The sequence below is a fragment of the Mirounga leonina genome, unplaced genomic scaffold, assembly GCF_011800145.1.
Source record: "Mirounga leonina isolate KUSES-001 unplaced genomic scaffold, KU_Mleo_1.0 Mir_125, whole genome shotgun sequence".
In the NCBI taxonomy this organism is placed as follows: domain Eukaryota; kingdom Metazoa; phylum Chordata; class Mammalia; order Carnivora; family Phocidae; genus Mirounga; species Mirounga leonina.
Genome location: NW_023270305.1, coordinates 40423591 through 40711948, shown reverse-complemented (window position 1 = coordinate 40711948; position 288358 = coordinate 40423591). Strand labels below are relative to the sequence as shown.

General features: G+C 42.8%; 2 protein-coding genes across 3 annotated transcripts; one reads left to right on the top strand and one right to left on the bottom strand.

Moving 5' to 3' along the window:
* The first annotated feature begins 27668 nt into the window (after window positions 1-27668).
* Window positions 27669-39467, top strand: POLE4 (DNA polymerase epsilon 4, accessory subunit). 2 transcript variants are annotated; one of them, XM_035001209.1, is made up of 5 exons: window positions 27669-27950; window positions 28508-28592; window positions 29264-29305; window positions 31100-31140; window positions 39145-39467. In XM_035001209.1, exons 1-4 carry the CDS (start codon window positions 27735-27737, stop codon window positions 31123-31125), a joined length of 369 nt encoding a protein of 122 aa, XP_034857100.1. In that variant the 5' UTR covers window positions 27669-27734; the 3' UTR covers window positions 31126-31140; window positions 39145-39467. The 2 variants fall into 2 exon arrangements, with proteins under 2 accessions (XP_034857100.1, XP_034857101.1); XM_035001210.1 differs by lacking the exon at window positions 31100-31140.
* Window positions 39468-100071: 60604 nt separating this feature from the next.
* Window positions 100072-253687, bottom strand: TACR1 (tachykinin receptor 1). Its single transcript, XM_035001208.1, has 5 exons — window positions 251834-253687; window positions 181521-181715; window positions 104567-104717; window positions 102633-102829; window positions 100072-101169 (listed from the first exon to the last, which is right to left on the bottom strand). The coding sequence occupies exons 1-5, from the start codon at window positions 252220-252222 to the stop codon at window positions 100878-100880; spliced, it is 1224 nt and encodes a 407-aa protein (XP_034857099.1). The 5' UTR covers window positions 252223-253687; the 3' UTR covers window positions 100072-100877.
* Window positions 253688-288358: the final 34671 nt, after the last annotated feature.

Here is a 288358-nt window from a genome sequence, read left to right as displayed (position 1 = left end):
GGTAAGTCCCACACATTTTGATACACTGCATTGGAATTCTAAGTAATTAGTAATTTGGCAAAAGTTTTCTTTTATTCCCTTTTCAAAAATTAAATATTCTCTTAGTTCCCAGTAATATGTTTTTGGCTCTATCACTCTGTTATTCGTTTCTGATTTTTTGGCATGATGGTCTGAAAATATGGTCTGTTTGATACTGAATCTTGAGAATTATTAACTCATCCTTTGTGGCATACGACACGGGCAACGCTGTAACCCTCCTAGATGTGTCTGAAAAGTGTCTTCTCTGGCGTTGGACACAGAATTAGACAGCGAGAAAGGGAAAGGCAAACACAGAGGCAGAGTGACTGGACATATTCTACAGCCTTTCGGAGCTTCCTGACAGGGGAAGCCCAGGTGACCTCTATTTTCTTCTTCTTGGACAACAGTTGTTTTTGTTTGTGTTTCCAGATGTTCTTGAAATTGGCCAAGGTTTCACATGCGCCCCTCTCTTCCCCGGCGGGTAAGGGCACTGGTCTGGACAGAGGGTGACATTTGTCACCGCAGGTCCTGTGGGTAACTCACTCCTCCTTCCTGGCCCACCATCTTGCTCTGTAAAACGAGGGGATTTAAGCTCCCACCCCGCTTGAATGTTTATGTGCTGTTCTTTGTAAGCTCCATCTGCTGCTGGCGTGGTTACCTGACCAGCCTGGCACCGCGGTCCAGGCTCGGATGCCAGCCTGGCTGGAAGCCTCAGAAACCCGGCCCTCGAGGGAGCGCATGCTCCCAACCATGTGCGGGGGATGAGGCCTTCCTTACTGCAATATCAGCAGATGATGTGGCCTTTTCCCTTCTTTCACTTAGCGATAAACGTATTTCTTTCTGCATCATGTTCACCGTTTTCCAGGCTGCAAGCCCATTTCCAGGGAAAGCAGACATGAAGGGCGCCGCTCGGGACGCTGAAATAAACAGGTATCTGTACCTTGGCAGGCCCAGGGCTTCAGGCCTGCTGAGGGACAAACGTGTGCTCTCTGTTTTATTAAATGTTTTCCTTCTGAATAAGCAGTGGGAGATGCCAGAACGGTCCGCAGCCGTCTGCTGATGCTGGGGACTGGGGAGGGCGTACCAGCAGGCCTCTGAGCTTCTATTTTTCTGTTTTACTCAGTCATGCCAGGAATGTCCTCACCTTGGGATTCCAGAATCGCCCCACGGGACCAGCGCGTTCTTTTGGCAAAGCCAAGTGACCCTTTCCTGGGCAAATTTCTGCACATCTCCAAGCCCCAGGTGCTGCCCCAAGGCCATTTCCCCATGCTCCAGAGACTGAACGTGCCGGGGAGAAGCGCGTGTGTATTATTCAGTTTACATACATTATACATGAAGCGAGTTATGAATTTGCTTCACGACGCTTGGATGCAAGAAATGTCACAGCGCAGAAATGAGCTCTGAGCCCTCCCTCACCAAGAGGGTGATATGGCCAATATCGGGTATTATTGGGGTGCCCTTCCCCTCCCCAGTCCCTGGGGAGAACACAGTCCCAGAAGCACCTGAGAAAGGGCCTTCAGTTTGGAGCACATGGGGGACCCCCGCTTTCCGAGCCCGGGTGACCTGGCAGCCTGCCGGGGCCCCTGAGCAAGTAGCCACCTCACTTGGCCCCGGACGCTGGCCCAGACCCTGCCGAGGAGATGGCGCCTCTGGAGGCGGCCGCCATCCCGTTTGGCAAATGCCCGTCCCTGCGCTGTCAGCAGCTCCGCCTCCGAGGCGCCCTCGTGTGGTCACGCGTGGGAACGACGCCAGCCTTCTCCCCAGCAGGGCCCGCCCCAGCGTCGGCGTCCTGCTTCTCCTGGTCCCCAAACTCCTCTTTGGGTCTGCGATTCCCCTTAAAGACTGGAGGCTGCTCCAGCCTCAGACACTGGATGGGTTTTTTTCATTTATATTCCCCCCAAACAAGCAGATTATTTTAAAATAGTGCGTGTTCCTTTGTTTCCTTATTGACAATATTTCAAAGGAGGAGGGGAAGGAAAAGGAAAGAGGAGGGAGAAATTGCTAAGACGGCTTGAACACTCCAGAGGATGCTCGGGGAGGCAGGGGTGAGGGTGGTGAGGTGTAGGTAGAACTGTCTGGTTTTGTCTGGTGTGTGCATTCAGGGCACTGTCCATCCCCACTTTGCTCCACCATTACCCCAGTCCCCCTGGGTCCCCATCTTGCAGGTCCTCACCCTGCAGAGGTGGCCTCAGAAGCACGAGGCTGTGACTAGAGAGAGTTGGTTGTCTTAAAGAGACAGACTTCCCAAGGCAAGTGGTCAACCCTGGACAGCCTAAAAGAAAAGTCAGTTCTTTACTGTAAATCAACAATGTAATAAATCAAAAGTCAGTTAGGTTTCTTGTAAATCAGTACTTTAAATTTCCCACCTGAAAGCTGTGGTGGGAGCAGAGAGCAAGCTGGCTGTGGAGAAATGCACTCTGAGAAATTCGCATCCACGTGGCCCTGGGCCTCTCGCTGGGTTGCTTCCCAGGGCTTAGCCAGCTTCGTTTGACATGTCGCCAACACAGAGACTTCTGGGTTCTCTTGCTCTCTTGTGTTTATGGAAACGCAGGAGTGCTTATTTTTCTCTGGCTTACACTGTTTCTTTTGTCTTTCTACCACTGTTTCTTCCAGTTCCCTGGAATAAATTTTCTTGCTTACGGCTCAAGGCTGAATCCTGACTTGTCTAGAGGTTGAATGAGGGATACTTTTGTGGAAGACCATGAAGGGACGTTTCAGAGAGTCTGGGACAGTTGAGAGCTGTGTGTTTTTTCTCACTGGCAACACCTCACCAGGTAGAGTGAGATCAGGATGACACCACCACCACCAAAGCCTAAAGGAGAGGTCCCCAGGCCCCTCCCTGCACAAGCTCACTGTCGCTGGGCAGAGACCCCCCAAACAGGCCAAATTTTCCCTCCATTAGCTCCAGCATCTTCTCTGCTTAGGGTCAGTGGGAAAGTGCCCCTCACGTGACATCCCAGATTTCATCGGTCGCTGGTGCTGCTAGTGTTCCCTCCTTGGAGGCCTTCCCTCGCCTGTAGCTCCAGCAGGTTTGCGGTTTCTTTCTCTGGTCTAATTCTTCGTTCATTCCAGCTTTCAACCCTTCTCCTAGGCCCCTGGAACTCCATAACCAGCAAATTACCCCAGAGGCCCAACCTCACCCCTAGATGTTCCCTCCTCTCTCTTGCCTTAATTCACTCATTCAACAAATACTGGTTGAACAATGTTTAGGACCACTGTTTTGATGCTGAGGATACAGCAGTGGACAAAATAAATCAACTCCTACCTTACATCCTTATAGCGCGAGAGTGAGTACCTAACATCCATGATGTCCCACGCGGTTAGTGCTATGAAGAAAAATACAGCAGGGTTAGGGGATAGAGATTGATGGTGTGGGGGCAGTGTGGCTATTTTCTACAGAGGAAAGAAGAAGGCGTTTCCAATAGAGGGGGAGCCACAAGCCTCTATGGGGGAAGGGCTGCCCACACTGAGGCAAAGGCAAGGGCTGCTGAGGAGCCACAGAGGGGCCGGTGTGACTGGGCGAGTGGGGGGGATGAGCTAGGAAGGCAGTTGGAAGCCAGATCCTGTGAGGCCTTGCACACCATTGTAAGCCTGTTGGAATTTGCTCCAAGTGAAATGAGAAGTCACTGGAAATGGTTTTGAGCAAAGGGATGCCAAGACCTGAGTTACGTTTTCAGAAAGAGCACATTAACCGCCCTGCAGAGAGTAGGCAGACACGGAAAAGCCAGTTAGGAGTCGATTGCTGTAAAACCAGGTGAGAGATGACAGACCAGGCAGGTAGCAGTGCTGGTGGCGAGAGCTCTCACACTGGGTATGTTTCGAAGATAAAGTCAATAGACTTGTTAACAGAATGGTTAGGGGTGTGTAGGCAAGAGAAGATCCAAGGTTTGTGGCTTGAGTAACTCAGAGAATGGAGTTGTCCTCCAGTGACGTGGGTGAGAACTGGGACGGGGCAGGTTTGGAGGAGCAAAATCAAGAGATCTATTCTGAACCACCTCAGGAACAACAATCACCCCAGCACCCAGACTGTGGTCTTGAAATACCATTTCCCAGGTTTGCTGGTCGTAGGTCCGGGGCAGGAAATGCACCACGTGATCCTCGAGCACCTTAAAATACCAGATAGAAAGGCCCATCGAAGACAGTTGGGGCCCTGTCCCTGTCAGAAGGACGAAGCCCCATGCTAAAGATGGGATAATGTGAGCACCAAGAGAGATAAGACTGTGATGGATTGAAACATTCTCAAAGATGTTCGAATCCATGAGTTTATGGTGATAGTAAATTTGGTCACTTAATTGGTCTCTGTTGGAGAATGGTAAGGAACCAACTCAGTATTTTGAAAACTGGTTAATATAGGAAAAAAAGTCAAGCATTTATACTGTCTTTCCTATGCAAACTATACCTCGGGGTAACCAAATAGTAGATGAGGGGACATTTGTCTTTACAGAAGTATTTCAGCTAAGGAATAAAGAAGAATTACAGAATTTAAAAGTCACCATTTGACAACGCTAATGATGTAATGGACCCAGTCAGTGAGCATAAACTGCTTTGAGTATGATTAAAAGAGAGAGAAACAGACATTAGCTGCCTCCTGATGGAAGGCCACGCTAACACCCCTAGAATCTAAATACTGATTTGTAGGTAATACACAGGTGGGACATTCAGCAAAATCCCAAATTAAGGAAACTCTGTAGGACAAATGGTCTTGTTTCAACAAATACATTGAAAAGGAAAAAGAGAGGGAGGAAAGAACCTAGGGATTAAAAGAGACTTTAAAGGTGTATCAAACAATCACACTGTGTCCATCTCTTCTGGATCCTGATTCAAACAAACAAGCTTACCAAAACTTAATGAGACCATTGGAAATTGGAACACTAGGTATGAGGTCATATGAAGGAACTGTTATTTTCTGTGAGTGCAATAATGGTATGATGATCATGCTTAAATGTGACGTCTTTTTTTAAAATTTATTTGAGAGAGAGAGAGAGAGTGAGATAGAGCATGAGAGTGGGGTGAAGGGCAGAGGGAGAAGCAGACTCTCCGCTGAGCAGGGAGCCGGATGTGGGACTGGATACCGGGACTCTGGGATCACAACCTGAGCTGAAGGCAGACGCTTAACCGATTGAGCCACCCAGGTGCCATAAACATGAGGCCTATCTTTGAGAGACACACACTGAAATACACACAGATGAAGTGACACAGTGTGTATCTCTGGGACTAGCTTCAAAATGATACAGGCTTCAGGGGGAAGAGAAGAAAGATTGGCCATGAGTTGAATCTGTGTGATGGGTACATGGGCATTCATTAGACCAGTCTGTCTATTTTGTAGATGTTTGAAATTCCCCATTACAAGTAAAAGAGCAAGAGAGGGAGAGGGAGAAAAGATTTAAGAAGAAAGAAAGGAATAGAGGAAGGAAGGGGTGAAGGGAAGGAGGGAGGGAGAAAGGAGAGGAAGGAGACAGTTTGGTTTAGGGCATGTGAAGTTGGTGCTGCTAACTGGATGTCCTGACAGAGACGCTGAGTCGGTAGTTGGGTATGGGGGCCTGAAGTTCGGCAGAATGTTAAGGTTGGAGACAAAAATCGAGGAGTCCTAAATTTATATATGTATTAAAATCATGGAACTGGATGAGATCACCTTAAAAGTGAATATAAATAAGGGAAAAGAGATGTTACAGACTAAATCTTGAGGCTTTCTAAAATTGAGAGGTCTGGAAGATGAGGCAGAAAAGCAGGTGCGCCACTGATCATGGCATTTGGCATAGGGAGGCAATCCCTGACCTGGACCAGAGCAGCTGGGGGGAGGGTGGGGTGGATTCCAGAAGGCAAAGGACACCAGAGGCAGTGAGCATGGTTGAATCTTTAGAAGATTAGAGAGACAGAATCAGTAATGATGGGGGGAGAGCGGCGATTACCAGCAGGATGTTCTGGATCACCCCTGGGGGCCCAGAACAGGTTCATGAGCAGGTTAACTACGGTGCATTTGGTGTTACGACACACACATTCCACTGTCTGAAGCCTGAATGTCACCCATGGCCTTCCCAGGGGCTCCGTGAAAGTGCTGATGTAGCTTTGATGCTCCTCTGGCCGTTCCGTTGCTGAGTCCACGGTGAGGGCATGAGGATGGGCCCGCCCCCCACCCCGAGCGCAGGGCTCACGGATCAGCGCAGAGTGCCTTGTGAGGTGCTGCATCAGCCCAGGGTGGGCACATCTGGGATACATTCTTGGGCAACGTGTACGCATCCTTAGCCGAGTCCTCTCCTCCCACAAGCTGGGCGGCGCTGCGAAGCACTTGCCGACTTCCAAGTCCGACACGAGCGTGTGTGCACGGTCCCCAGCAGCGGTCGGACCACTCAGGCTGGGCGCTTGCCCTGGGGCTCCCTGTCGCTGTCCGTGACGGAGGACGCCGTGACGAGACCTGGCCAGACCCCATGCCGGGAGAGCCTGCTGGTCAGCACCAGGGCCCACGCTGAGGCCAGGCCGTGGTGGGGCAGGAAGTCTACATGCTGCTTCTGGGGCTGAGGAGGCCAGAGGGAAGGCTGGGTTTGGGACTGGGACCAGAGCAGGTGCTGGGGATGAAGGCGCTGGAGCAGCTCTGGCCCTGATGGGTTTTTTTGGTCAACACACCTTTCCCCCCATAAGCACTTCTTGTATTAAGTCTCCGTTTATTTCCATTACATGAATAATAATAGGTCTGGTAGACCCTTAGGTGCCAATCATGAACGTTCCATCACCGCTGATGGAGTCTGCATGTGGCTCCCTACACAAAGGCCTCACCACCCGTGGTGGAGTGCAGAGTGGCTTCCCCCGTCCCCTGCACACACGCACTTCCCACAGGGACGCACAGGGAGATTTCGCATATGCCCTGGTCTGAGTTCTGACTCGGGTAAATGAGCAGCTCTTCATTCCCCAGGGCAATCTGGGCCTGCATATGGCTTTTCAAGATGCTTCATGGTATATTGGGAAGAGCTGTGGATAGAAGGTCTGGAGAGTGACAGTTTATTTCAAGCTCTGCATTGACAAGCTTTGGGCCTCACCTCCTCAAGTTCAACTTGTTTTATGTTGCAGGCCCTGGAGAGGCAGCGGTGATAAAACAAAATTCTTGCTTGCATAAAACATATATTCTAGTTGCGGAGGCAGATGTTAAGCAGATTAAACCAAATATATAATATGCCAGGCAGTGACAAGTTCTCTGAAGAGAAATAAAGCAGTGTTGGGGGTGGGGCATGGGGAGTGCTGCTGGTGTGTGTGTGTGATTGTGATTTTAAAGGTGATCAGGGAAGGCCTCTATGAATAGGAGACATTTGAGCGGAGATCTGAAGGAGAAAGACACATGGTTACCTGGTGAGAGCATTTTAGGTGCAAGGAGCAAGCACGTGTGAAGGTGTTGAGGCTGAACATGCTCCATATCCCAGAACCCCCCGGGCCCAACAGGGCTGAACAGGAGGGATCAAAAGAGGCGGTTGTAGGAGATTAGGTTTGAGAAGTGGGAACAGGGTGGGCAGCTTACATAGCCGTATGAGTCACTGTAAGGACTCTATTACCCTCCTTCAGATGGGAAACATCGGAAAGGTCTGAGAAGAGGGGTGACACATTTAAAAGAATCACTAGGGTGCTGTGTGGAGAATCGGCCGAGGGGGCCAAGGGCAGAAGCAGAAAGTCCAGTAAAGAAGCTATTGCAATGACCCAAGTGAAAGATGTTGGTGCGGGGAGAGAGAGGGGTTGAGGATGGTGAGGGCTGTGCACGCTATTTCAGTTGTTTTCTGCTTTTGGCACATAGGCTCGCATTTTCCACCCTCCTTTAAGTTAGGTGTGGCCATACTTGCTTTGGATAACAGAATACGAGCAGAAGAAATGGGCGTGGCATTTAAGCGTGAGAGCAAGACCTTGTAACATGCCTTCTCCTGCCTCAAAGCACGTGGAAATATTTGGTCAGGTCCCTAAGTGAACACGATGCATAGAGCTCCTACCAGCTCAGGCTGGACACGAACAACAAAATAAACATTTGTGTGTGATGCCTCTGAGATTTGGGGGGTTCTGTGTCACTGCAGCATAACCCAATTTATCCTGACAAATTCAGATCTCAGGATGAAAGGGTTGGTTCTGAGCAACTGGAATATTGGGCTTTTCATTGCTTGAGATGGGAAGGGGTGTGGGAGGAGTGGGGCTTGAGGGGAGGATTCAGAGCTTGTTTTTGGACACACTAAGTTTGAGATTCATATCAGGCATCAGGGTCCAAGTGCAGATGTTAAGTCAGCAGCTGGATATACGGGTCTGATTTCCCGGGAGAAGTCAGGCTGGAAATACACACTTGGGAGTTGTAAGTGGGAGGCCAAGTTAGATCTTTAGGAAGTGGATGCAGGTAGAGAAAAGCGTAGAGAGCTTTCAGGCACCGAGTGAAGACACACAACAGTGTTGAATGCTGCTGACAGGTCACCAAGATGAGAACTCTCAACTGACTCGAGACTGTGCTGTGGAGTGATTAGTGACCTCCACGAGAGCAATTTGGGTGGCGTTACAGGAATGAAACTGATTGAAGTGGGTTCAAGAAAGGCTAAGAGGAGAGAAAGTGCAGTCTGAGTATAATTAACTCTTTTGAAGAGGATTGATGTAATAGAATGGTGGCAGTGGGAGAGATCTGGGATCAATGGGATTTTCTAAATTAAAAAAAAATTTTAGATGGAATAAATTATAGTACATCTGCATGTTTTGGGAACATGTCCATGTTTCCTTCAGTAGAAAGAAAGATAAAACCATTGTTTGGGGCAACTGGGTGGCTCCGTCAGTTAAGCGACCAACTCTTGATTTCGGCTCAGGTCATGATCTCAGGGTGGTGGGACTGAGCCCCCCTCACGTGCATGCACTCTCTTTCTTTCTCTCTCTCTCTCTCTCTCAAAAAAAAAAATGTTCAGGTCGTGTGAGAGGGGCCGATGGATGAAGTGGTGTCCGTGAGTAGGCACAAGGCTGAGATCCAGCGGAGGCCTGCACTTAGGAACATGCTGGGCTCATGCTTTCCGGGGGCTGGGGCGGGAGACAGAGATACGGTGCAGACTCATGTGGCTTGAATCAGTGCCCAAATTGACGGCAGAATGGGGTTGTTCTGGATGAGCCGTAAGGTTTTTTTCCAGGTCTAACAATTGATTATCTCAAAAGTGAATTTTTCCTAATAATCTGGTTGTCAGCTCTTTCCTATTCTTCATCTTGCAGATCATTTCATACTGCTGATGGCCCCCACGAAGTGGGTCTTGGCTCTAGCCCCTGCTCCCCCCAACCCGCACAGCTGGCTCTGCTGTCCGCAGAATTGCGCAGGCCTGCAGCTGGCCCACGAGTTTGAACCTAACTTCAGTGTAGCCGGCACTTGATGGCTGCCTGTTTTTTCCATTGGTTAAATTGGAATGATAATAGTAGCCCATAGGCTCATGTAGAGGGTGCCAAGTGCTCAGCTTGTCTCTGGCACCTAAGAGTTTGAGCTGCTAATATTCTCACCTGTCCTCATTTCTGCATCTCAGGGCAAACGCAGGTCTCTGCTGAGGATGCTGGGATGCTCCCTGCTGTCCTCCAGATCCGGTCCAGACTTCTTCACTCATCAAATGGAGCCCTTCACGATCTGGCTCCAAACTCCTTTTTCAGCCCGGTGTCCCAGCCCCTCATTTCCATGTTCCTTGTATTTCAGACACAGAACTTGCCACTCTCCAACCCATATCTTTTTTTTTCCTTCCACAATTTCACAAAAGAAACCCCGCCCCCACCTCCCAACCTGCCCATTCTTTAAAATTGAACTCAAGGAATACATTTTCCTGGAGGATGTCCCTGACCTCCCTCCCGACACCTCTGATCCCAGGCTGGCTCATTCTTAACTCTGTCCCTTACCTCTAAGTTTGCCTGTCTGTCCTACCCATGATGAGCTCCTCAGGGGCAGGAGCTTGTTTTGTTCCTTTCTTTATTTCTAGTGCTTTTAATGGCACCTGGCACCAATAAATGTCTTGGGTGGTTGGTTAACTCCCTCCTTTTTTTTTTTAAAGAGTGACAGCGAGCGACCATGAGCAGGGGAAGGGGGAGAGAGAGAATCTTAAGCAGGCTCCACCCCCAATGTGGAGCCCTACGTGGGGCTTGATCCCAGAATCCTGAGATCATGACCTGAGCAGAGATCAAGTGTCCCGCTTCACTGACTGAGCCACCCAGGCGCTCTGGTTATTCCCTCCTTTGTATCCATCTCTTTCCCAGCCCTAGCGTTACACATTGAATTATTTGTCAAGGGTCTATCTTCTCCATCAAGCCATAGATGTCATGGGAGACCGGACGTTAGCTTTATTTCCACCCCTGTCACCAGAGCCTAAGACACAGCAGTGGCTTAATAAAGGATAAAAGAGAATGAAAGGATTCTGCCACCTGCCCAAGGGCCTGCGGCATCCCCGCAGATCTTGAGGTGGCCTCCAGGTGGCGCCTGCCGCCCAGAGGTGTTGGCGCTTGGTGGGGGTGGGGGTGGGGGTGGGGTAGTCGCGGCCGCTCCAGGCCAGGTGCCTGTCGCGGGGTGGACCACCGCCTCTTCTTCTGAGTCAGGGGGGCGTTGGCTCCCTGAGCGGTTGGACCTCACAGATACTTTAGAAATGTTAACCAGGGAGGGAGGAGGGGGCTGCCGCCTTCCGGTGCCTCTTGCGTGATGTTTAAGCCTCCGGCGCCAGCAGGTGAAGGAGTCACGTCTCCGCTAGCGGCTGACGGGACGGCTGCAACGTGCACACACACACGGTGTTATTTACCGGTCATAATAATGATAAAAGCAAGTGCATGACTTGTCCAGCACCCTTACTAGGTGTCAAGCACTGTTCTAAGTGCTTTACATATATTAATTCAAAAGGCACATTGTAAGATAAAAAAAATTCAAACTGACGTTTCATAGCGAGGAAACTCAGGTGCAGAGGTTAAATAACTGGGCCAAGATGGCTCATTTAACAAGTAGCAGAGGTAGGGTTAGAACCCAGGCCATCTGGTGCCAGAATCCGCAGGCTTTCCACTCTGCAACCCAGCTTCCCTCTGATTGCTGAGCTGCGTGGCCATCTACCTGTCCAACGAGCTAGTGCCCAGACTACATTTAGTCAGCCTTTTCACTGTCTTCCCAGGCAGCCCACCTGGCTTTTTTCTGGTGTCCCATTCCTGTTATTTGTCTTCCTCTTTTTTTTTTTTGTCCATCAATCTTGGTGCTGGAAACCTGTTGGGGCTCAAGCGTCCCCCTCTCCAGGCTCGTCCTGCAACCCTTGCAGAGGGCTGGGACCTCCACTGCCCCCATTCTCCCCACATTTTCCCATCGCCATCCTGACCCCATCACCTACAGCTGCAGCTTGCCCGATCCTCCACTAAGCTCTGCTTTCCAAGGCCCCGGCCCGGCCACACCATGTGCTCTACCTGTGAAATCTTCAAGCCCCAGCTTGAGGGCTGGGTAGTTTTTATTATCAGTAAATAATAAAATCATTGTTGTGTCTCAATCACACTTCTATTTCCACCCAAACTAGTGGTGCCTGTAAGACCTCCAGACTTTAGACTCTTTCCTTTTCTTCGAATGCATCAGTCCCCTGGCCGCCCGTCCTAGACACCATGGGTGGTCCCTGGAGCCATGTGATGGTCCCTCACCTTTTCTGTCTCCACGTAAACACCTGCTCTTGAAGCCCAACAGGCTGCATCAGCTGTGATCTGCTTTCTCCACTTCACTGGGGATGCTGCAGGAATCCACACAGTTGGCAGGTTGGTGCCAGGTAGGGCTGGCCGCATGATTTGTGGGACCCACTGCAAAATGAACATGTGGGGTCCTTGTTAAAAATTTTAACAAGGTCAAGATGGTGACAGCAAGGCATTTAAATGAAGTGCAAGCCCTTCCGAGCACGGGACTCTGTGATACTGCACGGGTCACACGCCCTTGGAGCCCTGGTGCTAGGTCATAAACATGGCTCCTCCTTCACAGAGCTTCCAGGGCTGTCTGATTCCCCGCCCCGCAACCCTGGTGTCTCAGAGCGCTGTCTCTCCTGCCCTCTCCGTTGGCTGGTCACTGCTGCTGTCCTCAGCTATCCTATAATGTCCCAGTCCCAGACAACCTCTCTCCCGCCCCACCTGCATTCTGGAAGGCTTTCTTGAGTGGAGGAGAAAGGCTGGAGTTCCCACCAGTGTGATAGCCACCTGGGGACCACATGGCATGGGAGATGAAGACTGAGAATCTCTGTCACAGTGAGCCCTCTCAGAGCTCGGTCTCCTCGGCTACCTGTGTGACTGAATCTAGATGTCAAGGGAAAAAGATAGAGGCTGGGAAAGAACCAGCAAGCAGCTGGGCTCTCTCTGGCTAAGTGCTGATGAGACATTTCACATGTGTTCCTGGATCTATCCCTTTAGGGGCCTTTTAAGTTTCCCATTTTATCACTTTAGAGGCAAGGGAACAGACTCAGAAAGGTTAAGAGCTTGCTCCAGGTTACATAGCTAGTAACTGGCAGCAGCAGGCGGTAAGCCTAGGTTGGTATGAGGACAAAGTCTACATGCTTTTCCCTTTCCATCGCCCTCTCCAAAGGGGTAGCGTTAGGTCTGACACTCACCAAATCCAAGACCTCTTCCTGCCCCCTCCCTCCAGCCCAGCACACTGATTACCTCCTGAGGAAATTCACTCTTGTCCCTGGAGCCTGCCGAGGTGACAGGTGTACACTTCTATTTACTGATAATGAATACTCCCCAGCATTTAGGAAAAATTCACTTCTCTCACAGGGGGTTCTTGCACAGCCCCTATTCCTCCAGCCTCTCTTTTCCTTCGGGCTGGGAAGGAATGGGGGAGGACTCTGTCCCCCTCTGCTCAGCCCTGGCCTGCAGTCCCCATGTTCCCTGGACATCTCCCACCATCTCCTCCCCCACTCGAACCTTTGGCACCCGCCTGGTCCGGGCCACAGCCAGGCCCGCTGTTATCCTGTTGCGGATTGTCCTCTGCCAGTGCCCTTCCCACAATACCACGGGTGGTATTTAGGAGACACGGAAATGAGACCACTGAGTGCATAGTGCAAGATGTTAAGGTGTTTTTTTTTTTAGTCTAGGTGTGCTAAAGGCCTTGAGGTTATATTTTTTAGAAAGAATCATTTTTAGGAGACATATACTGAAGCCTTAATCGATGAAATCAAGGATACTTGGGCTTGCCTCAAAATAATACAGGGAGGGGAGACATAGGCGGCAGTTCGGACAGAACAAGATTGACTCCGAGCTGATGGTGCTGAGCCTTGATGAAGGGCACATGGGGGTTTGCTGTACTCTTCCATCTGATTTTGCCTTTGAATTTCTCCACGGGAAAAGGTTTAAAGAAATGTATTAGGTATTAAAATAGAAGGCAGTAAACTCAAGATCTCTGAGTGTAGGAGAGTGGGGATTTGGGGCAGAGTGGGGAAGATGCCTAAAACTGGCGAGTGCACCAAGGTGAAGAAATGTCATATTTGGGCTTTTTAGAATATGCAACCGGGTGTCTCTTTCCCTTCCTCTCTGCCACCCCCCAGCCCCCCACCGCCCCATCATCAGCCAAGACAGGGAAGGGCCCAGTGTTCAGCCCTGGAAGCGCGCCTTCTTCACTGTGTTGCTGGGATGCTGGTGGCCTGTGCAGCCTTCCGTCTAAGCAGATGGCGCCCTGGCCGGCCTGCACGGCTCTTGCCCCCTCTGCCGTGCAGTGCTGCTACCGAGCGCTGGCCCACACCTTGATGTTGCTTCTCCCGCTGGCTCAGGAGTGCTTGCTTGGGTGGGGGCTTCGGAAGGAGGCTGGCTGCAGGGCAACCCCTCCCCTGCGCTCCGTTGTGCCCAGGCAGGCCTCTTTTGTCCTCTCAGGCTGCAGTCCTGGACCATTGTTTCAGGAGCCCTGTTTTGGCTCTGGTGGGGGCCAATCCCGCCCCACAGGACAAGTCCAAGGGCCAAGTCTGTGCCAACCAGGGTCAGTCCTTTCTCGCTGTCCTATGCCTTGGGTACCTGGGATCCAATTTCTCTGCGCAAATGCCCCAGCCTCTTCCCCATTGGTCCTGTGGTGAGCTCACCTAGGCCTCAGGGACAACCAAGGGCAGCTGTCTTTAGCAAGGCTTTGGATAGAATTTAGACATGCGGGTGGAGGTGTTTGTTCGCTGCCTGCTGGGGGGAGTTGGGGGTGCGAGGAAAAGGCGGGAACGCAGGCAAACTGGCTCTGGTTATACTTCTGCGCATGTTAGGGGCAGCTGTGGGGCTGGGGTCCGTCTGGGAAAGGAAAAATCCTACTCCTCCCTCCTTACTGAGTCACTCCCTTCCCCACCCTTTCCTTCCTCTAGGGTGGATTAAAAGGCTTCTTGAGGAAAAACACACCAATTAACAAATGAGCAAAAAATAGTACTTCAAACTCCACTGCGTACAAACAGGTACAACCCATGTGCCCAGAGAGAGAGCACCCAGCAGACCACCCACCATCATGCCTTTGAAAGAATACTCTTAAGGGATTTGGGAGACGGTTGGCTTCTGTAGGGGACAAGCAGGGACTGACATCTGCCTGAGGCTGGTAGGGACAGAGGACATCTCAGAAGAGGAGACTATGGGAAGCGAGCCTTGCTGGCTCAATGGCAGCCAGCGGGTTGAAGGATTCCTCTCTAGGGTAAGGGTTTCCAAGCTGTTGTTTCCTGCAGAACCTCCTCTTCAAATGTCAGCTGGCTTAGAAACCCAATGTGAGGAGCAAATGCTGTGGAGCTATACCAGCTGAAACAGGGCTGGGGAAGGTGACGGTCCTGCTTGGGGACCTGTCCACCTGCTCTAGAGGAACAAGGTGGAAACTTCCAGATCTGGGGAGTCCACTAGATGAGGGGGCCACAGGTCAGGGCGCACCAGGCTGTTCCAGGCCCTGGGAGCTAGAGCTCAGGGTCAAGGCTGAGGCGAAAGGGACCAATGCTGAGGTGAAAGGGACCAATGCTGGACACTGGGGACAGTCTCCACTCTCCTCAGTGTCAGAACACACTGGCAGGTACCATTATCTGCCTTTAAATAAGATAATGTAAAAAGATGCCTGTACTGTGCAAGGAACTAAGGAAACATTAGATGATTTCCACAGTGAAAGGGTGGGTGTGGATGTTCCTGGCCAGGTATTCCATCTGGTCCCCCACCATGACTGTTTTCTTCAGCTTCCCAGTGCTGGTGACGAAACCGATGTCAGTCAGCTCAGACCCACCCTTCCATCCTCTACTCTGTGACTCTGGGGCCAGGACTCTGCACGCCAGTTCTCTGTGGCCAACTGGCTCCAGCTCAGGCTCTGTCCATAAGGGGCTGGGAGTGGGCCTGCTCCTTCCCCGCTGCTTCCTGTTCCTGCGAGCATCACTCCAGCAATGACTCTCCACCTTGCTGTGACAGTTCCTTCCCATGGCAATGTGTCCCAATTTCCAGTTGTTTCCACACATCCAGCACCAGTCTCAGAGATACCAGGCAGTCACCCCTCATTGGGGATCTGGGCCTCAGCTCTGCAGGTCCCTGTTTCAAGCCTCTGACCAGAACCCCCATCTCTCCCCTTTGCTCTCCAGCCACAGAAGTGGAGCTGCTTCCTGCCCTTCTTTACCTTGATACGCTCTTTTTGCCTTTTCAGCCTCCAATACCTGCCTCACCTATTGCCTAGATTAAATTACCTCTGTTAAAATAACTGGAGTGGTTCCTGTGTTCCTATTGATACTGCTCAGTACACACCCTCAGAGGTGTTGCTTGGGACGCCGACCAGGGTGTATCCTTGCCTGGCTGGGCTGCTGTGAGGAGCCTGATCTCGGAAACTCTGCGAGCAGCCCCAACAAGTCAACCTCTATGGTAAAGGGACTCTGTGCTCACAGGAAAATTCTCCTAATCTAACGCAACGTTTATAAAAAAACTCACTCCAGGAGGGAGGGTTTAATTTAAGAAAGCCAGTAGGGACCCTAAATCTTTTCATCCCAATGAAAGCTGTCAGAGCCCATTAGCATCCGAGCTAGTCAGGCGGCCCCAAAGCTGCTGTCCGCCCAGCAGCCGTCCTGTCGCCAAGGAGACCACACGTCAGAGCAGAAAGCGATGACTAGGGCCCCCAGGAACCAGCCCGAAACTCAATCGTCTGACATGTTGTCATTATCAGCTCTGCTGAAGTGCAGCATCTCCAGCAAGAATGATTCTCTGAAACTTCTCTGCCTCCATCCCCTGGTCTTCTGTCTCCCATATTGCGAATATGCCCACTTCTGAGAAAGACACGTGAGGCAGGCATGACAGACAACAAAAACAGCCCCTTGCTTCCTCAACAAAGATAAGGCATACTGTCTGCTGCATTGACACCAAGCCTAGTATTGTTAGGACACCCCCATGTACCTCTGCAGACCCAAATGACTCCTGGCCACCTAAGGCCCCTGGGCGGTGGTCATGAAGTCTGCCCCCAATCCTGCACAGCAGTACGGGACAGCACATTCCATAATGATCCTTTCCTCTCTTGGAATTGAGGTTTGTTGTCACCACCCTGAGAATGATTAAACAAACCTCTCTCTTATCAATGGCTGATAACTTCAAATGTGACAAGAGGATTTACTCACTCATCCAATCATGCCATAAATATTTACTGAGCTCCTCCTGTGTGCCTGGCCCCAGGCTAGGCATTGAGGTCAATAATCACTTTTTAGTCATGGATGGAGCCAAAGGACACTTAGGATGGTCAGAGCGGGCAGTTTTGAGAAGGGGACATTATCAGCTGTGTTCCAGGTATCCACTGCTATGTAACAGACCACCACAAAACTTACTGGCTCAAACAATGACAGCAATTATTTTCTCATGAACCTACAATTTAGGCAGGGCTTGGTGGGGGCAGTGTGTCTCTGCTCTACCCAGCATCATCTGGGGCAGCTTGGAAGCTAGGGACTGGACTCATCTGAAGGTGTCCCCATTTACATGTCTAGTGGTTGCTGCTGGCTGTTGTCAGGGATCTCAGCTGGGGCTGTCAACTGAGACACCTGCATGTGACCTCTCCGTGTGGCTGCTTGTCTTTTTCACAGTATGGTGGCCAGGTTCCAAGAGTGAGCCTCCCAAGGGAGAACTAGGTTGGAAGCTGTATCACCTTTTTTGACCTAGTGCTAGCACTTACACAGAGTCAATTCTACAGCATTTTATTCATGAGAAGCAAGTTGCTAAGGCCAGTCCATGTTCAAGGGGAGGGGAATTAGATTCTACCTTTTGATAGGTTAAAGTCTAAGAATTTGTAGATGTGTTTAACACCATGACAAGCTATGACTAAAAGAAAAAAATTAGTGGAAGAGCATTCCAGGAGGTCCTAGTGTATAAAGGCCCCAAGGGTAGAAAAGCTAGCGCAGTTCAAGGCAATGAAAGGCCAGCAAGGCTGGAGCACAGTGAGCAAGGGGGGATGTATGGGATGAGGTTAGAGGGACAGAACCATATTAAGCAATTGTAGGAGTTTGGATTTTATTCTAGGTGCAGGGGGAGCCATTGAAAGATTTAATATTTAAATTCACATCTTGAAAGGAAGGATTCTGCAGTTGCTACATGGAGAATGGATTGAAATGATAGAGGAACAGGGAAAACCTGTTAGGACATTACTGGAGAGGTCTGGAGGAGGGATGATCATGGCTTGGACTAAGAATGTTGGCACTGGAGATGAAGATAAGTAGATGCACTTGAGAAAAGGTGGGAAAATGGAATTTTTTAATAGACTGGATGTGAGAGTGAGGGAAAGGAAAGTAGGTAAGAAGGACTCTCAGGTTTCAGGTTCGGGCATCTGGGTATATAGTGGAGCCATTTCCTTTGATTGGAAGACTAGGGGAGGAACTTGTTGATATGGGTGATAAAATTTTGAGTCTATTTTTAAGCACTTAAAGTTTGAGATGTTTGTGAGATATACCAGTGACAATGAACATATAACTGGATATATGAGCTTAAAACTCAGTGCAGAGTATGGGGCTAGAAACATAAATTTGGGAATCATCAGCATATAGATGATATTTAAAGCCATGGGTCTGGATGAGATCACCTGGGGATTCTAGAGTGAGCAAGGGTATGAAGATTTAGCCCTAGAAAGAGTAGCCTGCAAAAGAGACTGAAGAGTGGCCAAAAAGATAAGAGGGAAATCAGGGCATCGGATGTTACAGAAACAATGAGAGGAGGCTTGGAAAGAGTGAATTCAGAAAGAAAGAATTGGTCTAAAGCTTCTCCAGGCCTGGATGTCTATGATTTTATGAATGTCTCAAATCCCCTCAAGCTGGGAAATTCTGTGACTCTATTGCATCTTTGAAAAAACAAACTTCCTGATGAATTTTTGAGACCATAAAAAAATAATTCTTGACAATGAGGAATTTTGTACCCGGGCCTTAAAGTAATCATGAGTGAGGTCAAACCCAGAACAAAAGTGAGGATCCCTGCAGGGAAGCTAGGGCATAAATGGCAGTGGCAAAATATGTGAGGTTTTCTGATTTCTGATTCCAGTAGAGCTGGTTTAGTCATGGCAGACCCCCCAGGTGACTAGGGATAAATGGCAGCTCCTGTCTTCAGATAGGGATCTGTGTGGACCCCAATCTTTGTTTTCTCCCCTTTCGAACACTGTCTGAATCTGCGTTCTATGTGCAGGGTTGACTTGTTAGGTCAAGGCATTCCAAATTTGTGTCAGTGGAATCATCTGAGGGTTCTTGGCTGGACCCTGGTCTGGGAGGGCAGTCTGGCAATTGGATTGTTTCTGCTGGCTGGTGTGGGATTGTGTGAGATCGGGTCACCAGAATGGCACTGACACACTGATTTAGAGTGACTCTCACATCAGACACAGTGCGAGTGCACTGCACTGGGCTGCTGCTGATCCACTGCCAACAGGCAGCCTTGAGCTGTATGTGTGGGCCCCTGCCGCAGCTTTCACCTATGTTCCAGCATAGTGCCATCTCTGACTTTTAGCACTCAAAGGTGTGGGATAGTGGCAGGCATCCTTTACCCTGTATACTCCCTTGCCTCTTGGGGTCGTCACCCTGTCCTCCACAGGCTTCATACCACCTATCAGGAAGGCCTTCAGGCATGCCTATGCATAGCTCCTTTGAGAGCTTTTAAGACTGTTGCTTTGCCACGCATGCCAACAGGTTCTTCAAACCCACGTCCTCTCTTGCCTCCACATGATATGGTCATGCTGTGCTTTCCCAAGTCTGTCTTGAAGCTCTGCCCAACAAGGAATGGACATGCCTTACGTGAATGAGACTGTTTTTCTCGCTCTTTCCATGTCTTCTTGCCTTTCCTCCCTGTCGGTAGTGGTGTGTGGACGCAGGCGTACAGGCAATAACTGGAAGTGATCATATTCTAAAAATGTAGTGTGATTACGGCCTAAAGAATTAAAGAGAATACATGGTTCGAAGACATGTTGTTCTATTCTAACACTGTAACATTCCAATCAGAAAATTTAACATAATCAGAAAATGGATTATCATTCATATTTTTCTGCTTATTTTGGGTAAAGCTTACATTCTTGGTCATCATCAATGAAGCACAGAGACAACCTTTGATAGTGATTGAAAGCCAGCATGCACAGCTGCTGTGATGGATGATGCAATGTCGTAAGTAATGATGCAATCAGCATCAAATAAATGGTATTAAGAGAACGACAGAGGCACAAAGAAAACCCCAAACAAACAAAAAACACAACCCTAAAACAGTCTTGTTTCAACACAAACAGGTTTCAAAGCATGACATTGTGAGCAGTAACAGTGCTCCTGCCTTTTTCTTGCTGCGAGCTGCGAGAGATAGAACATTAGCCAAAAGAGCAAGAAGAGATATTTCTTGCATCTGAACAGAAGTACTTGGTGCCTGGACTCTATAAAGAATCTTCGTGTGCAGTGATAGAACAGAACAGTAAACAATATGTAAGTCCCTCTAAGCTCCTGATGATTCTAAATCTTCATTGATAAATGTCAGCATCTCACATGGGCCCACAAATTTTAAAATACATTTTTTTTGAAGTGCATTTTAAAATCAAATTGTTTAAATAGACAAGGACCCTGAAAAAATACCTTTCCAGGGTTCTGCCAACCAGCGGTGCCCCGGGTCATTGGTGATTTTGATAATGGTCTCGGTGGACTGGCGGTGATAAATACCTCATTGGAGTAAGTGCAAGAGGGACTGAGAAGAGAAAAATTGGAGACAATGAATATAGACTAAGTTTTAAAAAGACTTTTGCTATAAATAAGAGGCAAAGAAATGAGGCAGAAGTTAGAGGGGTGTGTGGGGTGAAGAGTCTGCTTTTTTTTTTTAGGTGTATGCTGATGGGCATGGTTCAGCAGAGGGAGGACAAGTCGATGCTGTAGGAGCGAGAGCAGTTTCCTTGAGTAGGCAAGAAGGGATGGGCGTCTAATGGAGAGAGGCTGTGGGGCTGGCTGTGGAGAGGACCCAGGCATCTCAGCCTAGTAGCAGGTAGGAAGGCAGGGCATGTGGGTGTAGGTGCTGCCAGGTGTGTAGGTGTGGTGGTGAGTGGGCAGAAGCTCTTTTCTCAGTGCTTCTATTTTCTCCATGAAATAGGAAGTGAGATCATCATCAGAGAGAGCGTGTGGATGGTGAGAAGGTGGTACGTGTTTGAGGAAGCACCACCTGGGTGAGCAGGCCAGGGAAATGCGGCAGGACTGCTGGCTGCCCTGGTACCCACTTGAGACTGACAAGACTAGTGAGACCAGTCAGTCTGGTTTGTGTTACTGGTGCTGTTTTCTCTTTTCACACACAGCTGCATGGGTGGGAGTCAGTGTCCAACAGACATAGGATTCGATTTAACCGGGGTTAACGTGCTGTTATCAGTCCACTGCCTCTCAGCTCCAACTCCCAACTTCGTTGCTTGTTGGTGCTGTTGGAACGTCTCTCCTCGGCCAGGTGATACGATGTTAGGCTTCATGGGTAGAGGGCGCTGGAGGAAAAAGGGGGCATTTCCTGGTTCCACTGTGTTTTCTCCGGAGCAGGCGTTTGTAATGCGTAGTGGCTGGCAGTGTGCAACACCTCTTCAAAGCAATTCGCAAAGCACCCAGAAGGTGACTTGCCAGCAAGTCTTGCCAGCAGACAGCTCACAAGGACTTCACTGCTCAGTGAGTCATGGCCGTACCCTCTCCAACAAGGTTTTGATTTCAGCTCTGTGCTAAGGCTCCTCTCCCATGTTCATTCCATCCTTGGGTTTTCTGCCCCAACCCTGGGGGGTGGTGGCTGCTCCCTATCCTTGCGAGTCCTCTCTTCTTTAGAGTTCTCTTTACTCCTTAATAGTCGATGCAGGTTATAGTTAGTAATTTCTTATATTAAGCTTTCATTTCTACTCTTTTCCTTGGTACCATCTTAGCTTCAGAAATAAAGAAGAGCAATAAAAATACTCCAAGACTTCATCACATTTTCAAAACTTTGAGTCTTACTCATTTAATCCCTAGTTCCCAAGGAGATGATTGTCATATAGACATGAAGGGGGGGTGCATTAACAATGAAGTAACAGCCATGGTGGAGAGAAAGGCTGATCCACATGAGGACTTCAAGAGTGCTGGTATATCAGCAGGCCTTTAGGAGTTCTGTTTACTTGAGTAAAATTGGTAGAGAGGATACTGATACTGAGGGTGGACCCTAGAACATTAGGGTATTAGTTTTCTGCCATAACAAAGTACCATAAACTGGGTCTGAAGGCTAGACATCTGAAATCAAGGTGTTGGCATGGTTGATTCAGTTGCCATTAATGATGTGTGTCTTCCTCAAATTTATATGCTGAACCCCTAAACCCTAGTACCTCAAAATGTGACCTTCTCTGGAAATACAATCTTTAGAGAGGTGACTGTTTTTGGAGACAGGGTCTTTAAGGGAAATAAGTAAGGACAGATGAAGTCATAAGGGTGGGGCCCTGATCTGATGAATTAGTGTCCTTATAAGACAAAATACCAAAGAGCTCTCCCTCTCTGTGCATGCACAAAGAAGAGGTCACACACAGTGAAAAGGTAGCTGTCTACAAGCCAGGAAGAGAGTTCTCACTAGGAACCAAATCAACTGACACCTTGATTTTGGATTTCTCAGCCTCCAGAACCATAAGTAAATTTCTGTTGTTTAAGCCACCCAATCTACAATATTTAGTTATAGCAGCCCAAGCAGACTAACACAATTGATTTAAATTATGTCTTCCCCATTAGAAATCGATTTCCCCAATATCATCTCTATTTCCCCAATATCACCAGTGCCTGGCATGGTGCCTCTCACATGGCGGGCACTCAATAAATATTTGTTGGGGTGCCTGGGTGGCTCAGTTGGTTAAGCGACTGCCTTCGGCTCAGGTCATGATCCTGGAGTCCCTGGATCGAGTCCCGCATCGGGCTCCCTGCTCAGCAGGGAGTCTGCTTCTCTCTCCGAACCTCCCTCCTCTCATGCTCTCTATCTCATTCTCTCTCTCAAATAAATAAATAAATAAATAAATAAATAAATAAATAAATAAATATTTGTTGAATGAATGATTAGTAAATCAATGAGATGAGGTGTTAGTCTCCTCATTTTATAGTGGAGAAAATTGACAGATATGAAAAGATACTTAATAATCACAACCCAGAGACACAAATGGCATTTTATTAACTGAAATTAACTAAAAGCGGGCCAAGATCAAAGAACATCTTCAGGCGCCAATTACATTAGGAGTTGGTGTAGCTGGTTAGTGAAAAGGGTCATGTATGCTCTGAATTCACTCTAGTATCCTTTCTCTAATCTGGATCAGAGATTTGCCAACCCACATCTGGTTCTTTCCCTATACATCAATGCTCTCAGAGTCAGCAGACAGATGCAAAGCTTAGAGGAATTTCATTGCAAAGACAGTGTAGGGATATCAGAGGATGAGGATTTGGTCGTCTCCCAATACCTCATACGGTAGCATTCCCTCTGCCAAGGGTCTGGTCCCCACCCTGTATGTTTAAAAACTGGATCTGTCAGCATACTAAATGTGGATCCATCTCATTGCTCTCTTATTAATTAAGCTCAGAGAGCAGATGCATGAAACCAGAATGTCTACTTATCAATTCACAAGAGGATTAGAACCACTTCTGTGTCTGGATTACTTGTCTCCACATGGCTGGCACATTCTTTCACTGAAGACAGACCTCTGAGGAAGGCAAATTGTTAGAAGGTTGCTTAGTGAGTGAGCATGGAATCCAAATAAGGGGAGCAAGTTAGATGATTCAAATTTATAATGGCATTAAGCTGGGAAAGCCTGACACTGCCATTTTTTACTATAAGAATGGCCATACCAATGGTACCAGAATATTCACAGCTGTCAGCTGAGGGGCCATCCTCTAGTGGGCATTTCTTAAAAGGGCTCTGCTGAGATTCACCATTCATGATGCTCCTTTTTCTATGCTTTCATGGCCAACCAGCCTTGCTTTGATGGCCCTTTTATTTATTTTTTAAAGATTTTATTTATTTATTTGACAGAGACATAGCAAGAGCAGGAACACAAGCGGGGTGGGGGGAGGGGAATCAGGCTTCCCGCCAAGCAGGGAGCCCGACTTGGGACTCGATCCCAGGACGCTGGGATCATGACCTGAGCCAAAGGCAGACGCTTAACAACTGAGCAGACGCTTAACAACTGAGCCACCCAGGTGCCCTTGATGGCCCTTTTAATCTTTCTCTTTGCTTACACTTTCAGACTTATTCTGTCTCCTTAAGATGACTTTGTACCTGTTCTGATCTGTTTCATGTAGTTGTAGAGCTTATTTCTCAGAGCATAACTTTATTTCCTTAATTTACACATACTTGAGGGAGGCCTCACCAAGTTCCTCAATAGCCACACAGGTATCTTCTATTCTTGTAATTTTACCTTACTTCATTCAAAATATATATTTGAGGGCACTTATCAGAGACCCTTTACCCCATCTTTGAACTATGCTAAATTACTTTCTCCATTTATAATTTTCATCTTAATTACCACTTATTATTAATTGGCTCATTGATTAATTCTTCTTGGGCACAAGATTACATAAGAACTGTGTAAATGGCAGGGCGACTGGGTGGCTCAGTCAGTTAAGCGGCTGCCTTTGGCTCAGGTCATGATCCCAGGGTCCGGGGATCGAGTCCCGCATCGGGCTCCCCGCTTGGCGGGGAGCCTGCTTCTCCCTCTCCCTCTGCCTACTTGTGCTCTCTATCTCTCTGTCAAATAAATAAATAAAAAATCTTAAAAAAGAAAAAAAGAATTGTGTAAATGGCAGTAAGGGCAATCCTGAGACAGAGTGCTTTTCTTTCCATAATGGTAAATCCCTGCTACAGTCACCTTTAGGTTATATAGAAAATACATAAACACATGGTTATGGTCTATTTCCAAACAGCTTTATTTACTTAAAAAAAAAAAAAAAGTGGCAGGCTGGACATGGACCCCAGTCTATAGCTTGCTGTGCTCTGATTTGTATTATCAGTTTGGCCCAGGAAGGCACATGGGTTCACAATCTCTAGTCTAGTGGAGGCAACCCTTATAGATGTAGGTGGCAAGTTTAGTATAGTTGTGTACAAGTGCCGTTTGTGTCGATTTTCAACTGGGCAGGGGTGCTGGTGCCTCTAACCCCCACATTGTTCAAGGTCAACTGTACTAGACACCCTTGGTAGGTAGTTTCAAATAACAATTCTCTCTCCAGGTTCTGACATGCTTCCTTAGGGGATAGCAATTCTAGATGACCAACAGCTAATGATTCATTCATTCACAAATGTACATTTGTTAAAGCAACCACATTAGGCCCAAGATGGAGTTGCTCATGATAAGCCCCATGTCAGCAAATCAAAACTTAACTAGTTTCTACGCTTGGTTCTTCTAGAAAAGGAGGACCTAGGTCAACCAATCAAGGCTTGCCTGATCACCATAGGTTATCTAACCAGGCTCTAAGACTTCCCTTTGCTCCATACAGGGAAACTAACCCTGCTTTAGGCAATCAGCAAATGTCCTGTAAAACTTCCTTATTCCTGCTCACTTTGGTCTATAAAAATCTCTTTGACTTATACAGCTCTTTAGAGTGGCTTTCTATCTATCTGCTGGGTTGGATGCTACCCAATTCATGAATTGTTGAATAAAGCCAGTAAGATCTTGAATATTTACTCAGGTGAATCTTGCTCTTTAATACAGTGTTACAAACAAGACAACAGGCCCAAAATGGAGTACTAATGCTAAGCCCTACATCATCAGACCAAGACACTTTTGGCTCTTCCAGAAATGGAATCTTAGTCAATCAGGAATTGTCTGATCAACACTAGTTAAGTAATATGCCTGATAGATCCCTGCCATATCCTAAAGGGAAGTGATCCCGGGATCACGACCTGAGCCGAAGGCAGGCGCTTAACTGACTGGGCCACCCAGGCACCCTGTGATTCCCCCTTTTAACACGACTTTGTGCCTTTCACGGCTCATATCAAGAACTCCCGTGTGGTCTAAATAAACCTCTTCCTATTAGTCATAGTAAAACCAGGGAAAGGAGGATGGAGCTGGGCCAAGTGGTAAAATACACAACTAATGAGGAAAAAAAAAATAGGAACTGGGGGGAGAAAAGAGAGGGGAAGAGGAGCAAGTGGAAGAAAAGTAGGGAAAATATGGATAACAGAGAAAACTGGGAAGAGAGAAGGGTTAAAGAGAATCCTTCTGGAAAGCCAATTTGACTGGACCCTTCAGGAAGTCTAAAGGGATTCCTGTCCCCACAGTGTTCATTTATTGTGTTAATTCAAAATTCAGGCAGCCATTAGTACTTAACTGCTTTGACATTGTTAGGATATTGCTCCATGAAGTGTTCCACTGCAAGGGGACACAAGAATCTGGCCGTGCTTTTATGAATTTTGTGTGGAACTTTCCCTGTGCAGGAGTGTCCACAAATGTAATCTGAAGGGGGACTCAGGACTGAGGTCCCAAAAGAGGGTGTAGTGAAATTTTCAGTGACACAACCCCATTTCTGAAGGTTTTATTTTTATTTTTAAAATATTTTATTTATTTATTTGACAGAGAGAGACACAGCGAGAGAGGGAACACAAGCAGGGGGAGTGGGAGAGGGAGAAGCAGGCTTCCTGCCTAGCAGGGAGCCCGACGCGGGGTTCGATCCCAGGACCCTAGGATCATGACCTGAGCCAAAGGCAGACACTTAATGACTGAGCCACCCAGGCGCCCTTCTGAAGGTTTTAATCTCGGTCAGGCCTTTTGTTCTGTTCTAGGGGAGCCTCTGCTAATCCAGTCACGTAGAGTTTACTACATCATTGATGAATGCAGATAGATACTATCTAATTTAACCTCATTTTGGCTTGACTGCATTCTGATGTGGGTAAATTAACCACCTCGTGTCTTCCTCAACTGTAAAAGTTAAAATATTAACTACTCCAGAAAGGGTATTATGAGAATTGTTACTCAGTACATAAATACATAAATGTAAAAGCACATATAAAAGCATGAACCATGCACATAGGAAATGCTAAAAAATGTGAGCTATTAGAACTGACTTAGATTAAAACTGTTACTGCAGGGCGCCTGAGTGGCTCAATTGGTTAAGCGACTGCCTTTGGCTCAGGTCATGATCCCAGAGTCCCAGGATCCAGTCCCACATCGGGCTCCCTGCTGAGCGGGGAGTCTGCTTCTCCCTCTGACCCTCTCCCATCTCATGCGCTCTCTCTAATAAATAAATAAAATCTTAAAAAAAAAACCACACAAAACCTGTTACTGCAAATATAAACTGTTTCTCTGTGCCAAGTTCAAACTTTGGTGTGGGGACTAATCAGGGGTGGTGTGTATTCTGAGATACCCTTTCCGGGTGTCTGTGAAGTCAAAACTATTTTCTTAACAATACTAAGAGGTTATTTGCCTTTTTCATTCTCATTTCTCAAGAAGATGCAGAGGAATTTCCAGATCTGTGCGAGAAGTGGTAACGTTAACATACAGAAGCAGCTAGAGAATCCAATGGTCTTCTATTAAAGCCATACCTTAAAGAGAATTTTCTCATTAGACTTTTTTTTTGGGGAAACTTGTTATAAAAATGTTATTTATGTTAACGTGCATTACTTATCTTAAACAAAATTCTGAAACTCTTAATTTCGAACACAATAAATATAAACTAGAGAAACAAAAGTTCTTTGGGGTCCTCAGTAATTTCTAAGAGCGTGAAGGGAGCCTGCGAACAAAAAGTTTGAGAGCCAGTGCTCTGGTGCAACTCACGACTGAACAAGCGGGGACGGCTTGTCATCGACACAACTTCACACTTCACAGCCTCTATGCTTTTTATTTGTGGTTTCCTGTCAGGACTGAAATTCTTCGATTTCTGCCTGCCAAGGTCCTACCTCCTTCTAGGGCATCTTGTTCACCTTGACACCGGTCCAGATTTCGCGCCCCTCTCGGCACCCTCTTTCCCGCACGCTGATCTCCCCCGGGCCTCGCACGGGCACCTGCCCTTCTCAGTCTTGCCTATCACTCGCTTATCGCTTGACTGAGGCTCTTGCAGGCTTGGTCTGGGTTTCTCCAGACCACGGAGCTCCTCCCGGCACCGGCCCGGCTCAACCACATTCAGGCACTGAACGACGGTGCTTGGGGTCAACCAGGCCGGACAGCGCTCACCAGGACCAGAGCCGCCACGCCCAGCGCCGGTCCCCGCCCGCCCGGAGTCCTGGGAGCGTCCAGCCGCGTAAAGGGCGGAGCCACGCGCCCACAGGGGGCGTGGCCCGCAGCGCGCGCGGGAAAGGGGCCGGCGCCGCATGCGCGCGCACAGTCAGCGGTCGCGCGCAGCACGCTCGGGGCCCGGATGGCGGCGGCGGCGGCGGCGGCTGGAAGCGGGACGCCCCGGGAGGAGGAGGGGCCCAGTGGGGAGACGGCTGCTCCGCAGCCCCAAGCCCCGACGAGTGCGCCCGGGGCTCGTCTCTCGAGGCTGCCTTTAGCGCGAGTGAAGGCTTTGGTGAAGGCGGACCCCGACGTGACCCTCGCGGGACAGGAAGCCATCTTCATTCTGGCACGAGCCGCGGTGCGGCGGGAGCGTCAGGGCCACACGGGGGTGCGGGGCGGTGAGGTGGCGAGGGGCGGGGCTTCAGGAACCTTCCGGGGGGCGGGGCGTAGCGGCGACTGGGGCGGCTTGGAGAGGGGGCAAGCGAGGGAGGAGGAGGGTCTGGACTGTGTGTGCGTAGCGTAAGGGGGTGAGTGAGGGGCCGGGACCGGATTCTGAGGCGTAACTGGGGGAGGGAAGACTGGGAGAAAGAGTCACATACCTGCAGTAGTTTTATTGGTTTGTTAACACACCTGCCTCGTCATAAGGGCTTTGGACAACAACTTTAAGTGGTATTTCGAGTGTCTAACATAACTTGTAGGAGTGTCAAGCGAATGAGTGGGGTGGATTTACAAGTGAGGGATGAGGGACGTGTCATGGGCTACCGGGGTAGGGGGAAAGGGAATAATAGGCCCTCATGAAGTCCAGGACTGAGCAGCTCTCCAGAGCACCCCTTACTCCCCTCCCATCACTCAAATAGAAGCGCTCACAAGAAGCGCTAGAACCTATTGATTCAGTTCTCCTTGTTCGCCGCACAGGAACTGTTTGTGGAGACCATTGCAAAAGATGCCTACTGCTGTGCTCAACAAGGAAAGAGGAAAACCCTCCAGAGGAGAGATTTGGGTAGAATGTCACTGTGGTATTCGGTACCTGGGGGCAAAGAAGGGAGGGCTGGGGGAGGCTTCCCTCTCACTGGGGGAGAAGCCACCACTGTAAGGTGAGAGGTGCTACAGGGTCTCTCCCTATGATGTTTTCTGTTGGACGGCCACAGTGATAGAAGATCCTAACCTTTAGAGTCCCTATGCTTTGGGTGGCTGGAGAGGTGGTGGGGTAGGTAATGAAAGGAGTCTTAAGTGTTGCCAAAGCTGACTAGACCCCTTTATGCCTTTTGCCATGTTGTACCAGTCTTGACACTTCTTTTTCACCCAGAAACTGGGGGTTTAATTTCTGCCTCTTTAGTTGGTAACCCTTGTGCATGTGTAAGCTTTTGTATACCTTAATCCCACTTTCCCTTCTATTTTGCTACACTCTCCTTTGATGACTTTCAGAGCAAAAAGGTTCTTGCTACTGAACAGGGTTTACCTAGAGTTTTCCTACTTTTGTAGAGAGACAGCTGATATGTAAGATTTGGTGGTGGAGTAGAAACGGATCTCATGACAGCAGGGGACAAAGTTTATAAATGCCCTTATTTGCATAAAATGTCATGCCCTTTATTATGTGAGTTGTGGTTTTTTCAAGGGGTTGATGTCCAAATGACCAGACTTAGTCAGGTGTCCTTTTACTTTGTGTTTCAGATAATGCAATAGAAGCTGTGGATGAATTTGCTTTTCTGGAAGGTGAGTTCTCTGTCAATGGGTAATCATTTCCACTTGTCTATCCCATGCTAATGATACGAGTTCAGAACCTTATAAAACTGCTACTTGGTTCTTCTTAGGGATAATTCTTTCTCCCTACTTCCTATTAAGTTGGGAAAAACTAATATGTTAAATCTAGTGAGATTCAGCAATTCGAATTCTCTTGGGTAACTAGAACTTTTTCTTGAAAATTGCTAATTATAAAAAAATGAGAGGGAATATATAAAGATCCTAGTGGGGTTAGGTGGATTGAGAAGTTCGTTTCCTACTTTGATCTCCATTCCCCTCATATAATGCTATATAATCTTCCCCTCATCATAATGCTAGAGATCAGAAACAATTGCCAGCATTTAAAGGGTTGCTTCTTGTTCTTTTTTCTTCTTCAACAATCTGTATAAAGTGATTATTTTGCCACTGGGAGATTGTGTACTTGCCTGTGTCTGTTTGTTCTTAAGAATTTTGCATTAACTCGTGTACTAAGTCTGTCATTGAAGTAGAAAATACTTGAGATACCTTATTTTAGCTATCTTCTCTTGGATGGATATCTGTTTCTCCAATAATTCCTAAATCTGGTCAGCTTATTTTTCCCTGCACATATTCTGATTGAATATGAGAGAGCCATGCACTTTCCGTTCATTCTCACCTTTACAATACCAGAGTGTTCTCATTATCTCTTTCAAGCATCATTACCTTCAGAAATCCTTTCTGGGGGCGCCTGGGTGGCTCAGTCGTTGGGCATCTGCCTTCGGCTCGTGTCATGATCCCAGGGTCCTGGGATCGAGCCCCGCATCAGGCTCCCTGCTCGACGGGAAGCCTGCTTCTCCCTCTTCCACTCCCCCTGCTTGTGTTCCTGCTCTCGCTGTCTCTCTCTCTGTTAAATAAATAAATTAAAAAAAAAAAAATCAGTTGAGATATTCTTTTAAAAAAAAAGAAAGCCTTTCTGGATGTATTTATTTCACTATTTTTCTCTTTTGTTCTGTATATCAGCCTAGGCCTCTCACCCTTTTGATACTTTTTTTTTTTTAATGTGTTTTAAGATACTTTCCCATGGCTAGCTTCAAGTCTAGATTATTGAGTATTCTTTCAATTTGTAGAACTTTCTTAACCCTTTTTTTCTATTTACTCATTTTTCTTAAAAATAACTTGTTAATTGCCTACCTGAGGAAGGCAACTTCTTGTGACTGACTTCCCCATCAGTTCTCCAAATATGTTCGGAGCCTACTTTACCTGCTTATCTTTAATTACCAACTTTTCAAAGAGTATTTAATCAGATTTGTATTTTAAAGACTTAACACTACAGACCTGTGGATAATGAATTGGAAGGTGCCAGGAAAAGAAGTGGAGAGATCTTATGTAGTTTTCTGCTCTGGTCTCCACCATGGCATAGTACTTAGCTTGGATTTTTGATAAAGGGTCACTAAGTGGTGGCCGTATTCATTTTCATCTTTTGATCCAATAATCTCAGTAATTGCATTCCTCTGCTCTGCCTACATTAGTAGACCTGAATTTTGGCCCTTTTAGCAACTGTGGATTCAGTCAGTATTATATTTTGTACCTGGTCAAATAAATGTTCTCATGTCCTTAGATATATATGCTCTAAGTAGAAAATTATTTTTTCTTTTTTAATCAAGGCAGTATCTATCCATGCTTGAAAATCAGTTCTCTAATGGCTTACAGTGAAATGCAGCTGCCGCTCCACACTCCTGTTGTTTGTGTTTAGCTTTTCAGGTGGTTACTTACATTTCTAAATAATATGCTTCATCCTTGATTTTTCAGCTGCAGATGTTAACTTCCTGCTGTGATAAATGAAGATTTAGGTAACTTATACTGCTCCATAAATCCCTCCATTCTGATTTTTGGAAGTTATATCATTATTTTTAGTTCCATTGTTACCTTTACAGTTTACATAACATACTAAAATATCTATTTTTTTTTGGTTAACTCCCCACTCTGGCAGGTATGACTATTAGTGGACCCATCCTTTCCCATTTTTTTTTTTTTTAAAGATTTTATTTATTTATTCATGAGAGACAGAGAGAGAGAGAGAGAGAGAAGCAGGCAGAGGCAGAGGGAGAAGCAGGCTTCCCGCAGAGCAGATCCTGATGTGGAGCTCGATCCCAGGACTCCGGGATCATGACCTGAGCTGAAGACAGATGCTTAACCCGACTGAGCCACCAGGCTCCTCTCCTTTCCCATTTTTTAACCCACTTCTAGCTTTTTTTTTTAAAAAGATTTTATTTATTTATTCATAAGAGACAGAGAGGCAGAGGGAGAAGCAGGCTCCCCGCTAAGCGGGGAGCCCGATGCGGGACTCAATCCCAGGACTCTGGGATCATGACCTGAGCCGAAGGCAGACGCTTAACCATCTGAGCCACCCAGGCGCCCAACCCACTTCTAGCTTTTACTTGGTGTCATCTATACTTGTACTTTGACGTTGTGAAGACTGGTAACATATCTTGTTATCCTAGTTAAAATCTCCCATGCTTTACATATTGGTTGAGTGTAGTAGTTGAAAAACAGTACTGTGAACAATTCTCCAAACATGAAGAACTTCCTCTACCTCTTCTGTCCTTTAATCTCTCATAGAGGTGCCTTCCCTGCAGGCAACTGTTAGTAGTCTCATGTGTAATTTTCTGGGTATTTTATGCAGATGAGTTTATGTGTATTCTTTTCTAAGCCTTTCCTTAGGAACACAGATAACAAATATAAAGTCAATAAATAATAAAATGAACACCATTGCAACCACCAGCTAGGTCAAGAGATATAGTAGTGTCAGCCCCCAGAAACTCCATATATATTCCTTCTTCGTGGTAGATCTTTCCATCCCCTTTCCTGACATAACAGTATCTTGACTTTTTGGTAATTACTTGATTTTCTTTATAGTTTTACCACATAGGCATGCATCCTTAAACAGGTTTTATATTTTTTTGAATTTTCTAAAAATGTAACCAGATTGTATGGATTCATTGGTCATCTTCTGTCCTGGGGCTGTTTTCTTTAGGTTAACACATTTATGAAATCCACTTGTGTGGTTGCTCATCTCTCTTGTTTTCTGTGCTGTATGGCATACCATTGTGTGACAGTATTACAACTGGACCATTTTAATGTGGATATTTGGATAACTTTTTTTTCTGTTATAAGCAATGCGCTATTGATGCTTTGTCTTCAGCTTGCCTTCTGCTCCCTCGTCACATTCTTACACATATTGCTCTAGGCGTGTGTGTGTATGTGTGTGGATAAAATTACTGGGACATAGGATATGTATATCTCCCTCTTTTGCAGATATTGCTGAACTTCCTACATACCTGATTCACATTTCTACCTAGAGTGTATGATAATTCGCATTGCTCCTCATTTTCACCAACACTTGGTATTTGATTTTTGCCAATCTGGTAGGGATGTTAATGATAATTGCCTAGTACTTTTATTTTGCATTGCCCTGATTACTGGTGATACCTTTCCCATGCATGTCCATTTTCTGAGGTGGGGTGGTGTCTTATTTTTGTCCTGGTTATTTTGTCTTTTTCCTTACTGATTTATAACTGTATCTGTGATTATATATATGTGTGTGTGTGTGTGCTTTTTATTTTTTATTTTTTCTGAATGTGAATCTTTTTCATCATATGGGAAGCAGATATCTTTTCCTGGTTTATGACTTGTCTTTTCACCCTTTAGGGTATCTTTTGATAAACCAGTTCTCAATTAAAGGTAGTCAAATGTGTTAATTTTTTTTTTATAGGTAATGCTATTTGTTTCCTGTTTAAGACTTTTTTCCCTATCCCAAGGTCATGAAGTCATTCTCCTATATGCTAAAATTTTTATAGTTTTCTTATCTTTCATAAAACTACAGTTGACTTTTTTGTGTATCAGACTGAGGTAAGGGTCTAATTTTTTTCTTATTATTTAGATAGCCACTTTTCCATATAATTTTCTCTGCCATGCTACTTTTGTGATAGATCAAGGCTGTTCCTCGATTTTCTGTTCACCTGTTGATCCGTTGTGTCTATTACCATGTCCGTACCACACTGTATCAATTATGGTAGCTTTATCTGAAAGAACAGATCTTCCTACCTTGTTCTTTAAGTGTCTTGGCTATTTTTGATTCTTTGCATTTTCATGTATATTTTAGAATATGCTTGCCAAATTCCACAGAAAAAGGGTATTGATTGGATTGCACTGAATCTATAGATTACTTAGGGGGAGAAAGAATATATTTATAATAGTCTTTCAGTACATGAACATAGTATATTTCTCCATTTATTTAGATCTTTAATGTTTTTTTAAATAAAGTTTTTTTATTTTATAGGAAGAAATCTTGACATATTTTGTTAGATGCTTTCCTCTAAGTACTTAATTTTGATGCTCTTGTTATTGGCATCTTTCTAAGAAAAAATTAATTTTCATATGTTGCTAGTATATAGAAATATAACTGGTTTTATGTCTTAATTTTGTACCTAGCATCTTGCTCAATGCTAATTCTAATGATTTGTGTTGATTCTTTTGGATTTCCGTAGTTACATAGTAATACCCACTAGTAGTGGCAATTTTGTGAAGTTTTCCCAATCCTTATCTTTTTCTTTTTTCTTTCCTTTTTTCTTGGCTAGATTCTCCAGTGTAGTGTTGAATAGGTGTGCTGGTAGCAGTCATCTTGATTTCAAAGGGAAAGCTTTCAGTGTGTCCCCATTAATTAAACTTAACTCTGTGTTTTTTGTAGATTAATTTTAACAGATTGCAAATGCTGTATCGCTATTTTTAAATTTTATTTATTTATGAAGATTTTATTTCAGAGTGAGAAAGTGTGCGCATGTGTGTGCGTGCATGAGCGTGGGGGAGGGGCAGATGGAGAGGGAGAGGCAGACTCCCTACTGAGCAGGGAGCCTGATGCGGGCTGGATCCTAGGACCCTGAAATCATGATCTGAGCCTAAGGCAGACACTTAACTGACTGAGCCATCCATGTGCCCCTGTATCACTGTTTTTAAAGAGAGATTGGCATTTTTTTCCCTATTGAATGTGAACCTCATACAAATTAGTTGGAGAGTGTGTGTACCCTTTTTATGTGTTCTCTAGAAAACTTTGTAAGATTGGAAATATTTCTTATTTGTTTTTTTTTTAGTTTAAATTTATTTTATTTTTTTTTAAAGATTTATTTATTTATTTGAGAGAGCGAGAATGAGAGAGAGTACATGAGAGGGGGGAGGGTCAGAGGGAGAAGCAGGCTCCTCGCTGAGCAGGGAGCCCGATGCGGGATTTGATCCCGGGACTCCAGGATCATGACCTGAGCCAGAGGCAGTTGCTTAACCAACTGAGCCACCCAGGCGCCCTAGTTTAAATTTTTTTTAAAGATTTTATTATTTGAGAGAGCACGCGTGCGAGAGTGAGTGAGTGGGGTGAGGGGCAGAGGGAGAAGCAGACTCCTGCTGAGCAGGGAGTCCTATGCGGACTCGCTCCCAGGACTTCTGGGGTCAGGACCTGACCTGAAGGCAGACGCTTAACCCACTGAGCCACCCAGGCACCCCATTATTTATTTGAATGGTAGAATTCACCAATGAAGTCATCTTGGCTAGAATTTTCCTTATGGGAAGATTTCTGATTAAATTTTTTTGGATGATGTTGGAATCATTTTGGGTTTATTTTATTTTTTGAGGCAGTCCTGTCCTGCTTCCCCCTCTAATTATAGTTTTTCTAGGAATTTTACATTTATCTAAATTTTCAGATTTGTTGGCATGAAGTTCTTCATAGTATAGCTGACCCTTGAACAGCACAGGTTTTTTGTTTGTTTTTTAAAGTTTATTATTATTTTTTTAGTAATCTCTACACCCACTATAGGACTCAAAATCATGAGCCCAAGATCAGGAGTGCATGCTCTTCTGACTGAACCAGCCAGGCGCCCCAAGGGGGCATTTTTTTTTTTTTAAGTAGTCTCCATGCCCAATGTGGGGCTGAGTTGCATGCCTGGGGAGCCTGGGTGGCTTAGTCTGTTATGTGTCGGGACTCTTGATTTCAACTCAGGTCATGATCTCAGGGTTTTAAGATCTGAGCTCTGCATGGGGCTCTCTTCTCAGCAGGTATTCTGCTTGAGATTCCTCCCTCTCCCACTCACATGCACGCTCTTTCTCTTTCTAAATAAATAAAATCCTAAAAAAAAAAAAAGAAAAGAAAGAAAAAAGAGTTGCATACCCTACTGACTAAACCAGCCAGGTGCCCCAAACTGCACAGGTTTGAACTCTGTGGGTATGTGGGGATTTTTTACAGTATAGCACTGTAAATGTATTTTTTTCCCTTATTTTCTTAATAACATTTTCTTTTTTCTAGGTTACTTTATTGTAATAATACAGTATATAATACACATAACATACAAAATATGTGCTAATCAGCTATGTTATTGGCAAGACTTCTGGTCAGCAGTAGGCTACTAGTAGTTAAGTGTTTGAGACTTTTTATAAGTTAACTATTGTTACTTCTGGTAGTGCTTTTTGCCTTAAAGACTATTTTGTCTAACACTTCTAAAATTTTCCAGTTTTCTTTGTTAGTATTTGCATGGTATGTATTTTTTTTTTTATCTTTTTATCTTTACCTTTCCATATCTGTAAACAGAATATAACTGGGTTATTTTTTAAAATTTAGGCTGACAGTCTTTTTCTTTAACTGGAGCACTTAGTTCATTTATGTTTAATGTAATTAGTGGTATATATGGGTTTAAATCTGCCATCTTATTTTGTGCTTCCTATTTGTCCTATTTTATGTTTTTTTCTTTTCAATTTTTTGCCCTTTTTAAGTCAATTTATTATTTCATTTTTTACCTCTCTCAAGAACTTATATACTTTATTCTTTTGTTACTGTACCAGTTACTGTATGCATCCTTATTTTATCAGAGCCTAAAGATAGTACCTTTATCTTGTCCTCAAGAAAATAAGATCTTAGAACTACTAACTCCCTATACAAGGCCCTCTTCCCCATACATGCTATTATTGTCATGCATTGTTTTGTTTTTGTCAATCCACATAAGGCACTGTTACTGCTGTATTATACAGGCAAAGATATATGAATTTATCCACATATTTATATCTTTGCCCCTCTTATATTTCTGCTTCTCCATTTGTGATCATTTTCTTTCTTTCTGAAGTAAATCCTTTAGAACTCCTTTAGTATGGGTCTTCTTTAGTATGGGTTTTTTGGAGGGTGGTGGTGGTGAAAAAGCCTTTATTTTCATTGTTAAGGGTATCTTGCTGAATATAGAATTTTAGGTGGAAAGTTATTTATCATGTTGAAGCTGTCATTCTACTGTTTTTTGGCTTCCATTTTTTTTTTTTTAAAGATTTTTAAAATTTATTTATTTGACAGAGAGAGAGATAGCGAGAGAGGGAACACAAGCCGGGGGAGTGGGAGAGGGAGAAGCAGGCTTCCCGTGGAGCAGGGAACCCGATACGGGCCTCAATCCCAGGACCCCGGGATCATGACCTGAGCCCAAGGCAGACGCTTAACGACTGAGCCACCCAGGTGCCCGGCTTCCATTGTTTCTGATGAGAAATTACTGTTAATCTGTTAATCTTTTGAAGCTAATTTGTCCTCTTTTGGTTACTTTGAAGATTTTATATTTGTCTTTGATTTTTCTTTAGATTCAGTTGGATGTATCTACGTGCAGATTTCCCTCTCTGGTCTGCTTAGGCTTCTTAAATCTAAGGATTGATGTCTTTTATCTGTTCTGGAGAAGTCTCAGCTAGTATCTTTTCAGATAATGGCTCTGCTTTGTTCTTTCTCTCTTCTTTCTCATTCGGATTCCCATTAAATGTATATTAAACCTCAATCATTATTTTGCCTCTCTATGCTTCTGTGTAGTTTTTTCTGATCTCCCAGCTTACTGATTCTTTCTCTGGTGGTCTTGTATCCTTTAAACTTTTCTATTGATTTTTTAGTTTGTTTTGTTTCTGTATCTTCAGTTCTGTGAATTCCATTTGCTTATTTTTCAAATCTACTTTGTCACTTGTTATTGTATTTGCTCCAGATGTTTTGAAGCTTGTCTTTTATTTCTTTAAACAAAGTAAGTGCAGTTGTTTTATAGTCTCTGTCCAGTCTAATATCCACAGCCTTTTGAGGCTGACTTGTTTTTTTTTTTTCCTGACTTGTTCTGTTGATAGTGTTTCATGGTCTTTTTTCTTCTTTATGCCTAGTTATCTTGGTGTATTGGTCATTGTACTTGAAAAAATTATTTGTTGGATAGTTAGAGGCCTGTGTGATGAAACGTTTCTCCAAAGATTTTCATTTGCTGCTGCAAGGTACCTAGGGGAATGTGTAAATTCAGGATCTCCTTAATCCTAATCCAAGACTTGAGGATTCTTGGCTCACTGTGGTAATTAATATATGTGAACCCTGCCTGCAGGTCTGTGAGGGGGCTGATTTAATTCTAGTTTAGCTTTACTCTGCGGGTATAGCCTTTTGGGATTACAGCTTTTTAAAAAATTCAACCTTTCCACTTGGGCAGAGTCTTAGATTTGACTCAGCCAGAATTTCTCAGCTCTGTCTTTTGGACTGGCAAATGACCTCAGGGCAAAAGCAGATTTGGAGGCTGGGTTACATTGTGTTCTTGCTTTCTCTAGATCTTGGATTTCACTGTTATTGATGCCTCTTCAGTGCTTGAAGGCTTTTCTTTTTAAAAATATTTCAGTCAGCTTTATCATTTGATCTCAGCTGGAATTTGCCTTTATCAAAAGAAGAGGCTGTTTCCTTTTTTTTAAACTTAGAGTTATTTTTGCTTTGTTTTCTTATATGTTCTTTTCTCTGAATTATCTGTTTTCTAGGGTTTTTTTAAAAATAAATTTTAGTTTTTCCTTTCATTTTGCAGTTTTTCATTCTGTTTAGAAATGAGGGAGTACGAAGGCTGTTTGGAAGCTGTGTATACATGGGAAGGTGGTTTTTGCTTGGCACTTTTACTTTAGGGTGGTTGTTATGTTATACTGGGGCCCTGAAAGCCTTATTGTGGGGAGCTGGCATTTTCAGAGGCTTCTCTAGTTCTTCAGATAATTTATTTAGTTTATTGGAAGAGAGCCCTCTGATTTTTTTCCATTTAGCTTTAAGTGTTTTGTCTTCTGGTAATGCTACATGCTGGAAGGTTGTAGGGAGGTGGGGCCAACTGTTTCTCACGTAGACCCTCAAGTCATTAACCCTTTCTAGCCTATGCTTCTTTCTGTTTTTCCTGGTGTCTGTGTCCGTGTGGAGACTGTCCAAGAGTCTCTTGGGCAGATGGGCTCCCACCTCTGCTGCTCCTTCTAGTCATTCTAGCTTATGTTTTTTCTTGCTCTTTTATAAACATACTTCAATCAGATTTCTATTACTCAGCTTTTTGTTGAAATCTCTTAACTGCTGATGGGCCCCATTCTTTGTTTAAAACCTTATTTCCTTTTGAATGGAATCTTGGATGGGAGGACATACAAACTTGTGGGCTCAGTCCCCCATCTTGAACTGGAAATTTATCAAAAGATTATAAATTTTTGCTTAGAAAATTTATTTATTTTGTATCATGCTTTGTCTGGAATCTCCAAATGCTCATTAACTAACACGGCAACCTCTTTGCCCTTTCCCTACTTCTAATTCTAACTCTCTGGACCAGTATGCTTAATTCCCAGCTGCCCAATTTCTGTAGTGACATGTTTATCCTCTGAGATCTTTTGGATGGATATGCCTCAAAATGAGTATTTCGGTCTTAGAGACCTGCCAGTATCAGTGCAGCTTCCACTTGAACTTTGCCCAGTCTGTCACACTCATCCAGTTCTTGAGGCACCTTGCTTTACATATTGCTCTTTGTTTTTGTTTTTTTTTTTTTTAGGAACATTGGATTGATGGCTGAGCTCGGCAGTTTTGTGAGCTTTCACCTGCATCCTTTGGCCAGCCCCTCTCCTGCAGGCCTCAGCTTTGAAGAACAGACTGTTTGGAATATTGTACTCACATGCTTTTCCTGTTCCCCCTTCACCTAAGCCGGGATAAGCAGAGATCTCACCTATTAGCTTTTCTCTACAAGGTCTTCCACTACTGTGTCTTCCATTTCAGGCTTGGAGACAGCCTCTATTGAGGCAGAGGAAAAGAAAATGATTTGTGTAGGTTGCTTAATGAATGATGAGGACTATAATAAAGGTCTCTGATCAATTTCAACCTAGTGTGTTTTATAATCTTGCCTTTGTCCTTGCCATGATGACTGGAGAGCCACCATGCCCAGCCACAGACCTTCTGATCTTTCTTGCCATCTGTTCTAAGCCTCAGTCCTTTGATTTATTTGCTTTCATTTGCTTTTTTCCAATATGTCACCAGAATGTGATTTCAGAATTTATGGGATGTCACTTAAGGTCTTCAGAAGTTTAAATAAATGTGATCCTAGATTTAAAACCAGTTAAATTTTAATAGCTTTACAGAGATATAATGCACATAGTATACGATTCACCCGTTTAAAGTGTGCATTTCAGTAGTTTTTAGTATATTCACAGATATGTGCAGCTATCACCACAGTCAATTTTAAAATATCTCCATATTAGTGGAATCATAAGATAAGTGGTATTTTGTATCTGGTGTCTTTCACTTAGGTAATGTTTTCAAGGTTTGTTTATGTTAGAGCGTGTAGCAATATCCATTCCTTTATTTTTTAAATTGTGGCAAAATATATATAACCTAACATTTCCTGTTTTAATTATTTTTAAGTGTATAGTTCTGTGGCATTAAGTACATTCGCATTATTGTGCAACCATCACCATCGTCCATCTCCGGAACATTTTTTTTTTTTTTAAAGGTTTTATTTATTTATTTGACAGAGAGAGACACAGCGAGAGAGGGAATACAAGCAGGGGGACTGGGAGAAGGAGAAGCAGGCTTCTCGCGGAGCAGGGAGCCCGATGTGGGGCTCGATCCCAGGACCCTGGGATCATGACCTGAGCCAAAAGCAGACGCTTAATGACTGAGCCACCCAGGCGCCCCATCTCCGGAACATTTTTCATCTTCTCAAACTGCAACTATAGCCATTAACAGTAACTCCCCATTCTACCCTCCCTTAGGTCCTGGCTAAATTTTGGTTTTTAAGGGAAGGTTTGGGTGATCTATCAGGAGGAAGGCAAAGTACTTGGAAAGTAGTAGTTAAGGAGAGCAGCAGGAAACTGACTGAAACACTTGACCATATTTCAGATTCATCTGTGGCATTTGTTTGAAATGCCCATTTCTGCACCTTAATACCCCAGGCCTAATAAATTAGAATCTCAGGGGGTGGAGTTCCAAGAATCTCTATTATAGTTTTTTCAAATAAATTCCCAAGTCATTTCCTTCCCACCAGTGGTCCACAGACTACTGATCTACAGGAAAATATAAATCTCCCTTCTAAGGGCAGGGGGTGGTAGAGTATGAATGTAGAATGTCTGGAATAGAGAGGAATTAAAGGAAAACAACCACAACCACTCTTTAAGAAGTAAGAGGGGAGTAACCAGATTTTGTAGGTCATCTGGTAAAGGTCCCACATCAAGGAAAGGACTGGGCACAGAACAGTGTGGAGAAAGATTCAAACCAAAGGAGGGCCTCAGTGAGACTATCTGCAAAGCTGTTTGTTGAATCTACTCAATGTGATCTCTAGTGTATCAACACTCCTTGTCTGTACAGTCCTCACGATGCAGAGTGCCTGGCTCATGGGTCCTTCATGCGTGTCTGTTGAACTGGTTCATCATTTATAAAGTAACCATGTCATGGTGAGAAGTGGTATTGGAATGCTGGCATAAAGCTTTCAGGTGGCCCAGGAGTCCAGAGGCTCCCGCATTCCTGGGCCATAACCAGCAGGGGGAGGCTGACTTCCTGAGCCCTTGGTGAAGATAGCCACCCTTAGACCACCACTTACTGGATGTGTTCTGTTCTGCCAGATCAGGTTAAGGCTGTGACAACCTTAGGGATGAACTCTGAGTTTCCTGAGAAATGACAATTACACTTTTCCTGTGGATTGTGGCCCAGAAGCCTCCCAGATTCTAAGCAGTGTATCCATCACAAAACAGAATTCTCACTGCTCTTTCACTGCAGGTTACCTGAACCTCAGAAACGTGTTGTCCCTGTTTGCAAGATCTGGTGAAATGTAAAGGAAAACAAGTGTGAGGCTTTGCTCAGAAGCACAAGATCAGAGCCCTTTGCTCATAATGATATGCTCCAGTAGGTGAGCGATGGTAGACCTCCCCAGGAATTTGGAAATAAGCTAGGAAGATTGCCCTCTGAAAGTGGAACCTCTAAGTCACACATTTCAGAGGCTGAATTGCTCCCAGACTCAACTAGACCTGATCAAATATATGAAGAAGAATGTGCCCGTCAGTAGAGGGCACTGATTAGTCGTGAAAGAAGGAGGAGTTCCAGAGACAAGTTGTTAGGTAGGGTAGCTTGAACCTTAGCCAGTGCTCGGAGTCCAGTGGTCCCATTGACCAGCTGTGTTAGCCTGTTCCATTCAGGTGCCTTCAAACACTGCAGTCCTATCCAACTCCCACTGTCCATGGGGTCACTGTGGGATCTGGGCTCCTTCCCTCTTACTGCTTTGTCATTCCCTTCTATATTGTACTGTCCAAGAGAACTTCCTACGATGATGGTAAAGTTCTATATTCACGCTATAGCCACACGTGGCTGTAATGTGGTAGCTACCTGCAACATGTGGCTACTGAGCAGTTGAAATGTGGAACTAAATTTTTAATTTTACTTTAAAAATTTATTTTGTTTCAAGTTTTTGTTCAAATTATAATTAGTTAACACATAGTGTAATATTGGCTTCAGAAGTATACATTTTTAGTTTTACTTCATGTAAATGTAAATAGCCAGAAGTTTCAGCCACAGCATTTTCTCTCTGGAACTCTTGACTGTAGAACTGTGGGCACAATAACATTTCTAAGTCTTGGTGACAATAACGGTCACTACTCCATAAGGAGGGTCACAGAATAGTGCCAGTAAAGCCCTCAGCACTGTGTGGGGCACAAAGTACTGAGTCAACACTAGGCATTGTTACTACAGCTTTTGCCAACCCCAGCCTCCATCTCCAGCAATGCTACTGAGCAGTGAAGCCCCTTCTATTCGGAACATCGCTCGCCTATTGTAACAAAAGCTCTAAATAAGAAATGCGGGCTCCTCCAAGCACACGTGAGGGAAATGCCATAAATGCCATATTTATTTAAATTCTGTCAATCGTCTCAATAATGTCCTGAGAAAAAGGTTCATTTTGACGTGCTGTCTCAGGTTTCTTAGCCTGAGACATCCTCACTGAGCTTATTAATGTCAATGTGAAGGACCTCTTTGGAGATGCCAGGGAGCTTTTACTCAAGACAGACAACAAGCCCCTTTTGCTTTCCACTCCCTAATTGAGTCTAGTACAGTGAGTGGAGAAAGACATGCTTTTAAAAAGGTGTCTGTGCCCATCACTTCATGGTGTTTTCTTGAGGCGCTGCTCATTAGCACATCTCTACTGTATTAGAGATGATAAATAGAGCCCGACCTGGCCTCCTGTGGGCAGGGATAGTTGTAGAAATCATCTATCCTCCTCTCAGGGATAGCACACCAGAGTGGCACAAAGCAGAGATCAACATTTGGCTTTTTAAATTACACTGAAGATAATGAACTTACTAAAGACTCTCAGTGCATTTTAAAGAAATGCATCATTTCAGAGCAAGTAACCAAGAAACTGTATTTCAAAACAGCGGGTAACTGTATTGCTTATTTGCTTACCTGCAAAAAGAAACTTCGTGCTTTTGGTGTTTTGAGGTAGTAAAATACTCACCAGGTGAATGCGGGCTGAAAATCTTAGGGATAATTTCAGCGTTCCTCCTTGTGCCACTGTTGCTATATGGTGCAGCTGAAAGCAAGAAGCCAAGTTGTTTTTTCTCCTAATGGTCATTCTTAATTGTGAGTGACATGAATCCCAGTGATTTCATGAAGCACTTTGTAGAAGTGAAAAGATCTGTAAGTCAGAATGTGTGTCCTTATAGAGAAAAATGTCAGACATAACTGAATTGGGGAGAGAAAATTCCCAAGAGCTCATTGTCATGGGAAATCCTCAAGCTCAGAGCATGAGCCATAGACTGTGGCCTAATAGCAGACACTTGGACACAGGACAAGAGGAAACCCTAAGCTGGGGTGGCACTGGGAGACAGGAGAGGAGAGCGAATATACCAGCAGGTGCCAGCAGATCGGTATTTGTGCTAATAAAGATGAGTGAGGGGCGTCTGGGTGGCTCAGTCGTTAAGTGTCTGCCTTCGGCTCAGGTCATGATCCCAGGGTCCTGGGACTGAGGCCCACATCGGGCTCCCTGCTCAGCGGGGAGACTGCTTCTCCCTCTACCCCTCCCCTCTGCTCGTGATCTCTCTCTCTCTCTCAGATAAATAAATAAAATCTTAAAAAAAAAAAAAAAGGATGAGTGAGGTATTGATGGTGGTGTGCCCTAAGGTTCATGAATGTAGCCTACAGGGCCCTGAGTGGCTGAACAGGCCTGCCCTCAGAGAATTTCACAAGGGGCTTCCTCTGCATTAAGCTTCTGGAAAGGGCTGAGATTTATCTGAGGTTTGATTTCATCGGTTTATATAATAGCTAGTGGTTTAGGAATGACGGTATAATCAGCCCTAAGGCAAGTGCCTACTAAGGCTGGCAGGGGGAGCCAGGAGTCACAAGCTGGGATAGATGGATGGATGGTCCTCCTCCAGGGGACACTAGGAAAACCCTGCCCAGTGTTCTGGAAGGTAAGAGGAGACTTTGCAGGAGTCCTCCGCTGACAGTAATAATTGTCACGGCTGATGTAAACTGGAGGGAAAATCCTAGCACTGATATGCCAAAGGCCAGGTCTGACCAGCTCTCCTGCTTGGAAGCCTCAGTGACTATTGGCTCTCAGGGTAAGGTCCGAGCTGCTGAAGCAGACTTTACAAGACCTTCATGAGGTCTTTGTGATCCACCTTGCCTGTCCCTCTGTGCTCATTTCTCCTCCCTGCCCTCCTTGTGCTCCAGCCACCACATTTCCTGAGGGAGCCGTGGTTTCTGTGGCCCGGTGGGTGCTGTTCCCTCGGCCTGCTGTACATTTCTGCGCATCCTCTTCTCTCTCGTTTGCTGGTCCGACGTGTAATGGCTGGGAAACTTTTCCTGGCCTCCCTCTAGGTGACGTGGGCGCCCTTCTTCTACGGCCCCCACGGGGCCCATCTCTCCCCATCTTAAGGCTCATGACACTGTGGAATCAGTGCTTGGTGCCCTGTCTGTGTCCCCATTAGACGGCCTGCTCCGTGAGGGGGGACGGGTCTGCCTGCTGCTTTGTTCTGGCCTCGGCGCCCCCACTCCAGCTCTGGTGTGAGACAGGTAAAAGATTTGTTTGAAAAAAATTATGTTAAAATATTTATAGTTTAAAAAAGCAGTATGTAAATCTATGATTGCTGTAAAAAAAAAAAAAGACCCTTAACAACACAGACGATTGGCATTCCCTTTAGTCTAGCTCCACCATTAAGCTCCCAGCCCCGTAGGTATCCACTGTGGCCCGTTTGCTGTGCTCCACAGCCTGCCAATTTTGTATGCATGCTCATGTTCATGCATATGTAATCTTAAGGCAAAAAAAGGAAAAAAACAAACCATACGATTTAGTATATATGTGACATATAGAATATATATATGGACACACACACCATTTATGTATGTGTGTGCGTGTGTGTGCAGTTAACATTCTAAGTTGTAAGCAACAGAAATAAACCTGGGTGATTTTATTCTATTTTTTTTTTTAAAGATTTTCTTTATTTATTTGGCAGAGAGAGACACAGCGAGAGAGGGAACACAAGCAGGGGGAGTGGGAGAGGGAAAAGCAGGCTCCCCGCTGAGCAGGGAGCCTGATGCGGGGCTCGATCCCAGGACCCTGGGATCATGACCTGAGCTGAAGGCAAATGCTTAACGACTGAGCCACCCAGGCGCCCAAACCTGGGTGATTTTAAACAGAAAAGGGATTTAACATCGAGTAGCTCACAGAATCGGCAGTAGGCCGAAGAAGCAGGCTTGGAAAATGGGAAGAATGGGAAGCTGGATGACTAGCATCACAGCCGGAGACCCCCGCAGGGCAGATCTACTGGGGACACCGGGGCCGTCCCCTGAGCTGGGACTCCTCAGCTGGGCCCCACTGCCTCTGTTAGCCCTGCTGGAGCCGCCCCTGACCAACAAGAGCCGCCCCTCTCTGCTCTCTCATTCCTTCATTCTCTGTGCAGAGGCCCTGGCCCAGCGCTGGCCAGGGGCTTGTTGGGAGCCGGCCGCCGGCTGCAAAGGCACTGAGCCTGCGGTGTCTGCACACTGACTCCTAGGGAGGTGGTCTCTGCCTCCCGCTAAGTCTGCTCCTCTCATGGTTTTTCTTTTAGTAGCTTTTGTTTTCTTTTTCGGCTTAAGTTTTTGATCCATCTGGCAATTGGCCCATCGAGTGAAATGGGGAGCCATCATTACTTCTTTTTCAGATGGCTACTCCGTTTAACAGATGCCATATAAAAAATAATCCATCCCTATCCCTCCCTCAGCACACGGTATTTTGAAATGCTACCCTTTAAATGTGTTAAATCTCATATGTGTTTGGATTGGTGTATTTACAGATTCTCTGTTCTGTTCCACTGACCTATCTATTCGTGTACTGGTATCAAATTGTGTATTTAGAGCTTTTGTCAAAAGAACCCATCTATGTTTTTGGAAACTTTACATTTTGAAATAACTTCAGACTTGAGTTGCAAGATTAGTACAAAGAACTATATTCCCTTCACCTGGATGCACATTTGCTTGCACTCTCTTTATTACATATGTTAGTATTGTATAATTTTTACTGGGAGCCATTCAAGAGTAGATTGCAGACATGATACCTCCCGTGAGACAGTGACAAACATCAGGAAATTGAACATTGCTGCAATGCTGCTCTCTGATCTATGAATTTATTTAAATTCTGTCAATCGTCTCAGTAATGTCCTTTAATTTTCATAGTCATTTTTTTCTTAGCCAGATGCAATACAGGATCATTCCTTTTATCTAGTTTTCATGTCTTTTTTGTCTTCTTTGATCCGTATCAGATCTTCAGATTTGTTATTCACGACTTTGGCATTTTTAAGAAAACGGCCCATTAATTTTTTTTAAGAATGTTATTTGGTCATGTACAAAATTTTAAAAAGTCACAACATTCATATCAGTCAAGGTCCTGGCAGAAAACAAAGGCACTCAGGAAGTTCAAGAGACTTTAGTAAAGGGACACCCTTTTTATCTGAGTTCAAGCAGAACCAAGGGCAAGAAACAGCAAGGCCAGCCTCCTGGGGCTCAGAGTAGGGCAGAGAAGGGTGAAGAGTGGACAGGTAGGGATGGGCTTCTAATGAGAAACAGCCTTGCCCGTCCCCACCCTTCCAGCCCTGTTTCTCAGACACAGCCACCCAGCCATGCACAGCGATTCTAGTTTCTCTCCTTAGTATTTATTTCTGTATTTCTAAACAGTTTTGAAAAATTTATCAGTTGATGTCCTTTCTACCTTTCCCCCTTCTTTCTCTCCCATCATAGTTTTATATTTTTGTTGTTGTTAAGTCAATAGTGCTTATATTATTATGAGTGTTCAAAAATTGTTCACTGCCATGCCAAGAGGTGTGTGATGCTTAGACCTCTTTTTTTTTTTTTTTTAATTATATTGTTCTAGTTGAAGCATATGAAGAAAATCTGGTCTCAACACAGATGTAGTTGGAAAAGTAAAGACCTCAGTGATTCCTAAAAGGCTGTGAGGGGCCCCTGAAGTCTGTTGGCCACACTTTGAAAACTGCTACTGTGGTATCTTGTTAAAGTATGGTCCAGGGGCACCTGGGTGGCTCAGTTGGTTAAGCGACTGCCTTCGGCTCAGGTCATGATCTCAGGGTCCTGGGATCAAGCCCCGTATAGGGCTCCCTGCTCAGCGGGAAGCCTGCTTCTCCCTTTCCCACTTCCCCTGCTTGTGTTCCCTCTCTCGCTGTCTCTCTCTCTGTCAAATAAATAAATGAAATCTTAAAAAAAAAAAAAAAAGTATGGTCCAGGGACCATCAGCACCAATATCATCAGGATCTGTTAGGAATGTGGACTCTCGGGCCATCTGAATCAGAATGTATGGTTTAATAAGATCCTCAGGTGGTTCCTATGCTCAGGAAAGTTTGAGAGGCCTTATTTGAGGAAAATCCTTAGTCCTTCCTCCCATGTGTCCTCTTCCCTCTCACACACTAGCACACTTACAGCCCTTCTCACGTCCCACATGGGGAGGGTTCTTCCCACCACTCCAAGCAATTCTCCAACACCAGCTGGGCGTCCTACAATTCTGACACTATCTACCAGGAAATAGCGTCCAATCCCATGGGTTGGGGGCTCAGTCCCATGAGACTGCCTCCCACTTCAGATGCCAGTTGCAAGCCCAGGTCATCATTTGTGCTTCTGACCAATGATCAGCTATAAATCTGAGGCTCCCATGACCCCTCCTGAGGTCTAAGTTGCTAGAGTGGCTCACAGAACTCAGGAAAACACTTATGTTTTGCCAGTTTATTAAAGGATATGATAAAGTATACAGATAAATGGCTAGATGAAGAGATGCATAGGACACGGTCTGGGAGGGTCCTGAGCTCTGTCCTCCTGGAGTTGGGGTGTGTCACCCTCCTGTATGTCGATATGTTTACCTGCCTGGAAGCTCTCGGAAACCCTACTACTGAGATTTTATGCAGGATTCTCATATAGGCCTGATCAATTATTAACTCTATTCCCAGGCACCCTCCCCCTGCCCCCCCATCTCCTCTCTGGAGGATGGGGGTTGGGCTGAAAATTCCAAGCTTCTAATCATAGCTTGGTCTTTCTGGTGACCAGCCCCCATCCAGGAGCCCACCAAGAGTCACCTTATTAGAACTAAAGATCTTGCTATCATTCAGGAAATTCTAAGGGATTTAGGAACTCTGTGCCAGGAACAGAGATGAAAACCAAATACACATTTTCTTATTATAAATCACAATATCACAGGCACTTACTTTTGTTTATTTATTTATTTATTTAAATTTTTTTTTTTAAGATTTTATTCATTTATTTCAGAGAGAGAGAATGAGAGAGAGCACATGAGAGGGGGGAGGGGCAGTGGGAGAAGCAGACTCTCTGCCGAGCAGGGAGCCTGATGCGGGACTCGATCCTGGGACTCCAGGATCATGACCTGAGCCGAAGGCAGTCGCTTAACCAACTGAGCCACCCAGGCGCCCACAGGCACTTACTTTTGAAGGACAGTATGTTCCTTGAGTCCTTGCATGTCTCAAAATATCTTTATTCTAGCCTCTTGTTGACTTGATAGTTTCGCTGGGTATAGGGTATATGCTAGGTTAGATGAAAATCATTTTCATTTTCAACTTCTGTTTTCCCAGAGAATAAATGAGTGGCATCTGGTGGGAGAGTAAGGGACATTCTTTATCTTGGCAGGCTTGGGGAAGGGACCCAGGGGATGCTAACCTTCCTGTAAATAGACTTTTAACCAAGCTGCATGTTTTCAACCCCTTGCCTGATTTCTGCCTTCCTCAGGAATTGTTCTTCTGTGTCTTGAGGCTTTACCAGGGTCTGTAGGGGGCAAACCCTTCTCATTTTTAACTCCCTCTACTCCATAAAGGCCCACCCAGTTTATAGTTTCCCTTGTTCCTACCATTCTTTTTGGATTTTCAGTTTACACATTTGTTTATTATTTCACTGTCCTTTGGTGGTGTTCCAATGGCTGTATTTGCTCAGGAGTCTCCCAAATGATTTAATTATCAGAACACTACAAAATGTTCTGCTATCTGATGGGTCTAAAAGAGTTTTCCTGGTCCATCTTTCATTGTTATTTATTTGTTTATTTTTTAAAAGATTTTATTTATTCATAAGAGACAGAGAGAGAGAGAGGCAGAGGGAGAAGCAGGCCCCCGCTGAGCAGGGAGCCCGATGCGGGACTCGATCCCAGGACCCTGGGATCATGACCTGAGCCGAAGGCAGACGCTTAACCATCTGAGCTACCCAGGCGCCCTCATTGTTATTTTTTATATGAATTTTATAATCAGCTTGCCGAGGCCCAAAAACCATTAGCATTTTTACTGAGATCATATAAATTTATAGTCTAATTTAGGAAGAAATGACATCTTTAAATTATTGAGTCTTTTGAGAACAGAATACATTTTTCCATTTATTCAATTATTCTTTTATATCCCTCAGTAGAATTTGAAAGTTTACTTCTTGCAGATTTTGCTCCTTACATTTTCTTTCTTTGGTTGCTATTATAAATGAGATCATTTCTTCTATATACTTCGTAACTGTTTGGTGTTTCACTTACCATTGTATCAAATGAGGTCTTTTTGATCTCGATGTGTACAATCTCCTTCATATTTTAAAATGTATCACTAGATTTTTGTTTAGTTTTAAAAGTAATGTATAACAACATAAAAATGATTAAAAATATAAAAGCGTATATAATGAAAAGTAAATTTCCCTCTCATCCGGGTCCCCCAGTTCACCCCAGTTGATTACTATGGATTATTCATTGTATAATCCTTCCAGAACCTTTCTTTTATATATATATGGGTATATGCATATGCAAAAAGATCTTGAAACGGTACTCTTTCTCCCTTTTGAGTGAGGCCCAAAAGCCTGCAACAACATTGTAGATGCCTTATGTTTGCACCGGTTGAACTGCCTTTGTAGGTTGTACTAAGAGATTGTAAGAGAACATTGGCTGCATTAGCAACTCTCCCTCTGGACAGTAAGAGTAGAGGGTGTGGAGGCTGAGAGATTTCTGTGGGGAGTGTTGTCAGTGTGCTTGGTCAAGTGAGCAGGGCTTCAGGGCCATCTCCCAGAGAGCCCGACCCCATTTCCTGGCATTTGTTAGAAATAAAGATAGTAACTATTTCTACCTGGAGATGGTGAAAAGGCTACTTTGAAACTGTCTATCCGGGGTTGAGTGAAGAGGGGTAGCTACCCTCCAGTTGAGATGCATTTTCAGTAGCTGTGGGGCAAAGGTGTATGTTTTGGGGGTACAGGTGGCTTTGGGAAGCAGCCCAGGGGTGTCTTGGGTCCCACCCAAGAGGATTTTCTTTTTTTTTTTAATTATGTTATGTTAATCACCATACATTACATCATTAGTTTTTGATGTAGTGTTCCATGATTCATTGTTTGCGTATAATACCCAGTGCTCCATGCAATACGTGCCCTCTTTAATACCCATCACCAGGCTAACCCATCCCCCTACTCCCCTCCCTTCTAGAACCCTCAGTTTGTTTCTCAGAGTCCATAGTCTCTCATGGTTCATCTCCCCCTCCGATTCCCCCCCTTCATTTTTCCCTTCCTACTATCTTTTTTTTTTTAAACATATAATGTATTATTTGTTTCAGAGGTACAGATCTGTGATTCAACAGTCTTACACAATTCACAGCACTCACCATAGCACATACGCTCCCCAATGTCTATCACCCAGCCACCCCATCCCTCCCACCCCCCACCACTCCAGCAACCCTCAGTTTGTTTCCTGAGATTAAGAGTTCTTCATATCAGTGAGATCATATGATACATGTCTTTCTCTGATTGACTTATTTTACTTAACATAATACCCTCTAGTTCCATCCATGTCATTGCAAATGGCAAGATTTCGGTTTTTTGTTTTTGTTTTTTTGTTTTTTTTGATGGCTGCATAATATTCCATTGTATATATATACCACATCTTCTTTATCCATTCATCTGTTGATGGACATCTTGGCTCTTTCCACAGTTTGGCTATTGTGGACATTGCTGCTATAAACATTGGGGTGCACGTACCCCTTCGGATCACTACATTTGTATCTTTGGGGTAAATACCCAGTAGTGCAATTGCTGGGTCGTATGGTAGCTCTATTTTCAACTTTTTGAGGAACCTCCATACTGTTTTCCAGAGTGGCTGCACCAGCTTGCATTCCCACCAACAGTGTAGGAGGGTTCCCCTTTCCCAGCATCCCCGCCAACATCTGTTGTTTCCTGACTTGTTAATTTTAGCCATTCTGACTGGTGTGAGGTGATATCTCATTGAGGTTTTGATTTGGATTTCCCTGATACCGAGCGATGTTGAGCACTTTTTCATGTGTCTGTTGGCCATTTGGATGTCTTCTTTGGAAAAATGTCTCTTCATGTCTTCTGCCCATTTCTTGATTGGATCATTTGTTCTTTGGGTGTTGAGTTTGATAAGTACTTTATAGATTTTGGATACTAGCCCTTTATCTGATATGCCATTTGCAAATATCTTCTCCCATCCAAGAGGATTTTCTGGTGGGACCATGTGATCCCAACAGAATGAGTCTGTGGGCCTGAGGGAAGGGTTGTCCAGAGCCAGACAAGAGGCAGCTCCTGTTGAAGGGCTCCATACCCATGGGTCCCCAGTGAGAGAAGCTCCAAAAAGGAGGGGAGAAAAAGAAAAATCAAAACCCATAACAGCTTTCTGTAAAACCAGCATCTGGAAGCTCTGTATCTGTCACACTCAGAGAAACCGGCTCCATAGCCTCTGCACCAGCCACGGAAACCACCCTCTCTCTCTAGGCCCTCTTCCCCTGCATCCCAGGCTGGGCTGGGGACAGGGTCAGTAGCTATAGCCAGCAGGTGGTTTGGAGACCTGAGGTGAGGGGGGAGGGAAACAATCAAATTCGCCCCCACACATGCCCCTGCCCCCACCCCCACCCCCAACAGCACCCACCTGCAGACAACCGGTCCAGCCTGACAGGGAAGGAGGTTCTACACTGGACAAGACTGGAGTTTTAGTTGTTACGCTAAGTGGAGTGTTAAATTACTAAAATGAGGTTTTCCTTATTAGTGAATGTGACTCGGGGCTTTCCGATGATCTAGCAGTGGCTCAAGAACTGTGGGACCTGCAAGCAATGTCCTCCTAGAGCAGAGTAAGAACACATCCACGGTGTGAGTTTAAGCAGAAATGGTGGGAAAGAATGAACTTACTCTCTTCCTGCACCCTATTCCAACTGATTCCGGCTCCATCCAAAAAACAACCCCCTCCCCCCAAGTCCCAAAAGCCTCCACAGATAGGGCCATATCATACCCACACTCGTGTCCCTTGCTTTTTACCTAGTAATCTATCTTAGAGGTGTTCCTTCCCCTCCCAGCACACACATGCACCTAATTTTGTCTTTTATGTGGTATTCCACTGTACGTACAAATGGTATTTATTTAGCCATTCCTCTATTGGTAAACAGGATTTTTCCAATCCTTGCTTTTCGTACAATGTTGCAGTGAATATCTTTGTTCAGTTTTTTGTTTGCATGTGGGAGGGTATCTATTGAATACATTTCTGGAAGTAAGATTACTAAGTTAACCAGTATGTAAATCTTAAATTTATGATCCTCCAAAGAAATTGCACCAATTTGTATTGCTTCCAATGGTTTCCTCATAACTATGCAGATATTGTGTGTCATCAAATGTTTTAATCTTTGCCAGTGTGAGAGGTTAAAAAAATAGTACCTTGTCAATTCATAAATAATAAATGAGATTGAGCATCTTTTCATAGTTTGTAAGTCATTTGTATTTCTTTTTCTAGAAACTGCATCTATATGTCTTTATAGATTAATTTGTAAAAAATGTGTTGCTAGCTATGTTTTTGAGTCAACCAGTGAGTGAGTGAGCGGGTAAGGAATGAGAGTGAGCTGAACCCCATGTGGGGACATTAGAAGGTGGCCAAGATCTTTAATCTGCTTTCTTTCCTTCCCTCTGTCCTTTGGGTTTGTATCTAGACATCTGGGTTTGAAATTCTGCAGAGCATAGATTCCACTAGTCTTGTCTCCCCCTCCTACCCTGGCACCAAGCCCTCTGGGTATGTATGAGCCAGAACCATGCAGGTACCAATGGAGGGGCACTGTGCAGGACTCTTCCCTCCACTCCCTTGTGCCCTGGGAAGTCAGCCTGCATGCCCTACCTCACTGGGTTGCTTGCCCTCCAGCTGCTGATTGGGTTAAGTCAGTGAGGAGCCCCGCAGGAGATTGGAAGGAGAGGGAAGCCAGTGTACTTTTCTTCTCTCCCTATGAGGTTGCCACAGGCTGCCAGAGGTCTCAGCTCTTGGCAGTCCACTTTGCAACTCAGCCACCCCATCTTTGGGTTCCTTTAACCACATCCTCCCTCAGCTCTCCAGGCCTAGGGGTGAGATGGAGGCTGTTGGTGACTTCGGGACACTGCGCTGTTCCTTGTGAGTTGCCTACTCCTCGCCTACACCTTTGTAAATAGTCCTAACAAACTGCTCACAGTGTTCAACATTGCAAATGTCATCTCAGTTTAGGGACTCCGACTGACACAGGCACCTTGTCTGGTGCATCCACTGGGTCCTAAATCAGAAGAAAAGTGATGGAGCAGCACCCACAGCTGGTGTTAGAGCCTCCAGTCACACTCAGAGGGGTCACAGAGAGTAGTACCAGGGGCCAGTCAGCTTCATGCTGTCCCATAGAGCTCCCAGGACCAATGGAGAAGGGCTATGAGGCCTTTGTGGTTCTATTTTCTCAGACTTGACTTTCAGCTATATTCCAAGTAGATGAGGTAGCCATATAATCTAGTGCTAGGCTGGGAGTTTGGGCTGTGTACTCTTAAAGGAACATGGCTGTGGTGGAATGGGGGGAGGAGATGGGGAGAGCAAAGAGAAGCCCCTGATGTAGCTTCTGGCTTCACTGACTGTGTATATTGGGCCCAGGATGTGATCAATTGTTATGGCCATAGGGCAGTGTGGCCCCCAAACGTAGAAGAGGCCCTGTGGGCAGATGACAACCCTGACAGACCGGACCCCAAGCACAGTTCTGTAGGGGTCCCTGGCTCTTTGTTTGGCTGCCCTTCTTGGCACCCGGACTGTCCATCTCTGTTTTTTCCCATGCCTCATGCTTTGTTCTGGACCCTGATTTCTTACCCGAATTTTCTATTTCTGAATCATTCACATCTGAATAGCTGTGTATTTTTATTTAGTTCTTTATTTCAATACCATCCTGCTTCATTCTGACTCCAGCCTTCCTAGTAATGTCACAAACCATCACTACTTTTGGCTCTAGTGTCTTGGTACTTGCTTGGATCTGGTAGGCCCAAGAGTTTCCTGAGCTGGGATAAAATCACATGGGACAGCCAACTGGGTTATAAGGAGAGGTGTATGTTCCATGGATGGTTGGATTGTGAAGATCTAGACAGAAGATTCTAAGAAATGTAGGGTTTAATGAAAAAAATGGCTGGTGTTATGCCAGCAAGCACCCATTTGTGGTCTCCAACCCAGATTCTCAGTAAGTGGGTAATGGAGCTTTGATACCATCCTTCCTCATTCTGAGGGAAGAAAACAAGCCTCTGGGAGGACAGGTTCACATCCTGAGGCAGGTGCAAGAGCAGAGTCTTCCTTGAGGAGCTCCGTATCTCTTCTCTCTCCCTATCAGTATGGCCAATTGACCTTCTAAGACCTATAAAGAATGGGTGAAGTTGGATGGGGGGCAGCAATGCAGAGATTCTAAGAGAACCTTTGACTTAGAATTGCAATGTCTGCAAAAGGTAAAGATGTCCCTCTGTTCACTAGGTATGTTCCTTTTTAGCTACTTACTCTCCTATGAGCAAGTGCTGTCCTTGTGGGCCAGTTCAAGGTCTTCTTGGGGAGTCCTGCAAGCAGATCTGTTACCCCACCAGGTGAGGACTTAGCTCAGAGTCACACCACTGCCTTCAAGGCCCTGTTATCATCTACTGCCTAGATAATTTCAAACATGGTCTAGACCAGCACTGTCCAGAATTTTCTACAATAATGAAGAATTTCTGTCTGCCACCAAAAGAGTTTTCCCTAATATATCCTAGCCTGGGTTAGGGACCCCAGATGGGTACTTAGTGGTATAGCATCACCCATTTCCCAGTAAACCCCATGTTTCTTAGAATCTCCTGGTTAGATCTAGACAACCTGACCATCCCTTGTCCAGTTGGCTGTGAGGTCCGTGGGCTGATGTGGCTCCATGTGATGGCCTCCAGCATGCTTGGGTCACCTCTGTTCATAGCCCACATGCTGAACCATTTGCTCTGCCCTCCTTACACCCCATTTCTTGCTCAGTCACTTATGTTCCTCACTTTCCAACCATGTTCTATCTTTAGTTGAGCTCACTAAGAGGGACCTTGGGAAAATCATATTTCTAATGTGTAAAACAGAAGCATCAAACAGAAGAGTCATTAAGGATGAAGCCACTTGCTCCGAGGTGCACTAGGTGATTTACCAGATTCTTCTGGCCCTGACCTTGGTCTCTGTTAAGCAGAAATAACAATTAAGACAACAACAATAACAATCATTCTTGCTAGAAAAATACAAAGAAATAAAACATGTAAAATAACTTCGAAAAGTTAGAAATGCTCTAACAGTTAAAGTATCAAAGAGCTATCAAATCCTTGCTTTCCTCTCAGGCAGACTGCCAGAAAATGCTGCTCATTTTATCTATCCCTTACGCTTTTTATTTCTCTTCCTTATTTCTTCTGGGCCAACTACGGTGTAGCTGATCAAAAAGTGCCTTGGACTGGAAGAGCTTCCTTCTCATGGTCACCATCAAAGTGCTCTCTTGTCGTCTTCTTTCATCTGGGTCACATTCAGAAATAGCTTTCTAGCTGGTCTGAAGAAACAACTTTCAAATTACTTCATAGAATAAAAAAATCAAGACTCTGACAACCCACAAGGCTTGGTGCATCCAGCTGGCCATTTCCATAAATGCCATAGATGGCAGGCAAAGCTGCAGTGAATGCATCCACCAAAGTTTGACAAGTGTCAGAGGACCCAGGACACTGAGGATGATTTAAAAAATCACTCAGGGCTCCAGTCAACACATTTTTGGGAGAGAATCTTATAGAGATTTTTATACTAAATATCACCAGAAATGCACTTAAAAAATAACCAGAACATACTCTATGGTAACTAACAAAATTTAAATAAAAAAATAATCAGAACATTTTCTTTCTTCATATTTTACAGCACAGAGCAAGAATTATTTTAGGCAAGTAGAAACTGAATGTACAGAACATAAAGAAAATTCTCCATAACTCATTTATCTTGCTGGATTTAGAAGGGTCGAGTGACAGTTACAAATGACAACCCTCCTAGGTATTCAATTTTCTGAGGTCTTTTAAATGAGGAAATGTATTTCTGGGAATGTTTATACAACAGTAACAAAGCAGTGCTCAAGTTTAGGTGATAAAAAATGGGGTTAATTAAAATACTTAAAAAATGTATATCAGATTTGAAAGTTTTGTTTAAATATTTTGTGTTCATTGTTGGCATTAAAGAGGATGGCAGTGGGGGTGAGAGGGAGGAAGGCCATCTAGGTGCTCAGGTCAGGGCCCCAGGGGTTTCGGGCCATCCTGTCCATGGCTAGGTCTTTGCGTGCTGAAAATTCAGAGACGGTCTCATAAAAACCAAATCTACAGAAGACTTATGAATATGGATACTCCATACCCTTGCAGGAGGGAGGATCTTGGAGGTCACCCCTGCATAAGGCTGTGGGCAAAAATCAGAAGCAGATGCTTCTGTTGCCCACTGTTATGGCCCTTGGTCTACCCCGCCTTGGTCCACCCATGGCTTCCTTTAGCTGAGGTCCCTGACTGGGCCATTTGAAGGACCTATCTCTTCTACTTCTTAAACTTCTGTAGCCAGCATTGCCTCGGTTTTTATCAGACTCTAACCCCAGGCCAAACATTTCAGATAAACATGCTGCCTAGGGGAAGATGTTTCCAGGAATGGGAGAGAAAGAAGCAACACCTGTTATGTTCAGGACTGTGTAATTGATCTGGTGCTCCCTACTGAGCTTGAGGCCAAGGTTATTGGCAAGTCATCTACACTTGCTCATGGGAGAGCCTCATTAGGCTTTCCTCCTCTATCAGCCAAAATGCTGACAAGGTGTGGGAGCTTCCTAGTTAGTCAAAGGCATCTGGTAACTCCTGGATGGGTTTCTTGTTAGTTACAGTGTTTTGTTCTTCACTTTCCACTCAGTCTTCTCTTATAACCAAGATCCTCAAGAAAAGGGTGGGGTGGGGTTCTGCATTTGCAGAATTCTGTGGCTAAGACAGCTGAAAACTATAGTCCTCACTTATTCTAGTTTCTCTGACCCCACTTAGGCTTGTATGGTCAAGGCCAATGCCCACAGCATAACATTGAGATCTCAAGGGAGATCTCAGGTCTGACAGTCTCCATCCTGTTGCTTCTTCTCTTGGGAGCTGGTCCTGGTAGAGGTCAACCATCTGGTTTGGGGTAGAGGTCAGCCATCTGGTTTGGGGATGGGAGTTGCTCACTATCAAGCTTGCTTCCATTTTCCAAAGAGTCTACCTTGAGGGTGCCTGAACCATGGCAACTTGGGAGAGCCATGCTGGATCTGGAAGCCCAGGTCAGGCCAGCCATGGTGGCCACAATCTTTCATTTCTTGAGCTCACTCTATTATTTGTGTATATGTGTATATATACACACACACATATATAATATTATATATAGCACATATATTTTATATATATATTTGGATGGTGAGTTCGTGTGGGTGAATGCAGGTAGACACTGTATATGTTACAATCTCATCTGAAATCAGGGATATGTAATCGTAAGCTTTTCATTCATTTATTTATTAGTTCAAACAAGTATTTATTAAATGCTTAAAAGTGCACAACACTGTACTAAGAAGGAAGTTGGGGTGCAGGGCACAGAAAAGTAAAAAAGACCAAGTGCCCTATCTTCAGGGAGCTTGGAATTTATGGGAGAGGCAGGTATGTAACATCATATTTTACACCTGGCAAACATTGTCAAAAAAGAAGTATAAATCATGTAACATGAGCATTTTGGTGAGGAAAGGATCCGTTCTCTCCATGGGGATTAGGGACCATGCCCCTGAGGAGATAACCTTTGAGGTAGCCTTGAAGGGTGAACAGAATTTCACTTTAACAGTTATAAAAATTATTAGTCTTGGCAGCAAAGTTCTTAACAATTTGTATTTGTATGACAGTTCCCACTGACTGAGCAGCCTCACGCACTTTATTTTACTTAATTGGAACAATAACTTTGCCAAGGTTAAGTAAGGGGATATTACTAGTATTTTTTTAAGGTCAAATGGAGGCTTAGAGAACTTTTATGACTTGCCTCAGGTGACCTATTATTTAGTCAGGGGAGGAGGAAGTGCAGCAAGTGTCTTCTTTTTTTTTTTTTTTTTTTTAAAGATTTTATTTATTTATTCATGAGAGACACAGAGAGAGAGGCAGAGGGAGAAGCAGGCTCCCAAGGAGCAGAGAGCCCGATGCGGGGCTCGATCCCAGGATCCTGGGATCATGACCTGAGCCAAAGGCAGATGCTTAACCATCTGAGCCACCCAGGCACCCAGCAAGTGTCTTCTGAGGCCTTTTCCCTGCCCGTCCGTGCTTTTCCAGAGGCGCCTTCCAGAAATTTGCCCATCGTTGGTCACTCACAGCCTTCCTAACTAGCCTCAGCGACCATCGATGGTTCTCAAAGTGTGGTCCCCACCCCAGCAGTATCCACGTCACCTAGAAACCTGTTAGAAATCTAAATTCTCCCTAGCAATCCCGGCAGTCGGTGTTTTAACCAGCTTTCCAAGTGATTCTGCTGCAGGTTCTAACATGAGAGCCACCGGCAGAGGGGATCTAAATAACACAACTTTTGAGGATTCTCTTAAAATAGAATGAAAGATGAGGACTGCTTCTTTAAAAAAAACCCACTTAATCCTTACAGTGTCAGAAATTAAGACAAATTGTGTTTTCCTTTTTGTTGTTTGGGGATTTTTATTGAGCAGGGTGATATGGCATAGGGCTAGAATAAATTTGGTAGTAAACTGCATGCACTTCTTTCTCATTGAGAAAACCGAGATACATTCAAAGCCACAGGGAACATGGGACTCAGTCCGCAAAATCAAGGCCTCCCAGAGCTGAAATACAAGGTCATACATTACTTCGGAACACAATGGGATGGGTTTCTGATAAGAGTTACCTGCAAAAGGGGGCCCAACCCCCCATAACTTGTGAATCTGCTCTTGAGAACATGCAGGCTCTAAAGAAACTCAGCTGAGAAATGGGAGAAATCCTGGTGTCATGGCATTTCATTCTTTTGAATACTCTGTGAGAAAAAAACAGAGGGATGAGGGTATTCTGTTACCCTGGCAACCTGGAGAGGCCCAGGCTGGCGGATGATACCGAGGAGCTGACAAAGCTTGGCATCCTGATTCTAGATGAGAAAAATGGGGCTGTGGAGGCCTGGAGATTGGGTCAGAATGAGTATTCTTTTATTCCTGCATAGTTCTGCCACACTGCCTGATTTTAAAAAATAATCCATTAAATTAAACAGCTTGCACACTGACTGTGATTGATGAACACCTAATCGTGTGTTCCCTTTACTTAGAAGGCCCTCCACTTTATTTGGTTTCTACCCACCTTCATTACAGAGCTCCCAGCCTGCTTTCTGAGGGCGGCCTTTCTCATGGACTGGCCCCTAACCCCAGCTCTGCAAGGCGCACCCCCATGACTTTTACTTCCCAGTGTTTGTTTATAACACAGAAACTATCCCTTTCAGCGGGGAGAAAGTGCCTTCAGGGTCTAAATAGCAAAGCTGTCTCTAATTTCTTTCCCCCCTCTTTCTTTTAAAATAAAAATAGCTAACAGTTACTTGAGTGCTTATTGTATACACCCCGGTGCTATTTAATGTGTGGCTGACCATCAGCAGCATCATCATCACCTGAAAATTTGGTAAAAATGCAAATTCGAGGGCCCTACTCCAGACCTGCTCAATCAGAAATTCTAGAACATGGCGTCCAGGAATCTCTTTTTAATAAGCACCCCCTCCCCACCTCAGTGATTCTTGTACACACCAAGTTTTGAGAGTCACTGTACTAGACACATCTAAGTGCTTTGTATTTTTTCTCACTTAACTTTTGTAACAACCCTTAAACTAGCAACTAGTGTTATCTCCTCATACAGATGGAGAATGGAGGCACAGAAAGTATGAGTAAATTGCTCAAGGTCCCTGGGGTGTATTATTTTCAAAGATGTTGACCACAGTCCCTCCTACTTTTCGGATAGGACTTTGTCACTTCTAGCAAGAAGTGGAGTCTATTTCCCTTCTTGAATTGAACTGGTCCGTGACTTGCCTTGACCAATAGAATGCAATGAAAGCATATGGTGCACCTTCTGATGGAGGTCTTAGGATGCCTTGCAGTGTCTGTTTTCATTCTCCTAGTACCCTGACTCCCGTGTCAAGAAGTCCAGGCCCTCCTGCTGGAGAGAGAGGCCATACAGTAACAGGGACCATGTGGAGAGAGAGGCCATGAGGAGGAGAACCACAGTGTGTCATCCAACAGCCCTACCTAAGCCAGGTCCTGTGGGGAAGGCCATCTTGTGGGAGCCGTGGTAACACCACATGGAGCAGAGCCTTGCTTGTGGACCGCTGCTTGAATGCCCAGCCTGCAAAATGTGAGCAAAGAAAATGGTGTTTTAAGCCGCTGAGTGTTGGGATGGTTGGTTATGCAGTGATAGATAATTGAAATGGTCATGTAATTTGTCAACCATAGATCCTGGAGTCCAACCCAGGCAGTTTAGCTTTGTTGTACATCTTAAACTGTGCTCCTTGCTTCACTGAATTAAAAAAAAAAAAATACACTTGCTATTTTATTGCTCTATAGGCTTTGAACCCAAATTCCAATGCAGAGAATCTGGTAAGTTTTGGTAAACCATGTATCATATGTTGCACCCATTTTTTCCTCCTAAGCTAGATAATAATAACAGCTAGCACATGTATAGTACTTACTATGTACCAGGCAAATCCTGCTTTGAATATGTTTTAATTTGCTAATTTTTTTTAACTTTTGAAATATATACTTAGTTAATTGGCTTTCAGCCTTTTAAAAATGCAAGTATTTAAAGGTGTTTTCTTTTAAATACTATTTTAGATACATCCTAAAAATTTTGACATGTTATATTGTAATTATCATTTCATTCAGAATAATTTCTAATTTCCACTGTGATTTCTGTTTTGACCTAGTGTTTTTGTCTTTTTAGAAATACATTGCTTAATATGTGTTTTTTTTCTCATTACCTTTTTGTTAATTCTTTTATTTTTATTTTATCTTCCTGTGGCTAGAGGATATATTCTGTATGATTCAAACATTTGAAATTGATTGGGACTAATTTTATGGCCTAGTATATTTTCAATTTTGGCAAATGTTCCATGTGTACTGAATAAAAATGTTCATGCTACAGTTGGTGGCTGACTTCCATAGAACTTTTGATGTTGTTGTTGTAGATGTTGTAGATTCCCTTAAGGAAGTTTTCCTTTATAAACCCCTTCAAACAAAGAAGGATTATGTTGCCTCGCAAGGGTCTGGAGGCCCAAGTTTTGGGAAGGGGAATATAACCATTTTTGAAGGCTTCTGTTTTATCTTAGAAGTTTTTTGACTTGTGCTATTGACTCAGTAATATATCTGGGTTTATTCTGAGATGGAATTATTTTCCTAACACATGCATCAGAAAAACACCACCTCCTCCAACAGTGTCTGACACATAGGAGGCCCACAGTAGGTATTTGTTGAATGACTGATGGAAGGTTGGTTGACCCTGTCTGCGATCTCAGCCACAGAAGCCTGTTCAAGGCTGCCATAGGCCTCACTGGTCAGATGAGATCCTTCTCTGCCATCTGCTGGGAAACCATTGTAGAGAAGATGCAAATTATAATATCTCTAAGGCACGTGGGGCCCCCTAGAGTTGTACAATATCCAGTGTGCTCAGCTGCACCCGTGGCTCTAGGCGGGGCCCAAATGGACCTACTTTCAGCCTCCTGGTTCATCTTTTCCCCATATGAGCCACACGGGTAGGAAAGCTGCACTCAAGCCCGTACCTGACTGGGGTTTCTCCTCATCTGGACTCTAAGCAGAGGACCCGGATTCCAGTGAGCAGTGGTGGCAGCAGGCAGTGTGTTTCCATGGAGCAAGCCTTAGTCAAGTGGTTCCAGTAACTGTGAGTGTCCCCGACAAGGAGAGTCAAGGTAGGACTGTGGTGTATCTTCACAGATGCTGAGATTTTTATTTCTCTTATTTTTAAGGTTTTATTTATTTACTTGAGAGAGAGTATGAATGGGGGGGAGGAGCAGAGAAGAGGGACAAGCAGACTCCCTGCTGAGTGTGGAGCCTGATGTGGGGCTCCATCCATCTCACGACCCCAAGATCATGCCCTGAAATCAAGAGTCCAATGCCTAACTGGCCAAGCCACCCAGGCGCCCCAAAGATTTTTATTTCTAATGGAAGAAAATCACTAGTCCTGTATGTCTCAAGAAATTGAATATATAATTACAAATATTTCTACAAAGAAAACTCCATGCCCAAATGGTGATTTTTAGCAAATATTTAAGGAAGAAATAATATCAATTGTGTGTCTCTCTCAGAATTTGGGAGAGAATATTTTCCAACCCATTTTATGAGGCCAGCATTACTCCGATACCCAAACCAGACAGACAGACATTACAAGAAAAAAACCGCAGTCAATAAGCCTCTGAATGTGGCCACAAAAATTCTTGACCATTAGCAAATCAAATCCAACAACATAAAAAAGGATAAAATATCATGACCAAATAGGGTTTAATTCTGAGAATGCAAGTTTGATTTAAGGTTCAAAAAAAGTCAATGCGATAATCATGTTAACAGAATAAAAGAGAAACATCAGACGACCAGTTCAGTAGATGAAGAAAAGCATTCGACAAAATTCAACATTCATTCGTGGTTAAAAACTCTCAGTTTTCAATGCAAGGGAAATACAAGGGAACTTCTTTAACCTGATAAAAGATATCTTAAGAAAAAACAATTGAATGAAAGTTCTTCACTCTTTGCTTACAGATCTAGGGTGATAATATCAGTACCTAACATCTATTGAATACTTACTATGTGTCAGCCCTCAATCCAAGTTCTATATAGATGTCATCTTATTTGATCCTCTGAATAACCCTATGCTGGTTGTACTGCCATTATCCCATTTTGAGGATGAGAAACTCCCAGAGGCATTAACTACTTTACTTAAGATTGCTCAGCTGGTACAGGGAGGAGCTAGGACAGACTGGCTTCAGAGCCCATGCACTTAACTATTGCCTTGTACTCTCATCTTCTCATATGAGGTTTGACTTTGTGGCTTAAACCAAAGGGCAAGAGTGTAAGGCAGAGGTTGAACACTGGCCATGTAGTGGAAATGCTTGTCGAGTTTTCAAAAGCCACACGTGTCTTCAGGGCTGTGCCATATGGTTGCATCAGCAGCACACAACTGTACGTGCTGGACCGACAACTTAGATTCCCAACCTCTGAGATTCTGATTCTGTGGCACAGGGATTCAGCATGGGCATCTGCATTTTAAAAAGTTCTGCATCTGTGGGGAACAGTTGGAGGAAGTGTTTTCTGTGCTTGATTCCTGGCTTGGGCACCATGACCTTCAGAATCTTTGAGTGTACCTTTTGCAAAGGAATTACTTTCTCAAGTGCCTTGTTCAGATACAATTTCTCATGCATGCTCTCATGCATGCTTTCTGTGCTTATTGTGTACCCAATAGTCATTCACTATTTCTTTCAAAGAAAAGACAGATTTTGTTTGAAGTGGCAATGTGCCTAGTGAACAAACATTTCCCAGTTGTCCTTGCAGCTAATGGCGGCCACATGACATGGTTCTGGCCAATGAGATATAAGTCTGCTGGGGATTTATTTGGGAAGTTTTACTCTCATGGCTGATGCTCCAACCTCCAGACTTCTGAAGTATGTGAGAAAAAAATAATTCCCACAAATACTTGTGTATGTCTCTGTTATGTGTGGCCAAACCACTTTTCACTAATTTCCTTTCAGTAAACATTTACTGAGTACCTGACTCTGTGTTGGCTGTCATGGACAAAACAGTGAATAAGCTAGAGTCTTTTCTTCAGGAAGCTCATGATCAGGTTCAGAAGAAAGATATATGAAAAACAACAATAGTACACCCTGATAATAGCTACCATAGAGGTAAGCATCAGCGGTCAGGATAATCAAGTCTGAATGAGCCAAGAAGGCCACTGAGAGACGTTTGTGTTTGTTCTGAAAGCATGAACTGGAATTTGCTAGGTAGATTTAGGGTGGGGTGGGAGAAAGGGCATTCCAGATAGGTGGGAGAGCATGTGTGAATGTATGAAGTTTTGGAACAATACGGCAGCATGCTCAGACAGCTCAATATGGTTCGCCTGTGGGCTGAAGGTAATGAACAGTGTGAATGAGAGCTGGGCCAGCTCAGACAGGGAGGTATGTGCCATTTCCTACTGGGTGTGCTTGGTGTTGGGAGCCAGCAAATTGTTTTTAGTGATTTAGGGAAGTGATTTGATAAGATCTATGTCTTAAAATCCAAACTGGCAGCAGTGTGGGAAGTGGACTGGAAAATAGTGAGACAGAAAGATGAGTTATAAAGCTATTTCATCGTTAAGGCAAGACATGTCAAGAGCCCATGCCAAGGCAGTGGCACAGGGCTGGGCAGGCAGGGATGGAGAGGAGATAAAGGTTTTTGCTTTCTATTTAAATTCCATAAAATGACATTTTGGGTCCTCAATAGGGGTGTTTGCTCATTGGGACTTTGTACTTCTTATTAGCAGTTTTAAAATTTTTATTTAAATGTTCCATTTCCACTTATTTTATTGCCTTTTAGAGTTGTGTTGTTTTTTAAATACATTTTAAAAATTTATTCATTAGACAGAGAGCGAGAGAGCGGGAGAGCATGATCAGTGGGGAGGGTCAGAAGGAGAGGGAGAAGCAGACTTCCCACCGAGCAGGGAGCCCAATGTGGGGCTCAATCCTGGGACCCTGGGATCATCACCTGAGCCGAAGGCATATGCTTAACGTCTGAGCCACCCAGGTGCCCCTAGGCTTGTGTTCTGATAATAGTTTCTGTCCCCAAGTGATGGTTGGTTGCCTTTTTTTCACTGGATTTTTTCCCTGAGTTCTACAAGGACCTTCTGAGCCTCCATCTCTTGATCTTCATTCAGTTCGCAAGGGAAAGCTCAAGATTAACTCGCAGAAGAGCTGTAGGTCAGAGTCTTCCTCTGGAGATGGATTATGTCCAGCACAGGCATCCATTCTGGAGAATTGCTAGAAAAACACCGTTGTTATGTTTCTCTGAGAGGAAAATTATGACCTTAACTCATGTTCTCTATTATGTATACTGGAGGATGAGCACTTGGGAAGTTCAGCTCAGATGGAAAAATAAAATTGTCTCTTCAGATTGTATTTCAGAGAATACTTGTAAAGTACCAAGCTTCTCTTTACATCTCTTTAGACGGAGGAAGAGGAAGGATTCATGCAAATATTTCTTTCTTTTTACGTCACCTACCCTTAGATTAAAGCTGTTCAAAATGATTGACATGAACCCTTGCGTCCAAGTTCCCGGGTGATATGCTTTCTCTGGCTTTCGTCTGCAGCTAATTAGAGGTGGACATATATGTGAAGAGTTTGAATTGGGACTGACTAGATGTGTTAGTTTCCCACTGCTGCTGTAACAGTAACCACAGAGTTAGTGGCTTAAAGCAACACTGCTTCTCCTCTTACAGTTCTGGAGGTCAGAAGTCTGAAATGGGGTCTTATGGGGTTAAATCAAGGTGTCAGCAGAACTGCATTCTTCCTGGAGGCACTCAGGGAGAGTCTGCTCCTGGCCCTTTCCAGCTTCTAGAGGTTGCCCACATTCCTTGGCTTGTAGCCACATCACTCTGCTTCTGTCATCACGTCTCTTTCTCTGCCTTCCTCTTATAAGAACTTTTGTAATTACCTTGGGCCTGTGCGGGTAATCCAGGATAATCTTTCCATTCCAAGATCTCTAACCTCATCACATCTGTGAAGTCCCTTCTGTAAAGTAAGATAGCATTTCACAGGTTCTAGGGATTCTTGTGGGGTGTTATTCTGCCTACCACATTGGACTCAATCCAGGGGACATTGTCTGAAACAGGTGGCTTGGGAAACCACCCTGCCGCCATGAAGTGAAAGATGGAAGTAATGAATGGTGGAGGTTATCTTACCTTCTAATCTTAATGAGTTAGATTAAGATCTAATCTTAATCTAAAACCCAACTTTCTATTTATAACAATTAGTGCAATGTGAGATAATACATTTAAGGGCTGTTTCCTGCCTGTTGCCATCATTAAGAGGGCAGAGACTATGTCGTTGTGTTCATCACCAGTGTGTGTAATCCCCCACTGGCTGCCCTACTTCTTCCTTAGTGATTGAATTTCAATTTTATTCTCAGGGTACTGTACACATCCCTAAGGAGCAAATGACTGTCTAAACCAGTGAGGTAATGCTATGCTCCTTTGCCTGTGATTAGTCTATAGGTGGCCATGTGACCTAGTTCTGGAAAGATTCCACATTTCTAGTCCTCAATCTTTAGCCCCTGGTTTCTCCATCTTAGCAAGTTACCAAATGGGTAACTCCTACGTCCTCTCTATCCCTTCAGACTGAATGACCCAGTTATTTCCCCTTCTCAGATACTTTTAGGAGCACAACCTCTCAAATTTGTACATTATTTGCATGCTCTAATCATTAACAAAAGTCACCACTTGTTGGATTTGGTTTAAGTGAATCCATTTTTTTCTGGCTTTCCCCTAAGGCAGGAGATCAGGCAAAATTGAGTTTTCAGTCTTGCAGAGTTAAAGACTTGTTCCTGGATTCTGGGGACACCACAAAATTGTCATTGGGTGGGAAGGCCTTGTCCATTTGCCCACTCTGATAGCTCTCTCCCTCTGGACTTTAGCCCAGCAAAACTGAACCTTTTTAATGAGTAACCAGAACAGCCATAAAATTGAATGTTCAAAGCTGTTCTGTTTACATGATCAACAAGAGAGCCCGTGTCTGGAGATAAGGATTGAGGGTTGGTGCAGAAAAGGTGACTCTAGTAATAGAAAGAAGCAAGAAGATGGGTTATCTCTGGAGAGTAGGGATTTTAGAGAAAATCCTAAATGATAATGAAGCTTCTCTTTCAGGTCAAGTAGCCTGAGGGATTTGGCCATTCCTGGTCTAAATTCTTAAGATAACTAAGCACTTAAAGCCAGAGAGTAAGAAGTGTCTCCACTCCTACTTAGGGCCGTAGAGGCTGCAGAAATGCCTTGGGAGGCAACTTCGCAAAATGCATCAGGAGCTCTAAAAATATTTACGTTGTTTGACATAGAAATTCCACTTCCAGAAATAAGTCAGAAGGAAATAATCTCAAATAAGGAAAAGAATTAATAGGCACAGAAGGGTTATTGCACTTCCTTATTATAATAAGGAAACATTGGAGCCAACTTAACTCTTCAATGATAGGAGGATGGTTAATTAAATCATACTATATTCCCTTAATGAAATATTATGCAGTCATGAAAATTTTAATTGTGGAGACAATAAACATAAAAACATAACGATGTGAAATTTTATGCATACTCTTGATTGCAGTGCCCTGAAAATACACGATCATGTAATCAAAGAGTGGAAGGGAAGACATAAAATGGGACATAGCTGTGTTAAGGTGGTGGAATTATTAGTGATTTTTTTTCCTTTTATATTCCTATACAATGTAATGTTCCTGTATGTTCTTTATAAATATAAAATAAATAAATAAAATGCAAATGATCTAAGAATGGTTAAGAAATGGGGCAAGAACTAGCATTCATTGAGGGGCTATCATATTTCAGCTACTGGGCTAATATTATCTTACATATATTATCTGATACTACTTTCTTTTGTCTCCTAAGAGTTATCTGTCGTTACATTTTTACGTAAGAGGAAACTGAAGCTGACAGAAGCTGACTGAGGATGAATAGAAGGGGGGAGGAGGGCAGATAAACAGTCAGCGTGATTGTAATTTTCCCAGCAGCAGGACAATTAAGGGGCATCAGGAATCAGTCCATTCTATTCACTGGCTACGTGGGATGATGAGGGCTAAATCTCTCCTTGGCTTATTTGCTTGTGCTGCTGTCCTGGTAGACAACTGAGGGATGAACTGTTGGCCGTACCCAAATGGACTTGTGGATTGCTGCACCTCTCTGAGTGCGCTAGAGGACCTCCTTCCAGAATGGGTGACATCTCATTGGGCATTACTTCAGCACTTGGAGAGAAAGGATGTGGCTCTGACGTACACCTGTGAATTCTCAAACACACATTTCTTGGAGAGCGCTTAGAAATGGTGATGCAATAAATATCTTGAAATGCCTGGGCCAGAGACTTATGGGGCATCAGTTATGGGGTCCAAGAGAAGAGGGAAAAAGAAGCACATGAGTAGGGAGCTGAGAAGGTAATGATAGAGAGGAATGGAGGACTCTGGGGGGGGAAGTCAGAGAGCGGATGTGGTAAGAGTGAGGACATCGAAGAGCTTGCAGGACAGGAAATTATGGCTGGTATTAACGTTTCTAGATGATGACATTTTCAGGTTGTGATGCTGGAAATGTGTGCATGTTAGGGACTGAATTGTGTTCCCCCAAATTCATATATTCGAGCTCTAGCCGCCTATTTGGGAATAGTGACTTTAGAGAGGTAATTAAGTTTAAATGAGGTCATAAGGGTGGGGTCCTAATCTAATAGGATTGGAGTCCTTATAAGAAGAGGAAGAGATGCCAAAGAGCTCTCTCTCCCTCCACGGGCACACAGAAGAAAAGCCACGTGAGGACACAGCGAGAAGGTGACTGTCCAGGAATGGAGCTCTCACTAGAAACTGAATTTGCTGGCACCTTGATCATGGACTTCTGGCCTCCAGATCTGGGAGAAAATAAGTACCTATTGTTTAAGCCACCCAGTCTGTGCTATTTTGTAATGGCAGCCTGAACAGACCCATCAGTACCTAAATCAGAGTGGGTGGGAGATCTATGTAGCTAAGATGGTCAAACTCTAAGACTAATGTGTAGGATTCATCTAAATGGATGAAAAATATTCCCATAAAGAAGATTATAAAAATGAATCATAATGTTAGCTAAACTTACTAGGCATTTATGGACCAAGAAATCTTTTAAGCACATCTGGGCAATAACTCATTTAATCCTCTTACCAGTCCCATGACATAGATACTACTATTTCATCCCCATCATATGTGAAAAGGCACTGAGGCCCAGAGAGGTGAAGGAGCATATCTAGCATCACCAAGATAGACAGAGGTGGTGCCTGACCCACACGCTTGGGCTGAAGAGCTCATGCCCTTAACCACTGGTCTGTATTAGGGTATAGGGTATGTTATGAGACAGGAGCCAAAGAAGAGATGTGCGCAGAGAAGTGAAGGAAGACAGATTCCCCAGAGTCATCAGCCAGAGCAGCTGGGCAAATCTGGGTGACCAGTGATGACAGATGTAAGAGAATGGCCTCATTGCCTCTCTTCCAGAGGGGGATAAAAACCTATGGTGCGAGCTTCAAGGAATGCAGGATTTTTGTATGAGGATAGAAGAGAAATGACATGGAATCAGTGGGGCACTGGGTTAATATTCACACCACCTTGCAATTGTGCCCCTCTGAGAGGGTTGTAATGTGGCAGAAGCTTCATGTCAACAGTAGGTGCGGGCTGGAAAGGGTGCCTTGAAGACCCTGCCCACCCCACCCCCCGAATTGAAAACACCAGCTCAAAGGAATATTTGCACACCCATGTTCACTGCAGCATGATTCACGATATCCAAGAAGTGGAAACAACTTAATGCCCATCCATATATGAACAAATATAGGAGCTGTGATATATACACACACTGCAATATTATTCAGACTTAAAAAAGAAGGAAATCCTGTCTCATGCTAAAAACATGGATGAACCTTGAGGACATTATTCTAGGTGAAATAAGCCTGCCGCAAAAAGACAAACACTTCATGATTCCACTTAGATGAGGGATTGAAAGTAGTCGTTCTGGGAAACGGAACTAGAAAGGTAGTGGCCAGGGGCTGGGGAGGAGGGAAAAGGGGGGTTGTTCAAGGGGTAGAGAGGTTCAGTTTTGCAAATGAAAAAATTCTAGCGTTTTGTTGCACAACAATGTGTATATAGTTAATATTACCATACTATACACTTTAAAATCAGCTAAAATGGTAAATTTTATGTTATGTGCTTTTAAAAAAATGCAATTTGAAAGAGAGAGAAAAAAAATACAAGGAGGCATGTTACTTGGCTGATCACAGAGTCCTAACAAGCACAGCTAATTGCTTGGTTTCATAGGACATTTTCAGAGTCTGCAAATAGTCCATCCGGGGGTAAAAGGGAAAAGAAATGACCTCTCAGATCCACCTCCCACTCTGTTTCCCACACCCCTGAGGTGTCACTCCACCATACTTCTAGCTTGTGTCACTGGCCTCTCCAACCAGTTGGCCGGTTCGCAGGGGACGCCGTGTGCATAGGGCTTCCCGACCTGCGGCAGTGACCTGGCTCCACAGTCACGAGCTGTTGCTCAGGCGGGAACAAGGCTCGTGGGCAGACCTGAGTGGTGCAGAAACCGAGGCTGGTACAATGTTCCTATGGCCTCTTAATTAAAGCTGAAGTCAGGAAAGGAGTTCCTATGAGAACATCTTTGTTTGTTGTCAGGAATGTGGAGGAAAACATAGAATTGCAAATTGGTGTGTGAGGGCATTCATTGAGGAAGCCATTATTCAAAAAAGCAGTCAGGTGCTGATGGCCTGGGTAAAATACTTTATGCAAAGGAAAAGCATTTTGATGGTATCTATTCAGAGTTCTGTGCGGCAAAATAAAGACCAGGGCTATTGGTGACGATTCTACTGTGGCTGTAGTATGTAGTTTGTAAAACTCAACTAACAACGGAAGAGAACCCTATTTACTACAAGGGCATGATGATGGGGACACATTTTTAATGTTCAAAATACCACTTTGGAGGGTAAATTCATCAGTGTCACAGAGCTGGCTGGAACCTAGATTTTATTCTTCTCCGAATCGGCAATGGAAAGTAGGGTGAAGTCCGTTTTATTTGTATCGCTTTTGCATTGTGCTTTGGAGACTAGAGTGCCACACTAATTAAGCTGAACAAAGTCTTGCGAGAACTACTTGTTTTTATTAGCAAGCATTTATTAACCAAAAGGCTTTCCCTGCATTTAATCCGTTGTTACAACTAATCCCTGGGTGTAGCAGGTTTTATTTCCACCCCTATTGAGAAGTGCAGAAATTGCCTGAAGGGCATCTGAATTGATCTAGCAATAGGAGAGATGATGGTTTCCCTTAGCTATGGTTTAGGATCTTTCGAGACGAGCAGTCCCGGGAAGAGTGAAGCAGTTATTAAGACTTGTCACGAATGTGCACTTGGTCTCCTCTGCCTTTTATGCTTCCCTGTCCCTCCACCCCCGGAAGCGGGCATCCCTTTAGCAACAACTCCAGAGATCTCCGATGTCTCCTAACTTGGAAGAGGGACTTTCTTCATCCCCAGTGCCCATGAAGCTTTGCCACTCCTGGACAGCATCCATTGCCTCAATTTACTCCTTCTCAGTTGCATTTCAGAGGATGCGTCTCTGCTGATGAGCCGATAGCAGGTCGTGCTCTCATCTGGACTAGGAACAAATCCTTTTTAAAGTTTTATGTCTCCCGGAAAGCAAATTAGCCCATCAGTGACTGCGGCACTGTTATCAAGCCTGGTGAGACATGTATTGCAGGCTGAGGGGAAGGAAATCCAATGCGCCTATGGTAGCTGTCAGGACACTCCTGTCCCCTCTGCGCCCCCCATCTCCCATCACCTTATCACTTAACCCCCACCATCTGACTTCTGATTGCCAGCATGGGTATTTCCTTACCTGTGGGCTTTCCTGTGCAAGCTGCAAGTGGCCCTACTCTCAGCAGCCCTTGGCCAACGGATGGGGGTTGATGTATATATAAATACCCCGGCTCCCTCACCCCGGGCTGGGACAACTCTGAGGCACGTGTGTACACCGACCCCCAGAGTTCCACAGCAGAATCCAGCTCCATGGTCCATGGGTGGAACTTGCTTGATAATGCTCCTCATATTGGCTTCCTTCTTTCCTTGGCTCACTTGCCCACTCCTCTCCAGCAGTGTTCCCTGGCATTACTTCACAAATAAACCACCTGGAACCCAAATGAGGAACCAGCAGCCTTTAAAATCATAAGACCAATCTGAGCTGAATAAAAGGCTGAACTTTATTTCCGAAAGAGCCCTCGCTGTTGCATATTCACGTCAGCTGAGCGCTTCTCTGTCACATGACTTCAATTTGCCCAGAGCTGAAGGGAATGGAGGCGTTTGGGTTCGCCAGACCTCATGACTTTTTAAAGTTGTTTCCCAAAGCCAGTTTTTCTCTATTCTTATCTATATTAGCTTTTTCTTTTTTTGATGTTAAGTTTAATGCATTGCGTTCTATGAGAGAAGCAATGAGCCTGAAATTTAATGAGTTAATCCTCCCCCCACCTTCCTTTTCTCTAGCAATGGAAGCATTTTGGCATTTAGCTAAATCCCATACACTTTGATATATAGTTGAAAACATGGAAACAGATGAACTAAGGACCTAACTCCCCAAATTAGAAAAAATGATGGCAAAGTACATTCACGGAAAGCAGGAGGAAAACACAGTAAAGATAAAAGCAGAAATTAATAAATTAAAAGCCACAAAAATCATAGAATTGATAAATCAAAGAGCAGACTCTTTGAAAAGAACAATCAATTACATAAACCTCTGGCAAGTCTATTCAAGAAAAAAAGAAAACATAAACCAACAGTTAACTATTACAATACATCACATTAATAGAGTAAAAGATGCCTTTTTTATCACAGCCATTTTTCAACGTTGTTTGGAAGTTGTTATCCAGAATTACTCTGAATTCAATCCATGAACACAGGTTTTACGAGCAGAGGTGACTGTAGAATTTCTAGGTAGGAAAAGCTAAGAGGACATATGTTTGCAGGATGGGGATATTTGAGACTTTGATTGCCATTGTCCTGGGGTAGATTAATGGACATTTTCTGGGGTATTAGGTATGCTAGTTATGCAGAGTTAAATAAGTTTAACTAGGTTTATCTACCATATGACTCAAGTGTAAGTCATGAACCTATGAGAGGAAGATAAAGTACCAGCATTTTCCAAATTCCTGGGACGCTAGGGTTCCAGGGGCCCTAGTCCTAGGGATGCAGTGAGGCAAGAACCGAAAAGGAAGATAGAAAAAGAAGAAAGAGCTGTAAGTTTATTTACAAAAATAAAATCATTATTTTTAGCTAATGTGATTGTTTCTCTATAAAATTTAAGAAAATCAATTGAAAAACTATATGACCAGTTACAACATTAATAGTTTTACAATATAGCAGCAAAACCAGTTAAAAATAAAATGGGAAAAATATCATATTTAAATACTATTAAACATTTAAAATACCTAGGACTGACATTAATAAGAAATGTACTAGATCAATATGAATAAAATTAAAAAGTATTCCTAAAAAACAGAAAAGAACAAATGAGGAGCGTTTTCAAGGTTTTGAAGATGTTAAGTTTTCAAATTAAACTATGGGTATAATATAAATAGAATATTTACAGGGATTTATAAGGAATTTAACACAATAATTATAAAAGTTACCTAAAGATTTTCTATTTTCACATAAATCCATATTTATTATTTTTATAAAGAGAAAAAATACAGGTATAAAAAATAAGTGAGTAAATACAGCTAAGAAGTGCTTGGAAAAGAAGTTATATGGGAAGTACTGACCTTACTAGATATGAATGTAATATACAAAAAGACTATAAAAATAAAACAATTAAAATGTTATGGTACTGATTCAAGACATGAATAGACATAGAATATGGATGTCTGTATATTCATGTCTTGAATCAGTAGCTTAAAATGCAGTAAATAGAGCATCATAATAAGAAATAGATGAATTATTTAATAACTGTTGAGAAAATTGGTTATTTTCAAAAGTAATAAACGTAGAACCTGACTTAAAATTATATGTATATACCTTAAACTTATACAGTGCTGTATGTCAATCATATCTCAAAAAAATTTGAAAGAAAAATACATATAAAGCCTTAGGAAACTAAGAAAATAGGTGAATGTGGATTTAATCTCTGGGTAGAGAAGAGCTTTCCAAGTAGAAAACAATAGAATGAATAACAAAGGGAAAACAGATTTGCTTACATAAAATTTAAAAATCTTCTACTTTTCAAAACCTATGTAAAAATGAAAAGAAAAGCAACAAATGGGGATTATGATTTTTTAATCATTTAAGTCCTCATAAAAATGTTTTAAAAATTCCAAGACCTCGGGGTGCCTGGGTGGCTCAGATGGTTAAGCATCTGCCTTTGGCTCAGATCATGATCCCGGAGTCCTGAGATCGAGTCCCGCATCGGGCTCCCCGCTCTGCGGGAAGTCTGCTTCTCCCTCTGCCTCTCTCTCTCTCTCGTGAATAAGTAAATAAAATCTTTAAAAAAAAAAAAATTCCAAGACCTCAATTGAACAATGAACAAAGGACATGAAGATATGAAATTCAGAGAGGAGAAATTATAAATGGCTAAGAAACATATAAAAAATACATATCAACTTCAGTGTTAAATAAATGCACAATAAAACAATAAAGAATTGCTAACTCCTGCTGGAAATTGGAAATTGTATCCTGTCTGAGGCAGAGATAGCCTGCTGTCACCTCCGTCATTCCAAATCTGTGCCCTTCCTCCAAATAGTGCAGAACGGACGGGGACTACATATCCCAGTAACCCATGCAGTTGAGTGTGGCCATATGGCTGGGTTCTAGCCAATGGAGTGTTAGTGGAAGTGATATAAGCCTTTTCTGGGCCTGGCCCATAAAAACCTCCCATGAAGAAATACACCATGTGTTTCGATCCTCCTGGCTGGCTGGATTGGAGACAATCCCCAGAGTGATCTTGGAAGCCAAATGTTGAAGAAAGCAAACCCTTATCAATTCTGGGTCCCTGAAAGACTAGGCAATCTATTCACATGTCCACTACTATTATGTGATCAAGAAATAAATTTATATCATGTCTGAGCTGCCATACCTTTTGGGGTTAACTTGTTACAGGAGTTAGCCTATAGTAATCAATCCAGCACCCCCAGGAGACTTTGGACTTTCCCTGCCCTAAAAGACTGTGCTGCCAACACATGGGGCTTTGTGGGACGCATCTTGCCTGTTGCAGCTATTCAGCTCTGTCACTGTAGTGGGAAAGCAGTCATAGACAATAGGAAATAAATGGCCATGGCTGTGTGCCAATAAAACTTTATTTGCAAAAATAGGTGGCTGGCAAGATTTAGCCTTAGGGGCTACCAGAGCCCAGCTCTACGCCTTTGGCCTAACTTACTTTCCTTCACAGCACTTACCCCATGATATATATCACAGACGGAAGCTTCCCAAGAAGAGAAATGTTTTCTGTCTTGTTCACTAATGTATTTCCAGCATACAGAGTAATGACTAGCTCATAATAGACCCTTGATAAGTATTTGCTGAATAATGATGATAGGTTTTAGTGAAATTGGTCCATTCATCTGCTGCTCCTGTGATTGTTAATTTTAGTATCATATTTCGGCAAAATATTATGGCAGAATGGTTGACTCTCTTTTTACCCGCCGTGTCTCTTCATCTTCCCATATTGAGGCATCACGTTTTACACTTGCAGCTACATAATAGCCACACTTCTCCCTCAGTGTGCCGTCTGTGAAAAAATCCATTCATCAAAATTACAAACACTTGGGGCATTTTCACAGAAATGAACACCTCTCTTTGTAGTAATTTGGCCCTAGATGGTGATGTTGATATTTATTCTGTAGAACTTTAGTATCAGGGTAAACAGTCTCGGGCAACAATGACAAAATGACACCATTTGAAAAAAGAAAAGAAAATAGTTTTTTGGAGGGTGACCATTTGATCGTCTGTTCCCGGGCAGACTGCCCCCGAGGCATCAACAGTGCACTCATGTGGTATGTGTTCATCATGGGGACAGTGGCAGTCACTCCCCTAGTTCTCCTTACATTGTACAGAGGCATCTTTCTTCCTCTCAAATGTTTGACATTTTGGGCTCCTGAAGACCAGAGACTCTGCAGTTATGGATTCCAGTATTTTTTAGGTGTGCATCTTACCTAAGGAAAAAAAGCACCCCTGACATCTGGAAACTGGCCTGCCCCAATTAGCCTTGGTGTTGCTGGGAGGTGACCAGGCACCCAGGGCTGGGGCACGTTTGTCTATCGGACATAAACACTGACATCACACAGGGCCTCTCTGTGAACGGGATGACATGAAACACACCAAAGCCACTTCATAATTTTATGTGAGCTTAGACAAAAAGAAGGCCACTGGGCCACCTAAATAATACCGAACACCGCCTTATCCTGGCTAATGAACGTCGGCTCCTTCCTCTGCAACGAGAGCTTTGTCCCTGCTCTCGCCTGTGCTCCCTGTTGAGGAGATATATTGAGATACCCGGTCACAAAATTGCCTACACTTTCTGGCAGTTTTCTGACATTGAGCGAATCTCTGCTTCTTTAAACCCTCTCCCAAATCACCAAACCCAAACTCCCCAAGTCTATAATGTTATTTCTAACACCCTCTTACTGAGACACCCCATGGTCGTCTGCAGCATGTATTCTCCCTTTTGCTGCAATGTGATAAAACCCAACATGTTTAGCCATGAGTGTGTTCCTGGTGGCCTTTGGCTGGAGGGTCACCCGTGGGAAATGCAATGTCTTCCTGGGAGGAAATGGCTAAGCATTAGGCTCTGTGATCTTCTAGAAAATTCCTAAAGTACATCTTGAACCTAATCTACCAATTTCAATGCTTGGAATTCTAATAGCAAGCTACACAATAGCGTGGAGATAGAGCCCCAGGACATGTAATAGGAAATGAGGATAGTTTTCCTCCTTAAATCATTTGGAACCTTAAAATTAGGCCAACCATGTTGGGCTGTCTCCAGCCTGTCCTTGGGGATCACTAAGACCTCATTGTGAAAGGATTTCAAGCAGTTGGAGGAGAAACTTCACAGGCAATGATGATGTAGTTGCACCTAGCCCAGCATCTCTGCATCCAGCCACCCCATTACCGAAGCCTCTGTCTGCTAACGGGTGGTACTTGAAATCACTAGTCCAGCAGCTGGAGTTCCTGTGCCTGCTCACCCTGGGGACAGGTATGGAGCTCAGGCGAATTCTTCTCAACAAACTCAGGAGCTAGCTCAGTCAGGGTTCTCCAGGGAACCAGAGCCACTAGCGGGTGAGTGTGTATGCATATATAAAGAGATGTATTTCAAGGAATTGGCTTATGTTGTTGTGGGGGCTGGCAAGTCTGAACTGGGGGGCTGGCCAGCAGGCTGGAAACTCTGGGCAGAAATTGATGCTTCTGTCTTCAGGCAGAAGACTGTTCTTCAGGGAAACCCCAGTTTTGCTCCTACGGCCTTTCAACTGATTGAATGAGGCCCACCCACATAATCAAGAATAATCTCCGTAAGTCAACTGATTACAGATTTAGCCACAACTTCAAAATACCTTCATAGCGACACCGGGCAGCGTGTAGTGTCTGATTGAATAACTGGGTACCATGGCCTTGTCAAGTTGACATACACAACTGTCCATGATGGTACAGCTCTTCTCCTGGGTAGTCAAGTGCCTTCCCAAGCAGGTAAGGAGGGGTGGGGCAAGGGTGTGAGGGGACAAGGACTCGGCTTACTCAAAACATGGGATGGTAGCTTCTAGTCAAGAGTGGAGGGATAGACAGGAAGAAGGGTCTGCTCATTTTCCTTCAGACATACATAAGGTAGCCAGAGCTCCTTGGTTTCCTCTAGTAGGACGACCTGGGCCAACTCTGCTGCCAAGTTATGCAGGAGACTTGGGACATTAGTGGTCAAAGTTCATAGGTACGTTGTGGACACGACAGTGAAATAATCTATGTAAAGCACTTAGTTTTAAAACATTGGCTACTTGAGTATTAATATTTAATATCTCTTTTCTTTCTTTTCTGCTTATGAGATCACACTCATCCTTTGGACTCAGCTCAAAACCAGCCTCACCTCACTTCCCTAGTGATGGCAGAGTGTCCTGTGGCTTTAAACACCATCGACAACGCTGATGATTTTCAAGCTGGTAACTTCGCTCTGACTTCTCTCTTGAACCCCGTATTCATATAACTAACTGCCTGTGTGATGTTTCCACTTGGATGACTATTAGGCATCTCAAATTTGACATGCCTCAAACAGAACTTTTGATTCTCTGCCCCGAATATGCCCTTTGGCAGCCTTCCCCATCTCAGAGGACTCAGCTCTACTCTCCAGTAACTCAGGGCAAGAAGTTTGCAGTTATTATTACTGTCTCCTCTCCCTCTCACGCTGACCTCCAGTTCACCAGCAAACTGACTTGGCTCTACCTTCCAAAGAGAACTAGAAGCAGATCACTTCTTTCCCCCACAACCACTCCCACCCCGCTCCGAGCCCCCTTCACTCTCCAGGTTATTGCGGAAACCTCCCCACTGGTCTCCTTGCGTTCACCATTGCGTGCCTACTGGCTGTTCTTAACACAGCAGCCAGAATGATCGTTTGGAAACTTAAGTCCCTGTGTCCCATCTCTGCTCCAAACAGACATCCTGGCTTTCCATCGTGCTTGGAATGAAAGCTCAAGTTCTTAGCATGGCCTCTAGGGCCCCACGTGTTCTAGCACTACTACCTCCCGCCCTGCCAAAGTCACATTGATGAATTTCACAACGTAATGGCCGAGAGAAGCCAAACACAAGAGCATACATACTATATGTTTTTATTTATATAAAGTTGGAAACAGGCAGGACTTACCTGTGGGGCCCAAATTTAGGATGGTCCCTTAGAGAGGGGATGGTGAAGTGATTGAGCTGTAGGGGAGCTCTTAGGTGCTGGCAATGCTCTATTTCTTGACCTGTGTAGTTGTTGCATGCGTGTGTTCACTTAAGGACAAATCATCTAGCTGTAACCTGACAATCTGGGCAACTCGTCTTTACGTTTGTTATACCTCAAGAAAGAAGTTTAAAATCATCCATCAGGGGGCACCTGGGTGGCTCCGTCGGTTAAGCGTCTGCCTTCGGCTCAGGTCATGATCTCAGGGTCCTGGGATCGAGCCCCGCTTCGGGCTCTCTGCTCGGCGGGGAGTCTGCTTTTCCCTCTCCCTCTGCCTGCCGCTCGCCCTGCTTGTGCTCTCTCTCTCTCCCTGTGTCAGATAAATAAATAAAATCTTAAAAAAAAATCATCCATCAGCTTTCAGATCTATAGGTGGAAAGACTCCACTTTTTTCTTTTTAAAAGATTTTATTTTTAAGTAATCTCTACACCCAGTGTAGGGGTGGAACTCACAACCTGGAGATCAAGAGTCGCATGCTGTACCGACTGAGCCAACCAGGTGCCCCAAAAGACTCCACTTTTCAAAATTACTGCCCAGGGATTTAAAACCATGTCTTGGTGACTTGTGGGCATCCGGCTGCAGGTCAGGGTCGGCAAAGCCACGTCACATGCCGACTCCATTCAGTTAGTGGTGGCTGCCTGGGGCAATGCTTCAAGAGGGGTTCGAGGTCACTTCCTGGGTTTAGCAGCAGTGGAATGCTATGGCCAAGAAGAGACTTACATCACGACTGAGGGACAGAGAATTGGCTGCACGTGCGCCTAGTACTAACCAGTCCCACGACGGCACAGTCAGGCACTAGCCAATCTCTGTCTCACAAAGCAGACCCTGGCTTGGGCCAACACAGAACTGATTTGAGATTGCAGAGGCTCCATCGGGAACCACAGACATTCCGTTGATCTCTGTGTCTCTGATCTCTTTGATGATCTATCACTTTCTAAACCCCACCCCACCCCGCCCTGCCCCCCTCAAACAGCATCCTCTAGACTTGAAGTGCTGGCAGGTTCTGTCCGCAACCCCTTACTAAGCAGGGGCTTGTTATTTCATCCTCCTTGCATCCGGCCAACCTCCAGCTGCCAGACTGGTAGCCCCCAGCCGGTTGCCGTCTCAGCCTGGGCAGTGGGAGGCCCTGAAAAAGCCATGGGAGAGTGGTGGGTGGCCTCCCCCTGCCCGGGGAACCCAGAGGACGACAGGGGCATCGCTTCTGGTAGTCAAAGCCCAGATGGTCTGGTCTGCCGTAGTAATCCTTCAGCCTCTTTTCACCTCAGCTTGGGGAGAGATGAGTGCCAAGATGCTTTTCTTTCTGTTCTTTAAACACAAGAAGCTGGTTTGCATTTCAGCATTTTACACTTGCTGCTACCTTTGTTTGGAACATTCTACACATAGCTGTCTCCTTCTCCTCATTTAGGTTTCAGCCTTAAAGTTGCTTCCTCGGAGAGGCCTTCTCTCACCGCTCTGAGTCATTCATTCTCTCACTCATTCATCCAACAATTATTATTGAGACCCACTCATTGCCAGATGCTGTTCTCTGTGCGGTGATACAGCAATGAACAAACGGATGGAACCCCTAGTCTCCAGGGAGCATCGGTCTAGCAGGGGAGAGTAGAATCCTTAGTAAGTAAGCATGTACCTGTATCATGTAGCAGGTGCTGACAAATACTGGGAAGAGAATTAAAACAGGGCAAGGAGAGAGAAAATGAGGACAGGGAGAGGAGGGAGTACCATCTTGGGTTGGGTAAGCAGGGGAGGCCTCCTTAAGAAGGTGACCCTTGAAGCTGGACAAAGTGAGACAAAAGCACAGGGAATGTCTGGGAACCAGCATTGCAGGCAGATGGACCAGTGAGTGGGAAGCCCTGAGCAGGAGCGCTGCCTCCCCTCTAACGTGCCCTCTATCCGCTGGTCCCAGTTATTTTCTCCATAGCACTTGCTACCCTTTGAAATTATTTATTTATTTATTGTTTACGTTATGGTAAGGAGGCTCTGTGAGAGCAGGAATCTTACTGATTGTTCACTGCTTTATTTCCTGTGCTTAGAGTTGAGTCTTGTAAAAAAACAAAACAAAACATGGGCATGACTTGTTAACTTCCTGGTCAATTAGGCTCTCTTAATGCAAGCCACAGAAACTTACAAGGAAAGAGAAAGCAGAACAAAAGCCAAAGGGAATTTATTGGAAGGAAGTGGGAGTTTACAGAATTATCGGCAAAGCTGGAGAATAGGACAACAAAGCCTTGGAAAGTGAAGGGCAGAAACCAGGGCAGTCCCTGTAGTCTGCTTGCAGGAATGAATGGGCGTCCCCATGGAGGTCTGCCGCGGATGTGACTCAGCTTCCTAGTTTCTCTCCCTGTGACTCTCCTCCCAGGAATCCAGTGGGACAAAGAGGCTGGCTTCATGGGCATGCAACCATGCTTTGAAAGAGCCCTTGCTTGACTTAATGCCCTGCTCTTGCCATCTTGAAATTCTTAATAATCGTTGAATAAGGATCCCTGCATTTTCATTTCAGTAAGACTTTAATTTGTTTAGAGCAGTTTTATGTTCACAGCAAAATTGAAAAGAAGGTACAGAGGTTTCTCACAGACCCGCTGACCCCACACATGCATAGCTGCCCCCATTATCAGCATCCCCCACCAGAGTGGTACTACACCGACACATTATAATCACCCCCACTCCACTGGGTACATTAGGGTTCACTCTTGGTGTTGTACATTCTGTATAACTGTATAAATGTATATATAACAACAGGTATCCATCATTACATACTGTTGTATGGAGGATTTTCACTGCCCTAAAAATCCTCTGTGCTCCACCTATTCATCCCTCCCCACATCCCCCCATCTAACCCCTGGCAACCACTGATCACTTACTGTCTCCATAGTTTTGCCTTTTCTAGAATGTCATATAGTGAAATCATGCAGTATGTAGTCTTTTCTGATTGGCTTCTTTTCACCATATTATAATATACATTTTAGCTTCTTCCCTATCTTTTGATGGCTTGATAGCCCATTTCTTTTTAGTGCTGAACAGTATTTCATTGTCTGGATATACTACAGTTTATTTTTCTATTCATCCACTGAAGGATATCCTGGTTGCTTCCAAGTTTGGGCAATTATGAATAAAGTTGCTCTAAACATCCATGTGCAGGTTTTTGTGTGGACATAGTTTACAGTTCCTTTTGGTAAGTACCAAATGATACAGTAAGATTGTGTTTAATTTTGTAAAAATAACTGCCAAAACGTCTTCTAAAATGGGTTTGCCATTTTGCATTCCCACCAGCAATGCATGAGAGTTCCTGTTGCTCCCCATCCTCTTCAGCATTTCGTGCTGTCAGTGTCTGCATATTGGCTGTTCTGTAGGTGTATACTGGTATTCCACTTGTTTCAATTTGCATTTCCCTGCTGACGTAGGATGTGGAGTATTATTTCATTTGCCTATTTGCCATCCATATATCTTCTTTGGTAGAGTCTCTGTCTGCTCAGGCCTTTGGCTCATTTTAAAGTAGGGTTTTTTGTTTTCTTGTTGTTGAGTTTTAATCATCTATTTTGGATAACAGTCCTTCATCAGATGTGTCTTTTGCAAATATTTTCACCCAGTCTGTGGCTTGTCTTCTCATGCTTTTGACATTGTCTTTTGCAGAGCAGACATACTTAGTTTTAATGAAGTCCAGCTTATCAATTATTTCTTTCATGGATGATGCCTTTGGTGTTGCATCTAAAAAGTCATTGCCCTACCCAGGGTCATCTATGTTTTTTCCTGTTTTTCTTCTAGGAGTTTTATGGTTTTGTGGTTTATATTTGAAATAGTTAGAAAAGGAGCCCTTCTTTTTGTAGGGATGGTAGTGATTCTTTTTGCCTTTCGTTTTCATTAGTGTATATGTGTAACAAGGAAGTGGCCTGTAGATAAACATTTTAGAAACTACAAATATAAGTTTGAATTAAATACTAAAAAAAGATACATCTGTGATCCATTTTGAGTTAATTTTTGGAAGACTGTAAGTTCTGTGTCTAAATTAAATTTTTTTTTTTTTTTGCATGTGATGTCCAGTTGTTCCAGCACTATTTATTCAAAAGACTGTCTTTAGGAGCACCTGGGTGGCTCAGTTGTTAAGCATCTGCCTTCGGCTCAGGTCATGATCCCAGGGTCCTGGGATTGAGCCCCGCATTGGGCTCCCTGCTCCGCGGGAAGCCTGCTTCTCCCTCTCCCACTCCCCCTGCTTGTGTTTCCTCTCTCGCCGTGTCTCTCTCTGTCAAATAAATAAAAAAACCAAAATCTTTAAAAAAACCACAAAAACCAAAAAAACCCAAAAGACTGTCTTTGCTCCATTATATTGCCTTTGCTCCTTAGTCAAAGTGCTCCCTTTTCTTGTGTCTTCAGGGCCGGAGGTGGCCCCCCCGTACTTCTGTAAACAATGCCCTGATCATCCTCTCCCAGTTCTCCCAGTTCTCCTGGGGATGCTAATGTGAATGGGGTTGTGTTTTTAATGTTCTCTCTCATCCTTTTTTTTTTTCCTACTGTCCACCATCAAGACCTATCAATAAAATCCTTTTTACTCTTTTTTTTTTTTTTTAAGATTTTATTTATTTATTTGACGGAGAGAGACACAGTGAGAGCAGGAACACAGCAGGGGGAGTGGGGGAGGGAGAAGCAGGCTTCCTGCTGAGCAGGGAGCCCAATGTGGGGCTAGATCCCAGGACCCTGGGATCAAGACCTGAGCCGAAGGCAGACGCTTAACGACTGAGCCACCCAGGCGCCCCCAAATCCTTTTTACTCTTTTTCCCCTCCACCCAAAGAACTAGTTTCCTAACTTCCTAACTTCCTGACATCTTTTGCCTGGATTTCTGAAAAACTTTCCTGACTACCATCCTTGCCATCAATCTCGTCTTCCTCTAGAAAATTTTTCCATTATTGCTAAAAGAGCTTTCTAAAACGAAAGCCTGATCATGCCCTGTTTCTCTGTTTAAAATCTTTCAATGGTTCCCCAGTGCTCTTAGGATAAACCTCAGATCTCCTAAGTGAGGACTGTAGGTCCTGTGGTACCCGGCACCTGCTCACACGTGGCTTTATGATTTCCATCTCACACAACTTAGTGCTCCCCATCTTTCACTCTGGGCCTCTTTTAACTTGCAACCAGGAAGCACCAAGACCCAGGAGACAATGCCAAGGATCATCTGTGCCCTGAACATAAGAGGCTCTTAACACCCAGGGAGGCTCCACTGGTTTTGAATAAATTCATCTTCCAAATTAGAACTGCCATTCTCAGCCCTGATGATGTATCTGGAGTGGTCTCCCAGCCCGACACCCACCAGTCATAACACTCAAGAGCTACTGAACAGAATTCCTCCTGAGAAGAGAGTGAGGCTTTCTGGACCTGTGCTGTTCCATGTAGCAGCCACCAGTCCAGTGTGGCCACTGAACACTGGAAACGGGGCAAGTGTCATTGGAGATGTGCTGTACGTGTAAAATGCATACCTGATCTTTAAGACTTAGTATGAAAAAAGAATGCAAGATATCTCAGTAAATTTTGTATTGATTACCTGTTGAACTGATAATTTTTGGATATGTTGGGTTAAGTAAGATATATTGTTAAATTATTTCCACTTGTTCCTTTTTAATTTTTTAATGTGGCTACTAGAACACTTACAATGACATCTGTGGCCCATCGCTCCAGACCCTGCAGCTCCTGGCTACTCCACCACCAGCATCCCCTGGGAGCTTGTTAGGATCGCAGATTTCAGCTCTGCTTCGGGTACATTACACATTCATATGCACAATGTACATATTCATATGCACATTACAGTTGAGAAGTGCTGGTCTAAGGGAAGGGGGCAATGAACAGAGCCTTGGTCATTCTTCCTGGATGCAGGCATTGATTACATCTCTTCATTCAAAGGCTGTAAGTGTGGTTTTTGCTTTGGGGGGGCAGGGGGAAGATAGAGTATCTCATTACATAAGAAATTCTTTAAATCGGATGCACACTTCCAGACCTTAATCAAGCATTCTGAGCACAGAGGTTTAAGAGGAAGTAAACTGAATGCATTAGGTTTTAAAAAATGATTACAAATTCATGATAAATCAGACTGATCATTTGAGGCATAAGCTTTCAAAGGGAAGAATCAGAACTCCTTCGGAGCACCAATCAGGCTAGAGATTCTGAGCATTCAAAATTCAGACGGCGAGCACTGTTTCTGAGAACAGTTAGGGTGATTGAAGTGATCACGGAGTTGATGTCCAGAACTCTAGAAGGTTTGCCCCGAACTGCAGCAGGAACCAGCTGAGAAAATCTAACTGGAGACAGAAAAAGAAATGCAGCAGGTTTTGATATCTTTCTCTCTCGATTATTTTGTGTTCAATTTTTTTTTTTTTGGATGAAATCTGGACAATGTCTACATTTATTATTAAACTTGAAACCATCTTCTCCCAAGGAATTTTAAGAGTCTTAAGGGGGAGAAGGACGTATTTCTATGGTTGTCATAGCTGCTGAAATGTATCTGGCATTTAGCTGTCAAAATAGCGGCTGGCATTTTTAGACCCTTTGCTTGAGGCAAACTGCAATACCAAACCCTTTCTAGATAAAAAGAAAGGGTTGTGGTATGCCATGTTTATTCTGAATGCATTATTTAAAAAAAATTTTTTTTCTCATATGGCGACTCTTATGGATAGCTGTGCTCGTTTGCCAGAGAAAACAGAGTGTGGTCGTTGCCCTGACCCCTTGCAACACATGCATGTTTAAAGTCAAGTTATTCTATAAATAAAATATATTCTTTTAATAATGTATTCATATTATAGGAAGAGACACATAACAGATGCTTAGTGACAAAAATACCTGCTTCCAGCATGGTTTCTGTAATAGCAGGATGTTCCCATTCTCTTTAAAGGCCTCTGATGTCCTGGACAAAAGGTTTTTTTTTTATTCAGGGCTTTCCCTGGATGGTATTTAATAACTCCAATTTTCTTTTCTTTTTTTTTTTTAAGATTTTATTTATTTATTTGACAGAGAGAGAGGGAACACAAGCAGGGGGAGTGGGAGAGGGAGAAGCAGGCTTCCTGCTGAGCAGGGAGCCCAATGTGGGGCTCGATCCCAGGACCCTGGGATCATGACCTGAGCCGAAGGCAGATGCTTAACGACTGAGCCACCCAGGCGCCCCAATAACTCCATTTTTCTTAAAGTATTATGAACAGTCACTATATCCTAGAAGGTTCAGGAAAAGATATTTGGCTTTCGGAATGGTTTCAAACTCATCCCAAGTTGTGGGGTTGTGTTCTCAATCTCCATTCACCGATTCCTCAGACACAGTGCTCTTAGGTTAATCTCAAAGTATATGTATATTTTTGGTTTAATTAGGTTGATTTCTGCTTTTCTTATTTCCAAAAAGTTCAAGGCAATTAGTAGAAAGGAGAACAAGGCAAATAAAATGGAAATAGAAAGTCAGTACACAGAAAAGTAAGTGGAAATAATGTACTAATGGTAAGATGGTACCAGCCAGTGTACAAGACCCAAACTCTCTTGCACGTTTCCTGAAATCCGCGATAAGAGGCAAGCAATAAATATTACACTATTCATGATCAGGAAGGAGTGAGTATACAAGTTTCCCAATAGAGTCAAAATTTTTCTGACAGTAAATTCCAAAAGAAATTCTCAAGCAGAGATTAAGGTGTATGGTGTGACATTGTGGATAAATGGATTAATGCTAGTACCTTCCTCCTTGGGGATATGCAAAGACTCAATGAAGCAAAACATGCTAAGTCCTTAGACTTGTGAGTGGCACATAGTGAACTCAAACATTAACTGTCATCCTCATCATGATTATATAAAAGTTATAACAAATTACATAATAAAAAACATTGATAATATTCACAGTGACTTTTATAGCAAATGCAGAAGTGGATTTCATTTAGTTGTTTCTTGAAACAGTTCTAGCCAAGAACATGACATTAACACAACTCAGTGAAGGTGGCCGGCAGGAGCCACAGCTAATGTGGCCCAAGTGTGAGGCTGTCTGGTGTCCTCACTGGATCAAAGGATAGAACAGAGGGGAGCTAGAGAAATGGCTGGCTTGCATATTTCCTAGACCAGTAATATTCAGATATGATTCTGAGTCATCTGGTAAGCCCTGAGGGTCCTTTAGATGAGCAGGGAATGAATCAAAACCCCCCAAGTTCTATAAGCAAACGGCAGGCAATTCCATAGACTTTTAAAGTTGCTTACTAATAACTACTAGGTGTTTTACTGAGGGTTACTAAAATTTGGTACTCAAAAAACTCACGTTAATACTATACTAGAATTTCCTGAGGATTCTAATTCAGCAGTCTACCAATAAGTGTGGTGACTCCACAATGCCCGATTATGCTGTAAAGACCAGAGAGAGAGATGGCTTGTTATCTGTTTATCATCAGCAGCATCCCAAGTTTATTGGGATGGTAATTGAATGGCAACTATTCTTGATTTTTAATGTATTAATTTATTTTTCTGAGGGTTGTTTGGTTAATCCTACAATGTGTTATGATTTACATTTACATCAAAGTATTGCTAAAGTTAATGTCTGTATGGTTCCCTCCAAATGTGCTTGTGTCATCCTCATGGTTCTTTGTTGGAGTGTCTTTCTCTGACTAAGTGACAGTCACAAAGGTTTAAGAGCCACTGCCTTAGATTCTCTTGCCTGGATGTCACAGTGTCAGCTGGACTCTCACTCACTGCATGTTGCTCTGGAAACCAGCAAGGACAAGGTAAGGTTGACTCCCTAATGTATATTCAGTTATTTATTCAATAAGTATTTATTGAGCTAATCTAAATAATCTAAAATCAGCCCTTGGTGCTGATACTGTACTAGGAAATGGGTGTCCATTGGATCATAAAACTAACTTGGGCTCCTCATAGGACTTACAGTCTAACAGGGCTCCAAACGTTAAAAGAATAGGGTGGGATGAGAGAAAATAAGGATGGAGGTCTGTTTGGGGGCCTATTAATGTTGGGGATGTGGAGAAACATTTCCAAAGAAGTAGATTTTGTTCAGAGACTTGAAGTTAAATGGGTGTGGGCCAACCAAAGAGTGAAGAAAAGTTCATTAAGAAAATGACTGAAAACCAGAAAAAATCCTTTGTAGAATTCACTTATCCCTCCTCAGTCTTCAAATTCATGGACAGAAATGATTTATGTGGCAAGATGATCTTTGTATAGTTATCACGATTTTCCAAAATTAACTGGGTAAAGCTTGCTCTGATCCATCTTGCCTGAAATTTATAGTTAGGTATTATATTCAGATTTTAGATTAATTGTGTGCATACTCGTGTATTGTTACCTTTTGATGAGGGTCATACCTTGGAATCCTCGTAAACCAGATAATGACTCATACTGTAACTCACAGTAATTCTGGGAACAGAAGGGTTAAGTTAAGTGGGGCATGGTTTAGGGATAAAATAAAACCCTGGTTATTAGAACTAGGGCCTAAGGTCAGAATAAAAGAGTAAGTTTGAGTTAATGTTGGGTTGCCTCAGAAGTGAATTAAGATTTATTCTATTTCACATAAGGTCAAGAATAGCTTCAGAGCTGCCTTGGTCAAATAGCCCTCCTGGGAGAGTGGAGCCATCCGGGGACGTAGAATTATACAGATTGTCATGTACACCAGCACAGTCTTCTTGGAAACACTTATTTCTTCCATTCTCGATGGTGAGTTTCACATGGGGATGAAAAAGGGTACATGTCCCCAAATATTGACTGGGTTTCTCAAAGCCTGGTCCCCGAACCATGTGTTTCAGAATCAGCTGTGTTGTTTGTGACAAATGCAGCCACTCCAGAATGGCCAAATCAGAGTTTCTGGACAGTCTGCAATGACTCTTTGAAATCTTTTATATGCTCCCCCAACCACTAACTTGTTGCCCTGTTCCCCAACTTCCTGCCCATTACCAGTGATGACCCTGCTTTCTGCTTCGTAGAGAAAATGGAAACAATTGGTTAGAGGAATTTTTCTGATATCCGGCTTTCAAATCTCCGAACCTACCCTCACCCTTTGTTTCTCATCTTCCAGCTGGACTTTCTTCTGCAGACCACCCTCCTGCTTTCCCAGAAATTGTTTGCTACCAAATTTCTCTTCTCTCTCCTATATATTCTAGTGCTCCTTCTCAAAAAGATCATTCTTGTAGGCACTGAATTATGTCCAAGTCTCTTCAACAAATACAAATTAAAAATACTTTCCTTGGTCCCACATTCCCTCTAGCTACCACCTTCTCTTCCTCTCCTTCTAAACTAGCCTTTTGGGGGGAGATCTGTAGGTTTGGGTCTCTCTTTATCAGCCATTTCTTCCTCAGTTCACTGTGATCTGCTTCCAGGACCCCACTCAAACAGCTCTTGCTAAGGCTACCACTGATCTTTTCATCACTAACCCCCCTGGGCATTTTCATGTCCCATCTTCCTCAATTTGTTTGCAGCATTCAACATCACAGAACCTTTCCCTCAAAGAATTCTCTTTCATTCTTGGCTTCTGAGACACCGTATTCCCCTGTTGTTGGTTGTTCTCTCTCCTCTCCTCTCAGCACAATCCGACTCCTCTTCTACCCAGCTGTGAGATGTTGCATTTGATTACCCAATGCTATCACACTTGGCAAGCTTCTTCATGCTCATGGCATCAACTGTCATCTATAATTGACTTGGAAATTGATGTCCTCAGCCCAGTCTGCTCCCAGAGCTCCAAATCTGCATGTTCAGCTGCTTACTGGATATCTCTTTTGCTGTCTCTAAGTTAGCTCACATTCAACTCAGAATATTTCTGCCTCTCCTCTCTCCCCAAGCTGATATCCCAGTGTTCCCTGTTTCAGTAAATGGCACTATCATTCAACTAATCACATGAGTAAGAAACACCAAATTCCCCCTTGAAACCTCCCCTTTCTCCATAACCAGTGAAGTCCATCAACAAATAGATATTTCTCAAATAGGCTATAGTCTTCTCAAGTCCATCCCCTCGTGCTCATCTCCTCTTACTTGGATCATAGCAGTCGCCTCCTAACTGGTCTTCCTGCAGCTGGAGTGGTCTTTTCCAAAAGCAGATTGATCCTAAATCTTTTGCTGACTTGCTTTCCTCTAAGACTGAAGACCCTAATGCTTCTCGAGGCCCATAAGGATCTCCAAGGTCCTCTGCCTCCTTCTCTTCCAGCCTTGCCTTCCACCATGTCTCCTCCCTCTTCCAGCCAGGCACATTGGTCTTGTGCTTCCAGTCCCTCAAATACACCATATTCTCTCGCATCCCTGACCTTTCTCCGTGCCATTCACATACTTGGAATGCTCTTTCCCTCCTCTATGTCTAGGTTACTCTCACTCCTCAGGGCCTCACTTTCTTGGAGAACACTTCCCTGCCCTCAGATGCTGGGTCCAGTTCCTTTGTAACTGAACCTTTCTTTCTCCAATAGTCCTTTTCTCAGTTTTTAATTATGCCCTCCTTTGTGGGATTATTTGATCAACATGTCATATCTTTCCATTAGCCTGAAAGCTGCTTGCCAGTGGGAGCCATGCCTGTTTTTCCTCTCATTGCCTCCCTAATGCCCAGCACAGGGCCAGGTGGGTTGTGGGCATTCCAAGAAGGCATGGATGAAGAACTAGGCATGCCCAGACCCAAAGGAAGCTTCATATTGCTTGTCACAAGGACCATCAGAGATTATTTCTCGAGTACCAAAGCACCAACATTGCTTCTTTGGAAATTACTCATCATCTATGAAGGAACATTTCTAGGAATTCGATAAATGTTTGTTGAAAGGGTGAGTTTTGGGGAAGCTCACTGTTAGCCCTGCTCTGATTATGGAGGCAAGAAAGGGCATCCAGAGATCCTCTACCCCAGCTCTCAAGCCCATACCGGGTGCTGCCTCAGCCTTCATGATGTCCAGTGGCATATCACATGGTCTGTTACCTGAAAAGGGATCAAATTGGAGATAGCTATGCTTTATAGTCTCTTTTCTTGTAAAAAGAAAATACATCCAACTTCTGCTGCTTTTGTCTTTTATAGAGATCAACTCCCCACCCCCCCACTGTGCACATAAACATTGCTCTGACATATAGACTTCTTCTTTGCTTGGATGTGAATCTGAGTTGAACATAAGGGGAAGTTGTAAATAATTGAAAAAGTCATAATATTGGAATGTGTATTGGGTGTATAAAAATAAAGTGCTTTCTGATAAAATGCTCTGGGAATTGGTTTAGAATTCAGGGAAAACAGTTCCATCCTGAGCTGGACACAGTTCAATACTGGGGCTTTCCAGAAGTTGGAAGCGATGGCACATCTCTAGAAATCTGGGAAGTAAAACTTTTGCACTTTAATTCTGATTTTGTAAACTTGCATGAAAGAAGACCAAAACAGGGGCAGGAGGTGGGTGGAGGATAGTAAGTTACTTCATGTTGGAGGGACAGTTTTGGAATGCTGGAAGGGAACACTGGGAGTGGGGGCTCAGCAGGGCAAAGGCAGAAAGTGGATTGAGCTGTAACCCCCTCTTACATCTCCTCCCATTTCCCCCCTCCCCTTTGTGGTACTGACCTGGGGGGCCTTGCTCCCAACTACCTGCTTAAGTCCAGTTCTTTGAGAGTCTACCTTGACTAAGTGAGGCAAGACTGTGTGTTAGGAACCCCCTCCCTTCACCTACTCTTAATTCATTCTTTTCTGTGAAAACTCCTTCTAATTGACTTTCCAATCTGTTTTCTGTTTAGGTTGTGACCTGCCCAGTGGTTCCACAGGCCACCTGCATCATAATCACTGACATGCTTGTTAAAATGCAGATCTACTAAGTCAGGATCTCTGGGAATGAGGCTAAGAATCTAGCTCTTGATAAACCCCCTAGATGATTTTTTTTTATGCCCATTAGGGTTTAAAACAATTGACTTGGTCCCTCTAGTTTTCAACTTCCTACTTCCTTTTCTTGGGGATTGAACTCACCTTTTTTTTTTTTTTTTAAGATTTTATTTATTTTTTAGAGAGCGAGAGAGAAACAGCATGAGAGGGGCGAGGGTCAGAGGGAGAAGCAGGCTCCCCGCTGAGCCGGGAGCCCGATGTGGGACTCGATCCCAGGACCCTGGGATCGTGACCTGAGCTGAAGGCAGACGCTTAACAATTTGAGCCACCCAGGCGCCCTGAACTCACCTTCTTTCCTGACTCAGTGATCTGTGGGCAATGATCTGGTTCAGGCTGGCCCAGGACACCCTCCCTTTGTGCACCATTTCCATGGCCAGTCCAGCAGTCCCCAGCCTTACCTCCAATACCTAGGTGAGTCTGGTCTTATAGATGGGACACGGAATTTTTAAGTTGTTAGTTGTAAACTTAAGATATTATCCTTCCCAGTGACATACATCTTTCTAAAAGAAGGCTGTATCCTCCAGGGAAATGCATATCTAGGGAATTCTGTGCACCCAAGGCTAAATGTGCCAAGATTAATTACAGCAGGAAATCCTTGATAAGCAGTCTTCAGATCAGAGTTAGAACCTGGCCACATATCCTGCCTAATTGTAGGAATGACTACAGAGAATACGAGGACAATTTACCCTTTGAAATGTTTTTCTGATGATTTCATGGGGCTGTGGAAGTTTGCTGCTCCTGGAAACACCATGTCTTGAATTAGCATTTTGGCAGAGTGTTTGGGGCAGTCCTTCCAGCCTGGGCTACAGCACCTTTAAGAGGAGAGAGGTCTGGGGATATGAGGAATGAAGGATGTGAGGGCTTTGTGATTGAGCTGCTCTGAGAGTCAGTTCTGGTTAGATCTCCAACAAGTTACTCTGTATGCCCCATTGTTCTCCTATTAAATTAAGGGACAATAATAATATTGATTTCATGGCCTGTGAAGATGAAACCTGATAAGGGCGCATGAAATATTTGGCATAGGAGATCCAGAGCATAATACTTGTTATCACTGTTATTATTGTCTTATTACATTTGAGATGGGAGAGGGAAGGAAACAATTCTTCTGTTCTTCTACTTTTCAAACCTTCGAACTTACCTAGAGCACACATTTCTGTTTTCACTCACATGCTCTTTTCCTCTATCAAACAAGGACCTCTATCAAACAATATTTTACTCTGTGCCCCTTCTCCCACAAAGTTTTGTAAACAGATGCGACCCAGGGAGCATGAGCACCCAGGGCCAAAGGGTCTCCAGCATTAGGGGAATGTGTAGAAAAGGGCAAGGGCTGTCCACTCACCCTGCCTTGATGATAGCTGGGGAGTAGGTTCATGCTGGTGTAGAACCTCAATGTCATCTTCTTTTTGAGAAATTAGCTGACAGTCATGTCTTGTTCAGGCCATGGGACCCTGCAGCCCGTGCAGAAAGAGAGGTCTCCCAGAACACACACCTGGAGCGTGGGTTATCCTATTCTGCCTACTCCAGTCACGGGGATTTATGCACCGTCCCTTAGGAGTTATGGGGACTGAATTCTGCCCTGGAAATCTATAAAAAGATCCATGACAATCATCTGGTAGGGGTAAGAAGCTGCTGGGGCTTGATGCTTCTGAGCCAAGGTGTCCAGTTCCCAATCCAAGTCCAGTGTAGATTGAAGCCAAGAGTGGCCCCAATAAGCCTAAAGTATCTGATGCAAAATAAATGCTTCCTGTCCCATAGGTATTGCCCTAGATGGGCAACTGAGCCTGCCCAGCCACAACTTGGCATGAGCAGCATAAGAAGCAGAGAACCTTATTGTTTCTTAAAGAGAGGACCTTGCATGGCATCTCTAGGTGGGCTGCTGGGAGCCTGGGCCCTGCACTCTGTGTGTCCCTGGGTGGTGGGCCTAGCCATCCACTGCTCTGCATCCTACCATTATGACAATCCCACTGGAGCATTAGGACCATCGTGGGGCTCCTGGGAGTTGGCAGAATGCATACCATGATTAGGAACGGGGGATCTTCAGATCAGAGATGGGAGAAGGGGAAGGGTGTAAGGAGTCCATTGTGGAGCCTTACAATTGGCTCCCAGGATCAGATCGGGAGTTTTCCTGGTGGGAACAGAAGCACAAGTGACTATCTGTCCATAATGACAAGTCCCTATTTCCAGGCCCCGTGTTTTCTAATATGTGTCTTCCTTTCTTCAAATCTATAACCCAAATAATGCCCAGGCACAGGAAAATCATGCTCATGGCATTGACTCCTTGGCCACTTCAAAGCAAGCCCTACCATCTGGTGGAGCACTTTTTTTAATAGAGCATATTTAGAGAGTCCTCCAGAGGGCAGCAGAGAGCAGTCCTGGGGCTCCAATGAGGGACTCGCGAGAGGCGGGCGCTAGCGGTGGTGGCCGTCACATGCCACTGGGACTGCGGAGGGACGAGGGACGACTGGCTGTTGACTTGGGAGGATTTGAAATTAACAGTAGAAAGGGGGGATGCATTGGATAAGGGAAACTCACGACCCTGAAAAGTAAGGGTGCCCATTACATAAGAAAACTTGGCAGGTTTGGGAAGTGAGCCATCGCAACGGGCAGACAGACGTTTGCTGTGAGTGATTGTCTGCCTATTGCCACTGATAAGAACACTGGCCTGAAGGCTTCGTGATCTTTTAGTGACATCTGGGGAGGTGTGGCATCGAGTGTGCATCCTTGCTTTGACATTCCTCCCACTGGGCTATGGTGAACATCTGTCTACCCCTCTGGACTGGAGAGCAGGGACCAAGTGCTATGGAAATTTCTATTTCCAAATCCCCAGCGGGGCACCTGCAACATCCTGGTTGTCAGGCAAATGTTTAGCGGACGAAGTTGAATTATCGGCTGCCAAATCTTCAGAGGTATAAAGTAAGCTGAAAAGACCCGCTTCCCTTTGTGAGAAAGTGTTTGGGTTGTCCCCAGATTTCTGAGGTCAAAACAGAGCCATGTTCATCATCAGCTGTCACAGCATCTCTTTGTGACCATCTGGACCAATGCAGGTGGCTGCCGTCTTGGAGCAATAGTTATGGCCCGTGGGACTCTTCTGCCAGAACAAGTACTGTTCCCGGTGGTGGTTAGGGAACAAGAGTGCAACGGGCAGGGGTCGACGAGCAGCAACCGAAGCCCTGGAGAACATGCACTGCCTTCGCCTTCTCCCTCCGCTCTGGCCGGTGGTCTCTTCGAGCATGAATGTTGTTCTCCAAGCCCGTACGCTGGCATGGCTCGGAGCCCACGGCGCTGCCATCGAGTCTGCTGCTCTCCTCTCCCAGCCCGGAGGCCGGGTCTGCAAGGGAAGTTCCTGCTTTTAAGCGTAGGGACTAACTCGGGAGTCCTGTCCCGAAAGCAGCTCAATCCGGGAAAGTGGGTGAGTGGGAGGTGGGGTTAGCGGGTGAAGGGCAAGTGTGGGTGGGCGGGTACGTGGGGCAGGCAAGGGGGGGATTTGGGAGATGGGATGGGAAAGGGGACCGTTAGGGATGGGCGTTCTCGCTATCGCTCCAAATCCTCTCTTTATCAATGAGGGCACCGGGATTGTGGCATTACAACCTGGAGGCTTCAGCAGGGAGCGTGTCAGGAGGAGAGGGCTTCCAGGGATGGACTAAAGAGGGGAGAACAAAAGGAAACTGGAAATAAAAAGTGGCAGAAACAGAGAAAGGGCACGTGTGCACGCAATGCAGGGGACCCAGGTTTGAATCTGCATGAAAATCTCTGTAGCTGGGGGGTGGGGATGGGGGTGGGGGGGCGTATGTGGCCAGTGTGTCATGGGAGAGAGACAGGGCGGGGGCAGCCGCGCACGCAGTCATGTCAGTGCCCATACCCGGGAGTCACTTGCTTCTTACTCAGCAGCCTCTTCTCCTTGCTGGCTGAGCAGCTGCTCAAGAGGGAGGCCGGGAGCAAAGGTCGCTACCGTTTTATGTAGGATTCGGTGCTTGTGAGACAGGCCCTGCCACAGCCTCGGGCCCCTTCCTCCCCGTTTTCCTCAGCTGAGCACAGAGAAATGGGGGTGTCCCAGAACACTGCCTGGGGGGGTCAGGAAAGCGGTTTCTACAGCCAGATGCTCCCCTCACCTTTGAAGATGGATGGGAGGAACATGCTTGGTGTGGCCCCCACCTCGCCCCCCTCCGCTTGGGGTCCTGACTGAAAGCCCCCCTCAGGTTCCAGAGCTGCGGAGATCTGTCCACTCATGGACTCTCACATGCACTCATGGACGTGCACACCCTGCGGGAGGGATGGAGGGCGGGTTACCAAGGGCGGCTGCAGCTCCAGAGGCGAAGCGTCCGCAGTGGGTCTGTAGGCCGCACGGGCCCACACGGGACTAAATGAAACGTCTTTGCCTTTCCACAGGAAAATCCGTACTCCGGAGCCGGCATGACTTGTTTGCCCACAACTCAGGTTAGTCCTTCCTCAGCTAACAAATACTCATCGTTTCATGGAGAAGAGTGAGCACACCCCGTAATCACGAATTTGGTTTTTACTGCCACAAACATCTTTAACGATGTTCTACAGCTTTAAGTCATCCGCGTGTCTGGGGTGAATCATGCTCTTGTTCCAAAGCGGTTTCCAATTCCCCGGCAGCCGCTCTGGGTTCTCCAAGGCCGCCTATACCGGCCACCGCGCCTGAAGGTCTCAAGGCGGCTCGGCCCTGTCCTACAAACAATTTCATTTCTCTCCTTCTCGGGAGAACAGAGGGTGGATGATTTCTTTGGGGAGATTCCGGTTTTGCACCTTTTATTACACACACATGGACGCACGCATATGCAATGTCTTACATGTGACTTGTGGAAATCTTGCAGTGGTCTGTGGATCCCTTGAAGCTTATACAAGAATATCAGTTTAAGATGCTTTAGTTTGCATGGAAACATTTTTATTATTTGTGTCTGATACTCAGGATGTTGGGTAGCTGTCCATATTCTCCTCAAAACTCCCTCTTTCAAATGCCTTTACGACCTTTGTCATTTCATGTCTGCCGACGGCCGCCCACTGCTCTTTTGGGGGAGGTGCCTGGCAGGTGAGGTGGTACAGGGTGGCCCCGGAAGTAGCAGGCAGGTTGCCAAGGTTCACAGACATTACCGTTAAGGTTTCAAATTCGGCCAGTGGTTTCCTGACATATGTTTTTAAACGCAGGGGGCTGGCCCCAAGCTCTGGTGGCAGTCATGGGGGTCCCAGCTCTCATGTCCCTTCAAAAGAGAACTGAGGGGGGTCAGCTGATAGCCCCCAGCTGCAGTGCCTCGGGATTCACGGCAGGGCTCAGCTGCAGCCCACTCTCTCCCCAGAGAATTCTCAGCCAGTGACCACCTGGGGCAAGGGTGCCAGGCCTGGCCATTTCTGCCACCGTGGGGCTTCCCTATGAGCAAACTTTGATGTTGTTGGGCCAGCTGAGAGTTTTCAGAGCTGCACCAAAGTCTGAGGCTCTTCCTGCCCATCCTCTCCACCCCGTTTCATCATAGGGGTCAGATCTGTGCCGCTCCTGCATCCTCTCCCCCCATCTTTCCCAGGTGTCCCCCCAATAAATTTCTTGCACTTCTAACTCTGTCTTGGTGTCTGTCCTGGGAGGACCTGCATGGATATAGCTCTGCTCACCGGTGACATTGTTGGTCACTTCACACAATCCCACCTTCCCTTCCCGGATCCCCACCTGCAAATAGCTCCCACCACTTGCCAACCCATTTTGTCACAGAGTTAAGTTTGTTTGGTGTTGGGTTCCATCCTTCTGGCTGTGCAAGTTAGTAGGGTTCATGATACCACCCCATTCAGCATCCTGTAGGGTCCTGAGGCTCCCTAGAGATGAGACAGAATCATGAGAGAGTCAAACACATACTTTATTTATGAATGGAAGTTCTTTCCAGGATCCTGGGTTGGAGAACAGAAACCTCAGGAATGAACCCTTCCACTTACAGGACTCTTCTCGAAAACCAGGTCAATGAGGTCAGCTCCTGAGTCCCCTTTTCCTAGGAGTCCTCCTAGTTCTTCCAAGAGAAAGGACATTCCAGTGTGTCTTTGAATTCTGGTGGGGGTGAGGAGGACAAGGATTCTTGCTCTTCAGTCCCTCCCAGAAAGGTCTCCCACCCACCCCTCAATTACTATGGTCTGATTGTGAGTCCATGATATGTATCAGCTCTTCTCTGTGACAGAATGAAGAGGAGAGATTAGCACAATACAAATAATACATTGACAGCAGCTGGATCCCACATTTTGGAAGTAACATAACAAAGATGGCCCCATGATGTCTTATATTCTATTACTACCGGACAGTATACCAAGGAAAAATGCTCAGGAGATAAACACAGGGTGACACATTGGCATAAGAATGAGACCCATGCACGGTGCAAATCATGGTGTTTCTCACACATGGGAGCTGACGACATTTTTATAAGTTCAAGTGCAGGGCGCTGGACAGTGGGTCAGAGGAAGGTTTGCTGGGCCCTCAGCAGGGATGTTCTGCCATATTTGAACTAGCCATGACCATCCAGTAGTCTCCCTTATTATGTGCAGTGGTGATACTATCCAAGCACATCCCTTCAGTTACTCTGGACTGACTGGTGGCTCCCTTGGCAACAACCTCAGTGAACTCATTGCAAAAGGCTCTTTGAAGGCCCCAGACTTTGGCCTGATTACCCACATTGAGTGTGGGTCTTTAGAATCCTGGGGAGAATGTGCTGCTCAGCTGCCTCCATGCCTGATGGGCAGTCTGGACCCACTAGGACAGGTGATTTAGCCACAGCCAGTCTGGTAGTTTCCTCAAGAGTAGGACGAGTCTTGTGTCCCCAGCTCAGGGCTAAGCGCAGAGCAGGTACTCCACAAATCCTTGTTGAATTCAACCCTCACCTCTTCAATAGAGAGGATGTTTCCAATTCTTTGACACTTTCTTCGTAGGTATGTCTCATAATCATGCTGGTTCCTTACATACCCCTCTGGAGTAAATGATCCACACACAGCACAATTCTTTATTGGAAGTATGACTAATGCTTTGGGCATTGATTTTTTTTTTCCCCTTAAATTATGTCTTTCATTCATGTATCTGCACTGAGCTGGTTTTATTTAGTTTATTTAATCTTTCCCATGCTGCTTTGCAGAATATGGCTCTTGGGTTGTTCTGGCTTATACTGTTGTTTTGCGACTTCCCCAGGCCTGCCAATACCCTGGTAGAGTTCTAGCCTGCATGGCTGGGAAAGGCTGTAAAGCCCGTGAACAGCATTGGTCTCCCTCAACACCACAAATGCAGAACAGGTGCATCCATTCTTCAAACCACAAAGAGGACATGCATGGATGGTACTTGAGACTTCTGCTTTCAGCCACATCTGGACAAAGCACAAATCTGGGAGACAGAAAGATACTGCGTGCTCACCTGCTGGACACCTCAAAGCTCTAGTGGGACAGGCAGGATTCAATTCATGGCTCTTGGTAGACTGACTCCTGTGGGGTGGATGGGACATCCCAGCCCTTATAGACAGCTGGCCAGTAAAGCCATGGGGGCAGGAAGGGAAGATTCAGAGAATCAGAAGGGAAGATATAAGGTGGCCTCTTCCCACAAGTGGGGCTGCAGGGGGAAGCCTCCTCGTTCGTTGTGTATCTGAGCACATGCCTTATGCTGGTAGAAAGCTAGGACTGCATTAGTGTCCCTGCCCTAAGATACCTCACAAGGCCAGGGCAGGGAGTCCATGTGTTTATCCTCCCTGATGGCATCTCCAGCCGTGGGACTTGGCCTGTTAACATCTGATTGGAGAGAGGCAGGCTTTGACATGAAGTCCTCTGCTCTGTCAAAGACCAAAATGTTCTAGAAGAAGGAGAGTACGCATGGTTTTAGGATAAACCAGAGAATGTTTGATATGGATATTGACACATTTTAGGAGTTGCTACTCTCCAGGAACTGGATATCAAGTCACTGGCCTTGCTATTCCTAGTCCTTTTGAGACCACCAGTTTTTGGTGAAACAAACCAAAAACTTATACAATTCTTGAACCATTGAATGTTTTTTTTTTTTTTAAAGATTTATTTATTAGAGAATGAGAGAGAGAGCGCACATGAGAGGGGGGAGGGTCAGAGGGAGAAGCAGACTCCCTGCCGAGCAGGGAGCCCGATGCAGGACTCGATCCGGGACTCCAGGATCATGACCTGAGCCAAAGGCAGTCGCTTAACCAACTGAGCCACCCAGGCGCCCTGAACCATTGAATGTTAAAAGGGATACTTAGGTTATCTCATCCATGGTTTTACAGATAAGGAAAGAAGCTCAGATAGATTAAGTATGGCGCAGGCCTCCCGATTCTTGGTGTGTAGCTGACATTAGCTTGCATCAGCGGACATGTTCTGCCACACTGGTTGCTCAGGACCGTCCCTAGGGACAGAATGCAGATGAACATGAGGTTCTCAATCTCAGGATGTTTCAGTGCACTGAAATATTGAGGTGCCTAAAGGAAGGCATCCATGCCTCCTTTTCACAGATGCTTAGAAGACGGAGTTAAATCTTTCCTTCAGATTTTACGTAGTTCCTTCTTTTGTTCACCCTGTCGAGTGAAGGTTGATGTGAGGTTGATGTAAAGACTGGCTAAAGGAGGGTAATCTGCACATGACTGAGGACAGCTTCACTGAAGTAAGACGGGCTCCAGGTAAATCCAGGTGCTACAGGATTCCTCCTGGAATGAGCCCCCACATACAACCAAAGTTAATTTTAGAATTATGGCATGGATTGCAGGGAAAATCAAGTCCAACCTTGCCATTTTACAAGCTCAGAGAAATTCAATGATTTGCCTTGGGTCACACAGCATGGGGGATGACAAAGTCACAGAAGAATCCAGGGTGTTTTTGTTTTTTTTTTTCTCACAAGCCCCAATGTGAGGGTGTTTCTGATGGTTTCTAGATCAAGGCATTATCCATGCATGGAGTGAAGCAAGACACAGATGGTGGTGGCCGCCCCCGCTGAGGACCTGTGGTCTAGGAGAGCATGTTGGAGTAGAAGCTGAAGCTCTCTGTCACGGTCTTGGAGTCGCTGCGAGAGGAGCCATTGGAGGTCAGGTCCAGGGCCGAGGGTATGGTCTTGGGACCATCCTCTAGCTCCTCCTCGTGGGCCCCCACCACTGTGGAGACGGTGGTCTCCAGGCGGCTGACCTTATACACGCTGCCTTGGGTTTGGAGGTAACGGGTGGATTTCATTTCGAGCCCCTCGTAGTCGCCGGCACTGATAAAGGGGCAGCACCGGAAGGCATGCTTGAAGCCCAGACGGAACCTGGCGAGAGAGCAGATGGAGAGGTGACCCTCGGGGACAGCTTGCTCCCAGAGGGCATTCCCACCACTATCCCAGCTCTTGCACACGTGGACATACCCGAGCGTGACTCTCTCTTATTGGTTTTTATACCGACAGCTGGAGACATTAAGGCGAAAACGATTTGAAGGTCAGTCATGAAGGCACAGTCCAGGACTAGACCCCAGGCTCGCGTGAAATGCCTGTGCTGACTGAGGGCGACCCCTGAACTCTGCTGCCTCCGCCCACACCTCAGCCCATGCTGGATCGATTCAACACTAACAAAAGCGTCCGCCAAGTGTTTGCTGTGTGCTCGGTACTGTGCTCGTCCCTGGGCAGGAAACCCACATGTCAGGACTCCTGTCTCTCAAGGAGCCCGCTGACTGAGGTTCACTTCAGTCACGTCCCTTCCATGTGCCTCAGGTCCCCGGTTTGATAAACTGGGAGAGTCAGCCTTTACCTAAAGACGTACTGGGGTATTTAACCCAAGATGAATCCGCGAGTTAACCTAACAGAGAGCATCTGGATACGTTCAAGAGAATGACTGCCACCAAATTCACAGCACCTGAGTGTCTCATTCACAGAAGGCACTTTATAGGCTGATGACCGAAAGCTAGAAAGACTGTGACAAGCATTTTATTCTTCCCCCTGGCCCTGCCTCCTTTCCCAGCTGAGGGACTGAGCTGCCTCTTGGGGACTCTGCGCACGGACCCGAATTCCCTATGGCGGACCGCTGTCCCTGATGGGCTCCCCCTTCTCTTACTTGTCCAAGGTTGGCTTCTTCTACTAGGACAGCTCTCCCGACCGGTGTGGCCAAGTCAGGGCCGAATCAGGGCCTTTTGCTTACCCTGTCCTGCTGGAGCTGCTGGAAGAAACTGGGGAAAGCTGCCTGGATTGTATGATGGGACGGATGGGAAGAGGAAAGTGAGAGACCAGTGAGGGGAAAGATGCCCTGTGGAGAATGGTATTCTGGTGCCATCGGTGTCTCTGTGTGTGCGTGACTCTCTCTGACTCCCTCTCTCTCTCTCCCTCTCTGCACGCACAGCCCCCTGTGTGTGGATCCGTAGGGCAGAGTGACCAAACTCCCAGGCCGTGAACTGGATCCAGCTTGTAGACCTCTTCATATGCATCTATGACAGAGGTTTTTTTAATGTGCACCCCCACCCCCACTACCTTAGTTGCCAGCGTTCAAAAGTTAGAAGACCTCACACAAAAATGCAGATTTCTGGTTCTTCTTGGAAAAGAAAAAAAAAAAAGCCCACTTTGGGTTTGTAATCCTGCATGGCAATAATTAGCAGGGATTGAGTGGCGTGGTCATTTTTTGCTGCAGTCCCTACCACTCCCTCTTGTCTCACAGAGGTTCTGCTCATTTAGGCTGGATCCTTGGCCGCTATGGAGACAATTGATCTTGTTGCCCCCGGAGTGAGTGTGGGGGATGGGGTCCTCACCTGTCGTTGAGGCAGCAGTAGATGATGGGGTTGTACATGGTGGAGCTCATGGCCAGCCACATGATGGCCAGGTAGACCTGCTGAATGAACTTCTCCAGGTAGAGATCAGGGTTGATGTAGGGCAGGAGGAAGAAGATGTGGAAGGGCAGCCAGCAGATGGCAAAGGTACACACCACGACGATCATCATCTTGACCACCTGGCAAGAGGGTGAGACAGGTGAGACCACCTTTTCTCATGGTTCTCTCTTCTCCCACCCCCTTGCCGCACACAGTGCAGTACAGGCTGGGAAGTATTGATAATAACCCCTTTCGAGGAGGAGGAAGGACAATTTATGTGCGGTACCAAGGGACTTTGATTATGTCGGTAGTTCTCAGAGTGTGGCTCCAGTCGTGACATCATTTGGGAACTTGTCAGAAATGTGGATTCTGGGACCCCATCCCACACTCACAGAATCAGAAACCCTGGGGGTGAAACCCAGAATTCTGTGTCTGACAAGGCCTTCGGATGATTCTGAGACACACTCATGTTTGAGAACCTCTGTGTTCTATCCTTCTGGGCAGTGAGTGGAGAAGCCGAGGGTGGGCAGACCCAGGGGAATGGGTGTTCAGGGGGTAGAGATCCAGGAAGGGGGAGGAAACAGTGGGGGTGTGTGTGGGGGGCAACCAAGGGCCAGGGCAGTACCTGGGCAAGGAAGGGGAAGGGAGGGGTCTGGGGAGCACCAGATGGCTAAAGGGGATTTCAAGGGTTCTTATGAACAGTGAGTGATGTAACATGTTCCTTTTTATCCCCACAAAAATCTTCAGAGAAAAACTAACTAGCATCCACTAATGAGATACTATGTAAAGAGGTACCCAAAGAGAAAAAATTAGAAAGCTCTTGATGTATCGGTTTTCGATATATCTTGTGGATACTGTTAAGCGGAAAAAGGGAGGGGAAGAAGTATGTATTTATTGTGTAAAAAAGAACACAATATATATTTGGCTTATAAATACATTGTAATATCTGGACAGATTAATAACAAATAACAGTGGTTACCGTGGTGTGCATGTGCGCGTGCGCACACCTGCACATTTGGGAACTGGGTAGACAGAAGACCTAGAAAGGAGGGAGCCCTTTCATGGTAAGACTCCATACATCTTTGGACTTTTAACTGTGAAATAATTTAAGACTCCCAAGAACTTGCAACAGTAGTACCGAGAGTTCCCAGGTACCTCCAGCGATCTCATCTTACACAACTCTATCACATGATTAATGAGGAAATAAACATTAGCACAGCACTATTAACTCAACTTCAGACTGTATTTGCCTTTTGCCAGTTTTTACACGCACTCATTCTTTTTTGGTGTATAGTTCTATGAAATTGTGTCACATGGATAGATGGTGAAAACCCCACCACAATCAGGATACAGACCTGCTCCATCATCAGCACAAAGAAACTCACTCATGCTACCCTTTTATAGGCAGACTCTCCCCCCAGTATAACCCGTGGCAACCCCTGGTCTGTTCTCCATCACTAATTTTGTTCCTTTTGATACTTTTTGATATTTGAATCAAGTGAATGCATTATTTTGCCAAACTCTAATAACAAAAGAGGACTCAATAGCTCTTCACTGCCTTTGTGGTTAAATGTGTGTGTGTGCGTGTGTGTGTGGTGTATGTGTGTGCATGTTAATAGCTCGACAGGTTGCCAATTACTCTTAAGGCAAGAAGGAAGCGGCTCCTGCCTGTACAGGTGGGCCCAGGTTACAAATAGGACGAAGAAAGGTCTCTTCCCTCCCCCGCCCCACATCCCCGCCCTCCCCTCCACTGTTCCACAGACCCAGGGATGTTCTGTGCTTGCGGCCTCTGGGCCTTAGGAGGCTCTGGGGCTCAGGTGCCTGCCAGCCTATCGCCTGCGCCAGGGTGGGTCAGGTGCTGCTTGCTCTTCGATTACCTTGCGCTTGGCAGAGACCTGCTCGTGGTAGCGGTCCGAGGAGTCCCCAGGGATCTCGCTGGCCCACAGAGTGATTCCCACCACGGTGTACGCATAGCCGATCACCAGCAAGGGGAGGAAGTAGATCAGCACAGTCACGCAGATGTGGTACCTGCAACAAGGAGCATGGGAGGGGTCCGTCTAAGAAATAACGGGGGTGGTCAAAGCTTGACAACTACCTTTCTCAGCATTTGGATGACAAGGTACACCCAGGGAGGCTTGCCGCCTGCATTGAATGGTTGGGTGATACATAAATGGATAAACTAGAGAAAACAAATCTCTTCAACGTATGTTCTTCTTGCGGACTCTTTCCATAATAGAGATTCCTGTTGAGATTGAAGAGAAGAATAAACACTGGTGAAAGGGAACTGAATCCGTTGTATACCTATGACAATTTCAGTTGATAGTAAGTTCAATATTCCTTACACTCTCCCTCCAAAAAAACGCAACCTGAGGCTGCATTAATAGAAGTGTAGTCTCTAGAATGCAGGAGATGCTTGTACCACTCGGTTTATACCAGTTGGATTACATTTGGGCTCAGTTTTGGTGCAGGAGGGTGGGCCAATTTGTACATTCAGATGAGAGCTACTAAAGGGTTGGTGAGCTCTCATCCATTCTGCATGACAAGTGGATTCACAGGTATAAGAATAATTAGCTTGGAGGAGAGAGATTACATTTATCTTAGAACTAGGAGCAGGGGGTGAAAACACGAAGTATAAGCCCCTTCTAAGCCTGGCCCTTAAAAATGTATCTCCAGATGGAAGCTTCCTGGGTCTCTGAGTTACAACTCGCAGGCCAGATACCAACTGACTTGAGTTTGACTGGAACATGGGCAGGAAAGAAACCTTTGCCATGTTAAACCACTGAGATTTTGAGGTTTGTTACAACAGCATACCTTATCCTATTCTGTTTAAGGCAAGGATCTTTCTAAGTAAGACACTCAAATAATTTTTTTGAATTTTGAGAAAGGATATTTTTCTCAGGGGGTCCTTGACTTGTCTGGCTAGTTGTAGCCCCTTTCACCTGATGTGAGCTTAATGGAGAGGCTCAGTCTCCTAATAGTAATAATCGTAGTGGGAACAGCTAATATTTTGGGGAGTTCCCTCTAGATCACTGTGCTAATAATAATGTATGGTATTCACAGCAGAAAGGGTAGTTAGATTTTAATTAGTGAAGAGCACAAAGCCAAGGACTCAACTACTCAGCTATATTATTCTTATTTGATCCTGAAAACAAATGATTAGGTAGCTACCATCATAATCCCATTTTATAGATGAGGAAACTGAGGTTAGAAATTAATTAACTTTCCCAAATTCACAGCTGCTAAAAAGAGGAGCTGGGATAAGAAGGCAGGACTGTGACCCCAGAACCAGCTTCTTGTCACTGGAGAAAAGTCACCCAATGATATTTTCTTCCACTCTGTTTATGCTTATTCTCTGAAATGATTTTTTTTCCCCAATAAGGAAAACCCACTTCTTTATTTCATTTCTCTCCTTTATCGGTACTATGTTTTCAATCACCTTTTTGCCCCACAGTTTTACTACTTATTCAGCTTCCTCTGAATATTAAAATTTGCAACTTGAGGACACTTGAAGAGCTCTTAAGTAGCGCACCACAGACCAGCAAAGCAGGGTGCTGAGCGCGTCCATTTTGTGCAGACAGGCTGCTCCGGTCTCATCAGGCTAGGGGTCAAGGACATGATGGGAGGACCATGCAGTCCTCACCTGTGCTCCTTATCCTAGACCAGTGGTTCCCAAACTTGAGCCAGCTTCAGAATCACCTGGGGGGCTTGTTTGAACACAAAGGGCTGGACCACGCCTAGACGTTCCCACTTAGCAGGTCTGGGGTACACCTGAGAATCTGCATTTATTTTATTTTTTATTTATTATTTTTAAAAGATTTTATTTATTTTGTTTGAGAGAGGGAGAGAGAGCGAGAGAGCGTGCGCATGAGCAGGGGGGAGGGGCAGAGGGACAAGCGGACTTCCTGCCGAGCAGGGACCCTGCCACGGGGCTCGATCCCAGGACCTTGAGAACATGACCTGAGCCAAAGTCAGACACTTAACCAACTGAGCCACCCAAGCGCCCCCTGAGAATCTGCATTTATAACAAATTCCTAGGCCATACTGCTGCTGCTGGTCCAGGTTCAGACTTTGAGAAACACTGTCCTAAATTGATGGCTCTCAAGCCCGGAATCACGAGAATCACCAGGGGAGCTTTTAAAATGACCAGTGCTCAGAGATGGACATTTAATTGGCCTTGAGTGCAGAAGCAGGAAACCACAGTTGAGAAAATTTTCCAAGTCATTCTGATACTTGGTTAGCCCTGAGAAGCACTGTTTCAGGTCCAAGGTCTGCAAGCCTGTTGGAAACCCCATTGTTTGAGATTTATGACTTCACTAAAGTGTGTGTTAACCATATTTTTTTAGTTTCTGTATCTGGTGCTTTGAGGTCTGGGCCTTGCTGACCTGGAAAGGACTGTCCCTCCTTGTGCCAGTTGATTCCTAGAGATAACTCGTGCTGGGGTGACTTTCATATACAAACTAACCAACCCAGGGCCCATACCCCCGACCTGTTTTCTCAGGGGCTCTTACACTGTGGGATGCTATCTGGCAGCCATAGTCACCCCAGGGCCACCTCGGGCAGTCAGGGGCGCGGAACCCATGGAAATCGTTCAAACTAGCCAATTCTAAGCCTGTTTACCCTGCCTCACCCATTCCTTCCCTGGAACACATAATAAAGTCTTTCCTGAAGTTCCCCCATGCTCTCTCTCTGCCTGTGGCCCTGTGTGGCACGTCTGCCCCTTCGTCCTGGGAACTATGAGTAATAAATTATCTTTTCAATGGCAATCATGTCCTCATCTATTGGCCTCACCATACCTGAATAGAAAATAAAACTTACACTTTAAAACAAAGTGCCCTTTGGAAAATCACAGATCAGATTAGACTATTAGGAAAATGCGAAGCTGAATCACCAAACATAACTTATCAAACTCACTTTTTTATTTTTTCCCCCAAGTAGGCTCCAGGCCCAGCATGGAGCCCAATGTGGGGCTTGAACTCACAACCCTGAGATCAAGACCTGAGCTGAGATCAAGAGTCGGACGCTTAACTGACTGAGCCACCCAGGAGGCCCCAGCCTTTTTTTTTTTTTTTTAAGAAGGAAAAGTTATTTTTTTATTTATTTGTAAACAACAAGAAGTATGGGCTTAATTTCAGTTAAAAAGTATTATAGGGGCGCCTGCGTGGCTCAGTCATTAAGCGTCTGCCTTCAGCTCAGGTCATGATCCCAGGGTCCTGGGATCGAGCCCCGCATCGGGCTCTCTGCTAGGTGGGAAGCCTGCTTCTCCCTCTCCCACTCCCCCTGCTTGTGTTCCTGCTCTCACTCTCTCTCTGTCAGATAAATAAAATAATAAAATTTAAAAAAAAGTATTATAATCAGGTAGAGCATTAACTTGTCCATTCTAGAACAGGGATGATGAAGAATAACAGAAATATGACTCCGCAATTCCACTTCTAGATGTATACTCAGAAGATTTGGAGGCAGGAACTCAAATAGATACTTCCACACCAATGTTCCTAGCAGCACTATTCACCATAGCCCAAAGGTGGAGATAACCCAAATGGCCCTCAAAAGTTGAGTGGGTAAACCAAATGTGGTATATACTTAATGATGGAATATTATTCAGCCATAAAAAGGAATGAAGTTCTGATACCTGGTACAAAATGGATGAACCTTGCAAACATTATGTTAAGTGAATAAGCCAGACACAGGAGGACAAATATTGTACGATTCCACTTATATGAAATATCTAGAATAGGCAAATTCATAAAGACAGAAAGTAGAATAGAGGTTGCCAGGGGCTAAGAGGAGAGGATGAGATAATAGGTACAGAATCTGGGATAATGGAAAAGTTCTGGAAACGGTTTGTGGTGATGGTTGCAACAATACCAGGAATGTATAATGGTAAATTTTATGTTATATACATTTTATTGCAATAAACTTAATTTAAAAATCCATTAAGAACATTCTAGTGGAGCTGGGGTCTTTAGGTCTTCAGATGCACAGTCTTCTGCTCCTTCCAGGAAACTCTCAACAACCTCCCTCTCCAAAATCATTAAAAAACCCAAACCAACCTGTAGGTTTGGTTCTTGGATGGGATCAAAGTTTAAATGCATGCCCCTAAATCTTGCTTAGAAAACCCCTTTTACATAGAAATTGCAAATACTCAATTTAAGCAATGTCTGAGTTATCAAAACTTCTAAATGGCTCTCAGTCAAATGAATGAAACTCCCTCAGTAGAAGATATGAAAATAAATACATTTCTCCCATCTTGACACTTTCCTGGAGAAATTTTATCATATCCTTGTAGTTAATTGGAGATAATCCTGTTTTGTAGTTTTTTTTTTTTTTTGCCAACATCATTATTTTAGAGAGCTGGCCAATGGAACCTGTGTAATCTTATTATGTGTGGCTCCACGCTATTGTTTGGCTCTCAACTCTGATATTCCCTAGGTTCCTGCCAGGCAGGGTTTTATCAGCTCTCAGAATTAATATCTGCCTTGGCAGAAGAGAAGAGGGGTCAGGGATGCATCAGAGTGAGTCAGAGAGGGGACCAGGAGGGACAGCAAGAGGCTGTGACAGGCCGATGGCTTGGCTGCCTTCCCACTTGATGAGATACGTGCATGGACTCTGATCATTAAATTCTGTTGGTGGAAACAGCACATTTTACAGGATAAACTTGCTGAGTACAGACTGTGTCATCCCAAATCCTGCAGATTCGCCTGTCCTGAATGCCTTAATGCTCACTAATCCAGGTTTACTTAATGTCTCACTATCTGGAGTCACCTCGTTGCTCAAGCACCAACAACAGTTCCAGTCTCTGAAATAATCCCCAGCATCTGAAATCAGATACATGGGTGTATTAAATAGTATCCAGCACATCTTCTAATGCACTTCTTGGAGGCTCCAGGTGCCCTGAGGTGGGGGAGGAAGGGGGTTGAGAGGGCAGGGCTCTGGGGTTCCTGCTTTCACTCTAACAAGCAACTCTGCTTTGCTGGGTTTACGTGTGACTTTCTGTGGATGATGCTGTTTGGGGGGGGGGGGAGACTTCAGCTGTAACAGAAAGGCTGATGAGCACTGATGTAATCCTAACCCTTATCCAATGCATTAACCCTCTCCACACTTTCCATACCATGTAATCAGCCACTTACTTCTTGAATACCCCCTGTGACGTGCCGCTCACTGGCCATAAAGCCAGCTCCATCGGCGATACCTGGGGCTTGTGAGAGATACAGGCTCCCAGGCCTCACCCCGGATGGGTCAGATCAGAATGTGTATTTTAACAAGACTCCCTGGTGGCTCATTCGCAAGTTCAAGTTTGAAGCACATGGCTCTCCACCTTGGCTGCACATTGCAATCACCTGGGGAGTGCTGAAAAATTTCAGGGTGCGGATCCCACCCTCAGCTTCTGATTGAAGCCTGGCCTGCAGGGCTGCCTGGGCCTTGGAGTTTCAGAAGCTCCCACGTGGTTCTCCTCGCAGCTGGGGCTGAGAGTCGTTGTCGCTGAGCCTCCTCCTGCCGGCACCTGCGGACCGATGCAGTGCCTCAGACTGAGAACCTGGGGCCTGCAGCTTTCACTACTCCATCCTAGGTCACGGGCAACCAGCTGAGTCCGCCTCCTGGGATGGTCCTGCAAGCTTGAGGTGACCGGGAGCACGCCTGTCCCCAGAGCCTTCTTTGCATCCCAGACTTGTGGGGCCACCCCTCGTTGGACACGAGCTGAGTAGCACCCCTTCCTGCCCTTCCGCCAACAGCCCTCGGGCTCTGGCTTCTTAGAGCGCAGTGCTGGATGCCTGCTTGACTTCTTCCTTCCAAGAACTTGTCTTCTTTGCAGCTAAATGTGGTTTCTTTGTAGTAAAAGGAAGAAAAATCCATACATTTCTTGGTTCACTTTCACTTCTAGATATTAGGCCAAATCCCAAAGCCCCTGGCAGCCCTTTTGGAGGCAGATGGAAATGACAGTCTACTAATATATAAGTTCTGCAAGAGTCAGGTCTCATCACCAGGAGCTCAGTCTGCGGGGGACACAGAGAAATGCCAAGGAATGTGACATGGGAAGTGACAGACCGTGGTTCCCTCTTCAAGCCGAGTGGAGACACTGAGAAAGGTGTCAGAGGCCTTTATAAATACATATGAAATATAAAAAATAGATACATATATCAATAATTTAAAAATTACTCTGACTACTGTAGGCATTTTGTTACTAAGTGCATGGAGAGGAATGGGAATGCAGAAGTGAGACTCTCGACCAAACCAGTCACGGAAGCTTCCTGGAAGAGGTGTGCTTGGCCAGGCCCTGATATATCAGCAGGAGGCGGGCACTTCAGGGAGAGAGAACAGCAAGGGCAAAGGCACTGACGGAGGATCTTGGCACGGTGGGGTGCTGTGCTATGTTTCGGACTGAATGGAATGTGGCCCTGTGAGGACGTATCAGGAGACTTGGCCAGAAAGGTAGACCGAGGCCAAATCATGAAGGGCATTTTATGACAGGCCGGAGAGTTTATAATGTATTCTGAAGTTGATGGAAACCATGAAATGGTTTTAAACAGGGAGTGACATGGTCAGATGCTTGTACTCTGATGGAGGCAGGGCTTGGATGGAGGCCGGCCAGGCTAGAGGCACCAGCCTTTAGGATGCTGGGCAGGGATCCAGGCTGGAGGTGACAATGGCCTGAGCTAGAGCCATGGCAGAATGGGGAGGCGGGGGAGTCTCCGAGGGGTGCTGTGGCTGGTGGGCTTGACAGCCGATGGGGCAATTTAGCCGGATTTCTGGCCTGGGTGAACGGGGGAGAGTGAGGCCAACTGTTGCTGGTATGGGGACCGTGGAAGAGGAGCAGGCTTGCTGGGGGAGGTCAGCAAGTTGACATTTGGACATGCTGACCTTCAGGCGGGCAGTTGGATGTCTGGATCTGGCTGGAGCTAGGACAAAACACCTGGATGGAGATTAGATTTGGAGCCCTTGGGTGTCCCCAAACCCTGAGAAGATGAGGGGATACTGGGGAGAGAGGAGAGTGGGAGTGAGCTCAGGCAGGAGGGAAGAAGGACGGGGAGGGAGCGGAGGGAAGGGAGGGCGAGTCCAGGGGCTGGTGGAGCCTGTCTGGGGGAGGGGCGTTGGGTGGGCAGGGGGTGGGATGAGGACTGGAACTTGCTCTGTGGTTTTGGAAAGAGGAGGTGAGGAGCAGAGTCAATATTTTCGGGGTGGTCAGCGAAGGCTAGAGCAGGTGGGCTGGCTGATGGGGAGTGAGGAAGTGGGGGTAGTAGGTGGAGACTCCATTCTTAAAATGTTGGGTCACGAAAGGGAGGGGAGGGCAGGGGCCAAAGGAAGCCATCTGTGTGTTGTTTGACAAGGCAGAGGATACTGAAGCCCCCAAGTACCCTCCCCTGCTTGTGCCCAGTCTACCCTGGGTTACGGTCATGTGAGTACATGTCCTTCTCCCTGTTCTTCAGAAGAGGGGCCAGGATCAAACCTCTATCAAGATTGCATCCAGCCGGGGCGCCTGGGTGGCTCAGTCGTTAAGCATCTGCCTTCAGCTCAGGTCATGATCCCAGGGTCCTGGGATCGAGCCCCGCATCGGGCTCCCTGCTCCGTGGGAAGCCTGCTTCTCCCTCTCCCACTCCCCCTGCTTGTGTTCCCTCTCTCACTGTGTCTGTCTCTGTCAAATAAATAAATAAAACCTTAAAAAAAAAAAAAAGACTGCCTCCAGCCATCAATTTGGGGCACAAATGCCCCTAAGTCAGCCTCTTTTAGGATGTGCTTTGACCAATCGAGGCAGATGCTCAAGTGAATTCATTGAATTCACGGAAAGATTGGGTTCACAAAATTCCTACCCCCAAATGGTCCTGCCTCCTGGAGGTAGTCCCTCAGCTCCTGCCTGTGAACGAGACAGGAAATAAAGCACATTTCTTCGTCAGTCGCTGTCCAAACCATACAAGTCAGAATTTTGATGTGTTCTTCTCCAGGCAACTTTTTATATTTTATCTGCTTCATTAGATGCTATGGTCCTTGGAGGCAGAGCCCAACGGTATTCTTCTTTAATCACCCTTGCAGAAGTGGTACCAATGAAATGTTTCGTAGAAAGAGAGCATCTCAGGCTTGGAAGGACATTAGAATTCTCACCTGCTCCATCCCCACACCAGCAACAAGTCCCCCTGAGGGCATCCTCCACAGTAGTGTGTCTAGCATCCCCTTGAATGCATGTCTGACAGGCACAGAGCCTGGAGGCCCAAGCATTTCCTACGTTTTCATTTTTTAATCAATAGTTTTCTTGTTGCAAGCACTATATATTCATTGTGGATTTGAAAATATGGGCAAGGGTTAAAAGAAAAGCTTTAGGGGGCGTCTGGGTGGCTCTGTTGGTTAAGTGTCTGAAAACTCTTGGTTTCAGCTCAGGTCATGATCTCCTGGGTTGTGAGATGGAGCCTGGCGTGGGGCCATGTGCTCAGTGGCTCTCTGCGCATGGGCTCTCTCTCCACCTAAAATTAAAAAAATCTTTAAAAAAAGAAAAACTTTAGAAGCTCCTATAATCCCATGACCTTGAAATAAATTTTATTAAAATTGACTAATGTCGTCCCATACCTATATGCACACGCACACTTATATTTATACATACGTGTGTTTTATATTACTTCAAAAATCACACTGTCACAATCCTCTTTTTTTTTTTTAAAGATTTTATTTATTTATTTGAGAGAGAGAGAATGAGAGAGAGCACATGAGAGGGGGGAGGGGCAGAGGAAGAAGCAGACTCCCCGCCGAGCAGGGAGCCCGATGTGGGACTCGATCCAGGGACTCCAGGATTATGACCTGAGCCGAAGGCAGTCGCTTAACCAACTGAGCCACCCAGGCGCCCCACAATCCTCTTTTTATGTCAAAAAAATATATATATATTTTTAAAGATTTTATTTATTTATTTGACAGAGAGAGAGACAGCGAGAGCAGGAACACAAGCAGGGGGAGTGGGAGAGGGAGAAGCAGGCTTCCCGCCGAGCAGGGAGCCCAATGTGGGACTCGATCCCAGGACGCTGGGATCATGACCTGAGCCGAAGGCAGATGCTTAACGACTGAGCCACCCAGGCGCCCTCAAAAATATTTTTCTGTAACAACATTTCTCATGGGTGTGATGATGCCCCATTTTATGGAGGTACATGTGTATTCAGCCTGTCTTTTAATTGAGACATTTGGGTTGTTTACTATGTTTTGATATTTAACTGATACTGTAATTAACATCTTGAATACATGCCTTTGCTCTCATTCTTATTTCCCAAGGATTAATTCACCAGAATTAAGTTAAAGTGTCCTTAAAGGTTTGGTATATCTTGTCACTTGTCAGAGAATACCTGCCAGTTTACACCACCCATGGCCTTGGGGCTTTCCCTTTCCCCGCACAGCGGCACCGGGTGTTAGTAAGTCTTCTAGTCTTCGACAGCATGACAGTTTACGTTTAATATTCTTGATTCATTATGCACTGAAATTTTATAATTATGCTTTTTTATCATTGTCATGTCTTCTTTTCCAAATTGACTGCTTGTTTAATTTGTTTGATTTTACATTGGGGTATTCCTATGGTCCTTACTAATTTGTGAGAACTCTTTATGGCTTCTGTCTATCGTATTATACTTAGAATTGCCTTCCCAATACCAAAATCATGAAAATATTCACTCATATTTTCTTCCTGTTCATTTATTTGATTATTTGCATTGTAACTATTCAGTCCATCAGGGATTTATTTTGGTGAGTATATTGACAAAAGGATCCAAATTGTTTTCTTCAATGATTCCTTGGCTCTGTTTGGGGCTTTCACTCTGTTTCCTTAATCGATCTTTCTTTCTTTCTGGTGCCATCTCCACACTCTCTCATTTTTTGTGGCTTTGTAGTGTATCTTTTCTCCATGACAGTAAATCTCTTCTACTATTTTACTCAGTTCTCCAAAATAAAATATCTCCAGACCTTCACATTTCTTAAGAAGAGGGTCAGGGGATAGTTTCAGTTATTTGCAGCCAGACTTTCAGCTTTCCAGAAGATATCACATGGCAAATTCACCGGCCTCATCCCCGCACTGGCTCTCATGATGTCCTGGTTTCAGATTTTTTCTTGGTCGGCTAGCTCTCTCAGACGAAGAGAACAAAAGAGGATGTGTTGCCAGGAATGGCTCCAGAGTTTGGAAATGCTCTAACAAGAGATATGTAAACAATGGACTCAGCAGAAAGAAACTAGACTCCCTTACCCACACCCCTCCTCCTTCCAGTTTGCTCAGGGGCAGAATGGGAATGGGGTAGAGACGGGAAGAGAATACTCCTACCTGAAATTTTCACTGGTTTCTATGTTAAAGAAAAAATAAACCCTGAATTCCAAAGCTTCTGCACACTTCCCAATGCTGAGAGAAGAGAGTAAATCAGATGGTCCTTGATTTGGCTGAGGACTTTATTGTGTTTGGGGACAAGAAAAGATAGGCCAAAAGCTTAATTTGAGGTAGGGAGAAAAATGCTAAACCTGTCTCTGCAGGGGCCAGGGGGGAGAATATCAACAGTACAAGGAACAAGCAAGAGAAAGAGAGAGAGAGCGAGCGAGCGAGCGCGAGCGTCCCTGAGGCCCAGGATCGGAAGCAGGGACTTGTGAAAGGGCACCAGCAACAACTTGCCCGTGGTGAGAACTGCTCACCAGATTGCAAAGACGAGGGTAGCTATGAGTAAATTCAAGAAAGAACAATCCTATCCTCTGCTGTAATTCTCTGATTTCTATAATTACTCCTCTAATGTTCTGTAAAATATGCCCCACCCAACAGCTCCATGTCAGCGGGGCTTTGAGGAAATGAAGGAGGAGGACTGATTTCCAGAGTGGGGCCAAGGGGGCTGGTCAGAGATCCTGGTGGCCACAGAGTTCCCATGGTGGGTGAAGGTTCTTGCTTTGGTGGGGTAGGGAATGTGGCGGAGAGGGAGACTCTGTCTCAGGAGGCAGGGAGACAGACATGGAGTCCCTGAGTCTATACTCTGTTCCCTGGTCAATCTTCTCAGCCTGGCAGATCACATCAAATCATGTAGATATTCCTGGAATCCCCATGGTAGTTCTGGAAACCCCAGAACGACACAGCCCAGCTATTGACGTCTGAGAAGACAACCACCACCAGGTGGCGCCAAACTGCAACCATCACCTGGACCAATCAGCGTTTCATTTGGGTTACTGGCATTTCCCCTAACACCACTATGTTAAAGCAGCATGCATTTTATGGGCTTGCATTCATTGTACCCTCCACACCTCACCCCCAATCCCTCATGATGCCATTTTCCGGTATGCACTTTGGTCCAGTGTTTACCAATGTAGCATGAGCTTTGTAAGCTTTCTTGGTTCATTACAACCCCACTGAGATCAACAAGACTGCATTTTGTCTGTGACATGTTTTTTTCCGAGGATTAGTGAGCACTGATAAATGTTTTGCTGATCTCACTCACCCACCCTCAGCCCCTCCAGATAGTTAACTCTCTTGTGCTCTGCTCTGCTTGAGGTTGGCTGACTGTCACTGCAGTGGAATCCTCCTTGCTGGATGAGTCACCAGGGACAGATCTGGGATGAGCTTCTGCCCTGGCTGCCGAGCCTGTAACTAATGCTGAGTGAGGAGGACTCAGACTCACGCAGCGCACGGACGCTGGTACTTTACCATTCTGTCAAGCACTGAAAATACAGAGATTTTTTTTTTGGTGGGGCATTGTTTAAAAACCGCTTCTGTTGGTGCCAACTGGTATCAGTAAACATTTCCTGATAGAAGTAAGTTGCACCAGAAATATGGGTGTTGGTTGGTGGTTACCCTCCCTCTAGTCTGTGGGATCTGAAGAACACTTAAAATAATCAAAACAATCCTAGTCATGAGAGCCTGTCCACCCTGTCTGGACTAAGTTCCCAGACTCTTGGCCTTCATGCCGAGTGCCCACTTCTCTTGCTCTGCCTGTAACGTTCCTCTTCACAAGGCAAATCTTAGTAACAACATCTCCTAGCGGATGGCCAGTTAGTGGCCATTTTCCTTGTCTTTGGGTGAAATCTTCTGATGAAACCTTGCATCAAGCGTGATACCATGTAAGCAGCTTACTGGCTTGTAAAAGAGGCAGAAGTCTCACGTTTTCTAGTTTCATTGTAAAGGTGTTTCTGCGAAGTGGATTTCCCTTCGTGTCATTACCTCTGGGACTTGGGGTAAGAGACAGAGATTGCTAACCCCATTTTAAATAGAAAAATTAAGGCACAGGGAAGGTAATTGCCTTGTTCAAGTCACTCAGGGTTGAAATGGGAATAGAAAACAGATCTGTCCTTCTCCCATTTCAATCCTTTGCTTTTTTCCCCCCTTTCTGCTCAGATGAGCTCAGAAGAAGAATTGATAAATGTCACTCGGAGCAGGGAAACCATAGTTTTCTAAGAATGAACAACACGTACATCATGCACAAAAATTATCCACAGCATTTCATAATGGCAGGTAATTTACTGAAGAATAGCATAGCTTAAAACATCAGCCCCAGCATTCAGTTTTGTCCACGTGGGTGACTTGGAAGGTGGTCAAGTCTTAGCTTCCAGTTTACAATGCATTTCCACTGCCTTCTCCTGCCTTGAACCCTGAGCCCAAAGATGCTCCCAGTTGGCTGAAATATGTGGGAAAGACAAACACCCTACTTTCTGTGTCTCAGCCAAAAGTTGCTCAGCACAGACAATAGACCACTACACCACAAGCCACGCAGGCTGCCAGCTTAGAGTTTCCACTAACAAACTGAGCAACGCAATTTATTTGTCTCACAAGAAATATTCAAGGAGACTACATTAATCAATTTGATGTCTGCTGTGAGTCATATGTGAGAGGACAAACATTTTTAACGTGGGAGTATTGACAGATTCTCATGTCTCTCCAAGCTGGCCAAAGAGAATCTAGTAATTTCTGCACCATCTTTCCTCTTACAAAAAAAAAAGGGGGGGGGTCTTTATTGCTGGAATAAAAGCTAAGCTGATCTGTGCAATAGAGACAGAAGGTCTGTATGGGCTGGATGTGGGAAGGAGGCTCTGACCGGGAGGGCCCGAGGCGGGCAGTGATGGGGTACGAGAGCAGGACATCAGAAAAGACCAAGAATTGTTGGCAGTTATTGCCGTGGACAGCTGTTTTGGCTACTTTTTAATAGAGTTCCTATTTTTATTACTTTTACCTATTAAACGAGGCTTCCTGAACTTGACTCTGTGTACGTGCTGGATCATGCCAGCTTTGGCTTTATGAGGGTTGTGTGTATATTGTTGACAAAGTCACCTGTTCAGGATGGAGGCCAGCCCTGTGTTGAGGTAGCACCTTAGTTATGGGGGAGGAACGTGTGAAAGAAGGAGCAGTGTACTTGCCGCTGGGCTCCATTCATTCAGCCATCCGATTGTTCATGAACTCCCTACTTTGTGCTAGAATCTAGGGATACCTGTGAATGAAAAACACATGGTCCCTGCCCTTGAGAAGCTTATAGTGGGGAAGACCTATGATAAACGAATATAGGAACAAATAAATATAAACCCATGAATGTGTTACATGCATAAAGGAACCAGTGGGGATGGTGATGGAGAATACGAGGCACTCACACTCAGAGGACTCTCTGATGAGGTGACCCGAAGAGTGAGGCAGCCACATAAGGGTGCGGGGTGGAGGGCCCGTGCAGAGACAAGAGCAGGCACAAGGGGTCGAGGCGGGGGCAGGAGGGTGCAGAGGGGAGCGGGGCACCGGGGACGAGGGACGTCCCCAGGCCCAGCCTCCGGCCCAGTTCCGTAGCCCCACACATTCACTGTGTTTGGGAAGGAAAGAGGCTTAGGAGAGGTGGCATCTTGGTTGAAATGGTTTTCCAACATGTGATAATCCTGGTTCAAAGGAGGCCTGGGTAGAACATGGCGGCGTAAGGAGCATACGTGTAACTAAATAGCGCCTTTCAGTACTGACAGGGGCCAGAGAGATACCTAGCCCCGACGGGCCTCCAGATAATAACAATAATAATGACGACAACAACAGCAACCCCAACCCTAACCCTGCACACGGAGACAGTGTTTGCTGCATGCCGGGCACTGTTCTCAATGCTTTATATATATATGTCGCCCCACTCACGACTCCCTACAGTAATCTTGGTTTTACAGACGATAACACTCAGACACAAAGATTGCAGAGCACGTATGTGCCGTGGCACTTGGTACAGCCCCGGACGCCATTCGCAGAGACAGTTGTGTGAACAGCACCCCCTGGAGTTGTGCAAGGCGGTTCACCCTGACAGAGTCTAAGCAAGCGGCCCAGGAGTTCTGTGTTGTAGAGATCAGCATTGCCTTGGGTGAAAGGATGATGCCATTCTCATCACATACTATCAAAGGTACATGCTGTCAACATGGCTTATCGCTGTTGATGTTGACTTGGGTCACCTGAGGCAGCATTTGTCAGGTTTATCCACCCTACAGCTACTCCCCGCCCCATTCCACACTGTGCTCTTTGGAAGAAAGTCACCAGGCACAGCCCACACTTAAGGAGTAGGGAGTTATGCTCCCCTATAGAGTAGCTACATAAATTATTTGGAATTTTTCTGCATGGGATAATATGGGACAAATAGAACATTCGTCCATTCTTCCTCATTTGCTTATTTATTCAATACTTTATGTCAATATGGACCCATGGATATGTATTATATACTTTGAGTTATAATCCAATACTACTTTATTTTTTTGTTCTAACTGCCCCAGCTTCAGCCACTGGGAGCTCTTCTGATTGCCCCCACGTCTCTTGACTTCCAACATCGTTTGTGTGAGTTTGTATGTGTGTGTGTTGGTTCCCTTTGTTAGAGAACAAAGTTAGAAACCGAGATCTGGGTCCTGGGTGATACAAAGCCTCATTACCCTTTCCAAGTGCAGCCATATTTATTTTGTCATTTTCTCCCCACCTCTTATCCTCTCGCCCCCCAAACAATCCCTCCCCCCACCCCCCTGCAGAGTGAGTAGAATCATTCCGACCCTACATAAAACTAGGGAACTGCCCTCCAGAGATCATGCAGCAGATCTCAAACTAGACCCTAAATCTCACGACTCTGAGTCTCAAGCTTTTTCCAACCACACTTGTGCTCTGCACTTGGTGCTCTTCCAGACTTCCTGCTCATTTAATCCTCATAGCGGCCAGAGGAGATGGATGCTCCTCGTTTTTGCTACTCTGCAGGCAAGGTTGCTGAGACACAGAGAGGTAGCTCCTGCATAGCTGGACATCTGGTGAGTAGTGGTCGTAGGGAGGAGTGGTCAGACGTGGCCCCGGGGCCCCTGACACCACGGGCCCCACACTTTAGCCCTCCATGGCAGGGGCCACAAGCCACTGCCCCCAGGTCGAGTCACGTCACCACCTGTTTGCTTAGGGTTCGTGAGCTAAGAATAATTTTTACATTTATAAATGGTTAAAAAAAAATCAAAAGAAGATTATTTCATGTCATGTGAAAACTATATGAAATTCAAATTTCAGGGACCATGAATAACATTTTCTTGGAACACAGCCATGCCCGTTCATTTAAGTATGTCAGCAACTGCTTTTGTGCCACAGCGGCCAAGGGGAAGAGCGGCCCTAGGTCCTGCAAAGCCCGAAATAGTTACTACCTGGCCTCTTAAAATCTGCCAACCCCTTCTCCATTGTACTGCGAAGAGAAGGGGCTGAGTTACCACCATCACCGGGGAAAGCAGTGCAGGCCAGCGCTGTGCCTTCACTGGTCTTACTTATGCTACTGGGATGCTCTCCCTGGTAGCCCGGGGGGGGAGGAAGGGTCCAGTTTCTGTCTTCTTGATGAGTTAGCTGCTGAGCCAAAGATGTAGGGAAGGATTAGAGACCTGAGGGGAGCAGTCGCAGGAAGATAGTCCTGCCCTTCTTCAAGGCCCCTCTCCTGCTGCAGGGAGCTTCTCTGGTCTTTGTCACCCCTCCCTTTCCTCCGATCTCCCACACCACTTAGCAACGACTTCGTCTTTTGATTACTCGATGCCTTGTACGGTTTTTTCACGCACGTGAGCTTTATCTTCCGAGTTATCTGTAACCTCCCTGAAAGCAGGGACAGTATCTTTCTTCTGCACTCCCTAAATTATCAACCACAGATTAAGTATGCCCAAACCCGGCTCTGAACATTGAGACAAATGACCTCCTCGTGCAGGCTTCCGGCTGCCGACCAGATTAGGCATGAACTCCGTAGCTCAAGTGGAGATGGAGGCGGGGAGAAGAGGGGGGAAGGAAGGGTCCGGTTTCTGTCTTCTTGATGAGTTAGCCAAAGATGTAGGGAAGGATTAGAGACCTGAGGGGAGCAGTCGCAGGAAGATAGCTCATGACTTCAATAAGGGAGGTGCTGGAAGGTTGCTGGTAGCACCAATGAATACGGCCACACACGAATGAAAACAGCCACAGTGCCTGGTTTCGGGACTTTCACTAGCATTCCTGGGAGATGCCAGGTGTTCGAGGGGAGAAAATGTAAGAATATGAGGTGGGAATGCTGAGGCCGGGGATAGGCCATGGAGACTGGAAAATGTTGAGAGCAAAGAAATGAATACGTTTTGAGCCACGCTTGATTTAGCCCCGGCTGCAAGCCAGCAAGTTATCTTGCATTACCCTCTTCAATGCCCACACCAATTCTCTTCAGGTGGGCTTCTTTTTTTTTTTTTTTTAAGATTTTATTTATTTATTTGACAGAGAGAGACACAGTGAGAGCAGGAATACAAGCAGGGGGAGTGGGAGAGGGAGAGCAGGCTTCCTGCTGAGCAAGGAGCCCGATGTGGGACTCGATCCCAGAACCCTGGGATCATGACCTGAGCCGAAGGCAGACGCTTAATGACTGAGCCACCCAGGTGCCCCCTTCAGGTGGGCTTCTATCATGTCAGTTTTGCAATTAAATTTGATGTTGACTGATGTCACAGTACTAACATGTGGTGTGGCCTGGGATTTTAATCAATCTTTTTCCACTCTACTATTCTGCCTTCACACTGTGGAAATGGGGTCCAAGAGGCCCCAGGGTACCACAGATTAGGGGAGTAAGTGAAGCCTTGAAGGGTTACGAGACTCTTTAGCACCCTCATTTCTAGCCCATCCCATGTCTTTCCTCACTGTGGTGCCATTCACCTAATCCCTCCTGGCTGGCCCAGGCACACAGGTGGTGCTTGTGTTCTGCTGAATGTGTCGGTGAAAAGCAGAACCCTGAGGGTACCATGGGCAGGTGCGTGCAGGAGGCCACTCCTTGGTTTCCTCTCTCTCCAGTCCCAGAAAATCAGGAGTGGGAAGGGGACCATCAAGGGTCCAACCTCAAAACCCCTTTCCTTTTCACTATGACTCTCCAGCAAGACCCCTCCTATGCACTGAATGTTCGTGTCCCCCCAGTTCACATGTTAAAACCCCCACCCCCAGGGGGATGGTTCTAGGAGGTGGGGCCTTTGGGAGGTAATTAGATGATGAGGGTGGAGCCCTCATGACGAGATTAGTGACCTTATGAGAAGAGATGCAAGAGAGATGATCTCTGTCTCCACCATCTGCGGATACAGCAAGAAGGGGGCCCTCTGTAAATCAGGATGAGGGTTCTCACCAGGAGCTGAATTGGCTGGCACCTTGACCTTGGACTTCCCAGCCTTTAGAACTGTGAGAAATAAATGTGCCTTGTTGCAGCCCCCCAGTGTGAGGTATTCTGTTGCAGAAGCCCAAAGGACAACCCAGGTTTATTCCAGACTCTCTCCGAGTACAATGCTTGGATGAAAACCTGTTTTGGTGCCAATCGGACAATAACAACAAAAATGTTTTTAAAGATAAGAAAGGAGGTGGCTTCCTGGGTCTAGAAGGAGAAAGATGAGAGGTTTTTCTGACCATGTGAAAACCCATTTGCTGTCTTCCATCTCTATGGCCACTGTTCTCCGACAGATTGTGTAAAATAAATCACCATGGGCATGTTTTTAAAAAAACGATTCCTAGGCCCTACCTCGGAGATTCAGAGGGAGGACCTGAACATGAATTTGAACAACTGCCTCAAGCACCTGCAGCAGGTGGCCCCACCTGCACGTGAAGAAAACAACGCTCTAAGAGGGAGCCCAAAGTCACCCGCTTAAAACCACGTCAATCCTAATTTAAGTCTAGCGGAGGGCAGTCGTCCAAATTCCTCCCCAGAGACAGATTTGCCAGTGACCTTTGCCGCAATTTGAGAGAAAATGGGTGTCTGTGGCAAACAAAGTTGTCTCCGGGGACAGCAGGCGGGCTGGCTGCCAGGGACCCCCAAAAGGCATTCACCTTGGGGAGCTCTCTCCAATGCAGGGCCTGGCCCCAGGTCCCTCATCTGTCAGCATGCACAGCCTCAGAGGCATGGGCAGGCTAACCATGCTCTCCGGAATCTGATTTGGAAGCCATTTTCTGGGAGAAATAAGCTGCTAGGCAGACTGGAGGCCAGCACTGCCAAATCAGCAGGCTGCAGGTCACGTCATCAGGAGGGCGGCTTGCTGAACAGGGCCTCCTGGCATCAGACTCCGAGAGGCCGGAAGGCGGGTGCACTCCCCTCCACAGTGAGGATGTGTCGGGGGCGTGGACGCGCCCGCCCCCGGGGGACACCCACAGCTTCTAAGTGCCGGGTGCACCGCCGGTGCCCTGAAGATGGCCTACAAGGTGAGGTCAACTTCAGGACACTTGCCCAAGTCCTCAAGGTCTACGGCTCACAGACTTCTCCATTTCATGGAAAAAGTTTAAACAAAACGGGGACTGATGTGGGTTTGTTTGTTTGGTTTTTTTTTAGTCTCTTATTGTACAAGTAAGGACATTACAAATACTAACCTAAGGGAAGCTAACCTAAGCTAAAGCAAAGGAGACTAAGCTAAGCTAGTGACTACCGTCATCATTACTATATTCAGTAAATTATATTTTAACAACAGAAAGACATAAGCATCATTTCAGCATAGAAGATAGCCCTTTAAATTAAAAAAAAAAACCCTCACTACATTAACAGAGAAAGCTTCACTAGCTGCTGGCATTCGAACAGGGTGTCTGGAAACCACTGAGAATCTGGCCATTGTTCAAGGGCCATCACTGTGTGTCACGGTCTACAGTCACCATCCAGCTGAGCTGCCGCCCGTCCATTTCATTTCCACCTCCTGGCTCCCAACCGCAGTGCCACCCTGCTCCCGGATGCCCCCGACTGGCTGCTGAGGTGTCCCCCAGCTTGCACGGACAGCTCCTGCATCCTGTGTGTGTGCAAGCTCCCAGGGGGAGTCTCTGAGGGTGACTTTATCTCTGAGAGGAGGAGGGGGAGGGGTGAGAAGGGTGGTGACTGGCTGCAGTTGGTCACCAGGCTTGGTGGCTGCATCTTCTGTCTGACCACCGCCGAGGGGATGTGTGTGACCAGGGGCCGCACGGCATGTTGCTGCTGGCCAGGAAGGCAGCAACTGGTGTGAGCCCAGTTACTCAATGGGACGAAGACTAAAGGGAGAGAAAGAGACAAGAGGGACTGAAGGATGAGGGCGTGGTGGTTGCTCACAGGTGAGGGTGCTCCTGGGGCCCTCCTTGCCCAGAGTCAGCTGGACGCCCACGGAACAGGCCTGGGAGGAGGGAGCCATCAGTCTGTGGGGAGGGTGGGTTGACACAGTCTCCCATGTCTGGAGACCACTCTCGGGGAAATAGGGGGACAGAGAAGGGAAACACTTCTGAGACACTCACTCATCTGGTCATTTAATGGGATTCTGGGCGATTCCTTTTCCACAGCCTCACATAGGACCAAGAGACATAGGCCAAATAAAGAAGGCTCCCAAACCCACCTGAAGGACCATTTCTGCCAGGCAGGGTGAGGCAATGACGGAACAGGCTTTTCTCAGCCCAGCTGGGAAGCCCTTTTCTACCCAAGGGCTTTGAACCTGAAGGCAGCTTCACAATGCCTGAAGTAAATGAAGGACACCTGCTGCGGCCTCGCCCCATTCACTTTAAGATATGTGCCGTAGAGAAACCCTTCTACTTAGAACTCAGGAATCATACATAAAAATGTTTATAGCTGCAAAACATGAGTAACCTCCAAAGTGACGACAAGGAAGAGAGAGGATAAATAAATTGTGGAGTACTTACACATGGAATAACATGCAGCAGTTAAAACTACTGAACCACAGATACAAACAATAACAGATGAATCTCAGAGACAAAGTGTTAAGCAAAAAATTTAAACTAATCATGAAAACTACATGAAGTAGGACACCATTTCTATAAAGGTGAAAATCAAGCAAAACTAAGCAATCTGTTGTTTAGGAATGCATACAGACCACCTATGAGAGGGAAGCAGAGAGGGTTTCTATGGCTTAATAATGCTCTAGTGCACAAGATGAGTGCTAGATTCTCATGTTTGATAATATGTCCCATTACTTGTGTATGTGTTATATACATTCATTTGTAAAAACAAAAAAAATATATAATAAATGTCCTAGGAAAATAAAAAGGTAGAAATAAAACAAAATATGTCAATGATCATGATAAATGTAGAGACTAAATTCACTGATTAAAAAGCTGGGATGGTAAGATTATATTTTAACAACAACAACAACAATGAATCTAGCTAAATGCTCTTTATAAAAGATACACATAAAACATAAGGACACAGAAAGATTGAAAGTAAAAGGACAGAAGAAAACATTCCAAGCAAAAGGCACTATGTTAACCTCAGACAAATAGACAGTAAGGCAAAAATTAGGAATATCTAATATCCTAATGTCCAACATTAGCAATCAAGAGAGTCTCTAAAAAACCACCAGAAAGTTATAACTTATTTGAATCTGTACAACATAGCTTCACTATGTTATACTATGGGTATATAGCAAAACCAGACATAATTACTAGGATAAATGGATAAATGCACAACCACGCTGGGCAGGAGATTTTTAACATAACAAGTGAATGGCAGATGCAGATTGGTGCTTGGATCTTCCTCTGCTATTCTGTCCCTCCTAATTTCCTATGTGACCTTGAACAAGTCTCTTCCTCTTGCTAGACCTCAGTTTCTCATATCTGAAAAAAAGGGACTGGACCGTATGGGTAGGATTTGTTGAAATACCCATACTCCCCTGCCAGGAAGTATCTGGGAAAAGACCTTGTCACATGATGGATACTTTTTTTTTTTAAGATTTTGTTTATTTGATAGAGACATAGCGAGAGAGGGAACACAAGCAGGGGGAGTGGGAGAGGGAGAAGCAGGCTTCCCGCGGAGCAGGGAGCCCGATGTGGGGCTCGATCCCAGGACGGTGGGATCATGACCTGAGCCGAAGGCAGACGCTTAATGACTGAGCCACCCAGGCGCCCTACATGATGGATACTTCTGAGCCCAGTGGCAGCTGGTGCTCTTTACTCAGTATGTCTCAGGAGAATCTATCACCTGCTGTTTTTTTCCCTGACAGTTTCACCTCCCCAATTCCCCCCACCCCCATCCCATGCAGCTTTACACATACAGAAGTTTATAAAGCTCTTTGTCAGCTCAAGGGCTAATGGAGTAGAAGCACAGCCCGGTCGATCCAGCTTCTGGGAGTTCCATGTCTGGTTTGCCTCTTGAAGTCAATTAGGAGGTGATAGAGTGAGGAAGGCCGTCCAAGCCGACTCCGCTGGAAGGCTGGGATTAATATGGAGCAAATGCCCCTCCACATGTGGAAGAGGCCATCTGTGAAAGCTGGCAGTCCAGCCTCCCTAAGTAGCAATTCCAAGGGCAGCGTGAAGGGACTAACAGGGCATGGTTAGTGTGGTCATAGGGGCTGGCTTTCCTGGCCTTGATGGTCACCAGTGTAACACCGGGCTCCCTGCGGCTGGTCTCTCTATGTCTTCCTCATCTCTACAGTGGGATGGGGCTGGGTTCTCACCTCTGTGGCCTCCCCAGGTCTCATAGACACTGGCAACTCTAAGTCTTGGGGAGGTAACTCTTTTGTTAATTGAGTATTTTCCTCCGAAGGAAGGGGGGAGGTGGGGAACTAGGGCATACCAGGTGCTTACTGGATTCCAGATGCTTTGTACAAGTAATTTCACACATCTGTTATTACTTTCATTTTACTGATGGACTGAGACTCTGGGAGGGAAGACTTTGGGCAGTAGTACTGATAGGATTCAAACTCAGGTCTTTTGATACCAGAGACTATGCTTTTTCTGCCAACCAACCTACAGTGGCTGGGACATCTCCCCTAAGAGTTCAGATGGTTCTGCTATGAATTTTTCTTCCTATCAGATGGAACACTTGCAGAAGGCGTTAGAAGGAAGAAGAGATTGTTGGTAAAATGCTGTCACGCCAGGGCGCCTGGGTGGCTCAGATGGTTAAGCGTCTGCCTTCGGCTCAGGTCATGATCCCAGGGTCCTGGGATCGAGTCCCGCATCGGGCTCCCTGCTCTGCGGGGAGCCTGCTTCTCCCTCTGCCTCTCTCTCTCTCTCTGTCTCTCATGAATAAATGAATTAAAAAAAAAAAATAAAATGCTGTCACGCCACTACAAAAATCCACAAATATCTGATGATTGACATGGCGCCAACATAAATACACAAATATCCTGGCAAGGGGTCTTAGGAGGTCATGCCCAGGCAGAACCCTGTACTGTAGTCAACAGGGGAGCACGAACATTCATTCCTTCACCCATTAACCACTTTCTGCGCATTTACTATGGAACAGGTCTGGGATGCTGGGGGTACAGCGATGAGCAACACAGACCTAGTCCCTGGTCTATTCATTTTCCTGTTAAATTCCCAGCAGCCCGAGTCTACTGAGAATTCAGAGGAGCCACAGAAGGAAGAACAGTGGCTCAGAGCTGTCAAGTTGTGATGATCATGAATACCAAACTCAATAATTAAATTAGGAACCCAGGCTAAATTCAGTGTCCCTGTCCAGATTCCATTTGGATTCTTATTGTCTCATTTGAGTTGGGAGTAATGGATTTTGCATGAATTTGCAAGTGGTATGACCTTGTGATTCTCTAAACTTGCTGAATCTCAGTTTATGTATCTATAAAGTAGAGATTATATTATAGTTCTCCTCACCGGAGTTTCTGAGAGGCAAATGAGATTGCTCATTTATAAAGAGCCTAGCATAGTACCTGGCTCACATGAGGGCTTGAGAAAAACCTGGTATTATTCAAAATAGTAAGAATTTAATTTCTGTTAGTTCCCCCTCACCCCTGTTTTATTATTTCTCCTTTCTATTTATTTTTAAACATTTTCATTTATTTATTTGAGAAAGAGTGAGAGCACCTACGAGAGAGAATGAGCAGTGGGGGAGGAGCAGAGGGAGAGGGAGAGGGAGAAGCAGACTCCCTGCTGAGCAGGGAGCCCGATGCGGGGCTCAATGTGGGGCTCGATGTGGGGCTCAATCTCAAGACCTTGGGACCATGACCTGAATTGAAGGCAGACGCTTAACCGACTGAACCATCCAGGTGCCCCTCTCCTTTTTATTAAGATCCTCTTCTTGTAGGCAAAATATCCAATGGCATCTTAGTTTGCTTTCCCAGGTTCCACCCCAACCTGCATCAATCACACCATCCATACCACTTGCAGCATCATGGAGTAGCACAGAGATGTAACCAAGGCCCTGGTAGGGATGCATTCAGGGGAACTAAAGATCTTCTTTGGGCATCAGAAAAACAAATTGTAACTCATTCACTCCTTTTCTGATAATCATGCTGTGTGCAAAATTCTTAGCACCATGACTTGCCTCTTGTAGATTCTGGGTAAATGAGGGCTCTTTATCCCTTATTCTCCTTCCCTTTCCCAACATCTTTTTATCTATTTCATCATAAATCCTGAACGTTCTTAGAATTATAAGGGAACAAAATATGACAAAATAATTCTAAAGTTCACGTGAACACAGATGTTGAACCATGTATCCATGAGCTCCCTGGCAAACCTATCAAAGCATCGAAATCCTGTCTGTGCTGAACGTGTCTCTCTGTGTCAAGTCTCTCCCCTCCGACCTTTCTTCCCCATTCTTGCCACATTTCTCTTCCCGAAACTGGATTACTTTCTCTTGGTTACAGTTCAAATGGTAAACTTGGCCCCTGAGCCAGTGCTACCACCTTCCCTGTCCTTCCTGCCCTCTGCTGCTGGTCCCCAGCTGTCCAACCTGCCTTTCCTGTCTCGTCGCTCACTGAACTTTCCACCACGGTACCAGTGGTATCTCTAGTCACCGTGGACAAGTCGTTGCCAAGAATGCCTTGTGATTTTCTGCCTCCTTGTTTTCACTTGGTCCATACTCATTCTTTCTCTGGAATATTCCCCCCGCCTCACCCTCTATATTCAAATGGGATTTATTTGTATTTCAGGAGAAGTCCAGACTGTGCTTCTAGACCTAATACATTTTTGTCTCAGTATAGAGTAAATCATTTCCATCCATCCCCTGAAGACATTATTCTTCAGGGAGATGTCCAGTTGTAGCAACCTTCTGGAAGATCGATCCCACGGTGGTCTTTGGGGTTATCTGGAGGGAAGGAGACTGAAAGTGGAGAAATAGCTACATTTCCTAAGCAGCTGTGTCATCTTGGGCAGGCTGCTACCATCACAAGGTGCAGAGAAGGCAACCAGAAGCTGGGGTTGAAGTAATTAAGCTGGATGCTGACAGTTCACAGCACAGAAGGAAGTAGTTACTCTCCAATCTTGCAAAAAGATTGCTACAGGTCTATTACTTACACTTCAGGATATTAAGATTGGAACAGAGATAATTCTTACTGAAATTAGAAATCAAAATGCAATTAGAACTTCCTAATTAAGTTGTTATAAATATTTATAAGAGTATAATGCACATTTCAAACGGCTGGAACACTGAATGTCTCTTTGAATGTTCTGAGGGAGAAAAAGGTAGTGCTCAGTCACTCCATCCTGGGAAAAAGGGTGGGTCTCCTGAAGGCTGAACACACAGAGAACACATGCATGAAAACACCCTGCCACACACACAACCTTCATCTCTTCCCTTGAGCACCTGTTACCATGGGTATGCTCAGAAAAAGCTATTCATTTGGACTTTGAATAGTCACAATTTAACATTGGGCCAGTTATAGAGACATTTTATAGTCTTTATACCTCAGAACTTTGGAAATATGTTGCATTACTCACCATACAAGAACATTATTAGGTAGCTCAGGAAGCTGATGTGGTATCTAGAGCCATCAGGTTTAGGGAGAAAAATACTTTACTCTGGAGGACGGAAGACCAGAACTTCAACTCTGGCTCTTTCACTCATCAATCCTGTGAGCTTGAGTAAGTGTTTTATCCTTTCATACCTCCAGACAGGGTTAATAAGAACATCTCTACTTTGAGGGCTTTGGGGAAGATATGTAGAAATAAGCGATGTGCGGGCGCCTGGGTGGCTCAGTTGGTTAAGCCACTGCCTTCGGCTCAGGTCATGATCCTGGAGTCCCAGGATCGAGTCCCGCATCGGGCTCCCTGCTCAGCAGGGAGTCTCCTTCTCCCTCTGACCTTCCTCCCTCTCATGCTCTCTGTATCTCATTCTCTCTGTCTCAAATAAATAAATAAAATCTTTAAAAAAAAAAAAAAGAAATAAGTGATGTGAAGTACTTAGGAAAGTTAAAAAGAATGAGGCACCCAGGTGTTATTGTTGTTGATGTAATTATTACTTAACCTGAATGGCTGATGGATTAGCACACACAGAAGAAATACTTCCTCAATTAGTGTAATACCTGGAGGGGGAATGTTGGAGGAGGGAAGCCGCAGGGAAGGGGCTGGATGAGAAAACAGGAGATGTGCCAGGGGCATGAATGGATCAGTCAGGAGGAGTCAGGGAGGAATCATCTTCACCAAGCCAATTGGGAAAGTGCCCTGATTCTGGGTCACCAGCAGACTGCTTGAGAGAACAATGGCATGTCAATCAATGATCAGTCCCTCAGTCCATCACATCCCAGGAGCTGGGAGGAAAACCAAAGAAGCACCCACCCAACTTGCCTTGGGAGAAATTACAATTGATTGGAGAAATAGGGTGTACACTCAGGGAACAGAATAAGATTGTATAATAAATGATGTGACATTGTGTAAAGGGAAAGCACATTAGTGCTCCCAGCCCCTCGCTTAGAGCTGGGCAAGAGGGGTCACTATCCTGTGACCTGTGCTTTAATAGCCCCACTTAAGCCCTTGTGTGATCAGGCCCACCCCCACAGATTGAGGAGTCTATGCCTTTCCTGGAGTCAAGAAGACAGGACCCCAGGTGACCCCTCTACCCTTGTCATGGTTTTGTACTTAAGACCCTGGAATTCCCTAAAGCCTACTTCTGGGGCCTTTGCGGGCCTCTTTCTTTGGGACAGTTTCCCCAAGGGTGGACAATGCTGCTTGTGTTACTTGTGGGGTGGCCAGGGAACAGCTGCTCATGGGGCCTGGATGTGTACAGAACTTGGATGCAGAGATCGGGCTGTCCCATGGGTAGGGGGCAGAGGCAGGGATACGAAGGGGAGTGGGCCAGGCTGAGAGCTAGAGGCTGGGTGGTCCTGCGAGGCCATGTTTCCACAAAGAACTCCAAAGAATAAATGGTTCAAACCTGGCCTCCAGGTGAGTGTTAAGGTATAATTTTTTGAGCTAAGAGGACAGAGATTTTAATTAATGTTTTATTAGCTTGATTTATAACTTTTTAGGATTTAGACATGATACACAGCCTGCACACTTGCTTTTGGCCTGCAAATATTAGTGGCAGATCTGAGTGCTACAGCAGTTTTGAGAAGGCAGAGACCAGCATTTCCTAAGCAGCTGCGTCACCTCGGGCAGGCTGCTGTATCACAAGGGGCAGAGAAGATTGTTGAATGCTGGTGTTGAAGTAATTAAGCCGAAGCCCGCGGATCACAGCACCGGAGGAAGTCATTATTCTCCAATCTTGCAAAAAAGTTGTAACATGCCTATTACTTACACTTCAGGATACTAAGATTGGGAGCAAGCTATTTCTCACTGGCATTAACTGCAAGCATCTGGGAGGACCTTCCTCTAGGAGGTGGGATTTGAGTTTTGCCTTGAAGTATCCATCAAGGTTGGGAAAGAATTTCAAGGCACATGCATGATTGAGGCAAGTCTTGGAGGTAATGAGGTGACCTGGCTGGAGTCAGTCGCTGTTGATTCCTTCCAGCCTCTACCACTCTCGTTACTCCCCCATGAGGCTAAATTCCTGACCTTTTCTTTATAGCTTACTGAAGCCCCACCTCCTCCATGAAGCCTCCTAGGACTTTTTCATTCCATAAAATCACCTCTCTTTCCTAATCCCCTTGGAATACCCTATCTACACCATCCCCATGTACAACATTTTTTTTGAGAGATCATACCATGTACATGGGCATGACTAGTTGGCACTACCCAGTTGAGAATTTAATTGCGAACTAATAGTTTCAGAAGGGTTAGTTTTGTCTCCCTAAAACTCAAACTTTTGGAGATCAAGAGCCCTTCAGTGAAACACAGAGTGATTACAGAACTGGCCTGTGACAAGCTCATTCTGACAGTTGTGTGTTGTTTGGGTTGAGGAGAGGGCAAATGGAGAAGGAAGAACAATTACTGGCCTTAGTCTTTTTGATCAGAGTTGCTTCTTGAGGCACAGGAACTGGGAACGTGTACCCTCCAGGGAATCTGAGAGCTTAGCTCAAAGCTATGCATGACAAGCCTAGACATTCTCATGAAGCCTCTCGTTTTATCTCAAAACTTCATGTAGTTCTTATATTCTACTCCATAATACGTTTTTCTATCTGTTAAAATAGAGTTTTAAATTATTTATCATGGAGTAAAATTGACTCTTGGAAGATTCATCATGCCAGTATTATAAAGTGTGAATTGTTCTCAGGCCAAGCACGGCACTTGGCACATGGTGGACATTCAATAAATATTTGCTGAATGAACAGATGAACAAACCACACTGGGGAGTCTCACGTCCCCAGTCCGTGTCACTATATTCCCAGGAGGAGGCATGCCAGGTTGGAGCAGCTGGGGACTACGTTACTATTTCAATCGTCTACATGTGAGGGAAAGGGCCCCGTCAGAGTGTTGGAAGTATAGGGGAAGGACAGAGATGAGAGATGCTTCAAAGGAAGAATAAGCAGGACTAATAATGCACTGACTGCAAATTTGGAAGCTAAACAAAAGGAAGATAATCAGAAATGGGGAAATTTCAAAAGGGAAGGAATGTTTCATTCAACTTCGTCATTTGAGTTTGTGATGACCACGGCAGCTTCAGATACTCTTGGATCATCTTTTGCAGGCAGAAGGAACTGTCAATTCAACATACAACATGCTACAGACAGGGGTATTGTCAATGTAGCATGTAAAACACGAAAATTTTCAATCTGATAGATGAAACCATCACTGTCTAGATCCATCTGGTCCAATATGGTGGCCTCTGGCCACATGGAATTGGAATTGAGTTGGGCTGTCTGTACAAAATTCACACTGGATTTTGAGGAGAGTATACATGCACATACACATACCCACAGTCAAAGGATATAAAATAGTAGTTTTTATATTAATTTCATGTTGAAATGGTAATACTATGGATATATTAGGTTCAATAACATATACTATTAAAATTAATTTCACCTGTTTCTTTTACTTAAAAAAATATGGCTAATAGAAAATTTAAAAGGACCTATGTGTCTTGCATTTAAAATTCACATTATATTTCTATTGAGCAGTGCTGGTCTAGACGGATGAAGTAAGACAACTTGGTCACAGATCCAGGAAAAGAGATCTTAGTATCTCTTCCCTAAGGACTACCAAGGACAAGCCTTTGCAAACCTCCCTCTGCAAAACAATGTTTATCTCTCTGGTATATTTGGGAGAGATGGTTAATAGATGGTTGCAGAGAATGATCATCCTTCACCACACACATTTGATAGGGTTTACTGTTGAGAAGAGCTGTAGAAGTGTAAATTTGGATCGAAACTAATTAAAACCCTTGCTTAAAGAAGCCCTATCAGTCCCAAACAACTTCAAACAGAGATGTATGATTAAACTCCCTTTTGTGTTAGTCAACACTTCCCCAGCTGCATCTCCAGGTTGTCATGGATTCCTCCACCCCTTGCCATTTTAAACAGTAAATAATTGGACTTCTGCTCATCTCCTTGCCATTCCTTATCCCTTCTCCCCTGCTGAGACCTGGTTCTTTAAACTAACTAGTCTTAGGCCCCTGGAGGATGTTACTTAAACACTGTCACAGTTCTAGCAGGTTCAAGATTTGAATCGCCTGTTATTTGTGGTATTTTCATGTAGCAAAGCACTACATGGAGTTACATGGAGACCTATAAGGAACTTGACCCCCAGTGGCAGGCATTCAAGGATTGTTTTTGGATTCCTTCCAAGGGAAACTCTCTTCTGTGGTGGGATGAGCTGCTCTCATCTGCAGTCCTGCCTCACCTGGGTCCTTGCTTCTCTAGCCAACCTCTGCCTGGTGGGTTGGTCCTGCAGTGCGTGGCTCCAGGCTACCCCTTCGGTGACAGGTGGATGGGTGAAACCCAAACCCTCAATGTGGCCAGCAGTGCTTTGTCTGGCGTGCTCTTTCCTGCAGCCACATCCCAGGCCACTGTCCCCGCACCCCACTCCATTCACCCCGGCTGGCTTTGGTTCTTGTCCCTGTCCTATTGCTCCCAGCATTAGGGCCTCTCCTTACAATGCTCCCAGCCTACAATGAGGCCTTCTGCCCTCCCTCTTCAGACACCAACTCCTTCCCAAAACAGCCCCTCTGGGCATCTTTCTGGAAACCTCGGACCTTTTTATTTGCTCTCAGTGTGGGCCTGGGCTTGTCTTTCAAAGTGCTCAGCACAGTTAATGATCTATGGTTTATGTGGTTGTGTGATTATTTGATTTCTTTGCCACGTGATTTTAAGAACCTGGAGGAAGGGGATAGTCTTTGTTTTGTTCACTGTTGTATCTCTAGGGTAGAGACTTAATACGTATTTGTTGAATGAATTTATAAACATGTTTGTTCTGCTCCTCCCACAGACTGCCTGGAACAGCCCTGGTGGGCATACTGACCATGAGGCGGGTATGGGGGGTTGGAGGGACACCTGTCCCCTCCTTTTTCCGTCAGGTGGAAGGGCCTGTGCTTTAGACCTTAGTTGCCGTGTGTGGGGAAATGGTAGGGTAGCTGGGTCAGTTCCAAGCAGACCCATGGAAAAGGTATGACCTATGGTGTAATCTCCACCTCTATACCTCCAATGCTTGCCACCTTCTTTCAATCCCTTGGTCTGAGCTACTTCTCTTCAGTCCCTGGGATTTCCTTCTCTTTGCATTTCAAATCTTCTCCCTTTTCCCTGTAGCTGTTTTGCTCTACCTGCTTTCAGCTTTTTCCTTCCCTTTCCATGCACTGCCCCCATCTTCCTGCTAGTCTGGCAGTTTCCCATGGACAGCATCAAGCTCTCTGGGCACACGGAGGCAATTTTCCATCTGATTATAGTGATTTCTAGTTTCAGCACACCCACGAAAGACAGCACAGGCTCAGGGAGCTATCTTGGAGGCTCGTCACATGGTCCTCTCTTTGACCTAGCACACAGGGCTGAGGGCCTGGTGCAGAGTTTCAGATGAGACCACTGGTTAGAGCTCTTCATGTCCTAGAGATCACATCTGCCACTACCTTACCTAGCAGGTACATCATGGCTCACCTTTTGCATAGATGCAAGATTTTTTCATATGCTAGTTCTCCTATCAAAGATATATCAGGAATCAGATCACTTCTCATTTCACCACCTCTAATGGCAGCACCTTGGCCTAAGCTACTGCCATCTTTGTCCAGAATGACTGCCACATTTCCTTGCTTCTGCCTTTGAGTCCCTAGTTCAGCACTGCATTCTGCATGATCTTGTTGAAATGTAATTATTCAACCATGCCACTTCTCCATTATGATCCTCTAACAGAAGGAAATACTGCCATTTGAAACTGTGTGAATGGACCATGGGGGCATCATGCCAAGTGAAATAAATCAGACAGAGAAAGACAAACACTGTATGATCTCACTTATATGTGGAATCTAAACAAACTGAACTCATAGAAACAGAATATAGATCAGTGGTTGCCACAGGTGGGGGCGCTGGGAGTGGGGGAAATGAATGAAGGTGGTCCAAAGGTACAAACTTTCTGTTATAAAATAAATTAGTCCTGGGGATGTCATGTAGGGCATGGTGACTATAGCTAACAATTCTGTTTTGTGTATTTGAAAGTTGCTAAGAGAGTAGACCTTAAATGTTCTCCTCACAAGAAGAAAAATTTGTAACTATGTGAGGTGTTAAGTAAACTTATTGTAGTGGTGATCATTTGGCAGTATCAACACATAGCAAACCATTTTATGTTGCACATCTTAAACTAATGTAATGTTACATGTAAATTACATCTCAATAAAATTGGAAGAAAAACAGATCCTTCAATGGATCATTCACTCAGAGTCAAGGTGAAGTCCACACAATTGCTCCCCCCAGCCTTGCCTCTTACTACTCTCCTATTGCTCATTCTACTCCAACAACACTGACTTTCTTCTGGCTCCTGGAATGTGCCAAACATGGTCCTGCTTCTGCACTATGCATTTGCTGTGTCCTCTGTCTGGAATGCCAACTCTTCATTGTGCCCGCAGCTTATTCTCATCTCCTCCAGGACTCTGCCCAAATGTGGTCTTATCAATGTGTGGATCTTGTGTTTTTGCCCTAGCATTTTATTCATCTCCCCTTGTTTTATCTCTCTGGAAACAGACAGGCATACCATTGAGATTACGGTGAAACATTGGCTGGTTCAGAGCCCCCTTAAGAAAATCAGTGCTCCTGCTTGAGTGCATCTGGGGATTTATAAGAGATGATAGACACTAGGGCAATGGTTTCCAACTTTAAAAAAATAAATGGAGCCCTTTCATCAAATGAAATCATATGTAGAAGATCTTACTTTGGCAGTTTTTGGAGAAATGAATTATATGACCACATGAACACATTGCTGGGAGCAGAGGCTATTGTCTTAGCTGACAGATTAAGAAAGTGAGGCAAAAAGAGATGAAATTTTTATTTTTAAGATTTTTATTTATTTTAGAGAGAGCGAGAGAGATCACAGAGGGAGAGGGAGACTCCCTGTTGAGCAGAGAGACCGATGCTGGACTCAATCCCAGGTCCCTGGGATCATGACTTGAGCTGAAGGCAGACGCTTAACCGACTGAGCCACCCGGGCACCCCAAGAGGTGAAATTCTTAATGTAAGAGTTGGAAGCAGTGAGGGGAGACTGGGTATAGACTTTGTCAACACCACTCCATGTCCCACTCTCCTCCCCCAACAACCATAGTGCATAAGAAATAAATTTCTGGAAAGCACAGCATACTGCCTGGCTTCAGATGAATACACCAAATATGGCAGCTCATCACCACCCTCACCTCCATCAAATCTTCATCATTACCATTCAGCTAATTGTCTTATTGCATCATTTAATCCATAAGGACAGTGTGAGGACTCATCCATGCATTTGCTAAAACAAATGTACTCTCCATCTCCTTCAGTTCTGCTCAAAGTTCACTTCTCAATGATATGGCCATCCTACTGCAGAATGGGACCTTCCTTTTCCTTCCCCTGAGCTCCCATTCCATCCACTCCATTTTAAAAAATTTTTCATTGTTATGTTAATCACCATACATTACATCATTAGTTTTTGATGTAGTGTTCCATGATTCATTGTGCATAACACCCAGTGCTCCATGCAGAACATGCCCTCTTTAATACCCATCACCAGGCTAACCCATCCTCTCAACCCCTTCCCCTCTAGAACCCTCAGTTTGTTTTTCAGAGTCCATCATCTCTCATGGTTCTTCTCCCCCTCCGATTCCCCCCCTTCATTCTTCCTCCTGTTATCTTCTTCTTCTTTTTTTTCTTAACATATATTGCATTATTTGTTTCAGAGGTATAGATCTGTGATTCAACAGTCTTGCACAATTCACAGCACTCACCATAGCACATACCCTCCCCAGTGTCTATCACCTAGCCACCCCATCCCTCCCACCCCACCCCCCACTCCAGCAACACTCAGTTTGTTTCCTGAGATTAAGAATTCCTCATATCAATGAGGTCATATGATACATGTCTTTCTCTGATTGACTTATTTCACTCAGCATAACACCCTCCAGTTCCATCCACGTCGTTGCAAATGGCAAGATCTCATTCCTTTTGATGGCTGCATAATATTCCATTGTATATATATACCACATCTTCTTTATCCATTCATCTGTCGATGGACATCTTGGCTCTTTCCACAGTTTGGCTATTGTGGACATTGCTGCTATAAACATTGGGGTGCATGTACCCCTTCGGATCCCTACATTTGTGTCTTTGGGGTAAATACCCAGTAGTGCAATTGCTGGATCATACAGTAGCTCTATTTTCAACTTTTTGAGGAACCTCCATACTGTTTTCCAGAGTGGTTGCACCAGCTTGCATTCCCACCAACAGTGTAGGAGGGTGCCCCTTTCTCCACATCCCCGCCAACATCTGTCGTTTCCTGACTTGTTAATTTTAGCCATTCTGACTGGTGTGAGGTGTATCTCATTGAGGTTTTGATTTGGATTTCCCTGATGCCGAGCGATGTTGAACACTTTTTCATGACCACCCACTCCATTTTGCTTTGCTTTTCCCATGGCACTTTTCACCTTCTAACATGTTTATAATTTACTTATTTATTGTTATTTTTTTTGTTTGCCTCTGCTGGAATGTACACTCATCATGGACATCCCCTCTGTCAGCATTCTACTTTCCCTTCAAGTTCCAATCCAGGCCCAACCTTCTTTCATGGCTCTGGTTTGCATTGATTCTGCCTCCTCCTGATTTCTCACACATTTCAGGGTTTGATTAGAATGACTTATTGTAATCTTCCATTTCTTTCGGGCTTGGAGGTAGAAAAATACTTTCCCACTGGGCTTCTACTCCTAACTCTACCATAACTCAGTGGTGACCTTGGGAAATTATCCAACCACTCTGAACCTCAGTCTCTACATTATAAGAAGAAGCTGAGTTAAATGATATTCCAGTCCTCCCCAGATTTCACCTTGTAAGAAGTCATAAGCAATTTGATAGGAGGGTCTGTGAACAACAACGATAATAAACAATACCCATTCACAGATATCTGCTGGATCCTTCATCTACATCATTTCCAAACCTCTCAATGACCCTATAAAGGAGGTACTACTCTACCCACTTTACAGATGAGGAAAGTAATACTCAGAACTTAAAAAACAACCAAACTTGTTTAAGTGACTAATGAGATAGGGTTGGGAGTCTTTTCTTGAGTCTGTCTAGCTTCTAAGCCTGCGTCCATTTCCTACTTCTACATGGTCTTTTGTCTTATATTTCTTTTATATTATTTTTATTACATGAATGAAAAATCTGGGCACAATAAATGGTCTGAGGTGAACTCTGAGTTGTATTCCAAAACTCAGGGACAGGAATACATTTGCATTTTCTTGCTTGGCTCTGACACCTGACTGCTGCATGGGCTGGGCTGTACCCTCCAGGGACTCCTTGATGCTGGCAGTTGGGTAGAAGGCAGCCACATGGGGAAGAAGTCATCCTTCCACTCACTAATGTGTATGACTGGACAGGTTACATAAGTTCTATAAGCTTCAATTTACAAATTATTTTCACCCATTGAATAAAGACAATAGCATCTACCTCCAAGGATTATTAGGAGAAATTTAAACAAGGAGATGAAGGTAGCATTAGTGTGTGGTGTTTAAAAAAAATTTTTTTTAATTGTGATAAAATACACACAGCATAATATTTATCACCTTAATCATTTTTAAGCCCACAGTTCAGTGGTAATAAACACATTCATTTTGTTATGCAACCATCACCACCATCTCTTTCCAGAACTCTTCTCATCTTGCAAAACTGAAATTCTGTATGGGGTGTTTGTTTTTGTTCTAACTCAACCTAGATGCAGAACTTAGCAGACTTTCCAATTCTCTCAAAAGAAGACACACACACACACACACACAGAGGCAAAGACCTCCCTGATGAACTTACAAAGTTATAGAAGAATGTTTAAATCACACACTGTAGTAAACAACTCAATGTCCACATTCTGGTTTCTCTTTTCTATCCCTCTGCCAACTTCAAATGCCTCCCTCCACCTTGGGTTATGCAGAATGCAATACCACCGGCTTTCATCTCCAAACTCCTGTTTCCGACTCATTATGGTGCTCAGAAAACAAGGTCCCTGCCAGTTAACAGGATTCACTCTCTGTGGACATAATTTGGGTTATAAATAAAAAAGATTATTTTCCTTACACATTACCATCATCATCTTTATCATCAAAAACTTTTGTTCGTAACTTGGAAGAATGATGCAGAAAGAGAAAGGTGTAAAAAAGGGACAGTTTAATTAATGTAATCAACTCAAAAGAGTTACAGATAAACAGATCAAGAGAATTCAATGCTGGATAAAGTAGCTCTGGGACTCAGCCTCCTAAGTGCAGAAAAATGGAACCAGCTACACCCAACAACTGAAGATATCTATCACTCCATACTGGTTGAGTATAGTCTGGAGACCCACAGCCCCACTCAATTCCCATACCTACCTCATGTGTGATAGCTCCTGGGTGGGGGTAAGGAGGTCTCCAAAGACCACTCAGAATTGTCTGACCCAGAGGTTGGAGCCCTCCTCCGTGGGCTGACATGGGGTGGGGGTTGGGGTCCTCCATTACTTGGTTCATGACACCAATCTCACAGATCAACACTCCCTATCATGGACTGTCTGCCAGAAACTCCCATGTCAGTGTGATTACCTCTGTCTGGAGGGTTCGTTCCAAGAATTAAGTGGTAATCAAATTTATCTGGAAGGGGTAACATGAAAGCTATCTGAAGTTGCTGAGGAATGGAGAAAGGGAATTAAAGCTATCAAAATAAGAAAATTCCTGATCAAGAGTCTTCAACTAGTCCTTGTCATCTACAGGCCAAGTTATTTTTTTGTGTAAGTAAGCTAAATTTGTTTCTAATACCTTAGTGAACAATAAATCACACCACCGATGGATGGAACGCAACAGAAAGTAGACTGTGTATCTGGGCACGGGTCCTTTAAAAGTGCAAAGGAGAGGGCGCCTGGGTGGCTCAGTTGGTTAAGCGACTGCCTTCGGCTCAGGTCATGATCCTGGAGTCCTGGGATCGAGTCCCGCATCGGGCTCCCTGCTCAGCAGGGAATCTGCTTCTCCCTCTGACGCTCCTCCCTCTCATGCTCTCTGTCTCTCATTCTCTCTCGCAAATAAATAAAAAATTAAAAAAAAAAAAGTGCTAAGGAGGAGAGGACAGGAGAAAGGGTGAATGCATTGCAGGTCCATATTTACAATCTACAACAACCTAGGGATGTTTAATTCTGACTTTCTTCTTCCTCATAAATTAACCCTCCATTTCCTCTGATATGACTGTCCACAGAGCAGAAAAAGTATTTACCTGAATATTGAAGATTTTCATTTTCTATCTTTGTGCAGTATCTATGCAGCATAGATCCCACAGATCTTAGGATTTAGAGATTAGGCAATGGAAGGGACCAGAAGGCTTGTCAGTGACAGCTGTAAGCTTTGCTCTCTTAGCTAGATTTTCTCCATCATTAAACTTGGAGCAGGATGAATCTGATCTACTCTTAATCCCCTTGTGGAATTCTCAACAAACTCAAGACTGAGCTGGTTAAAGGCACTGACAAAGGGCTATGAGGCAGGCATTGGAGATGAAAGGCCTCAGCGTCTGGGAAGAATAGACAGGAGTCTGACAGCATTCAATCTGCCCATCTGTAGCACCTGCAGAATCTGTCTCCGCCTTGCATGTGGTAGGGAGGAAATTCTTTGTGCAGTTATGGCTGTCACTTTATGTTTGATTTCTAACACCTCAGCAACATACTACACAGGCTGTTTGAGGAGGAAATTTACTGAAAAGTTGGGAGTCTGGGATAACTTTATGGAAGAGGTGATATTTGATCTGAGTTTTGAGAGAGGATAGGGTTTGAATATACAGAAAGGGAGGGTATTTCATGGGGAAGAAAGCAGGGGCTGAAGTTTAGGCATTGGAATGAGTGGATCGGTTTTGCAGAAGTGGAGGCCCATGAGGTCTGTTGGATAGACTGACTCTGGTCATGCTGGGGACGGCCTTGAATGCTCAGTAAAAAAGGGCAGGGGCTTCTGAGTCAGGACAATCCATGCTCACCCAATATCTGTGTGTTCACCTTCATGTTGACCTCCCTTGTAGTCACCTGGGGCCCTCTGAGTGAGCTCTGGCAAACAGGAATGTGAGCAGAAGTGATACATCACTTCCACTCAGAACACCTTGCCTGTCCCCTCTTCTTTGTGCCTTTGGAAATGCTCCAGGTGGTACAGCTACAAGATGGCAGAATCTTCATTACCCAGGACCCAGGATTGTGAGGAGGAGGACCCAGCGCATATGCTGTGCATGAGAAATAAGATTTTGTTGTGATAAGAGCCTCAAGTTTGGGGTTAATTTGTTAGGGCAGCAATCCTGACAGCTTCTAAGGTTTGGAGTCAAGCATAATTGGGAGTTGGGGTTGGGTGGAAGGATACTTATAAGGTCATGTTCTCTTTATCTGTGAAGCTTTCTGTCATGAGCAATCAGATGGAAGAGTACTCTTCTGGGCCCTGGAGAGAGCAGTTGATTATAAAATCTATGAATGCCTCTCCTTTTCACTAGGCACCATCCCTTTCCCTGTGATGCTCTTCAAACACCTTGGAGAAGCAGGGTGGACATGGAGAGTTAGATGCTTGAAAGGAAGTGTGATTAGTTGAAGCAGAGCGTTAGGAAGCAAGACCCTTTTGTTCTCTCCAAACAACAGCCAGCCAATGGAGGCTCTTCAGAACTCCTGATGCATCTCAGAATCCAGGTTGAAAATACATGAAAGTGCACAGGAGGGGGGGGGGGCGGAGCAAGATGGCGGAGGAGTAGGAGACCTGGATTTCGTCTCCTCTCAGGAATTCAGCTGGATAGGGATCAAACCATTCTGAACACCTACGAACTCAACAGGAGATCGAAGAAAAGAAGAGCAACAACTCTCTCATCAGAAAAGCGACCACTTTCTGGAAGGTAGGACGTGCGGAGAAATGAATCTGAGGTGATATTCGGGAGGATAGACGGCGGGGGAGGGGCCCCCATCAGCCGCTTCTGGCAAGTGATAGAACCACGGAGCACAAAATTGGAACTTTTAAAAGCCTGCTCCGCTGAGGGACGTCACTCTGGTGGCTAAGCGGGGGGTGGAACCTGCCAGGACAGTGTGGTCTCAGGAACCTCGGGGTCACAGAAAGACCAGGGGTGCCTGAGTGTGGCAGAGCTCCCAGGTATCGGAGCAGGGAAGCCGGCTGCAGAGGCGGAGCCCAGGCGCGGGCTCTCAGCTCGGGGTGGCCATAAACCGTGATCCGCGGCACAGTCGGGCCACTCCTCCTCCAGCAGGGACCCAACAAGTGGCAGATCTGGGGAGACTCACCTTCCTCCCCCAGGAGGAGCTGAGCGGGAGTGCACCGCAGGGTTCTGCTGGGTTTGGAGACTCCACACGGGGTCGGGTGCTGGAGATAGAAACGCGCGGTCACAGGCCGGGTGAGCACAGAGTGCGGCCGGAGACCGGGGAGACGGGAGTGACTGACGGCTTTTCTCTGGGGGCTCACTGAGGAGCGGGGCCCCGAGTTCTCGGCTCCTCCAGGGCAGAGATTGGGATGCCGCTATTTTCACTCTCCGCCTCCAAAACTGTACGGAAAGCTCACAGGGAACAAAAGCTCTGGAGAGCAACCAAAGCAGATTACTTAGCCCGGACCGGGCAAGGGCAGGGCAATTCCGCCTCCGGCAAAGACATTTGGAAACCACGGCAATAGGCCCCTCCCCCAGAAGATCAGCGAGAACAGCCAGCCAAGACCAAGTTTACCGATCACTGAGAACGGCAGAACTCCAGTGCTAGGGGAATACTGCACATAGAATTCATGGCTTTTTTACCATGATTCTTTAGTCTTTCAAAGTTAAGTTTTTTTTTTTAACTGTCTTTTTTTCTTTTTTCTTTTTGAATTTTTCTTTTTCCCTTTTTCAACCAACATCTTATCAATCCCTTTTTTAAAAAACATTTTTATTTTTAATTTTTAGAGTCATATTCTATCCCTTCATAGTAGTTACCCGTATTTTTGGCATATTTATATAAGTTGTTCTCTCTTTAAAATTTTGAGATAGTTTCTTCTAACAGATCAAAATATACCCTATATCTCTAGTATATGGTTTTTTCTACTCCGCTGCCTGATCACATTCTCTCCCTTTTTTTTTCTTTTTTTAAATCCTCTTCTTTCTTTTTTCAAACAACTTCTTATCAATTTCTTTTATAAAATTTTTTATAATTTTCATCTTTACAGTCATATTCCATCCCTTCATCATATCAACCCTTATTTTTGTACATACATAAGTTTTTCTTTCTTTAAAATTTTGGGAGGCACTTTCTTCTAACAGACCAAAATACACGCAAAATCTAGTGTGTGGCACTGATCTATATACCAGCCTGATCATATTTGATCACATTCTGTTTTTTTTTTTTTTGTTGTTTTGTTTTGTTTGTTTTTATCTTTATCTTTTTCTTTTTTTTTTTCTCTCTTTCCCTTTCTTTTCCCACTGCTTCAGGTCTTTTCTGATTTGTTTAGAGTATATTTTCTGGGGACGTTGTTACTCTGCTAGCATTTTGTTCTCTCATTAATCTATTCTCTGCACAAAATGATAAGACGGAAAAAAATCACCTCAACAAAAAGAACAAGAGGTAGTACCGACTGCCAGGGACCTACTCAATACGGACATTAGTACGATGTCAGATCTAGCGTTCAGAATCATCACTTTAAAGATACTAGCTGGGCTTGAAAAAAATATGGAAGTTATTAGAGAAACCCTTTCTGGAGAAGTAAAAGAACTAAAATCTAACCAAGTAAAAATCAAAAAGGCTATTAATGAGGTGCAATCAAATATGGGGGCGCTAACTGCTAGGATAAATGAGGCAGAAGAGAGAATCAGTGATATAGAAGACCAAATGATGGAAAATAAAGAAGCTGAGAAAAAGAGAGATAAACAGCTACTGGATCACGAGGGCAGAATTCGAGAGATAAGCGATACCATAAGACGAAACAACATTAGAATAATTGGGATCCCAGAAGAAGAAGAAAGAGAGAGAGGGGCAGAAGGTATAATGGAGCAAATTATAGCAGAGAACTTCCCTAATTTGGGGAAGGAAACAGGCATCAAAATCCAGGAAGCACAGAGAACCCCTCTCAAAATCAATAAAAATAGGTCAACACCCCGACATCGAATAGTAAAACTTACGAGTCTCATAGACAAAGAGAAAATCCTGAAAGCAACTCGGGAGAAGAGATATGTAACCTACAATGGTAGAAACATTAGATTGGCAACAGACCTATCCACAGAGACCTGGCAGGCCAGAAAGGACTGGCAGGATATATTCAGAGCACTAAATGAGAAAAATATGCAGCCAAGAATACTCTATCCAGCTAGGCTGTCATTGAAAATTGAAGGAGAGATAAAAAGCTTCCAGGACAAACAAAAACTAAAGGAATTTGCAAACACAAAACCAGCCCTACAAGAAATCCTGAAAGGGGTCCTCTAAGTAAAGAGAGACCCTAAAAGCAACATAGACCAGAAAGGAACACAGACAATATACGGTAACAGTCACCTTACAGGCAATACAATGGCACTAAATTCCTATCTTTCAATAGTTACCCTGAATGTAAATGGACTAAATGCCCCAATCAAAAGACACAGGCTATCAGACTGGATTAAAAAACAAGACCCATCAATATGCTGTCTGCAAGAGACTCATTTTAGACCCAAAGACACCCCCAGATTGAAAGTGAGGGGGTGGAAAACCATTTACCATGCTAATGGACACCAAAAGAAAGCTGGGTGGCAATCCTTATATCAGACAAATTAGATTTTAAACCAAAGACTGTAATAAGAGATGAGGAGGGACATTATATCCTACTTAAAGGGTTTATCCAACAAGAAGATCTAACAATTGTAAATATCTATGCCCCTAACATGGGAGCAGCCAATTATATAAGGCAATTAATAACAAAAGCAAAGAAACACATCGACAACAATACAATAATAGTGGGGGACTTTAACACCCCCCTCACTGAAATGGACAGATTGTCTAAGCAAAAGATTAACAAGGAAATAAAGACTTTATTTTATTTATTTATTTTTTTAAAGATTTTATTTATTTGACAGAGACACAGCGAGAGAGGGAACACAAGCAGGGGGAGTGGGAGAGGGAGAAGCAGGCTTCCCACGGTGCAGGGAGCCCAATGTGGGGCTCGATCCTAGGACCCTGGGACCATGACCTGAGCCGAAGGCAGACGCTTAATGACTGAGCCACCCAGGCACCCTGGAAATAAAGACTTTAAATGACACATTGGACCAAATGGACTTCACAGACATATTCAGAACATTGCATCCCAAAGCAATGGAATACACATTCTTCTCTAGTCCCCATGGAGCATTCTCCAGAATAGATCACATCCTAGGTCATAAATCAGGTCTCAACCAGTATCAAAAGATTGGGATCATTCCCTGCCTATTTTCAGACCACAATGCTTTGAAACTAGAACTCAACCACAAGAGGAAAGTCGGAAAGAACTCAAATACATGGCGGCTAAAGAGCATCCTACTGAAGAATGAATGGGTCAACCAGGAAATTAAAGAAGAATTTAAAAAATACATGGAAACCAATGAAAATGAAAACACAACTATTCAAAATCTTTGGGATGCAGCAAAGGCAGTCCTAAGAGGAAAGTAGATAGCAATACAAGCCTTTCTCAAGAAACAAGAAAGGTCTCAAGTACACAACCTAACCCTACACCTAAAGGAGCTGGAGAAAGAACAGCAAATAAAGCCTAAACCCAGCAGGAGAAGAGAAATAATAAAGATCAGAGCAGAAATCAATGAAATAGAAACTAAAAGAACAGTAGAACAGATCAATGAAACTAGGAGCTGGTTCTTTGAAAGAATTAACAAGATTGATAAACCCCTGGCCAGACTTATCAAAAAGAGAAGAGAAATGACCCAAATCAACAAAATCATGAATGAAAGAGGAGAGATCACAACCAACACCAAAGAAATACAAACAATTATAAGAACAACTCTATGCCAGCAAATTCGATACCCTGGAAGAAATGGATGCATTCCTAGAGATGTATCAACTACCAAAACTGAACCAGGAAGAAATAGAAAACCTGAACAGACCTATAACCACTAAGGAAATTGAAGCAGTCATCAAAAATCTCCCAAAAAACAAAAGCCCAGGGCCAGATGGCTTCCCAGGGGAATTCTACCAAACATTTCAAGAAGAATTAATACCTATTCTTCTGAAACTGTTCCAAAAAATAGAAATGGAAGGAAAACTTCCAAACCCATTTTATGAGGCCAGCATTACCTTGATCCCCAAACCAGACAAAGACCCCATCAAAAAGGAGAATTACAGACCAATATCCCTGATGAACATGGATGCAAAAATTCTCACCAAAATACTAGCCAATAGGATCCAACAGTACATTAAAAGGATTATTCACCACAACCAAGTGGGATTTATCCCTGGGCTGCAAGGTTGGTTCAACATCCGCAAATCAATCAATGTGATACAATACATTAACAAAAGAAAGAACAAGAATCATATCCTCTCAATAGATGCAGAAAAAGCTTTTGACAAAGTACAGCATCCTTTCTTGATCAAAACTCTTCAGAGTATAGGCATAGAGGGTACATACCTCAATATCATAAAAGCCATCTATGAGAAACCTACAGCAAATATCATTCTCAATGGGGAAAAACTGAGAGCTTTCCCCTTAAGGTCAGGAACATGGCAGGGATGCCCACTATCACCACTGCTATTCAACATAGTATTGGAAGTCCTAGCCACAGCAATCAGACAACAAAAAGAAATCAAAGGCATCCAAATCGGCAAAGATGAAGTCAAACTCTCACTCTTTGCAGATGATATGATACTTTATGTGGAAAACCCCAAAGACTCCACCCCAAAACTGCTAGAACTCATACAGGAATTCAGTAAAGTGGCAGGATATAAAATCAATGCACAGAAGTCAGTGGCATTCCTATACACCAACAACAAGACAGAAGAAAGAGAAATTAAGGAGTCGATCCCATTTACAATCGCACCCAAAACCATAAGACACCTAGGAATAAATCTAACCAAAGAGACAAAGGATCTGTACTTGGAAAACTATAAAATACTCATGAAAGAAATGGAGGAAGACACAAAGAAATGGAAAAACGTTCCATGCTCATGGATTGGAAGAACAAATATTGTGAAGATGTCAATGCTACCTAGAGCAATCTACACATTCAATGCAATCCCCATCAAAATACCATCCACTTTTTTCAAAGAAATGGAACAAATAATCCTAAAATTTGTATGGAACCAGAAAAGACCCCGCATAGCCAGAGGAATATTGAAAAAGAAAAGCAAAGCCGGTGGCATCACAATTCCGGACTTCAAGCTCTATTACAAAGCTGTCATCATCAAGACAGCATGGTACTGGCACAAAAACAGACACATAGATCAATGGAACAGAATAGAGAGCCCAGAAATGGACCCTCAACTCTATGGTCAACTCATCTTTGACAAAGCAGGAAAGAATGTCCAATGGAAAAAAGACAGTCTCTTCAACAAATGGTGTTGGGAAAATTGGATAGCCACATGCAGAAGAATGAAACTGGACCATTTCCTTACACCACACACAAAAATAGACTCCAAATGGTTGAAAGACCTCAATGTGAGACAGGAGTCTCCTAAAGGAGAACACAGGCAGCAACCTCTTTGACCTCAGCCGAAGCAACTTCTTCCTAGAAACATCACCAAAGGCAAGGGAAGCAAGGGCAAAAATGAACTATTGGGACTTCATCAAGATAAAAAGCTTTTGCAAAGCAAAGGAAACAGTCAACAAAACCAAAAGACAACCGACAGAATGGGAGAAGATATTTGCAAATGACATATCAGATAAAGGGCTAGTATCCAAAATCTATAAAGAACTCATCAAACTCAACACCCAAAGAACAAAGAATCCAATCAAGAAATGGGCAGAAGACATGAACAGACATTTTTCCAAAGAAGACATCCAAATGGCCAACAGACACATGAAAAAGAGCTCAATATCACTCAGCATCAGGGAAATCCAAATCAAAACCTCAATGAGATACCACCTCACACCAGTCAGAATGGCTAAAATTAACAAGTCAGGAAACGACAGATGTTGGCGGGGATGTGGAGAAAGGGAAACCCTTGTACACTGTTGGTGGGAATGCAAACTGGTGCAGCCACTCTGGAAAACAGTATGGAGGTTCCTCAAAAAGTTGAAAATAGAGCTATCATATGATCCAGCAATTGCACTACTGGGTATTTACCCCAAAGATACAAAAGTAGGGATCCGAAAGGGTACGTGCACCCCAATGTTTATAGCAGCAATGTCCACAATAGCCAAACTGTGGAAAGAGCCAAGATGTCCATCGACAGATGAATGGATAAAGAAGAGGTGGTATATATATAGAATGGAATATTATGCAGCCATCAAAAGGAATGAGATCTTGCCATTTGCAACGACGTGGATGGAACTGGAGGGTATTATGTTGAGCGAAATAAGCCAAACAGAGAAAGACATGTATCATATGACCTCACTGATATGAGGAATCCTTAATCGCAGGAAACAAACTGAGGGTTGCTGGAGTGGGGGATGGGGTGGGAGGGATGGGGTGACTGGGTGATAGACACTGGGGAGGGTATGTGCTCTGGTAAGCACTGTGAATTGTGCAAGACTATTGAATCTCAGATCTATACCTCTGAAACAAATAATGCAATATATGTTAAGAAAAAAAAAAAGAAGAAGAAGGTAGCAGGAGGGGAAGAATGAAGGGGGGGAAATCGGAGGGGTAGACGAACCATGAGAGACGATGGACTCTGAAAAACAAACTGAGGGTTCTAGAGGGGAGTGGGGTGGGAGGATGGGTTAGCCTGGTGATGGGTATTGAGGAGGGCACGTTCTGCATGGAGCACTGGGTGTTATGCACAAACAATGAATCATGGAACACTACATCAAAAACTAATGATGTAATGTATGGGTATTAACATAAGAATAAATAAAAAAAAGAAAGAAAGTGCACAGGAATTGGATTTAGAAGATCTGGATTTGACTCCTGGATCCACCAATTACTAAGCACGTGAATATGGGTAAATTTCTTAATCTTTCTGGGCTGCATTCTCCATGTGAAGCTGGATACAAATAATTGCACCTCCTACTTATAGGCAACTGTGCAAATGAGAGAAAATGTGTGAATGACACTTTGTGAACTACATAGGACTCCATGAATATGTATGGTTTGTTCACTATTGTGCATGCATGGCCGCAAAGCTGTTTCAGGTGGAGCCTCGTTGCTCCCTATCACATTGCTTATGTTGTATATTCCAGAACATTTTCACTTCTCTCTGTAGATGACTTTGCCTCCCACTTCATGGAGAATATCAAGAACTTCCAACGTGGTATCTCAGCTTCTCTCTATACTTTTCTACATCCTCTCATTCTTCTCTCCTGTTTCAGGGGAGGATGGTGTTCCTCTCTGCTCCAGGGCCAAGCCTTCCACTGGGGCTCACAGTCCCATTCTAGCACATATCCTTCAAAACTGCTCCATTCATCAACATCTATCTCCTCTCTTACTATATTTCTGTCCTCTCAGTCAGATAATGTGTTCAAGTCTTGTATCCTAAAAAAATTCCCTTACCATATTGCCTCAGAAGGCTAAGTCTTATCTTCTCTCCTTTTCTTTACCACATATACTTTTGAAAGAATTGCCCAAGTTCTTCACTTCCATTTCCATGCTCACTTGGAGTGGGAAGAATGGAAGTAGATACTTTCTGACCATAATTAAAGAGCCAGCTGACTTTTCATGGGTGTAATAGATGTGGGCAAGTAAAGAAAGGGAGGTGGTTCTTCAGAATCTTTTGTTCTGAGTAGGTACACAGTATCAACAACAAAAAAAGTTTCATAACCAGAGAACTAGACAAAATAAATCAGTAACTTGTCTTTGATCCTTTTGCATTTTGGGTTTTCAGGAACACCACTGCATCATTGATTTTTTTTTTTTATTGTAGGTGATAAAGTGTCTGTTCTATTAAGTGTATGAGTATGTATTCGGAGACTTGAAACAAACATCCCCTCACCTAATAAATAGCACATTCAGGGTAAGAGTTAGCCTGGATATTTTAAAATAAATGACAAAACCATGGAACTCAACATGGGAAAAGCAATGACAGTGATAGATCATTACACAGGGGCAAGAGTCAAGACTGTGGGGGGGCCCAGCCAGTTTCAGATACCCTTCTCACTCCCAGTTTGGTATGATCCAGCAACCACTGTCTATGCCCTGGGGGACCATCTGAAATGGAGGCAGCCGTTATTTATCCACTAAATCTGAGAGACAGATTTTGTTTTTTCCTATTGCTCAGCTAAGACAGGAACAAGTTGTTGCTCTCCTCTCTAGGGATCTGCATCAGGTAGAGACATGGAGCATTCAGTCTCTCAAATCTTTGCCTGCTCAGGGGTCCCTGGTGGTGGTGATAGCTAGTGGTATGTTGGTAACACTTAGCTCTCTGTAAAGAATAATCCCTAACTGGTAGCATTCTGTGGTGTAAATACATTGCTATGGTCAATTTCAAGCCACACCATGATGTCACTGAACAAGGAATCAGGAAGCAATGTGCCCAGCTGGAAGCTGGCTCCAGCATGCCACTGAATATGTCACATATTCTATTAACTAAGTAGTAAACATACCATAGAAAATTTGAAAATGATTGAAATGCAGGGAAGACTGCAGAGAGAAAAAAGTGCTAGGAAATTTATTTTCCAAATATATATATATAATTTGACATATTCCATTTTCAAAAAATAAAGAAAACTATGCATAGATTGCTTCCAATGTTTAGTTTTGCATGGTTGTCATCATCATCCTACAGTTTGGTTTCTCTTTTATATCTACCACAAGATAGCATTTCCCCATGTTATTACAAATTTGTCCTAAATTTATAGTGGCTGCTTAATATTCCAATGCATGAGCAAGCCAGTACATATCATGGGACATTAACGTTGTTTCTGATTTGTGATAAAAAATGATCTTGTTTACCATAATAAACACCCTTAAATCTTCCAGAGTTACTTTTTAGGAAGCCAAGGGAGCAGCCGTCCTATGAGTAAGATGAAGGGAAACCTCTAGAAACAGCTGTCTTCATATTGGCCTAACTTGGGGATCCCAGGGTCTGAACTGAGTGAGTCTTGTCTGCTCAGAGATTTCCAGGCATTGTCCCTGAAACCCACCGTCAACCTTGCTGCCAACCATCAAGGTAACTCTACGAGTTGACTTTCTCTCATCTCCCTACTTCTGGGTTCATCCCATTAGCTAATCGAGTCTCTCTCACTTTCCTCTTGAACTCTCCCACTGTGCGTTTGAACTTCTCCTTTGTGGCAAGTAAACTCCCATCTATCCTTGAAGATTTAGGAATGTTCCTTCACTTCCAGCCTTACTAGAACCCTGGCTGGCCCCTGAGAACATGTGTTCTCTATACTTCTGCTCTCTATTTTTCTTCTCATTCTCACATTTATTCTCCTCAGAACCAGGCGATGGGGTGAGGGTCCTTCTGCTCCTTGTCACCATTTCCAGATCACTTCCCTCTCTGTCCTCCAGCCACAAACCTCTCTCCCTCATTGCTGTCACCCTCCAGCCTCCAGGTCACCCTTCCCTCATCACTGAGGACTTTGGCTCTGGCTGGAAGCTTTCTTCTCCCTCTGGCCTCTCTCTTATCATGGTGACTTCTTTCTCCTGAGGAAGACTGCCCAGCACTCTGGCATCTCAGCTCTTGGACTCCTCATCTGTCTCTTCAGTCTCAGTTATCTGCTTCCTGGTCATACCTGGACTGTGCACCACTTTTGAGATGTGAATTTCAAACATCCCCTCCATGCATACCATGTCCATCCTCCTGGGTCACCTGCCAAAGTACCTCCACTGTCACAGTTCTGTCTCAATGGGAACTCAAATCAACCAAGCCTGCCACTTTCTTCCTATCCCTCAGCCTCTTCAGGTTTCACTTCCCTCCTTGTACATCAATATAATCACTCCTTTGCAGCTGCTGCCAATTCCCTTACCCTTTCCACCCTGTGTTATATGAGATAGCATCTCATCCCTAGATGAACCCAAACACTCACATTCTTGTCTGCTGCTACTCCAGATGCTAACACTGGGAGAGGTTAGCAGAGCCAGACTGACTTGATTTTCAATTCCTAGGGCCCTTTCATTTCATGATTCCATGACTCTACACCCCTACTTCTTTCCCTTCCTGCTGGCCACCGATTCGCAGTCCCCCTTGGCTGAGTCCTCCTATTCTACTGACTTTCTCAGACCTTTGTCCAGACCTTCTTTTCTGATTAGCTCTCCCCAGGTGACTCATCTGTCTCAAAGGTTGTAGATCCATCTATGAGCTCATGGCTCATATTTTTATGTCTCTACCTCAGACCTCACTCATGAGCTGGACTTATATGTCCACTGGGATGCATGTCACAAGGTGCCTCATAAACACCTCTTGCTTCAGGCTTTCCGGTTCCAGCATTTACTCTCCACTGTTGTCAGGGTAAAGTCTAAACTCCTCAATGGGTTTATGTGATGTCTAGCCTACTGTTTCTTCACTTATTCCCCATCCTGCCCACCCCCCCACATACACTTACTTCACTCAAAGACACTGAATTTCTCCAGAGAGGCAGGATGACATATAATAGTTAATGAGTGAGCCCCACAGCGAGACTTCCTTGGTTCAAATTCTGGTGATGCCACTCACTACCTGGAAAATCTTGGATATTTTACCTACCTTATTGAGCTGCTGTGAGGATAAAATGAGATGAGGCATGTAAAGTTCTTGGCAGAGTGCCCAGAACACTGTAGGTGCTTAGTGAATGTTAGCAGTTATCATTTTAAAAATTCAATTTCTTAGGCATATGATCTGTTTTTATAATATGCTATTGCCTCAACCTGGAATTCTTTCTTCCACTGAACTCTGCATACCCAGCCCCCACCCATCCCCACTACATGTTGTCTATCTAACTCAGACACAACCTCCAGGACTCAGCAAATTACCTACTTGGTCTGTTGAACATTTCATGATCCCAGGTTAAAGACATCCTACTTTGGGTCTCCTGGCACCATAGCCTTTTTATCCTGTAATACCTACCACTCGCCACTGCCTTTCCATGAGGTATATCCTTTACCTCTCTGATTGCACAGTAGACTCTAAGAGCATGGAGGGTGGGGAGTGAATCTTGGCCATTGTTGTATTTTCAGCATAGTACCTGCCATAAAGTAAGCGTTCATAAATATTTGCTAAGTGAATGAATGAAATGATAAAGCACACTGAATAGCCGTAGCCTCCTCTTTCAAGAAGAGTAAATTAAAAAAAGAACATTTATGGGAAATATGAAGTATTTTGTGATTCAGAGATGCAACCCCCATTCACTAAACATCCTTAGTGATATGAATAAGTGTTCCTTGAAATAGACAACTACAAGAAAAAAAAAGAACACTGGTGAAATAGCTAATTTATGTACTCAGAAATAATAAGATTCTGTCTTAAAGAAACAAAAGGAAACTTCCATTAAATGAATTCCAACTTCTAAATCCAGCCAATCATGATGAAAATCATGGTTGCTGAATTAAAAAAAAAAAAAAGAACAGTAAATAACATAGTGGACAAGGCAGAAAATTGAATTAGGCAGAGGACAACTTGATTATTCTCTGAGAATAACTTAGAAAAAAGAAAACAAGGTGAAAATAAAGGTGTGTATATAATAGGAATAGAAGTGAGATTAGAAGAGATTCTAGCTACTAAAAAGAAAAGATTTTTGGAATGAAAGCGATCAGAATGATAGAGATGAAGGAATAAACAAAGATTCTGGATTTTTTTTTTTAACAAGTCTTCCCACCAATGGTGCTGTAATATCTATCTTATTTGTAATAATAATTAAATAAATCAATTTAAGAATTAGGAGCCATCTGCATTTATTGGATGAATACTATGTACCAGATATGGTGCTAAAGGCTTTACATGCACTATGTCACCTAATCCTCCAATAACTCATGATGTAGATATTATTATTATCCCCAATTTTCAGATGACAAAAGTGAGGTTCAGAAGCATGGGTAAGCAACTTTCCCATAGTCACATAGCTGGTGAATGGTGGTCCTAATGTGGATTACTTTGGGAGTGACCTCTTGACCCATGTTGGGTAAATCATCGTATTAATTCTGGAACTTTACCTAAGAAATAAATGACAGACTCTCTTCAGCAAATGAAAGTAAAGACATGAACATATTTTCTGCTATATGGTTTGGGTAACAGCATGTTAGCAAATGCAGGGCAAGCAGAGACTTGAAAAGCACTAGTGCAATGGGGCTTGTCCTGTCTTGCTGCATTTGGAATCCAGCCACCATGTGAAGAAGCCTGAGTGTTCTTGCTGGATGATGAGAAACTCATGGTTCAGTCACCCTGTCACCTTGGCTGGCAATCTTCTAAGTGCCAGATATGTGAGTAAGGGTTTCTAAGTTATCCAGCAGCCAGATGACCCACAGCTGACTGAAGACATATGAAAGAGTCCCACAGAGTTCAGCTGAGTTGACACAAACCAGATCAGGCAACCAATTCACAAAATTATGACCTACATGAATAGTTGTTACTTTAAATCACTAAGTTTTGGAATGGTTTCTTACTCAGCAGGTGCTAATTGATACAGTATGCAAAGTCAGTTTCTGTTATTTGCAGCCAAAAGAGTACCAATTATAATAAAGTTAAAAAATTTTTTATATCTTGGCCAGAAACTTGACAGTGACAACCCTATTATGGGCAAACATAATATTTCAATCTGTTTTGATTTCCTAGATTAATATATAATCTGATAAGTGTCTTGGAATACATTTCAGGCTAGCCCCCAAAGAAGAAACCATTTTGACTTCAAACAACAAAAGAGCAACCTTTGCAAAACTTAAAAAAACTCAGGATATTTCACTAATATATACCCAATCAAGCTACTATTTGTATGTATATGCAAGAGAAAAGTATTTTCAAATATGCAAGTACTCTTTTTTGCAAAGAAACTACCAGAATACTTGCCCCAGCACAATGAATCAAAACAATGAGAATTCAAAATCAGGAAGCCCTAGAGCTAATAAACTGGTGATGACTAATAAAAGTATATAGAGGTGGCCATAAATCTTGCTTATAAACTGAATTATAAAATAGAATAGAAAACACTTTTAAGAAGGCAGGTCTATATCAGTTGTTCTCAACCTCTTTGGTCTTAGGACCTTTTTATACTCATAAATATTACTGGGGACCCCAAAGAGTTTTTGTTTGTGTGGATTTTACCTATTAATAGTTACAACACGAGAAACAAAAGCTGAGAAAATTTTAGTGTTTGTTAAGTCATTTAAAAATAACAATAACACATCTAGACCCCAGATCTTGGTTTCTAATACCAGCCTCCAATGGCTGATTGTAGGATTGGGGCAGGAAGTATAGGGGTGAGCCTGGAGAATCTTGTAGTGCCACAAAGTATGAAAGTGCTCAAAACACAACACAACAAAAACAAAAATTAAAAATAAAACTAAATGAATAAAACCCCAAGTCACAGTAATGTATGGGATGTGTCACAATGAAACATGTCAAAGGGATGCAAGAACCAACTAAAAGAGCTCCCAGTGGCCAAAGCTGGAATAGTTTCAGCAGCAAATTAATAAAGTAACCCAAAATGGTTATAACCCTAAGTACAAAATAAATATTCACGAGTCCATACTGATATTAATAAATGATTAAATAAATAAATTAAAGGGGGAGAAGAGACAAATCTCTAGAGCAGAAGAATTCCAAACAATTTATGTAGATCTGCCCTCTAGGATGGGGAGCACAGCTCTCCACCCCTTAAGTGTGGGATGCACACAGTAAGTTCCTTCCAAAGAGTACAGTAAGGGACAGGGGGAAAAGGGTAGTTCAGAGTAAAGAAATTTGACAAACACTACCTCAAGCCAAGTGATCAAGATTAATACCAGCAATGATGAGTCATGTTAATAGCATGTACCTTTGATGTGATGTGATGAGAATGGCACTTTATTTCTGTGGTCTTCCTCCCGTAAACAAACAATCCTGGTCTAATCATGAGAAAAACCCAAGACAAATCCAAGTAGAGGGACATTCTATGGAATATCTGGCCAGTACGCCTCTAAACTGACAAGGTCTTCGAAAACAAGGGAAGTCTGAGAAATTGCCACAACCAAGAGGACCCTAAGGAGACATGATGACTAAATGTAATGCCATGTCCTGGGTGGGATTCTGGGACTAGGAAAATAATATTAGGGGAAAACTGAGGAAAACTATGGACTTTAGTTAATAATAATATATCAACATTGTGTTCATGTTCAAGGTGGGGTATTTGGGAACTGTTTGTATTACCTATGCAACTTTTCTGTAAACTGAAAGATGTTCTAAACTAAAATATTTATTAAAAATAGCAATAATAAACTCATTACAAGTTAACATAAATGATATATTTATTAAAAATATCTGTATTAATTTCAAAAAAATAGTAAAGAGAGTGGCATTGTTTTGCATTTTTATAAATCCCTTTAATGTCTGGGTTAATAGTAGACAGAGTCTCATAGCTGCCTCTGCATTCAATCTGCTGTGATATCACATGTTATGGAACCTCTGGAAAACTTCCTGTACACTCATGAGAGGATGAGAGTGAAAAGGGAAATAACATCTTCATATTTCTATATAAATAATTTTGACCTCATGGACCCCTTGAAAGTGTCTTGGGGATCTCCAGGGGCCCCTTGGTCACACTTTGAGGATGACTGACCTATATTATAAAAAGTACACGTTATAAACCCCAGATTATTAACAGAAAAGATGGCAAAGGAAGATGAAGGTAGAATGTGGCAAGGTTCTTCCTATAAATGGAAACAAAAATGAATTCTGTTATTGACATTTTGGCAATAAATGTCAATATAATGTCAACTGACATGATAAATGTCAATAGCTAAAAATAGTAAAGAATGGTTTTTAAAAACTTTAAGATTGTTATTTGTAGAATGAAATGAAAGATCTTTATCTTATAAACTACCAAAGATAACAGCCAACAAAACCATCTATAAAGCAAAAACACAATAAAGAGGAAACAATAAAAAACAGAAAGTATGAAACCAAATGATGAAACATCAATATAATATGTGTGGATGAATGACAATGAGTTTACAGATGTTAAACTTGTCTGTTAAAAACAAGAAGACTTTGGGTGCCTGGGTGGCTCAGTTGGTTAAGCGACTGCCTTCGGCTCAGGTCATGATCCTGGAGTCCCTGGATCGAGTCCTGCATCGGGCTCCCTGCTCGGCAGGGAGCCTGCTTCTCCCTCTGACCCTCCCCCCTCTCATGTGCTCTCTGTCTCTCTCATTCTCTCTGTCTCAAATAAATAAATAAAATCTTTAAAAAAAAAACCCCAAAACAAGAAGACTTTTATGTGAAGCTGTAAGCCAATATCAAAAGTATGTTGTGTACTGGGGCTCCTGGTTGGCTCAGTTGGTTAAGCATCTAACTCTTGATTTCAGCTCAGGTCATGATCTTGGGGTTGTGAGATCAGCCCTGCTTCAGGCTCTGTGCCCAGCGGGGGAGTCTGCTTAAGATTCTCTCTCTCTCTGCCTCTTCCCCCACTCATGCTCTCTCTCTCTCTCTCAAAAAAGCATGCTGTATGTAAGAGGCATTCTCACAACAAAATGATAGAGATAAACTAAATTATACAGAAAAACTGAAACTAAACATGCTGGGAGAGCTTACATTGAGCAAACAAAACAGAAATGGCACTGTGAATACTACAGAAAGTAGTGTTGATGGCCAAAAGCCCTAAACAGAGAAAAAAGGATATTTTCTATTACTCAAAATACCAAATCCAGTAGCTTCCACACATGCAAGGCAAAAGATTTTAAAAACATAAAGAAAACTGAGCAGAAATACAATTACAATGGAAGATTGTAAGGTATCATGGTTACTCTATGATAGGGTAAGTTATCAAAAATACATTAAGAACAATTTCAACAGAACAATTAGTAAGATGATTCACTATCAAACTTTGAATCTTGCATGTAGAGAATGTACCATCCTCTCAAGTATCTATATTTCAGGCCATAACAAGCATTTAATAACTTCCAAAGGGTAAACTTTATTATAGGTCATTATCTCTGGTTTTTTTTTTTTTTTTTATGAGAGAGAAAGAAAGAAAGGGAGGGAGACAGAGAAAGAGAGAGAGGGGGAACAGCTCCATTACCTTGGACTTTAAAAAATAAAACTTTTGTAAATACCTACTGGGTGAAAGAAAAAAGATACAATGGTAGATTATTTAAAAAATAAAGAATATGACAGCATTATATATCAGTGCTAGTGGAATGGAGACAAAGTGGATCTGTGTGGTAGATGGCTTTATTATTTGAAAAATAAAAATAGGTGGACTAAGTATTCAACTCAGAAATTCAGAAAATGTACATTTAAATAAACTTAAAAAGGAGCAGGAGGAAGAAAATTAAAATAAAAGCAAAAGTTAATAAATGAAAGCAAAATGGATAAATAATCTCTTTTGGCAGGTATTCTGGAATAAAAACAGAGGAAGTAGAAATAAGAAATTTTAAGATGGTGTATAATTGTATATTATTAAATTGAAAGTCACTATGAAATAGATATTTTTTCATAAAAATATATATTAACATATTTAAACACAAAAATACTCAATATAGCAGTGATGGAATTAAAGAATGTAGGGGCGCCTGGGTGGCTCAGTTGGTTAAGCGACTGCCTTCGGCTCAGGTCATGATCCTGGAGTCCCTGGATCGAGTCCCACATCAGGCTCCCTGCTCGGCGGGGAGTCTGCTTCTCCCTCTGACCCTCCCCCCTCTCATGCTCTCTCTCTCTCAGTCTCTCTCTCTCAAATAAATAAATAAAATCTTTAAAAAAAAAAAAAGAATGTACCATAGAATCCTCCCATAAAGAACTCCAGAGCTAGCTGGTTTTATGGGTGAGTTCCTTTGTTAATTCCAATGCTATCTCAGAAAACAAGTATAGTTTTCAAAAGCATCCCTAACCTGGGTACCTAAACCTGATTTATCTAAGAGACACAGGCATAGAATTACAATGATTTGTATCCATAGGGTACATTAAAAAATACTTTTCTCAGCACATGCTGATACATTTTTATAAAACTCTTCACCAAACTAAGAATAAAAGCATGTTTCTTAAAATAATAAAATGTACAGATATTGAGAAACAATCTTCTCAACAAAATTCCCAGTATTAAACTTAATTGTGAAACCAATAACACAAACCCAACTTAATGGTAGAATTCTGGAGGCATTCTCAGAAAAGTAAGAAAGTTAACGAAGTCCTTATTATTTAATGCTGCAAAAGTTCTGGTCATTACAATACAACATGAAGCAGAAGTAAGAGATGTAGCCACTAGAAAGATGGAGAAAAAAATTATTATTTACCCATGATATGTTTGCACTCTTAGGAAAAAATCAGCTTAAATGTTATTAGAATCAGTAAAGATAAGCTCATAAAAACAAATTACTTTGCTAAGCTATTAGTTGAAAAATATAAAGGGAATCATTTCAAATTTTGGATGTAATACTTTAGTTTAAGCTCAATATAGTTAATTACTTCTTCTGGAAAAGTACCTGAAATTGTCAAAGAAATGTAAAAACCCATTTCACCTATGGAAATGAGTGCAGGGTGTCACCCACTGGACAGGGCAAAGTTTTTCAAGTTGAGCACCTAAGATTTGACAGAGGGATGGTCCAGCCAAATGAAGGAAGAATGACCCACTTGGGAAAACAAGTGTCAAGAAGCTGCCCCAGTGCAGAAGACTGCAAGGTGATGCTGAGGGAGGGCTTGCAGGAATGGGTAAGGCTAGACTTTGAAACTGCTTTCAGTTCTAGAATGCACAGTAGGCCTCAGGGTAAGAAACGGCCAGCTCAGGGGCCAGTACTCAGCTTCCCAATGATTTGAATGGCTGGGGCCATGAACCCTGATGACTAGAGAATGGGGGCTGGGCTCTGAGTATCTCTGGGCTGCCCCCTACAGTGGAGAGGGATCAGGGAAGAGAAAAATCATAGCAAACACATACTTCCTTCTCATCTGTCATTGAAAGACTGAGGAGGGATCCATACAATTCCAAAACCATCCTAACTCCCCACATTGGGCTACACTTTCTAAGGATGAGCAAAAAGGGAAAATGATCTGATATTTGATAGAGCTGACAATGGGAACCAATCTAGTAGAAAAGAAAATATCTGTTTGTGAAAGATCTTGCTTCAAGAACAGGTGGAAACTTGAGGTACAGTTATCTCCCACTTTTATAAAAGACCTACATTAGTACCTGTTTTCAGTAACTGAAAGAAATTTGAAGAGGACGTTCACTTTTATGAAAAAAGGCAAAAAGCAAAAATAGCTTCCAGTGCTTGTTTGCAGTGAGCTGATATATAGCAGTACCCACTCTGAGCAGCAAGAGCAGTCTCACCAAGCTCCTTCCCTAGGAACTACACTCAGCATCTCAGCATCAGGTCTCCAGAGCTTAGAAATTTGTCTGTGAGCACGTTTGCTTTATCTCAATTTATTTTGTGCATCGGTTAGCAAGATGTGTCCTAAGGTATAAAAAAAAGTCTAAGAGAGGTTATTTTTGGGTCTAGTGATGATCAAAAACCTTTCCATATAAATTAATGGTAATTGCTTCTTTGCTTTATACCATTTCAGTTTACAAAGGATTTCATAAAAATGCTCTACTTTTGGATAACAGGAGAAACCTGCAGTCCCTTATTTTTAAAACAAGATTTCAGAGGCTGTTGCACCCATGAAAAGGACAGGAAATACTTCTTTCAAAGGAAAACATGATTACAGAATTAAAAATGCAAAATCTGGGGAAGATGGCCGGGTAGGAGGATCCTAAGCTCACCTCACCCCATTGATACAACTAGATACCACCCACATTAGGGTAAATAACCCAGAAAATGACCAGAAGACTGGCAGAACATACTCTCACAGCTAGCTATAGATAAGAGGCCACATCAAAGAGGGTAGAAAGGGCAGAGATGTGGTTGGGAGCCAAAGAGACCTGCAGGACTGTCTGCAGGAGGGAAGGAGGCTATAGACATGAAGAGGGGAGAGGAGCAGACTCCCACATCAGGCATCCCAGGCACAGGGGATCCACACTGGGAAGACAAATCACCATAACATTTGGTGTTGAAACCAGAGGGGCATGATTTTGTGAATTCTTACAATCAGCAAGGCTTAACACCTGGAACTTTAAGAATCACTGTGCTTGGCTCTGGGAGAGCCAGGAGGGTGATAGGAAATGGAATCCCCACCCTTAGAGACAGCACAACAAATAGCCCCATGGAAATACAAGTATTGAAGCAGCAGTTTGAAAAACACATGGGGTATATGGGAGGGAGATTTGTTTATTAATCTCAGTGTGGGCATTGGGAGACTTCTCCAAGAACAAAAGAGCTAACGGGCACAATTTCCCCCTGCCCACCTCCATCCCCAGCCTAGATACACAGATGCCTGTAGGAACCAGCACAGTGCCAACACTCTCCACCTAGCTTGCTAATAGTGTGCCCTGCCCCCTCCAATATGGTCTTGGCCAGAGCCCATCCAAAATGGTGCCACAAGCCTGGTAGTGTGCAAGTGGTCCTGACAGGGGATAGCAAACTCCAAAGTGACTCCTGCCCCAGGGAGAGGGGATGATAACCATACATACCAGTCCAACTCCAGCCTTAGCAGCAGGCAGGGGCAGATGTCTGGTCTGATTACAAATCCCACCCATAAATGAAAGTTTCTCAGGGCACAATACAGGGAAAGTACACTGCAGTTCAGTGCTACCTCATCTCTGGCAAATGCCTGGTCTGACTCAAAGCCTAAGGTGGCCTCAGACTGGCCCACAAACAACACAGGGACCAAACCCTACCCACAACAGACAAAGGGAGCCATTCAAGATGACTGGACTGAAGGCAAAAGCAGCTCAGCCACAACAGTAGGGAATATGCAACACACATAGGAATCATCCCTGAAGTGCCAGGTTCAGGTGAACAGGGGACATTGCACTGCAGAGCACTGCAGGTACTCTTCTTCATAAGGTCACTACTTTCAAGAGCAGAAGATGTAGCTGACTTTCCTAACACATAGAAATAGACACAGAGGGGTGCCTGGGTGGCTCAGTCAGTTAAGCATCTGCCATCAGCTCAGGTCATGATCCCAGGGTCCTAGGATCGAGCCCCACAGAGAGCTCTCTGCTCAGTGGGGAGCCTGCTTCTCCCTCTCCCTCTGCCTACTGCTCCCCCTGCTTGTTCTCTCTCTCTACCAAATAAATAAATAAAATCTTAAAAAAAGAATCAGACACAGAGAGTTATACAAAATGAGGAGACAGAGGAATATATCCAAATGAAAGAAATAATAGGACAAAATCACAGCAAGAGACCTAAATGAAATGGAGATAAGTAATATGCCTGATAGAGAATTTAAAGTCATGCTCATAAAGATACTCACTGGACTTGAAAAAAGAGTGGAGGACCTCAGTGAGGCCCTCAACAAAGAGATAGAAAACATAAAAAAGAACCCATAAGAGATGATGAACTCAATAACTGAAATTAAAAATACACTAGTTGGAATAAATAATAGACTAGAGGAAGCAGAAGAACAGATCAGTAACCTGGAAGACAGAGTCATGGAAAACAATCAAGCTGAACAGGAGAAGAAAAAATAATAATAGAAAATGAAAATAGACTTAAGGAACTCAACAATACCATCAAGCATAATAACATTAACATTACAGGGATCCAACAGGAGAAGAGAGAGAAAAGGGGGCAGAAAATTTATTTGAAGAAATAATAGTTGAAAACTTCCCAAATCTGAGGAAGGAAACAGAAATTCAGATCCAGGAGGCAAAGAGATCCCCCAACAAAATCAACCCAAGGATGTCCACATCAAGACACATAGTAATTAAAGTGACAAAAAGTAATGATAAAGAGAGAATTTTAAAGTATCAAGATAAAAGAAAAGAGTTACATACAAGGGAAACCCCATAAGGCTGTCTGCTGATTTTCAGCAGAAACTTTCAGGCCAGAAAGGAGTGGCATGATATACTCAAAGTGCTGAAAGGAAAAAAACCTGCAGCCCAAAATACTCTATCCAGCAAGGCTATCATTCGGAATAGAAGGAGAGATAAAGAGTTTTCCAAACAAAACTTAAAGGATTTCATGACCACTAAACCAGCCTTACAAGAAATGTTAAAGGGCACTCTCTGAGTGGAAAGGAAAGACCACAAGTAGGAGTAAGAAAAGTAGGAAGCACAAAAGCAGTAAAATTAAGTATATCTATAAAAATCAGTCAAGGGATTCACGGAATAAAAGGATATAAAGTATGACACCATATACCTAAAATGTGGGGGAGGAGTAAGAATAGGTTCAAACTTAAGTGACCATCAACATAATATAGATTAGTATATGCATAAGATGTTATATACAAACCTAATGGCAACCACAAATCAAAAATCAGTAAAAGATATGCAAAAAATAAAGAGAAAGGAAACCAAGTATATCACTAAAGAAAGCCAGCTAATAGTAAGAGAAGAGAGTCAGAGAAGGAACAGAGAAGAACTACAAAAACAGCCATAAAAAAGTAACAATATGGCAATAAGTACACACCTATCAAGAGTTACTTTGAATGTAAATGGAAGCAGCCCAAGTGTCCATCTATAGATGAATGGATAAAAAAGAGGTGATATATGTATATATAATGAAACGAAATTTTGTCATTTGCAACAACATGGATGGAGCTAGAGAGTATAATACTAAGTGAAATAAATTGGTCATAGAAAGACAAATACCATATGATTTCACCCATATGTGGAATTTAAGAAACAAAACAAATGAACAAAGAAAAAAAAAGGAGACAAACCAAAAAAAAAAAAAAAAACAAAAAAACCCACAGACTTTTAACTCTAGTGAACAAATTGATGGTTACCAGAGGGGAGGTGGGTGAGGGGATGAGCAAAATAGGTGAAGGGGATTAAGAGTACTTTTATTATGATGAGCACTGAGTAATGTATAGAATTGTTGAATCCTTATATTGTACATCTGAAGTTAATGTAACACTATATGTTGACTATCCTGGAATTAAAATAAAAAATTAAGGAGTGGAAAAAGATGGTGGAGGAGCAGGGGACCATATTCCAACCAGTCCCCTGAATTGAGCTGGATATCTACCAGAAAACCATGAAATCAGCCTGAGATGTAAGAAGATATATCTGGATCTCTACAAACAGAATATCGCAGGTGGTTGGTTTCGAGGTATGAAGTGGGGAGCCATGATTCCGCAGGCAGATATTGGAAGATAAACGGAAGGGGGAGGGAGCTGCCATAAGCGGTGGTGCCGGGAAAGGAAATAACACAGGAGCACAAAAGCCTCTGGGAACAGAGCTCAGACTCGCAGACCGGTAGCAGTGGGGAAAGGACTTTAGGGCAGCACCCCCCAGACTGAAACCTGGAGCAGCAGGACCACGTGTGTGAACTGGGGGTGGCTGGCGGTTTTAGAAGTATGCCAGCAGAGGGCAGAGATGTGCCCCCGAGCCCCGACTTGGAGGCGAGGACTGGGAGCACTGCTGAGGGGCGCACAACCTAGGATGCTGCAGTTAATAGCAGCACAGACAGAAAGGGAGATAGTGTGGCCTGGAGAGCTCACTGAAGAACAGACTGCAATCTCTCTGCTCTGAAGCAGAGGGTTGGAAATGATCTCTTCTGCTCTGACTCCCGGAAGAGATGCGGAAAGCCACCAGGGTAAGCCACCAGAGAACAAAACCCCCCCAAAACCGGTTTTTACTGAGCCCATCCCTCCCCACAGGGGGCAGGGCAACTCTGCCCAAGCAGGGTTGCCTGAGTAACAGCGTGCAGGCCCCTCCCCCCAGAAGACAGGCTGGGAGAACAAGAGGCTGACAACTTTAAGGTTCCTATGAAACAGGTGCATCTTGGTTGGGTTGTGGTCAATAATTTGGACTCTGTACAGTCCCTCAACTATGAGTAGGAGGAGGAACCCCCAAAATAGGAAAAACTCAGAGACTGTGACTTCTGCCACAGATTTACAAATGGATACAGATATAACCAAGATGTCAGAGATGGAATTCAGAGTAGCAATTGTGAAGACAATAGCTAGAATGGACAAATTGATTAATGGCAACATGGAGTCTCTAAAGGCAGAAATGAAAGCTGAACTGGCAGAACTTAAAAATGCTATCAATGAGATCCAATCTAATCTAGACAATCTAACAGCAAGGGTAAGTGAGGCAGAAGAGTGAATTAGTGATCTAGAAGACCAATTGATAGAAAAGAAGGAAAAATAGGAGGCCAGGGAAAAACAACTCAAAATCCATGAAAATAGAATCAGAGAAATAAGGGACACCATGAAATGTTCCAATGTCAGAATTATTGGGATCCCTGAGGGAGTGGAGAGAGAGAGATGACTAGAAGATATATTTGAGCAAATCGTAGATGAGAACTTCCACAATCTGGGGAATGAAACAACCATTCGTGTCCTAGAGGCAGAGAGGACCCGTCCCAAGATCAAGGTAAACAGGTCAACGCCCCGGCATGTAATAGTAAAGCTTGCAAATCTTAGAACCAAGGAAGCCATCTTAAAAGCAGTTGGGGGAAGAGATTCCTTACGAACAGAGGGAGGAACATCAGAATAACGTCAGACCTATCCACAGAGACTTGGCAAGCCAGAAAGGGCTGGCAGGACGTATTCAGGATACTAAATGGAAAGAACATGCAGCCAAGAATACTTAATCTGGCGAGGCTGTCATTTAGAATGGATGGAGAGATGCAGAGCTTCCGAGACCGGCAGAAACTGAAAGAATATGTGACCACTAAGCCAGCCCTGCAAGAAATATTAAGGGGGGTTCTATAAAAGGACAAAGACCCCAACAGTGATATAGAACAGAAATTTATAGAGACAATCTATAGAAACAAGGACTTCACAGGCAACATGGTGACAATAAATTCATATCTTTCAATAATCACTCTCAACGTGAACAGCCTAAATGCTCCTATAAAACAACACAGGGTTGCAGATTGGATAAAAAGACAGGACCCATCCATATGCTGTCTACAAGACACTCATTTTGAACCTAAAGATACATCCAGACTGAAAGTGAAGGGATGGAGATCCATCTTCCATGCCAATGGACCTCAAGAAAGCTGGGGTAGCAATTCTTATATCAGACAAATTAGATTTTGAGCTAAAGACTGTAGTTAGAGATACAGAATGACACTATATCATTCTTAAAGGGTCTATCCAACAAGAAAATCTAACAATTGTAAATATCTACACCCCCAACATGGGAGCAGCCATCTACATAAGCCAACTGTTAACCAAAATAAACAGTCATATTGATAATAATATGTTAATTGTAGGAGACCTCAATCCTCCACTCTCAGCAACAGACAGATCATCTAAGTAGAAAATTGACAAAGAAACAAGAGCTTTGAATGACACACTGGACCAGATGGACCTCATAGATATATACAGAACATTCCACCCTAAAACAACAGAATACTCATTCTTCTCGAGTGCACATGGAACTTTCTCCAGAATAGACCACATACTGGGTCACAAATCAGGTCTCAACTGATACCAAAAGATTTGAGATCATTCCCTGCATATTCTCAGACCATAATGCTTTCAAACTGGAACTCAATCATAAGAAAAAATTTGGAAGAAATTAAAACACTTGGAAGCTACAGACCACTCTGCTCAAGAGTGTTTGGGTCAACCAGAAAATCAAAGAAGAACTTAAACAATTCATGGAAACCAATGAGAATGAAAACACATCAGTCCAAAACCTATGGGATATTTTTGCAAAGGCAGTCCTAAGGGGGAAATACATAGCCATCCAAGCCTCGCTCAAAAAAATAGAAAAATCCTGAATTCACCAACTAACTTTACACCTTAAAGAACTAAAGAAAAAGCAACAAATGATGCCTAAGCCATGCATTAGAAGAGAAATAATTAAGATTAGAGCAGAGATCAATGAATTAGAAACCAGAAACACAGTAGATCAGAAATGAAACTAGAAGCTGGTTTTTTGAAAGAATTAGTAAGATCGATAAACCACAGGCCAGACTTATCCAAAAGAAAGGACAAAGGACCGAAATTAATACAATTGTGAATGAAAGGGCAGAGATCACGACTAACACCAAGGAAATAGAAACAATTATTAGAAGTTATTATCAACAAATATATGCCAACAAATTGAGCAACCTGGAAGAAATGGATGCCTTCCTGGAAACCTATAAACTACCAAGACTGAAACAGGAAGAAACAGACAACCTGAATAAGCCAATAACCAGTAACGAGATTGAAGCAGTAATCAAAAACCTCCCAAAAAACAAGAGTCCAGGGCCTGATGGATTCCCTGGGGAATTCTACCAAACATTCAAAGAAGAAATAATACCTATTCTCCTGAAGCTGTTTCAAAAAATAGAAACAGAAGGAAATCTTCCAAACTCATTCTATGAGGCCAGCATTACCTTAATCCCCAAACCAGGAAAAGACCCCATCAAAAAGGAGAATTTCAGACCGATATCCCTGATGAATATGGATTCCAAAATCCTCAACAAAATCCTAGTTAATAGGATCTAACAATACATTAAAACGATCACCCACCATGACCAAGTGGGATTTATCCCCAGGATGCAAGGGTGGTTCAACATTCACAAATCAATCAATGTGATAGAACACATTAATATGAGGAGAGAAAAGAACCATATAGTCCTCTCAATTGATGCAGAAAAAGCATTTGACAAAATGCAGCATCCTTTCCTGATTAAAACTCTTCAGAGTATGGGGATAGGGGAACATTCCTCAAGTTCATAAAATCCATCTATGAAAAACCCACAGTGAATATCATCCTCAATGGGGAAAAGCTGAGAACCTTTTCCTTAAGATCAGCAACACCACAAGGATGCCCACTCTTGCCACTATTGTTCAACATGATACTAGAAGTCCTAGCAACAACAATCAGACAACAAAAAGAAATAAAAGGTATTCAAATTGTCAAAGAAGAAGTCAAACTCTCTCTCTCTTTGCAGATGACATGACACTTTATGTGGAAAATCCAAAAGACTCCACCTCCTAATTACTAGAACTCATAGAGCAATTCAGTAAGGTGGCAGGATACAAAATCAATGCACAGAAATCAGTTGCTTTCTTGTACACTAACAATGCAACTGTAGAAAGAGAAATTAGAGAAACGATTTCACTTAACAATAGCACCCAAACCCATAAGATACCTTGGAATAAAGCTAATCAAAGAAGTAAAGTATCTACACTCTAGGAACTACAGAACACTCATGAAAGAAATTGAAGAAGACACAAAAAGATGGAAAAACATTCCATGCTCATGGATCGGAAGAATAAACATTGTTAAAATGTCTATGCTACCCAGAGCAATCTATACCTTCAATGCCATCCCGATCAAAATTCCAATGACATTTTTCAAAGTGCTGGAACAAACAATCCTAAAATTTGTATGGAATCAGAAAAGACCCCAAATCGCCAAGGAAATATTGAAAAAGAAAAACAAAGCTGGGGGCATCACGTTGCCCGATTTCAAGCTATATTACAAAGCAGTGATCACCAAGACAGCATGGTACTGGCACAAAAACAGACATAGAGACCAATGGAACAGAATAGAGAGCCCAGATATGGACCCTCAACTCTATGGTCAAATAATCTTCGACAAAGCAGGAAAAAATATGCAATGGAAAAAAGACAGTCTCTTCAATAAATGGTGCTGGGATAATTGGACAGCTATATACAGAAGAATGAAACTTGACCATTCTCTAACACCATACACACAGATAAACTAAAAATGAATGAAAGACCTCAATGTGAGACAGGAATCCATCAAAATCCTAGAGGAGAACATAGGCAATAACCTCTTCGACATCGGCCACAGCAACTTCCTTCAAGATACATCTCCAAAAGCTAGTGAAACAGAAGCAAAAATGAACTTTTTGGACTTCATCAAGATAAAAAGCTTCTGCATAGCAAAGGAAACAGTCAATAAAACAAAGAGGCAACCCACAGAATGGGAGAAAATATTTGCAAATGACACTACAGATAAAGGGCTGGTATCCAAGATCTATAAAGAACTTCTCAAGCTCAACACTCCCCAAAAAATAATCAAGTCAAAAAAGGGGCAGAAGTCATGAACAGACACTTCTCCGAAGAAGACATACAAATATAGGCACATGAAAAAATGTTCATCATCATTAGCCATCAGGGAAATTCAAATCAAAACCGCATTGAGATACCACCTTACACAGTTAGAATGGCAAAAATTGACAAGGCAAGAAACAACAAATGTTGGGAGAGGTTTTGGGAAAGGGGAACCCTCTTACACTGTTGGTGGGAATTCAAGTTGGTACAGCCACTTTTGAAAACAATGTGGAGGTGCCTCAGAAAATTAAAAATAGAGCTACTCTATGACCCAGCAATTGCTGTTTTTTTTACATAAATAAAGAAAAATCTTAAATGTATGCAGGCAGAAAACACAAATTATCTAAAATGGAAAAAAATCAGATGGCATCAGATTTCTTTGCAAAACTATCTGTCAGAAGACCACAGAACAATGTCTGAAGAATTTAGAAGAAAATGATTCTGTTCTAATAACTATATAATTAGCCAAACAATTTTTCAGGTGCTAAAATATTTTTTTTTTTCATTTTTAGTTACCCTAGTGATTTTATCAAGTGATAATATTTTTATTCTAGAAGTGGATGCCTTAAAAATTCCATTCCTGCATTTTAAAATGCAGTGCAGGTAATAATTTGTATTTAGTTTGAAGAAACTTAAATTTCAGATAAGCAAAAATAAAAAATTTAAATGATCCATAGCGCCGCCTCTAAGATAATAAAAAAATTGAGCATTAAACTTTGCTGTATATCTTTCCAGACTTCCCCATAACCTGTAAATGCATGTGTACATTTTACAAAAATCACAGAAATGGTACTATACTATACATATTACTTTGAAACCCATTTTATTTACTGATCAGAAGATCATGAATATATTTTCATGTTAATTAACATGCTTATACAATTATTTTTTAATGACTGCATAGTTTTTCTTTGTGTGGATGATCTATTAATGATTTATTCAGTCATGTATGATTGGGCATTTGTTTCTAATTTTACAAATTTATAAATCATGCTAATATCAATATCTTGCATATCCATTCTTGCCCTCTTGACCTTCTAAGAGCATAAGTGCTATTCCAAATCAAGTGTATATTTAATTTTTTAAAGTTTTAATTTTAATTCCAGTTAGTTAACATACAGTGTTACATTAGTTGCAGGTGTACAATATGGTGATTCCACAATTCCATACATCATCTGGTGCTCATCACAACAGGTGCACTCCCTGATCCCCATCACCAAATAAACCCATCCCCCCACTCCTGCCCCTCTGGTAACCATCAGTTTGTTCTCTATAGTTAAGAATCTGTTTCTTGATTTCTCTCTTTCTCTCTCTCCCTTTGCTCCCAAGTGTCCATCCATTGATGAAAGAAGATGTCGTATATATAAATATATATAGATATATACACAATGGATGTTATTCAACTGTAAAAAAGAATGAAATCTTGCCATTTGCAACAACATGGATGGAATTAGAGGGTATAATGCTAAGTGAAATAGGTCAGAGACAGGTAAATACCATAGGATTTCACTCATATGTGGAATTTAAGAAACCATCAAGTGTATATTTAAGAATCTTGATTGATATTGTCAAACTGTCTTCCTGAAGACAGTGCTCATCTTCCCTATAACCTTGTTAATACTTAGCATTTTCATTAAGTTTAATGTGTGCCAATCAAATAAACAGAAAATTGTATCTCTTACTGAAATACAGTTTTTCATATTCTTTTATGCACTGTTAGTGTTTTGATTTAAAAATACCCTTTATTTTTATTGATTAGTTAGAGCTTCTCTATGTTAATTATATTGGTGGTTTGTCTCATACACTGTATTTTCATGGGGTTTCTTTGATATACAGAATTTAAGAAATATATCTATATCTTTATATCTGTATTCAAACCAGAAATCTCTTCCATTGTGGATTTGCCTTTGGTGTTGGGAAAGTCTATTTTCCATCTCAATTTACATGGAATTTATATTGGTCCTAAGTTGTGAGAAAGGAATACAGCTTTATGATTAGCCCAGAGTTTCCCCAGAATATGTTTTATGGACAAAAGTTCTGTGGGATGTTGATGGGATTAATCAAAAGAAGGATTTTATGATCAACTTGGGAAACATAAGGTTTAAGCAAAACTGTCAGGTTTCTTTACTATAATACTTAATTGGGGGGGCGGGGAGCCTATTCACTGCAATATAATTTGAAGTAGCCAAACAGTAGGAACAGTTCAAATATACATTGAAATCATACCAGATAAATAAATGATATTTTTCCATAAAGAGGAATACTATGCAGCTGTAAAAAAAAAAAAAATGAGAATGCTTGCTCCATATGGTGAGAAAGGAATCTGAGATAAGTTGTTAATGGAAAAACAAGAATAGGGTGTATTATCTATTTTGTGTAAGAAAGAGAACAGTAAGATCACATACACAAACTTTTTAAGATAAGCATAAAGGAAACTTTAAAAAGCTCACCAGAAAGTAAGAATAGTGGCTAGAGGGAGAAATATTTTCCTGATTACCATTTTACACTGTTTTTTTAAACCACATGAATGTATTTCCTATGAAAATAAAATGAAAACATTTTTGGATGGAAAGCCTCTCAGAGGCTTCAGTGTGCTAATATATATTGTGACTCTCCAAGCTGCAGGCAGTGGTGGCTTATGCAGTTGCCTATAAAGTCATTTGAGTTAGAGAATTCTACAAAATTTTGGTTGATCAGGTTTCCCTCCAAATTTATGGAATAACCCTTACAGATTAGACATGCCATCTGTAGCATATACTAAATACAACATTTTATAGTCTTGGGTTTCTGTCTGTGTGTACAGGTGTATGATTTCTGTTCTGTTTTTTTATTGATTAATTCTATCCCCAGAAATGATATTTTCATATCTGGAAGAGCGAGTCACTTCTTATCATTGTTCTTCATTATTTTGCTGATATCAAAAATAATTCTTCTTGTTCAATATTTCCTTGAACGATTTTTATCCTATTGTTCTTTTTAAATGACTTGCTTTATCAGTTACCTAAACATACTTGTGGAAAGTTTGTGGAGAACTGATAGCTTTATGGAATTATATAAAGATAGAAGGGCGTTTCCACATTTTGACTACTGTGAATAATGCTGTTATGAATACTGGTGTACAAATAGAAAAAAAAGAGATAGGAAGGAGACTGTTTCCTATATGAACCTTAGATAATTCCCAGCGTTTGAATCAAGTGAAATGTATTTCTCAAATATTCTCTTATGCTATTCAGTAAAATCTAAAATAGCATAATGCTTTAATTTTCTTCATATACTCTTATTTCCTAAATATTCAAAGTGTTTTAATTTTGTTTTTGCTGTCAAGGAGATCTGTTATACGTTTATTTTCTCAAGGATTATTACTGATATAAGCTACTTTTTTCTTTAATAGATATTATATTTTAACAAATTTATTTTGACATTTATTGAAACAAATATATGATGTTTTCCTTTGACCAATTAATTAAATGAAATATAACAGATTTCCTGATAATTTACTAACCTTATTTGCTGGAAAAAGTCATGCTCAAAAACAAACTATTGCTATTTTAAAATCATTTTGATTTTTTGGTGACTTTTAATTAGGATGTTTGCATATATGTTTGTAAATGGAATTGGCCTGAAGGTTTGTTTTTGGAGTTCTGGGTTTTGTTAGTTTTTTACAATTATATTGTGCCAAGGGTGTATAACAACTTAGCAAGAACTCCATATGGTTTTGAACTCTTGAAGAGCTTATAGGGTATTTGAAAGAATTTCTCTGCACAAATTTTGGTCCCAGTGCCTTTCATAAATGGAGTTCTTGAACAGTATTTTCATTCCTATCCCCTCAAGCTGTGTCAATTTGATATTCACAATTTTGTAGGAAATCATCATTTTTATCTTACTGTGAATTACACTCTCTGGCCTGGGGGCACCTTGTGCCCAGTCTAAGAGCAGCTACCTCTGGAAGCTGATTATGGCAGCCCAAAAGAACCTCAAACTAGGGGATCCCATCTTTCTCAGGCTTATACTTTCCCCTCCGAATTAGGGGCTGTTATTTTATGTCTTGTCTATGACAGTCCTTGGTGGTGGCTGCCTCTTCTTTGGCTCTATCTGCACAGTATCTACCAGAAATGTAGTGAAATTTCTGGCATTTGTATGGCAACCTTCTTAGTTTCTGTATTAATGTAGGCTTTTTTTTTTTTTTTAAAGTTTCCTCCTCCTCCTTCTTTACTCTGCTCACTTTAATTTTTTTCTGGGAGTTAAGGTTAAGGGATTATTTTTATGCAATCATCTTTCTCTGAAGTGTCAATGTACTTTTCATTCTTGGCTTAACTGCTTTTCATCAACAGCCAAGACAATACCAGGGGCCCTGGGCTGTATCTATAAATGTAGCAGGTGTCAGGGGAGGAGATTAATCATAACAGCTAGCATAAACAATCAGTCCTGGAAACACAAATATGCTGACACCCCCTTGGCCAAGGCCTGGAGCAGCTTGGCAAAGGATCCACATTTCTTTTCTTTCGTTTATTATTTGTGAAATAATCAAGAAGGTGGAAAATTTGAGAAGTAATGCTCCAGGTACATTTTCTGACATTCCCTTTCCCCTCATACTCTGTCAATTAGCTGATTTTCAATTTTCATTAATATTAATGAAAAGATACATATAAATATAAAATTTCAGCTAATTTCTGATGATGGGCTGTAAAATATAAAAGACAAAATGCTGCAAAAAATAACAACACATATTTTTATAGTCTTCCTTACAACTGGTACATATAGAGAATTATATTAGATACACATAAAGACACATTCATGTTCACATCCACAAAATTTCCAGGTAATTAAAGTCACGAATGATGCTGTTTTCTGGCATAGACTCCTTTCCCAGAACAATTGGTAATATTTGGAATTCAGAATAGGCATGTCTTACTTCTTGCTACATAGTTCTACTGCAAAGTTAGGTACGTAGAAGTTTAATTAATAGAGAATGATATATAACCAATATTCATAAATGATTCAGGAAAACTGAAATCCCCCCACTGTCTAAAGCTCATTCATTTGGATGTCTTTCTCATTTTTCATCCTCATTACAGACTTTTTCTTGGCCTTGGTGATGGGCCCTCTGATGAAGAGATGTTGGCTCATTCATCTTCCTTGTCCTCAGGGGCCTTGCCCTGGAACCTTCTGGGACCACTGCAACTTGGCAGCCTGTGCAGCATCCTCCAGAGTGGGCTTGGCTCTGAATAACTTTGAAAGCTATGGCACATTCCTCCTCATTTTAGTAGAACAGGGAGGTCGATGTATTTTTCAAAGCCAAATGTTTCTTTTTTACACTTTCCTCGTCCTCTCACGTGTATTTTTCTCCACCAAGAGGAGTCACTTTGGGTCATCCATGAAACCAGTCAATGTACTCCCCCTTCATAGGACTTCCTGGGCAGTGTCACAGTTCACCAGCTTGCAAATTGTGGCAAACACTCAATTACGGATGATGATATTACTGCACTAATAACGAGCCCACATCTTCACTTTCATGAATGTTACAACATTAGGATATTTTCTATAACCGTGCACTGTAAACATAAGCAGGGGATGGCAGAAGGCACTGAAGCAGTCCCTGCAGGGATCTAAGGATATAGCTAGAAGCAGCTTCTTTTAAAACTTAGTGTTTTATCTTAGGTCAGCTGAAAGAACCCACTGGAGTAATCAATTTTCAAAGAGCAGATTAGTTAACAAAATTATCATTAATTTTTCTAAAGGTCTATTTATTTATTTGAGAGAGAGTGTGTAAGAGCAGAGGGAGAGGGAAAGAATCTCAAGCAGACTTCCCACTGAGTGCGGAGCCTGACACGGGACTGGATCTACACGACCCCGACACCATGACCTGAGAGAACTCTAGAGTTGGACACTCAACCGACCGAGCCAACCAAGTGCCCCCCAAATTATTAATTATGGACACATATAAACATATGTGCATATGCATAAATTCATATCAGTTTGTAGAAACAAGTTTAATGTTATAGGAAATCATTTATGATATGGTAAATGAAATAAGCAGATAAAAAGATGTATATACAAATTACTCCTATTATGAAAAGATATTCAATCCTACTCATAAAAAGAGAAATGCAAATTTTAACTATAATGGGCAAAAATCTAAAAGCCTGATAATATAGAACTCTGTTGGGAAAGCTGTAGAAAAACAGGGACTTCCATACACTGCTAGTGAGTATGTAAATTAGTACCATCCCAAATGGAAGGCAAATACCAAAATTAAAATGTTATATATCTTTGACTCAGCAATTCCATTTTTGGAATTTTTTTGCTATAGATAGCCTTGCATGATATATGTGAAGGCTATCCACGGCTGCACTCTGTAATAGCAAAAGGCTGAAGATAATCCAAAGTCCACCTAAAGTGTGATTGGTTAAATAACATTGTACATTTGTAGCGCGGAGTACTGTGTAGCTGAGAAAAAGAATAGAGGAGCTCTTCATGAATTAATATGGAAATATCTCTAAGATATATTAAATTTTAAAAATAGGATATAGAATGAGGTGCATAAAAAGCTACATTTTATGTTACAGAGAGGGAAACAGCTTATATTTGTGCTGACCTGTATCTATGTAAGACACTCACAGAAGAAACTAAGAACAGTATTTACCTAGAGAGGGAATAAGAGACTGGAAGAATATTCATCAAAATGTTAGAGCCTTTCATGAATGATGGGCATACAGATGATTAAAGAAATTAGAGGAATTTTCTGTAGACTCCATAATCTATTCATTTTAAAAATGCAAAATAAAGTTTTAAATGATTTTCCAGGAAACTGACCAAGTCTGTTGGTAACATTTTATAGCCCAGAGGTGGATGCTTATGAATAGCAGCAAGGCGGGGGGGGGGGGGGGGGGGGGGGGGGGGGAGCTGTGGAGACTGTCTGGGTCTTATGCTCTGCTTAATGTTTGCCACTCCTTCCAAGGACAGCATTTGTCCCATACACTCTTAGACCAGTTGGGAAAATTCCAGGTGGGCTGAAGTATAGAAGTCAGCAAGGCAAAATGCACAGGGTCAAGTAAGCATGAGAATGAAGTGGGGTCCATCCATACTTTGGCTTATTCAAAGGTAAAAACTTATGAATAATATCATTCTAAGCAAAGCTCCACATCTCAAAAGGTAATTTCTTAGGAAGGAACTTTTGGGGTTATCCCAATGAGAGCAGTTTCTTGAATCCTTTTACAAAGGATTTTGTAAAAGCAAAATCCTTTGAATAGCATTTAATTTACAGTTAAAAAATTTGAAGCATACATTCCAGAAAAAGTGGATGAACAAAATTATCCGCTATTATGAATGATTTTTAAGCCAACACTCATGCTACTACCACAGAGATCGAGAAATATAATAGTGTCAGCCCCTCAGAAGCACCTCTAAGTGTCTCTTCTTGATCATACCCCTTTCCCTCCCATGAGAGAGAATCATGTCTTCACTTTCATGGTGACTACTGCTTTGTTTGCTTTTATAGTTTTACCACCTCCTGATGTGCTCTTGAAGATGTACTTTCATTTTGTTCATTTTGTTTTAAAACTTTGTAAGAGCCATCCATGTTGCATGGAGCTACATTTTGTTCATTTTATTAATTACATAGTATTCTGTTACATGCTTGTGTCACAATTTTATAGCCATCCTACTGATGATGGACATTTGGAATAGCTCCAGTTTGGGGCATAACGAACAATGCTGATCTGAACCACACGCTAGCTGTATTTGGGTGCACACATGCATGCATTCTTCTAGGGCAATCAGCCCCGAGTGAAACTGTGGGGTTATATAGTGTATGGAGAGCTTCTGCTCTTCTGGATACTACAAAATGTTTTCCAATATGGTTTTATCAATGTATACTTCTTCTAGCAGTCTACAAAGGTTCTCATTGTTTCCTAATTTCACCAAAAGTTCTAAATTCTTAGTTGAGCCAGACTTCTTAACATTTGCTAGTCTAATGGGTGTGCAGTAAGATGTCATTATGGTTTTAATTTGTATTTCACTGGTGACAAATGAAGTTGTGTGCCTCTTCACATATTAATTGGTCATTTGGACACTTCCTTTTGTGAAGTGCATGTTCAAAACTTTTGCCTGTTCTTTTATTGGATTGCCTTTCTTTAATAGTGCTTAATTTAATCCATGTATTAATAAAGAGTCTGAATGATGAATGATCAGGGCTGGAAGTTCACCATGCAGCCAGAAGGCAAATGCAGCAATCTAAGATTTTTCACAAAACCTTTTTATGTAATTAGCTGGCACAAATTATTCATCAGGCAAATTGGGCCTAAGCATCTGCCCACCACACTGTCTGCTGCCAGTCATCTACCCATGCACCCAGATCAATGACTGATGCTGATGGCAGTAGTTAATACTCACCAGACTCTTCCCATGTGCTTGGCACTGGGCTAAGCATGTGCCTTACTTGCTTCTCTTAATACCTCTATGTGGAATGTTCCATTCAGCTTAGAGGCTTAAATAACTGGACCATGATGACTCAACTAGAGAGTGATGTGGCTGGGAGTTGATCCCTCATTTAACTCCAGAACCCATGTTCCTAACCTAATTATTACACTGCCTTAAACAAAGTTTCCTCCTGGTTTCAAATTTGGGATTATTGCGTGCTGTGGAAATGGCAGTCGGTTCTAGCGGAAGACAATATAATGAAGTACTTAGGTTACAGCTAGTAAAACTTAAATTCTCTAAAAGTATATCATAATACATTATGAAGGATATTGACAAAAAGGAAATAGACTTACATAAAGCTTGCTATGCACTTGAGTTACATTTGCTTCACAGCACATATGTGGATGACAAATATGGGTTCTTTTAACTTACTACTGTATCCATAAGCATTTTACACATCCTGAGTAGATAAAATCAGATGCTCTTCTCCAGACTCATTTTTTTAAGGTTAAAATCAAGAAATAAACGTATGGTATTGTCTTTCTCTGACTGACTTATTTCACTTAGTATTACACTCTTCAGCTCTACCCATTTTGTTGCAAATGGCAAGATTTCCTTCTTTTTTATGGCCAAACAATATTCCAGTGTGTGTGTGTCTGTGTCTGTGTGTCTGTGTCTCATATCTTCTTTATCCATTCATCTTCACTCATATGTGGAATTGAGAAACAAAACAAATGAGCAAAGGGAAAAAGAGAGGGAGAAACAAACCAAGAAAGAGACTCTTAACTATAGCGAAGAAACTGATGGTTGCCAGAGGGGAGGGGATGGGGAGATGGGTGAAATAGGTGAACCCTTAGCATGGTGAGTACTGAGTAATATATAGAATTGTGGAATCACTACATTATACACCTGAAACTAATATAACACTGTATGTTAACTATACTGGAATTAAAATTAAAAATGTAATAAAAATAATAAAATTTAAAAAAATAAACAAATAAAAGAAAGAGGAAGTTTAAAAAATCATGAAATAAACAATGATGGCAAACCTAACTATGCATCCAGTACAGCTACCCTAAATTCTCATTGCAAGGAAATAAGACAATCCGGCATATGCTGTATCGAGTCTCAAAGGGCTTTCTTAGTCACTAATAAGCATAAAACAGCAAAATATTCAAGCATAAGACAGCAAAATGTTCAAACTTTAAAAACTACTATTTCTTGGGCAAGACTCCAGAGATCTGTGGAAATACCTTTGTTTCCATGTTAAACTTTGAATTTGTTGGAGGATAAACTAACTGTATTTTGAAACAAAACTGTAGGAAGGTAACCAGACTTGGAAAAGATCATGAGAGCCAAGAGCTGAGCTACAGACCATGCAATCAAAGGCAGTTTCTAAGCAGTTTCTAGAATGGGCTTTAATTCACAGGGCTTTCATTTTTCCTTTTTGAGGGAACCTTCTGGCTCGAACATGTTCGGGGGCCCTGTACAGCTTGTAAAGCTATGTTCTTCCTCCCACTGAGACCCCACTCAGGCTTGTAGTTTCATTTGGAAGAATAATTTTCAATGTCTGCTTCTAGGCTGAGCATTAATCCCCCCACTGCTTGATCGATTAAATCCCACTGCCTGTGTCTGGAAGGCAAAGTCTGGGCTTTATGTATTGCTTGCTGGCGAGCCCCATTTCTGTGCTCCATGGAACAGGTGCAGCAGCATAACTCTCCGCAGCAGGCTTTCAGACAGTCGGATCTTGGGGGTCAACAGGTAGTGTCTTGTGTTACCATCTAGTGAGTTTAAAGGCCTGTAATGATTCTACCGCTATCTGATGAATCTGGTTCGATAACATTATCTTACCTTTCCTATGGCATTTAATAGCTTACAAGGGAAGGATACATGATCTCATTTGTGCTTCATAGCAGTTGTTTATGGGAAGCGGTGCTTTGTCGCTTTCAACTTTAACAATGAGGGGGGACATGATTCTTGCCCAGAGTCACATAACTAGTAATGGCAATCTTGTTATTAAGACATAGATCACCTGATTATTAACACCAGTTTTCTTTTATGATTCACATAATAAACCCGAGATAGGAGGATTATAGAGAACTTTCAAAAGGACCCACATTATCAATGTGCTCTGAGCCCAGAAAACTGATGGTAATATAAATGTCACATTGCCACTTACCTGAGCAGAACAAAACAAAGAATAAGCCATTTCAGTGTTGCCTCTAGGAGAAGTCTTGGAGAAAATTGCCAGGATTTCTTTGAAAACCCTTAAATGAGATCAGTCAGGCCCCCGAAGATAAGCAGGCCTGCTTTGTAGGGAAACTTATAATTCATAAGGTCTCATTGTACTGGCTTTGCCTTCCCATGCATTTGAATGTGTATCTTATTTCTCCACCTAGAAAACCCTGGAAGATAGGTGCTGTGGCTTGGTTTTCCCCAGAGGCACAGCCTGAGATAAAGATTCAAGTGTAAGTGACTTAGTTAGAAGGAGAAAGAAACACCAGTAGGGAGTAGGGCAGTGATACAAGGAAGGGTGTGTCATTGAGCCAGCTGCCGCTGGGGTGACTGGAGCTTCACCCCAACACAAAACCTTGGACACAGTGTAAAACACACACCTCAGAGACATTCCACCTGTGGGCTGAGGGAGCTGGGGTATTCATACACCGGTTCCTATCTGTTGTTGAGAACTGCTGGGAGCAGGGGATAATTCCCCCACCTCTGGCATGCTGAGCAAGAGGGCAGAGTGGCGATCTGTAGGTGAGGAAAGAGCTCCCAGGCAAAGCAATGTAGACACTGGCAGGGCAGAGTCATTGGTAACCCAAGGAGAAGATGGAAGAACACCTGGATGGTAGGCTATAACAGGATCCAGGTCCCACATTTTTCTAATTTTCATTTGAAGTCCAGAGTAGTATTTGGGAGATAAGAGTCCCTTGATAATGATGGACACATCAACTTGATATCAGAGTGGTTATGAAGAAATGCTTACAGAAAGACACTAAATCCCAACCAACAAAAGAGCATGGAAAGAAAGAAGAAACAAGAAAAGACAAAGAAGGCACCACTGGGGAGTCATTCCTACTCACACTTTCTCGTAAATCTTGTCAGGATGCTCTGGCCATTCAATCATACACACCACTCTGTTGGGCATGGTCTCTGTGGTTGAGTAGTAGCCCTGGGGGAAGGCCAGTAGGAGAGCCAGGACCCAGATGACACAGATGACCACCTTGGTGGCTGTGGCTGACAGCCGGGGCTGGAGGGGATGGATGATGGCCATGTACCTGGAACAGAGAAGAAAGGATAAATTTCTGATTTGGTCACCAAAATTTGCATTGGCAATTAGCATTGTCCCTACCAACGAAAAACTCCAGGGAAACCTTTGACTTCTGATGATTTTTATTACTATTTTCTGATCCTTTTTGCATATTCTATCCTTAAATTTTATGACTCCTAGGACATAAAACCCTAAAATCCATAGGAAAAGACAACCAGGTTTTTAAATATTTAGAACCCATCTAGCAACATTCCAGGAGAGACGTTTTCATCATTAGAATGCTCATGCTGGGGACATGATAACCAAGTATAGATCAGAGGGATACAGTAGAATTAGAAGGACAAGAAAAATGTCGTCAATTTATTCAATATAAAGGCTGTCTTTATCCTTTTTGGATTAAGGAATGATGTTGATAGAAATAGTGGTTTTTAAAAGTTCTTATGTGGCAATTGAAAAGGCTAACAATCTTATATTGGTCTCTACAATGTGAGGAACAATGAGTGTGTGTGTGAGAAAGAAGTAGCCTAAGAGAAAACATCAGCTCCAGGTGAGATCTTCATCCGTTCTTTGAACATCTAGAAGTCAGTGTATGGCTACCAAGGCATGCCTCACGGGGAGAAGCAGTCTCCACCTGCTGAGACAGACACACTTGGGTATATTAAAGTCCAGGGTGGATGGAACCTCATTTGCAGGAAGGGGGAAGAAACGTGAATGATGACTCAGGACTTGGAGTCACTCCCCTATGTCCTCTCCCCCGGGATGGAGCCCCGAATGAGTGTGTCCACACGTTTGAATTTGTGCCACCTCTGAAATGTAGCAGAGATCTTAGGAATAAATATTCCAATCAACATTTCATATCAATTACAATCACATCAATTCTGAATCCTCCGTTTTAAAAGGCATCTTACTCTGTGTATTTTTTCTTGCAAAGTTTATGGATCCATCCCTTAAAATATGTATCCTTTGTCAGAGTAGAAATTATGTCTCACACTGCCTTTGGGGTTTAAATATTATCGGACAAAACCTTACATTTGATTCTCTGATATGCAGGTATTTCTGGCTTCTGTGGGACGGAATGGCCAATGGAGACTTCGGAAAAGAGCAGACAAATAGCAGCCCAGCTGTCAGCTGGATGCACATAATTCCACATAATTCTTTTTCTACACCCTTTGGACTCCTAGGATCTGTAGGCTAGAACTGGGGCCACGGTTGTAAGTAAAGCAATTTCACTCAGCATGTGCTCTACAAATTCGCACTGGGCACCTGCCGCATGCAGAACAGAGCTTTTCCTTCTCAGCTCCAAGCTTCTAATTTCTCTGGGGAGAGTAGACGCATAAATAGGCAACCACAAAACACGACAGTAGGATATGTGACCTCAACTGGTAATCTGATAAATGCCTTAGAGCCTCACGGAGGCGGCAGAGGTAATCAAGTCTTGGTATGGCAGGGGGACTGTTGGAGGCGCTTAAAGAGGTGCATTTAGCTGGATTTGGGACAAGTCTGCTGGGCATCCAGCTGGAAGGGAAAGAAGCATTCAGAGCCTTCCTCTCTTCCTCATGTTATGATCAGATCTGACTCCCTGTCTGGCTCAGTTTTTGTGAAGGCTTCTTTGAGTGACCTTTTATAATTCTAAACTTTAAAACACCTTTCTTCACATTTTCTTGCTAGCGACCTGGGTTTTCTTCTCTGGTCTTTTCTAGTGATGCCACTGAAGCTGTTCAGTGTGTGGAGGTTGGATACTAGGCTACCTCATGTCAGCCTTCACATATATGATTAGAAGTGATAACCTTCCAGAAGAAAACCCTCAGAATCTCTTCTTTCTGCCTCTTTTGGAAAAAATGGGCAGGCGGTCTAGAAGTCAGGAGGGAGTGGAATTCGGAAGAGACTTGGAACAGATATTTTGGTGGGGGTGAGCAGTAAGCCATAAATCTTTGGGCAAGTTTCCTCGGTTGAGTTGGTGGCCATAAAGCCTATCATTCAGCTATTGTCTACAGCACCAGACGGGCAAAGACAACTCTCAAAATGCCATGAATCAAACACTGTCTGTCTTCTTTAGGTTACCCTAAGGGACCATAGATCTGATGCCCTTCCATCCTTGGGGTGGTCTCCTGAAAAGAACCCTGAGACGTCGTGATTTCCCTCCTGGATCTGCCTCTTTCTTGCTGCCTGAAGCCAATGGAGCACTGATTTCCTCTTCAGTCATGGAGTGGCGGTGGACAGGGAAATGCAGAATCAGAGCCAATGGAGGTGAACTGTGCAGCTACTAATGTCCTTTCCAATTCGGTGAAGGGCTGGACCTAGATGGTCATTAATTGTAGGCTGGCTTACTGGATCATTTCCCAGAGGCAAGATCTTCCCCCTACAAAGCTGGACACCTAGCCATGCAGAAGCCTTTCCTTGCCAGCACCATCCAGGCTTCTGCTCTCACTGTAGCTTGTCTTCTTAGGCTCCATAGGAGCTTGAGGAGACTGCACAAAGGAGAATGTGCTCATTACATCGCCCCCTTTTAATATTATCTCACATGCAAGATTTTAATTTGCTTTTAACTCAGGATAAGCATTCAATCTTAAATAAATGTACCTTAACACCCATGCCCATGCCCAAATTGGCAATACACCATTCAAAATCTAACGTGACTGGGGCTTAAGGGGAGCTGCATCGGCATACTGGTGCTATAGCTCCAAACAGGTTGCAGAAAGTCATATTTTAACTTTATTGCAAAAATTACAATTTGGGAGCCCATTTCAGTTAACTCTGCCATTTCTTGAGTGGAGGAGCCATTTCAGTGACAGATGAAAGTGTTACCCGCATAAAGCCAGAGAGAATACAAAAGGTTGGCCCTAAAAATTGTATTTTCATTTGTTCAAAATAGAGTCATTTGTAGATCTTTCTCTATGCCTTTCTTCTTTTTTACCTTTCTTCCTTCTTTCTTTGGAAATCCTCACTTCTGGAGCTTATGTGACATGCTTCTTTCTTACACCCCAAATCTAGTACCCCCTGGGAAAACTTGTCCGTAGACGGATGCATATTTTCTTTCCTGCTGACCATTCCTAGCTTGGATTCCATTAACATACCTTTATATATTTATTTGTAACCACCCTGAACAATTCTTGCTTATTCAGTTATGACTTATCATTGAGGAAGTGCCGCAAGCCTTGGGAAAATGGATTCAATAAATATTTATTGACTGCATTGTGCTCAAGAGACCAGAAGGCAGTCAATGAAATGTCTTTTCTGGTTTATGCATTAATCATCAGGCTGCCAGAGAAAGGGGTCCGGGGGCTGTGTGGGATGTGGATTATGTTCTCCACTCCAGGTTGTTTTAGTCCCACGGAGGGCTGGTGGCTCTGATTTGAATTGTATGTAGCCTCCCAGCTCAAACACCTGAGGTGCTATCCTCCCCTTGCATGATCATGCTTTATAAAAAGAACTCTCCATAGAGTCTCTGAAATCTGGCAAAATATAAGGCTGCACATTTTTTTTTAAAGGCAGAGTGAAACAATAAGTGAAGAAGAATCCAATCTTTTTTTTAAATTTTATTTATTTATTTGACAGAGAGAGAGAGATAGCGAAAGCAGGAACACAAGCAGGGGGAGTGGGAGAGCGAGAAGCAGGCTTCCTGCCGAGCAGGGAGCCCGATGTGGGACTCGATCCCAGGACCCTGGGATCATGACCTGAGCCGAAGGCAGACGCTTAACGACTGAGCCACCCAGGCACCCAGAATCCAATCTTCTGATAAGCCCCAGTATCCTCATAATATGTCCTCTTATACTAGCCCTAAATCACCTGACAGAGAGGATGTCTTTCCTCTGCCAAGAGATCTCACCTCCCAGGCCCTCCCTCTGGTTCCAGTCCCCACTCTCCCTCATCCCCACTCACTCCCTCCCAGGATGGTTTCCGTCAAGGGACTACATCCGCCTGGGTTCAAATGACAAGGAATAGTGACAGCTGAGAGCATGGCTGCTGTAGTCTAGCTCAAAGGTTGGCGAACTTTTCCCGTAAAGGGCCAGATGGTAAATATTCTAAGCTTTGTGGCCCACACAGTTTCTGTTATAACTACTCAACTCTGCCTTTGTAGTGTGAAAGCAGACAAGGCAACTGTCTTGGGCGTGACTGTGTGCCAGTGAGACAATTTACAAAACTGGTGGGGGCCGTGCTTGGCCTAGGGCCACAGTTTGTTGATCCTTGGTCTAGTTGATAGGAAGTGAAGAACAGGAGGAATAAAAACCGTAGGAGAACATGGTGTACTCTTCAGAAACACTCTTTAGCTTTGGCAGATGGAGGACTCTAAGACTAAAGCTCATTGGGTGGATAGATCTTATAGCCCACAAGGAGCTAGTAAAGTGGTCAGCCGCCATTCATGACTCCAGAATCTAGCCGCTTGTCTGAGTACAGTGGTCACTAACCCATGATGTTTTTACCCCTTGATCTTCTGGCTGGCTCCTACTTATTTTCATGGCTTGGCCCATTTATCATGTCCTGTGACTGGGTTTAGGTGCCCTGCCTTTCCTGCTGTGAAGATCTCTAACCTTGTGTGGACCACATTTCAGTTTATTTGCCTGTCTACCTTGTCTTAATTCATCCTTGACAGATCTTTTGCAGATGGCCGTTGCTGTGACTTTTTCAAGCTGGTTTCCTTGGCTTCCCTCAGTGCCCAGGACATAGTAAAAACTCAGTGAAAGCTTAATTGAATAAATGAATATGAAATTTCTTGGTATATGGCAGGGGCTCCATAAATGGTTGTTGAATAAAAATAAATGCAGTAGGAGAACTACATTCTTACTCTACCTTCATTCTTCCCAGTCTGAACATATGTGAGACTATTACGGGGGAATAATTATTGCTCAGTGTTTTCTGTGATACAAACATCCAGGATCATCCTGCAGGAAGGACTTCACTGGACCTGGGTCTTCAGAATTTCCCATCTCTTGACATTAAGCCCTTACACAAATTCTCAATAAGTATTTGTTGACTAACTTCCACGCTGACCGCTATGTAGAGAATTCAGTCTCACCACGTGGCATCTCCCTCCAGCTCTTCTTCTGAACAAGAGGCTGCTCCATCCTTTCCCCTCCTACTTCCCACCCCATTCCATCTCAGAGAACACCTGCTGGGGCATCAGTTGGGGTTCTCTCCTAGGACCTTTCTTTAATCATCAAAACCCTCATTTAGACAGATCACGTGACCATAACTTTGTCCACTCAACTAAGCTCAAGCATCACACAACTATAACCAAAGAGGCCTTTGAGCAGCCAACAGAAGTGACCTGAAGTTCACGTACTACCAAAACATTTTTGTTAATGGCAAAGCCCCTTGAGTCCCCACCGCTATGTTATGCACAGTTCCAAGAAGCACGAGTTTCTGGCCTCTCAGCCCAACATAGATTCACAGCATTGTCGGATTCATTTTAAACAAGTGCCAGCTGACAGCAACGGCACAGTCAACAAAACCATAAGAAATAGGTGCAAAGACAGATGGAGCTGAGAGCCTGGGACAATTTAGAGTTAACTGAAGGAGAGATGGAGCTAACTGATGTCTGAGCCATCCTGCCCCATGTGTGATCAGAGGATCCATGTGGTTCAAAGGTGATTCAGATATAGAGTCTCCAGCCAGGGCTGCCATAAAAGTACACATGACTAAGGCCTGAAACGAACTATGGGGAAAAAAAGCAGTAAAGATCCAAACCAAGTACAGTATCCTGCAGGCTTCTGCCTGTAGAGGTGGGGCCAGATTTGCATGAAAACTTAAAGCAGAGGCAACTGGGATGGAAGGGTGGGGTGAGGGGGGGTTCAGAGAATGGCATGTTCCCACCTCCTTCTCCTTGTCCTCCAGGGCAGCCTCTCTTCTCCCACAGACCTCCTTTTTTCACCAGATAAAGGCAGGATCCTGTGAGTGAGGCACTCACTGTTGGTTGTACAAGTGCAGAGTTGGATCCTGTCTTTGGATATTCTAAGTGTAGATTTTTTGCATTCATTTTTTATATTTTAAAATATTTTTTATTTTGATTGCTGAATTATTTGTGCCACCTTAAATTCTGCACCCAAAGTGAATGCCTCACTTGCCCTACTCTAATCCCAGCCCTGATAATATTGCCCACTCAAGTACTTCAGGTGGGATAACCACTGATGAAATGAGGTGCACTTGGACTTAGGTAGTGGTGGGACTATTGTTCAAAGCTGCTGGTCCCGACAACCCCCTGATAAACAGTTATGCTGTGTCCTCTGCCTGCAGCCTTGTAATGCCCAGGTCACCAGAGCATGGGTGGCAGGGTTGATGTGAAGCCTGGAAAATTATCGCTAGCATGAGCAGAATGGAGGCTGAACAATTCTACTGTAAAGAGTAATTTGGACACCCTTGCTACTGTGATTTTGCCTTTTATTGTACATGCAAATCCACGACTATTTATTTTATTGACTGATTGGCTGATAGTGCTTTCTTACTTAAAAAAGCTCTTTGATAGCAATAAGTTATAAACAAACAAAAGTGTAAGTTTAATGAAAAATTATAGGCTTGATTTCTGCTTTTCATTAAAATTAATGATGAATGTGTGACCTGCACACAGGGGTTGTAGACATTTACCTTCTATGGAGCCTCAGTGTTACCACTGAACATGTGGAAACCAGAGAACACCAATCTGCTAAAGAAGCAGCAACATCCACACCAAAAAGTTAGTAGTTACTTTAAGCCAAATGCGTCCAAAGACGTTGACATATGCAGTGAAAATGGTGTGTTTGCCCATTACTCTGTGAAGCATGACTTTTCATTTAGATTAAATGACTGTTCTAAACTAATTTCACTAATTTTCAGTTCTAATTTTTCTTTTGCATGTACAAAAGATCAAGTGATAGCTATTAGTATCTTGGCTCAGTTAGCAGAGGACTTGGCAAATAGCTAAATGATTCTAATTTTATATCACTGTCATCAGATTTTTCAAATAGGAAATCAGGTAATTTCAATAATGGTTCAATTATTTCATAATATAATTCATGGAATCAAAGTTTTGGGAAGTAGAAACAACTGACATTGTTAATATTATCATGAATTCATTTCAAATTTCGACAGTGAAGATAAATTGTTTTGTTTTGATACTAATATGAATACAATGTGGTAAAAATAATGTCCTTATGAAAATAAGAAACCTATGGAACAGAAATATACTTGGAGACGTATAACTTGCCAAACAAGCTCTGGTATTTTACTAATTAAAATAGAAGCTGAAGTTGTTGAAATTTACAAAAATTTTTGTAGGTGCAGAGTAACTGAACTAATTTTTTTCTTTTTTGTTAGTAAAGTTGATAATGAATACAAAAGTATACTTCAATAGGCTTTTGGAAGTGTTTAAGCCTTTGACAAACTGTTTTGTGAATTAACCTACATAATAATACTAAACTTTTTGCCCCTGAGTCCTCTAAGTCTTGGTTGCATTTTGTTTAAAATTAATTGAATATCTTTAATCAAATATTTTTTAAAAAATATTTTATTTATTTATTTGAGAGAGAGCAAGAGAGATCACAGAGGGAAAGGGAGAGGGAGAGGGACAAGCAGATCCCCGCTGAGCGGGGAGCCCAATGCGGGGCTCAGTCCCAGGACCCCGAGATCATGACCTGAGCCGAAGGCAGAAGCTTAACCAAATGAGTCACCCAGGTGCCCCTTAAATGCCAATCTTTTTAATGGAGCATCCCAAAATATGAGCTTCTGAAGCTTTTAGAAAATGATAATTTTTTAATACAAATCTGGTAAGTAAAAAGACCCTGAAACGTAACCCTAAAAAGGCAAGAGAGGAACTGCACAAAGTAAACAATGAAAGCTCTAAGGTGTGCACAATTTAATTTTGGAATTCTTGAACTGCTCTTAGGAATATTTTCACTTGTGGGAAAAATCTTTTGATAGATCTCTATTTTTTAGTAAATAATTTGTACTCTCAGAATGGACTGGTATGAACTTGGAGTGGACTGCAATTTTGCAGTATTTAAATTTGGTAAAAGAGACCACTTATTTACTAACTTAGACAACTTAGTTTTTTTCTCTTAAATCTGTCTTTTTGTGTCTTTGTGCTACATTCTGGATACTTATTTTGGATCAATCTCCCAGTTCATGGACTTTCTCCAGCATATCTAATCTATTATTAGAACTGTTTATTAACTTACATTTCAACTCTTATTATTTTTCATTTTTATAATTTTGACTTGCTTATTTTTCAACATGTTTGATCATTCTTTGTATTTTTCACTTGGTCCTCATATTTTCAAGCTTCTTCTTTATAGCTTCTTTTTTTAATTTCTTTATACATAATACACATAGTTTATATTCTGTCTCTGTTAACTCCAATAACTTAAGTCTCCTTGGGTCTGTCTCTGCAGGTTCTCACTCACACTGATCTGTTTCATTATCTGTTTCATTTTGACTGCATCCTGCTTATTTTCCTTGGAACTTTATCTGTGAGAATTCATTGATGCCTGGGTGGAAGGTAGGTTCCTTCCGAGATTTGCAGTAGTTTCTGCCAAGAACCTGGGAACACTTCCAGGCTGGGACCACTGTGAACTAGATTTCTGTGTGAGATTTTTTTTTTTTTTTTTAGATCAATCAACTGATACAAATTTGGTCTGTGTACCCATGTGTGGACTCCTTTTCTGCTGCAAACTTTCAGATTTTTTTTTTCTTTCTATTTACTCTGCACCAAGGTTAGAGATGAACAATTTTCCTTATGGTCCCTGGAAGGGCAGGCATTTATTTACAGGTCTTTTTTTTTTTTTTTTTTTTTTTTACACTGAGGGTGTAGCCCTTTGCTTCTCAACTTTAAGAAAATTTATCCTGTTAGACAACCCACGACAGGAAGGTCCTAGGCTTTGGGTCTTAGCCCTGTACCTTAACCTGTGAGTCAAAGTCAAGATCAAATACCCTCAGAACAAAAACTAGCTTCACTACTCTGTCCAATAATTAGAATTCCTGACCTCATTTAAATTTTTACCTAGGGTGCCTGGCTGGCTCAGTTGGTTAAGTGACTGCCTTTGGCTTGGGTCATGATCCTGGAGTCCCAAGATCAAGTCCCACATCAGGCTCCCTGCTCATCAGGGAGTCTGCTTTTTCCTCTGACACTCCCCACTCTCATGCTCTCTCTCTCTCATTCTCTCTCTCTCTCAAATAAATAAATAAAATCTGAAAAAAAATTTTTTTTACCTCAGTATTCCTGATTTTCTTGCAAGAAAATGAATGCATTTAAGAAGTTTACATGCATATATAGTATCATATCCAGAATTTTTTAATTTCAAGATCATCAATCAGGATATCTAGTCTGCCATTTGGCTGAAAGCAGAAGTTCTGATCTTATTTTTATTTTTTATTGTTTTATTGTCGAATTATTTGGTGTAAAAATTCAAAGAATACAGGAGGAGATAAAGGGAAAGCTTCTCTCTTACTCTGTTCCCTTAGAGAAACACCTAGCTAACATACTGAGCATTTGAGAAATGCCAGGCTCCATTCTCTGTGCTTTCTGTGTATGAACTCATTTTACCTTTCACCAACTCTTTGAGGCAGGCTACTGTTATGACCCCCAATTTCCAAATGAGGAAACAGACTGAGAGGTCAAGTAACTCATCCACCAAGTGGTGGTGCTGGGTTTGAACTTGGCCGTCTGGCTTCAGAGCCTCTGCTTTGTTTTGTCCTCCTCCCCACCCTTTTGCTTTGCTTTTATATCATGGCACTATCCAGGACTCTCAGACCTACTGCCAACAATGGGTGTGGTCTTCTCTTCTCTACACGTATAAGCCTGTATATTCATGCCTTTTTTTATTCATTCATTCAATAAACATATGTGATCCCCTTCGATGTGTCAGGTAAGAGCTCAGTATCTCCCTGTTGTGAAGAAGTCTGTCTAGAGGGAGAGGTTTATCCTTGTATTGTAGTGCAGATGCAATGTGTTGTGTGTGGCAGGAAAGTTACAACGTGTAGGAGGCATGGAGCAGACGGGAGGCCATTTTGGCTTGGGCAGAGAGGCCAGGGAAGTTTCCCAGTGGAGGTGATATTTAAATGTGACCCTGAAGGATGAGTTGGTGTGTACATCTATATAGAGCTGTATGCAACATACTTCCTTGGAGGAGGCAACAGCATATACAAAGGTCTGGTGGCCTGAAAAAAAATGGCTTGTTTATAATCACTTCTAACATTTTATGAGATGCTTCTCAGGAAGGAGCAAGTAATGCATCTTCTATTCTTTTGAATCTCTGACAAGGCACAACATAACCCCGTGGTGACCACCCACTCACTGACTTAATGTCCCCCTCTATTAAGCAAGCAGATGTTGGCCTCTGAGTTTGCTCCTTGCAGATCTTGATGGGAAAACAAGGATAGAGGATTGCGTGAGGAAGGATACAGTCATGTGGTCTCTGTTGATGACAATGCCCAGAGGGGATGCTAGCCTCCAAGGGAACATATGGAGGATGCTGGGACCAGGGCTGCCAAACAGAGCCAGAGCCCAGGAGAGACAAACATGCTTTCCAGAAAGTAAACATTCCTCAGGCCTGTGTTTACAGACCACCCAGTGGCCTGTCCCGCTGCTGATGGTGCGCTTCCTCAGTCTGCATGGCCGGAGCTGGAGACCTTGCTGCCTGAATTATGACTTTCTTCTTCTCAAGGAGTTCTCCGCACAGAACATACCTCTTTTACTCTCCCCCTTGCTCTTACTGCTTTTTCAGCTCCTTAATCTCTCTCAGGGTGATTGCTCGGAGTGTCAGTTTTCTGCTAGTGAAGGAAGGACATCTTTGTAATGCACACTCCCAGAGGCAGCTCGGTGTCTTCTCAGAGTCTCAGTGCCTAGCTTAAGCCCAGGTACCTGGCGCAACACACACTTCAACTGCATAAACCATCAGCGCAACTGCCTGGATCCCCGGTCAGGTGCCCAGAGGTAGTCAAATGGCAAAAGGCCAATGAGGCTGCAGCGTCACCTTACTAGCTGTTGCCTAGAATGGAAGAGCTCAATTGACAGCTTAAATAGTATTTCACGGGAAAAATATAAACAGGAGCAGTAGTGTTCATTCCCCACAGTTCCCGTGTGTGAATTCCACTGAGACATTTAAGCAAGGCAATTGCTGAAGCGTGATGTCACAGCCTGGTGAAGGGGCACTGAACTTTGGCCAGCTGCACAACAGACCCTCTTAGGGTTTGCTGGAATGAATAGTCTCCCGGCAGCAGACCCCAAGACCCCACTTCCCTGGTTAAGAGGAGCCTGATTCATCCTCTCCCTGTCCCCTAGGCCTCCCCCTCCACATAGCATCCCGTTTCACTGTCTTTTTTGCAAATCTCATTTCTGAGACTCATTAGAGGCCCACCAGAGAGCTACTGTGATACCGGGAACTAGCGGGGTGTTGTCAGAGGAGAGGGCACACAGGCTGTGAGTGTGGGCGTTGCACGGGAGAAAGCACCTTCACAAGCGAGAAGGAGGTGCATGGAGAGGGCAGGGGTTGACAGGACAGGGGCTTGTGGAGAGGGGCCCCGGCACATCATCTGACAGGGCACGGCCCACCGCCCCACATTTCCTGAGTCCTCTGTCCAGCCTTCTTCTCTGGCCTTCTGAGGGTTGGTTGTTCCCTCGGGACGTGTAGGTCTGAGCTCCAAGGGGCTTGGCCCTCACTTCCTTCTCATAGAGCCCAGGCCAGAGGCCTTGGCATTGGCAGTTACTGGTGCCACAGAGGAACAAAACCCAAATCCCCTTGGAGTAGAAGTCAGAGAGAACTGACCCCTAGTTTTTAAATTTTTCGGCACTGACTGGCGTGAGCTTCTCGCAAATCATCTCCTCTCCGTGACTTAGTGTCCTTACTGGCAAGCAATTTCTATAGATGTTCCGTGAGGTCAGAGTGAAGGTTTGGCTGTGAGTCTTGGCCCCAAGGTGCCTCTGCTCCCACCTCCCGAAGGCTGTCCCTCCTTCACCCCTGTCCCACCTCATAGGACCTCTCACCCCACGGCTCTCAAAGCCCCCTCACTCCCATCAGAAAGGGTCACTTTCATAACAGGGGCTTTCACTTTTCCAACTCATGTGCGCATTGGGAGGATCAAATAAGAAAATAAAAAATTAAGGGCTTATAATTACTAGAGAGGCACTATTAGGCAGACTCCCCAGACAGGCCCCAGAAAGACAGGGCAAAAAGGCAACTCATCCAGGCGTGTTCTGTCACCTTCGGAGCTTTTGAGAGATCATGGACAATGGGGGGTGGATGACAGCAGAGCAGAGCCTGGCTAACTCTCTAGGGAACCTGTGGTGCCCACACTGGCTCAGGCAGGGACCTCAGCAGATAAGGATGTCCTAACTGCCAGTTTATATTGTCCCTCGGGAAATTGATAGGTCTACTGTAACTTCTAACTAGAAGCCCCTCGGGCCATGGATCAGGTGAGTATGTCCATGGTGCTTGCATGCTGATGGCACACAGGACCTCAGTGACTATGGAGGCTGTTAGGGTGGGGGGGGATTAGAGGTTGTTTAGTCTGATCCCTTCACTAGACACAGGAGGACACCAAGCATGAAAAATCAAGGTCAAGTTAAGGCCAAGTTGTGCTTAAAGCCAGTGGTGGCTCCGGAATTTCTATATTGGAAGGGCCAGGGGAAGAAACTGGGTTGAGGGAAGGTGGGGGGACTTTAGATAAAATTGAAAAAGTGTCATCTGTTTAGATCAGCAAATAGGAGGGAAGAGCTAGTGCAGCTGGGAGAAAACCAAAGACACTCTTGGGTACCCACACGGCTTCATGCCCAAGAACTCTGTTTTCCTGCTCTTCTCTGCTAGATGTGGCCACCTGAACATTTTTAGGTGAAGGGGGAAGAAGACAGGTCCTTCTGTGTCCACAGCAATGAGCCCACCCTCTGGACTAGGCAGGCCTATCCCCCTCCTCCCCCTGCCCTCCGCCAGCGTCACGGGGAAGCACTTTCAAGGAGCAGAGTGGGGTCCAGCCTTGGCAGTGGATGCTCACTGTAAAGAGACACCTGCCTTTTCATCTTATGCCCAGATTTAGAAGATCAGGAGACTGATTTCTAGCAACAAACTCATTAGTACCAACCTCTATTACCAAAAAACAACTTGGAGGGCTGATTAAATTCATTAAAATGGGATTTTCCTGATAAAGGTAACTGCAAACAGAAAAGACAATGATTTATGCCCAGCTTTGCAATGCCCTGGGAGAGGGTGTGTGTGAAAGGATTTTCTCTCCCACTGAGACTTGAAGGGCTCTGACCTTCTGGGACCTTTTCTGTGCCTAGGCGACAGGTGTCACAAACAGATTAAAGACATTTGTTTAAACAGCTTCAATGGCTTTGTTTGTCTCATGACTACCCAGCCAGCTTTGAGGTCTCTATTTCCTTGCTTGCTTGCTTTCTTCCTTCCTTCCTTTTTTTTTTTTTTTTTTTTGTCTATTTACTCTGAGTGGTTGCAATCCCCTGGTTGACTGGCTGACTGACCAAGATGGCCATGGGTCACTTCAGGAGCTAGTGTCTTTTTTTTTTTTTTTAAGATTTTATTTATTTATTTTTGACAGAGAGAGAGACACAGTGAGAGAGGGAACACAAGCAGGGGGAGTGGGAGAGGGAGAAGCAGGCTTCCCGTGGAGCGGGGAGCCCGATGCGGGGCTCGGTCCCAGGACCCTGGGATCCTGACCTGAGCCGAAGGCAGATGCTTAACCACTGAGCCACCCAGGCACCCTGGGAGCTAGTGTTTTAAAAGAAGCTGGATGGTTTATATTCCAAGTGCTTCCTGGAATCTCACTGCAGCCCTGTCACCAAGCCTGGTTCCCCACCTGAAATGAAATGGGACACTCCTTCAACAGATTTGATATATATGTATTTTTTAACATGGTGGGGTCAACATGAAGAAATGTTGTTCTGATATCAAGTAATGTGCAGAAAATTACTTCTCCATCCCCAACCCCCCCCGCCTTGCCTATCTCTCTTGGACTCCATCTTTAACGGAGGGTTGGTGATGATGTGAGGATGAGAGATGGGGTAAGGTCCAGAAAGGGAATGGAGGAGTCCATTAAAACACCTGGGATAATAATGGTTGGATTTCTACTAGTGCCAACATGTCTTTGCTGTCAAGTCTCATCCATTTACAGCTGTTTACTTCTGGGTAGCCAGTGGGTCAGATACCATCCACTCCTCCTCTGGGAAAGCAGTGCCCCCTTCAGAGTCTCTAGGCACAATGCCTTTTATATCAGATATCCAGTTCATCATCCTCTGGGATATGATATCTAATCACTGTCTAGAGCAGAGCCAGCTGGTGGACCCACCCAAACTTTTGTTCTCTCCCTCATCCTCAGTAACAAAACCTTAATTTGAGTCACGCCAGTTCTAGCCAAACAGATGTAAGTGGAAGGTTGTGTAAGAGTTCTAGGAGAGAGTACCTTTCTCCCTTCTCCTCTCAGCCTTTTTTGCTGCCTAAGACATGGGTGCAATGATTGGAATTTCAGTGGTCACTTTGGACCATGAGGTAATGTGAGAATGGAGGCCACGCATGGGAGAGCAAAAGGAGAAGGCATCCAGGTGTCTGATAGTTTCACAGAGCCATCATACCTGTTCTCCTCGGGCCGCTGCCTTTCAGGTAAGTCTGGCATTTGCATGCCTCTGGCATCCTTACAATGTCAACCTGCCTCCCTCTGGGATTATTTTATGTAATAGAATAAACCTTTGTGTGTTTAAAAATAGTAATCAGGCCTCGGTTACTCTTAGCTGATGTGAATTCCAACTGATAACAGAATTTAGCACTTGTAAATAACAAACTAGAATAAGCCAGGCACTATGGCAGGGTCTGGGGATGCAGAGGCAGGGATCATAAATACCACCCCTGAACTTAGGGAGCTCTAGGTGAAAGATGGTAATCAACTAAACCTACAAAGAAATGTTCAATTATAGCTGTAATAAGAAGAAGGGCCATAATATTATGTAATAAGGAGGATCTGGACAGCCTTGGGGGTCAGGAAAAAGTTTCTGAGGAAGTGACGTTTGAGCTGAGACCTACAAAGTGAGTTGGATCTGGTAGGTGAAGAGTGACATGGGAGTGGAGTCATTCCAGAGGGAGATAGGGAATAGCATGTGCAAAGGTCCTGTGGTGGGAGAGAGACTGGTATGTTCCAGGTACTGGAGCACAGGCAGTGAGAGGAAGAATGGTGTGAGATATAATAACAGCTAGTACCACTGGCTGCTTACTCTGTACCAGGTGCTATTTTTAAGGGCTTTACATATATGAACTCATTTAATCTTCATAACAACCCAAAGAAGAATCTATTATGACCTACATTTCACATATGAAGAAACTGAGTCACAGAGAGATTAATGCATCCACTGTCATATTGTTCCTAAGCAGTGTGAATCTCCGGGTAGCCTAGTTCCACAGCAGTGGGCAGGGTGGGGAGGTGTCTTTACCCAGATGGGAACGGGAAGCCATTGTATGTTCTTAAGGTGAGAAGTAGGGTGGCCAGGTTTACACCTTGAAGAGACCACTCTTGGTGTATGACAGCTTTGGGGTCATCTTAGACCTTCTGCCTCCCATCTTCACGACCTCCCAGGACACGTACTCAGTAGTGAGAGGCAGAAGAATGATGCTTGGTAATAACATCACAGTCCCCTGCATCCTATGTCCTCAGGGTTCTGTTACTCAGGCCTCAAGAAGAACTGCAGAAAGGACAGGCTGCTAAGAGTCTGAATGAAGCATCTGCAGGCATTAAGAAGTCCATCTGCCATGCCTCCTTGCTTGGATGGGAAGAATGAGCAGAAGCAGGCTTTCCCTTCTCTCTGAGCCAAGGTGACAGGCTTGCGCCCGGGACCAGGGACCTTGGAGGATGCAATGGCTCCGTGCTTGCTGACTGGCCTCCCCCGACCCCCCTTGCACAGTGTCGGGGTGGACTAGATCACTGCTTCCGCACCGGACTGCTCATCAGTTAGCCAAGGAACTGCAAACAAAAGCTAGATGCCATCACCCTTCTTTAGATCTACCAAATCAGAGTTTCTGGGAGGAGGCTCAGTTTGAAGAACTCCCAGGCTGAAGCAGACCACTTCTAAGGCCTCTCCTCACTCCAAAATGATGATTTTTGTCTTTCCTCCATTTATGAAATGAAAGAAAAAGAGGAAGAATGAGCCACAGCGCTAGGATGCTTTATCTATTTTCTGTTGCTGACTGCTCACCCCAGCCCTCTGAGGCTGGGAATACCATCCTCACTGGATGGATGGGGAGGCTGGTTCAGGACATTTACTTCCCACACAATGCCTCACACTTGATAAACACTGGAGCCGCTGTTTCTCTAAAACCCAGTCTCCTTCCACTGGCCTGGGTCGGGCGGTGGGGGCAAACGTTTTTTTAAAGGGTCAAACAGTCAATATTGTTGATTTTGTGGGCCATATAGTCTTATTGCAACCACTCAGCTCACTGTCACAGAGTGAAAGCAGCCACAAGCAACCTGTCCCAGTGACGCTTAGTATATAAAAGCAGACGGCTGGATGGATTTGGCCCTTCAGCCATAGTTTGCCCACCCCTGCACTCAACAGTTAAAATGTTAATTTAGCCTTCCAAAGGAAAGGGAAACGAAATGCGCATTTGTTTAAACATGCAGCAGAGGATGTCTGAAAAATGGTCTGCCCAGGCATCATGCTGGACGCTTCATGGCTTTTGTGTCCTCTAAAGGTGCTGTCCCCTAGGTATTATTGTCCATGTTTTACTCATTAGGAAACGGAGGTACAAAGCAATTAAATGATTTGCCCAAGGTGACATTGCTAGTGAGGAGCTGGGGCACGGGGTGCATCTCCAATAGGCCTATTAGGCTGGAGGCAGGGATCTGGTGGGATTTGAGCCCGGGTTGCCTGACTCCAGCACCCACAGTTTTTCTGTTAAAATGAGACAGCAAAGGAGAATCTGTGCCGGGGGCCTCCCCGCTGTGACCACAAAGGTGTAGCTATGGGCCCGGTTACCTCCGTCTGACCTGAGGGCTTAGGTCCTTTCCTCCCTGCTCTGGGAAGTTGTGTAAAGCGTCATCTTCCAATGCACTTCAGCCACGCTGGGTCCCCCTCTCCCCCACCCCGAGAATCAGGAGCTATTGTACACGAAACCGAATATTTTAGAGCTTTCTTCCTCCTGTATATAAACAAGTAAATCATCAGTGTTCAGTATTCTGTAACAAAGTAATCTCCTTCCTGTTGAGCTGAAGATAAGAGATTTGAGAGGCTCCACCAGGGGAGAAATAAGAACACGAATTATAAGTTTATTTGAGACACAGCCAAGATACTAACATCTCATTCAGAGGGGGAAAGCAGTGAGGCCAAGAGGTAAATACTTTTGGACATTAGGTAACACAAGAGTCCTGGTCAACGTCTCCCAACAGACTAGAATAAAAATGTAGCCCATTAAAGCTAGAGGCACACCCAGGTTGTTAATGGGGAGAGAAAACCTATAATTCAGAAATCTGTTCTTATTCCTTTTAAATCAACATATTTCCGGGGCACCTGGGTGGCTCAGTTGGTTAAGCGACTGCCTTCGGCTCAGGTCATGATCCTGGAGTCCCTGGATCGAGTCCCGCATTGGGCTCCCTGCTCGGCAGGGAGTCTGCTTCTCCCTCTGACCCTCCTCCCTCTCATGCTCTCTGTCTCTCATTCTCTCTCTCAAAATAAAAATAAATAAATAATTAAATAAATCAACGTATTTCCATTAAAACGAAAATTGAAGTCCTGTGATATGGAGCAGTCATTTTCTGGATTCTGTAAGATTATCTCTACCTTTGCAGGCCACAGTGGAAAGGGAAACACTCAATCTCACCCATTAGCTTTTGGAAGTCTGCAACTTCGAATTTTTTTTTTTAAATTTTATTTTATTATGTTATGTTAGTCACCATACTATACATCATTAGTTTTTGATGTAGTGATCCACGATTCATTGTTTTCGTATAACACCCAGTGCTCCATGCAGTATGTGCCCTTTCCTCAGTATTGTGTGTAGACATCTATTGATCCCAGGGGCTGGGTGGGAGGTCCGGGCCTGCCTACTCAAGGTGATTCGGAAAGGCCAACATGACAGTGGGGTGCAGGAAGTGGCACCGAAGAGTTCTGTTGTGTTTTGTTGTTGCTTGTTTTTGTTTTGTTTTGGAAAAAGAGCAGAGGCAGGTAAATGTCCGCCTGGAGAAATGTTTTTCAAAAGTCATCATAAGGAAAAAGGAAGCAAAATGTGCTTGCGAAGTTGACAGGCAGATCCTGAGAGGCCTGTGCTTTCACTGAGCAGGGGACGGAGCTGCTTTTGTCTGCTTGGGCACTTACTGGCTGGTCTGTTGGGGGAGGTTCTGACAGGGAGCTCTTGAAAAGGCTGTTCCCATATTCTGCCAAACCAATCCTGTTTCTGCCTTGTAAGATGCAATTCAGGGTGACCCTCAAGGAGCCCTTCTCAAGGCCTTTCTCTAATCACCTGTATCATTTTTTTTTTTTTTTTACAGAAAATAAAGTGCACCCTGAAAGCCTGGTGTCCATTGGCTTTATATCTTGTCTGTACAATGAAACCGTCAACTCCTTGAGGACAAGGCCAAGTCGCATGTTATTTGTGCATTCTTTACGGTGCTGGCAAGAAGGACAGCAAATTCTGAGGATGCAGGAGTCACTTGAGTCACTTGAGAAGACTCTGCTCTGCCCTTCAGTGGTCCAGACTGATCTGGATTAAACTCTCAGTTTTTATAATCTCAGCCCTACCCATGATATATATGGAGATTCTCAAGGTCTCTCTTCTCACGGTTCCTGTTGTGGCTAGTTCTTAAATGCATACATTATCTCTTTTTCCTCCTCAGGCACCTGGATGCAAAATTCTCTCTTCACTGGTTGGTGAGTCTAGTAAGAACTGGGGATTTAGAGATCACATAAGGGGCCCTGGGTAACTCACATCGTCTTGTTGGCCACCTCTTCCTCTTTCATCTCCTCTTGGATTGCCCCAGAAATCTCAAGTCATTCTCCTTTTAGAATATGGAAACCTCCCAGCTCCCCCAGCTTGCAAATCCAGATCTATTGGGTTTCAGCAGAGCAAAACTAACTCAGAATGGGACCCATCCTCCTGAGAAAACAGTCAGAGCTTTAAAAGATAAACTTGCCTTGCTACATCAAACAGGACTTGCCTCTCCAACAAGAATCCCTCCTTAACAGAGGTGCTTTGCAACACTGATGACTTTATCTGAGAGCAGGAAGCTCAAAGTCTCCATGCCAGGGGTGGGGGTGGGGTAGGGGATAGTGGTAGGGTGGTGGGTAACTGGGTGAACTCTAGATACCTGAGAGCACAGGAGACAGAGCTGTGTCTGGGATGGCTTAACCTCATCCAGGTGTGGAGGCAGGGGCATGGACTAGATGTCTCATACGATCCTCAGTAAATATCAACTTATTCCATCACACATAGTCTGGAGGACCAAGGAAGTAAGAAAGAACAAGGGAGAAATGCTGTCAAGCTGTGCCTTTGCCCTCCCACTATTCAGTGTACAAATACTTACTGGTCCTCTCTCAGGCACTTGGCTAGGCATTAAGACTACAGATGAGTGAGGTATGAGCCTTTCCCTGAAGAGCTCTTCTATGTGCTAGAAATGTGTTACACCGTCTCCCCATGAGGAGTCCTGGATATCCTAGAAGGTAGCCTGCTTGGTCTGTCTTAACAGTCTGGTTTTCATACCTCCTGGAGCTGCAGTGTGCTTGCTAGACTGGACTCTGAAGTTTCCTGCAGCTGTAGACCCCACTGTCTGCTGTGTCCCACCCGAGTCCGAGCCCAGGCTTGTGGGCTGCTCTCTACTGTTCTGCTGCAACATTTACTGTAGTCTACTTGGTGCTTTCATATATACTCTTCCATTTTATTCTCATAACAACACTGTGATGAGCCTCTTTTACCCCTCTTTTATGGATGAGGACCCTGAGGTTCTGAGTGGCTAATGACTTGCCTAAAGTAACACAGCAGTTGGAGACTCTTGGAGGGGAGTTGGGCTCAGTCTTAGCATCCTCAACCTTATTCCCATGTGCCGTCTAGCACATTATTAAGTCCATTTAAAGTGTTGGTGCACGCTTTCTGGCTGTTCATTTTTTTCATTCTTCATGCAATCCTCAAGCCAACCTTAAAGTTGTCAAATATTTAAGTCTCAGGAGAAGGCTGTTACAATATAGTCCCTCTGATCTCCTGAGCCTCCTTTCTCAAGAAGACAGAAGGTTTACAGTGAGCTTGGTGAATGAGTGTGGTGTATGTTGCCAAACTAAAAACAATGGCTCCTGTCTCACATTTAAACTCTTCAGGTAAGTCCCTGAAAATCAAATGGAGGTGGGTAAAAGCAATGAGCGAGAAAGGATGAACACACCTAAGAGGCTGGAGGCTCCTGCATTTAGGGAAGAGGGGATTTAGTCATTCATTCATTCATTCATTCTTGTAACACATTTCTCAATGCCTGGAGCTGTGGACACAAGACAGGGTCGGTGGACAAGGTGCCTGAGACACAAGACAGGTAAGACATGGTGCCTGATCTAATGGAATTCCTGGCCTATTAGAGAGAAGAGGGCATGCTAACCAGAGGGGAAGGTGAGTTAACCAGACAGGAGGGCACGTTAACCACAAAGGAGGACAGGTTAACCAGAGAGGATGTATTATTAACCCAAAGCTGGCTGGTCCTCAGAATCACTTCAGTTGTTTTATAAATATATGGATTCCTGGACCCTCCTAGCTAATGAATTAGAATCTTCCAGAACCATCATTTGTATTGAGAGTAAGCTCCCAAGTTGATTGCAATAATCATGGCAGTTGGGAGTAAAGCCTCACAGGCACATAGTAGAGAAGCCTGCATTGGGAGCAGTGTGAATACCAAGCGGTGGTGGTGGTGGGGGTGGGGGGGGGTCCGTTGGTATAATTCCAGGCTTCCTAGAGGAGATGATCTCTGAAGCAAGCCTTCAGAATTGCAATAGAGCAAATAAAGTGCACAGGGGTTTGAGAAGGGGAAAGGTGGAGGGCTTTCAGGTGGAAAGCTCCAAATAAGCAGAGGCCCTGTGATGTGAATTACCACAATGAGCCAGGAGGTCTGGTCGGGCTGGAGCCTGGGGTACAAGAAACGACAAGGTTAGAGAAAAGGTCAGAACGTGGGCTCCATCTCAAGTAGCCTTGTTAATCCCACCAACAAACTTGAATTTTACCCTCTTTGACATGGATGACCATTCAAAGATTTAAATCAGGGAGTGAATTGATCAGCTTTCATTTCAGAACAATTACTTTAGAACTTCTGGAACAAGATGGAAATTTGAGCCCACACATTTAACTCTTCTCTTTCTAAAATTTTCATGGAAATAACCAAACAAATATAAAAAGGAGAAAAATGAGGGAAGGGTGCCTTCCTCAAATCCCAAGTGTTGACACTTTTTGTATTAGTTAACATTGACTGAGGCATTGTCTGGAATGTTTGGCATCACAGTACTCCATGAGGGAGGTGCTATCATTATTCACACTGATGGGCTATTATTTTCTTCTATTACAGATGGAGAAACCACAGCACAGGGAAGGTAACTAAGTCCATCAGTCCCATAGCTCATGGCACAGCTGGTATTTGAACCCAAGGAGTCTAGCTCTAGAGACCAAAAACTTACTCACAACATTATACTGCCTAATATATTGGAAAAATATTGTGCTAGTAGTCTGCTTTGACTTGTGGACCAATGTCCCCAATTCTGCACATATGATGGAGAGATTGATCCAAGTGGTGGGTGTATGCGGTTAAGAGTGCAATCCTGCTAACTTCCAAGCTTGGAGGGCCTACACACAGGGGAGGCCATGAGCATGGTGTAGAGGAAGTATTATAAAGCCAGAACCTATGACAACAACAGAAGAGGAGCATTCTCCATCCACTCAACAATGACGCACCCTGCTATGGGTCTGCCTTCCATCATCATTACATTCCTAGGGGAATTCTGACTTGGCACAAATGCTCCTAACTTTGAGAAGCAGGGTCAGGACTCCATAGGGCCATTACTGGGACAGAAGGCATAGTCTTTCATAGGGTTCAGAAAATACAGTGGGAGCTGATAGATGGTCTTTGGAGTCTTAGGAGGTGAGATAATTATTAAAGTGTGGGCATAGCCTGTGGTGTTCTGAGAAAACCATGGACTTCACCATGCACTGGAAGGAATCCCTCAGCACCACATGAGCTTCTCTTGTGCAGATGTCTCTGGCTGTAGCCTTTTCCCACTCCTCACAGCCAACTAAGGCTTCAGACTTCTCCTTGGACTTGAGATTTTTAAGATTTATTTTACTTATTTTATTTATTCTTGTTCTGAAGGGGCACTGCACCCCAGTGTTTACAGCAGCAATGGACTTGAGATTTAAGTAAGCATCCCCATGATCTCTGACAAAACCACTGTAACTCACGACCCTAAGCAGTACTTTCTCAAGAAAGTTGCACAAACAGAAAAATCAGCAGATATATGAAATCGTTCAGCAGTTTGAAAGAAGGAAATGAATCTGAAGAATCAGAGCAAACGTTCTCCTTGGAAGGAAGCTTACTCCAAAAAGTGAGAGAGAACCAGAAGCAAACCAAAAGGGATTTATATTCTTAGTGAGAAATATTGCTCTTAAACATTTAAAAATTTTTAAATGTAACTTTATCTTACAGATTTTTAAATTCAGACTTTGAGTTTCAAATTTTTATTTGCAAGTGGTAGCTGTGAATAACAGATTAGATAGTACTGAAAATCACATCAATGATTCAAAAGTCCAGTTTGAGAAATTTTCCAAAAACACAGAAGGAAAATACGGAGATGCATATAATACATAAAAATGTAAGAGATGTGAGAGTGTAGGTTTAGGAGATAAAATATAGTATAATAGGAATGCTAGAAGGAGAAGCAGTAATTAATAAATTTATAATGTAGTCCCCTGAACTGAATAAAATTTTAAGTTCTTAAATGGACTCTTTCTAGAAAAAATATACTACAAAGATAATTCAATATTAAGAACTCTATTAATATCCCTTATCATATAACTAGATCAAAGGAGAAAAAAACTTACAAATCATTTCTTTGGATAACAAAAAGACATTTAATAATAAAAATTTAACATCATTTGCTAATGTAAAATAGAGATAGAATACTATGCCATTAATAATATAAAGTGTATATATTTAATGATGAAAGGCTTTTAAACTAAATGATGAAAAATAGAAGTAGTCTGTTCTTATTAAAGTCAGAAACCACACAAATGACCATTATTACCAGCAGTAACATTGTTCTAAGCATGCTACCCAATGCAATTAAGCTAAGAAAAAGGAATAAGGGGCTTACAAATAATGTAAAATAAGGGAAAATTATCATGATTTGCAGATGATAGCCTATCTATAAAACCGAAGAAAATCACCTGAAAAACAGGTAAGTAAGAGATTTCAGAAGGTGGTTTCAAAGCAAATGTGTAAAAGTCAATAGCTTTCAAACTCTATACCAGCATAGCCATTTATAAACCATGATGGAAATAAGATCATATCACTAGGGTCATGAAAATACATAACACTTAGAAATAAACGCTTATTGAAATACATAGGACCCATGTGAAGTAAACTACTAAATATTCCTTTACTGAAAGAACTAATGGAAACTTGAATAAGCGAAGAACCATGTCCTGCTGATGGGTGGATCCAATCTGCAACATTATAAGAATCTAGTTTGTGGAATTTCAAGTTCTTATTGCACACCCAGGCAGAGAGATGCAGAAAACACATAGGATATATGTTCTGAATTCAGATGGAGGTCTGGGTTGGCAAGAGAGATTTGGGAGCTACCACTGTAGAATGAATGGTTGCAGCCATGAACATGGATGAATCCCCTACGAGAGTGTGGAGTGCAAAGAGAAAAGGACCAAAGACCACATTTTGGAGAACACCAGCATTCATAGGGTGCACAGTGACAGAGAAGCCAGGAAATGAGATTGAGATGGTGGGTGTTAAGATGGAGGAGAAAAACCAGGAGGAAGAACCGTCAGAAACCAAAGGAGCCAGCCTTAAGAAGTAGAGAGTAGTCTACATGGTCCTTTGTTACAAAGGGGTCATGCAAGATAAAAATGGAGAATCCGTGATATTTGGCTTCTAGGAGATTACTGGTCACAGTGGCAATTTTGCAGTTTTGGTGGAATTGGGGGGGGTGCCAAAGTTGAGGTGAGGATTATTGAATTTGTTATGATGCTAATAGCCACATGGAATCTACTGGTTAATGTGTGAAGGCACTAAACCCTAACAAGTCTCAATTTCCTCATCTCTAAAGTGGAGTGGCGGTTGCAGAAAAAGAAAGTGAGACAATGACCATAAAAATATTTTATAAACTATAAACCACCCTACAAACAGATGGTGTTATTTTTAGTTCTGACGATCTTCCAGGCAATATTTTCACATGAAATGTGTTAAAGGTGATGGCGCTGAGATAATGGCCCTGAAAAATTTCCCCATCACTTCCTCTGTAGTCCCAATTTCTCATCCCAAGGCAGACTTGTTAACACAGAAACATGATCTGCCGTGAGCTTCTGCACTGACGCAGACGAAGCTGTTGGGGAAGCCAACTGATCTGAAAGGTTTTGCAATGCCATGCATTGTTTCAGCCATCCAAAAGAGAACAGAATTGCAGTCCCAATGAAGTAAAGTGACAGAATGAGTTCCTGTTTGCCTAAGTAGATGCCAGCACTTAAATAAATACCATGTTCCTTCCCAGAACTTAGCTGGAAAGCACTCCCACCAAACATAACCCTGAGATACTTGGCACATGGCCCAAACCAGATGACAGTTCAATTGTCCTTCCCCCCATTATTGGGATCTCAAATGGCCACAGGGTTGACATTTCTCTAGACGCTCAGTGGGAACATTTCAGTGACAACTATCAAGTGATCATAACATAATGGGCTTAGACTCACGTTCCTTCCTTTCTTCATCCATCCCTACAAAGTACATTTGTTAAGCATCTATGAAATGCCAGGCACTTCGCCCGGGATAAGGTTCACAAAGATGAATGACACTGAGTTGCCCTTGAAGAGCTCATTGTTTATTGAAAAAGAGAAGCATAGTAGCACTTCATTACAATACAATGAAATAAAAACTTTTATAAATGCATGTCCAAAGTGCTACGGGAACCTTGAAAAGGGCATCCAGCCTGCCAGTTCAGACTAAAGGCCAAGAGTTGAAGTGTCAGACTCCTTCTAACTCTGAAAATAGCAAGCTTAGCAGTTGGTACATAGTAGGTGTTCAATTAGGCCCAATAAATGATTGATGAATACCACCAAACATGCCTATAGACCACAGCTCTCCTAATCACCTCATTTCTATTCCCATTAAGGTAGTTGATTTCTGAGGGGATAGTGAAAGATGCTTCCTCAGAGAATAGACTATACACCGCACTCTGCCATCCTCAGCAGGTAGACCAATGACCATTAATCCAAAAGAAAGATGGGACCAAGACCTCTTTCTTTTTTTAAAAAAAGATCTTATTTATTTATTTGAGAGAGAGAGAAAGAGAGAATGAGAGAAAGAGCACAAGCAGGGAAGGTACGGAGGGAGAGGGAGAAGCACACTCCCCGCTGAGCAGGGAGCTCGAAGCAGGGCTCGATCCCACGACTCTGAGATCATGACCTGAGCCAAAGGCAGACACTTAACCAACTGAACCACTTAGGTGCCCTGGACCAAAACCACTTGTAAGAGTTGTTTTAGGCAAAAGCTCAGCAGGAGAGCAGGTCAGGAATGGCACCATGGTCACAATCACCCTAATTGAATCTCACAAGATACCATGGCACCAGATGGAAGCAGAGGTCAACGGGAACCTTCTGAAGTCATCCATACTTCAGTGGGATATTATGAAAGATTGCTGCTAGGAAGATAGTCCTGACACCAAAATGGGGTAACCCACTCAGGACAAGCCACTCACTCTCTGAAGGTCACTGACCTCATTTGTCAAATAACAGTGCTGCCTGGCTGTGCTCAGACATCTCTTCCAAATCTAAGAAACTAGGATTTGTTTTTTGAATCAGGAAAAATTTTTTTAAATGAATCTCTTAGTTCTTAGAGTAGTTGTATAAGAAGAAATAGCAAGATTCCTGAAATTCACCTAACACATTTCCCATTTCCTTCCACGTGGCTGTTAATCCTTTTAACTTGTTAGGGCAAAAGATCCAGGTAGGATGACGAAGGAAGCAAAATAGAGGACACAATTTTAACTCCCCTGAGCAAGAGTTTGACTTCTCACACATCCTCTCTTCCTCCTCACGCTAATTCCAGGCCATCAGTGACATGTAAACAGTCTAACCAGACTCATTTAACTTTTTACTGGAGTTGCTGGCTGTGGACAGCACTATTCAGCTTCATTCAGGTTGTCATACCAAGAAAATCATTGGAGTGTCCCTGCTGAATAAGGGCATCATCAGCCTCGGTGAGGGGCTGGGCTCCCTATAAGATTTCAAGAAAGGCTGAGCCTGCTGGCTAATGGATTAATTGAAGGGCAGGCATAGGGGCCTTGCTGTGCAGGACACGAGCTCCCTCAGGTGCCCTCTGCTAGTGCCCAAAGCAGTGCCTGGCCCCACGGGAAGGCTGAGCCCCACGCTGCCTTTCTCCCAGGCTCCTGGCTTCCCCTCAGATCCCAATGATCAGGGTCACACTTTTGCTCCTGAGGCATGAACATCGTGTTCCTGAAAACCTCCAAGTAACAATCCCTGAGGGGACCACAGGGGAGTAGTTAGACCTTTCAGACTGAGCATGTCACAAGGGAAGACTGCATTACTGAAGCTGCTCGCTCTAGGAGATTACTAATTGGAAGTTTGGCCCCAGGGAGATTATCAGCCAAGCAAAAAACACCGGGGATTCAGGACCAAACCCAGCACTGCTGAGTGAGAAATGCCAGCCTGTCAGCCACCCAGCCATGGTGCCTCTCTCTGACAAGTGTTCCCCATCTGTCCCTGCCCTTTTATCACTGCTGTAGGGCAGGCACTCCTGAATCCTGCTTGGACCGTGACCAGAGGCTCCTAATTGTCTTGTGTTCTCTGGTCTTCCTGCCCTAGTCTCTCCCCGTCCACCCACCCTGCATTCCTGCTGCTGTCAGAGGAGTCTCCTAAAGCACTCTTCAGAGCATTGCTCAGCTCCTGTTCTGTCCCGTCATTCCTTCTGGCTCATTGCGTGCTGCTAGCTTCAGAGAATGCATCCAGTCCACTTCCCACCTCAGTCATGGCGGCCGGCCTGGGGAAGCCTGCCTTCTCCTCAGCACTCTGGGCTCTCCCCATTCCTTGGCTCGCCCAAATTCACACAGAGCTTAGTGATCTCTGACCCCACTTCTCCACACCAAAGGAATGCACTGGGTAAATACAACTTCATTTATTTTAGAAGGTTGTTACACCTTGACTTCTATTTAAAAAATAATAAAAACAAAACCAAAACCACTTAGGAACTTTGCCCAAGTCCCAGTATCCTTGCCTGTCTCACCCTCATCCCTTAGGGATGCTCTTTCCATCCTTGAGATTTCAGCCTCTCACATATCTGAATTCTCCTCAGCTCTAATTGCCCTCTTTCCTGGTATGGCCTAGTAAGCCTCAAGCTCTCTTAACATCCTCTGGGTTTAATTTCCTCTCTTGCCATAAGCAACCTCATTCCATCCTTCTGTGTCTCTCTTCTTCTCTCCCTTTCTTTTCCCATGTCCCCTGCTCTTTGCTTACATCGCCCTTCCCCTTCTCTCCTCTCTCTGTCTTCATCTCCCTCACTAATGTCATTAGCTCCTACCAACCATCCCATTCATCTCACCCCATCTCCTGCTCATCTGGCCCTGCTCATCTGTGGAAGGTTTTCCTTCTACAGAGGTTACCATTTCCTGTTCTGAAAGGTCACAGAGCTCACATACACATAGACAAGGTCAAGACCATCACCTTCCTGCCATGGGAAGCCACCATATTACTCTCCCTCATCATATCCCTTGTGAAATCACATTTACATTTTATCATATCCACATGGCTGGCGGGAGAGTTTTGGAAAGGAGAGGGGTCACAACATGTGTCAAAAGGCATAGAAACCTTTAGAATAACAAAGACGGAAAAGATAGTTGGCCTTAGTAGAAGGTTACTGGAGAACTCTGAAAAGAAATCAAGATGTTTTAAAATATATTCTATTACTCAAACCCAGGCTGGGCAAATTCCAGTCCATGGGCCAAATCTGGCCTGTTTTCTGTATGGCCTATGGGTGAGGAATAGTTTTTACATTTTTAAATGGCTGATAAAAAAATAAAAAGGGGAACATTTCATAATGTGTGAAAATTCTATGCAATTCAAATTTCAGTGTCCATAAACCAGATTTTCCTATAACACAGCTACACTCATTTATTTATTTATGCATTATCCATGACTCTTTTCACACTAGCTACAATGGCAGAGCCCAGTAGCTAGTGTCACCGGTGAGACCCCCTTGACACCCTGAACTCAGGACTGATCCCTTGAGCTCACAGAACTTCTAGAGGCGTCTGCCCTACTGCCAATTTCATCTTTTAGGAACTAACCCATTGCTGGAACAGGAGAAGAAACATTTGAGGAAGACCCTGTGCAGATGAATCAATCAGAAAGTGCCTGACAGTTACCTCAGCTTCATTAAAATGTTAAAATCCCCCTCTGAATATTCATCCCAAGCCCTAATAAAAGGAGCCTGCTTGCCCCTTTCCGGGGAGTCAGGGCTTTGGACATTATCCCCCATGACCTCCTTATTTGTACAAATGAAGATAACTTTGTGTTTTCAACTCCACCTGTAGAGTCTCTGTCTGTAACTCACCAAGAAGTGGTCCCACTTTAGTCTGATAACATTGGGACATAAAGTAGTTACAACATTTATGGCCTGTAAAGCCTAAGATATTTACTATCTGACTGTAATAGGTTGAACGGTGGCCCCCAAAATAGCAGGTCCATGCCCTGGTATCTGGATCCTGTGCATGTTACTTTATTTGGAAAAAGAGTCTTGCGGATGAAATTAATGATATTAAAGATGAGCTCATCCTGGATTACTGGGGTGGGCACCAAATCCAATTTCGAGTGTTCCTACAAGAGACAGAAGAGGAGAAGACATAGACACGGAGGAGGAGGCTGTATCTCAAAGAGGCAGAGATTGATTATGCAGCTGCAAGCCAAGGAGTACCTGGCATCACCAGAACCTGGAAGGGGCAAATGAGGGTTCTCTTCTAGAGCCTTTGCAGGGAATGCAGCCCTACTAACACTTCGATTTTAGACTTCTGACCTCTAGGCCTGTGAAAAAATACTGTTCTGTTGTTTTAAGCCACCCAGTTTATGGTAACTTGTTAAAGAGGCCCTAGGAAACTGACACGCTGACCTTTTCCAGAAAGTTTGCCAACCTCTGTGCCTACCTGTATTTCTGTATTTCATTCAAGTTTAGTTTATTCCTAAAAGAGAAGAGGACACATTGTGTTTCTATGAACTTAAGATGAAAAAGAAAATGTAAAAGACTGCTTGTCCTACACTCCCAAAACAGAGGCTTGGGTCCCATGGATAAACCTTTCATCGGCAAGGTAAGGACCTAAAAGACAAGGATTTGACTTAGTGGGATCAGAGAATGCACTGGAAAAAACTGAAAAAGGAGGACTGTATCCACCTGGTTCCCCACTGTTTATGTACGATGTGCCAAGGAAGGGCAGATAAGTAGCCCAGGCAGCCCCCCAGATAGCCCAGAGCCAGAGTCATGACAACTGGCATCAGTGGGAGCCCCACCCCTGCCCCAGGGCAGAGGCCAGGCACAGAGATGCACTGCGGTGGAATTGTCTCTCTCTCAAAAAAAAGGAAAAAATTATAAATGTATTTATTTTCCTCAGGAAGAGGTGGGTCTTAAGCAATCTAAATATTTCATTCTGTTCTTTCAGTTCTGGCTACTGGCCATTATTAGGAAGATGTGGGAAGAAGCCTGAATGAAAATCTTCTCATTATTGAGAAAAAAAATTCACAGCAGTGAAGCAATTTACAGCCTTTCTACCTAGAGACAGGGAGGTAAGAATATTCTGAGTCCAAGTCCCCATGGAAATGATCTTTAGTTCAGAGCTTGTTTCTCAAAGAACTTGCATATATAGACACATGGATTTGTGCAATTCTCATTATAATCTCATCTAAACCTTATTTGATGTCTGAGAAAATGGAGCCTAGCTATGGTGAGAATTTATCTAAGATCATAGAGATAGTTGAGGATGGAGAGAATATGGGGCTCTAACTATAACCCAAGTTGGTTTTCCAACACTCCTCACCACTTCGGGATCTAATTCATTTCAGGTTAATGACTGAGAGCTTCAGATGGGCAAAGGCCTGGGCATTTCTTGGAAAAACCTGATCAGTATAGTTTCTATTAAGCAAAGTGGGCACGAAGAGGTTTCCAAGATCTACTAACTCTCTTTTGCTCTCTGCCTTCTTCCTAGGCAGAACATGCATATTTATGTATTCCCAGGGTCTGATTTAATAAAAGGGATTGCTATGAAAGGCAGCAGCAAGACCGCTGTTTTCCAAGATAAGATACATACTTAGTTAGATTAAATAGCAAAAATGGAAATGGCCCTAACAGGGGGCTCTAGGCCTCAAGCAAAATTCAAACCTTAGAATCTGTTAGTTTTTAACAGCAGGGTTAGAAGTTGTTTTTTTCAGCTTTGGGCAATTGCCATATATTTTCATCAATTAATTTTTGTTGAAATGCCTGCTGAGTATGTGGTGTAGAACAGGGAATCAGCTGACTGTTTGCATCATAATCTAATTTGGCAGCTGGGCCCTGAATGCTGAGTATTACTCAAATTAACATGCCCAGGATAGCAGAGGAAGCAGAACTGAAGAGAGGAGACTGGTCAGTGAGATGCTGGCTGTGTGGCTGTTACTGAGAACTGAGGCTCTGCTTTGAACTCAGATGGTCCAGTGTCCCAGCCCTGGCTCTGCTTTGGATCAGCTGTGGGGCTTCCCACAAGTTATCTCAATCTCTGAGCATGGGCTTCCTCATTTGTAAAACCAAGATAGTCATTGCACCAGTTTCTAAGGGTGGTGTATTAAGTGCTTTAGATGTATTATCTTATTTAATTCTTACAACCACCAGCTGATAAAATAACTTTTTATTGGTACTTTTATTTTGGAGAAGGGGGGGGGGTAAGTAAAGTAGCTAATTTGGTTGGAAAGGCCAAGGAATAGGAGACCTGATTTCTGGTCCAGCTTGGAGATTAACTAATTCTAGATCTCTAAGGTTTCAGAAAGCAGATCCCAAATAACATGCCTCTCCATTTGCGTTATTTAAAGTATTAAGTACTCAGGCCCACAGCAAAGTAAAGAATTCAAATGGGGGAAGGCATGTTATAAAAGGTCAAATGGTAAGTACTGAACCCAGTTAAATTAAAAGAATTATTAATTGCTGTAATATTTTTATTTTAAAAAATCCAATAAATTGTGATTTTTCTCTCCAACTTACTGAGAAATAATTCAGAAAAAAAAAACCTAATTTCTATAAAACTAGAAATTCTGAGTATTCCTCAATGCCAGGAAACAGAATTTCTATTAGTCAAAGTTCTGAGGAAGCTTACAGGCAGGAGAAAGGAAAAGGGTGGTAGGGCATTCTCTAAAGCTATGTCTACCACAGATCTCTGCTTTTAAAACATGGAGTCTTCCCACCAGAGAAAGAGAAGCTAACCTAGATTTGACTTCTAGAATAGTTGGAGCCATTTTTGGTACATTTTCCTTGGCATTAATTACTGTTTTCTTGCATCAATTCTGGGACTATAATTACCCACAAAGCTGTGTGACTAGGAGTGCTTATATCTAAGAGGGTCAGGTTGGCAACTGGAAGGAGCTAAGCCTGACAGAGTTGTGGTGCATTCTGGGAGTTCTATTGAATACTAGAAAAACTATTTACTGAGCATTTACTATATGCCAAGCAAACATAACATTCACTTAGTTAGATAAATAAAAAAACTAAGAAGCATGTCTGACTATGCAGGAATCATTGTTGCTCATGAAAAGATAAATAGGCAGTGGTACTCGATGTTTCCTCCTGGCAATACATTTGCACTAAATAAAAGAATTCAAAACAGCAAAAAAAAAAAAAATTTGTTAGAAAATATGAATATCAAATGAAACTTGACCTTATGATCTGAAATGAGAATTCTATCAGCAATTATGTGGACAGCGAGGGGAACCAAGTTAAACAACAACAATGTACCTACATATAGAGTTTACAGTAAAACCTAGTCTGAGGATCTCTCCATGTTAAAGGATGAAAAAATAGAAAAAAGAATCGAACTTAGAACCGATGAATTATGAGTGTGTATTATAAAAGGGGGAGAACATAACACTCAAAAGGTAGGGGAAGAACATAGTTTTGAAAAAAACAATTTGCTACAGGTTCCAGAAATAAATTTTATAGTACAATTGCTTTGGGCTTTAACAACTATTCAAAATAACACAAACTCTATGAAGCAGATATAGGATGAGATCAAAGAAATTAAAGCTGAAATAAGAAAAGATCTAGCTTGGTGAAAAAGGCAGGAATGAAAAACACATTGACACAAGAAACAATTTTGAAGGAGTTAAAAAGGCAGCTACAGAATTAAATTCAGCATTAGAATAAATACATTGGAGAAAGCAAATTAGCAATAAATAAACCAGCTTTAGAAGTTGTTCCAGAACAAAAAGGAAAAGGAGAAGAAGACTAAAAAGAATGAAGAAATTGGGAATTTTGAACAGGAGAATTAAATAATTTGAACAGAAATAATGATTTGAGATGTAATAGAAGAAAAATATTTCTGAATTGAGTAAAGATCTGGGGCTGGTTATACTAACCAAATCAATGTGGAAAAGAGATACATACCTAGAGATATTCTGATATATACATACATATACATATATATATATATATATACATATATATATATATTTCAAGAGTAAAGAAGAATTCTACCAGTCAATCAAAAAGATAAATATTTTTCCTGTAGGGAAAAAAATCATGTTGGCCTCATAATTCCCTCCTACTATAATGCCAGAAAATAAAGGAGCCATGTTTATAAAATTACAGGAGGAGAAATCTTAAGGGTCTGAGTATTGTCTACCTAAGTTGTTATTTATGAGTTAAGCCAACAGAAAAAACTCAGGAACATAAAAGCTTAGAAAGTCTACCAGCCATACCATCCCCAAAATAACAACAACAACAAATCCCCAAACGTCACTCAAAGACATTATATTGGAGAGAAACAGGTCACAATAGTGTAAGAAGAGGGAAGCTGGTCACTAAAAGGGTTATGGCTACCACTACAACAATTTAAATAGAAAATTAAAGCTTAATAATAGTTGTAATACTATTATAAGGCTTAACACAAATGTTAAAAAAATAGCCCTTGGAGGACAATATATACAGCATAAAGTACAATAGAAAAGTATGAGTTAAAATTCCATATATAGCTTTTGGTTACTATGACAGGGCTGGAGAGATCCCAACAAGGCTGAGGAGATTGCATCTCAGTGTCCTCCCAGCCCTTTGATTCCTCCCTGGCCCCACCATGGAGCCCCTCAATAACATGGTTTGAACCCAGAAAAAAAAATTCCACATAACAACAACAACAACAACAAAAACTGAGAGAGTGGGAGAAAGACAAAAGGGAATTAAAAATGCATGCTAAAATCTTTCATAGACATAGCCAATAAACACAGTTTTAGTCCAGGCATTGACATTGATAAAAATAGTTTCAAGCATTTTTTAAAAAAAATGTAAAATTAACCACTAGAAAAACAACAAAACTTTCAAATCACTAGAGGAAACAAAGTTAAAGGAAACATAGTCCATATAGTGAAGGGGGATTTAAAAAACCCCAGTAAGACAGTAAAGAGACAACAACAAAAATTCATGTAAAACAGAAGCAGAAGCAGATCAGGCATAATCATTAGGACAAGAAGTGTTAATGGATAAAACACATTTACTAAAAGAAAATGAACCTAAAAGATCAGCAGCATATAAACAAGTATATAGACTTCCTAAACACCTATTACCTAGGAAAAGTTTCAAATAAAAAGATGGACCCTCTGTGTATAAATTCAGCTTATGGACTTGAGTCATATCTCCTCATCAGCTGTTGGGAAAAACATGGGCAGTGTTAGGTCAAGAACAAGTGGATGAATCAGGTAATCACTAATCCAAGGTGAATATTTGATGGATTTACCAAAACTGAAGTGGAGAAGCCCAACCAAAGCTCTAATAAGTATAAACTATCCTTAAAAAAAAAGGAAATGTTGGAAATCTTCCCATTAAAATCACTCAGGAGCATACTGGAAATCTATTTGCAGAACATGAGCCAAAGAATGTTCTGAAACTGCCTTTTAGAATAAATTACTATTCCTTTGTGACACCTACAAATTCAGAAGACAGCTATGCATTAAAAAGTTTAAATAATCAGATTTATGAAGGTCAAAGACATCCCAAAATATTGTATGTTTCAATGACCCCACATTAATATGTCTTTCAGAAAAAATGACAGAATTTTTAAAAAATGTGGTAGAGGCACACAGCTTAGAATACTTTAATTCAAGCCAATGGCCAATGGTCCCAGATTTCCAAGTAATACCAGAAGAAAATCAGTGCCTTCATATGAAAGTCTGCAATATTTAGTTATCTTATTTTAGGAAAGAAAGCATGGGACTAGAACAATAAAACATACCAGCGGAAAGGAGAACTTCAGCTAGAAGTGGAAGATATATCAAAGGGAGTACGTTTGTTTGAGCTCTGTTTTATCTCAGACATATTTAATTACATTTTATGACTTTCTTGGTTGAGGAGACAGTTTCCTGTAATTGAAGGTCAATATGATTATATTTTTAGCATATTTTTGTGTGTGCATTTTAGCATTTTATGTCTGGGTGACACCCAGGGTATTGACTTTTTTTACTTAACACCTCTTTGGGTCCTAATTCTATGTTACCATTTCCTTTAAAGATGGATGACTCAGAGAAATTTTGTTGATATTTCAAGGTTGTTAAAATTTCATGCTAGGATTCCATTTACAATCAGCTATCCTCAATATGAAGTGCTATGTATTTTTCACTTGTGGGAGACACTGCTGGTGCTCTCCCATATCCAGTTATTTTCTCTGTCCTAGTCCTGTTAGAGATTACAATTCTCAGTCCCGTTGCTGCTAGGCAAGGTGGTGTGACTAAGTCTAGCCAACAAAATGTGAATGGAAACCATGTGTGTTATTTCCAAGCTAAGATGGTTGATTGCTGGGGCACCTGGGGGGCTCAGTCGATTAAGTGTCTGCCTTCGGCTCAGGTCATGATCTCAGGGTCCTGAGATCGAGCCCCACATTGGGCTCCCTGCTCAGCGGGAAGCCTGCTTCTCCCTCTGCCTCTGCTTCTCTCCACCCCCCCATCTTGTGCTCTCTCTCTCTCTCTCTCTCTCAAATAAATAAATAAAATCTTAAAAAAATAAACTTTAAGATAGTTGATTGCTGATATACCACTCCACTTTCCCTCTTATCCTGCCATGGCAACCGTGGAAGTCATGTGCTAAAATGACAGTGTCACAAGATGGAGAAAGATGTGATTCCTGAGTCACCAGATGGAGGAGAGCCTCCACGGACTTACCCTCAGACTTTGGGAGAGCAAGCAATAAACCACTGTGCTAAAGTACTGAGAACTCAGGGTTTGTCTATTGCTGCTGCTATTGATTACTTGCCCTAACATGAGTTTTTTTGTGCTTCCTTTTGGCTCAAGTTCCTTAGGAACTATAAATATTTTATTTGAATGAAAATGTGAATCAGCTGATAGGTAAAACGTACAAACTTAAAGCAGGTATATAATTGCTAATAATCAATTTAGTGTCTCATTTACATGTATTCTATTACATGTAATTCTACATTGATTGTTTGGTAGAGCAAATACTGCCAGTTTTATTATTTATTATTATGTTTTTACTTAAATCTTTAAATCAGAAAGATAACCAGATAAAAAAGTTGAGATAGGTACGCTGAACTCTGAACTGCCTAATGACTCATTCTCAGAAGGTTGGTGCACAGGTATGTTAAAAATACAGCATTCGACACTGAAAGTATTCTATGGTTTATTTTGAAGAAGATTGTCTATTCAGTATAAAAATGTAGATGTCTTAATGGCAAGGGAGGGGAGACAGAGAGAGAAAGAGATTGATTCTTAACCCAGTGTTGCACTATTACTCCTCATGACCTTATTTATTCTATTCAATGAAATTTAAAATGAATCATTTAAGTTTCTCCATGTAGGTTAATCAGTTTATATATTGTACAAAATGATTGTTCTTATATTTCTTTGGAGTGCTTCATGAAGTGGTGTAAACACTGTCATTCTAATCTTTCAATAAAAACACATACCCTTAAAAAGTAAACAAATGCATGTACAAAGGCAGATCAGGCATAAACTCGTGATCTAAAAAGAGCAATAATCTTGGAAATTATTTGTGGAAAGCCTGGGCAGTTTAATAGGTAAAATTTTTTAAAAAGAGATTATATGATTTCTATGATATGTAAACACAAGGAAAAAAGAGGTAAAGCCTCCAAATTCATTTAATGAAGTACAACCTTACTGAATCATCAGTCTCCCTCATAGGTTTTCCCTCAACTCAAAAGAGCTAAATAAAATACTTGCAACACCAATTCACAAACACAGTGTCAGATAACACGTCATGGTCTAAGCAGAATTATCCATGATTACAGTTAATGTAGCTCCTAGGGTCACAAGAAGGTCTTGCGTTTTGGGCTCCAGGTCCACCAATCCCACTCCCATTGGTCCAGCTCAAGCCTGGACTTGGCCTCTGCAGAAGCTCTTGACAATGCTTAGCCCCAAGCTCCATCAATACTTTATGAAACACTTTACAAAATTATTGGGTAGAATAAAGCCAAGGCATGAGGTTGGGTCCATAACAACCTGATACTGAACTAGCACCAATCCTGCTCAGGGATTTCATGGCTCTTCCCTGTTATTGGCGTTTGAATTGAATTGGAGGGGTGAATGCACCACACCTAGCATTAGCAGGAGCATTGGATGAACTGCATGAGCATGGATGTTAGTCTTATTATCTCCCCAAAGGGGCTTGTCAGAAGTTAGACTAGGGTTCAATGCCCTAGATTCCCATAAAGAAAACCACTAAGAAAATGCATCAGCATAAATTGGCCGCAACTCTCACTTCTGGCCCTTTTCGAATAAAAGATCAGGAAAGAGTAAGGGGCACAAGGGTCTATAGGCTCACTACAAACTATTTATGGATAGAGAACCAAGGGATGATGCACACTTGAGGCTGGTGTCCTACCTTCCATTCTCTGGATAAGAATATCAGGCATTGACATTCCTTAGCTCCAGGTCGCTGTCCTTTAGTCCTCTGTTCCTGATATCACAAGTGACCACCAGTGGAGTCAGGAAGATAGTCACATTCTGTCAGGGTCTCCTCCCCAGCTCATACTTCCCTCCCCTCTGTTATATAATGAACTCTCCCATCAAGCCCATATGTTTCAGAATGACTTTTTTAACAAGAAGAAAAACTCTATACTTTAATGAGTCAATTCAAACAGTTAACATCTTTTATGGAGCACACAAATATCCCTTTCATCTTTACCCCTTAATTAAAAAGTCATACAAATGAGCATTCCCTAAGGGGAGAAACTTTTCCCAACACTGTGAGTAGAGACTCTTGGCCAATCTAAAACATGTAATCATAAGCACACGGCTCTATTAAAATGAGAATGACTTAATATTAGGACCTTCATTAATAATAAAATGTCACATCATTAGGTTATGGGAGAAAAACACATGGCCATCAGGATAAAGACCAGAAAAGGATTCAGTAAAATTCAACATTCATTTTTTTAAAGTAATCTCTACACTCAATGTGGGGCTCAAACTCACAACGCCAAGATCAAGAGTCATGTGCTCTACTGACTGAGCCAGCCAGGTGCCCCTCACCAAACATTTTTGATGCAATCTTAGAAACTAGGGCAGACCCTTTCTCTGCATGATAAAAGGCATCACAAACCAACAAACAAAATATAGAATGATGAAGAATAAAAATAAAAGTATTTTTATTTTGGTTCGGATGTCCACTATTACTACTATGGTTTAATATTATAGGTGCTTTAAGCAATTCAATACAATAACATGATTATTTAACTTGAAAATTCAAGAGGATTGTAATGAACATATACTTGACTGTTGGCCAAGTAATCAGCACCCTCTTCTCCTTCCCCACCTCTCCCTTCCTCCAACATATGCTGCTACTGGCCTTTTGCCTCTGGGTCATCACTGACTCTTCCAGAGGTAGAAACCGCAATTGATTGACCAATAGTCTCTTCCCAAGGCATTTTGCAAGAGACAGAGTAAGAGTTTTATTAAACTGTCCAGGCTTTCCACAAATAATTTCCAAGATTATTGCTCTTTTTAGAGAGCACAGCAAGGCAGTGAGCTAGAGATTATGGGTGGCTGCAGTTGCAAAATGTAAAATTTGAATGCTATTGGAGGGTATATCCCTTTATTTGGTTCAAGTTATCTGAGGTATGCTATTTGCTGGGAAACAGAATGAAGGATGGAACAAGCATTCAGGGAGGTCCAGAGCCAAGAGACAGGAAAGCCCAGTTTTAGTTCATTTTGAGATGCAGCTGCAGCCCTTCCTTTGGGTTATGTGAGATGCCTCAGTGTTCTTGTAATAAAATATGCTTTTTGCCTGTGGTAGTTGGAGTTGAGCTAATGCAGGGAGGTAGCTAGTTACAAAATAGATATAAAGTGATAGATTTTTCATATAGTCACATTAATAACAAGTGAATATATATGATAAAAATATTTTTCCACAATAACAACAAAAAGATAAACTATAGGAACAATCTAATTAAAATGTGCAGGACATTTGTATGATGAATACACTGAATACTTACCAGAGGTCAAAACAAAACAAAACAAAAAATAAATTAAAAAAATTAAAAAATGGAAAACTTAAAAATGGAAGGCTTATAACATTGAGGGAATGAATTAACTCTCCATCATTTTATATTTTAATACAATTCCAATAAAAATTACAGTGAGATTTTTCTTGTACCATTACTTGGACCACACCTATTCTTGGCGTGATAGAGAACTTTCTAACCTTAAAACCAGTAACAAAAAATGCTCAATAGGGACGCCTGGGTGGCTCAGTGGGTTAAGCAACTGCCTTCGGCTCAGTTAATGATCCCGGAGTCCTGGGATCAAGTCTCACATCGGGTTCTTTGCTCAGTGCGGAGCCTGTGTCTCCCTCTGCCCCTCCCCTCTCTTGTGCTCATGTGTTCTTTCTCTCTCTCTCTCTCCCCCTCTGACAAATAAATAAATAAAATCTTAAAAAATGCTCAATAGATTAACTATGTAAAACTTCTGAAATGTCAAAAAATATCTTTAAAAATTTAAGAAGTGAATAACAAAGTTGAAATAGTTTGCATATTATATTAAAAAGTGTTAATATCATTAATGTAGAGCTAACCCTTAGAAACAAATTTAAGAAATAAGCAAATAAACCCCTTATATAAAAATGGGCAAAAGAGTTAAATAAACCAGTTTCAAAATGTAAGAAATATAAATGGCCAACAGAAATATGGAAGAAAAAAAAAGTTTATGCTTATTAGTGAGCAAAGATATGCAGTTGGTACAATAATATAATATCATTTTTCACTCATCAATTTGTCAAACATTAAAGACTAGTTACATAGTTCCCAGTTGCCAGGGTGCAAAATCAGGCATTTTCATAGACCACTGGAGAGAGATGAGTTTAGACCTTTCAAGAAGTAAATTCAACAACAAGAGCTTTGGCATTTGGAAAAATAACCTTTGACTTGAAATTCCAATTTTAGAAATTTGCCCTATGGAAATACTCAAGTTTGCCCAGACTTATGTGAAAAAATATTTGTTATTCATTATTTTTTAAAATCTTGAAACTGATGTCCAATGAAAGGGAATTGGTTTAATGAATTATTACCACAAATAGTGTGGTAGGCAGAAAAACACCCTCTCTACCCCTAAGATGTCCAAGTCATGATCCCAGGAGCCTGTGAATGAATGAATACATGATCTTACATGCTAAAGGGACTTTGCAGATGTGATTAAATTAGGACCTTAAAATAGGGAATATTATCCTGGATTATCAGATGGGCCCAACTTAATCACATGGGTTCTTAAAAGCAAAGAATCTTTCTCACCTGTGGTCCGGGGGGAGGCATGACAACAGTATAGTCTGAGAGACTCAATGATACAGGCTCTGAATGATGGAGGAGGGGCAATGAACCAAGGAATGCAGTTGACCTGTAGAAGCTGGAAAAGGCAAGGAAACAGATTCTTCTCTTGCGTGCCAGAAAAGAACAGAGCCCTGCCAACACCTTGATTTTAGCATATATCAGGTTCCTAACCTACAGAGCTATAAGAGAATACCTTTGTATTGTTCCAAGTCATTAAGTTTGTGGTAATTTGTTACTGCAGCAGTAGAAAACTAATACAAATGGGATACTTTGTGATCAGTATCAAAAATCATATTGGTTAAGAATTCATTTAAAGTAAAAAGCCGATTACAAAACTAAGTACGATAGCTAAGTTCCAATGATGAAATGTAAATACAGTAGCATGATTATTTCTGGGTGCTGTAATTATGAGACTTTTTCTTGATTATATATTTTCTAGATTTTCTAAAATAGCTCTCCTTTGTAATCAGAAAAAAAAATACATGTGTTAAGTAAAATGCACTTTAGCTTATATTACTCTAATTATTTAATCAACAATAAGAATCTAATTTATGATGGCTTTACTTCAATGGTACCTTCCGAACCCTACCTAAATCCTAGTCTTAAACTTATTTCCGTAGAAAACATAACAGAATGGGATTCACTTCTCTTCCCCCAAAATAACACTGTGCTGAACTTGTCTTCCGGGTATCTTGTTGTTAACCTTAGTATCTGATGCTATTGCAGATTTCCATAATTTTGTCTACTTTGCTGAATACTGCATTGCAACATAAAGTCTAAAGAGGCTTTGTCAATGGTTATTAACTGACTGCTAGCTTAACTGTGAAGTGACAGTCACCAAATATTTGTTGATAATGTTGATAATGCATGATTCTGGAGTCTATCCCACTGACCTCTACCACACTCCCATTTTTTTATAAAAATTTTTTTTTAAATTTTTTTATGTTTTTAAGATTGCCAAACAACTGGACTTCACAAGGGGCATGTATCCTCCTTGTAATATAGACCGTGGGTCTGATTTAATCTCATTTTTAAAGCATTAGCAATGAATAAACCAGTCACAACTAAAAGGTAACAGCTTTGCTTCGGTGGAAAAAAAAATTCTGGTTCTATACCCTCAGGTTTGATGCACAGTCCATTTAAAATGCCACTCTTCCATTTTTGCTTTCTTAAAATTTCTTGATAAAAATAAATCTGGCAGATGAATCTGTCTTTAATCAATAAGCACATTTAAAAAAATTTGAATAATTTATTTAAACTAAAAAAAAAAATCAAACAGGTCACCCATTTTTCCCACTCCCCACCCCCGGCCTCTGGCAACCAAAATCTGTTCTCTGTACCTGTGAGCTTGGGTTTTTCTGTTTTGTTTTTTAGATTCCATTTGTTTTTTAGATTCCACATCTCTTTAGAGAGATCATATGGTATTTGTCTTTCCCCATCTGACTTATTTCACTCAGTCTAATGCCCTCAAGTTCCATCCATGTTGTTGTAAATGAAGAGATTTCATTCTTTTTTGTGACTAAGTAATATTCCATCGTGTGTGTGTGTATGTGTGTGTATATACATATATATCACATTTTCTTTATCCATTCATTGGTTGATGGACACTTAAGTTATTTCCATATCTTGGTCATTGCAATAATGCTACAATGAAGATGGGGGAACATATGTCTTTTCAAATTAGTGTTTTTATTTCCTTCAGATAAATACCCAGAAGTGGAATTGCTGGATCATTTGTAGTTCCATTTTAAATTTTTTGAGGATCATCCATACTGTTTTGCAAGGTGGCTGCACCAATTTACATTCCCTCCAATAGTGCACAAAGTTCTCTTTTTTCCACATCCTCACCAGTACTTGTTATTTCTTGTCTTTTTGATACTACCCATTCTGACAGGTGTGAGGTGATATCTCATGTTCATTTTGATTTCCATTTCCCTGATGATGAGTGATGTTGAGCATCTTTTCATGTGTTTATTGATCATCTGTATGTCTACTTTGGAGCAATGTCTATTCAGATTTTCTGTCCATTTTTAAATCAGATTGTTTTTATTTTTGCTACTGAGTTGCATGAGTTTTTAAAATATATTTTGGATATCAGCTCATATTATATACTTTGCAAGTATTTTCTCCCATCCAGTAGGTTGCCTTTTCATTTTGTTGATGGTTTCCTTTTGGGGCAAAAGCTTTTGAGTATGATGTAATCCCACTTGTTTATTTTTGCTTTTGTTGCTAGCTACTACACTTTATTGTTCTGAATTGCTTTACTGCTCTTTTTGGGTTACTTATTGAATCATGAATAATAAGTAAAAGTTACTTTCCACTTAGGAAATTGGTTCCTGATCTGGTTGAACTAAAGAAGGAGTGTAAAGAATGAAGGAGGGATAAAGATTTGGAGGTATTTAGCAGCCTGACTTCACCATAATGAAACAGGCAAAACAGGAGGAAAACAATTTTTTTCTAGCCTTCACATAAGGGTGAGCAGGGAGCAAATCATAAGGTGAACTCTTGTCTAATTATACGATAATTATCTACCCTTTTAATTCGAAAGAATATTCATCATACTTCTCCCTCATCAAAAGGAACACTCCTCTGAGTTGGTAACCATCAAACTATATTCTTAAGTAGAGAGAAAGGCAGAAATTAGACCTTCCCGTTCTTATGCAAAGAACAGTTCTGTAATGAGCTGTCTTAACCTGCTCCATTCTTTGGAGCCAGGCAGCGGCCTTCTGGGAGGACAGATAGCTGATGTGTTAAACAATATACTGGTGCCTAGTATCTCTGGTGAGGGCTAAATACAACACCGTGGCTCAGGACCTCAGGAGTGAAGCAATCACTCTCTTGACTCCTCACCCACTCTCATGCGATACTACTAACCCAAAGACTTCTGTGTCTTGGCTCTCAGTGTGTACATTACCCCCTCTGAATGCTGTAGTCCTTTCTTTCCATGTGATGCTGAGAATCCCCCAGTGGAACCTTGAGTGGCATTGATGTTATTGCATCCACGTAACACAGAGGTCTATCATGTATTATCGTCTAACACTTCTCTTCTAAAAACGGTTGCTAAGTATGCACAACCTTTGCAGATAATAACAAATGGCTGCTGAGGAAGAGGCATTATATAAAAGAAGATTACTTTTTTTCTCTGTAGTCCATAGCAATGGACACTGAAAGAATGACTCATATTTCCATTTTAACTGAATTAATTCTCCCCACTTGAGAATTTTTATAAATGGTTGGGGATTTCATTAAAGATGCTTCCCTGGGAAACTAGAAAGTTCTGGATTGGGATGGCTTCTATTATCCAGTGGAAGTTCTGTTCTCAGACTCAGTTTCAGGGGCAGAGGATGGGGAGGGGCTCAATACAGGCTTCTAAGGAATCAAAAAGGAGTATTTATTGATTGATCAGAATACTGAAAGCTTACTGACCTTTATTCTGTCTGCTTTGAGGCTACTGAGTACCAAGTAACTAAAGGTCCATAAAAGTATCTTTGAAACTGGGTTTCTAGTTCAAAGAAGTCTTCAGATATGAATGCCTCCATTCTCCTTGTTTCTAGATGATGGGTACTTTCTTTTGCAAACTGAGAATTTGCAGAGGCACCTTTTGGTTGGCAATGACTCAGGGATGCTGCTGGTATTTAGATGTGGGGGCCAGGAATGCTGCCTTGTCCTACAGTGTGTGGTATGGCCCTGCACAAAGAAATACTGTCCCACACTCCAAGTGATTTTTGAATGCCACTCTAGTCTTGTGGGTGAAAAACCTGCTTATAATTACCCAAATCCAGAACCTAGCTTTGATTTTTATATAAATAAGGTGAATTAATTTCCTATTACTTAAAGCAACACAAATTTATTATTTAATAGTTCTAGAGACCAGGAGTCTGAAGCGGGTATTGCTGTGGTAAAATCAAGGTGTTGGCCGGGCTGTGCTCCTCCTGGGGTCTCTCAGGGAGGATCCGTTGCCTTGTCTTGTCCATCTTCTAGAGGCTGCCTGCATTCCTTGCCTCATGGCTTCTTCCTCCAGTTTCAAACCCAGTAGCATAACACCTTCAGCTCTCTCTCCAAATTTGACCCTCCTGCCTCCCACTTTCTTTGTAAGACCCCTCTGATTACACTGGGCCCAACCACACAGCCCAAGACAAACTCCCCATCTCAAGATCCTTAACTTAACCACACCTGCAAAATCCCCTGCGCCATATCAGGTAACATATTCCTGGGTTCCAGGGATTAGGATGTGGACATCTTTGGGGGACTTTTATTCTACCTACAACATAAAGAAGTATTTTTGAACTTAAAAAGAAAAACATATCCTGAATTTTCTAGAAAGCTAACTGCCATATAAATAAGGGAAGACTGTCTTTTGTTTTGTTCATTACCAAGAATTGATCCCTATTTCCCATATCAGAGCCTCATGTCCCTGACAGAGCATGGTTCAAAGTATTTGAATTGCCAAAATAAACAAACTAAAGAAAAAAGACTCACTGCTGCGTCTGCCTGCATCTGTTACTATCACATTCTCTTTATTTGAAATAAAGATGTAAACCTAATGCACTCATCTTGTATCCTCATGTTGTATGCCTGAGCATTTCCATATTGAAATACATATTAATTTATTATAAACTGCTTGTTTTCTTATTTCTGTTTTATAATACACTTAGGACATTATATTGATTTTTTCCTTGAAAATGTGTATATAGGTAGATTATAATATCTATGAATTTTATTTCTACATAGTAAAGGGGACATTACAAGATATTTATTGTAAAAAAGTAGGACATTGAGTTTGATGTGTGTATCTCAGATTCTGCTGCCCCTCTCGACTGAAGAAGTCTCTTCTCTCTAGGCCAATGTTATCACGTATGCAATGGATTTCACTCCCTTCAATCTCCTTCAAAACCCTACTGGACCTATTCTTGCTAAGGGCATTGAGCAAGCCCCCCATGACATATTCTATAGTTGTGGTAAACAATCTACTCCCAAGATCTGAAATTTCTAGGAAAAATCTTTGGAGGAGGCCTCCAGACCTTCAAGAGCCCACTACAAGATGTCTCAGTGTCTAGTACCAAGGCAAAGCTCTAATTAGGAACATTATGGGCCTTCCTCTTAATGACCACCATGACCAGTTCCACTGTTTTCTACTTCTGTGTGTCTGACCACTACCAGAGGTCTGAGCTTCTCTAGTCAAGAGCTACCACTCTGGCTCTTATCTCCAATATGGCTCAAAGCATTTCCCTAGTCTGATGCACCCTCCCACCCTGCCATCCCCATGGAACACATAGTCTGTCATCAACAAAATCTTCGCCTCTTCTTTAAAGGCTCCCTTCATCTTTTGCTACCTGCAACTTGGTTGTTTCAGGATATCACTTCCACCACCACAGTAGTCTCGAGTGGTTGTGCTTTCTCCACAGCCTACATGCTGCAGAGCCAGACCAGGTGTAGATATACTCACTGTCCTCACTCCACTTCTGGACCGTTATTCCTTCTTTATCTTTTAAACCCCAGCATCTTTGACACGTGGTAACAGACTATACCACCTGTTATACTTGTTGCATCCACTCCCTGATTCATCTACAGTTCATTCCCTCTCATCCATTGGAGATTTTAGCTCACTGTGTTCCCATCACTGTCCCTGTCTTCACTCTTGGTGACTACAGTATGCACACACATGATCAGTCCAGCTCCCTGACTCACTTCCTTGATTTCCCTCACTTCCTATTATGTTTTCCTCCACTTGCCTCCAACCTTCCACTCTCATGGTGGATCATTACCTGGACTTTGTCATCACAGTAACTACATAATTTCCAAAATTTCTACTTCAAGCCTCTTACTCTCTATCACCTCCTATTTTTTCAGTTCATGTCCTCTGGTACGCCAAGTCCAACAATTCTCAATACTCATCAGGATCCCCAGTCCCTCGATCTTACCACTTTTTATTATCCATCACCTCTCATGTCCTTGCTTCTCTATTCCTCCAGCTAGGACTCCATGGTCCATCCCTGTGGTCCCTTCTTGCACATACCTTTGATTCCACTTTCCTTCCTCTCTCCATTTCACTCATCTGACAAAACCCTATGCTAATAATCTCTAAGCCTATGTTATAGAAAAACACATATTATGTTGACTCATCTCTAAACTTTCTGTCAATTCATAAATCTCAAGTGGCCCTTCTGCATCATTCAACAGTCATAAAATATTTTCTAGTCACTTCACTCTCCAGCTCCGAAACATGACTATTTCAAAACTTCTTCCCTCTTCTCCACCTCTAACACCTCCTTCTACTTTCAGCTGATGACTTGATTTTTATTTCCTAGGAAACATAGAGGAAATAAAAATGAACTATGTAATTTTATCATCAGATCTACCAGCCTATCTTTTCCTTTACCCATATGTCCATTGTTCTTCTGGTCACCATGCATGGTCTCACCTCCCTTTGAAGGCAAACCTGGACCCATCCTCATTTGCACACTCAAAAACTTTGCTCCTATGTTCTCCACTCATCAGCATCATAAATTTCTCTTTCAATTGTCCCATTCTTATCACAATACAAACATGCTGTAATTTCTTCCCCCTTAAAAAAATCCTTCCTTAAACTTAGGTCCCTTCTGCCTATGATACTTTTCCTCTTCTCCCATTTATAATTCTATTTTCCCCTCACAGTCTTCTGTCAGCCTATCCCAGTCAATTTCCACCACTTTACTAAAGCTGCTTTTGTCAGGGTCAATGATGGTCTCACCTTGTCAAATCCTTGACCATCATCTTCCTTAACCTCTCAGCAATTTATGACATAGAAGGGACTTCTTCCTTTTTGAAAAGATTTCCTATTTAGCTTCCAAAATATGTCACCTACTAGTTCTCGTCACTCACTGGCTATTCCTTCTTGGTTATAGTTGCTACTTCCTACTCTTCTTTCCTGCTTCTGTAAATTTGGAGTTCTCTTGGGCTCAATCAGTGGCAATCTTCTCTGTCACTCTTTCCAGTAGCTGGTTGTATATACCCCCAAGTATATGCTAATGACTCCCACACTGGCATCCCAGCCCTTACCTCTCTTCTTGAACTCCAGATTTAAAAATCAACTGTCAGTCCAAAGAAGACATACAGGTGGCCAACAGGTACATGAAAAGATGCTCAACTCACTAATCATCAGGAAAATGCAAATCAAAACCACCATGAGGTATCACCTTATACCTGTTAGAATGGCTATTTTCAAAAAGACAATACATGACAAATGTTGGTGAGGATGTGGAGAAAAGGGAACTCTCGTGCACTGTTGGTCGAATTGTAAATTGGTGTAGCCACTACGGAAAACAGTATGGAGGTTCCTCAAAAAATTAAAAAGAGAACTACGTATGACCCAGCTTCTTCTGGGTATTTATCCAAAGAAAACGAACACTCTAATTTGAAAAGATATATGCACCCCCATGTTCATTGCAGGGTTATTTAGCCAAAATATGGAAACAACTTAAGTGTCCATCAGTGGATGAATGGGTGAAGAAAATACACACACACAAACACACACATAGACACACACGTGTATTATTCAGCAATAAAAAAGAATGGAATATTGCCATTTGTGACAACATGGACAGACCTCAAGGGCATTATACTAGGTGAAATAAGTCAGACAGAGAAAGACCAATACCATATGTTCTCACTTATATGTGGAATTAAAACAAAAACAAAAACAAAATCACCCCAAACTCAAAGATACAGAGAAGAGATTGATGGTTGCCAGAAGTGGGGTGTGAGGGATGGGTAAAATGGGTAAAAGGATCAAAAGGTACAAACTTCCAGTTAGAAAATAAATAAGTCACAGGGATGTAATGTACAGGATGGTGACTATACTTAAGAAAAAAACTGTATTACATATTTGAAAGTTGCTAAGAGAGTAGATCTTAGAAGTCCTCACCACCAGAAAAAAAATTATTGTAACTTTGTATGGTAACAGATGTTAACTAGATTTATTGTGGTGACCATTTTACAATATATAAAAATATTGAATCATTATGTTGTACACCTGAAACTAATATAATGTTATATGTCAGTTATATCTCAGTAAAAAAAATAAAGTAAAAAAAATCAACTGTAAGTTCACTCAATATCTCCACTTGTCTGGCTGCTACTTTTCTAAAACTTATCAGGGCCAAAATCACTCCTGGTTTCTGCTCCTGAACCTATTTCTTCTCCATTCTTCCCCAGCTTAGTAAATGGAATCACCATTCTCCCAGTTGCTTAGTCTCAAGCCCAGGCATGATTCTTGATTGTTCTTCTTCTCTTTTATCCCACATCTACTCCACTAGTAAGTCATTTGCTTTACTTTGAAAACATACCCCAAATCTGATCACTTAGCACCCCACCATTATACCCTGAGTTAAGTCACCATCATCTCTCTCCTGGGATCACCATAGGAGAGCTCCTAACTGGTCACCTTCCTTCCATTGTTGCTTCTCTACTCTCTATTCTCCATACAACAGCCAGATGATCTTTTAAAAGTATAGATAAGATCATGCTCCTTCCCTGCTTATTATCTTCTAATGGTTTATCATCACACATAGAATGAAAACCAAATTTACCTTGCTGTGGCAGAAACTTTTAATGCTTGCTGAACATTCATTTGCTCTCCTACATTTTCCAGAGTCCATGCAGTTGAACCAGACCATATGACTTGTAATTGCTAATGGATTTTGAGGAGAAGTGATATGTATCACCTCTGGACCAGTGTAGGTTAAAGCTCCCATGTAGCTCTCAGTTCTTTCTTCCTTTAATGTAGAAACCAAGCTGCTCAGGTTGTGATGGCCAGGCTGTAAGATGGAAACAGCCTGTGACCAAATAATGTTTTCAGGGAGCTGCCCAAGAAAGAAATTGAACCTATAGTAAACTTAGAGTGAGTGATGAATAAACTCCTGTGTATTAAATCATTGCAATTTACTTATTACTGAAGCATATCATAGCCTATCCTGACTAACACTTGTGATCTGCATGGCCTTCTTCTTTAATTTCACTGACCTTTCTCCACCTAACTCACTGTCATCCAGTCACACCCAGGTTTTATTACAAACCCATTCTTGACTTAGGGCTTTTTATTCTAGCTGTTCTTGTACCTAGAAAGTCCACTTCCAAGATCATTATACCACATTACTTTTAACCACTCTCATTCTTTTACCTTTTTCATTGCAGCACTTAATTGTAGTCAAAATTACATATTTTTTAGTTTGTTTATTGTATATATCTCTAAATAGAGAATAAGGACTTTATTGTTGTTCTCTGTTGTATCTTCAGGGTCTAGAACAGTGCCTGGCACATAGTTTACATGTAGATTAATTGCATTAATGGTATCAAATATTTGTCCTTCTCTGTATCCTTGCCCTAAAGAGATGGAATCCAGTTCCCTAAGTGTGACTCTAGTCCATTCTGAGGGCTTGTTTTGGCCAGTGGGGCATTAGTAGATGTGACACAAATATAGACTTGAAAAAGTGTTTGCATGTGTCTGTTTGTCTTTTGCACCTTTGCCATTGCCACGAAGACCTACCTTGGCTAACCTGTGTAAGGATGAAAGACACATGGAGCAGAGCTGAGCTGCCCATCATCTCCGCTGAGGCCAACTTGATCTGTTGGCAGCTCCCTGGCTCCAGAAATATGAATGAGCCCAGCCAAAATTCAGACAAGCCTAGGCCAAATCAGCTGAACATTGCAGACTAATAAAATAAACAATTGTTTATTGTTTTATATCCCAGAGATCTTATGGTTTTTATACAGCATTACTATGGCAATGGATAACTGATACAACATGGGCGCAATAAATAGCTATTGAATATCTACAGTGGATATGTAGATGTTCTGCAGTGGGTATGTATATGCTCTTTCTTAATGTGCTCTGCCTCCTGTGTTCCTGATTTTACTATCCACCTATCCATTCTCCCATGTTAGTAAACCGAGAGAAGCCTCTGCTCCTTCCTCTCCTTCATTTCCAACTCCTACAACTTTCCAAACATTGAATAGCTTGCTACATTTTATAATTTCACCCTAAAATCTCTGGAATCTGGTTTCTCCAGATCCATAGTTCAATAATATTTTACCTCAATATTATAATAACTTCCTATTTAGAATCCCTACCAATAGTTTTCTCCCCAACTCTAGAACATCCTCCACACTGCCACTAATTTTATCAACTTCAAAAACAAATATGGATTTATAATTCTATAAAAGATTGAGGGGGTCACTTTGAAATACTTCTTTCCAAATTCCTTAAAAAAACACCTAGGAAATAATTTTTCAAAATAAAAAAGAAATAAATATAACCTGAGCAAGTTCAGTAAGGGAAAAAAATGTAAAAACAACAAAGACAAACATAATACAGCCCATTGTTTCTTAACTGTCTGAATAATTTATTATTTCTCATATAATATCAAATATTAACATTATGGAAAGTAAAGGGAAGTGGATGCAACATTATTCCTACAGTCATGCACTCAATCACTTGCTCTGCTGAGTAAGAAATAAGAGGTGGACTCACAGTATTTCCAACAACTCTTTGCTGATCTTGTCTGCCTCACAGCCTGCAGTGAACTTCTTTTATTACTCAGACTCCATTAATAGTTAGGGTGGTAATAAATTACCATAGGGCTTATGAATTGTGATTTTATGTTTCTTCCATTTTCTTTTAATTTTATCCATAGATACATTTTTAATGTGAAAAATGACAAGTGTAAATGGAAAGCATTGGTTCTTCCAATGCATCATACTTCCTCCTGCCCAGGGTTTTCACAAATGCAGCTAACTTTTCTCAACTCTTTCCTCTCCACCCAACCTCCCTCTTAGTTAGTTAGGATTACATTTCATTGCAAATAAGAGAAAATCTGTTTATCATAAGTTTAAAGAAATAGAGGTTTCACTGTTTTTCACAACAAGAAGGCCAATGCCAGGTAGGGTAGTTTAGGGCTGGTATGTGGGTCAGTGAATGCTCAGGGCTTCAGGCTCTTTCTAACTTTCTGATTCCCAAACCTTAGTGGATAGAGGTTGTTCTCATTGGTAAAATGTGTTGCTACCATCCAGGTCTCTTGCCCTTATTCTAGAGAGGAAGAAGGGGGAAAAGCAAAGAATAAAAAAAAGTATTTTTCTTGTAGACATTGTCTTTTTATTCAAGAAGAGAAGCTCGATCTAGAGACTTTCTCCTGCACCCCACTGGCCACAACTTTGTCATATGGCCAATGCTCCCTGCAAGGGAACTGGGACATCAATAATATCTCTAGTAGAGGATGGGGAAGGAGAAGGGGGTTGTATATGGCTTTTGTGTAACTAACCAGTGTCTGTCACTCTGCTCTTCCTAATTCCTACTCATCCTTTAGCTCTCAGCCCCAAACCATTCAGATTAAGTGAATTTTTATATACTCTCATAACATTAATATTATTTAATACCTCTTAAGACAATTTTTAAGTGTACACTGATTTGAATAATCACTGGATTAATGTCTTATTAATATCTGTTTGAGGGCAGAGATCAGGCTTGATTCTTGCTGACTATTGTACGCCTGGAGCCAAAGTATGTATGGTATTTCACTTAGCATAATGTCATTGCAAATGGCAAGATTTCATTCTTTTTTATGGTTGAGTAGTATTCTAGTGTGTGTATATTTATATTTATATTTAAACGCCATATCTCCTTTATCCATATATCAGTCTTTGGACACTTGTGCTGTTTCCATAATTGGTTATTATAGATAGTACTGCTATAAACAATGGGGTATATGTATCTCTTTGAATTAGTATTTTTGTATTCTTTGGGTAAATACCTAGTAGTGCAGTTGCTAGATCATAGGGTAGTTCTATTTTTAACTTTTTGAGGAACCTCCATATTGTTTTCCAGAGTGGCTACACCAGTTTGCATTCCCAACAACAGTGCAAGAGGGTTCCCTTTTCTCCACATCCTCACCAACACCTGTTGTTTCTTGTGCTGTTGAATTTAGCCATTCTGATTGGTGTGAGGTGATATCTCATTGTAGTTTTGATTTACATTTCCTTGATGATCAGTGATGTTGAGCATCTTTTCATGTCTGTTGGCCATCTGTATGTCTTCTTTGGAAAAATGTCTATTTGTGTTTTCTGCACATTTTTAAATTGGATTATTTGGTTTCTGGGTGTTGTTTTATAAGTTCTTTATATATTCTGGATACTAACCCTTTATCATATGTCATTTGCAAATATCTTCTCTCATCCCATAGGTTGCCCTTTAGTTTTGTTGATTGTTTTCTTCTCTGTGCAAAAGTTATTTTGAGAGTATTATGCTAAGCAAAATAAGTCAGCCGGAGGAAGACAAATACCATATGATTTCACTCATATGTGGAAGTTAAGAAACAAACCAAACAGGGGCGCCTGGGTGGCTCAGTCGTTAAGCGTCTGCCTTCAGCTCAGGTCATGATCCCAGGGTCCTGGGATTGAGCCCCACATTGGGCTCCCTGCTCAGCGGGAAGCCTGCTTCTCCCTCCCCCACTCCCCCTGCTTGTGTTCCCTCTTTCACTGTGTCTCTCTCTGTCAAATAAATAAATAAAATCTTTAAAAAAAAAAAAAAAGAAAAGAAACAAACCAAACAAGCCAAAGGAAAAAAAAAGAGAAAGAGAGAGAGAGGCAAACTAACAAATAGACTCTTAACTATAGAGAACAAACAGAGAGGAGGTGTGTGTGTGTTGGGGGGGGAGAGTTGGTTAATAAATGATGGGGATTAAGGAGTGCACTTGTCATGATGAGCACTGGGTTTTGTATGGAAGTATATATTGTACACCTGTATTGTACACCTGAAACTAGTATTACACTGTACATTAATTAACTGGAATTTAAGTAAAAACTAAAAAAAAAGTATGTATGGTCTTGACCCTCTATAGATATCTAGATCTCCATCTACATAGCATGAGAGAGTTCACGTTAATGGAACAAAACAATGACTGTTTTAAAAGCTAAGTGATGGTGAAAATAAAATGTGCCAAAATAAATTTATGTTAATAATAACATTGTAGAAGCCAATAAACTATATATATAATGATTTTTTAAGCCACAAAATAAGGTTTATTTATATGTCTTTGATAGTATCTCCTTGCTTGCCTTATTCATATTGTTTATGGGAAGGGAGAATCTGGAAAAAATAAAACTTGATATTTTTAAAATAAAGTTTAATTTTTTTAAATTGCAATTTTAATTTTTCCCTCTAAAATGCTAATTATCAAGGTCCTTAAATAAGCCATTTTATTAATCATGGTCTTGTTTTTTTTTTTTAAGATTTTATTTATTTATTTGACAGAGAGAGAGATAATGAGAGAGGGAACACAAGCAGGGGGGAGTGGGAGAGGGAGAAGCAGGCTCCCCGCCAAGCAGGGAGCCCGATGTGGGACTCGATCCCAGGACCCTGGGATCATGACCTGAGCCAAAGGCAGATGCTTAATGACTGAGCCACTCAGGCGCCCCAATCACAGTCTTTTTAAAAGTCTTATAAAATGTATACCCAAGCTGAAAAAATCTGTCCTGCTAAATTTTGCTTATCCGTATATCTTCTTGGATTTTACAAAATCTGTGTCTACCCACAAGGATGTGTCTTCCCTGGGAAACTATGTATTGTGCCAGAAAAAAAGATGAGCATGAGGCTCAGCCTCTTCCTCTGGCTAAGGAGCTTCAGTGCACAGAGAATCACTGCTGGGCTCTTCCCGCTCCTTGGGGCTGGCTTTTGCATTGGTCATCTTCACAAGAACTGTGTGGCTGGGGTTCTTTCCCTGCGATTATATCATTGGCTGGCAAGACTCCTAAACTGAGAGGGTAAAACCGGCAAACTACTGTGTAGACCTCACTCTCACTGGTTTTCTGAATCAATAACCTATTGTGTTATTTCTTTTTTCTTCTGCTTCACCTGGAGGGCCTGGGAAATGCCCTGTACTACTGTGTAATGGCTAAACAAAGAAAGAGAGGGAAGCAGTATCTTCCAGGAAGTTGATTGGAAGAAAAGCTTCTCACCAAAGTCTTATTTCAGAAAGCATAATAAATTTTAGAAAATGCTTATTTCCTTATAGCCCTGAAACCAAAACTTGAAAAGTCAACACTAAAAAATGAAATGACAGTTGTACCTTACAGCAAAGATGCAAAAATATAAGTAAAATATTAGCAAGCAAATCTACCAGTGTGCTAATAGAACAAAGTCTAAGACCAAGTACTGTCTATTCTAGGAGCTCTACATCAGTTGAAGACTAAGAAATTAGGCAATAGAAGAAAAAAAAAAGTATTGCTGGGTGCCAAAAGGACAATTGATAAATTAATATCTAGATCTGATTAACTCTCTTGGTAAACTAGTAACTGAATGATATAATTTTTAAACTTCTGAATTAAACCAACAGCCAACATATTTAACGTAATATATATATGTATTTTAAAGATTTTATTTATTTATTTGAGAGAGAGAATGAGAAAGAGAGAGCACGAGAGGGGGGAGGGTCAGAGGGAGAAACAGAATCCCCGCTGAGCAGGGAGCCCGATGCGGGCCTCGATCCAGGGACTCCAGGATCATGACCTGAGCCGAAGGCAGTCGCTTAACCAACTGAGCCACCCAGGCGCCCGCTATTTAACGTAATATTAAGAGAAACATTCTTTGAAAGTCAGGGGTAAGAAAATATGTTTACTTTTACCAGTTTTAATTAAAATTGTTCTGAAAGTTTTAATAAAAAAGAAGGACATAGACACTGGATATAAAATTTAAGAACATAAAGATTTATAGATTTATATGATTATTGGGCAAATCTGAGAAAAGTGACATGAAAAACATTAGAACTTCTGCTGTACAGGGTTCATTAAGATAGCTGGCTTCATAGCGACTATAAAAAAATATTGAAGCTTTAGAATACACTGACAATAACCCATTAGAAAAAACTATGGGAAAATGATTGCATCTTCATTAGCAAGTGAAAACATTAATTTTTTAAATGTTTAAAGAAATGTGAAGGATTAAAAGGAGAATAATATAAAAAATTATATAAGAAAACATATAGGCATGAATGATTAGAATATACACCATGTTCATACATTGAAAAAAAAATCTTGATATGCTAACAATTCTTCCCAAAGTTTATTTCTAAATTTAACACATTTAACACCTCTCCAATAAAAATTCCAATAGGACTTTCAGGATGGATAATGGTGTTTAGACAGCAGGATAAACATATATGACATTTAAAAAATCAGATATAATTTAAATTAAATTACTGATGGATTAAAGAAAAGGCAGATGGATGTAACTACAAAAAAAAATTTAAGATAATCACTGAAAAGGAAATTAAAATTGTAACCAGAAACATGGAAAACTATTTTCAGCATATGACAGTCAAAAGGTTGTATCCTTAACACAGTTTCTGCAATGCAATATGAAACTTAAAAATGCAGATTTAAATTTAAAAATGTCCTAGGGTCATGAATAGGAAAAAAAATTGCTTTACAAAAAAGCAAAATGTAAAGGAATAATAAATATACAAAAATATTCAATCTCATTAGTAAGAAATGCAAACATAAATAACATTTTAAATCTTTTAAATTGGAAAAGATGTTTCTGAAATTGTTAGGAATATGAAGGAACACTTTCATACAATGGGTGTATATATTCTGATTCACGCTGCCAAATTGCTAAAGCTTTCTGAAGACCAAGTAAGCAGAATGAAGCCAAAGCCTTTTAAATGTCCAATGCTCTGAAGAGACTTTTCTCCTAAGAATATAACCTCATAGTCACACACATGTACAAGTGTAGCTAGAAATACTGATCACACAAATGATACATTATAGCAAAAACTAGAAACAACTGCAAGATCTCAGGATGTTATTTAAATTATGATACTTTGTGGGCCCCTGGGTGGCTCAGTTGGTTAAGTGACTGCCTTCGGCTCAGGTCATGATCCCAGGGTCCTAGGATCAAGCCCCACATCGGGCTCCCGGCTCAGCGGGAAGCCTGCTTCTCCCTCCCCACTCCCCCTGCTTGTGTTCCTGCTCTCACTGTCTCTGTCAAATAAATAAATAAATAATCTTTAAATTATGATACTTTGTAACCATGAAGCATGCTCTTTTAGAAGAACAGTTAATTACATGAAATGTTTATTATGTTAAATTTTTAAAATTATACATGCCAGGGTGCCTGGGTGGCTCAGTCAGTTAAGCACCTGCCTTCCGCTCAGGTCATGATCCCGGAGTCCTGGGATCCAGCCCCAAGGTGGGCTCCCTACTGAGCGGGGAGTCTGCTTCTCTGCTTCTTCCTCTCCTTTTGCCCCTCCCCTCCCTCATGCTCTCTCTCACTCACTCTCTCTCCCTCAAATAAATAAATAAAATCTTTAAAAAAAAAGAAAATTGTATATGCTACAGGAGTATAATTGTATAAAATAACCTATGCATAGGGAAAAATTCCTGTACTGAAATAATTTCTAAGAATTGACAATAGTGGTGTTGGGCAGTGAGATGAGGGCTGATTTTGCTTTTGTTCTTCATCATGCTGTATTTTCCATAAGGTGCTAATTCTCCTTAATGAATACATAATATTTTATAGTTTTAGAAGTATATATATTAAATGTAATCAGAAGGGAATTTGCAGTTGTGCAGGTAATATTCAACAGTAAGTTATTTTTCTTAAAAAAGTAACTTAAGTATACCTTAAATTTACACGATGTTATATGTCAAATATATTCCATTTTTAAAAAGTAGCTTAAGTTTAGACCTAAATAAACAGTCTTAAAGAATATATTCATACCCTTCTGGAATCAAAATCATAGTACTTTGCATTTTTAATATTTAACAGCTTTTGGTTTTGTCTGCTCCAACTCCATTTTTTAGGCAATAACATTTATCGAAGCCATGCTATTTTCAAAATGCTGAGGAGGAGGCGGGAGGAAATGGAGCAAGGAATTTTTGGTCCAGGTGTGGAGAGAAAAGGAGAAAGGAAAGACAGACAAAGAAAAAGGGATGCAAGCTTCTAGATGAAGTGTGGGTCCAGACAGACACTAGCAGAAAATTCAGCTCTTGGAAACAGCCCTCACCCCAGGATTTGTAAACAGCATTAATCCATTGTTGAAGATGCTAGTGAGGTAAAGAATCAGCCTTGGCCACCTAAACGGGGACTTCACTGCACTGCTGCCCTTAACCCCAACCTACCAGACCCTTAGGACTGCCTGGGACTGTGACCCAAATTCCCTTCTGATGACAATATCCAAGCTATAAAAATACTACATATTTATCAAAGAGAATTAGCGACTTACAAAGAAGTATGAAGAACAGAAGCAAATTCACCCTCGTTTCACCAGCTAAACACAAACGTAGAGTTCACGGGCACCTCAGAACTAAGACAGTTCTGATTATGGCAGGAGAAGGTCTTTCAGCAGTGATCTGGGCTCATCATAACAGCCCCTTGTGCTTCTCAGCTGTCTCCTTGGTAGACACATGGGATCATGTTGTGAAAGCCAAACTCTGGACACCCGGAAGTACCTAAATCCCAGCATTCTTTACATCTCATATTGACTGTCCTCAAGACTGTTTGTCTTGGTTCTCTACACTCTTTCCTGCTCATGAGGAGGTAATTGAAAGGAGTAGGTAATCAGAATGGACACACTCCCATTTTAAAATACAAAGGGGACTTGGAAGGTAGAAGCCCAAATCATTTTCACCTTAGTGGAATTTTAATTGGCTACTCTTCTCTTGATTCAACTCAATTTACTAAATTGGATTGGCTGTGAAGAGAACAGAGCAGTAATGTGGGACCACACACTTGTGAGGCAGGATCAGGGAGTGCCTTAATGCAGACTTGGGCTGGTTAGAGCATTAATGAGGGAAATGGCCAGAAAGGGAAGAGGATACCTTCTTCGCATTTAGCTTAGTGTTAGGCTGGCTGTGCCTTAATTGGGCCACTGAAACCCATGATGGCTGTGATATGGCTCATATCCTGAGTCTTTAACATATTAACTTCCAGACCCTTCATCATGCCAGCTGGAAAGAGAAAGGAACTGGTCTTTGGAAACAAATTTAAGTGAGGCTGCCGGTACGGATTTGGCCACAGGATTTCTAGGTTATTGTCTAAGTTTCTCTTAGAAGAGCCCGGTTAAGTTGTTGAGTTAACTAGCTGCATTTCATCCTCAGGACTGCTCCCCTTTTAGTTCCCATCATAAATTCAGGCATTTTTAAGCCCCCTCTGACTCCCTTGGACTATTCAGGAGAGTATTTCAGCTGTTTCTGGGGGTTTTCTTTTGTTTAAAGATTTTCAGAGTCAGACAAATCCTCTTACTAGAGCATTTTAATTATTCAAGAGGATATTTCTCCACAGTAAAATAAAATTAATTAATAAATCATACAAGGTGAGTATTTAAGCTTATGCTCCTAACTCCCCACATACCACCAAATGTGCACATTAGACTTTTCAAAATTAGTGTCTCAGTTATACTCTATAACAGAGCAGGGGGTAGGTAGCACGACTATTGACTCCTCCTGTCAGAGCTCAGGCAGTAGTGTGATTTGTGAAGGTGGTTGCTTGTCAGTCCATATATGGCTTAGGGCACTGAGTTAAGCTGTAAGAACAGAGCATCACTTATTTTTTATGATCTGATATCTAGGACACTGAGAAGGGAAGGGAAAGGAACTCAGCACTTCTAGAGCTATAAAAAAAAGTCATGAGAGTCTGTCCTCATAGGGAAAACCCAGATGATCTGAAGAAAGACCATCTCATGATCCAATTGGAGGATTCAAGTGTGCCAGATACCTTCCAAGCTCCAAGAAGAAAGGTCCTGCCACTGAAGACTTCATGCCAAGAGGAACGGAAGCTGCTACGTAGACCTTCTACATATGATGCGCACATGTCTCCGGGCATAGATCTGAAACATGCTGAGAGCCTGAGTTTGTCAAAACCAACAGGTACTACCCTTCCATTTTTGATGATTCATATGAAGAAGCAGGATACACCAGAAAAATTCTGGCACATATTTTTCATGACCTCAAAGTCTCAAAAAAGGAATTGAAGGACCCAGGATAGATGGTGATTTTTTGGGTTACTTTATCCATGGCAATGAGCTAGTTTGGAATGGCGGTCTATAAGAAGGTAAAACATAAGAGGGTGTGGAATGCAGTTAATGCTACTCAGGTAGTAAAGTACTTGAATGCAGTCTGGGGTGGAATGAGGCTCTGCATGATTCTATCAATGTAATTCAGATGATAAAATGGTAAGACGGAAGTTGGAGAAGGCTAACACTTGAAGGAAGCCAAGGAGATGCAGGGCACATTGGGACTATTCAATTCCAGTGGTAAGGTGTGAGTGGATCCTGGGGGCACTGTGAAGGCAGAGCCCCACCATGAAAAGGGCTCAGGGCTTTGGGCTCCTGAGAGACATACCCAGATTCCGATCTCCAACTCAACCCTGATTCCAGAACCTCAGTGGTTCCTATGGCCCCAATGATTTTGCCACCACTGCTTATGTCGCTTTATAACCCTGGAAACGCATTTTGTAAAATTCAATTGACAATGAAGAAATGGTGTTCTATGTAAGAAGTGTGTGTAAAGTAGTGAGTTTTATGATCAGTATGTTATTTGTGGGTGATTTGTTTTTAATATGTTGGAAATGAGAATCTGATAGATTACAGAATTTGACTTACCAGATTTATAATTTTAATTGAAATACTTAGGAGGATTTAAATAATTAATTTTGTAGTCAATATTTAGAGGCTCATAAGAACCTCATTTACTTGTGAGTTTAATTCTTAGGAGGTTGAAATGCTTTAAGATAATTTAATATGCCAAGTATGGAAGGTTTGATTTATTAGGTTTGTCAGAACTATGTGAGTCCAGAGAAAGATTTTGTTTCTTCTATTTTTAAGTCATTTTAAGGGATTTGAAGTTTCAAGAAAACCAGATGTATTAATTTGTGTATTAGATTTGAAATATTTAAGGGAATTTAGTAATCAACTCACAAGATGCTGTATACATTTTTAAGATTATTTGATTTTTATATTTGTAAAAATTTGTGACTAACTGGAAATATGCAAGATCATTTGATTAAGTTTGCAAATGTGAAAATATTTAGGAGGAATTACTCCATCTTATGTTTAGGAGCTAATTGAATATTAATCAAAGGACAAAGGGCAAGTGAATGTTTAACACTTTAACTAGACTTATAACAAAACTTCCAAGATTTATAAGATGTGTTCAAAGGCAAAAGAAATAACTTTAACAAATTGAATATCAACTAAAACACATGCAGCTGTAAGAGTGTTATGCTATTATCTTCAGGCATTTTCTTCCCTTACACATTTTTGCTATGACCCTCAGTCATTTCTCCCTCAGACATTAAACACTCAAATGATGCTCCATGGGACAGTGGTGACTTTGCAACATACAGGATGTAGGAAGTGAATGTGTGGTTTTAGAGATGGTATAAATGAAAATGACTTAGTTTTTCTGGACTGTGATATACAAATCCAAATGCCATGCTTCTGTAGAGTGTGTATTTCCATAGGTGGGAAGGATGCTAGAAAGCATCTGGCAAGAGGTTCGCTGTCCCAATTTGGAGGATTTTAAACTATAATGGGGGGAGCAGGGATATAAATGTTTCACCCTTTTATACTTGATATAGAAGGAATTCAAGAGGAGCTGAGACAGGAATGGGTGTGTAGAATGGGTATAATGGTGTGTCAGGGTTTATTATAGATCATAATACAGCCATTAACTGAGCTCTTACCAGATTTAAGGCAATGAATCAGCAATTTCCCATACATTTCCATACTTTTCCCTTTCCCTCTCTCTTTGCAACAATACTCTACGAGGTAACTTTTATTATACCCCTTTTATCAGATGGGGAAACTGAGGCCCAGAGAGATTAAGGGTCTTACCTACGTTCGCACATCTAGTAAATGGTAGAAGCACTGCTGGGACCACTGCCTGTGCTCTTTCCTACACTAAACTCCATTATCAAGGGTTAGATGTAAGGTTATTAAAAGATATTCTTACACAAAAGACATGAAAGGCACTCCATAGAAAGTCCCAAATATTAAATATAGTGATAAAGCTGAATTGGAGAGTAGATCAAGTAAAGAATTATAAAAAAGAGGAGCAAGGCACTAGGCTCAAGCCTGCTTAGACAAATTTCCTAGAGCTTCATGTGTTGCATTAATACTCAAGCCGAGATTTATGTCTTAAGGACATCATTAAAGCATCTCTTCATCACTGGGGATTCCTCATCCATAGAGCCTCATATCTTCTCTTCCATGAGTTGGAACCATAGTTTCTCAAGGTGACAAGAGAGGAGGTTTGGGTAATGGAAGCCAGTTCCTCAGTCTGTCCTCCAGGTCAATGACTTTCTTGGGTCATCTGCTGGAAATTTTCTGTGTCTGTGCTATTTTAATATAGTATGGACTATATGTTCAGACAACTACTGTGGACACAGGATTTAGAGTGCTGGTTGGAGGTTAGGCTTCTGCTTGTCGTGACTCAGAAAGGACAAGTAAAACAGAGTGTGCTTCCTGTTGCTAGTAGGGGTTTTGGAGAAAAAGCTAGGGGGTTGACAACAGTTGGGCCATAGGAGGGTCCTAAAATATCTGAGTTTCCAGTATTCCTGGAAAGACTGGAGAAATGATAGGTAGAATGATAGAAATGATAAACACCTCCCTTGATTAGAAGTGTTCTCCTGGGGTACAATATCTTTTGGGGACAGGGTGTGGGTCAAGAATCCAAAGGGGCCCAGTTAAGTGGAGTGTGGAAAATGCAAGTGTGAATTAGAACACATAGTTATTCTAGAACAGGGGGTTCTGAACCAAATGTTCTATAGTGTAGCAAAACTCCATTGTAGGCATATATTTGGCCCAATTTTTCTTTTGCTTCAAGGCATAACATCTTAGGTGTGCTTTGATGTCTACCTAATGCATTGGGTCTGGTTTTCAGATTTTGGTTGATGTGTGTAGAATAGAGGTACAGTCAAGTCAACCACTATCCATACATTGTAATGAATACCTACTCTGTGTCAGGCAACTGGATAGCTGCTGGGAACAGGGATAAAGCATCCCTGTTTTCATGGTGCTTGTAATGTAATCTAGTAGGCAGGGAGCTGTGGGAGAGAACAACAAATTATAGACAATTGTATAAATAATGTGAGAATAGGTAAGAAGGATATACTTCACCGAGACTTGAAGGCTTAGTGGTGATGGTACTTGTGCTAAGTCTAAGAGAACAAAGTCATCAGGTATAGGATGCCAGTCCTACAGCAGGTGAACCTGGACAAAGTAATTGTAACAAGGTAATGTTCAGTTCTGGGTATTAGTTAAACTCTCAGTTAAGAGGACTATTAACAAATAGGAATAGCCAGTAGAGACTAAGGAGGATGGAAAGATGAAGGAACCAGGAACAGTTAAGCAGGGATGGAGAAGCTTCAGGAGGGATATATCTAAAAGACTGCCACATAGAAGAGGCATTATATTAATGGGAGTAGCCCATAACCAGAGGCAGATTTCAGTTCAACAAAAGGAATAATTTTATGATTCAAAATGGAATGAGTTTAACAAATGAGCCAGATTGAGTAAAATATTTAAGCAGAATTTTATATTCTTACAATGGCCCCATCTAGAAGGTGGTGGGTTGAATTTTTGTCTGGGTGGAAAATGATCCAAAGTCTCTAACATCCTCTCTGGCACAGTAGGACCCTTACCTCACTTTTATGCCTCAATGACAACTTTCCTTAGATGATATAGCATTCAAGAGCCACGTTGAGTGGGACTACGTAGGCAGACATCTAAAGCACAGGAATGCAAATTGCATGGGTCTCCAAGCTATGAGGGAGTAAAGAGTGGGAGAACAATGCTAAAAGAAATTGTTTCTAATAGTCTTCCCAAGGCAGAAACAGAATCCCCATTGCTTGTTTAGAATTTGATGAGACATCAGATTAGAGAGCATACAAATATAAGGTATCATTATCAATTTTATTAACATGAAATCTCTTTTCTAGTTTCCAAGTGACAAACACTAATAAATCATTATAATTCCCAGCTCAGTGTTCTTGAAGTTAATTAAAAAAAAAAACAACTCCACATTGTTTTCTCTGTACTTTGCTTTCTTTTCTCCTCCTCCTCTCCCTCCTTCTCTTCCTTTTCTTTCTTTTACCAGTTAAGTCTTTCCCAGACTCCCAAGGGTAGTTCCTCCCTCTGTCTCCAAACTTTCTCAGCATGGAATTAATTACTTTGGGTTATAATGGCATTCATGACTTTATCAATCCCCAAAGATGAAAGAACAAAGTCATGTTTTACTGCCTCAGCATTTGGCATATGGTAGGTCCTCAGTAATGGTTGGATGGATGGATGGGTGAGGAAGAGGCCATTCCCCTCTTTGCCTCTAATTTTTTGCCTCTTTACCATACTCTGCTGATACTATCTATCGTAGCTCACCAATGTTCACTAATTACCAAATCCAATGTCCTCTGATGAGTTTCAAAAAGTGAAATCCCTGGTAGTTTCTGGATTCTAATGATACTAATGAATAGAATCAACCACAAGTCATTTCTCTTAACCTTTGTCAATCCACCTATCCTGATTTCTCCACTGTCTCTCTGCTTCTTTTTCCCTCTCCTATTGCTTGATAGGACATTCTCATGAATATTTGGCCTCTTTGCCTCTTCTCTGGAAACGAGATGTTCTTAACTTTCAAACTCCAATAAGCCATCGGTTTGGAAAACTCCTAAATCTACATTTTCATCCCTGGCTTCTCAGTCTCTAGCCCCATATCTCAAGTTGCTTGTTGGGCATCTCCTACTAATTGTTATATTTTCACATCAAATCCAACAAAACCTGTACTCATCTTCTTCCTACCAACCTCTCCATTCATTCCCTGATTTACTTGTGAACTCACTTCAATTGAGTCAGTCATTCTTCCCAAACACTTTGCAACTTTTTACCTCCACGCTTTTGCCAAACAGTTTCTTTTATCTGGAATGTCACCTTTCTTTATCATCCTCTCTAAAAAATTTGATCTAATCTTCGAGGTCAAAGTCAAATGCCACTTTTTGGAGTCTACCTTGATCATCACTGGACATAATGTTCCTCCTCTTCTCTCATATTGAATTTGTCTGTACAATCCATATAAAATACATCATGTAACACCTTGTATTGTAGTTATCTCTAAATCAGTTTTATTTGCCTCAATATACAGCATAAGGCCTTTGAGGGAAGACATGAGGCCTTGTGTTAAGAAACATCACATTACCTGGTGGCATTTTCCCTTGATGTACTGAAGATCTTTGTCCAGGTTTAACTGAGTGTTTCTCCCTCATGATCTTCATTCACCATTTGCTAGTTTAACATCAGTAATAGTAACAAAGTCTTGTGGTCCTACTACATGTGTTTACACTGAGAATTACTCTACATTCTCCTTCAATTGAACCTATATTTCTGCCAGTTTTTTGAAAAACCAAGGCCCTTGACCATTCAGGACACTGGGAGTTCCCATGAGTAGGGACAGGATGTGGCAAGTGTAGTGGGACAGCTCCAGAGAGTAAGTGGGCATTGAACCTCTCTAGGAAAGGTCCTCCAGCCTAACTGACCCATCCCAGATGTAACAAGATCAAGTTTGATTCATGTCAACTCAAGACATTTGATATTCTGGATTTGAAAAGACAGGGTCAGTTGTGGTGGACGAGCTTCTAGTCAATGACCATTCTCAGTATCACAGAGATGCTTGGTCATAGGTTATAAGGTTCATCTAAATTAGTGCAAAGAATTCTAAAATCTATGTCTGACCTGTGGGTAGTGAAGAACTGACCTGAGATATACAATGGGATCCAAGTCTAGCCAATAAGGTGGGGTTCAAGGACAGACTGCAGGTCTAGTGGAGACCTGGGAAGCAGGCTATTTGAACTTGTAGCTGAGTGTGACTGGAAGAGTGGGATAGACACCACAGAACCATGGGAAGTTTCTGTTATTTATGCATACTTTTGCTCTTGGTTCCTCTTTTACTCTCTCAGAGAGCTCACTTTTTCTTTTGCCTTCACCATTACCTATCTGGCAACTATATTTTTGGTCCTGACCATATTTCATATTGTTCAGAGACCATCATAATTTAGATGTTTCCTTTCACTCAAACAGAAGATCCAGAACCAGTGTGAGGAGTGAGCAATCTTCTCCTTTCAAATCACTGGAATTACACCTGCTCCTTCCATGTGGAGAAGCAGTGTCACCAGCCCAGTGCTTTTCTTTTTCTTTTTTTAAAAAAAGATTTTATTTATTTATTTGAGAGAGAGAAAGATCAAGAGAGAGTACGAGCATAGGTGGGGGGGGGAAGAGGGAGAGGGAGAAGCAGTCTCCCCACTAAGCAGGTAGCCCAATGTGGGGCTTGATCCCAGGACTCTGGGATCATGACCTGAGCTAAAGGCTAAAGGCAGTGCCCAAGCCCAGTGCTTGTCTAAGCCTTCTGTTGCTTTGTTTCCCAGTCAGCCTGCCTTTTGCCTCTACAGTCCCTCTTGTGGAGCTTCAGAATTGGTCTCCCTCCTCCCTTCTTAGATGTTGCTCTGCAGTACTGGAACCGGCAACCATCATGGGTCCCTGCAAAATGGAGGTGTCACCTCAGTGTCCTCCAACTTCCAATTTTTTGAAACATCACACGTGCCTTTTAAGTTTTGTAACAGGGAAATTTTTTTTCCCTGGGTGAGAGAAATTACAGAGTTTCAAAAAGTGAAATCCCTGGTGTTTTTTGGAGTTTAATTAGAGTTAGACCTGCTCTTGTTTAGGTATATATTGTCTCTGCAACCATTTTTTTAAAAAGATTTATTTATATGAGAGAGAAAGAGAGAAAGCGAGAGCATGCAAGTGGGGGGGAGGAGGGGCAGAGGGAGAAGGAGAGAATCTCAAGCAGACTCCACGCTGAGCTCGGGGCTCCACATGTGGCTCGATCTCTATCTCATGACTCTGAGATCATGACCCCGAGATCATAACCCTGAGATCAGGACCTGACCGAAATCAAGAGTCAGACGCTCAACTGACTGAACCACCCAGATGCCCCTCTCTCTGCAACCTTTTTATTCTAGGTAAACACTGCCTCCAATAAATACGTATTTTTTCTTCAGAAGTAGACACGCCCCACCGGCTCGTTCCCCACTCTATGGAAAGATAACAGAAAAGAATTAAATTAGTACTACAATCTATAGCTGAAGGTTTTTTCTCTGTATACATTTTGGTTCTAGAAGGAAATTTGGCAAAGTTTACCAAGACAGTTTGACCTAGCAATTCCATATCAAGGAGTTTATTCCAAGGAGAGAACAAGGGATGCTCTTAAAGATTTATGTCTAGGGGGCGCCTGGGTGGCTCAGTTGGTTAAGCGACTGCCTTCGGCTCAGGTCATGATCCTGAAGTCCCGGGATCGAGTCCCGCATCGGGCTCCCTGCTTGGCAGGGAGTCTGCTTCTCCCTCTGACCCTCCTCCCTCTCATGCTCTCTGTCTCTCATTCTCTCTCTCAAATAAATAAATAAAATCTTTAAAAAAAAAGATTTATGTCTAGGATATTTGTAATTATTAAAAATGGAAATAATTTACATCTAAAAACAGAAGAATGGTAAAATAAATGAGTATAGCCATGCAATATAACGCATCCATTAAAAATCCCATTTTGCATGGGATGGAAAATGCCCACGATATGATGTTAAGGAATTAAACAAAAAACAAAAAGCAACTATTGAACTGTTTTATTATGATCCAAAATTCATCCTTAAAGGTGTGAGTAACTGTATGTGGCATAAATAATGCAGATAGAAAAAGCCAGTATAAGCTAGCATTCCAGAATTTTAACCGGTTATCTGTCAGTAGTGGGATTGTAGATACTTTTTACATTTTCTTTATAATTTTATATATTTTCAAAATGTTCTTCTGGGAAGATGTATTATTTTATTCATTCATCCACTTATTTAATAAATGTGTAGTGACCATTAGGTGCCAGACACTCTGCTTTGTGCTGAGGAGATAAAGTAAACAAGACAGAACAGATGTGTTCTTTGCTTTGCTCAGAGTTTACAATCCCTTAAAATTGGGAGAAAAAGGTTTTTTTCTTAATTCATTTCATCTGACCCAGTAATTCCACTTTTGGGAATCTATCCTAAGGAAATAATCAAGAAAGCAAAACAAAATTATCATATAGACATGTTTATTAGTGCATTAACCATAAGGCAAAAAAAAATTAGAAACCACCTAAATGCCCAACAGTAGGGGGATGGTTAAAGTAATAATAGCACATTCATATAATGGAATAATAGGAAGCCATTAAGATTAAGTTACTGAAGACTTCTTAATAACATGGGAAAGCGTTATTAATGATTTCTATTACTATCAATGGGAAAAAAATAAGCTGCAAAATTATATAGAATCTGACCTCAATTATGTAGTGTATTAGTCATAGAAGAGAAATTCAAATGTTAACAGGTGTTATTTTTACATGGTGAAGTAATGGTTGATTTGTACTTTTGTGTCCATGTTCTTCATATTTCCCAAGTTTTTGCAATGAACAGGTTTAATTTTATAATCAGGAAAACCATGCTGCTTTTGTTTTTAAAGACTTGACTTAGACATTATCTGTTAAAAATTCACGGAAACATACAAAAAGATAATTTACCATTTCCTTAAAGTCTGCACTGTCTTGGTGAAGAAAGGAGAGATAATTCATATGGAGAGAGCTGACAGCCCCTTTCCTTTCTAAAACATTCTTGGGAGAGAATGGATGACCACAAATGCAGTGGAGCAACCTCCAGCACAGGGCCTGTGGGGAATTAATTCACTGTGCTCATGAGGCTGAGCAAGGAAAAATAGAAGGAGCACTTGGAGACAGAGCCCTGGAGCCTAATCCCAACCTCTACCTTGAATTCTAACCTTGAGCATGACGTTGATAATCTCCCTGGGCTGTATCTGTACATTAGGGACCTGGGGACATTTCTCACTGCTGTCATTTCCCTCACTGAGCAGGTGTCATGCAGGGTCAGGGTCCTGTCTCTGGTTTGCCTAGAGAGAAAGAAAAATGGAGCCTGAGATGCCAGGGTCAAGGCAGCCAAAATCTGGCTCCCTACTCAATCCAGTGTGAAGACTTTGACCCTGACTCCTGCCCCCTGCCTTCTAAGTTCAAAGAGAAAGAGCATGGCTGTGGAACATGTCAATTCTGTGTAAGCCAAAGCAAGAGAGCCGGCTGCTGGTGCTCCATCAGCTACTCAATGCTCAGGTGCACACTGACTGACAGGTCTCCCTTGAGCCCACACAAGGCCCAAGTGCATTTAAAATAGCAACTTTCCCTCTAATTTAAAGTTCATCAAGGCTGAAATCACAGCAGGTTTCACTGCACCTGTATTCAGTCATTTATCATGCTCTGGGTTTTCTAAATGTAAGGGTCTGCTGCGCAGTTAAAGGAGCAAGTCAGTGCAGAAAGATTTATAGGCATACTTCACTTTCAACAAACTTAATATCTGAAAATTAAAGTACCATAAAAGATAAATTTACAAAAGAATTCATTTCAGTAGCACTTTGAGTAATTGGTTTACCTTCCACCTTTAAAACATAAATTGATTCACCACAACCTGTTTTACACAACGTATCAAGCACATAGAGGTACATAAAGGGAGATGTACACGGAACTTAAAAATCAGCATTTGGACACCACCCCAAAGCTGGAAACATTTCTCTGATTGGCTATAGAGGCTGAAAGAGACCTTAAATCAATTGCAAATGATAAACAATCTTTATGCTAAAAGAGTTTAGTAGTTGGGAAGTTTTTTGGGGGGGGGGATTTTTCTTCTAAGTCCTTCTTTGGGTTTCTCATAATTCATTGATTTCATCAAGGCCATGGAAAGAAGCCATTTTAAAATCATACTGGCAGGTGTTTTCAACATACCTCCGCATCCCAGGTAAGCATTTAATAATTGTGCACACATAGATATACACATTAGAGACCTATAACACCCACAAAAATGTCAATACAGATAAAGCTGTGCTCTAATAATCAATTTTCCATCCTGCCACCTGAGGAGCCATTCATTCCAAAATGCTAGCCCCAGTATTTGAAAATGCCAACATTTTCATTTTCAATGAGCTTCTGAAATCCTAGTTAGTTGCAGGAAAGAGCTTTCAATTGCCTTTGCCAAGCACGTTTCTCTGTGGATACAGACAGGTTAAAAACATTGACCTTACATGACAAGAGAAATTTAGAAAAGCTCCTGGGTAAGCTCCCTGGGTCCCTATCTGTGGAGTTCCTGAGGAACAGCCTAGCTGCCTCTCATTCTTGAATGAGAGCTCCCAGCAGCATAGACAGAGCCAAATTAGAATCCTGAGTATTTTATGATTCTAATGAAATGCTCTTCACATACAAATAATATTGGAGAGTTGAGGTGGGAGCAGAAGATCTCCGAATGTCCAGGAAAAAGTGAAAAATGAGAAATTTTGCTTAGACATACTTAAAACTGGAAGGCACCAAGAGGCTCCCCAGCATAATAGTAGGCTTGCAGAGATTCACAAAGCCCCAGTCAAAGGCCAGCCCCTTGGCCAAGTTCTGGGTATCCCCTTCAGGCCTTCAGGGTAAAGGAGAGGATGAATATATGGAAAGAAGCAAAGCAGGAGTGGAAAGGAAAGTGTCAAGGAGATGAGTGCAGGAGGGGTGAAGAAAATAGGGTTAAACGAAGGAAAAAGGAGGTGTGTGAAGAAAGGGAGACTGGCAATGAGTGAAAAGGAGGAGAAAAGGGAAAAGGAAATAGAAAAGGAAATGGTGAAATAAGATAAAGTTCCCCATTAACAACTGACTTAGTTGGCTGTCAGCAAAAACCCCAGGGTACAGGTGACCAAACTCCACCTTGAGCCAGGCGCAGTGCAACCTGGAAGCTCCCAGCAATGCCATGGTCCTCTATGGACACTTCCTCCCTTCTCCACAAAGGGCAAGCTCACCTATCGAAGGCCACAGCAGTCATGGAGTAGATGCTGGCGAAGACAGCAGCGATGGGGAAGAAGTTGTGGAACTTGCAGTAGAACAGGCCGTAGTACCACTCATTGTGGACAGCGTAGGTGAAGTTCACCACCGTGTTGAATGCAGCCATGGATGCCTCTGCGAAAGCCAGGTTCACCAGGAAATAGTTAGTCACTGTCCTCATTCTCTTGTGGGCCAGGATGATCCACATCACCACCACGTTGCCCACGACGGAGGTCACCACGATGACCGTATAGGCAGCTGCCCAAAGGACAATTTGCCAGGCCGGCTGCACGAACTGGTTGGGCTCTGAGGTGTTGGTGGAGATATTGGGGAAGAGGTCTGAGTCTACCTGGAGAACGTTATCCATTCCCCCGCCAAGTGGTTAAGCCCTCCTCCCTGCACACACCCCGCCTTTGCAGCAGGCCCTGAGGCTGACGGCTGGGGTCAGGGTCCTGTTTAACCAAGACAGGAGGGCTGCAGGCTGTTTCTGGTCAGAACTCTTTTCTTGCAAGCAGGAGAGTTGGCGCTCAGAAGATAAACGCTTCTAGATGCGCTGCTTCTCGTGGCTCTGAATTCCTCCACTTTCAAGCATCAGGAAGCATTTGAGTTCAGAAATCCGGAGAGTGTCTCTACTCCGTGGGACTGGAAAAAGGAAAGAAATTCCACGGGTAACGGTTCCGGGAAGCAGGAGACCTTTCTGCACCTGCTGCTGCTTGCAACTCCTGTTCCCGCTGCTCGCAACGGCAAATGCAAAGCCCTGTTCTGCAGGAGGACTTAGGGGCGAAGGGGAGAGTGTTCGTCACAGCACGACCTGTAAAAGTTCTGAGTCTACGGCGGGGATTCTGTGGCCCCTTGTCCGTCTGGAGATTTTTCCTTTGCTTTTGCTGCGCTGCCGCCGCCGCCTGCAGCTTCGCAGGCGCCTCTTTGGCTCGGGTCCTGCTTGGCTCGGGAGTTAGCAGAACCTCGGCAGGCTGCGCGCGAAGCTTTTATAACCCTCTGCAGAGACGTCACCGAGAAGGGGCAGTACCTGGGTTGCGTACTCGCCAGTCCTCGTGCGCAGCGCCGCAGCTGAACCAGCTGTTGGCAACTGTCTCATTCCACCAACGCAGCCACCTCGCCTTTTGCGGCTACCTGCTGCGAGAGTCTCAAGCCCCGCGCCCTACGCACTCCGCGAGGGGGCGCTAGGTAGCCTCGGAGTAATTGCGCCGGACGGACTCTGCAGCTGGAAGAACAGAAAGGAAGGATTTGAGAAAGAGCTGTAGGGATGGACACAACAACTTCCAGGGAGAGCAGCCCGGAGCGTTGCGACAGCTCTGCAGAGGCGCCTGCCTGTGGCTGTGGGAGTCGGGCAAGTGTGGGGGCGACGTGCCAGCGCTGCGCTCCGGGCCTCTCTCCAGCCCGAGTGTACCACGGGCTCGCTCTGGCTGCTACCGAGAAGGAAGAGGTGACAATGCCCAGTTCCAGGTCTCCGGAAAACAACTTTCCTGAGATCGTGTTTAGGAAATAACCCCAAATACCTAGTTCCCTTCTCTGGGAGGACCGATTCCCCTGGGGAAGCAAGGATAGACTAAGCTTTGGGGACACGTTCCACAGACTCGCCGGTGACTTGGCCCCTAGGTCCCTGAAAACCTCCAGCTGAGCTCTACAGTTGAGCCTCCTGCATAGGCAGCCGAGACTGGGCTGGGCTCCCTACGAAGCTTGGTGAGCGCAGGAGCCACCTATAAGCAGTGTGTCGCCCAGACGCGCCTCTCTGGGCTCTCTGCCAGCACCCACTGCAGCCTCGCGTTCACCGCCCGGGGACCTAGCAGCTTCTACCTCTGCGCCTCCGGGGCCTGCGGGCCAGAGCCCGTACGGGTGGCGTCGGGGGCTCCTTTCCTTACTCCCTCGCAGTTTTGCATAGGGACTGGAAGGCCGTTTTGTCCCCCTTCTCTCCCCACTCCGCCCCCCCGCCCCCCGGCGGACTTCAAGGCCTCATCTGCCAGTCGAAGGCCATTTCAAACCGCGGAGCTGGTGTCGGGCACTGGGAAGGAGGTGGGAAAGGCTCGCCCGTGGGTGCGAACCGTTTTGGAAAAGCCGAGATGGGCTGAGGTTTGGAGGGCTTTCCAGCCCAGAGCGCCCAGGAGATACGGTTCTCCGGGGAAACTAAACCTTCGGAGTCTTTCTGGGGGCCATCTATTCATACTCTGTCTCCCCTCTTTTCACTGCGGGGACTCAAAACTGTGCGACGTGGGTGGGGATGGGTAGCAGGGCCCAGCGCAGAGGCTCGGGTTGGCGCAAGCCCGCATTCTCCCGGGAGCGGCGTTTACGCACTAGTCCTGCCTGCTTGCGCGCCTCTTCGGGGAGCAAGCAACGTATCTGGCAGGAAGTGCTTCAAGGCTTGGAAATGTATTGTACGGATTTATGCCGGGCTAAAATCGGATCCTCTCGCGGGGCGAGGGGGGTGGGTGGGGGTGGAGGAATCTGCTAGTTCACTTTGGTTTTGTTGAAGCCTGGAATTTCAGCATTTATATGAACCTCACCTTGCACTCTCTGGTACTCCAGGCACTCCTAAACCCGAAGAGAAAATTCCAGTGATGCCTGGGGGAGCACAGCACGCCCTCATTTAGACAGGTTGCAAAGGAGAAATGTTCTCGTGGGAGGGAACTCTTCCACCCTGGATCTCTCATCACTGCTTCCAGTAATGGGTATTAGAGGTCTTCTTAGCTTTGTCATTCTAAAATATGTAAAATATTATAACATTGCTTATACATAGTGTTTATTTTCCTACTAGAAAATTTGAATTTCTAAGATTTTTTTGGCTATGTGGATTTTCCCTTCTATAATTTGTCTATTCACATGCCTTGTCCCTTTTTCTGTTGGATTGCTTTCCAGGCACTTTTTTTCTCAGAGCTCTTTGTGTATTATAGATATAAACACTTTGCCTGTCATGAATATTTCAAGTATTTTTCTAATGCTATTATTTATCTCTTGAATTTATGTATTTGTCATAAAAAAACAATTTTTATGTCGTCTTTATTTACTTTAATAACACTTGGGTTTTCAAGTCTTGGTTTAAAAAGTTTTACAAAATCCTGGCTTTTTTCCATATAAATATCCTGGGTTTTCTTGGCAGTTCTTGCTTTTCTTTTTTCTTTCTTTCTTCCTTTTTCTTTCTTTCTTTTTCTTTCCGATGAGGTCTTTAATTCACCTGCAGTTTGTTATTTTATATTATGTAAAGTATTTTCCTTTTCATATAATTAGCTAGTTTTGACAGTTCTATTTTCCTAGTGAATTAAACCATTATCCTTGTCATAGATTAAATTTACATATACATGTGATTTAATAGTTATATTCTCCAGTCTTTCCTACTGATCCATTTGTCTACTCCTACAGCAATACCATGTATATATGTATGTATACATATTTGATTAATATGATCTTCTACTTTGCCTAGCCCCCTTGCAGTTAGGCAGAGCCTTGTGACTAATTTAGCCAATAGGCTGTGAGTGGAAATGATATATGTCATTTCTAGGATGAAGCACAGAAGAGAAAGAGAGAGAGAGAGAGTGTGTGGGTGTGTCAGAGAGAGAGAGAGAGAAAGAGAGAGAGACTTCTCCATGTATTCTCTCCTGCCAAGTCCCAAATGATGCAGCTACAAGAAGACAGGTCTTAATTACCTTGAATTCCCAAGTAACTATATAACCCAGGCTGCTGCCCAATCATTTTGGACATGTAGTACGAGTTGGGAAATAAATTTTTGTTATATTAAGATACTAGGGTTTGGGATTATTTTGTTATTCACCCTGATATAGCTTATCCTGACTAATACAGGAATAAAATATTCTGATATCTGGTAAGGCAAGTTCATCTGGATGCTCATTTCATGCTTTTTCAAATCCATTTTTGGACATCACATTTGAATTTTAATATTTTAAATTCAATTTAAAATTAAACAAAACAAACTGCATTAGTATTCTAATTGGAGTTGTGGAATTTATTGAATCTTGACAAAATTGTATTTTGATATTATTATTTTTAATCCAAGAACATGGTATGCCTTTCCATTTATTCAAGTCTTACTTATGCCTTTCAAGAAGATTTTATAATTTTGGTTAAAATAGATCCAGTCTTTTGGTTACATTTATTTCCATATATTTTGTAGGTTTTGTTTCAATTTTAGATGAAATACTTTTTCTTTTTTTATTCTAGATCCAAGAAAACCCATTGTCTTCTGTGTATATGTATTTATGTGTATGTGTCTGTGTAAGTGTGTTTGTGTGTATGTATCCTGGTCATTTTACTAAATTTCATATTTATTCTTGTGTTTTGAATTTCCTTAAGTTTTCAATCACATCATTAGCATATTCTTGTCTCATTGAATTTCCTTTACCTTCTAGGACAATGTTAAATTAAAATTGGTGATAGCAGGTATTTCTGTATAGTTTCTGAATTTAAATTAAAATGACTTTGAATTTTTACCATTTAGGATAATACTTCTTGTTAAATTTGCTAAACAGTCTCTTATGTTTAAATAGTTTCCTTCTACTTTATTTTACCTAAAAGTTTTAAAAGGAATGTCTTGTATTTCTTTTATTTTTAAATGCCTTTTTCAGGATCTGTTGATATGATTGTGTAATTTTTTTCCCTAATTTGCTGACATAAGTGGATTAAGTGAATAATTTCCCAACACTGGGCCCAACTTAGCATTCCTGGCACAATTTCTGCTTGGTCAGAGGCTATATTATTTCTTTGATATATTGTTGGATTCAACTTGCTAATGATTTATTTAACATTTTTACATCTATTTTTCTAAGTGAGATTGATATAGAGATTTTTTCCCTTTTCTTTTTCAGATATTAGTATTATGCACCAAAAAATGAATTGGGAAGCATCTCATCTCTAACTGTGGCAAGAAATAGTAGTCTTGGTCCCTGAACTACCCAGAACTAGTCGGAAATGTAAGTCCCTGGGCCAGCACAGAACAACTAAATTAGAATGTGCATTTTAGTTAAGACCTTAGGTTATTTGTATGCATATTAAAGTCTGAGGAGTTTAAAATAGGTCCAGTGTTTTCCAAATGTCTTAATGATAAGATTCTCTTGAGCTGCTTGTTAATAAACATTATCCTGTTCCCCTGAAAACTCTGATTTGGTGGATCTGGATTGGGGCTCAGCAGTCTGTGTTTTTACCAAATACCCTGGGTCAGTCTTCTCTTCAAGCAAGTTTTGGAAATATGTGGACCTTTTACTTTAAATAGTACAAAACTAGATGAGTTCTTTCTTCATCTCAAGGAAATTTTCAGTTAGTATTTTTTGAAATTATTACCTCTTCTCCATTAGTCCTTTTTTCTCCTTTTAAGACTCTCATTGTTATCATGCTAGGTCTCCTAGATCCATCCTCTGGATGTTTTAGAAACAATTCCTACTCCCCTCCCTTCTCAGATCTGAGTAGTATCCAGGCTCTTCTGTTTTGGTCCTTTCTCCAGGTTTCCATGCTGATCTCCCAGCAGAGCCCAGCCTGCCCAGTTCTATTCTTCTCTTAGCTCAACCCCCAACAGGCCCAGGGCTCAATTATATCCAGCTGCCCTTAAGGCCTGAAGCCATGTGGATAATGGGAGAGAACATTGGAGTTGGCTGGGAAAGGGAGGGCAGCTGTGTTCAGGTCCCCATGAACTCTGGTCTCCTGAAGCCACTGGTGTGGAAGCATCCCCTTCCCCCTCCAGTGTGGATGAGTTACTACTATTAGATGCTGGCTTCCTGCCATCCTTTCAGAAGACAAACTGGTGTATATTATATCTCTTGGAAATTAGATTGCTAGTTCTCTGAAGGCAGGAACCATGTTATTCACTATTCATTTGTTAGCAGTCCCTTCCCTACAGGGCATGATCAATAGATATGTATTGGGTTGGATTGAATTGCCTGACAATGGTTGAATTTAAAAAGGTGGTGTGAGGCAGGGAGGCAGCACCAGATCAGGATTCATCAAACTGTGAATCTTCCCAACACAAAAACAACAAAACATTAATAAAAAAATAACAGGAAGCAGGGGGAGGAGGAAGAGGGTAAATGGCTCTTCAACAATGCTTACTGTGTGCCAGAAACAACTTTTCAACCCACTTTACATATTGTCACTCTATTATTTGAGAGAGAGAGAGAGGGTGAGAGAGAGAGAATGATTCGGGGGAAGGGCAGAGGGAGAGGTAGAAGCAGACTCCCCTTGGAGCAGTGAGCCTGATGTGGGGCTCAATCCTAGGACCCTGGGATCATGACCTGAGCTGAAGGCAGATGCTTAACGACTGAGCCACCCAGGTGCCCTTACCTCTCATTTCTTAAAGAAAACCACTATTTCCTATTACTGGAGAGTATTTTCAGACCTGTTAAGTTGTTATAACTATTTAAATATTTCTGTTCTATTACTGGAGAATATTTTAGGAGAGAAGTTAAAGACCATTTAATATTTGAAATGAAAATGTGTATGTATATTTATTTTTTAAATAAAATTTCATTGAAGTATGAATCTACACAGAAAAGGACACACATCATAAGTGTAGAACTCAATAAATCAGGAAGGAAACATATCTGTGTAAACACAACCTAAGGGAAAAAATAGACTATTACTAGAATGACAGAGACCCTCTTACACCCTCTCTCTCAGTCATCTCCAAAGGTAATCACTACCTTAGCTTCTAAAACTGTAGATTCAATTTGCATGTTTTTGAATTTTAAATTAATGGAATTATGCCTATATAGCTTCTTTTACCGCACATTACAACTGTCAGATTCATTTATGTTGTTTGTAACAGGAGTTCATTTTCTTTTTTTTTAAATTCATTTCATTTTATTTAAAATCAATTAATTAACATATGTTGTGATAAGGAAATTCTGTGTCCTACGATGGCTGACAGAGCCAGCAAGAGAGTCCCAATCCTTGCCCTGGGGCTCTTCCCGGTTCTCCCTGCTCTGCTTCCCGCATGCACCAATCCAGGTTCTTCTCCCTGCCCTGCTTCGCGCATGCGCCAGAAGTACCAAGTATGCGGAAGTAGATATGTATAAATTGCCCCCTTTGTTTGTACTCGGGGCTCAGACCTTTGGAGACCACTCTCCTCTGAGCCTGCTGGTGTTAAATAAACCTCCTATCCTCCAAAATCTCTGGGTGCCCCTTGGTTCTTCCATCGGGAGATCCAGTCCAGGTTCCATAACATTTGGTTCCCTGACTGGGAAACCCAACCGCGCTGGCCCATTGTTGCCACCGGCTTAGGGCAACGGCAGGGCGGTGACGGAATGAAGGATCATAACGGAGAAGGTGCGCCCTGCCTAATTTTCGGCAGTCTCCTACCCCGGTTGCCTCGGGCCGTCCCCGCTCTGCTGTTCCCGCCAGACTTGAGGAGACTTGCCACGTGAGGACCTGGTCCCAACACTGGATTCTGTTAAGGCCTGGGGCTCCAGGACCCAGACAGGTCCACCCCCACTGGGGTGGAAGGGGAGCCTGATCATCTCCTAGAGACCTCTTAGAGGTCTCACAGTTAGGGATTCTCAGGGAGGGAATGTAATAACTTCTGGAGTGTGAATGTGTGAGTGAATGTGCAGTCCAACCTGGCTTGCTCAAGCAGACTGATTCTGTGACTCCATGGGCTGGCACCCTCAAGGTCCCCAGAAGCCTACAGAGTCTGAGTGGGCCTGTCTGCGATTCTGTGGCTAACGGCATACACTCTATGGCAGCATCGGAATTGTTTCCGATCATAAGTCACAACGCTGAGACTGCTACAGCTAAGCCTCACCTAAGCTCCTTTGGGACATGGCCAGACGGGCATCTGATTGGTCTCCTCATCTCAGGAGGCACCCCCCTTTGTCTGTCTCTGAGCCACCGCACACAGGGACATCACCATGGGGTCAGGGCAGAGCAAACCTACAGTTCTAGAGACCATGATCAAAAATTTCAAGAAGGGGTTTTCAGGAGACTATGGTGTCAGGATGAACACCAGCAAGTTGAGAACCCTATGTGAATTGGAATGGCCCACCTTTGATGTTGGGTGGCCTTCAGAAGGGACATTGGATGTCCCAATGTTTTGTCGAGTATGGTGAGTCGTAACAGGAGAACCAAGACACCCTGACCAGTTTCCGTACATTGACTCCTGGCTAGGAATTGCTCAGACCCCCCCGGGTGCGATTCACTTGCAATAGGCAGGGACAGGCCAGAGTCTTAATCACTTCATCCAAGTGACCTGAAGAAAATCAGCAAAAGCCCCAGTCTCCATAAATCCTAGCCAGAGATCCTGAGAATGAACCAACCCTGCCCCCACCGTACATACCCCCAAGACCACCTACACCTGGCCCTTCAACTACAGACACTCCGCCACCATCAGTTTCACTGGTGCCCCCAGGCCCAGAGGATCCACTTTCTCCAGGATCAGCAGCCAGGCTGTGCCCCAGGCCAGATGCAAGCGCCCTCCAAATGCCAGTACGAGAGACATAGGAACCCGAGAGGCACAATGAAGATGGGACGGTCCAGCCCGGCAGTTCCATGATTTATTATCAGCCCTTCTCCACCACCAACCTCCTCAATTGGAAGCATAACACCCCATCTTACTCTGAGAAACCACAGGCCATGGTAGACCTCATAGAATCCCTCTTCCATGCTCATTGGCCAACCTGGGAAGACTGCCAACAGTTACCCTACACCCTGTTTAACACAGGAAAGGAGGAGAATAATGAAAGGTGCACAGCAGTACCTGGAAAAGCACACACCAGTGGGAGTCATCAACCCTGCTGCCTGGGCTAATATGGCCGCACCCAAAGAGCACCCAGCATGGGATTTCACCACAACCAAGGGATAGGCCCACATCTGCCGGTACCAGGAGACCCTCCTCCAGGGAATCCCTGCAGGAGCTAAGAAACCCATGAACATGACTAAGGTATCCTCGGTCACTCAACAACCAGGGGAGTCCCCTGGGGACTACTATGAAAGACTATGTGAAGCCTACAGGATATACACTCCATGTGACCCCGAGGCACAGGAAAGCCAACAGATGGTAAACACCTCCTTCATGGCTCAGGCTGCCCCGGACATCAGAAAAAAACTTCAGAAACTAGAGGATTTTGCCGGGATGAATATCACCCAACTGTTAGAAATTGCCAGTAGGGTCTACATGAACAGGGAGGTCCCAGCCAAACAGGAAGCTGATAAAAAGATGAAAAAGAAAGTCAGCCTCCTCACCACTGCCCTAAAAGAAAAGGACAACACAAAGATGGGGAGACCCCAACCACCAAAATGGGGGAAACCCAGAACCCCTTTGGCAAGGGATCAATGTGCCTACTGTAAAGAGAAAGGGCATTGGAAAAACTAATGTCCCAACCGGGGAAAGGCTCAAAAGCCCAGCCGCTACAGGAAGAACCCCGAGAGGAGGATCTCATAGGCCTCGTGGGAATGGACTCAAACTGAGGGGGACCAGCTCATTCCTCCTTGGCCCCCATGAGCCCATGGTCGGAATGAAGGTGGGGGGCCAACCAGTGACTTTTATGGTTGATACTGGAGCCAAGCACTCTGTTGTCACCTCTCCAGTGGCCCCTTTCAGCAAAAGGACTGCAACCATCCTTGGGGTCACTGGGATGTAGGCGATACAACAGCCCTTTTGCCAGGCTTGCCAGCACAAACTCAGGGACCACAAGGTCCAGCATGAATTCCTTTATCTGCCTGATTGCCCCATCCCTCTCCTGGGCCAAGACATACTCTCCAAGCTTAGGGCTCAGATAACCTTTGAGCCCACTGGACACATTAGCCTCTGACTGAACCGAAGGCAAGAGGAGACGAGGTCTCTAATACTAACAATTACCACACCAAGGGAAGAAGAATGGAGGCTATTCTGTGCCCAGGCCCAATCGAGCAACCCGCTGGAGTTCAGACTCACCTTCCCTTCAGTATGGGCTGAAAACAACCCACCTGGACTAGCCCGGAATCGGGCCCCTATCATTGTTGAACTGATCCCAGGAGCCCAACCTCAGAGGCGAAGACAATACACCCTTCCACAAGAAGCTAAGATCAGCATCCAAGAACATCTGACCAAACTCAAAGAAACAGGTATTCTAGTCGAGTGCCAGTCAGCCTGGAATACCCCACTCCTGCCAGTCAAGAAGCCAGGAGGGGGATACCGACCAGTTCAAGACTGCGGGCCATCAACAAGGTGACCATCTCTCTGCACCCAGTGGTCCCAAATCCACACACCCTCCTCAGCCAAATCCCATACACCCTCCTCAGCCAAATCGGCCAGATGGTTCACTTGCCTAGATTTGAAGGATGCCTTCTTCTGCCTCCGCTTAGCTCCCCAGAGCCAGCCACTGTTTGCCTTTGAATGGTTTGAACCTGATACAGGGCGCCAGATGCAACTGACTTTGATGCGCCTCCCACAGGGGTTTAAAAACTCACCAACCCTCTTTGGGGAAGCGCTGGCTGCAGACCTCGCCAGCTTCCCAAGGGAGGCCACACAACGCACCCTCCTCCAGTATGTGGATGACCTCCTCGCCAGTGACACACAAGAAGACTGCACAAAAGGCACAGAGGCCCTCCTACAGCTCCTGTCCGACTCGGGATACCAAGCCTCATGGAAGAAGGCAGAAATCTGCCAACAACAGGTCTGATACCTTGGTTTCCTCTTCACCCAAGGGAAAAGAGAACTAGGGCCAGAGAGGAAAAGGGTCATCATCTCCCTGCCACAGCCCCAGACAAAAAGGGGCCTACGAGAATTCCTGGGGGCTGCAGGATTCTGCTGCATCTGGATTCCTGGGTTCTCGGCAATAGCAAGACCCCTTTATATCTCTTAGGGGGACCAGATCAAGAACACCCTGCCTGGACTGAGGAAGCAGAAGCCGCTTTCACAGAGATAAAGACCGCCCTGGGGAAGGCTCCAGCTCTGGGCCTACCAGATGTAGAGAAACCCTTCAATCTCTTTGTGCATGAAAAGGAAAGAATAGCGCTCAGGGTACTCACTCAGACTGTTGGACCCTGGCAACGGTCAGTTGCTTACCTGTCAAAGAAGCTGGACCCCATGGCAGTGGGATGGCCACTGTGCCTCAGGGTGCTGGCAGCCACAGTCCTACTCGTCAAGGAGGCAGACAAACTTACCCTGGGGCAAGAACTTAATGTCAAGGTCCCTCATGCAGTTGTGTCCCTCATGAATGCACAAGGACACCACTTCTTTTCCAACTCTCGGCTAGCACAATACCAAGGGCTCCTCTGCAAAAACCCATGGGTCACCCTCGAAACAGTAAGGACATTAAATCCAGTAACCTTTCTCCCCACGGAAGAGGGGGAACCAGACCATGACTGTCCCGAAGTGACTGATGAAGTCTACGCGAGCCGTCCAGATCTGTGAGATCAAGCCATAAAGGATCCAGAGCTCAAGCTGTTCAGTGATGGCAGCAGTTACCTACAAAAGGGTGCCTGAAAAGCAGGTTATGCAGTAACCACAACCACTGAAGTCCTAGAAGCTAAGGCATTACCAGCTGGATGGTCAGCTCAACAGGCTGAGTTATATGCCTTAGTCCGAGCCCTCACCCTTGATGAAGGCAAGTGAGTCAATGTCTATACTGACTCTCGGTATGCCTTTGCTACTGTACATATACGTGGAGCCATCTACAAGGAAAGGTACCTCCTAACCACCACAGGAAAAACTATCAAGAACAAGGAGATACTGAGACTCCTCGAAGCCATTCTGGCTTCCAAAGGAAGTAGCAATCCTGCACTGTAAGGGACACCAGGGGAAATCATCTGGCAGATGAGGCAGCCAAGACCACAGCCAGTGAGGACATAGACAGAGCCCCTTCCCTCACCATGGCCCTAATACCCCCAAAAGAAGTCCCTCCACCCAATTACACTAAAAAGGAAAAGGAATGGGCCATAGCTGAGGGAGCCATACTGACTGAAAAGGGATGGTAGATGATGCCAGATGGGCACATCTTTGTTCCAACAGCAACTGGAGGGCATCTAGTCAAGGAATACCACCAACTCACTCATCTGGGGAAAACTGCATTAGAGGCCCTTCTCAAGAAGCACTACATCAGTCAGCTGCCAGCACTGTGCCGAGCAACAAGTGAACGATGCATAACGTGCTAAAAATAATGCTCGGTCTGCACCACGGCCCCTGCCAGGTTTCCAGAGGATGGGAGCAACCCCCTTCAAAGATCTAGAGGTAGACTTCACAGATGTGCAGCTGAGCAGGGGGTTCAGATATCTCCTAGTAATAGTATGCACATACTCTGGGTGGGTTGAAGCCTTCCCGACTAGGACAGAGCAAAGCCAGGAAGTAGCTAAAGTCCTCTTGCGGGAGATCGTGCCCCAGTTCAGCCTGCCATTAACAATCCATAGTGACAATGGACCCGCATTCGTGGCAGACATTGTACAGGTCTTGACCAAATCTCTTAACATCACCTGGAGACTCCACACCGCTTACCAGCCCCAAAGTTTAGGGAAAGTAGAGAGATGAATCACACCCTCAAGGGAACCTTAGCGAAGTTTTGTCAGGAGACTAACCTCCCATGACTGGATCTGCTACCCCTAGCTCTCCTGTGTGCTTGCTGCACACCCGGGACATCAGGTTTTTTCCCATTTGAATTAATATATGGATGGCCTCCCCCATGCTTGGGAAGTCTTCCAGGAAACTTGCATCAGGTTGGAGATAAAGGGATAAAGGAGCAGCTTCAGGCCCTGGGGGCCACCCTAAATAAATTACAAAAGTACACCTTCGAGAGGGCCCCAATCTCCTTAGGGTCTCAGATACACTCCTTCCAGACAGGGGACTCAGTTTGGGTCAAAGATTGGAAGAAAGACCCCCCCAAGCTGCAGTGGACAGGGCCCCACACTGTTGTTCTAACCACCCCTACTGCCCTCAAGGTCTCAAGGACCCCGTGGGTCCACCACTCTAGAGTGAAGAAAGCTCATCATTGGGACGAGGAGCCGGGCCAGTGGAGAGTCCAGCCAGACTCATGAACCCACTCCAGCTTCACCTTCGATGAGACCCCACCAACTGATGGACACCTGCTCACCATGGTCCCTGGCTCTCATTGGCGTGATTTCCCTCCTCTTGGGAGTTGGACTCTACACTGTTGCCCCTCCTGACTGGACTTTCCCTCAGAGACTTACTACTGTCAGTGCTTATTGGGTATCCCTAGGGTCTATTACTGCACTCACTTGTCCATGGGTTTCATCTGCTGATGGGTTAGCCATGATGACTCCCTCTACCTAAGGTCGTAGATCCCACTTTTACTGGCCCTCTGCTGTCTACTCCTGAGCGCATTTCACCATGGTTTTCCTGGCCCCAGTCAGTCCTGGTCTTCGGCTATCTGATGTGCTGTTCCTCCTCACTGCCTCTAGCTTGCCCGGCCAGGCAAGGGGGGCAAACTCTCATATCACCATTACTGGCAAATGGACTTTTCAGCTTATCCTCCTCAATTTCACACCAGCGCCCCCACTGACTTCTTCCACTTGGGATTGGCACACACCAAAGGTTAACCTCCATTTTGATGGATGCCAGCTTCTTGATACTTCCTGAGAACCTCATAGATGGTGTTCCTACCATGGCCCTCACTCTGGTTACTGGCTGGTAGATATCTACATCTGTGGGGGCCCTACACCTCAACAGCCAAACACCTGCCCTCAGTTCTGCTTGCAAGCCTCGGGATGTGAGTCATGGGTGGTGACTTGGCCAGGCATGGAAAAATGGCCCACCAGGTGGCACCTCAAACAGCCCAGTGACATCCAGATTTCCTTGTCACATAAGGCCACCCCATCCTCTTGCCCTAACATTCACTGTATACCGCTCACCCTCTCAGTCTTAGAACCCAATGCCACATCATGAACTACAGGAATCATTCTCCTGTTGGGCCAATATCACCCTATGGGGACCGACCCCATGGCCAAATTTATGATTAAGTCCATGTTCACTCCAAGCCTTATAGTCAACCCCCAGAGTCAGACAGAAAATAACTCGCCCTGGCACATTCCAGGGTCCCCCAACCACATGCAGCAAGCATCTATAGCACAACTATGGAAACACTCCAGCGGGAAACACTCCAGCGGACAACTTGGTGGGATACCCTCTCACAATGGTTCCCTTGGTTCGCCCCCCTTGTCGGCCCCCTCCTACTGCTTCTCCTCATAGTAGCATTTGGTACTTGTATTCTTAATTCCCTTACTAGGTTTATCACTACTCAAATTCTAAAATGAGACTCCAGTTACTCCTTACTCACTATCGCCCCTTAGAAGATGAAAATATGCCTAGGAATACATTTACTGGGTCATGAGTTTGCATATGCTCAGCTTTAGTAGTTATTTACAAAAATACAGTTCCTTGTGACAATTACAGTCCCACAGCAATGTGCATAAGTTTTCCAGCTGCTCCATATCCTAGCAAATAAATAGTATTGTCAGTTTTCTTAATCTCTGCCATTCTGATGGGTGGGATATGCCTGATGGGTATCCCACTGTGGTTTTAGTTTGTGTTTTACTGATGAATGAAACAATGTGGAGGAGCACCTTTTCATATAATTTTCGGAAAGTGTTCTGGTTGTTTGCTCAACTTTTTTAAAAAAATTGGTTTGTCTCTCTTACTGATTTGTAAGAGCTCCTTATATGAAATAGGTCCTTAGTCAGTTATATGTATTGCAGATCTTTTTGTATTCCATAGTTTGCCTTTGTCTTTTGATGGCCAGAAATTCCTAATTTTAATGTATCCCAATTTATCACCTTTCCCCCCTTTTCAGGCAATGCTTTTTGTGCTTTAAGAAATCTTTGCTTATCCCAAGATCATGAAGATGTTCTTATGTTATCTTCCATTAACTTGATTGCTTTAACTTTTATATCTAGCTCTATAATCTACTTGGAATTGATTAATGTGTATGGTATGAACTAAAGGGTTAAGATTCATTTTCATCTTTATTGTTATTCAATTGTCCCAGAACAGTTTACTTAAAAGGATATTCTTTCTCTGCTGTCCTCAATGCCTCCTCTGCCAAAAATCAATTCTGTATGTGAAGGTCTATTTTTGGATTCTCTATTTTGTTCCATTGGCCTTTTGGATATCCTTGCCCTAGTACTACTATAGCTCTATAATAAGCTGTCTTGTAATCTAGCAGTATAAGTTCTCAAATTTTTTTTTCTTCAAATAGCCTTGGCTATTCTTAGCCCTTTGCATTTCCATACAAATTTTAGAATTTATCAGTTTTTACCAAAAAATCCAAACTCTGCTGCAATTTATTTATTTATTTTTTTAATTTTAAATTTTATTTGGTTAAATATTTCTATCTTCTTCTTCTCTCTCTCTTTTTTTAATCTCTGCTGCAATTTAAATTGGGATTGTTTTGAATCTCTAGATTTATTTGGAAAAGGATTTATATCATTACAATATTGGCCATTCCAATCCAAGAATGTAGTATATCTCTACTTATTTAGATCTTCTTAATGTTTCTCAATTAAGTTTTATAATTTTCAGTATGGAGGTCTTACACATCTTTCATTAGATACATTGCTAGATGTTTGATCACTTTGATACTTTTGATGCTGTTGTAAGTGGTAATTTTTCAAATTTTACTTTCTAAATGTTGCTGTATATAGATACACAATTGACCTTTGTATTTTGATTTTATATTTATAACTGGTCAATTTACTCATGTTTAATTTTAGATTCCTCGGAATTTCTTTTTTTATTTTACACATTGCCTTTAATTTTTTTAAGTTTTTATTTAAATTCTAGTTTGTTAACACATAATGTAACATTGGTTTCAGGAGTAGAATTTAGTGATTCATCACTTACATATAACACCCAGTGCTCAACACAGCAAGTGCCCTCCTTAATACCCAACACCCATCTAGCCCATCCCCCACCTACCTCCCCTCCAGCAACCCCCAGTTTGTTTTCTATAGTTAAGAGTCTCTTATGGTTTGCCTCCCTCTCTTTTTTTCCCTTCCCCTATGTTCATCTGTTATGTTTCTTAAACTCCACATATGAGTGAAATCATGTGGTACTTGGCTTTCTCTGACTGACTTACTTCACTTAGCATAATACACTCTAGCTCCATCCATGTCATTAAAAATGGCATGATTTCATTCTTCTTGATGGCTGAGTAATATTCCATTGCAAATATATACCACCTCTTCTTTATCCATTCATCAGTCAATGGACTGATGGACATTTGGGCTCTTCCCATAATTTGGCTATTGTTGATAATGCTGCTATAAACATCAGGGTGCATATGCCCTTTCGAATCAGTATTTTTTTATCCTTTGGGTAAATACCTGGTAGTGCAGTTGATGGATTATAGAGTAGTTCTATTTTTAACTTTTTGAGGAACATCCATACTGTTTTCCACAGTGGCTACACCAGTTTGCATTCCCACCAACAGTGTAAGAGGGTTTCCCTTTCCCCACATTCTCACCAAAATCTCTTGTTTCCTGAGTGGTTAATTTTAGCCATTAAAATAGGTGGTATCTCATCATGGTTTTGATTTGTATTTCCCTGATGATGAGTGATGTTGAGCATCTTCTCATGTGGTCTGTTAGCCATCTGGAGTCTTCTTTGGAAAAATGTCTATTCATGTTTTCTGCCCATTTCTTAACTGGATTATTTGTTTTTGGGGTGTTGAGTTTGATAAGTTCTTTATAGATTTTGGATATTAACCCTTTACCAGATATATCATTTGCAAATATCTTCTCCCATTCTGTAGGTTGCCCTTTAGTTTTGTTGATTGTTTCCTTTGCTATGCAGAAACTTTTTATCTTGATGAGGTCCCAATAGTTCATCTTTGCTTTTGTTTCCCTTGCCTCCAGAAACATGTTTAGCAAGAAGTTGCTTTGGCCAAAGTCAAAGAGGTTTTGCCTGTGTTCTCCTCTAGGATTTTGATGGTTTCCTGTTTCACATTTAGGTCTTTCATCCATTTTGAATTGATTTTTGTGAATGGTATAAGAAAGTGGTCCAGTTTCATTCTTCTGCATGTTGCTGTACAATTTTCCCAGCACCATTTGTTGAAGAGACTATTTTTTTCCATTGGATATTATTTCCTGCTTTGTTGATGATTAGTTGACCATATAGTTGTGGGTCCATTTCTGGGTGTTCTATTCTGTTCCATTGATCTATGTGTCTGTTTTTGTGCCAATATCATATTGTCTTGATGACTACAGCTTTGTAATGTAGCTTGAAGTCCAGAACTGTGATGCCTCCAGCTTTGCTTTTCTTTTTCAAGATTGCTTTGGCTATTTGGGGTCTTTTGCATTCCATAAAAATTTTAGGATTGGGGCGCCTGGGTGACTCAGTCGGTTGAGCGTCTGCCTTCGGCTCGGGTCGTGATCTCAGGGTCCTGGGATCGAGCCCCGCATCGGGCTCCCTGCTCCGCAGGAAGCCTGCTTCTCCCTCTCCCATTCCCCCTACTTGTGTTCCCTCTCTCGCGTGTCTCTCTCTGTCAAATAAATAAATAAAATCTTAAAAAAAAAAAAATTAGGATTGTTTGTTTTAGCTCTGTGAAAAATCCTGGTGGTATTTTGATAGGGATTGCATTAAATGTGCAGATTGCTTTGGGTAGTATAGATATTTTAACAATGTTTGTTCTTCCAATCCATGAGCATGGAATGTTTTTCCATTTCTTTGTGTCATCTTCAATTTCTTTCACAAGTGTTCTATAGTTTTCAGAGTACAGATCTTTTACCTCTTTGGTTAGGTTTATTCCTAGTATCTTATGGTTTTTGGTGTAGTTGTAAATGGGACTGATTCCCCAATTTCTCTTTCTGCTGCTTCATTATTGGTGTATAGAAATGCAACAGATTTCTGTACATTGATTTTGTATCCTACAACTTTTCTAAATTTGTGTATCAGTTCTAGCAATTTTTTGGTAGAATCTTTTGGGGTTTTCTCCATAGAGTATCATGTCATTTGTGAAAAATGAAAGTTTGACTTCTTCCTTGCTGATTTGGATGCCTTTTATTTCTTTTTGTTGTCTGATTGCTGAGGCTAGGCCTTCCAGTACTATGTTAAATGACAATGGTGAGAGTGGACATCCCTGTCTTGTTTCTGACAGTAGAGAAGAAGCTCTGTTTTATCTCAGGATGTTATTATCTGTGGGTCTTTCATATATGGCCTTTATGAGGTTGAGGTATGTTCCCTCTATCCCTACTTTGTTGAGGGTTTTTATCAAGAATGGATGCTGTATTTTGTCAAATGCTTTTTCTGCACTATTGACAGGGTCATATGGTTCTTACCTTTTATTAATATGGTGCATCACATTGATTGATTTGCAAATATTGAACCACCTTTGCAGCCCAGGAATAAATCCCACTTGATCATGATGAATAATTCTTTTAATGTACTGTTGGATTCAATTTATTCGTATTTTGTTGAGAATTTTTGCATCCATATTCACCAGGGATAATGGCCTGTAATTCTCCTTTTTCATGGGGTCTTTGTCTGGTTTTGGAATCAAGGTAATCCTGGCCTTCTAGAATGAGTTTGGAAGTTTTCCTTCCATTTCTACTTTTTGGAACAGTTTGAGAATAGGTATTAAGCATTCTTTAAATGTCTGGTAGAATTCCTCTCGGAAGCCAACTGGCCCTGGACTTTGTCTTTGGGAGATTTTTGATTACTGATTCAATTTCTTTCCTGGTTATGGGTCTGTTCAAATTTCCTATTTCTTCCTGTTTCAGTTTTGGTAGTTTATATGTTTGTAGGAATTTATCCATTTCTTCCAGATTGCCCAATTTGTTGGCATATAATTTTTCATGATATTCTCTTATAAGTGTTTGTATTTCTTTGGTGTTGGGTATGATCTCTCCACTTTCATTTGTGATTTTATTTACTTGAGTCCTTTCTCTTTTCTTTTTGATAAGTCTGACTAAGGGTTTATCAATTTTATTAATTCTTTCAAAGAGCCAGCTCCTAGTTTCATTGATCTGTTCTACTGTTTTTTTTTTATTTCTATATCATTTATTTGTACTCTAATCTTTATTATAATTTCCCTTCTTCAGCTGGCTTTAAGCTATATTTGCTGTTCCTTTTCTAGCTCCTTTAGGTGTAAGGTTAGGTTGTACATTTGAGACTTTTCTTGCTTCTTGAAGTAGACCTGTATTGCTATGTACTTCCCTCTTATGACCACTTTTGTTGCATTCCAAAGATTTTGCACTGTCGTGTTTTCATTTTCATTTGCATCCATGTACTTTTTTTTTTTAATGTCTTCTTTAATTTCCTGGTTAACCCATTCATTCTTTAGTAGGATGTTCTTTAACCTCCGTGTATTTATGGTCTTTCCAGATTTTTTTTGTGGTTGACTTCAAGTTTCATAGTGTTGTGGTCTGAAAATATGCATGGAATGATCTCAAACTTTTTGTACTTGTTGAGGCCTGATTTGTCACCCAGTATGTGATCTATTCTGGGTAACGTTCCATGTGCACTTGAAAAGAATGTGTATTCTGTTGCTTTAGGATGAAATGTTCTGAATAGATCTGTTAAGTACATGTGGTGCGTAATTCAAAGCCATTGTTTCCTTGATTTTCTGCTTAGATGATCTGTCCATTGCTTTAAGTGGGTGTTAAAGTCCCCTACTATTGTATTGTTATATGAGTTCATGTTTGTTATTACTGATTTATATATTTGGGTGCTCCCAAGTTGGGGGCATATATATTTACAACTGTTAGATCTTCTTGTTGGATAGACCACTTTATTATGATATAGGGCCTTTCTTCATCTCTTGTTACAGTCTTTGGTTTAAAATCTAGTTTGTCTGATATACGTATGGCTACTTTGGCTTTCTTTTGACATCCATTAGCATGACAAATTGTTCTCCATCCCTTCACTTTCAATCTGCAGGTGTCTTTAGGTCTAAAATGAATCTCTTATAGGCAGCATATTGATAGGTCTTGGTTTTTTATCCATTCTGATATCTTATATCTTTTGATTGGAGCATTTAGTCCATTTACATTCAGAGTGATTATTGATAGATATGAATTTAGTGCCATTGTATATTACCTGTAAATTCAGTGTGTCTGGAGATTTTCTCTGTCCCTTTCTAGTCTTTGTCACTTTTGGCCTTTCTTTCCCACTCAAAGAGTCCCCTTTAATATTTCTTGCAGAACTGGTTTAGTAGTCACAAACCCTTTAGTTTTTGTTTGTCTGGGAAACTCTTTATTCTCTCCTATTCTGAATGTCAGCCTTGCTGGATAAAGTATTCTTGGCTGCATAGTTTTCCCATTCTACATGTTTAATATATCAGGCTATTCTCTTCTGGCCTGCCAAGTTTCTGTGGAGAGATCTTCTGCTAACCTTATTTGTCTTCCCTTGTAGGTCAGGAATTTCTTTGCCCTTGCTGCTTTCAGTATTCTTTCCTTAGCTCTGTATTTTGCAAATTTTACTACAATATGTCTTGGTGTTGGCCTGCTTTTGTTGATTTTGATGGGATTTCTCTGTGTCTGCTAGATTTGGATGTCTGTTGCCTTCCCCAGATTAGGGAAGTTTTCAGCTATAATTTCCTCAAATAAACCTTCTGCCCTTTTCCCTTCCTTCTTCTGGGACTCCTATGATATGAATGTTACTACATTCTGTGGAGTTTCTGAGTTCTCTAAGTCTACATTCATGATCCAATATTTTTCTTTCCTTCTTCTTTTCAGCTTCATTAGATTCCTCTGGAATTTCTATGTGTAGAATCACTGGAAGGAATAAAGACAGTTTTAATTCTACAAGATTTTGCTTCATATATTTTGATGTGGCTATATTATTAGGTGCATACGGATTTAAGATCAGTATGTATATATTTCTGTTAACTTTACCCTTTTATCATTATGAAATACACCTCTTCAACTCCAGGAATATTTCTTGCCTTTGAGTTTACATTGCCTGAAATTGGTATTGCTACTCCACCTTTATTTTGGTTAGTATTTGCAAAATATATTTTATTTTTTAGTTGCAGAATCTTCATTTATTTCTTTTATGCTTTCCAGTTCTCCACGGAAATTTTCCATCTTGTTATTTAATTTCTTAAACATGTTATCACAATCTCTTTAATGTCCATGCTTGATAATTACAATATCTGGATATCTTGGGGGTTTGTTTGTACTGTCTATTTTTCCTTTGATTTTTGGCCAATTCTTGTATTTCTGCATGCTTAATTATTTTCATTGTATGACAGAAAAGGTGTCTGAAAAATTAGAGAGATATTTTTAGCCATCGGATGATGTTATATTCCCCTGTAGAGAAGTTACTTCTGGTCCTGGCATGTGGTTAGAATGATTTTAATCCAATCAGGGCTTGAGCTGATTGAAGTGACAGTTTAGTCTTTGTGAGGTCTGGTCTATTCTCAGTTCACCATCACTCCCAGGGTACTTTTTTTGGGGGAGTCTACACTGAATCCTTGGACACTGACAAGGACACTTCCTTCTTTGTGGACACTGAAGTCCATTTGTGTGAGTGTGTGTGTGTGTGCGTGTGTGTGTGTGTGCACGTGCTGGGATTTCCTTTATTTTTTTATTCTTATTATTTTTTGAGTATAATTTACATACAATGTTACATTAGTTTCAGATGTACAACATAGTGATTTGACAAGTTTATACATTATGCTATGTTCACCACAAGTGTAGCTACCATCTGTCCTGTTACGTCACTATTACAATATCATTGACTATATTCCTTATGCTGTGACTTTTATTTCTGTGACTTATTCATTTCATAATTGGAAGCCTGTATCTCCCACCCCCCTTCGCCCATTTTGCCCAACCCCCCATTTTTTATCTTGTCAACCCCATGAAACTACTAATACCTCTGCTCAGTTCCTCAGCCTCTTAGCCACTGCTTAAGAAAAAGCAAAAGCCTTGAGGGAGAAGGGTTAAGGTGATTGGCAGGAGAGGGAGGCAGCTACTAGGCAGTGGGCAGTGCCTATTTAACAAGTATGGCAGTATTTCAATTTTTTTAATTAATAGACATATTTTAGGGAAGTTTTAGGTCCTTTGTTAAAAAAATGAACAGCACGTACAGGAAGTACACATATACTCCCTTCCACCACCAGCTTTATTAGCCTTAATAGTGCACACCAGATGAATAACTGCCCTGATTTACTGCCAGTCCCCCTGTCCTGGGAGAGGAGCCCAGAGAAGCTTAAAGTTTTAGGGTCCTGATCTGCTCCTACCCGGATGACTTTTGGTTTCTACCTGCCTGTCTGAGGTGACAAGCTGTCACTAGTTGCACATAGATAAGGAGTATTTTGTCAGTGAATATCTGTGAATAGAATTGATCCCCCACTTTAGAGCCAAAATTCTCTCCTATAGACGAGGTATCAAATCATGTTGACAGATGCCTGCCTGCAAAACCATCGACATTTTACTCCTTTCATCTTCCTTATATAGTGTTACCGGCAATAGTTTAAAAAAATAAAAAGGAGAGGCTTGTGAGGATCAGCGAATACCTTCACTGGAGCCTGCCCTAAGCAGGCAGCAAAGCATGAAAAGCCCTCAGATTCCTTTCCCTACCAGCCTCCAAAAAGGGAAAACATTTCTGACTTCATTTCCTAACTATTGATCCTGCTTGGACCTGACGTCTGTGTCAGATTTAAAAAGAACTTTGTGGGTTAGTATCTAAAATCTATAAAGAGCTTCTAAAACTCAACACCCAAAAAACAAATAATTCAGTTAAGCAATGGGCAGAAAACATGAATAGACATTTTTCCAAGGAAGACTCCAGATGGCTAACAGACACATGAGAAGATGCTCAACATCACTCATCATCAGGGAAATACAAATCAAAACCATGATGAGATACCACCTCACCCCTGATAGAATGGCTAAAATTAACCACTCAGGAAACAACGGGTGTTGGCAAGGATGCAGGGAAGGGGGAACCCTCCTGCACTGTTGGTGGGAATGCAAGCTGGTGCAGCCACTCTGGAAATCAGTATGGAGGTTCCTCAGAAAGTTCAAAATAGAACAGCAATTACACTACTAGGTATTTACCCAAAGGATACAAAAATACAGATTTGAAGGGACATATGCACCTCAATGTTTATAGCAGCATTATCAACAATAGCCAAATTATGGAAAGAGTCCAAATGTCCTTCAACTGATGAATGGATAAAGAAAAGGTGCAGTGTATATATATACAGTGGAATATTACTCAGCCATCAAAAAGAATGAAATCTTGCATTTGCAATGATGTGGGTGGAGCTAGAGTGTACTATGCTAAGTGAAATAAGTCAGTCAGAGGAAAACAAATATCATATGATCTCATTCATATGTGGAATTTAAGAAAGAAAATAAATGAGCAAATGGGAAGTGGGGGAAAGGAGAGAGGGAAATAAACCATAAGAGACTCTTAACTATAGAGAACAAACTGAGGGTTGGTGGAGGGAGGAGAGTGGGGGGATGGGATAGATGGGTGAAGCATATTAAGGAGGGCACTTTTTGTGATGGTCACTGGGTGTTGTATGTAAGTGATGAATCACTGAATTCTACTCCAGAAGCCAATATTACACTGTATGTTAGCTAAATAAAATTTAAACTAAAAAAATTATATTAAATTAAATTAAAAAATAAAAAGTACTTTGTAATATTGAAATATTGCCTCACAAATTTCCTTAGGGTTAAAATTCTACAAGGTCCTTTAATTCTCCCATAGAACTTTACAGAGGCCTTTAACTATCAATAGTAGTTATGACATTGACAGAAGGTAATAGCAGAAATCTTTCCTGGACCAGTTCCCACTCTCACCTGGACTACTATATACCTAATATATTTCATAAAGCCTAGATAAAACTGGCATTGGTCAAGGATAATTTCAAAGAGGTTTCAACCAGGTGATTTGGGACTTTTGCCTGTCTAATGTCCTTCTATGTGTCTTCAAGTAGCTTTTTTCATCTACCACCTTCTTCATTAAGCATTAAAATTGAGAGGGACTTTGGAACTCTTTTTTTTTTAAGATTTTATTTATTTATTTGACAGAGAGAGACACAGCAAGAGAGGGAACACAAGCAGGAGGAGTGGAAGAGGGAGAAGCAGGCTTCCCGCGGAGCAGGGAGCCTGATGCGGGGCTCGATCCCAGAACCCTGGGATCATGACCTGAGCTGAAGGCAGACGTTTAACGACTGAGCCACCCAGGCATCCCTGGGACTTTGGAATTTTTTAGACACCTTCCTAAATGGTGATGTCAGGAAAACGAAGGCTATTTTTCCCTTATCTTCAAGACTTATATGCATCTGGTATATCTACTTCGAAATAGTAACACAGTGAACTGCTTGCTTCTTATCAAATAATCCAGTACATCTTGTACCACAGGGTGCTATGTAATCATCAACATTAATCACATAATTAAGAGTATGGTATTCCACACACATCCAAATGTTTCTGCTTTCTCACAACCACAATTGAGAAAGAACATGGTCTGTGGGTTTTGGTAATGATCCAGTTAAATATCAGTTCTTTAATATGATTCCTCAGATCATTAATTGTCAATAGATCTTCCCTTGAATGCTCAAGTCATTTAGTTTTATGGTGTGCAGGTTGACCTGAACACACCCCATATCACATTCTTGTGGAGAAAATTGTCTTGCTACTGCTCTAAGCATTTTGTTTTAGTTTCGCCTTCACATCTCAGAAACTGAAAGGTCATCAAAGTTAAATGTCTGAACTCAGATCATGGAATTTTCTAGAACAATGCTTGGGATGAAAGCAATTTGGGAGTTATTTTATTTCCTGCTTGTCTCCATGATCTGGTATGAAGACTACTGTGATTAATGAAAAACATAAGGCTATAGCTCATCTGCCACAATCTTTAATGGTATAAGTGTTTGTTCTAACCAAGGCTTTTTGTCTCCTACTATTTACATGGAATATGAACATATATAACAGCTGGCTCTATAATGTGTTCAGTGAATTTCAGCCTCACCTAAGATTAGTAATCATCCTTGGCTCAGTCAATAAATATTTGAGTATCAGACTCTACAATGCATATAGTAAATAAGATAAGTATGATCCCTGTCATCAACAAGGGGGACAAATAAATAGACAAAGACAATAAGCATGATAAGTGCCACATTAGAGGAAGCATAGAACATATAAAAAGGGGACCTGGCCCAGAGCTGGTGAGTCAGAGCAGGTGTCACAAGGGGAGTGACATCTGAGCTAGCTAGGCCATACTACAGTAACAAACAGCCCCCATACCCAGTGGCTTAACCCAATAAAATGTTATTTCTTGCTTTTGCAAGAAGCATTTCCTAGGTCAAAACTAGTCACATGGCTGTCCCAAGCTGCAAGGAGGTTGGGAAAAGTAGTTGCCATGTGCCCAGAAAGGAGAAGTGTGAAACAAGTATTGTCTCTGCCAGAATTGATCTTCTGGGTCACCATATATTCATTGCATTCTTCCTTCCACACACAGAACACACTCCCCACGGGAGTTATTTCAGTATCCCACCTACTTAGAGCATCAAACTCAAGAGTCCAGGATCTCTGGATAAATTAGGTATGAATGTGGATTCCATTGGTCTAGAGACATATGAACTAAAAATAGACAAAAATCTGTGTTTCCACGCTACACCCAATATGCAATCATAAAATAGGATAGGAGAAACCACAGTCACAACTTTCTAATTTGGAAAGGAGTAGAATAAGAAACAGCCATCACTAGTCCATGGCAACTCTGAAATCCTGCTTGCATACCTTATAGAGTTCCCTCAACCTAGGGCAGTGGTTCCAGCCAGGAACAATTTTGCAGCAGAGGACATTTGGCAATGTTTAGAGACATTTGTGGTTGTCACAACTGGGGAAGAGACGCAACTGGCATTTAGAGGGTAGAAGTCAGGGATGCTGTTAACATCCTAAAATGCATAGGACAGCCACCTACAACAAAAACCTACCTGGCCCAAAGGTCAATAGTGCCAATGCTGAGAAACCCTGACCTGGGGGTAAGGAGGATTCCTTGGTGAGGCCCTGATCCTACTCCTGCGTTTCCTGTGCCCTGTGGCTCCTAGTCCCTGCCTTCTTAGAACTTCCTCTGTTTTCCATAGTCCTTTGTGGCTACATCTGAACTGAGCATTGAGGAGTACACCCTTCCTGAGTACTGCACAGTTGTCACTCCTGTGAGATGGGCACTCAAGTGTCCTTTTAAGTCTTGAACAATCACCATTTTTTTTCCCCTTGATTGTTGGTTTCTTGGACAGTTCAGCTCTTTCAAAAACATATCTATTTGATTCTAATCAGTTCCTTGTGTCTGTACCTGTACCCACAGCTCTTTACAAGACATACCTGCTTTTTTTCTTTGCTTTATTATTCCCCAAACTCTCTTAATGGAGACTCTTTTGAACTTCTGTGGAAAGGCTTCACAGTTAATCTGATCTCTGACAAGACTGAATTGTGATGGGCCTTTGCTACTCAAAGACTTTCTTAACATCATCTATTCCTGTTTGGGGTGTAAAGGAAATTGGATTTTCCAGTTCTTCTAGGCCATGAATTTTTGAACTATCTATTCCCTTTCATTTATGCTTAATTCCTTCCTGATTTTACCTCCTCTTGTAATTCCTTGCCAAACACAGCCAAATAATTTATAACACATATTACTAAGCTTCTTCCTTCCAATGTTTCTGAGGAGATCCAAAATTCCATTAGTCACAGAAAAAAATTTACTAAGTATTTTTCCTTTTTATAACATGAATTAACATTTCCTAGCCTTGAATGTTGATGTTCATACCTTTGCCACATATCTGCTAAGCCAATGTGACATATATTAGGTTTTCTCTGTGGTAGTACTCAACTCCTAGTACCATTTTCTGTATTAACCAGAGGATACTAGACCATGCTATGGCAACAAACATTCTCAAAACCTAGTGAGTTAATAAAAATGCCTCCTGGGTTTTTTTTTGTGTGTGTTTTTTTTTTTTCTCACAAAGCCTGCCGTGAGCTTGGGTAACTCTCTCCCTTATGGCCACTCAGAGATCCTGATTCTTCAATCTTATGGCTCTGCCTTCTCAAATTGGGGCTCCGAGTTTGCCAGGAGAGGACAAGCCAAGAGACATGAGAACCAGGCAGAAGCTTTCAACTGCCTCGCACTGGACATGACACATATCACTTATGATCACATTTCATTGGTAAAAGCTGGTAATATGGCTCCATCTGTTAATCACTATGGCTGAGAAGTGTACTTCCTTGTGTGCCCCAGAAGAGGGAATATGAAACTGGACTTGATGAGTACAGAGTACTGTCTCTACTTAGCTGAGAACTTGAAGAACTGGAAGGAGTCAAGTCAGATGAACAGGGTGGGACACATGGAGTATTCCAGGCAGAAAAGATTACTTGTGTGAAAGCCTGGAGGCTAGAAAGAAAGTGAATCATTTGGGGAATTGACAGAAGTGTTCTGTGGTTGAACCTTTGTGAGGGCAATATGGGATGAAGGAGGCAGAAGGGAGTAAAGGAAAACCAGGTAGGGGCTGCCATCATGCAAAGTCTTGTAAACCATATTAAGGAGGAAGGACTTTATCCCATGCCAAAGTGATTGTAAGCAAGGGAGTGATAATTTCAGAGATACTTATTAGAAAATCATTTTGGCTTCATAGAATCCAGAATGGACTGGAGTGGGTAAGACCTGAGATGGGGTCCAGTTAAGACATTCTTGCAGCAGTCCAGGCAAGAGATTGCCTGAAGTTGAGTAATTTCAGAGAGGATGTGTCACACAGATAATTTTGAGAGAGTCATAGGATGTAGAATCAACAGGGATTGATGGCTAATTAGCTATAAACAGGTGGAGGAGTTGGGGATAAAACCTAAGTTTCTGATTGGACTGTGGCATCATTCGCTGATGGAAAACACAGGCAGAAGCCCCAGCACTCAGACACAGATACTCCAGCCTGTCATGTTTCATAGTGGGAACCTGGTCTGATATTGACTGCTGAAAGACTTGAAAATTACATTAGCCACCTGTGCATCAGGAGGAGGCAAGGCCTTCTTTTTTTTTTTTTTTTTTTAAGATTTTATTTATTTATTTGACAGAGAGAGACATAGCGAGAGAGGGAACACAAGCAGGGGGAGAAGGAGGGGAGAAGCAGGCTTCCCCGCGGAGCAGGGAGCCCGATGTGGGGCTCGATCCCAGGACCCTGGGATCACAACCTGAGCCGAAGGCAGACGCTTAACAACTGAGCCACCCAGGCGCCCGGCAAGGCCTTCTTTAAACCTAGCTTTTATTTCTTTTGTGTTTTGTTTTTTCTTGTGGGGGAGAGGTGCTGGAGGGGAAAAAAACCAAAACAACCAGGCTGCTTTTCAATATCAGCTCTCTTCTAACAAGAAGCTGAAGGCTCACTAATAACCCTGTGTAGAATAGCTACTTTAGAAAAGAGTTTAGTATTACCTGCAAAAATTAAATATATACTGTGATGGTTAATTTTTTTTTTTTTAAAGATTTTATTTATTTATTTGACAGAGACAGCGAGAGAGGGAACACAAGTAGGGGGAGTGGGAGAGGGAGAAGCAGGCTTCCCGCTGAGCAGAGAGCCCGATGCGGGGCTCAATCCCAGGACCCGTGATGGTTAATGTTATGTGCCAATTTGGCTGGGCCATCATGCCCAGATATGTGTCAAACATTATTCTGGATGTTTCTGTGAGGCTGTTTTTGGATGAGATTTCCATTTAAATCAGTGGACTTTGAGTAAAGCAGATTGACCTCCATAATGTGGGTAGGTTTCATCCAGTCAGTGGAAGGCCTGAGTAGAATAAAAGACTGATCTCCCCCAAGCAAGAGAGAATTCTGCAGCTAATCGCTTTCAGACTTGAATAAACACCAGCTATTTCCTGGGTGTCTAGTCTGAGGGCACATCTTGCAGATTTTGGATTTGCCAGCCTCCATGATCAGGTAAGCCAGTCCTTTAAAATCTTTCAATAGATAGATAGATAGATGATAGATAGTATATCTATATATATTAATTTATATATGTATATAAACATTCTATTGGTTCTATTTCTCTGGAAAGCCCTGACTAATACATATACTAACCATGCAACCTAGTGATTCTACCCCTTGGTATATACCATAGAGAAAGTCAAGCAGGTAAGTACCATTCTTGTACACATATAAGAATGTTAATAGTAACATTGTTTATAGTTGTCCCAAACTATAACTACATAAATGTACAATAGTAGAATATATAGAGAGATTGTGCTGTGGGCATATGATGGAATGATATACAGTGAATGAATGGAACAAATGGAATGAATGAAGTCACACACAAAAACATGAATGAATCTTATGAACATAATACCAAATGGAAAGAAAGCAAAATACAGAAAACTAGACATAATAAACTCCAACTGTATAAATTTCAAAACAAAGAAAAGTGAATTATAATTTTAAGGATGCATACTTAAGTAAATAAAAAGGAAGTAATTACCAAAAAATTTGCTACAGAGTAGTTATTTTTAGGGGATATGACAAGAAACATATATGAGACTTCTGAGTGCTGGCAGTGTTGTATTTCTTGTCCTGCGTGGTGGTTATGTGAGTTTTCACTCATAATTAGTTGATTACCATTGATTTATGTTTAAGGTACTTCATGTATTTTTTCCACAATGTAAAAATGTTTTTTAAATAAACCTACTTATGTTACTTTTCTGAAATGCCCCCCAATTTTTTTTCAATCGGAGAGTATTTATCCTGACCATTAGAGCAGATTAATTGTGTCCATCCCTCTTCCCTGCTCCAGTGGTAGAATAGTGTGTGTGTGTGTGTGTGGGTGGGTGGGTGGTGGGTGGTGGGGAGGTAGGTGGCTCCTAATAGGGATGGGGCCTGGTCACTCCTATTGCCTAAACTGATTAACAATCCCAATGTGACCTCAAATTGCTAGGCCATATTCACTTTAATTTCTACCACTAGAGCCTGAAGCAGAGCTTCTGTGCCTTTAGGCTTTTCCTTCCGTTCATTTGCTCTTTCTAATTAACAGTGACAGTGGGGATCTAAAAAGGCCTCAAGACTAATACAATCTGAGTGTCCACAATCGCAAGTCACTGTTTAGTCTCTGTTGTCACAGGTTCCCAATAGGCCTGCTTTCGCCACTCTCCAACTACTGGCCTTTCTTCACTGTTTTTTGTGATTAGCACTTTTGGTATAGTTCCAATGGGTAGGTGGTTTTGCCTGCATTTTGGTACAATGTTAAATGTCCATGAGTTGTTTTAATAGTCACAACAAAGGCAGCTCCAATAATCTTGAGGTTATGTATGACCTCTAGTGCAGAAAACATTGACTTTCTATGATTTTTCTTCTCTTCCCTGCCTCAGGGACCAGCCACTAGGACACCATTTCAGTAGCATATTGTAGATGCAATTTTAAAATCTCCTTCTGCATGAACTAGGCAAAGCAGAGTCCCCAACCATGCATATATGGTATACCATTTCGTTCTTCCCTGAATCTTTACTGCTTCTCTTTTTTGTCTGTCACAGAGGCTCATCTCAGGGGATTCTGCCCAGAGACATGGAGTTGGACAGGAGATTGGATCAATCCAAGCTTAATTGGTATCATGAGCTTTCACAGGAAAGACTCCACTAAAATATATATATATATATATACACTTGGTTTCAGTTGATGCTGACTTACCCAAAGCTTCTAGGACCTCTTCATTGGACACTTCTCCCACCTAAAGCAATTCACGCAAATTTGTAAATTTCCCACTCTACGTTGGCTATATATAGCCATAAAGTGTTTGGTTTAATGCCCTAAGCAGTTTTTGTCCCCAGGAAATTAACTAATTCAACAAACTGTTCTCTTTGTCGGGTAGGACTGGCCTAACCCTTGGGAACTGGCACATATTTTGAGGCATGACTCTGCCAGTGGTTGGGCAGTCATGATGCAGATGCCCTCCTGACTCTGTTTTCTGGGTAATGATTATTTCATTATACTGACGGACATTATCTGAGAATTCATCAATAACCTTGGGCTAGATCCTCCAAAATATAACCTCTGTTTACTTAAACGCGGGTTTGCATTAACTACAGTAAACCTAATTACAATGGTTCTTGGCCTCATCCATTACTAAAAGAACGACTGTCCCCTGCAAACGCTCTTCCAAATTATTTCTAGAAATTTCCAGAGGCTCTTCCACGGGAGCTTATTAACAAATCCCGTCAGATTCCCGTTCAAGATGGCGACCACGTAGGAAGACTGAACTCACCCACTCCACAGAACACACCAGATGACACCTCTTAATAGACCAGTTCCTCCTAAAAAGAACCGACGACTGAACAAGCAAAGACAGAACAGCAAGAGAGGAGACAGGTAAGAAAGGGAACCCCCACCCTCGAGGCTGCGAGCGGGAGCGGCCGTGGGGAGGGATCGCGCTGAGGAGCCCTTCACAGACCCGGCGGGTCCTGCGCACGGAAAAAAAGCCGCGGTTTGAAGAGCAACTGGTATAGAGAAGAGACTAGGCTCGAACTCTGGGCGGAGCTGCAGGAAAGCTGTCCCGGTCAGAAGGGCGGAGAAGGACGCGGTTTGTGTCCCCAGCCCTACCGTAGAAGTCCAGAGCAGAGCAGGGTGGACGCCGGGACGGGCAGGTCCATCGTCACAGGGAGCTTGCCACCTCGTAGCCCGCGGCCCGCGGGCCCACACCAGCCCTGGGCGCGCTGGGGCACAGGAAAAAAAAAAAAAAAAAAAAAAAATGGCGCTGTTTCAAAGGGCTGAGGAACTGTGGGAACGCTCCCCACGCCCTCAAAAGTCCAGACCCGAGCAGGTCTGGCTGCCGCAAGGGGCGGGTTCCCACGCCGTAAGTGTTGCGTCCTGATATCCTAAGTGGCAGGTCAGTTTGTCACAGAAAGCTTGTCACCTCAGCAGGCCCGGGTCTGCGGGCCCGCATCAGCCCTAGCCTCGCTGGGACGCAGAAAAAAAGCTGCGGTTTAAAAGGGCCGAGGCCGGGGCGCCTGGGTGGCTCAGTTGGTTGAGCGACTGCCTTCGGCTCAGGTCGTGATTCCTGGAGTCCCGGGATCGAGTCCCGCATCGGGCTCCTTGCTCGGCGGGGGGTCTGCTTCTCCCTCTGACCCTTCCCCCTCTCATGTGCTCTCTCTCTCAAATAAATAAATAAATAAATTTTAATAAATAAATAAATAAATAAATAAATAAAAGGGCCGAGGCCTGTGGGAACACTGCCCCCTCCCCACTTAGAAGCCCAGACCAGAGGAGGGTCTGGACGCCTGAAGGGACCAGTTCAGATGCCATACTTAGTGGGTCCTGCTGCCATAACTGGCAGGTCTGGTGATCACAGGGAGTTTGTGACCACAGCACGCCCAGGGTCCTGAAGCCCACACCAGCCCCGTTTGTGCTGGGGCACAGAAAAAAAAGCTGCAGTTTAAAAGGGCCAGGGAACTGTGGGACCTTTCTCTCCCCTTCCACCTTAAAAGCCTGAACATTAAAACAAAAAATTAATTGACAATTATCATATGGTTTCACTCCTATGTGGGCATCAGCAATAGCACAGAGGACCATAGGGGAAGGGAGGGAAAACTGAAGGGGGAGAAACCCGAGACGGAGATGAACCATGAGAGACTATGGACGGGGGAAACAAACTGAGGGTTTCAAAGGGGCGGGGTGGGGGGGGAATCCGGTAACAGGGTGATGGGTATTAAGGAGGGCATGTGTTGTGATGAGCACTGGGTGTTATATGCAACTAATGAATCATTGAACACTATCAAAAACTAATACTATACAGTGGCTAACTGAACATAATAAATAATTGAATTTAAATAAAGAATAAGTAAAAAATAAATTAAAAATAAGGTTTGTATAAGACAAGTTAAAAAAAAAAAAAAAAAAGCCTAGACCAGAGCAGGGTGTGGCTCATGGTGAGCCTGTGTTCTCAATGAGCTCAGGGTCCTCAGGCCCACACTGGAGGCCCTGTAGCGCTGAGGCACAGAACACAAGCACGGTTTTGTGGGATTTTTTGTTTTTGTCTTTTTGTTTTTAACTGTTTAAAATTTTGTCTTCTTTAGTTCTTTTTTCTTTTTGATTTTGTTCTTTTTTTCTTTTCCTTTATTTTCTCCTTTTATTATTTTTTTCCTTTATTCTTTCTGTAAAATGCCATAGTTTAAAAGAGTAAGTAGCATACACACCCACAGCTCCAGCCAATCAGCAAAAGTCATCAAGCACACAGTCTGCATAGGGAACACCATACACAAGACCTCGCCTTCAACTTCAGGAGTAGTAGCCATTTCACCTAATCCATAGAAACAAACACAGAAAGTCAAGCAAAATGGGTAGACAGAGGATGATGCTCCAAAAGAAAGAACAAGAAAAAACCTCAAAAGGATCTAAATGAAGCAGAAATAAGCAATATGCCTGATAAGTAATTTAAAATAATGATTGTAAAGATGTTCACAGAGCTGGAGAAAAGAATGGAAGAACTCAGTGAGACCTTCAAAAAAGAGATAGAAATATTGAAAAGAACGAATCAAAATTGAAGAATACAATAACTGAAAGAAAAAGACACGCTAGAGGGAATCAACACTAGATCAGAGGATGCAGAAGAATGTATCAGCAATCTGGAAGACAGGGTAATGGAAAGCACCCGAGCTGAACAGCAAAGAGAGAAAATAAGTTTTGAAAATGAGGATGGGGCACCTGGGTGGCTCAGTTAAACATCCAACTTTTGATTTCGGCTCAGGTCATCTCAGGGTTTTGAGATTGAGCCCCACATTGGGCTCTGCACCAGGCGTGGAGCCTGCATAAGATTCTTTCTCTGTCCCTCTTCCTCTGCCCCTCCCCTTCCCTGTCTAAAAAATATAATAAAACAAAATAGAGACTAAGTTAGGAGATATCTTGGACAACATCAAGCAAACATTCACATCATCAGGGTCTCAGAAGAAGAAGAAGAGAGAGAAAGTAGTAGAAAACTTATTTGAAGAAATAATAACTGAAAACTTCCCAATGTAGCTAGGGAAATAGACATCCAAATCCAAGAATCAAGGTTTCCAAACAAGATGAACCCAAGGAGGTCCACACCATGGCACATAATAATTAAAATGTCAAAGTTTAAAGATAAAGAGACTCTTAAAAGCAGCAAGAGAAAAACAAAGTTATCTTCAAAGGAAAACCTATAAGGCTATCAGCTGATTTTTCAGCAGAAACTTTGCAAGCCGGAAGGGGGTGGTATGATATATTCAAAGTGTTGAAAGGAAAAAACCCACAACTAAGAATACTCTACCTGGAAAGGTTATCATTCAGATTTGAAGGAGAGATAGTCTCTGAGACCCCCCCAAAAAAATTTAAAGAGTTTATCACCACTAAACAAGCCTTATAATATTAAAGGGACTTCTTTAAGTGGAAAAGAAATGACCATAATTAGACATAAGGAAAATGTGAATAAAAAGATGTAAAATATAACAACATTTACACAAAATGTGGAGAAGGGAATAAAAAGAGAAGGGGAAAAAGAAAAAGAAAGAATTTTTTTTCTTTTTCTGTGTTTTTTTTAAAGAATGTGTTTGAACTTAAATGACCATCAAATTAATATGAATTGCTATTTACTTAGGATGTTATATATGAACCTCATGGTAACCACAAACCCCAAACCTATGATAGATACACAAAAAAATAAAGAGAAAGGAAGCCAAACAAAACACTATAGATACTCATTAATCACAAAGAAGGAGGAAGAGAGGAAGAAAGTAACAAAGAAGAACTACAAAAACAGCCAGAAAACAAATTTTAAAAATGACAGTAAGTACATATCTATCAATAATTACTTTAACTGTAACTGGCCTAAATGTTCCAATCAAAAGACATAATGTGGAGGAATGGATAAAAAACAAGACTCTACAAGAGTCTCACTTCAGACCTAAAGAATCATACAGACTGAAAGTGAAGGGATGGAGAAACATTCACCATGCAAGTGAAAGAAAAAAAAAGATGGAGTAGTAATACTTATCTCAGATGAAATAGACTTTGAAATGATAGTTGTAAATATGCACCAACAGTGGGGTACGTAGGTACATAAAAATATTAACAAACATAGAGAAATTGATTGTAATTCAAAATAGTAGGGGACTTTAACACTTCACTTACATCAATGGTTAGATCATCCAAACAGAAAATCAGTAAGAACAATGTCTTGCCACATGCAGAAGAATGAAACTGGACCATTTCCTTACACCATATACAAAAATAGACTCAAAATGGATGAAAGACCTAGATGTGAGACAGGAATCCATCAAAATCCTTGAGGAGAACACAGGAACACAGGCAGCAACCTCTGTGACCTCGGCCACAGCAACTTCTTGCTAGACACGTCTCCAAAGGCAAGGGAAACAAAGGCAAAAATGAATTATTGGGACTTCATCAAAATAAAAAACTTTTGCACAGCACAGGAAACAGTTGACAAAACCAAAAGACAACCAACAGAATGGGAGGAAATATTTGCAAATATCTTATCAGATAAAGGGTTAGTATTCAAAATCTATAAAACACTTGTCAAACTCAACACCCAAAGAACAAATAATCCAATCAAGAAATGGGCAGAAGGCATGAACAGACATTTTTCCAAAGAAGACATCCAAATGGCCAATAGACACATGAAAAAATGCTCAACATCACTCAGCATCAGGGAAATACAAATCAAAACCATGATGAGATTCCACTTCATAAGTATCAGAATGGCTAAAATTAACAACACAAGAAACAACAGGTGTTGGCGAGGACGCGGGGAAAGGGGAACCCTCTTGCACTGTTGGTGGGAATGCTAGGTGGTGCAGCCACTCTGGAAATCAGTATGGAGGTTCCTCAAAAAGTTGAAAATAGAGCTACCCAATGACCCAGCAATTACATTACTAGGTATTTACCCCAAAGATAAAAATGTGGTGATCTGAAGGGGCACATACAATCCAATGTTTATGGCAGCAATGTCCATATTAACCAAACTATGGAAAGAGCCCAGATGTCCATTGACTGATGAATGGATAAAGAAGATGTGGTATATATATTCAACCCATCAGCCATCAGAAAAAAAAAAATGAAATCTTGCCATTTGCAACAACGTGGATGGAACTAAAGGGTATTGTGCTAAGTGAAATAAGTCAATCAGAGAAAGACAATTATCATATGATCTCACTGATATGTGGAATTTAAGAAATAAGTCAGAGAGGATCATAGGGGAAGAGAGGGAAAAATAAAACAAGATGAAATCAGAGAGGGAGACAAACCATAAGAGACTCTTAATCATAGGAAACAAACTGAGGGTTGCTGGCGGGTGGGGGGGAAGTGGTAACTAGGTGATGGACATTAAGGAGGGTATGTGATGTAATGAGCACTGGGTATTATATAAGACTGATGAATCACTGAATTCTATCTGAAACTAATAATACATTATATGTTAATTGAATTTAAATTTAAAAAAAGGAAAGAAATCACTAATATCCACAATAGATATTTTCAGCCAACACCACTTCAAAGTATATTATTTCATCAAATCAATTTTAGGTGACACTAGTGGACCAAAAGGGAAGAAATGCCACTGGTTGGGGGGAGGGGATAAGAAGGGAGGTAGTTTTGAATCAGAATTTATATACAA

Coding starts and splice junctions, on each gene's coding strand:
- POLE4 (XM_035001209.1), top strand. CDS start 27,735: ATGGCGGCGGCGGCGGCGGCGGCTGGAAGCGGGACGCCCCGGGAGGAG. Junction 27,951..28,507: donor TCATTCTGGCACGAGCCGCG/GTGCGGCGGGAG, acceptor TTCGCCGCACAG/GAACTGTTTGTGGAGACCAT. Junction 28,593..29,263: donor CCTCCAGAGGAGAGATTTGG/GTAGAATGTCAC, acceptor TTTGTGTTTCAG/ATAATGCAATAGAAGCTGTG.
- TACR1 (XM_035001208.1), bottom strand. CDS start 252,222: ATGGATAACGTTCTCCAGGTAGACTCAGACCTCTTCCCCAATATCTCC. Junction 104,718..181,520: donor GACAAGATTTACGAGAAAGT/GTGAGTAGGAAT, acceptor TCCTTGTTGCAG/GTACCACATCTGCGTGACTG. Junction 101,170..102,632: donor TACTGCTGCCTCAACGACAG/GTGAGGACCCCA, acceptor CTCTCTCGCCAG/GTTCCGTCTGGGCTTCAAGC.